Here is a 267,500-nt window from a genome sequence, read left to right as displayed (position 1 = left end):
CAGTCAGGGCTCCTTCACTCTGGAACAGCCAGATCAGCATGCAGAATCAGTCCCGTGTTTTATGTCATTACATAATAACTTTTATTGTGTGATTTTATTTAATTTTAACTCTGTTTTTGAGAGTCTGTTTTATAAGCTTGCATGCTTTTTAGTTTTTTATTTAATTAAATTTTTTATCGCTCCATTTTGCTTTGCACTTCTTCTTATTGTTATTGCCCACTGTGAAGCACTTTGTTACCTGTATTGAAAAGTGCTATATAAATGAAGTATTATTATTATTAAAAACTAGAGTGACTGTTATCAAATGTTGCAACCTGTGAATTAAAAACACTGTAATTTGTTTTTTCAGTTGTAGACATATTGAAGTTTGCTGTGAACTGGCTTTTACAAAAGTGAGCTAACCTCCCATGCACCGGCAGCTGCAAGGGTTGACTCTTATTAGAACTTAATAACAAAGAGTTGGAGATGATAACCTTTTTTCCCCCACATACAGTCAGCCTCCAATTTTAAGACTTGAGTCCAGATTGTCTTATTTATTCATGTGATTTTATCGTTTTTATTGGTTGACTGTTTTCTGATATGCGTTTTAAATGGAACCTTTAAGACTTTCATCATTTTATCATGTCTATTCATTTTACCATTTTTATTGCTAGATTAGTTTTAGGATATTTTTGTATGTTTTGCACATTAAGTAGTTTGTTCTGCCTGACATCTGTCTTCTAACTCTGTATTGACCTAACATCTCACTGGCTGCAAAACAAGTTTACCTACGGGTACAAATAAAGTAACCTGAACTTGAACCTTTTTCCCCATCATGTGTTGCTCTTATAGGTTCACACTGGTTGCACGATAATTGCAACCCCCTTGCCTGATTGTAGTAAGTTTCCTTGCTGCTCATCTCACATTGGCTCACCACAATTTCACATGAAAGTTTCACAGGGAGCCTGGCAGGACAAAGACGGGTGCAAATTTAGTCTGTTTGCGTCTACATAAGCAACCCAGCTTTTGTTTTAAATGAATGTGTGTTCGACTGTTCTGAGAAAACATTGATCGTGCTCACAGGACACAGTCATGCTGAGGGTAAACTGTCTGGCCACCTATATGACTTGGTGATTTTAGAGTTTGTCACTGCTTGAAATGGCCAAAAATCATTCATCTCACACTCTGATCAGGCCCCCCTCCGTGTGAAACAGCCACTCATGGAGCGCCGTGGAGGAAGAGGAAGCAGGACAAGGAGTCCCTGCCTGGGCTCATATCAATCACTGTGATGTCAGTTTGAGGATGGCCAGTCAGTTGGCATAGATGATAAGGCACTGTTAAGAGACATTGTTTGAGAGTGAGCGTGAGAAAGAGTGATAGTTATGTTGCAACAGGGTGCAAATGCAAAGAGACTACAATGTAATTACTGTGAGAGACTGAACCTTTAATTTAATTCATTTGGAAGTTGAAACAAACAAGGTTTTCATTCTTATTTTGTTGTTGAAGTGGCTGCAGGGCTAAACTGGATTGGAGTTTCCCTGGTCAATTTTTTTTGGCACTATTGAAATTCACAAGCAGAGCAGGCGAAAAAGACAGAGAGGAAAATGGCAATGAATGGAAAGAGAGCGGAAAAGCAGAGGGGGGGTGGGGGGGAGAAACTTTAATCACAGAAACACTGACCCATAAAAAGGGAGAAGCAGACACAAGTGGAAACCAGAGGAATGTTGTCCAGCTGTGGGATACATCCATGCATCCAGCTCTTTCTGCTGTATTTCTACTTAAAGCTCGGGGTGAATTAGATCGGGGTGGGGGGAGGTTGGTAAAAGAAAAAGACTGCGAAACAAAAACCAAATTGAAGGATGAGCTAAAACCAGTGGTGCTAAAACCCTGTGGCCCATGGATTGGATCCAGGGGCAACAAGGCCGCACATCTCTCAGCCTCAGCCAAGAACAACTTTTCTTCCCAGCCCTTTTCACACTCCTCACTCTCTCATATGGAGAACTGAAGGCTCTTTAATTACCAGACTGGCCAGTTCGCTGGACTCCTCGGCCACGGAGTCTGACAAGCTTCCTTCAAGTCTCCACTCTCCCCTCTCCATGGCCCAGACCTGGCCCCAAAATATTGGAGCTAAACCCACATCCCCTTGTTGGAAGCCAAGGCCAATTAGCTGAATCCATGCTAACACTGCTGACTGTTCGCTTTTCAGACTCGCCTGTGTCCATCCTAATGCTAACAAGAACAAGATGTTTTGTGATGGGAGTTCTTATCAGTAGCTCGAGGAATGGCAGGATGCAGAGTTCACTGACTTACAATGAAAGGGTCACCTGCAATGGATGCATTCCTCTCTGTTGGCTTCTGAAGAGGCAAACAGTGCATGAGTATATGTTTTAAAGACTTGGCTGTGCACCATCGTGTTATTTTTACACCCTAACACTCATGCCCTAATCACTTTGCCTTGAGGAAACCACTCCCTCACCGGATGAACTCTCGTTGCCATTTGGAAAGGCAGAGTTTATCTCATTAAATCAAATGGAGACGTATGTAACACCCCCTCTGGATTCAGAATGTGGCCTTGGGGAAAGTATCTCCGGAGTCGTGATTTATTTGAAAGACAAGCAGCAGTATTGTCTTTAATAGTTTCGTCATTTCTGAATGTTTGGATGACACTCGAAGAAACGTGAGCAGTGCTACTGAATTCTTTCCCCATTGCTCAAGCATATTTGTAATGTACTTCTGCACTGTAGTGCATTGTCTCTGCTTGGGTAATCTTGTGGAATGAATGGGCCCGCCTGCTCCATTGATGTTATTGAGTGGCATACTGTAGTATGTCTCTCGACAAGGCCCAGCTCAAGCGGATCTCTGCAATCATGAGCAACAGGTGGGCTTGGACGGCGTTCCCTCCACTGCAAACAATTTTGCTTTGAAACCCCTAAAGCCTGATCCAAGACAGGAAAAACTTCCCATTAGTGCTGCTTATTTTCTTTTCATGGACCACACACACAAGCACAAACACACACATGCACACACATTCATACGTATACACACAAACACACAAAAAACCTGTAAGCAAGGGATTGCATTGACTTTCATTCATTTCCTGAGAACTTAACCATGCTATAACTGTTGCCATGATGCGATTAAGAACTGTCTTAGCTCTTACCTTAAAGGAAGAGTGCAGTATTTTGGGATACATGCTTGTTTTCTTTCTGGTGTTGTGAAACTCTTTTTACAAACTTATGTCAGTCTGAACAACATAAGGCTAAAGCTAGCTGCCAGTTTGCTTCCTTTTGCAACAGACTCTAAACAGAGGTAAACAAGTCAAATATATCTAAATCCCCATCACCTGCAAAGCACACATGTTTTTCCTTGTTTTATTTTGCACATTTCTGTATTTTATGAGGGGTCACATGCCGGGCTCCATCTTGGCTGGAGTCTCTGCCTGGCAACTGGTCCAGGCTAAGAAATAGTCTGGCACTCAACAAACCTAATAAACAGCAAATGTTTGGGTTTCTTTTTTTTACCTTGGTTTGGGAACCAAGATAAACATCTCACTAATTGCTGATTTGAGACCTTGATTGGTGCTGGCAGGTGGACAGAACAATGGGGTTAGCTATTCATCCCTGTTTCCAGTCTTTGCAGCCTCTTACACATATACACTCCTGAAAATTAGATATTTTTCAGAGCTCTGCTTCAAAAATCTTCCAGAGTTGCTTGTTCACACATGTCCCTCACAGTATTCCTTGTTGAAGAAGGGAGATGGGAGATGGTTGGCAGGGAGGAGATGAGTCTTAGGAAGCAGGGAATGACATCAAAAGCCTGCAATGAAAGCCACAGCGTAATGTTTACAACATAATGGCGGACGAAACAACAGAGACCTACGCTATGATGGCAGCTATCAATGGTGCATGTTAATGAACGGATGTGCAGACATCTTCGCTGTTCTTGTTTTGAAAATGATTCTTCTTCTTCTTCAACCTTGGATGTTTTTATTAATGTTCCATGTAGTATGTCGCTTCCCTCAACCTCTCGCTCACTGCAAATTTTCCCAAATATTTCCTGGTGCGTTCTGACATTAGCCCGACTTCACCAGGAAGTTTTACCAGGTGGTAGTGTTGTAGTCAAGATCACATTTACCGAGACCAAGACATGTCCGAGACCAGAGTGCACCAAGACAAGACCAAGACATTCAGGTATCGAGACCGAGTCAAGACCCAGATCAAGGCAGGGCAAGACCGAGACAAGACCAAGACCATATATCAATGAAAAATCATCATGAGAGTTAACAAAATAAAAGACTTCTGTTTATTTTATTTAAGTTTGCTTTGAAAACTATTGACAGCAACAAACAAGATTTGGTTTTGTCTTTGTTGCCTTTATTTTGACTCCTTAAGTTTTGTTTTTTCTCTTATGACAGTAATGAAAGGGACACAGTTGTGGTCTCGACCGGTCTTGATATAAAATACGGAGTCCACCAGTCCGAGACCGAGACAAGACTGATTAAAAATGCTTTCAATTCTGAGATGAGACCAAGACCTGAAATAAGTGGTCTCGAGACCGGTCTCGAGACCAAGACCAGTCTCGAGTACTACAACACTACCAGGTGGCTGATAGGAAAAAGTCTATGTAAAGTGAAGTTGAAAATTTTGGAGGTTGTGCGGTCACACATACAGACCATGCATGAAATTTCAGGACATTTTCAAGACATGTACGTATATCTGTATATGTGAAAGAAGTTTATCTCATACTACCCTAAGTTAAATGAATATTGAAGAAGCCTTGAAACTAGTGATAGTCCGATCTTAGTGCACTGAGTGAATGAACTCATTGCACTTAATTTTGATGTATGGTTTTGGGGACAGTGTCAATCCAAGTATAAAAGCACGCCAATAAAAACGGATATGAGTCCATCATATGCTCGAACCATCTTTGACTGAGAAGTGCTCTCTTCCTTTGCTCCAGGGTTGAGTGAGCTGGAGCTACAGCTACATCTACATTGGGTTCAAAGTTGTAATAAGAGCTCTGCACGGTCCGCCCTGCACTGGGACTATGGAGTGGTTTGAGAGTGGGCCAGACATTCCTGAAGAGATCGCCGCCCAGACACCCAGCAGCAGCCAGTCAGCAACAAATTCCAGAATAGCAGCGCTGCCGCTAAAAATAGTCATCTGGACAGGAGAGGGGATGGAGAGATGGGTGTGCGGAGGGGGCCTGCTGGATGGAGCATGAATGATAGAGGAGTGGAAGTGAAGCAGGAAAGGAGGGTTGTTTTATTCCATTCCATATCCAGTCACAATGTTATCACAGCGACGCAGAGGAAAAGGAGTCCTGCAGGGATGTGAGTTAGGGAACCTGTGTGAACGTTGAACGAGGGTGAGAAAGAATGAAAGAGGACGTATAAAAATGCTCGCATGTGAGTGTAAGTGCAAACGCATGAAAAGCGGCCTCTCAGACTGTTATTCCTAAAACAATGTGTCAGCTAACCCGGGGAACACACGCTCCACTGTACTCAGGACTTTCTTCAGACCGGGTCCTCTGTTTATTTTTCCTGCAATGAACGGGCGGCTCAGTTTACAACAGCCACCCTAAACCTTCACTGTGGAACATCCTGCCTGCAACAGCAGCAAGATGTGCCAAGGCAGCACTGACCTCGCCAAATCTTCCACCGCTTTCTGCTCAATTTGCAGAATACTCCCTTACTTTTTTCATACAAAGCATTTTATTTTTTGGGAGAAAAAAGGAGTTGTAAACTGATTTGAAGCTTTTGCAGATACCACAGCTTTCATATCCCAGATCCCTCCTGCGTGTGAAGGCTTTTATCCCATGCTGCTTGCAAAAAAGGGAGGCCTCTCATGTCTGCGCTTCATGCTAAGAGAGCAGCTTATATCCTCCAACATTATGCAGACCTCCATATCTGCAAGGCATGGAGTCGGGGGTCATGCTAAGGAAGCGAATGGGGCATTCTGGGAGGGGTTTGTGGCGGTTTGGCATTTTGGATGTATAGTTGGGTCTCTATCGCTAAACCCCCACAGGCTCACCTTCTGCAGATGGAGGGGAGAGAGGGGGAGAGGGAAGAGTTCAGAGGGTCTAGCAGCTGGACTGTGTTTAAGGGTCAAAAGGTGAACCAGAAATTGTTCAGAAGACATAAAATAATCCCTTTGAAACTCAGATCATATCTGTGTCAGGGGTGCAGCTGTTGAAATATCAAAAGAATTTGAGTGTTTTCTCTAAATAACACTGTCTGTTTTGGCCTTAGCAACTCAAAATTAATTTCCAGGAACATTTAAACTGTTACATAATTGTTTTATTATTGTTGGTCCTCTGCTTGAAGTACTACATCTGTGCTTTGTTCTTGCTTACTGTTGACTTTGACAGCTGGACTCTGCAACAAAATGAAAAAAGACCTGAGCTTCCATTGATAAATATGTTACTCTTTTTGAGAAAACTCCCCAAAAGAAATACCACTTCATATGATGATTGATGTTATTTTGTGCAGTTCTCTGTCAGTGTGACAAAAATGACTATTGATGTAGGAGGGATTTACAAATAGAAGGCTTAAAAGCTACTTTCATGGCCCAGACTGGCTTACAAAGGCCAATTTCAGACTTTGGATAACAGTTTCAATGTGTGATTGAGGAAACTTAAATCCTGCTCCGCACCATACTGTACAAGTGTTTGATGTTGTCTTCTTTCAAGGCCTGCAGCTTGTGTCTGGCCCACACGAGCTCAGGATGCTGTTGTACTCATCAGAACCAAAGCCCCAAAAGACTGCATAGCATCCAGCCAACCACCCACTCCCCCTCAAAAAAATGTGGATCAAATTAACCCAGCAGCAGCAGCGGCAATGTTCTCCCTCGACAATCAATGGACTCTCCAAGTCCTAAAAACAGACACTCTTGTTTCTTTGCGGTGCCAGACATGAACTGTGTTCTCTGCTCCATCTTGTCTGCTGCAGTTTGTTTGACTCTGTCAGTTTTCTTATCACCCAATAAAGGCATCTCCCCAGAAACCTTTGTAATCTACTTTTTTATTCATTACCAGCAGGTACGCAGGGTACAAATAAACACAACCATTCACTGATCATGCAATATCAACACCTTTGCCACAAACCTGTCCTGAGGATTTGACTTTTATTTGCACTATTTCCAGCATTTCTGAGGTTTGCCTGTTTGTTTTGTTGAGAGTCATCTCATTGGGGGGAACATTTGTCAATCATGAACGTAGCAGCCTGGTCTTTGTTAGAATCATTTTCAAAGGGACCTAACCACCTATAGATAAGTTCAAGAACAACTAAGTCTACTGGATGTTCAAGAGAACAACAGCACAGTCCTTCTCTTCTGAGTTTCAGGAACATTCTTTTAGACCTTAAAATTGGTACGTCTTTTACTGTCCAATAAGGAGCACATTTTACGTGGACCACTAAATTTAATAAAGAGACTAAGACCAAAACAGTTTTTGAACCAGGCTGTAAACATGATTAATGTTGCAGTAAAATGGGCCTTTTAACATGGGTGTAAATGGTAATTCCTTGGCTTTTTGCAGCCAGCCTCAAGTGGACACTAAAGGAACTTCAGTTTTTGGCATTTCCACAATGGCTTCATCTTTCAACACCAGAGGTTGCCACTTGAAAGTTATCAGTTTATCTGGGGTAAACAGAATCTAAATTTTGACTGTGTCACAGTTACATGGTCAACATTTGTTCTGTTGTTTGGCTTCTTATGATTTTACAGATAAGTAAAGACAGGAGCAAATGAACAAAGTTGAACGGCAAGAAATCTGGCTCCAGTGAAGAGCTGCTTTGTGTTGAGATGTTGATGGACTGTGAATGACTACAGAGGTATTTCGATTTAGTCTGCTTTTGCACTGAAACCATGTTTATGTATACTATTAGCAATGCCAAGGGATGTGGGACCAATCATTCATCATAAAGCACCCTGCTGCCCATCTAAACTAAATGCTCAAGATGTTTAAATCATTCAAGCGTTGCCAGAGTATGACTAAATACACTGGTTTCATCTGAGTCAAAATACTTGGCTCAAGCCATCTAACTTTGTACCACTGCTGGCTCTTCCATAAGAGCTGTACTCAATCAATCATTGCCTCACCTGGCCAAGTAAACTTTAATCTCATTCGTTGATCTCAGCTGTCTTTTCACTCAAAAACAACCTCCTTGATGAACAGTTTGACACCTTTTTAACAAAAGCCATGATATATTTAGAATATTATGAGCATTGTCTCATGGACAGCAGCAATTTTGGTTGTTTTGCTGAGGTGGTTTAAAAATTAGTGGGTGTTTTGATTATTTCTCCCACTGGAAAAAGAAAAACTGGAGTTTAATGTTATTAGAACTGCTGTGCTTCTGTGAGGGACATTACTGTAAAACTTTTACAGCCACCTTTTAAGCCTTCAGTGATTGACTTTTAAATGCTTCAAAAATAGATTTTGGGTGGAGTATCACTTTAACATCCATTAAGTTCAAATTAAGGCAGCGGCTGAGTGGAAACTTTGGCTAATGTCACTGCCCTAAACTGGCCTCATTGAATGTTCTGCTTATGGGAGCCTGATTGCTTGCTCTAAGCAGACCATGTGGTTTGACAGAGTCTTTCAAACCAAGTCAAAATGACCTGGCCTCTTTAAGGGTGGCATCTTAAATCCAACTTTCTGCCCCTGTTTGATAGTCGAACTTACAGAGTTTGGATGGAAATGGGACACCTTCACTGCTGACCTCCTTCATGAATTCATGTATGTTTTTGGGTCACACATTCTTAAAATGGAAAAGAAATTAGGGCATTTCTCCAGTAGTAGTGAGAATTGTCCCTACTGTCGGACGAAGAGTCATACTTTTGTCCTACTCCAACCTACTCAAATTTATTTATCCAAATGCACCACTAAATTTCCACTGAATCAGACTTGAAATCTGGAAACGCAGTAAAGGGAAGCTAGCAGAGTGAAAGCAGAGGTGGACAGTAGCAAAGTTAATTTACTTGAGTGCTATACTTGAGTTCATTATTTGAGTATCTGTGTCTAAAAATTGTTCTTGTCACTCGCTGCTCTTGCTCCAAAGTCATCAGAAGAAATTTCGTTTAATTTCTAAAACCGGACATGAAAGACAATAAACCTAGGTTTGTCTAGGTGGTGTTGCCGTACCTGTATGTCACACTTAGAGCAAACACAAAGCAAACGACACTCAGATCAGGCAGTTCATTCAGTGTTGGAAATTATGGCAACACTAGAGAAGGATGTGATTCTCCACCTGAGCACTCATGGCCATATCTGAAGTCCATTTTTGAGGTTTTAAATGTTTGCTCTGTTTACTGTGCACAAACATCTTCGTGGCCTACAAAAAACAGCTGTCCAAGCTGAGAAAGCATGTCGAGGTGTGAAGCGAGATATTTGTCTTATTCCAGATTAACCTTTTTAACCAAGTTTTCTTTTAATAACTCAGTTGTTGGTTTTATTTTATGGTTGGTTGTTCCCATTAATGTGGAGCTTCAAATCTGGAAATCTGCAGCATGAGAGTTTAAAAAGTATGAATAATGTTTTCTAAATAAACGTAATGTTTCAGAATATACATCCATATGTATTTTATTCTGCACTCATACATTGCAAAAATACAATGTTATAAGATTTTAGGTTTTTAAGTTTTAAGTAGTTTGTTTCATGATGCGCCAAATATTTTCAATAGGTGACAATTCAGGACTGCAGGCAGGCCAGTCCAGCAACCTGACTCTTCTGCCACAGAGCCATTCTTCTTCTTCTTCTTCTTCTTCTTCTTCTTCTTCTTCTTCTTCTTCTTCTTCCTTAAATATAGAAGGCAATGGATTGTGGAAGTAATTTTGAACCCCTGCAGTGAAATCCACTACAGAGTCATGTCTGTTTTGAATCTAGTGCCACCTGAGGGCCCAGAGACCATGGCTATCAAGTACTGTTTTTTCGGTCTTATCTCTTTTGTACAGAGATTTCTTAGATTCTCCAAAACTATCAATAACATTATGTACTGTGGCTGATCCCCAATTTATTTTAAATTTTATGCTAAGCAACATTATTTTGTAATGATCTTACTATTAGCTCATGTAGTCTCTCCGAGAGGTTAACCTCTCCCCATCTTTACTTCGGAGAGACTTGGGCTCTCTGTGGTGCCCTTTTTATACCCAGTCGTGACTATCCTGTTGCAAATTAACCTAGTTAGTTGGGAGATGGTTCTCCAGGTGTCTTTTTTAAGCATTACAAAACTTTTTCAGTGTTTTTTTTAACATGTATCCAGCATTACATTTAAATTGAGCATATATGTATCATAAAACAATTCAGTTTTTCAGTTTGAACATTAAATATGTTTTTTTTTAACTGTTTCAATTGAAAAAAGGGTTTTGCAAACCATTAATATCTGTTTTTATCTAGATTTTACACAGCATAGCAATGTTTTGGGAATTGGTTGTACATATGTTTATACTGTACATTGAACTGCGTAATTACACTTCAGTGTGACCCAACAGTTTAACTTAAAGAGCAATTTGAAGTCAAATGACCACGCACAGCATGAAAACAAACTCATGTAACTTTCCAGATCCATTTATTTGATACAGTACTACAGAGGCATTGTGTTGAGTAGAAATACACCCGTCTGGATGAATTAAGACATTTTACAGGATTTGAAAAACTCTTACTGTTTTTTTACTCTTGAAAACACACTTGGCCACTGCTTTCACAATGAGATGATACCACTCTATTTGGAACAAACAACTGAGATTTGTTTTTGTGCAGTTTGTCCTGAACACAACACACAGTCCAGAGCAGACCAAAGCGTGGACAGGGAGTATTTTGACAACAAATTTAATGGCTTTATCACCAATAAATACAAAGTATAAAACACATTGGTAATAGTTTTCAATATCAAAGAAAAAAAAAAAAAAAGGAAAAAAAAATCATAAAAAATACCAAAGGCACGCAGCTTAATCCACCTTGGCAGTCCAGGATCACCAACAGACAAAAAAAGAAAACCAACTGTGGCAATAGCCGACAAAAGTAATGAGCCATTACGAAAAATAATACTTAAATAACATAATAATACTAATTTATTATTATTATTATTATCATTATTATTATTATTGTCATAACAATATCCAGTCAAGTTTTCCTATGTTTAGACTTTCTTCTAACAGATTTGCACCACTTGTTTCCAGTTGGGCAGAGTTTAACTTTTAGATTCTTTTCATCGCTTTATTTTCAAATTATCTTACCATTTTGAATCTCCCCTGCTTAGTAAATGGTGGGAATGCATCTTTGTTAATGTCAGATTTTGGTATTTTAGTACATTTTCTTGCATACTGCCTTATTCTAGTGAATTAACTAAGGTTGTTTTTGCCATTGAGAAGTTGTAAATGGGGTTTCCCTACTGTATAGACATCAGATTTGAAGGTTTCTAATACTTCAAGGAAGGAAGTATTTTTCTGCCATAACATAAAGCAATATAAAGTTTCTTATATTTTGGAAAATCAAAAACAGAAGCATAATAAAACAAAATACTAACATAGTATAATTTTTTCACTGTAAATCCAGTTGACAATAAAAATGCAATACAAAAAGGCAATTAAATGCAATATAATACGCAGCGGGTCTTTCATTTGAACCAGTACCCAGGACCTTTTCCTTCACACCAGAGAACCACTGAAAACATTCAACATGTGATCTTTTTACTCCGGGTCACCTCCTGCATGCTTTTCCATCCACATCATTTGATATTTTGGATGATGTCAGACACCGTTCTCCCACCTTTTCGCTGCAGTTGAAAAGTGTAACACACTTTCTAAGGCCATGCAGAACTCAAGTGTCATATACTGACTGACCCTCAAGACAAGCTGTATCAACAGCCTCCAGCATCTCAAATAAAAGCCCAAAAAAGAGAAAATAAACAAACGTGATGTAAAGCCAACGTGGGGATGATTTCATTCACCAATGGGGGTTCTAACTTTGTAGAAAAAAAACAATAAGAGACTTTCTTTATCCCTGACCCATCCTTTCCAAAGCTTCACATATCTTTGGTACCAAATAAAAACGTTCCATCTACTCTTTCTACTCACTTTCTTTACTTTCACTACTCTACATTACAATTCCTTCAAAACACAAATCTACCTCCTTGACCTTTTCTGCAAGCGACAGAAAAGTCCTCTCTAAACTCAACACCTTCCCACGCACCACTTTTTTTTTACACACTTTCTGTCTCCCTCTAGCTATAAATCTCTACATGCTCCCTCCCTCTTTTACTGTCAAATGAAAACAATAGTTGGCTAATTGTGCTTGGTTGACATAATGGACTAGTATACACAGCTGGAGGGCTGAGCACGCACCACAGATCCCACCTGTGCTGAGTCTGGCTGGTGCTGATAGAGATCTCTAGCACCAACACGTCTCCACCCTTTGTCTGAGGAATTCGCTGTGTCATCAGCAGGCTTTAACAAAGCGCCTTACTTAGCTCTTTTTGAAGGGGTATGGGTTGAATATTAAGGAGCCTGGCAATGAAAAAAAACAACTATATGTCTTTGGTAAAGAAAAAGAACAATAGACACAACTGAATGTCTCACTAAACAGGCTGTTTTTATCAGGTAGCCTCCAAAAATATGAGAAAAAAACAAAACAAGATTAAGAGAGCCAGGCACATTCCAGGACTGTGAGATGGTGTCTGCGCCATCTCCCTTCGCTAAGTGTCCCTCTAGGTGAGTCCCTCCAGACCCTCGGGTGCTGCCAGCAAATCTGTGCTCAGCCAAGCCACCTAAACAGCTGACAAACCAAACTCTGGGCTTAAATACTGACAAAGAACACAGAGGAGGTCTTTTTTTCCAGGAGATGTCTGTGTGTGATTCTTAAAGGAGGGCAGAGACAAGGCTGTTTGATCTCTACTGTCTGAGCTTGACCTTTGACCCCTGAAACATGTAAAGCTTGTGTGCACAAGGCCCTGGGTCTCTCCACATTCACAAATAACATCAGAAAAAAAAAGCACAACTGGTGACAGGTTGGCCTGGCTTTTCCCTCCACTTTAAGGAAATGACATACATAATTTTTATTATGAATCAAAAAGGCACTTCCTACATATTCCCAAGTATCATACACATATATAGGAGATATGCATTTATGAAGGTATATTTGCCTGCGTGCTTTACAAGCGCAGACAGACTTATATATGTTGAGTATGTATATGTTTCCCATTATCGCTGAGTAACATAATTATATATGTCAGTTCCACACAAAGAGTTTGGACTCTTCCAGTAACAAGCCAGCGCCCACCAGTTTTGCACTTAAAACTAAAAGCTAAAAAAATATTAATAAATAATCAGCAACGTCAGTTATTTATGGAACAAGACCCTGGTTTGTTTCTTTTTTTTTTTGAAGGAAGTAAAGATCACAAAAGCATGTGCTCTGTGTGAGTTTTAAGGTGCTTTTGTAAACTTAAACTCAAGATTGGTGGCATACAACCAGTTTCTGGTTGCTGCGTTTGTGATTCTAACTTGCCTTCTTGCTGAATATGTAAACATGTTGAACACAGCAAAGTCTATGGGCGGGCCAAGAAAGCAGACTGGGTGGCATTTCTCATGCCAGATCCTTCTCTCTCACTAAATTTCTTTTGACCAGAGAAGTGCACCTTAGTGTGTACAAGTGTGTGTAGACGTATCATTTCCAACAAGATTTCAGCCTCATATGGAAAACCACAACCTCCCAAAAGGTAAATCCCAGTAACACACTGGTCGTTAAAACCATCGAAATACATCTGTGCACACACATCCACACACGCAGTCATGTTCAATCCCCTCTGCTTTCTCTCTCTGCCCCCAGTCTGTTAGGTGAGGTTGCTGCTGATGTCCAGGGCTTGCTGGTACACCTGAGTCATGTCCTCCAGGTCTCCCAGCAAGGAGAAGCTGCCATTGTCCGTCGGGGAGCCTTTCGATCTGGGGCCACGGCCGAACTTGGGTCCCTGGAGCGGCGGCGCTGCCTGGAAGCCCTTGAAGTTGGCGAGCTGCAGAAGGTTTTCCGCTGAGACGCAGGCCCTGATGTTCGGGCGGAGGTGGGGTGTTGAGGGGTGCCACTCGGCCCCGCCTAAGGAGGTGGGCGACAGGGACAGGACGGAGCTGTCCTCCCCAACAATGCTGGAAGGCCGACTCTGACTGCGAGACAGACCGGAGTCGGTAGAGGGAGGAGGCTCGCCGAGGACTCCTGCAACTGCTGCTGCTGACGGAGGCCCGCTGTAGGTGGAGTACTTGCCATTTCGCTTTAAGATGCCTTTTCTTCCCATTGCTCTTTTAGGCGGTGAGGTTGCTAGTAATGACATACTGGTGCCCCCTAACAGCTCGGAGGACTCGCTGCGCTCTGGCGAGGAGTAGTACCCTGATTCCCGCTGCTGGTTGTTCTTCAAGATGCCTTTCTTTGGTAGAGTAGGCACCATCTTAGCTGGCGAGCCTTCACCAAGAGCTGGCTCCTCTTCCTCTTGATCTGGACTTGAGGCCTCCTCCCCATCTTCAGCGCTTCTAGGCATCACCACCTGACCCAACTCCAACTCTTCTAGACTGGCAGACTGCTGCTGATCAGTCACCCTGGTCTTAAGGATCCCCTTAGGTCTCTTCAGACCCGGCTTGTCCTCAGCTCCACAGTGGGTCTGTCCCGCCTCCACATTCTCCTTCTTGGACTTTTTGGGCCTCTGGCGTAGCAGCTGGGGCATGACAGCAGCCTTGGCTCCAGAACCACGTGGCTCAGTGCGGTTCTGCCAGTCGATGAAGCGGGCCAGCATGGGCGAGCCGCCGTGGTCACGTTGCGTCTCGCAGTCACACACACTGTTCTTCCATCCCCAGTTCACCCACCAGTGGTTGGCGATGTCTTCCACTGTGGCCCTGCGCTCAGGGTTCACCATCAGCATCCAACGAATCAGTCCACGTGCGTCTAGCAGGAGACAAAACAAGAAATTACTTTGGTACGTTTTTCACTTCAGTTCCTGAACCTGAATTTTTAATCCTCAAAGAAAAAGATGTCGACATGTTACAAAAGAACAGTGAGAACAGATTTGTTGCTTGATGATATTCATGACTTTCTTCATGATCTCCAGACATGTCAGCATCCGGCATCATTCATAATGGATGGAGCAGATTCTGCTTTATGTGTACATCGAGACTGCTCTGATGTTTCTCCCATTTAACAGTTTATGTACCAACTTTTCACAGACTTACAGGTATTCATGGAATTTATATAAAGAAGTGAGTCCTGTAGCATTTATAGATGAAAAGTCAAGGTTTGATGGCTTCAGATGTTGTACCTTACTGACTGTCTGCAGTACAGCTTAACTGGATTTGTAAGAGTTCAGGTTATGACATATTTTTTTATAAAGGTCAGTGAGGTCAGGAGGATTTTCAAGGTATGATACAACTATAAGAAATAAAAATTGAAGGTACCTGAGGACTGAGTAGGCTCTTTGTACTCGCCGTTGCTAATCTGGCGAATGAGGTTCCTGTGGTCGCCCCCATCAAATGGCATGGTCCCATAGACCAGGGTATACAGCAGCACCCCCAGAGCCCAACTGTCCACCTGAGGGAAAAAAAATTGCCCGTTAAAGAAATGACCATCTTATAAGAGACACAGTTTGCACAGAAAGAATGTAATCCAAGCTGTGTGTCATGAGTGATTCATGGCATTACAATGAATGAACTTTGCATCAATGACACTTTTCATACTACCATCTGAAGAGAACATCTCTGTTTAAGAGTTTGTAACGCTGCCGTGCTCCTTCATAGAAATTATGACAAATGCCTGCCTGCTTGTGGGGAATGGCTTATTTCCTCTGAGATAATTCCCCTCCCTCCACTCTTTCCTGCTCTGTCAGGCAGAAGCAAGCACTTTCTGACCACCAACCCTAATGCAATGTGGCTTCCTAAGTAAGCGGTTACATAAGACTTTGTGTCTGGGGCACAAGGAGGTGCAGAGCGACGTGGGAAATGGTGGGAAATGGAGGAGGGTAATGAGTCCAGCCGAGATGGCAGAGGCGAGATATCCCGGCCCCTGAGGACTCGCTGGAGACAGGTCACCATTCAGCATCTCTGCATGCTTGTTTGTGTGAATGTGACGGGGAGGGAAATGTGATGTGTGTGTTTATAGTTATGAGAGGATGAGATTTTTTTTTCTAATGGTGGTGGTGGCTGAAGTTTTGAGACAGTCTAGGAAGAGGAAATCAGATCGGGCCAGTTAAAGAGCTAGTGTACTTCCTCTTAAGGATCCTGACCAACACCAGGAATGTTTGGAGGGCGAGACAGGGCACGAACTATTGTTGTGTTCTATTTTTGTTGCATGTGTTTGCTGCAATTTGTGGCCTCACCCGAAAGAGGTTCTGTAATTTCGATCGCAATCGGACTGCTGTAGTTTTTAGCACTCTGGAGGAAATTATAGTGAATTATGCTAAATTGAACGGTTGGACTTGAAAATCTAAAAATGCATGTTTTTTTCTCCCTCTGTTGCTTTGTTTTATGTAACTGATGCGATTTTAGAGACAACGCCCATCGGAATGACTCTGAAATTGCCAGACGAGTGGCTTCAGAGAGACATTTTCACTCTTTCTTACACCAGAACTATTTCACTCTGACCATGAGGTTGTTTTTTCAAAGGCTGTGAAGGCTCATTCTAATCCCATTAAGATGAAGAGAAAGTGAGCGAAAACTATTCTCCAGTTCCTCACTTCAAAGAATCAACACATGGGAGGAAGGGGAGGATCTGGGAGGGATGCAGACAGTATCTGAGCTGACCCACTGAGGAGCTGCAACAAGAAAGACCCCCCTTTGACTGCTGCCTAATAGTAATCCCATCAAAGAAAGAGAAAATCAAGCCTGTCCACTTCTTTGAGTATGATAATCACTAGTGAGATAATAATGATGAAAGCTGAACAAGGTGAGAGATCTGGGAGGTTCACATTGAACTTAACAGCTAGAGAGGACAATAAGGATGAAGGTGGTTACATAAAAAGATAATGATGTCCCGGGTATTAAGTTTACTAGAGAACAGCTGCGTTTGTAAGTCATTGTCATTGTTTGGTTGACCGGGCCTCACCTCTGGGCCTCGGTACGGTCTCCCATTGACGATCTCTGGTGAAGCGTAAAGCGGGCTGCCACAGAAGGTTTGCAGCAGCTTGTCCTTGTGGTAAAGATTGGACAACCCGAAATCAGCAATCTGTGGAAACAAAGGCACGAGTAAGATTAACAGTGCGTACATGCGGTTGTTGGTCATTTTAAGTTCAGGTGTTAAAGACCTGTGGTGATGAAGATGGCCCTGCTGTGTCCAGACTGCACCACTAAGATTGTGTTCAAATCTGTTTGTATTTTTGTAAATATTGTCACATCAACTCTATCAGTGAGGTTAACCTATGACTTTTGGTAATGGAGACATTGGCCACAGTATAAATGATGCACACACACACACACTTAAGTTTCACTTTGAAACGTGACATTCTACATTTTTATATTTTTACATTCTATATTCATCTTTTAGATTTTAGGAGTTTTTATTGCGTGTGCTTGACACTGCATATCACTACCCGACTGTATGAGCATGTGATAAGTAAAGATCTTGAATCTGAAAGTTTGAAATTTACCAATCACTTTGGAAGCTGGTTTTAACAGGTAGAAAAAAAGATGATTTCAAAATTCACATTAAGTTATAATTCTGAGACAAATGCAAAAAAAGACTGCAATAAAAAAGCAAAACTTTGAGAAGAAAAAGATAATTAGGAGATAAATAGTCATGATTATGAGTGAAAGTCAAAACTCTGATATAAAAAGTTATTATTATATCATTAAAAGCCATTGTTGTTAGAAACATATTCATTGTTATGAGATAAATGTCATAATTATGAGATAAGCAGACATAACTATAGTATAAGAACTCACTGAATATAAGGCAGAAAGTCTTAATAATGAGATGAGAGTCAAAATGATGAAATAAAAAGTTGAACCTGAGATACACAGACAGAAATATGAGATAAAAATAATAAAAATGAAGATGACCCAGACTTATATTCTGCTTTTTTGTTTCATAGTTATGATTTTCTTTCTCATAATTATGGTTTTTAATCTTGTAATTTCTGTTTTAAGCTCATAATTCAGATGTTTTATTTATAAATTATGATTTAATATATCACAACTTCAACTTTTCTTTTAATTTCAACCATCTCTTAATTTCTCTTTTTTATCTCATAGTTTCCCTTTTCATCTCATAGTAAGGATTTGTCATCCATTTTTGAAAATATAATTCAGTTATTTTTTTATTTTTTTAAAGAGCTTCCATACATCCCGGATCCCAGGGCAAACTCACCTTAATATTACAGTTTTCATCCAGTAGCACATTTTCCAGTTTCAGATCCCTGTGCACCACCCCGTTCTAAAAGGCAACATCAAACAAAGTAATGATTAATTAATCAATAAATGCATTTTTCATGAGAGAAGAAAAAACAGTTGACTGGTATAGGAGATGATTTACTTCTGACAAAGCGAGCCTGTGGCTCTCGGGGGAAATCAGCGCAGCCTGTTGGTGTACTTCTCTTTAATTGCTCTTGTCCCCTCTGGCGTCTTTATGCTGACATCTGCTGTGATTTTCTTTTTAAATTCAACTTGCATGTGTCACATAAACATGAGTCTGTAATTACCGCCCTGTATGAATGATGTTTTCACAACATCTTGGGATTAAAAAACAATTCCTGGGTTTGAAAAAAAAAGAACCTCAGAGTTAACATGTGCTCTGCAGGCGGATGTGTTGGTTATTGTTTTGAAGGGAGCTTTTGTTCAAATAGCTCTGATCAACAGAAACAAGGGCAAAATGGTTTCTTGCTTATTGTGTCAGTGACTCACATCACCCCACCCGGCGCGAGGCTGTGCTTGGTGGTGATGAATCATCACTCATGACTGTCTGGGACTCTCCTATCTCAGGACCATGACATCATATCTATACCCAGCTGGGAGTAAGACTAGAGGGGAGCCCATTCAAACAGGCCTACAGACCTTAGGAGGGTTTTGATGGGTGTAAGCAAGTCTTGGACCAGTAGGTTGGCATGTGTGTGAGCTAGATCTCAGGGGAGAAATCTTTGGGGGTATCTCGGGACAGCTTTCACTGTCAACAAATGAGGACAGGACATTAATGCAGGGGTCTGTTTGGTGCACTGTAATCGGAGCGTAAGCCTGAATTAAACTGGCCTGTGTTCCATCTTCACTCAGAAACAGATGACTCCCTAAGGCTAGCGCGCCAAGAAAAGCATACCGTGTAGGGCCTGTAGATTAACCGGCTGTATGGCTGACTAAAAAGCTGGACGGCGAGTGTTACAATAAGCACGCCAGGAAAACAAAGTATAAATGTGCATGTGGGAGGCAAAGAGGGAAATAAGGTAACCAAGACAGAAAAAAGTGCATGTTTTCCTCAATGAGAAGCTTGTTTTCGTCTTACCTTGTGACAGTGGTGCACAGCAGAGACTATCTGTCTGAAGAAGTGTCTCGTCTCCCGCTCGCTCAGGCGCCGCCGCTCGCTGATATAGTCATACAGCTCGCCCTTGCTGGCGTACTCCATCACAATCACGATCTTGTCCTTGTTCTCAAACACTGAGAAATGATAAGAAAACAGTTGGAGTCAATTAATATCTACTTTCAAGGAAATACATCAAGCAAGCAAGATAGGAGGACAACTTGCTAAAGGCAGTCCAGATTAATTCTATCATGTCAAAATCACAAACAGACATTGTAATGCATAAGGCACACACACGCATTGAGTTTTGGAGCAGGAATCCAAATTCCAGAGAAGCACATAACATCTTTACACTTCTCCCAAGGTTACATCACCACAAACCCCACCTCATGTGTCTGGCTCTCTCACAACATTGCAGGGAGGGGCTGTTAACTCAATCAAGCCCACTCCTCTGAGACCAGCAGAGCAGTAAAAACAGAGAGAAGCCAGGAGCTAAAGTGAGGATAGAGAGCTTTGCAGAGAGAGAGAGGATACGCCGAGGAGTCAAGCTACAGTCCTCAAAACATCACACCAACCTTGCACCATGTCAACAAATTTCTCAACACACTGCAACATTCTTGTCCACCAAAACAAGTGTGCATGTGATTAGGACATATCACATTGTACAACAGTTTATGTTGAAACACTGCAATTTCCTCTTGTCACAGCAGAATTGAACTCCTAAATCCTCCCAGAAAGAACAGGCGAGATCATCCTCCTGTCATTTAGAGAGAAGCTCAACCGTCTGTGGCGTTTCAGTGTAAGAATACTAATTAGGGATGCACCGATCCTACTTTTTAGGTCCCGATACCGATATTGATACCTGGGCTTTGGTATCTGCAGATACAGATACTAGCTGATCCGATCCTGGTATTCATTTAACAATCTCTATTCCTTAATGTGAGGATAGAATCATGTTTTGGCAACTTCAGGCTTTTCTGACTTGATGGTGAACTGTACCTGGGTTCCAAGTGCTAAACCAGAGGCTGGAATCCCTTTATTTCAAGGATCTGGAACAATTAAATCCAATAACCTGTCTGTTTTTTCACACTTTGAATCCATTAATAGAAGGTCTCTTGCTGCTTTGCAATAGGCTACAGCTGTCGTAAACTTCTTCCTTTGGGCTCCCATTATATTTTTCAGCGCGATTGCCATCCGTCGAAACATTGCCGCTGCACATGTTGCAAGTTTCCGGCGGAGTTGCTAGCAAAAGAAGCATGCACCTAATCTGCAGAGCCTCTGTAGTTATCCTCCATCATGCTCCACTGAGCAAAAATGGACAAACCGTCTGACGCTGATGACGTAGGAGATGCACATGGTAAAGTGTAAACACAGAAAAGCATAGAACTGAGATGAATAGATCTGACATATGGATCGGCACTATATATCGGCCTTTTGTCACCGATATCCGATCTAGCTTTTTGAGCCCGATCTAGCCGATATCCGATACCAGGATAGGATCGGTGCATCCCTAATAATAATGGGAGACAAGTAATGTTTACTGCACTGAAAGAAGAGGAAATATAGGAAACTAATCTGGCCATATCTGAAAGCTTTCAAAGAGACTACAGAATTAAAAGTTTCATACACGTGTGATAACAGAAGAGCTGGAGAAAATGCAGGCTACCAATCACTCCTATATTTTTTTGGGACATGACTGAAAATTCAAACATTTTGAGGGAATAAAAGTTGAGTTCGGGGATATGTAATCTGTGATGATAAATTAAGTCTGTTATTTGTGTAAAAATAATTTTAATTGCTGTTTAAAAAGCACAACGCTGAAGTGGTACAAACTTGACCACCCAAACCTTAGAGAAAGGACAGACACAGTCGAGGAAATCATGATGAAAAACTTGGCTGCAAACATTTCCCAACAAATGGGAAATGACTCTCCATTGTAAAAGTAGAAGAGGATGCTACTTTGTGGTGTCCTGATTGTGGAAATAATGGACATCTGATGCTATTTATCAAGATTTTTCTGAAGCTTATGTGCCCCCAGAGATGTGTCCTTTTCATTTCAGTTCATTCTAATTATTTGTTTATATATTTGTTGTGCTTTTGTTGTATAAATGTGAAAATGTGTTAAACAAAAAGATTTTTGAAAAGAAAAAAAAATGTGGCTTTTGCACATCTGGTGACTGGAGAAAATGGTTGCTAACCATCTGCAGTCACCAAACGTATCATTCTGTGTTTGTACGTAGCCTGTATAATTTTGATTTGGCAACATGTTTCCCTCCCAGCGCCCTGGCATGAAGGGAATGAAAATGGTTATGTGCGGGAAGAGAAAGACAGAGAAGAAAATCCGAGGACATGACAACAACACACTCCGCCACGTTGCTCTGGGTTGATTTTCCCACACAGCGGGGTCACCGGGGGTGAGGGCCTCTGCTTTCTGCACCCTTGAGTGAGCACCTTCATAGTTTGTCACACTCTACTCCCTCCCAACCTTTTAGAGGACTAATCCCCACACAGTTACTGAGTGATGGTAATGCTCACTGATCGTGTCTGTCTGGCTGCTTAGGAAGAAACACACACATTCCAGCCCTCTGATTGGTGGACAGAGTGGGGGACCTGGGGTGATATTCACAGTGATCCGCGATGGGGTTTTTCTTGCAGAGCCAATTCTCAGCTTGCACTCTGATTTACCTTTGACCCCTGGTGGTGAAGTAATTACCTGGCTTACATAACCGGGTTTGTTACAGACCGGTGGGTACGGCAGCCACCGCTACAGGCTCACTGTCACTCATTGGGGCTTTTGTTCGAAGGTCAGGCCCTCACATCTGAGTAATTAGCACCTATTGTCCCACTGCCTGCACTGATGATAGACCACTGTTGCAAGCATGCATAGAGGACATGAGGCAGAATGCTACTGCAATATGATACGAAACTTTATGGCCTACAAAAGCACTTTTAAACATTGCTTTCTGTGTTGCCTTCTGCAGTTAGTGTGTCTTTATGTGTGTGTATTGTGCCACATGTAGCCCTGTGTGCTGTGGTTAAGATAATTCAGGAACAATAAGACCTGTATGTATTAAGGTATATATGTGAGGGTTGTATTGGTTGGTGCAAGGTTATTTTAATGTTTTATTTTCATTTGTCTGTTGTAATTATTTTTCTGTTTCCTGTCTTCTCGTACTGACATCAAGTTTACCTCAGTATAAAATGTGCTCTACAAAAAAAACAAAAAAGAGGAGTACAATTAATACAGGCCAGCGTTAAAACCACACATTTTTATTCCTGGGTTTTTATGTTGATTACCTCAGCAGGTTTTGTCTTCAATTGCTCTTACATAACTGAACCCAACTACCAAAATAAAAGCTCCTCAAAGCTTCACTTACCATCCAGGCTTATGTCACCTTTAGAGAATGCAGCATAATGAACACAGTAAAAATGTTGGCCCTTCACTCACAGCAGGATTAATGATTTTATGTCTGTTCTAGCTTTATATCTCTTTATTTCCTTTTTTCCCCCCATAAAGGAAAAGGTCAACATTTTGGAAACACACTCACTCGTTTTTTTTTGCTGACAGGGAGATGAGAGGAAAGATACCATTCTCACATCTGTGTGGTAAATATGACACTTCCAGCAGCAGATTGTGTCTTGGCTGGGAGCGTGGACTCCATAAAGTCTGACTTAACGTACCAGCTGCTGGCTGTAGACTCTTATTCACTGTGACGTGAGTGGTATTAAAGTGAAAATAAGTGTGTTTCCTAAAATGCCAACTATTCCTTTAAGTTGTGTCAGTTTTTCAGCCTTGGCTTTACAGCGTCAGTCATACATTCGATTCTTCGAGATGTCTTCACAAAGCTGGAACGGGGGAATTCAGTTATGCCCGAGGAGCAAAGAGCGAAATCCGCTTTCAAATGCCCCTCACAGCATGCTGATGAATGCAGAATATGAAGGAGTGGTAAAAATCAATCTTCACACTCACATCTGGTTCAGCTTTGCTTCACACAAAGCAGTTAGCAGGGGCTGTTGAAGAGGGTGTTGCCGGATACACAAATCTCGGGGCCTCCTATATATCTCTAAAGGGAGGCTGGGCGGAGGCCAGGCCACAACAGTAAACGCTGGGTTTGAGGAGAAAAAGTCAGGGCAATGAGTCTGGATGCGATTGTTGGTGAATTAGGCTGCTTATAAAGGGGAACTGCACATGTAGAAACACTATACAGCCTGCTTGGAGTTTATAAAACTGGGTGTTCTTTTAATCATTCCCCCACAAGACCCATTAAACTTCAGCCCTCCAGCTGACTACTGGCACGTTCCCATGACAAATAGTGCTGTTTGTCACATATACACATTGCTGATAACCTGAGGACTTTGACTCAGAACAAAGGACAGTGGGTAAGCCAGTTTGGGCAGTGGCACATAGTCTGGCTGCCATTGTGCCAGGCAGTTTCACTGAAAAGGGCATTGAGACTGTTGCTTTGTTGACACAGGCATAAAAATAGTCATGAGCCACAAATCATATGAAACCAACTCACACTGCAGCGCCTTGTGACTTTAATTGCCCGCATGTAGGCCCAGACGACATTATAAAGGATGATTAATTGAAAGCAAAACGTTGAAAGAATTCAATGGGAATTGTTCAACCTGAAATTTTCTTAGAGAGAAGTTAAGGTGATTTAAAAGGGCTCGTATCAAAACATAGAGGTAAATATGCAAGCCATTTAAGCTTGACTTGAAAGCTTTGATATTAAGAGGGTCTCTTCCCAGAGTAGAAATATGCGATCCTTGCTCCAGGGAAGGTTTAAGGCCTTTCCTTTCTTTTCATTGCACTGGGCCAGGTCAGACAGGGTGCATGCCTTGTGGTGATTTAGGTCAATCCACAGTCTTCCTATGCTTATACATAGACACAAGTATGTAAGAGCAAATATATTAGACACACACACCAACACACACACACACACACACACATATATATATATATATCTAAGTACAGTCTGGTTCCCAGCTGCAGTTGTTTTTAAGTATCAGCAGATGTCTGGCCCTAAGATCAAGCCCAGAGAAGACAAGAGATGAGACCCCTCAGATGTGGGAGAGGCAATCCCTTAGAATACCATCGCTCTTACACACACAAACTTCCAATGCACACGTGCGAACACACACACTCCGAGAGATCCAGACACAACGTCAAAGCCATCCAGACTTTTACTGGGCCATGCAGACCGACAGAGCAGAGAAGATTAATAACATCCCAGAGCTGTAGTCAAGGTCTTATTGTGACATCTGCATGTCATAGCATGACAATACTGCCGCTCAGCCAGGATGTGTAGTTTTGTTTATGTGGATAATGTGTTTTGATGTGTTGTGTGTGTGCTGACATGAAGCATACCCTCACCTTCATATATTGAAATGATGTGTGGGTGGCGGAGGGATGACATGATCTCAATCTCCCGGCGGATGTGAACCATGTCCTGGTCATCTTTGATCTTCTCCTTCCGAATGGACTTGATAGCCACCTTAAAAAAAAAAGAAAGACAAACCAAACTTTGATCACATGACTTATAACAGCTTAAAATGTATACATTTCAAAGTAAGAGACAGCAAGGCATCATGTGAGGATATCTAAAACACACTGTACCTTCTATTACAGCTTAAACGTATTACAGCTTAAACGTATTACACAGATATGCTCCTTTAATTAGGAAAGAGAAATGGCCAAAGTAAACTGAGACTAAACAACAACACATTGATGTCACATTCATTATCTTATCTGTGAACTTTAAAATGTACATGGCTCCTGGTACACACAGAGTACATACTGTACACCATGTGATGTCTGGCTCAGTTCAATCATGTGAGCCAACTCTAATACATCTCTCTCCAAAATAAACTGTATACCTCATTCACCCTGACCCCTAAAGGCCCTGCAGGGTCTGTGTAACAACCTTAGACCTCATCACCAGGTGCATGGCTGAATGAATCAAACAAGGATGGCATCATCCGTGTCTTCAACTGTGCAATTTACTCAGCTTCTTCTCCATATGAAGCACAACGTAGATGCGTCCTTAGACAAAAGCAACTGGACACATGAAGTCTTTATGGAGGCTGTTGTTGATTCCCTTCAGAGCCTTGACCAAATGCAACCAGGTATTAGTCAGTGTTCAGGCTGGGTCTCTGATCTGACCCCCAAACTTCATCCTGATGACAGTATTTAGACACTTGATTCACACACATGGTTTTCATGGCTGCAATCTATCTGCATGCATATGTTGATAGAATATAGAATAAGGCTTTACAGCCATGCTGCCACAGAGATGACATGCTGATGATAACAATCATGGAAGGTATTATTAGCATCTGTTCACTCAGTGTGTTAACACGCCAACATTTAACCAGGTATTAGTCAGTGTGTTTGGGCCGTGCCTCTGATCTAAGCCCCCAACCATTTTGTACAAGCAGGAATCAGGTGTCAGGTTTACAAGGTGAAACATAGTGTTGCCATGACAACAGTCCATTTGGATGCAGCAGTTGTTATCACATGAGGCTCTGCAGCCATGCTAGTGCAGAGAGGTGCTATTGAGCTAATATTGGCCAGGATGATGTCTAACAGGTTATATTTACCATATTTACTATGTTATTTAAGTGTGTGTTAGCATATAACACATGCTAGCAAAAAGGTGATCATGCATGTAATGACCAGAGACTGTGTATAAAATGGATAGCGTCCTTCCGCCTTTTCCTATTGTACGATTTTGAAGCCAAAATAGTCTGTTCCAGAACGCTGACATCTTGTAAATTTCTGCAGCCAGTCTGCATAGTAGGGAATTTGTGTGTTTCCACGGTAACGAGCTCCGCCCTACAGCATACCAACAGCATACTAAGGAGTTTCTCTCTACAGCAGCTGTCAATCAAAGCAAACCCGGATGTAAAACCCTGTTTTTTTAACCTCTGATAACCAACGAAAAATAAACTTTTCTGGAAAAAAAAAAGCCTTCAACACAAAACAGTCAAATAATAACTATATATCACCACAGCATAGGGATGTAAGAAACATTCGTACTACGTGTATTTATTTTTTTAAAGTTTGACCACAGCCCCATTCAAATGAATGGGGGAGCCGGAGTCTTTGACCTATACTGCAGCCAGCCACTAGGGGGAGAAGCTTTTGTGGAAGCCTCACTTCCAGCCAAGTGATCGGACGTCCATTTTTTTACGGTCTATGGTAATGACAATGAAGGTATTCAGATGGGTATGTTTAGCTTATTCACTACCTTTTCTGCCTATATTAGTATGCGGATATTCAACACACAATTAGTTTTTTTAGTAAGGGTGAAGCTGTTGTTGAAAAAGACAACGCATAGCTATATAATTTGAACAGATGCTAAAAATACGTGGTACTAACATGCTGATTTTGACAATTATTAGATGTTAAGCTGAGCATTTTCATCTTAGGTATGGGTGTGTTAGCATGATTAAATGGAACAGTTAAAGGTCATTGCTAGGGCAAAAAAAATAATAACAATGAACATTTTTTAGCAGAAGTGTTTTGGTTTGCTAATTGATGGAGGGTTGGTGGAAATTTCATGAGTGGTACAAAAGAGAAACATGTAGCCCTTCACCCTATATGGATAATGAATAGCAGCAGGGTTCATCCTTTGGATACCATGAATGTCTGTTCAGGATTCTAGGGTAACCCATTCTGTAGTTGGTGAGATATTTCAGTGATGGAACAACTGTATGGCCAACATGATAAATGCCCATCCTAGCAGCCAGAAGACCAAAGGCCTCATAAAAAAGGTGAGCAAGGTGTTAAATTTTCATGCCTTCATGAGGAAGTGGAGGAGGCACAGAGGTCAGAGTGCTCCTGCATAAATCAGATGTCGATATTAACTTTCACAGCCGTGTTTCCTTCCCTGTCAGTGAGCCTTGAGACGATACTAAATCACTACCCGGTCTCTTATTTTGGTCATGCTAATTTAGAACACCTAATGGGCAATGCTTGAGATAGCTGACCCGCTGGGAGTTTTATGGAGGAATCAGGAAAAGAGCAGGATGTGATTCAGTTTCCTTGTCTTGCTGACGTGCCTGCTTTTTTCATCACTGCTTTTGGAATGCAGCTGAAACTGCATGCTTTCAAAACTCTTCAAAAGAGAGGTTAGCGTCCGTCTTCAAATGAACCAATGAGGAGTGCACTGTCTAGCACATGTCGCTATAATTGTAGCCTAAACATTCTGGATCAAGTCTTGAGTTTGCTTTGATCAGGCCTGTATAGAGTCTGTTCACTCTGGATTCTGTTAGTTTAAACTTTTGTCCTCTCCTAGCTTAACAGTGGTGCTCTGAGGAGCCCAGCTTTATTTCATGCAGGAGAAACCACAGGCAGTAGCAAGTGCCAGGCTAATTACCGTGTACATCAATAAAAATAACCCCAAACCGGAATAGTTCCCCTTCCAGAGCATGCCTTGATTACATAGAATTTAAAGAAATGACACCATAATAAACAAGATGGGGTCCAAGGGGGTGTACATGCTGGGCTCATAATTGGTTAAAAGTTGTTTGTGTCTTAACACTGATGTTTTCCTTTACCTCATCAGATTCATTAACATTTTACCACTGATCCCCAAAAAATGTGAGTTACTTTTTTTACTTCTGTGTTTACCAGCAGGCCAGAATGTGAGTCACGTTCCTGGATTCAGCAGGGGAAGTAATTCAGGAATTCATTTGTTTAGGCAAAAACTGAGAAACAGTCTAGAGAATTCATACAAATAAGCAAGTAAACTTTCTCTGTGGAACTGTCCCCACTGAACCAAAGTTGCCTTTACTCCTTAAATGCTGGTTATCAATCTTACACAGCTTTGATCCTGATTCTCACTGTATGCTAACGGACCAGCTCCCCCACATTGGGCTTGAGAAAAAGCCAGGTATCTTGTATGTATCTCCTCATGTTCCCCCGCACTGACCTCGATGTGGATCATTAAACAGGACTGCAGATCAGCCACTTGCCAGCTGGCCTGGCTGGATGACACAGCTTTGCTTGTCCTTAAGTGGATCCCTATTACTGTCACTCACGGTAAACAGGCCCTGCTCTGCTGCCCACGTTGGCCCCTGCCAGGTACTGAGGCCCTGCGTTGTCTGGTTGCCCCCTTAAACCAACCCTGTTTGTAAAATAGCCCATTTGAAGTGAAAGTCCATGTTTCGCTTCACTGGAGCCTGACATCTTCCAGCGCTTTCTCAGGCCATTAAAATTGATGAAGTATTCATTGCAAGCTTGCTCTTCCCTGAGTTTACAGATCACGATCATTGACTGTGTGTGTTTGACTCAGTTAGAGGGAGAAAGACAGAGAGAACAAGATAACTTTTCCAGAGAACTGTCCAATCACATCCAAGAAGTGTAATACTTCATCAACAGCAGTATATAGCAGAGGAATGTCGGTGTTTTCCCCCTTTCACGTACCCCTCCAGTGAATCCATTGTTGGGGAATGATGTAATCTGGTGCTTTAAGCTCATATTAATATGACTCCCTAACCCCTTTAACAAAGGCTGCCCCTCTCTTGTTATGGTAGTGGGCTTCCCCTGTGTGTATCTGTGCTAAATGCTCCCCTCCCTGTGTACGATGGATTCCCCACACAGGATATTAACCTTCCCCTCCAATCTCATTTCCTGCTGTGGATGGCCTTTCATGTGTCACTGCCCGTTTTAGGCCCTGCTGTCACCACAACCTTTTCACTCTAATCATCGAGATGGCACAGACTACATAAAGACAGCCTCTTTCTATCTTTCTCACCACAATACAAACATGAAACACATCTTCCACAAACACTCAAGCTTGTGCATGTGTCACATTTCCCCTCTGTGATCTCTATGATCTATTGCACGGCATATAATGTTCCACTGAGCTGCCAAATACTACAACGTATGGCTTTGCAGATTAGACCAGGCAGTCACTCAGTTCCACTTTCGCTGACACGCTGAATGTGCCCACATCTAATCAATCTTACTCGAGTGCCTTCAGTTTACTCCACATATGTGCACACACACACACACACACACACACACACACACACACACACACACACACACACACACAGAACTTCTTCAGTCTGTCCCCTCACTTAGACCTCTCTGCTCTTCTCATTTGTGGAGCAAACCAAGAAAAAATGGTACAAGGACGTGAGGTGATTGCATAACAGCCTCCCAATGCTGCCGTATCTGCCATTCAGACGCATGGGACTGGCTTCAGGTCAGAGGTCAAGTAAACTCTAGCGATGCAGTGCCAGACACACACGTGGCCCGTGAGGTGGCCAGGAGTCACGTTCTGTCTGCTTTCTGCTGTTGGTTGGTCTGTGTGCAGAGGAGTTTATTCTCAAAGGACTTTCCTTAGATATACAAACTCCCACATAAAACGCAGTGGTGCAAGGAAGTCACATTTACTGACATGCTAATTTAGGTCGGAGTGCTATTTTCAGAATATAACAGCAGATTACAGGAGAATGGAAGGCATGAGGCCACCAAGATTTGACCTACAAAAATCTTTTTTTCAAGGCTATATTTTGCTAGTTTGAGGTGGAAATTTCAGTCATCAGAATCAGCAAGATACGCTAAATGTATGGCTTTACAAACTTTACAAACACATAGAAATGTAGACAGTGTGTCAAATTCTGCTGTTACTAAAACAAAGGCTCAAATAAGGCATCTCAAGTCAGCAATTTAAGCAGCATGTCAGACTGATCCATGTTGAAATAAGATACTCTGACCCTGCAGTCAATGTCCATTGTGCAATTTTACAACGCAAGTGAAAGTAAAATACTTCACATTAGAGCTGCTGCCATGGCAATAATAAATAGGAAAACATACTGAAGGACTGAGGACAAGGAGCCAAGTGGGACAGGCCAAGAGAGAGTAAGCCCTTACCAGAGGGTTTATGGTCCCCCCCCCTATCAAGCATGCATTTACCAGGAGCTATGAAAGCATTTTGGTGAGGGTGGGGGCATTGTTGACCTATACTAAGTTTCCCCTTGCATTCTCTGTGCATGGAAAGTTCCTCATGTCCTGCCAGAACGGACTCACAGGGGTCAGATTTTGCCACACGTGAAACTGTTAGGAGACATGTACTACCTACTGGGACACAACAGCAGATACAGGGGTAAAAATAGCAAAGACACACAGTGTTTTCTCTCTTTTTACTATGAAGAAACGTAAAGTAGTGGGGTGACCCATTAACAACACACACAAACACACAAACACACACACACACACACACACACACACACACACACACACACACACACACACACACACACACAGTGGAATACAAACTGAAATAAAAACAAAAATATGACTAAGACCCAGAAGTTTCTCAGGGAGAGGTAGGTGTTTTCCATGATGCTTAACTAGAAGTCACATCAGTCAGTCAGTCAGTCCGTGTCTGGATTTGCACTCTGACATCCGGTCGTGAAGCCCCTCATAGGACCAGGCGTGTGCAGCCACAACTGCTTGGCCCCATGGGCCCTTTAGAGCACTGGGGGAATTCCCAGGGGAAGGACGTGCACACTCCTCCAACAGCCACAACACACTTATTTTGGGACTGATATTGCTATTGGTGCATATACAAAATTAATGCATAGTAAGAGTCTGGAACTGCATGGTAGTTTTATAATGGTCTCTTACCTCTCTGCCGGAGTGCCGCTCTATGGCCTTCTTCACTTTGCCATACGTGCCTCTTCCCAGGGTCTCCAGCAGCTCGTAGCGGTGTTTCAGGTTGTGTTTATGGTGGTGTTTCTTCACGCCCGAGTTTCTCCGTCCATCACTGCTTGCCGGTGTTCCCTCAGGTGAGCTACCGGCAGGCAGGGGTGGAGCTGGAGTCTGAGGTGGAGGAGAGAGATCTCCCCCAGCAGCCGGTTTACCCGCGGTAGTTTGACCTCTCTGGGCCCCGGGACGCGATGCCCCCCGGTGGGGCGATAAATAAGCGGTTTCCATCTCACTGGAGAAGTGTATAAACAATCTTCCCACTGTTAAATATGTCAAACTAGCTACCTTAAGGAAATCGATAATATAATACTTATAGGTCTAATAATAGTATTAATAAATAAATAAATTACAAGGAATAACGCGTAACCTACTAGTCATATTGTTCTATGTGGAAACTAACATTTCCAGATTGTCTTGTTGATCAAAAGGATTTGATCAAAGTGAACAGATCTCTACTTCTACCTTATCATGGTATTAATGATATATAATCAATCCATTATGGATGAAGCACAAAAAGTCTTAAATGACATTATGGATTTAAAATTACTTGATACATAATCATATATCACTGGATAACACAATAATAATAATAATAATTATAGGCTAGTTCAAATATTGTAATGAAATATTCAGATATCCAAGCCTAAAGCTGGAGACACCTTCGATTTAAAGATGATAGATTGGCTATAATGAACGTGCAAGTTGTATCCCAATGAAAGAATAAGAAATACTAGATAATATCCCCTCACACCTCCATTGACTGGCATGATCTAGCTGTGGATAATACTGGCTCGCTCACACTATCTGTCGTCCTAAACGCTGCCAACATCACCGACTCACATCTAAAAGGCGAGAAAGCTGCGACGAAACCGGCGTTCTGGATGAAGATGACCCTCATTTTGTCCACGGCCCAGGTAGGTAGCTCCTCATTCATCTGGACTCTGTTTATTGTGCGGCTGCATGCTCCGTGCAGTGCTCGGCGGTGGTGGTGGAGGTGTGCTGTGATCGGACACTATCTCAAGCTGAGAGGTTTCGGATATTGCCATGGTCGTTTTGCTACTCCCCTTCCTTTTTCTTCCTCGTGTGCCCTTCTTCTTGTTTCTCCCCTTTCTCTCTCTATCCTCAACGTGAGAGGCTGTGAAGAAGGGTTGCGAGAGGATCCGAGACCAAGGCGGAGTTAAAGCAGACCTCCTCCTCCTTCTTTGCTGTCTTTTCTCTTGCCTACTCTCTCTTTGTGCTTTTTTCTTCCCCCCCTCTCTCTCATCTGTGATATGACTGCCGCTGAGCAGGGGCGTAGCTATGAATCATGTGTATGGGAGGTATAGCTCCCCCACCCCACCTTTTACCCTCTAATCCTCCCCGTCACCCATCTTTGTAAAATACTGATCCACACATTTACTTTTATTACATGGCCGTGTTAAAGGCACTATGAGGAGTTTTTCACCAGCTGAAAAACAGACTGAAACCAACACTTCAATTCAGTTGTTACAGCAACCCAGACATAAGTACAATCAAGAAGAAGTTTCAATAAGTAAGATGAAATAAAAATAAAATAAAAAAAGGTAAGTAAAAACAAAAATAGATAAATGAAGCTAGAATACAGTTCAGATATACACAATGTTACAATGGAATTTAAATTAAATAGAAGTAATTACAGGCAGTATTAAAAAAATGTTACTGTAGTGACAGGTTGACATGGTGGGATTATGGTTGGTAATGACAGATTAAGCAATAAATAAAAATAAATATGGGTATGTAATATGACCGTGAGTTGTAGTTACAATAATAATGTAATATAACATAATATAGTATGGCAAAGATAATTATAATACAGTATATTCTGCATTATAATGCCAGCAGCAGTCAAGAGAGTCAGTTTGGGATGAGATGATGGAGTGTGACAGACAATGCTGGGATGGTGGGAGGGGTCAGTGGTCAGCGTGGTGCAGTCTGTGGCCTCCGTTACTGTTCAACAGTCTGATGGCAGTGGGCACAAAGGAGCGCCTCCTATTCACCAGTGCAACCAACATATCAGTATAAAATGTAAAGAGAGCTAAATATTTATATTTAGCATTTAGATTTATATCTAACATTATATTTAGCATTAAGATTTATGTCTAATATTTAGATTTATATAATTGTGACTGCTTCAATGTGCAAAGCACGCTTGATACAAAGAGGGGCAGGCCGGTCTAGTGGCACCACTTTTAGTGCTTTTCCCTCATTAGGTCATTAGAGTTCTGGTTTGATTTATAAGACTCTTCAATTTAAGACTAAAAGTAACCAGTCTCTGGGAATTGGTTGCTTACACTACTAGATTCTGACTGGTCTTCACAATGCAACTTTTCATTTGTCTTGATAACAGATGGATGCTTTGAAGAAAGGATCATTGCCATGGATGCGACTCGAACCACAGACTCTGGTGGACTATCTGTCATTGTACTAATTGGCCTCTATTCTACTGCAAGTCTGCAACAGTGTATTTAAAAAGCTCTGTAGTCATCATGTCTTTGTACTTTTGTACTGATCCGGCGATGGCGTAATATTGGTGTCCCTGGGTGTGAGTTTACATTGTGTTACAGCATTGAGGAAGCACAAAAAGGCACAGGGTTCACAGTGATCCTTTCCCTAGGGGGCACTCTTGGAGGAGAGAGGGGGTAATAAAATAAAAAAGTTCACTCTTCATTCTTACTACTCCTGTTAAATTTGAAGGAGTAACAAAGACTGTTTATAACAGCAGAAAGACAAATCAAATGTAATAAATGAATGTAAAGAAAGACAAATACCAAGAACTATGTTCACTGTTACTGTTGAGAAATCATAAAAGACTGTTATTAAAAAGACAGAATTAAATGAAGAATTTACATGACTATTAATTGCTAGAGAGATAAGGAAATATATCAAGAAGTAATTGTTTACTTTTGTTATTTGCAATTGTAATGTATCAGGAATTCAAGAAGTTTGCAAGGGGGCCTCTGTCAGAGGATCATGCCACATGGGCATCCTACCTCACATAAAATCCCTGAAACTACTAAGTTAAACACGTTAATGTAGCCTCTAAGTCTCTTCCAGTTCAGGTTTGGATCAATATTCAGATATAATAAAAACCTGATATTCTTTTTGTGCTCAAAACAACCAAACGATTATGCATGAGGGTATGTGCTCTCTGACCACCAGCTGGGAATACGTTTCATACTGACTTTAAAAAACATAACTGTCCTTGTCAAACAACAGCCAGTGGATTGCAGTTGGAGAAATGTCCAACAATTGGTCCCTCTCAATTGAGGAAAGTGTAAAATGTTTCAATGACTGAAGTTTTATTTTGGTATGTTACATACACACTGCAAATGTTGTGTATTCATCCCAGTGTGATGGATAATGGATACCAAATAATATTGGCTCTATTTTCCATCAGTGTTCCCACACTTCCTGTGTTTTATCTGAATTTATCATTGAGTATGAATGTCTATTCACATCTGGATCCCATTTTTAGAGAATGGAGACAAATCTTGGGGATTACCTAATAAATCCCACTTTTTCACGTGACTGCAGTGGATACCACAGACCCACAGCTTTAAAAAACACATTTACCCTCTTACCTGAACAAATAACTTTGTTTACTTGAGTCGTAATAATGGGCAAAACCCCAGTTAAGAGTAAAAAAGTCAGATTCTAAAATTATCCAACCAGAGAAATGTGAAAGCCACGTCCCCACGAAAGTTGTGCACGGTCTGACTCACTCCCAGGGCAGGACAGGTCCAAGAAAGAGGTTTGGGAAAGGACCACAGAGCATTGTTGTCGTTGTTAACTACGAATCTTTGTCATTCTTATGCAACTAGATCACCGGCTTCAGCCGATGGAAGAGTCCATTCATGGGCAAAATGAGCAAGGAACATAAATGTTGTGTATCTGTTAAATGTGTGGCAGTTGTAGAGTGTGTACAGGCAGGTTGGCCAATCAGTCATTTCATTCAAATCAGATGTTTGTATGGTCTTATTACAGTCCTGGGATGGCCAAACACAAGTTCTAGACCTTTTTCTAACATTTGAATGACAGATTGCTGTCAGGTTGTGAAGAGAAGTTGAATAAATACAACAAAAAGGCACCCAAAAAATTGCTTACTCGATCTTTGATGGCCACAGACTGTTAAACCTAATCATTTTCTTGCAGTACCAATTTGGATATAGAGAAGACAGCGGATACTGTGTGTTCATGGTGGTTAACTGAGAAAAAAGACGTGTTTAGGGACTTCATCATCAGTAAAAATGTTCTGTTTGATTTGAGTAATAACAGCTATGGTAGTTTATTTTAAGAAGGTTACAGAGTAAACCTTTACTATGGAATCGGCTCAAACTGAAGGAAATTGACATGCAGCAAAGGGTCTTGGTGGGGAGTCGAACCAGTAACGTCTGTGACGCGAACTATAGCATCTATATATGGGGCACATGCTGAAACCGCTGTTCAGACCAGCGCCCACATAAAATAATTTTCAAACAAATCAGCTTAAAACAACCTCCTCACCATACATCATCTCTCTCTGCATTACTGCAGGCACCCTGAGAAGAAAACCTGTTGTTGAGTCTGACCAACCATTAGTTTGTATGCCTGCACATGTGTTTGAGTATTACATCTGCTCATTACAGAGAGAAAGTCAGGGTCCATGTTTAACTTTTGATCAAGGACAGAGAGTTTTTTTTCTTACCCTCACAACAGCTGCCATAATTTATGGCCATTTTTAGCAGTTGTTGTCATTACACTGGTTAAGTCTGGTGTCTAGTTATAGAAACACAGACTGAGATTTGTATCTGATCTGATTCCTCCCCTGGCCTCATTTGCACTCAGTACCCAGGACCTTTGGTCGTGTACAAAGAGAGTCCCCACTGCCCTCTTGTGGTGAAAACAGGGTTGTGTCAACTAGCAAAGATGAGACAAAAGACAGTTTTGATGTCACATACTGTATAAACTCTTAATATGCACGTGATACTATTTGCTACATTGAGATGCTTTTTTGATGACGGTGCTTTGATATGTTTAACTACTTTTTAAATGTCTCTTATTACAAATCATGCAAACCTTTCAACTGCTGAGCATTTTTCATTTTAATAACAATAATAATAAAGAACAATGTAGAAAAAATATTGAAATAATTACATTGAAATCAAACAAATTTTCTTTAGATAATCAAATTAAGATGTTGAACATTTTAAATTCAATGAATCAATTTAAGGCTTTAAAAATTCAATTCAACACATTAAAAATGTAAATGAATTAATGAAGACAGGCTTTATAAAAGACAAAAACTAACATCCTCAATCTCATTTTTAAATTTGATCCAAGAAAAACTTCCGCCACTGCCAACACCATCCCACCACCACAGGTAACCATTCATCCTGGGGGTCTGCTCTTCCTGCTGGCTCTGTAGTCCCCTCTCTGAAAGAAATGTGAACAACATTTCTTTTACAATCGCAAACACAGTAAATTGCTCCTTGACACAATGTGCTTTGTACATTTAACTTTGTTGAGAAAGAAATGGTTTTCATCTGTGCTGATGTGTATGGTGTCAAACAACAACAAATGCAAAGCTCCAAAAAGGTTTCGAGAAATGAGCCGCAACTTCAGAAAAAAACGAAATGTGAAAACATTCAGAAATCGGAAATGTGAAGTATTTGATATCTCTTTGCCTTCATTTTGATAGGTTGTGATGCGTAAAATTTAAGCCTATATTCTGATAATGATTTACACTTCTGTCCTTTGTCACAGTGCCAGAGACACCAAGGGGCAGCAGAACCATGGTAAAATGTGCTCACTTGCCAAAGTGAGGAAGGCCAGAGAGGAGAGAGGGAGACGCTGAGGTCACTTATAACACACACACACACACACACACACACACACACACACACACACACACACACACAGTGACCAGATGCCACACACACACACACACACACACACACACACACACACACACACACACACACACAGTGACCAGATGCCAACACCACCAACATCTAACAGCTAGCATTAGCACACATGCCAAACATCAACAATACTTTAACACAGGTTGTTTTGGTCACACACACTAAAATAGAAAAGAGCTGCTATGTTTGTCCTTGTGGGCCACCATAGCTCTTTTCTTTAAGACTAAAAACACTTCACGGCCTACTGTGATTTACCATGGCATGCCTGGTTCTTGTTTAACCAGTTCTTTTCTCGACAGATGCTTAACAATCACCGTGCCAAGGCAGTATCCCAGGATGTTAACAGGAGCGCTGAGGAGATCTCTGCAAAACACAAACCACAGAAGAACCTACGTCTTCAAACCGTGTTGTTTGATGTCAGGTGTGGTGGTGATCCCTGCTTAACATGGGGGAAACTCACAGAGCCCAGTGTATGATCAACAGGGGGGAAATGTATCTTGAGGGAATCCCAAAGACATCCAAAAGGAGCATGATGATGATGGATACGATCCCTGGATGGCCTGCATGTCCTGAGCTCAACGCTGTTACTGTCACACTGTAGAGGAAACACAAAGTCTGGTCAGGGTGCAGTTTTGAGGACACCTTAATATGAAAGAGCATAACACACATTTTTAAATATACTGGCTCTCACTTTTGGAGACAAAACTTTTTTAATGGTGTCTATCGAATAGTTTTCGGTATCTTCTTGTGTCATCCTCATCAGTGTTTATTATCTGCTATCTCTATTCTCCAGATGTTTGGGTTTTGATAGAGCTGAAGTATGTCTGTTTACAAACCCTGTCTTCTCACAGTGAAACATTTCACTCACTGTGAAACGTTGCTGTTTCAGCAGTGTGCCATAATTTCAGTCTGCTCCATAACCAGCTGAAGCCCCTGACAGGAGCTGTCCGCTAACAGATGTTTGCTGTACTCGTATAATATTTAAGCTGAACTCTAAACAATGAGAACAAGAGTGAGTGAAAAGATACTGCAGTGGTGGTTTACCCCAGGGCAAATAATTGGCTCCAGTTTAGGTTGGTGTGGCTGAGTTGGGCGATGAACACTGTTGCGATCACTTCATAAAGGGCTGTTCCGTTCTGGTTGAGACTGCCCCAAATTTGGATCATGGAGCGAGTGACCCTTCTGTCAATCTTGTTCACTTCCTCGCAACAAGTCAGTGGATTCACTGAGCTAGGAAGCACAGTTTATTAGAGTTCTTAAGTATTTTCTGTATTTATCATTGTGATGTGATGCTGTGAAGAATGAGATGAAAAGGCTCTTACCCCCCTGAGGGATGCATAGCCCTGAGCAGGGCAGGAGAGATCTCCTTCATGAAAACGAAGGGGTTTTGTCTCACAAATGCAAAGTGGATCAGTGGTAGGATTACTGCTCCATGGATGATGAGGCTGAAATTAGTCATCAATGTAATCAACCAATTATAAACAACATGTAAAAGCATTTCCAACAAAATAACTATACTCCTAACAGTGCCAAATTGAACGTACCCGCCAATGACCACCGCAGCGAACTTCGCTAGTTGGATAAGAGTCTCCAGGTGGAGCCCAGCCTCAACGACATAGTTTGCAGTCAAGAACACCAATCCCAAAGGAAAAACGCTGGAGAGGAGAGAACAAGTATAAAGTAAGAGGAAATCTTCAGCGACTTACTGGGATTGTACCTTAAATGTGCAATTCAGAACTTTCAATTCCTCCCCTCTGTGTTTTCATATATGGGTGACTCCCTGAACCTCTATGGTGCCACACACACTGTAAAATGTAATTTTGCACATTTGTTATTCTAGCATATTATTCTATGTCAACATGACAGCAGATTACTTAATATGTTGTGATAACACTAAATTATTAGTTAACATCGTCTCAACTACAAAATACATTTTGACTTGAAAATCTATGTCCAGATAAATCGGTAATGCATGTTGACCTGACAATGAAGGTATTTGGGTGGGCGTGTGGATTAAAAACGCCTACGTCATCACGTTTCTGCGACCGTTACCGAGGTGCATTGTGGACATGATTTTGGCGCATCGCGGACTTCACAGTGGGATGCTGAACTCTTGTCGAGTCGACACATGAACCTGTCTTCAAGGTGAGTAAAATTGATTATAAAATGAGTTTGGTTGCAAAAGTATCTAAACGTTTTTAATATTTAGACGCGCAACTTTTTTTCTAGAACTGAAAAGTTTGCCGAAACGAACTTTTGGCTCTAGCTAAAGTAACATTACCCGGTGAGTTCAGTTACCCTCCAACTATATGAGTAACGATGCCACATCGCCTCGGTAAGTGTTAAATGTGGGCTGGTGGATATATTCAACTAATTTCAGAGTTGAATGCGTGAGTAACTTTACAGCATGGCTGCTATGCTGGTTGCGTTTGCCGTCTCATTTTACCTCAGCTCCCGCTTCAAGCGGTGAATCAAAGAGGTATGAGACTGAGCGGCTCCTTTGAAACCTAACATTCAGTTGAATTGGCTTTCTTTAGGTAACGTATATGGGGCACGGGTCCGTCACATGACATGGCAACATCTTCACATCGTGCATGCCAAGTTACAGCACTGCAGGGAAAAATGTGTGGCTGTCAAATGGCACGGACACACATACGTGACTGATGTTTTCTTTAGGAATGATCGTGTAATTATATTGTACAGGTACTGATGTTGGCACGAGGATATTGCAGCAGCCCCTGGAGTATTCCTACTGATATGCTGCGTGCTTGGCTAACTACATGTCCTGTACCATAATCTAAATAACATCTTGTTGAAACACATTAATAGAGAAACTATGTGCAAAATTAACTTTATGGTGCAAACAATATAATTAAAACGAACATGTTCCTTCTTTTATAGGTCCGTGGAGCCTAAATGGTGAAAAAAAGTGAACTGGTAAGTTACTTTTTTGTTTATTTCTGACCTCATCAGTATTACAATCATCCTATGAAATAATTATTGATACAGAGGCATCAGGGGGTGTCTGGGTAGGGTGCAAAAATAATTTGATATTACATTTTTCTAGGAGAAAAAACAAACTTGTTGCATAAATGTAGTTGTAACAGCATTCATAACTCGCTCTTTCTTTGTCATTACATTTTTCCTCAGGTATGTGATCACAAAAACAGCCTTTTTTCTTTTTTTTATTGTTGTTGAATGAGGTGGACCTGTAAACTTTGTACTTTTTTCTGTGGAAATCGCAAGCGAATCTTTGAACATTACGAAAGTAGCCATAGACATTACGGTGCAAACTGTCCACTACCCTGCATATACACAGACTGTGCACAATATTTTAGATCTAAAAAATCCCTGCAGATCCATTTGCGAGATCATGGGATCATAGAAAGTGGTTCTACTGGACTTGTTGGCTTCAAATTAAAATGCTCATTATGTGACTTTAATGAGCAGGTTGGCCTAAAGCAATATATTACTCATCTTGGTAAACATCTGAGGAATAAGGAATCAGTTATCTGTCCTTTTAATCAGTGTCCTTTCAAATCAAGCAAATTCTCTAGTTTTTCTTCACATAAATGCCGTTGTCACCCACATTGTACTTTAAAAGACTTTAAGACTGAACTTATTGTACAAGAAAGTGTAACTGATGACTTGACAGAAAGTGAAATAGCTGTTGAATTGCAATCAAATGTTGGTGACAGTGATATTCCTGTGTCACTTGAGGATTATTCTGACATTGAAACAGCACACCATGACACAGCTGAAAAAATTCAGGGAAGGCTTGGGTCTTTACTTTTGCGAATGCAAGCAGTCTTGCATGTTTCCAAACTAGCCACTCAGGAAATAGTCAGTGAATTTTATGAAATTGGTGTTTTGATTGGTCACCTAAACGAGCATACAGTAAAAAATGTACTTGGAAAGCACTGCTGTAATACGGATGAAAACTCAATAACTTTAGTAACAGAAGCTTTACACAGCCTCAGTCCACTTGACTCCATTTCAGAAAGTGGGTGTCTGGGGTCAGACCAAAAAAGGTTGTGCTACTTCAAAGAGAAATTTGGTGTCATAGACCCAATTGAATATGTTTTAGATTTGCCATCAAAGAAAACATTTGTTTATGTCCCAGTCCTAAAAACTCTTCAAGTATTGTTAAATAGGGGTGATATTATTGACAAAATTTTAGAAGAAGCAAGTACAGGATCAAAACCTGGACATTATAAGGCCTCGTTTGACGGATCATATTTCAAAGAGAACCCACTTCTTTCTGGGGAAAATCAATGCATTTCCTTAGCTCTCTATATTGATGATTTTGAGGTCTGTAACCCTTTAGGAACCTCACGGAAAAAGCATAAGCTGTGTGCAATATACTGGGTTATAGCAAATTTACCTGTTAAATACAGATCGTCATTGTCTAGCATATACCTTGCTCTCTTATGCAGAAGTGTTGATGCCAAGACATTTGGATATGAGAACATTGTAGAACCACTTTTAAGAGATATCAAACTGCTTGAAAACCAGGGGATTTACATCAGTAGGTTGGGAACCAGTGTTAGGGGTACAGTGTTATATGTGTCATCTGATAATTTGGGAGCACATTCTTTTGCTGGTTTTCAGGAGTCCTTTAACGTTGATAAGTTCTGTCGTTTTTGTTTGGCCAGTCGTAGTGATATTCAGAGTTGTTCAGTACAGAGTGGGTCATTTTTATTGAGAACCAAAGAGTCACATAATGAAAATCTTTACATGCTGAGGGAGAATGAGAAATTGAAAAGTATTGACGGAGTGAAAAGAGACTGTGTATTAAACAGATTGTCTTACTTTCATTGCATAACTGGGTTTCCCCCTGACCTTTTACATGATCTTTTGGAGGGTATTGTACCTTTGGAGCTGTGTTTGTGTTTGAAAAAATTTATCGGAAAAAAGTACTTTACGTTACATCATTTGAACACTGTCATACAGCGGTTCCCTTATAAATTTTCTGATAAAACTAACAGGCCACAGAAACTTTCAGAGAAAGTACTTGTGAGTGAAACTATTGGAGGCAACGGCCATGAGAATTGGACTCTGTTGAGGTTGTTGCCTTTACTCATAGGTGATGTTGTACCTGAAAATGATGATGCTTGGTGTGTAATTCTGGAACTTAAAGACATTGTGGAACTTTTGGCATCCTCCACATTTACAGAGGAAAGCTTGTGTTACCTTGAAGGCAAAATAAGTGAACACAGAAAACTTTTACAGAATGCGTTTCCAGGCCTGAGACTCAAGCCAAAGCACCACTTTCTGGAACACTATCCTCATTTGATCCGCTGCTTTGGACCACTTGTTGATTTTTGGACAATACGTTTCGAAGCAAAACATAGTTTTTTCAAAAAAGTGGTCCGTGATGTCAATAATTTCAAAAACATTCTATTGACATTGTCCCTCAGACACCAACTTATGTTGGCATACTACCTGGATGTGCCTAATCTGTTCAAACCAACCGTGGAAGTTAAAGGAGCATCAAATGTTTCCGTGGACATTCTGACTGCCTCTGTCAAGCAAGTGATTAAGAAGAAATTTGGAACTCTAAGCAGTGTATCACTGGCCACAACAGCATTCATACATGGAACAAAATATACTAAGGGAATGTTTGTGTCAATTGGAAGCACAAGTGGACTTCCTGATTTTTGTAAAGTAGTCCATGTGTTGCTTGTATGCAACAAGCTTTTCTTTGTTGTTGAACCTTTCTCAGCTTGGTATCTGGAGCACCTCAGGTGTTACGAAGTCTGCAAGAGAGACCCCGCACAACTGATCGTAGCTGAACCTGAAGAGCTCAACCACTACACCCCCTTGACAGCATACACTGTGCAAGAGAGATTCCTGGTTTCTCCAAAGGCGTTTCTTGTTCATTGAGGTAATTTTTTATGGCTCATAATATACATTCTTTCACCCCATAAAGTTAAGATGGTCGTAAAATGTGTATCAGATAGATGCATAGGTTTAGTGTTGTACAACTACACATACATGTTAAAGTGCATATATATATATTTTTTTTTTATTCACAATTTTAGTTTGGAGCATCACCTGGACTGGATCACCTGGTCACACCTTCATTGCAGCCACCGGTTAAACTCAACCAAAGAAGTTGCTGTCTGGTCTTTAGTAATAAAGGTCAGTTTTTGGAATTATTTTTTGTACAGTAATAAAGTGTTTATAATATTGTGTAGATACAGACACCACCACACACTGCTAGTGGGTCATAAGTGGTAATTGAGAGGGATTATTTTTGAATGAGTCTATTCATTGTTTAGTTTTATAAGAAAATTCTGCATACAGGACACTTAAAAGACTTGATCCAAATGTGAATACTAGTGTTTATATGAACACATTTAATCATGTTGTGAAATCATGTAATATCGGCTTTTTTGTATTTGTCTTTTTGAGTGAGAGTCATCATGCTGATGCGCATCATCCTGAGTAACGAAGACATTAGAAGAGTCACCATAGACAACTTGCCTGAAACTGTTGATGACTTCTGCTTGCTTCTGAAGACAAAACTCGGATTGGATGGGGACCTTGTGGTTCAGTATCAAGACCCCGAATTTGATAATGAACTGTGTAACTTGAGCAGCATATCAGAGCTTCCGAAAGACAGAGTAACTTTGAAAGTGTACTACAAGTCATACCACACAGACTCAACCCTAGATACAGCAAGCCTGTCATCATCATCATCCCTTGATGAGAGCCCTGGTGGTAGTCAAACCCGTCAGCTACCTCAGCCGTTTGTCATTCCTTCCTTTTCTTTTGATGTTGAGTTGAAACTGAGGCAAGGAAATGAGGCCTACCACAAAGATGGGACCCTTCTTGACGTATCAAAAGACATGAAATCGGACATCTTGGATAAGTTAGCAGAAGTGATATATGTCCACAACCCCTACCCAAAATCTGAAGAGTATGATCAAGTGGCCCAAGCTCTCATCAACAAGCATCCTTGTCTGAGGGAACCAGGGTCTGTCCATGGGTGGTTTTGTTGGAAGTTCAGTTTGAAGTTTAAAATGGGTAACTTCAGACAGAAGCTGCGAGTGGCCGGGTGCTCTGAGCTCAAAGTAAACTCTCGTACCTCTGGTCCAGCTGGGCCAAAAAAACTGAAGAGGGCCAAAAAGTCAGAGGTGAATTTTCTGCCAGATTTTCCAGAAGGGATGATACAAAGTAATCTTGACATGGACAGATCAGCCATGGCCGTTGAGATGAAGAAAAGAAAAGTTGACTGGAAGCAAATTGGTGATATGATGAATGACACATTCCCTTTACGGAGAAAAGAGATTGTTGAAGATGAACCACTTGTGGCAGAAGTCAAAGAAAGATGGCCAGCATTGTTCTCTGAACAGCAGGTAATGTTTTCTCAGAAAGTCCTGAGTTGACATTTGTCATGTTTTCAAAAAATTTAAATGTATTCAAAATGCCTAATGTAAGCAGTTATCATAAGCATATGCTTCTACTCCCCCTCCTCCTCCCCCTCCTCCCCCTCCTGCTCCTGCTCCTCCTCCTCCTTCTTCTTCAGATTGTAGCTGAATTTGCTCGCCTGACATCTGTTGACCTGAAAGGCTCCCTATTTGCTGGGATTGACCAGTACCTGGCAAGGTTCCTGGAGCTGTACAAAGCCAAGAGTGGCATAGTGGGACTGACCAGGCTCACAAGACAGCTTGATGAAGACGTAAGTGATAAACATCCACTAAGTTTTGGTCAGCATAAACCCATTTAAATAAAAGACGGCTGAAACATGAAGACTGTCATGTTTTGTAATTGGACATTTGGTATTTTAACTTCTCTAGAATAGGGGCCAGGATAGGTTGGATACCATTGGAAAATAAACCATAAACAATAATTTGTATTGTTTGTTGGGTTTTTTTTGTTGTTTTTTTTTTTACCAGAGTTCCACACAGAGGAAGAGGACTGTTCTTCTGCTGGGCCTTCCTCATTATCTCAGAGATGATCCCTCACATTTTTTCAAGACTGTGGAGGTGAGCATGGTTTGTTAAAATTCTCTTTTACAGTTTGCGAAAATAAGTCAATTAATTGAAGATGGCTTGTAGGCTCTGAAAAGTTCTACTCACCCAATCATAACTATTAAATACCCTGCCCCAATTACCTATATCTTGTAGATGCCAGACATAAAAATGTGCACTCCATTCCTTAACAAAAGTAAAAGTTCTTTTCAGCTTTGGTAAAATTGATTTGTGATACAATAATACACAAGTCACAAACTGACTACTCAAGCCTATGCCTCATGCCATAGAGCTATGATATCCAAAAACTATTTAAAACCTATATGATAGCCATGATTCCTAATTATAAAAAAATTGGCAATGCACTTGATTCTCAAATTACTGTTAGCTTTTAATAGATCCTATAAAAATGTCCTTATTTTATCCTAAGGACAAAAACAACTGTAGAAATGATACATTTTTGTTTTTTCACTTTAAATGGGTCAGTCTTTTAGAACTACTTGCTGGAAATATACATATCAAATATGAATCACATTTTTGGGTTGTTTAAACTTTAAAGGTCAGTATGTTTAAATGTTGAACATTTGAATGAATTTATGTTAATACAAGGAAAGAGACCCTTTAAAGTCACTGTCACCTATAAATTGTTTACATAGGCTACACAAAAGATGTGTTAGTTAAGTTTTAAGTACTTTAAATATGAGATCAAATCCCAGACTTTCTGGCTAGTAGATGCCACCATGTGAACTGTATATTAACAAAAAATAGTAAGTGTTGTTTTTGTTTTTTGTACTTTTATGTAGGCTACAGATGATGAGCAGGTGTTCACCAAGGAGATGAAAGTGGGCATTGTGATGGTGAAAGAAGGAGAAGACATCGTTGATGTATCAGTCATCCTTGAGGAGGCGGTAGTCCTGTGTGGTCTGAAGGACATCCCAGACGCTGTTGCTATGCTGATGGGCCTTCTTTATGCCCTCAACATTGACTATCCAAAGGAACTGAAGTACACATTTGAAGTGATTCAGAAAGTCCTCATGAACATTGGTGGCGGACAGTGTTCCTCACTTGTGCATGGTTTAAGAAACCGACTCCTGCGGAAAACCATGTAACCCTGAACTCTGATGCTTCATCCCAAGCTTAAAAGGGAAAATGTTGCTGTCTGTTTTGCATTTTTTGCAAGGTTTCATTTGTCCTGACTGTAGGACTGCATTCAGTTTCAAGAAGGGCTTTCTTCATTGTTGTTGCCATGCTGGTTGTCTTTTTGCCCTCAACATGTGTATGGTTTATAATTTAATGTGTATAATAATGCAGATGTTTTTTTTACGTGTCTGCATCTTTCAAGTTACCAACCTGAGTGTTACCATTCCAAGTGTTCAAGTATTATGCAATATTCAGTCTCACAACTACTATGCCATTTCAGCTCTATGGTTATTTTTACATGCTGGCTATTTGAACAGTTTTTTGTTGTTGTTGTCAGACATAGTACAGTTTAAGACTTAACTAAAATGTGAGCATTAAAAAGTGTGACACTGGTTAATGGGTTATTTTCATGTTTCTGTTTGAAACAAATGTGTGTCGGTTATAGGATTATCTAACAGTTGTTTTGATACATCAGTAAACTAATAAATATGAATCAAATAAACAAGACAGATAATTTTAATTAAGCTGAAATACATTTCTAATTTCAGCCAACTACTATAAGCAGTTCAGTAAACTAACAAATTTAATTTAGATTAACATTAACAAAAGGTTAACATAACTGAATAGTTAATTGAGTTGAAATAGATTTATTATTTCAAACAACTACCTGAAGAAGTTAAGTTAACTAATAAATATAATTTGAATAAACAAAAACAAAAGGTTGCGATAACTAAAAAGTTTAGTTGAGTTGAAATAGATTTATTATTTCAAACAACTGCCTGAATAAGTTCAGTAAACTAACAAGTCTTAATCAAGATAATTTATGTTGGTGTTATAACAACAACATTTATTTTTTGACCTAACGTAAAATTTTAAGGCAGCCCTTTACATCATATTTTTACGTTGAAACAACTAGTTATATTTAACAGTGCAGGTACTCTGTTTCTGCTGCTGTCAACCCTCTTTTTCTACATTTATTTTGCCTTTGATAATGCCAATCAATAACAATGATTGATTTTATTCAAACTGAAAAAGGACACAGAAAGAGTTGAGTTTCAAAAGATATCTGTGGTTGGTGAAACCTCACCCTATTAGAAGCTGAAGCGCTCTGTCTGTGATCCTGTTGATTGTTGTGACCAAGATCAACATTTCTCTGGATCCTTCTCCCATTCTCCGGAGGCACACCCCAATGACAGTGACCCAAATAATCAGGCCCAAAAAGTTGACTCCTTCAACATTTCCACCCACTAGAGTAATTTTTTTGCTTTCCTGAAAAAAACAGAAACAAAACAGAGATAGCAATTACATGAATCAACAGTCATCCTCTTTGATTTAGACTTCACAGAATCAAATAGATGATACTTACTTGGTGTCCTGTAGATGAGGATTGATCTTCTTCTGGCCTAGTCTTGTACTGAAGATAAGTTAAAAAACATATCTGAAGTGTAACACTGACTCCTACATAGGAATTATAATGCAGTACATAGTAACAAAACATACCTGTTTAAAGGAAGCCAGAACCAGACCACCTGGTACCATGTTCCTACATAGAGTAAAAAGTGCTTACACGTTACCATGCGCTATGCCTAACTCAACACCCAGCTGTGACAAATGTGGATGTTTGCCACTTTAAAGAGTCCTAGATATATAACAACATCAGCTGAGGGGGACTGGTTTGTTTTTAAATATCCTCATTACTTCACCTTAATGTCAGACAGACCTTTCCTTTGGGACATTTTTAACAGTACATCAACAAGCACATACAAGAACACAAATGTTTTCACCTCTCTCGTTACACGACAGAGAATGTTTCTCGCTAAACTGGAAAAAGTGGGCAGATCAGAAGAAGTAGAAAGCATGAAGAAGTGTTTTTCCTTTTTTTACCTTATCAGATCCATGAAGACACAGAGAAAGGGGATGGATACTTCCTCATCAATGTTGCTGCTGCCTCCAGGATTGAGCATCACTACCAGTATTACTCCTGCAACATAGAATCCAAATCTGTGTATTCTGCAGCTTTAAGGTTAGAACTGAAAAAAAAAACACTATACAAAAAACTAGTTTGAAAGAAAAATACACTAGAATAGAATATCTTTATTGCCATTGTGACAGGTACAACGAAATTAAGTGCAATCGTATTTCAGTGCAAAATAGATGATAAAATATATGTGCTAAGAAAAACACAGAAAAGCCACAAGACAGACAAACCCACACATACATCTACATTTGACAGTATTTGCACAATTCCATTTAGGCAAGATTTCCCAGTATGAATGAATTTATGTTTTAGCAGCGCTCTACTGCATTATGTGATGTGGAACTTACCCCCAAGATTGCTGAGAAAAAAACACTACAGTTATGTCATTTCAACTGATTCTACAGAACCAAGTTAAATATAACTCACTTTACATGGTATAAAAAGGTAACATGTCAGAAGGAAATACACTGATTGGTGAAATGGTCAATTTGGTTATTGCCCGATGGTGACTACCTCAATCTATTTCAAAAGAAAAGGTGTAAAATGTCAGCTTAGTCTGAGCGTTGTGTGAATGCTCCAGTAACTCTTGTTGTCATGGCTTATGGAAAAGGCATTTTAAAGAGTTTTAATTTCAGATCATTTGATCAATTCGATCGTAATGTTCTTCATTTTAAAACTATTTGGAGAGCAGCACTTCAAATTCCTTGCCAAATCAATTTGTGGGGTAGTTAGTGGTGCGGAAAAAGTAGAATTACAATCAGTTCGTTAATCCCAGTTCAACAGTCACAAAACAAATCCTCAAAAAGAAATCATACAGTACAAGTGACCAAGGTAGTTTTTTCTTACCTAGAGTGACAGCAGCAACAGTGGTTGAGATGCAGTACACTGCTGCACGGATAGAAATTTCTTTCCTGTAGTTGTCCAGCCTCGGTCTGTTGAGTCCTTTTAAAAAATATGAAGCATTTAAAATCATCCTTAAAAAACAATTTCAAGTGTTACATCATTGAATGAGCAAGGGAAAGACTTGCACATAAAATCACAAGAACTCCTCACACACGCGTGTAATACCCCGAATATGAACTGTTACCTTCAGGTTAATGTTACAGAGCCTGTAAGTGTAAAAGCGACTGGCATACGCTGTCCTTCTTTACCACCCTGATCCCACCGCTGAACAAACAACCAGCCAAACCTAAACCCATGAGACACAGTATTTTTTTCTCACTTTACTTGTGTTTTAATTGTCTCTTTTTAGCATTATTGTGCATAATCAGAAATTAATTTATTTCTAGTATTTTATGCTGTACTTGATTGTATTTAGGGTTGCTGTCTTGTGTGATATGTTTGTTTTTATGTTACACTAAGCTGCACAAACTGGTATTTCCTTTGCACTACTGCCCAAGACAAGGGACAATAAAGTTGATCTAATCTAATGCCTGCCATTTAGCTCCTACTTGACTAAAAAGTAAACAATGGTTGTGACATGTCACAGGGGTAAAGCAGCTGAAAAAGCCAGCCCTGCTACTTCTCCTACACAACATTGGAACACTCAATCATCAAGACAAAAACCATTGAATATATTTAATAACTATGTATGTAACTCTCAACTGGTGATAAATAGCTGTTGAATGCTAATTTTTACAGCTAATACTTTTTAAATGCTATGTGGAACATGTAGGATCTCTGATATAGCGGTTCATAGTTTGAGAAATTCACTAAATTAAAGAAAACTGCTTTTGGACAATCTGCTTTCTCAGTCCGAGCTGCAGAAAAGAAGAACTCAATTTCTACTGTTATCAGAAACTGCACAAGCTTCAGTGTTTTTAATACCACGCTGAAATCATGGCTCAAGGCAACCGGTCATGTGATCATTGATTTAACCTTTGTATAGCTCAGTCTTATCGATATATGTTTTAATTTGACGTACTGTTGTGAAGTTTTGTATTGTCGTTTTTAGATTGTTTGCTTTGTGTGTTCTTAGATCTTCCTGCCCAGGGACCACAGATGTAAGTTACCTCCTGTAGCTAACCCTGGTTCAGCAGTTGTGTTGAGCATGGTCCCTATCAAATAAACTAAGAAACTAAACTAAACCTGTGGCTTACCTAGGATCAAAAGTGTCAAAATATGAGGAAGGGTAACACTCTGAATCAGTGAAGAAAGCACTTCTCCCGGTGTCCAGATGTTAGCTTTGTTGACGTTTGACAGGCGGGATTGGGTCACAAACCAGCCCAGGCAAATACCTGTGAAAATAACAGAGACGTTACATAGGAAAAATACGGAAGAGGATTAGGGCCACTGGAAAAAAATGAAAAACTTTTAAAAAATTTAAATTATTTTTATTATGAGAAAAAAATCTGAATTCTGCCTATAATCTCAGAATTGTGAGCTTTTTCTCATAATTGAGACTTTTCTTTCTCAGAATTGAGACTTTTATTTCTCAGAATTGTGACTTTAATCTCAGAATTGTGACTTTTTTTTGTCAGAATTGGCTTTTTTATCTGAACTCTGACTTTTTTGTCAGAAATGTATCTTTTTCTCAGAATTGTCACTTTATCTCTGAATTCTGACTTTAATCTCTGAATTGTGACCTTTTTTTCTCAGAATTGTGACTTTTTTCTCAGAATTGTGACTTTAATCTCAGAATTGTGACTTTTTTCTAAGAATTGACTTTTTTCCCAGAATGGTGACTTTTTTTCTCAGAATTGACTTTTTTCTCAGAATTCTGACTTTTATTTTTCTCAGAATCCTGACTTCAATCTCTGAATTCTGACTTCAATCTCAGAATTCTGACTTTTTTCTAAGAATTGACTTTTTTCTCAGAATTGTGACTTTAATCTCAGAATTGTGACTTTTTTCTAAGAATTGACTTTTTTCTCAGAATTCTGACTTTTATTTTTCTCAGAATCCTGACTTCAATCTCTGAATTCTGACTTTAATCTCTGAACTCTGACTTTAATTTCTGAATTTTGACTTTTTTCTCAGAATCCTGACTTCAATCTCAGAATTCTGACTTTTTTCTCAGAATCCTGACTTTAATCTCAGAATTCTGACTTTAATCTCAGAATTCCGACTTTAATCTCAGAATTCTGATTTACCTTTCAGATAATAATTTAAAAAAAATGTGACCTTGTTTATTTTTCCAGTGGCCCTAATTCTCTTCCGTACAATTAAGAGCCAACCTTCTGTTTTCGACTCTTTTTTCATATCTGTTTAATTATCTTTGTATTTGGAGCCTGTCATGACTTTTAATGACTCATTTGCTGGCCATAGTAACCAAAGTGGCTACGTTTGTAGTTTTTTTGATGTTGTTGTTGCTATTTTTGTTCCTGTGTGTGTCCGGAGATCCTGCGTGTATCCCTATGGTGTATCCCTATGGTGTATCCCTATGGCGTATCCCTATGGCGTATCCCTATGGCGTATCCCTATGGCGTATCCCTATGGCGTATCCCTATGGCGTATCCCTATGGCGTATCCCTATGGCGTATCCCTATGGCGTATCCCTATGGCGTATCCCTATGGCGTATCCCTATGGCGTATCCCTATGGCGTATCCCTATGGCGTATCCCTATGGCGTATCCCTATGGCGTATCCCTATGGCGTATCCCTATGGCGTATCCCTATGGCGTATCCCTATGGCGTATCCCTATGGCGTATCCCTATGGCGTATCCCTATGGCGTATCCCTATGGCGTATCCCTATGGCGTATCCCTATGGCGTATCCCTATGGCGTATCCCTATGGCGTATCCCTATGGCGTATCCCTATGGCGTATCCCTATGGCGTATCCCTATGGCGTATCCCTATGGCGTATCCCTATGGCGTATCCCTATGGCGTATCCCTATGGCGTATCCCTATGGCGTATCCCTATGGCGTATCCCTATGGCGTATCCCTATGGCGTATCCCTATGGCGTATCCCTATGGTGTCCTTCCACCCACTGTTATGGGGAATGTAAGATATGTCTACGATGAGGTGGACGAGCTAACCCAGTACCAGAGTAGCACAGAGCTAACACGAACGCCACATTGGAAGGATTTCACTTGCTGTGGGCGGACAGGATACAGGAGAGCAAGACTGAACTAACTGGTGAAGAAGACCAGCTCAGTCCTGGACCCTGTGGAGGTGCTGGCTGACAGGAGAATCATGGCCAATCTTTCGTCTTTGATGAACATTTCTTTTCTATATATATTCTTGTTGAAATTCTTGTACTGTACACCTTTTTTGTTTGCTGTTGTAACTCCACGAATTTCCCTGTTGTGGGACGAATAAAGGAGTATCTTATCTCTATCTTATCTTATTTAGTATTTAGTAAAATTCCTGGTTTATACCCGTGAATTTCCAAATTTGAAAATTCCCCAAATTTTGCAACCCTAGTAAAAACTGACCAAAATATGACTTGCATCGCCTTCAATTAACTTACCCAAAGCGGTGCCAATCAGACCGGAAACGGTCGGATGCGTCACGAAAGCCCTGCTCCTGCTCACAAAGTTCTGATGATGATGCATCTCAGAAGACCTTAAGAAACTCCTTAATGACAGACACGACAGCTAGCATGATTGGTCGTCCGTTTTGTACACAAAGTTTTGGATTTTAAGAAAATAACTGAAAAACAACCATAATGTAACTGTAAAGATTATCTTACGTCAGTACTCACCGAGATTGTCAACAAAAGTAGCGTGAAATCATGATGTTTCACGGCTGACCCTCTGGCTGTTTACAGTTGAAGTGCTTTCACTCTAATGTTGGGAAACTATAGTTACAACGTTGGCATTTTTTTCCGTTGAACCCACGTTAAAAATAATGAGCCCCCGTCGAACACAAACGGTTCAAATTTGAAATAAATTAAACCGACTAATCTCACACTTTTTTCATGGAAGCCCGTTTCCGCCAATTTAAAAAAATAAAAGTTTGAGGAAAAAGTAAAAAAATAAATATTTTTTTTTTGGGGGGGGGGAAGTAACAACAACAATAATAATAATAATAATAATAATAATAATAATAATAATAATAATAATAATAAAGTCAAGTCATAATAATGAGATACTAAGTCATAATTATGAGATAGGTCTATAGCTTCCAGCTACAGTTTGAAGGGGCTGCGACAAAGCTTTGCAGACCTTAACGGATATCATTGTTGAAGACTACTTTAGATGTGGATTCACAAATCGTGAAATAACCTTTTTGAGGGCATCCATTGTTTTCAGTTACAGCATCAATAAAATAACGTGCAATGCTATTAGCCATATCATTTTTCTTGAGAAACCATCAATGCAACCACTGATGCATATTCCATAGGGCTTTAATTTATTATGACTTAGTATCTCATAATTATGACTTAGTATCTCATTATTATGACTTAGTATCTCATAATTATGACTCAGTATCTCATTATTATCACGAAGTATCTCATTATTATGACTTAGTATCTCATTATTATGACTGAGTATCTCATTATTATGACCCAGTATCTCGTTATTATGACTTAGTATCTCATAATTATGACTTAGTATCTCATTATTATGACCCAGTATCTCGTTATTATGACTTAGTATCTCATAATTATGACTTAGTATCTCATTATTATGACTTAGTATCTCGTTATTGTGACTTAGTATCTCGTAATTGACATAGTATCTCATAATTATGACTTAGTATCTCATAACTATGACTTAGTATCTCATAATTATGAATTAGTATCTCATAATTATGACTTTGTATCTCATAATTAAGACTAAGTATCTCATAATTATGACTTAGTGAGATAGAGATTAGATAGTATCTCATAATTATGACTTAGTGAGATAGAGATGAGATAGTATCTCATGATTATGACTTAGTATCTCATAACTATGACTTAGTATTTCATAATTATGAATTAGTATCTCATAATTATGACTTTGTATCTCATAGTTAAGACTAAGTATCTCATAATTATGACTTAGTGAGATAGAGATGAGATAGTATCTCATAATTATGACTTAGTGAGATAGAGATGAGATAGTATCTCATGATTATGAATTAGTATCTCATAATGATGACTTAGTATGTCATCATTATGAGATAGTATCTCATCTCTATCTCACTAAGTCATGATTATGAGATAGTATCTCATAATTATGAATTTACTTTATTTTTTTTCACTTTTCCTAAACCTTTTTTTTTTCACTTTATTTTTATGTAACTGGTGGAAACGGGCTTCCATACTCTTTGCTTCATCGGATGGGAAATATTTAACCTGTTTTAGCGTTTATCAGAAATAAATTGTACACATTATTTTCACTTTGAGTTGAGGTGGGTGATTATGGGATGCAGAAAACATCTCCGATAGGTCACCAAATTTCTCATAGCACCTCCTTGTACATTTCTCTACTCTACACTCCAGCGGACGTGCGCGTACCTGTGTAAAGTGTTTGTGACTTGGACCGGATGCGCGCCAACCTTCACTGACGTCATGTTGCCAACTCTAGCATTACATCCACGTGCAAGCTGGAAAAGCAAACAGGTGTTGACACAAACACGCGAGCTGTGTTGTGCAGTATTTATGCTGATACGGGTAATTTGAAAGAAGTGCATATGTCTACTCTCCTGTAAATGCCTGTAATTACTTTAAAATGTTTTGAAATTAACAAAGCTAATTGCTCAGCTAAAGGCAACGTCATTATAAGCTAGTACTATCGAACGTGCATAGGTCAACCTTCCTTTTACTGATGGACGCTATTTTCGGTCCTAACAATAGGACTTAAACTCAGGTCTTTACTTGCATTCATTGTATATCTTTTATTATCTTTCTCATGTGGTTTTAAAATTGTTGCTTTCAGAGGCCATTGCCTTAGATTACACTTCACGTTAACCATTGCTTGAAACACTCAGTAAGTGCAGCTGAATGTCAGTCTGCATGTTAAAATGGTTGTGTGCTGTTTTCTTATCCTGGGCTAGCTTGCTACCTCTATAATTTTGCAGATATGCTGACTGCTGTGCGATATATGCTGTCCAAGCTAGTTTCCCCACTTTGGAGGACAGAGGAGGTGGATGGAGAAGGCATTCTTGATGGGACAACAGGTAAGAGAAACACCGTGTCATGTCTTGCTAGAAAAGCTAACATGAGAATTACGTCTAAGTGGGATCATGTAGACCAGGGGTACTCAAATACAAATCTTAAATGGCCACAAATATTTTTTTCAATGAACCAAAGGTCCATTTAATGAGGTATGTCAGACCATATGCAATAGTACTGTGATATTCAAAACAAAATGTAATTTCGTTCAAAATAACAACAAAAATATGAACCACAGTTGTGATCATAAGTTTACATACCCTGGCAGAATTTGTGATTTTCTTTTTGGCCATTTTTCAGAGAATAAGAAAGATAAGAGAAAAACTTTTTTTTTCACTCATGGTTAGTGGTTAGGTGAAGCAAATTATTATCAAACAACTGTGTTTACTCTTTTTATATCATAATGACAACAGAAACTACCGAATAAATCATACATTCTGCCAGGGTATGTATATTTATGAGCACAACTGTTAATGTGTGTTTTTGTGTCATAGATGTGTCAAGAGTCCTGCTTGCAGCTTGATATGATGATTTCAGTGCATTTATTTTGTAGTTCTTACCTCTGAATTTTGAGGAAATGTCTCTTGAAAATTCCTATGCTTTGTCTTGTAATGCCGTTTCAAATTGGAAATCTTCAGCACAGCTATAGTCTCCTGGCATATTAAGCACATGGGTCTTGTGGTGGTTGGAGGGTGAGTGAATTCAAAAGTTTCACTCCATTCTTTCAATCGCTGATTTTCACCGTCCACTTTTCTTTGAGCAGCAAATCTGGAACACACAGTTTTCATGGATTCTAGGGTCCTACAGCTGGTAAAGTGCCAATATGCAAACTGCTCCATAAACGAAAGTGAAAGTTAAAAATTGCACTCACAGCAGTGGACTCTAAGTGACCCAGTAACAGCCTGTCTGCGTATCGTTGACATGGAGACAAGTCCTGGTAAACACGCGGTGACCCGACCAAAACACAGAGTGAATGAATAACAGTTCAGGGGCCATAAATAGGCGACTGGCGGGCCGGATGCGCCCACGGGCCGCCTATTGAGGGCCTCTGATGTAGACCCTCCAAACATTATTCAATGGATTAACGAGGTCAATTCATGTGCTCCTTTGGAGAAAATAACCTATTCCATCAGAGGTAGCCCACAGCTGTTTCACAAGACCTGGGACCCCTGGGTGGCCTATCTAGAGTCCGATCAATACAATATATAACTTATTGATGCTCGTAATTCATCTGTATTCAAAGGTCAGCCACCTGTAATGTGTGAGTAAGGTGTAAGGGGAAGATATGTATGTGTATGTTACATTGAAAATTGTGGGTGCAACTCCTATCACAGGGCAAACTTGGAAAGACAACTCCTTGTCATGGCATGGTTTTGTTCTTTGTTTTAGTACTCTATGGTGTTTTGTATACTGTATGTCTGAATAAGAATGAAGAAAAATGAATAATCAAATTTTTTTTCTAAAAGTTCTTTTTCAAAAAGCAAAGAAAAGCTAACTTGAGGTAGCTGAGTTGCTCTGTATTGCTGTTGAATGAAACTCACTTTGGTCGATGTCTTTTTTGATCTCTCTCTGCTGGTCAGGCATTGAGGACATTCGCCACCTGCGGGGCAGTGTGGTGAGCCAGCTGTGCCCTGACTATGGCATAATCGATGATGCAATCTACTTCACAAGTGGAGAGGTGTTAGGTGGAGTGCCACTAAAAGAGGGGGACCTGGTGAACTGCATAGCAGTGAGAGATGGTGCTCAAAGGGGATGGAAAGCAGTAAGGGTGAGTGTCCTGTACGGTGGCCCTGAAGGACAAAACAAATGAACAAAAGATGAAACCCTTTTACAAAGTTGAAGAAAAAACAAAATTACAAAATCGAAACACTTTTATCAAGGCCAAAACAAATTTACATTTAATAAAACAAATTTACAAAATAAGAAAAACACTTACATGCAAGTGAGACAATTTTACAAACGGCAGAACGCTTTTACCATTTCTGAAACAAATTTACATTCATTTTTTAACAGAAATGGAATGTACCAAATACCGGAAGTGATCTGGGAGTGATCGAGTGAGGGGTCATCTAGTTTGTTTGGATGGAAAGACACCAAACCGAGTGACGTTTGGTAGTGGTACTCCGTTTGGTACAGGATCACTTCCGGTGTTTTGTACATTCTCTTTTTCCATTAAAAATGAACGTAAATTTGTTTCAGGAATTGTAAAAGTGTTCCCTCGTTTGTAAAATTGTCTCACTGCTTGTAAAAGTGTTTTTTTTTTTATTTAGTAAATTTTTTTTCTTAAATGTAAATTTGTTTTGGCCTTGGTAAAAGTGTTTTGCTAATGTCATTTTGCTTTACAAAATATAAATTTGTTTTCCAAAATGTAAATTTATGTCTCCATCTTTGTGAAAGTGTTTCACCTCTTGGAAATGTGTTTTGTCCTTCAGGGCCACCGTAGTCCAGTGTATGGAATACATGCTCCGTATTTGTCTTTACTAAAATTCTGACATCTTTTGTTGTCTTGCCCATCAAAGGTTGGTGGTGTCAAAGAGGTCACAGAGTTTTCTCTTTGAACTTAGCTTGTTTCTCTATTTCTTAACTTGGCAGCAAATCTGTACAGAAAATAGCTCAATAATGATAAACACAGTAAAAAAATGCATCACTCATGTCTGTCATACAGGTGGAGAAGAGTGCATATGCTTGGGAGGATGGTGGAAGAACCTCCCTGGAAAATGACTGTATGCAGCTGCGGCCTCTCATTGGCACAGTCACATCTTTTGATGGAGACGGCGGCTTCATAAACCAGACCACATACTTTCCACGCTCCACTCTTTGGGACGGTACTGGCACACACTTCATTAAAAATCAACAGTCTCTGATGCTCTTGATGCTTTTAGACCACAGACCATTCAGTCAAACTAATTCAGCCCCATCAGCCAACCTGTTCCCTCAGATCTGAAAAATTACTTTTACTATATGTACTAGGCTCACACTTACAAACCTGTGGTGACAGAGTATTCCAGGTTGTAGCACTGAAACTGTGGATCCTTGCACTGTGCAGAATCTGTTAGATATCTATGTCCCTTGTGACCATCTTGCCACAGTATGTTTTTGTCTTATGTAAAGCACTTAATGACATCTTTGTGAAAAGCAATTTATACAGACATTGAGCTTTTCCTTTGCTTTGCTTTACTTAAACTTTCACTGTTGAAAGTTGATCAGTCATCCCCAGGATTCAAGCATTTTGTCTGATCTAACAGGCCTTGGTGTTTTACAGTTGCTGTTAGCTCGTGGTTTAGACAAACAACAACACTAACATTTTTATTAGCACTTGGCTAAGGCTCATGTTCACTTTCCTGACCGTTGGTGTTTATTCTGTTTCTCTCATTTGGTAAGGGTATGAACCAATGAAAGGAGACTGGGTCCAAGCAAAATATTTCATCAATCCAACCCAGTGGACCACCCAGGCCCAGTCCGTTGCCCCTTTGCGCTATTGCCGTCTAGACCAGGTAAAGCATGATTGAATATCTGTGTCAATGCATACTGAAGTTAAAGTTGTAAAAAGAGTTGCACTTATACCGAAAAGAAAATGCTAATGCTCCAAGGTAATTCTTGTCTGTCATATTTCTGTAATAATATTTCTACTTAATTTTCTTAATACATCTGAAGTCTCCCTTTGTTCCTTTATGTCTGCTGAATGTTCATCTGTCCCCAGGTGTGTGTGACCAGTGTGTATGGTAACAGTGGAGTGGTGGATGACACTGTCTTCTTCAGTCTGGAGTCTCTGCTGCTGCCTGCAAACTACAAGCCTTTGCAGGGGCACCTGGTCAACCTGGTAATGGTGGAGAGCAGTCAATCCTTCTACAGTTGGAGGGCTCTGTGTATGGCACCATGTGTTCAGAGGTACACATCACTGTGTTTGGACTTAAAGTGTTTGAACCATACTAAGCCTCTGTGCTGGGGACAGCTGTGGTAGAAGGCATGGTGTTTTTGGAACCCATCTGTTTGTCTGTTTGCTCATCTGAATATTTGTATGAAGTGTTTTGCCTTTGAAAAAATCCTCAGAGGACTCAACTGAGGTGGTGACTAAACATTTCTTAAAGAGCAAAAACTCTGGCATTCATTCAGTTTATTATGATTAGGGTTGCAAAATTCCAGGAATTTTCAAAGTTGGAAACTTTCCATGGGAATTAACAGGAATTTATGGGAATAAATGAGGAATTCACTAAATTGAAGGTTGGCTCTTAATAGGGAACTTAAATAAATTTGGGGAAAATATATCTTATACAATCCTGACTAAAGCGACCAGATTTCATGCAAGTGCAGTTGAATATCTATCCTATTCCTCAATCACATGCACATAGCACACTGCTTACTGCAGGGCTATGAGACAATGCCCCTACATGCACTGTGCATTCCTCCATCATGGATGTCTGCTTATAACAAAACAAATATTCATGCTTGGTTATGATACCTTTCCATTAAATTACCCTCAATTCCCATTAATTCCCATAATCCCCATGGAAAGTTTTCAATTTGGAATATTTCCTAAATTCCCCAGCTTAACTTCCCATGGAAGCTTACCGGAAACTTTCCAGAAATTTTTCACCTCTTTGCAACCCTAATTATGATATTCTGGTATGACAAAGACAGCAAATCCTCTGTTTTACATTTTTGCTAAATAAAAGAGAACGCAAACATGAACTATTTGATCAAACTCTTTAACTTGAGGTAGTGGGAATGATTTCCATATTTCTTTCATTTTTAATTGAAGTGATATTTATCAATAATCTGGTGGCTTTTTCTTTTTGTTCTTGTTGCAGTTCAAATTGTTCTGCACCTCTCTCAGAGGATAAACTCCAGAGCCTTTTGGAAAACAAAGGCGGCCTGGAAGTAACAGACTATGGCCAGTTTGGAGATCTGATGATCGGGGACGAAGGGAAACTGGTACTGTGGATACAGTGAGTAAGCAATCAAGAAGTTGAAGATACGTGTTCCAAGTATAACAAATTTGAAGCATGTGTCACAAGTGTTCTTAAAATGTGGTGAAGTTTTTTTTTGTGTTAGTGTAGTACCTCTAAAAAGATATCCAGTGATCTTTATTTACTGTAATGATAAACGCTGTACTGTATTATTGTACTGTATTATTGTACTGTATTATAGGATTAGTGTCCAGTTATGTTTTACTACACTGTCCAGTAGGTGACAGCATACACCCTGTTGTAGAACAAGAAAGGAAAACACTCAGAAGAAGTCCCAGAAAGTAGTCAGAGCCCATGTTGAAGTGATCTGTGTTGTTGAAGCGTGCGCTCTGTGTTGCCGGACATGTTGTATTATTTGTCGATCCTGCTGTACATATTTTCGACACCACAAGTGCTGTTGCAGTCTGGATGTTGTAACATTGGCTGTGCTGTCTGGAAAACCTTTGTTAAACTTTTTGCTCCATATATCTTTTACCACAAATGACAGACAGAGTACCACGGGACACCTGTTACTCTTTCGATCAGCAGTACAATACAATTCATTGCTTGAACTTTATCTTTCTCTCATAACAGGAATAAAGGTTCAGATACCCACAGGCTGAAGTGCTGTGACTTTGCTGGCTGGGACTCAAAAGAACAGTTTACGCTAGTTCCTGTAAAAGAGCCCAAACCCCCGACACAGAAACAGCAGCCTTCAGAAGAAAGCCGCTCAGAGTCTTCAGAAAACCCCAAAAATGATGAAGAAGAGGCAGACCAAGAAAATGGAGGGCACCTGAAGGACACTATCCATTCTTCTGGAGTAAGGAGGGAGGAAAAAGAAGTGGATATTGCCCCAGGAGAGAGGTTGTCCGTTGCAGTAGCCTGCCAAGCAAAGTAAGTTATTATCAGATACAAATCTGACAGACGGGCTGCACAGTTGTGCAGTGGGTAGTGCTGTTGCCTCACAGAGAGAAGGTTCCTGGTTTGAGTTGCCGGTCGGGCAGGTTCCTTTCTGCGTGGAGTCTGCATGTTCTCCCTGTGCATGTTTGGGTTCTCTCTGGGTACTCTGTCTTCCTCCCACAGTCCAAAAACACGCTCACCAGGTTAATTGGTCACTCTAAATTGTCCGTAGGTGTGAGTGTGTGCGTGAATGGTAGTCTGTCTTTCCATGTTTGCCCTGTGATAGGTTGGTGACCTGTCCAGGGTGTACCCTGCCTTCTGCCCGAAGTCAGCTGGGATTGGCTCAAGCCCCCCCCTGTGACCGCAAAACAGGATAAGTGGTCAAGTTAATGGATTGATAGAAATCTGACAGATTCAAAAGGAGGACTGATGGATCAAAAAGATAGACATGAGAGCATATTTTTTGACTACACCTTTGTGTTAGTCTGCAGTTTTGCCAGATAATATAATGACATAAGAGGCAGCTAATACCTTTGCATTAAACTGTCATGTTTCTCATGGAAGCCAGTGTTGTTCTTGTTCTCATATGTGCATCGCTTTGGATAAAAACGTCTGCTAAATGACGTAACAATGTAACATTGTAAATTCTTAGGAGCCTTGGGAGCTGTGCTGAGCTCCTGTTGCTGCACTTCTCCTCTTTCACCATCGGGAGGCGCCTGGAAGTCACTGTGAGCAGTGAAGAGGCCAGTTTGCTGCAGCCCACGGCACCCTACAGTCCCAATGATGCTTGCCCGGTTCCAGCAGTGCCTGCTCATGTGATCACTGTGACTGCTCCCAAAGACCCACCACGGTACAAAACCATCTGTCTACAATGCTGCCTGAGGAAGGGCGCCAAGTTCGAAATGAATTACCTTTTTTTAATTTTGACTATGTATCCAACAGGGTAATGATGAAGTCATGACCCCTGTTCATGTGCAGTGTAGTTCATGATAGACAGATGAATGGAGCACTACACAAACATGAGCTTAGTATATACTTTTTCCCTTTTTTAATTTAACTTCTGTCTTTTTTTTTTAAGATCCAAAACAGAAGCTAGTATTTTTTAACAAAATGAATGACCTGTCAAATCTTTTTGAAACTTATCTACCTGTAGGATCCCAAAGCGACGGCTGCCCAACTTCCTACCGAACTACCCCGTGCCCAAGGCTCTCCGAGACTGTTTGGAAGCAAAGAGCGATGTGCTGGTAGTTCAGCCCTGCCTTGGAGAGGTGAGCACGGCAGTGAAAAGGCAAAGCTAATGTATAAAACTACATTATTAAGAGCTGGATCAGTGCCACCTGCTCATTACATGTGTCGTTTGATAGTGCATTAAAGCGCTTTAGGTAATGAAGTCTAACAATATCTAGCACTGTCTGGGTCAAGTGAACTGCTGACCCTCTTCATTAAACAATCAAGGACATGTATGATATGACATGATATTCATTTATTCAGAGGACACACATTACCAAAAACATGTTCCAGTTGCTGCTTTTTGTGTCTATCTTCATCCTTTGTGAATCTAAAACTGACTCTGCTTCCAGAGATCATCATAAAGGCCAAATTCCAGCAGGTCAATCACCGATCTGTCACGGCTGCAGATCTGAAAGGTAGTCAATCTGTTAACACTCACTGGATCTGTTCTGTTGCATTCTGGCTGCGTCTCTGATCCTGCAGGTCAGAACACAACAGATCAGATACACAAGACTTCTGTTTTTGCTGGATGCCGGAGCATGACACATCAATTCAGCACAGAGCAGATGGAGCGGGACAGGAAGTCAGGCACCAAAACAAAATAAAAACCCAGTTCATTTTCAGAATAAAACTTTTTTTTTTTTTTAGTTAGATCATTTTTAACTCAACTATGACAAAAAACTGTCATTTCGAGTGGAGCCAGGCCTGGATTCAACAGGTCAGAGGTTTTCAGAGGCTGATAAAGACAACATGGATGAGGAGTGGAGGAGGAGAATCCTTGATTCAGTGATTGCCGTGGGAAAACCTCTGTCACTTGACTCCATCTGTCCGGCGGTCCTACTCCATGCTGCGTTCCGAAAACGCAAACCGGTGGGTGTTGATGGACGAGAGAGCACGGAGCCGGACCGCAGCGGATTGGAGATGGACCAGATACGGATCTGGTGGACGTCCCGTGTAAATATTACATTTTCTCCTGCTGTGTGTCTTTGCTTAGGTGTTGTCACCATCCAACATGCACTCACGTTTCTCAACCCTTCTCTGGCTGGAAGAGCTGCATGCAGAGAGGGAGCTCAGTGAATTCGCCATCAACGGGGCCCTTCTCAGAAAAGGAGCGGTCTACCTGCACCTAGAAGTTCTGGGGTTGGCTGAAGGCAGACCCAGTCTTTTTATTGGTGAGGATGTCTTAAGGTGGATATTGTCATGACTGTTTATTATCTGAGCTAACTGATGAAGAGAGCTCTCTCTGCAGGTGACAGAATTGTACTGAAGAAACCTCGGAGTGACGGCATGGTCATGGAGTATGTCAGCTATGTCACAGAGGTACAAAGGTTTTGTATTAACAACATAGCGCTTGTTGAATTTGTATCTACTATAACGCTCCGGCTTGACTCACAGATCAATGATGAGGACGTCAGTTTGAGGGTGAACACTGAGTTTCAGCGCAGCTACCTGGGCGAGCCTCTTGATGTTGAGTTCTCTTTCAACAGGTCAGAGATGAGGAAATGTTTTCCGTGTCATACCTCATCCAGAAATAATGCTTCATACTTATAATACTAATGTTTTCACTTCTTGCATTGTCAGATTGACCTCAAGGCGATGTCACAACGCACTTGAACAGACTAAGCTATTCAGGGGAAGTAGGTTGCATTTCCTTCAGTTTTTTTTTACTGAGTGTGTTTTGAATTTTAAACAACATAAAGAGGACCGTTTAGAATTGAATGCTTCACTGTAGCGATGACCATGAAGTCTCAAGCAACTGTTTTAACATGTAAAGCCCTTTCCCCCATAGCTTGTTGTATAAATTTTAATTTCCTGACGTGTATTTCTGAGAAAAATGAGTAAATTAGTAGTCAATATTAGAGTTATCTCAAAACCAGTATAAATTTAAAGATGGTGAACTGAACTCCTCATTGTTGTGCAGTTCTCTTCCCCTCTAGAGTGACTCTTCAGCCCCCTCAGTGGACAGGAGAGTGGATTGGGGAGCCAGACCAAAACAAAACGACAAAAGACAATGAGGTGAAAGATTGAAAGTCAGAAAACATGTATGATTTTGAGTCTACTTTTGTTTGAATGCGACTGTCTCATCCCACCAGGCTTCAGTCCTGGGAAACGGGCCGGTGTCAAACCTCTCTGTCAGTGTGAAGTCAAAGGGTACGCAGACTAAAGGTGCAGGTGTTAAATTTCTGTTTTAGAACAAGCATCACCTGTTCATTTCTGACATCACTGGTGTCAACAAGAAATATCTAATCTCTCCAGACAGCAGACTGCCATCCAGACCCATCCCCAGCAAAGGGCAGTTCTTCAACCCCGACCTTAACCCCCCTCAAAAGGAGGCAGTGAAGAGGATACTGGCAGGAGAGGGTCGGCCCACTCCATACGTGCTGTTTGGACCTCCGGGGACTGGAAAGACCATCACCCTCATAGAGTCCATTCTACAGGTACATGTGAACAAACACATGGGGGTATATACTTCCTTATCAAGGGCTGTATTCATTAAAATGAAAACTAAATGTTTTAATCAGTCAGTGCAACGACTAAAGCTGTGGGCTCCTTAAGAAATAAGGTCTCATTCATTGATTAATTTACCACCGCAGAGCTGAGAACTTGTCAGGATTTGGTCTTATTTCTGTGAAGCTTCAGTCCACTCTGGCTCAAAGCTTGTGTGACTCAAAGACTGTATAAAATATGAACGTAATGTTCGTGACGTCAACCAGCTGTTTCTGAAGAGCTGTTTTGAGGCCAATCGGCGGCGGCAGCCATATTGCTGCTGTCGAGCGATTGGACGTAAAGGGGTGGGCTCTGAGCCTCCTAGCCAACAGCTACAGTGTTCCCGCCTGTCAATCAAGTCATTTGTGCCTCTCATTGGAGGACTCGTAATCTCAATATCTTCGAAATTGCAGCGTAAGAAAAAAATTCACCCCCGTACAGTGTGTGCCGATCGAGAAATGAGCTATCCAGACTACACTCATCTTTTGTACCAGGCTGTAAACATGTTTATTTCTGCTGTCAAGATCGTCTTTTTTGAATTGGTGTGTATGTGGTTTCCGGTACTTCCGGAGCCAGCCTCAAGCAGATCCTTTGCCGCTTGGTGTGACCAAAAGAAGTGTTTCCCCCCTCCAGGTTTATCACTTTGTGCCCAGTAGTCGGGTACTGGTATGTACTCCTTCCAACAGTGCTGCTGACCTCATCTGCGTCCGCCTACATCACAGTGGCTTCCTGCATGCCGCAAGTTTGGCTCGTGTCAACGCAACCTGTAGGCAGGAGGAGGTAGGTGGACAGTTTTAGGCACCAAACACCCTTTATTTATAGAGTTTGTGATCTAACAGAAAAAAACATGCACGCTCCAGTGTGCTGTAATATTCTGATACCAACAACACCAGGATGGGTTGGGCCATTGTCAGTAATGTTTTGAAATAATAGATGAGCATTGTAATGACTTTTTTTGTATCTGTCCTTATCATTTGAAATGTACATGTCACGTTGATATGATTTGATTGTTTTTTTTTTTTCATCAGTCCATCCCAGAGGTGCTGAGACAGTACTCTAAGGCTGGAGAGGACATCCGTCATGCCTCATTTCACAGGATTGTGGTCAGCACCTGCTCCAGCTCTGGGATGTTCCACAACATAGGAATACAGTAAGGCCCAGCCTGCAGTAGGAACCGCTGTCAGCAGTTTTTAAATGAGCATCTTTTGTCCTAGTCTTCTACTTTCAGCTCCTTTTAAATAACTGCTTCTTTTCTTCAGAGTGGGACATTTTACCCACATGTTTCTGGATGAAGCAGGCCAGGCCACAGAACCAGAGGCCCTGATTCCCATGAGTCTCATGTCAGAGAAAGACGGACAGGTCAGCACAAATGCACTGATTAGTTCATATCTGACTTTTAAGGTTCTGTCTCGTGCCTCCACCTGATGTGCGAGTATGTTACTCTTAGGTATTAGATGTAATTTGAATCAGCAGTATTTCTAGTGTTCATGTACAATAAGAACAGTTGCGTAGTATTTGCCATCACAGTCATTTTTACATGTATATTTCTCTACCCTCACATTTTATCACACCACTGGTTTCCTCTGGCTTCGGCGATGTGAAGGATTCCCTGTATACTCCAAACTTCACTGATTCCTTACTCATAATTCTGCACGCTTAAAAAATTTGTGAAAATAAAAACATGAACCTTGAAAAAAGTAAACAGTGAATGAATAACTTGAACTAAGCTTTTTAATTATTAATAACTCAACATTTCAACATCATCTTCTTAGATAGTGTTGGCTGGAGACCCCTGTCAGCTGGGTCCTGTGGTGAAGTCCAAGCTGGCCAGGACGTTTGGCCTGGGAGTGTCTTTATTGGAGAGGCTGATGGCCAACCCACTCTACTCCAGACATGACTGGGGTTACAACCCTAATCTGGTCGGTGTTCAAATATGATGTGTGTTCAAATAATATTGAATGAGTTTTAAGTTAGTTTATCTATACTATTTCAAACAATTTAGCATCAGTAAAGATAACCAAAATGTTTGAAATTCTTTGCAGATTATATGCTACATGTAACTGGATTTAGTGCACAGCATAATTACCCATCTTTATTTTATTGCTAACATTGAAACAAGTTAGTTGTCAGAGAACAAAGATAAGCAATAGTGTACTACAAAGAATGCTAATGACTTAGTTTTTGTCTTACTATCGCAGGTGACCAAGCTGATTTACAACTACCGTTCACACGAGGCCTTGCTGGTACTGCCTTCCAAGCTCTTCTACCAGGGCGAGCTGGTTGTTAAAGCCCCCAGGACTGTCGTAGACTCCCTCTGCCAGTGGAAAACCCTTCCTAAGAAAGGCTTCCCCCTCCTCGTCCATGGCGTTAGGGTGAGTGGTGTTTTAAAGAATTGTAACAACGATTGTACTTAAGGTTGCAAAAGGGTAGAAATTTCCATGGGAAGTTAAGCTGGGGAATTTTGGAAATATTCCAAATTGGAAACTTTCGATGGGAGTTAACTGGGAATTGAGGGTAATTTAATGGAAAGGTATCATATCCAACCATACATATGTTTTGTTATAAGCAGACATCCATACAAAATAATACAACTAAAACAGATTTATTTGTAAGTAGAACTTTATCATGTGTTAATTAGTTTATTGAACAATCAATTCTTTCATTGAAGATCAAAACCATGAATGTTGAGTTAAATATTACTCATCCCTCCGACCCAACCCATTCAAAAATTAACAACAATGCCATCCCAACAAAGTCCGATTCAAAATGTTAAATGAAAAGAGCCACTCTCCCTCCAACAAAGTCCCATTCAACATGCAAATAAAAAAGCATCTTCCCTCAAGCTTCTCAAGCCTCTGCAGGATTCTAGGAATCATCTGTGCATGTGATGGAGGAATGCACAGTGCATGTAGGGGGCGTGGTTTCAATAGCCCTGCAGTAAGCAGTGTGCTATGTGCATGTGATAGAGGAATACTATAGATATTCAACTGTACTTGCATGAAATCTGGTTGTTTAAAGGTGACATATCACGCTTTTTTCATCAATATATATTGGTCTAAGAGGTCCCCAAAACATGTCTTTGAAGTTTATGCTCAAAAAAACACTTTGAAATCAGATTTTGGCATGCCTGAAAAGCCCTCTTCTTCAGTCCTCCTCAGAACACTCCGTTTTCCCTCTGACCACGCCCCCTCAGGAAGTGGATGTGCCTCGGCTGTCCAGCACGTTGATCTAATGTTTACATGTTGGCTGAATATACACGTTACTTCAACCCTCTGAATCTGATCCAGAATCTGATCCTGACAGAGAGGAGCCTGTAGCAGGACCTTTCTGAAGGATTGGTCATAGATTTAGTGTTTCTTGTTGTTTTATTTGTCAGTATGTCGACGTGTGTCTTGGTACACAGCTACAGCTATGAACATGTAGCTATGTGGCTATGCTAATTAGCGCTAGCACTTATCCATGACAAATAAAAAACATCCACTAGATCTTCAAATCTGCAGACGTGGGGAGTAAAACCGACCTCTGCCAGAAAGGCAGCAGGACCTTTTCTGAAGGATTGGTCACAGATTCTGTGTTTCTTGTTGTTTTATTTGTCAGTATGTAGACGTGTGTCTTGGTACACAGCTACAGCTACGACATGTAGCTATGTAGCTATGCTAACTAGCGCTAGCACTTATCCATGATAAATAAAAATCATCCACTAGATCTTCAAATCTGCAGACGTGGGGAGTAAAACTGACCTTTGTCTTTATTAAGACAGCCTACAACTAGCATGCCTCCCTCCTAAGCTCCTTGTTAGCACACATTTGTGCAGGTAATGAAAAACGGAGGGGGGATTCAGTATTATTTTATACAGTCTATGGGCTGAACAAGCTCTGAGCTCTGACTCCGTGACAGACCGGATATTGTTGTTACGTAACAAAAACACGGAAGTCTGAAACGGCTCGTTTCACACACATTTACAGAAAGGTGTAGAAATCTACACAGGGGCAGAATGGATTTTTTTCATTCTCGGGGGGTTTGTAGACATGCCAGGGACACATATTCAGGTAGAGAACCATTAAAAAGTCAATTTTGCATGATATGTCACCTTTAAATGAGGATTATGCTAAAATATATTTTCCCAACTATATTTAAGTTCCCTATAAAGAGCCAACATTCAGTTTAGTAGACTCCTGGTTTATTCCCATAAATTCCTGTTAATTCCCATGGAAAGTTTCCAACTTTGAAAATTCCCGGAATTTTGCATCCCCTAGTTGTACTTTTGTAAGTCTAATCCACTCTGAAATGAGACCTGTTACCACACTCTGAATATGCATCCATACTGAGTTTACTGGTTTGCTTTGGTAATACTGTGAACACTAGTAGGTGTCTTTACACACTAATGTCTGTCTCTATGTGAGGTTAAGATGCTTCACAGTTCAGCTCCCATGTTTATTGTACAGATTTTGCTCTGCTCCTAGGGTACAGAAATGAGAGAGGGTAATAACCCATCATGGTTCAACCCTGTGGAGGCTGTTCAGGTCATGCTCTACTGCTGCCAGCTGGCCAAGAAGCTGTACAACCCAGTGAATACCTCTGACATTGGTATCATTGCTCCTTACAGAAAACAAGTAAGACCACACAGTTAATCAATGGAACGTTCACTGTGCTTCCTGTTCATTTGAATCTGAGGGCGTGTTTGAAGAAGAACAGCCCTGTTAAAAATAAAAGTATTTTCTTTGCATTTAAAGAAACCCATGTTCAGTAGTTGGTGATATAACTTTGTAACTATGAAACACCTCTGAAGAACGCCACGCGCCTGCACACAAAGGCATTCTTTACAGTATTGCCAGTTTACACTGTGACAGACGGGGGGACGTTTTCAATAGATTCCACTCTGGAGTTAGCATTTTCAGCTGCCTCAAATGTTGTTCCCTTGCAATTGCACAGCCAAAATGCAACATTTGTTAACTGTTTTCTATTGAATATGTTCCTGTGTTAACCGCCTCTATGGAGAGCACAGACAATGCTAATTCAGTGTTTGTTCATATTCAACTCCAATTTGCTATGTGTGTCCTGATATTATCCTTGTGTTTTTTGATAACTGTACAGTGTGAGAAGATTCGACTGCTGCTGGGGAAGGTGGGCCTGTCTGAAATCAAAGTTGGCTCTGTGGAGGAGTTCCAGGGACAAGAGTTTCTGGTTATCATCGTGTCTACGGTAGGCTGAAAAAATAATTGAAATACTAAAAGTTAGAATCATGAGAATTTGCTTCCTCCTAAATGACAGTTTTGTTGTTTTTTCATTGTGATGATCTGAGTTCAATCAGGATATTGTTTTCCGGTTCAGTCCAGACATTTATGACGTAGGTCTGAAGTTGTCGAAAACATTATTTTTATTACTGGCTTTTGAAAGATTGTGTCTTGGTCTGAACAAGAAGGTGTGTGGTGGTTTAAGGAATTTATTTTTTTAACAGTCAAGCAGTCACTTACCCAGATCTTAAAACTGCTCTTCAGCACCATCTTGTGGTCATGTAATGTAATATAGTTAGAAAACATGATGCATCTATATAATGTGTTGATTTAGGTACTGCAGTTTGTCATCTCCTGATAAATTGTGTACAAAATAACATCCTGGTAATGTCAGTAACAAAAAAGTAACCTAATAACACCATTTATAAAAAAAACCAAAAACCTCAAACCTGAAGGACTCAATGCAGTCAGTAATCATTCATTTTCTGTCACTCGTCTGCTTCAGTCCCTGCTTACAGTCTTTCCATTCATTCATTGTTTAGTAATGCTGTGTCTTGTTCTCAGAACTCCTGAAGTCGAGTAATACAAATAGTTATTAGTCCCTGTGCTGTCTTCATATAACGATGCTTATGAAGTGTCATCTGCTCAAATGACTTGGCCTAAACCAACTGTTTAATTATGCGTTGGTACACTTTTAACTTCGGTCGACTTTATTTACAGGATGAAACAAACTGATAAAACATTACACTTTGACATGTGAGCTAATACAACTAAAAGCTATGTGTAAGGTTTATGTCTGATCCTTACTGACCATTCCATTTACTGCCCCACATACATTAGGTCAGGTCAGTATTGTGTGTTTTGAGGTGTACCATCCATTTTTCCAATAATATCTTCTATGACAGGGGTTCCCAAACTTTTCAGCCCAAAACCCCCAAAATATAGGTGCCAAAGACTTGTGACCCCTACTGTCCCTCAAAGTGATTAAATGTTGCTTCATACTTCATTTACTTCAACTTCAAAATGAGTTTATCTACATAATTAACTGTTAGCTAACCCTAACCCTAACTTTAGGAGTCATCTGGCAACAAAGAGAGGCAGAAAACTAATGAAATGTACTTATTTGCAGGGTTTTCTTTAAATGTAACTACAATTTCTGTCAATATTTTAACAATAATGGGTAAAATAAGCATATTAAGATTACTTAAAAAAAAATAAAAAATATTGAACACATCTCGCGACCCTCCATTGGTGTCCCGCGACCCCTCAGGGGTCCCGACCCACACTTTGGGAACCCCTGTTCTATAATTTAGGAGTATATTCAAGGTTTAAGGTCATCTCTATCATTCCTGTAAGAGGCAAACTGTTCTTATTTTAGATTTCAGTCCTCACGTGGTGACATGAAGGCTATACTGAAGAAATAAAGACACTAACACAGCACTGTTATCACAAAGATCAGACAAGTGATTCCTCAGTTACTTTCATTCTCTATTCATAATATAGGTGCGCTCGAATGAGTCGGTAAAGAGCGATGATTTGCAGAGTGTGCTTGGCTTTCTGTCCAACCCCAAACGATTCAATGTGGCCGTCACTCGTCCCAAAGCCCTGCTCATAATTGTTGGAAACCCCCACATACTCATTATGGTAAGTAAGAAAACACCTTTGTGATATCATAATATGTTTTTATTAACAGTTCTGTGCCACACACCTAGCCTGTTAACAGAGCTTGGATGTCTTGATTGCTTTCAGGATCCATGTTTCAGGGCTCTGCTGCAGTACTGTTTCATCAATGGGGCGTATGTGGGCTGTGACCCCCCTCCTTCCCTCAGAGACACTCAGATGTATGTAAAGTGATCAGCCATTATACAGTCTTAAACCTCATTTATTACTAACTGTAACCTTCTACTTATTCTGTGTTTGATCTCTGTAGTTGATGAGTCTCTAACGTGCAAGGAGGAGACAGCTTTCATCTGCATTCACTGTGGCAATGGAGGCCAACTAAGACACCCAGCCCCACCACGCCTGTCTTTGATGTGTGTCTCCGGTGTTTGTTCTACTTTTCTCTACTCTGTGTGTAGACTGTACTGCCCAGGCCAATGTAACCTTTATTATAAAACAAGACACCTTTCTTTTTTTTTTACATTGATTTAGCACATACCAACTGGTATCCTTCCTTTTCTCTTTACTGGAGCAGAATGATGTGTCTGAAGTTGGTATAATTGCAGTGACTTCTCAAATACGTTCTGTTTTCTGTAATTTAACCTGTGATACAGATTTTGGAATGCAGGTGTACTATGGGGGTAAGTTGTCTCATTATTGACTATCTGATGAGCCAGTCTAGGATCTGTCTTCAGATTAGGGTGCCACCGATTCTTCTTTCTGCACGATGAGAGCAATTATTGTGTAACAAATTTCACTGAAGAACCAAACTACAAAGTACAAGTATAAGTTGTATTTTGGGGAGGGTTTTCTGTAAAATACAAATTCTGTTGCAACTGTTAAGTACAGAAGCCATGATTGTTATTGTATTGTTTGTACGGGGAAAATTGTGTTGCAGGATGACTTGAACTTGTAAAGAATCTCATACCAAAATTGAGGGAATGTGTCGACTTTTTTTATTGTAGAAAGAAAAATAGTTGAGCAACGACTTATTTGATGTCAGCATGACTCAGCAATTTCACTGCCCATCTGAGAGGATCACAGTTGACCTGGTCTCTAATTTTTGCATTGTAAAATATTTTCATTGTAGTTTTCAAAGTGTACTGGAGTTGTGTTTGACAGACAGGTGCCCAACCTTTAAGCTCATACTCTATCACTTTCTCATTAACCAAGGCAGGAGCAGGCAACACATTACCAACACAGACACAGTGTCTACAGGGCAGCCATTAGGCTCAACAACAGACCCCTGCTGGGCTCCTGGCAGGGGGAGCTTGTTAAATGTGTGGCCCTATTGTTCTCCCAAATTGGTCTGTGACTCTAATTGCCCAGTTAGTCCCCTCTTACGGGCTGTACTCGTCTACCCGACCCGGAACCAGCCTCCACTCATCAGATCAGGCTGTAAAAGTTGGCTAAGCTGGGGCCGATGAAAGGCTCTGGCTGGCTGTGAGAGTAAGGCCCTTTCTGCAGACGGGGCTGGTTGTACACAGGCACAGGAATGGGACTTTGGAGACTCAGAATGGCCTCTATACTCTGTCATGTCTGAAAGCACAATGACCATGACAGGCTGGCTGGGATAGAGACCTCTGATTCATGAGGGAAAGTCCTTGAAAGGCCTGCAGGCATCAGCCCCAGATACACATCTAAATCTGCAGACAGACGACATCCAAACGAATTCGATGATGCTGTTTCGTAGTTCCATTGTTTGATTAAGAGGCTCAAATACAATAACAAAGACAACGAGACAAATTAGCACTTGTGTCTGCATCTCAGGGCAAGATCTCTGGTGTCTTGAATGGGATGTTGGCGTTTTATAACTGATTGTTGATGCGTCTGCACTGCGGAAGATGTTCCATGCTGCTCTGCCTATTCATTTGATCATAATTTGTAACTTTTTTGAAAACTACCACACTAAATTAACAGATTGACTTGTTTATTTTTTTGCTCAGGTCTGATGCTCTCATCAATCAAAAGAAAACATGTATGTAGGAAAGTTAAAACATGCAGTATCACTGAACTGCAGAAGTGTGTCGACACTGTATTCCATAGTGTTTTTTGTTACTTCCATGCACTGCAGAGAATAATCCTGAGACTCCTTTGCTGTTGATGCATCAAACAGCAGAATAGGTTGTCTAACAGCATTTTGCATGTGGATCTGAGTTTGTTTTATTGGCAGATCAAAGCCAGGTGGGCCAGATGAGACTATGCTTTGCTAATGAGAACCCGAGGCTCTGCAGATGAAACCCTCCAATTAGGAAGCAGGGACACATGAAAGAGACTAGCAATATGAAGGAGACTGCCTGTCTGTCTATGGAAAACATCAGGTTGATTAGAACAGTTCTGAGATGCAAAAGCCTCATGATGATTTATTTTTATGTATCAGTTGGTGCAAAGAAGAGCCGTTTGTTTTTCACATAGTGTGTAAAAAGTGGATAGGTGAGTAAACAAATCAACAAACACATTCAGATGAACCAGGGTTAGGGTTAGTCAGTAACAGTTCTGTAGACCAAGAGATCTAGTATTAATTGATTTTTGACTTCTGGGCCTTTAAAAGAAAACAGAGCTGATTCAGACCTGTGTGTCTGGGCTCCAGTCAGTGAAAGCAGGGCTGAGTGTCCCCCCTCCCCTCGCCCCCCTCCATCTGCCTACCGCCCCCCCTCTGTCTGCAGTCATCACAAAACAAGCCGCTGTCTCCAAACGCATCGTCTCTGCCTCCTTTGATAGGTAGTTGATAACAGACTTGCAGACTGATGGGGCTGGCTGACCTTGCTGTATATAAAGCCGGCAGCAGCAGTCACAAAGCCATTCAATGACAACAGAGACCTCTGACAACAAGTATCCTGATTTATCTACCTCATGGACTCTGGATTTTGCAAACCCTTCAGTATGGCTGTGTTCTTCATTGTGGCTCTGCTGGCTATGGCAAGTCCTTTAACGGCATTTGACATGGGACAGTCCACACGCTGTGTCACGATCCCAAATCAGATGAAGGTCTGCAAGGATGTTGGTTACTCTGAGATGAGGCTGCCAAACTTTTTGGGTCACAGCAACCTGGAAGGAGAAGTTGTGCCTCGTTCAGAGGACTGGAGGCCCCTGTTGCAGACAGGCTGCCACCCTCAAGCCCAGGCCTTCCTCTGCTCCCTTATTGCCCCTGTCTGTCTCGACACGTAAGTACATTTCACATTCCTTCTTATTTTTGTACTCGTTTATTTTCTATGAATTCTTGTACAAATATGTAGATCACTGTGTAACATTTCCTCTCTCTCTCTCTCTCTCTACAGTTTTATCCAGCCATGCCGAAGTCTGTGCGTGGCAGTCAGGGACAGCTGTGCCCCAGTTCTCGCCTGTCAGGGTCACCCTTGGCCTGAGGCTCTTGATTGCGACCGCTTTCCTGCTGAGGAAGACATGTGCCTTACTCACCATGCTAAATTTGGCCACTTTGCCAAAGGTAAGCATCTACCACACACCAAATATTAGAGCTCTATTTTACTTTGCTGCCTTGTTTTTTTATATATATATTTCAAAGTATTACTGTATAGGTCTCACAGTTTTATTAAATCCTGTTTTATTTATTGTCACAGACTTACCCAGACCTGCATGCCAGAACTGCCCAGCTGTGGAAGAGGCTCCTGCAATGAAAACAGTCCTGGATGCTTTTTGCCACCATGACTTTGGTAAGTTATCGAATTCTTTTGTAACCTGTGTTTTGTTTTCTATATCCTGTTTGGCCATGATTCTTTCTTTATTGTGCTTCAAGTTGATTAATTCATTTTTGTATGTACAGCTGTGACTGCCAAAGTCCATCGCCATCGCCAACCAACAGGAGAGCCAGAGTTTGAGATTGAAGGCCGGGTTGAGTTTATCCGCCAGGGCCCTCTGCTACCTTATGACACCCGGCACCTTCTCCAGCAGTGGCTCCTCATAAACCTCCAGTGTGCCAACGTTCTTGTGCGCCCCAGTCGATCACAGCTTTACGTGCTGACTGGTTCCGTGCAGGCTGATGGAAGTCTTGCTCTCATCAACCTCTTCCCTTGGCACAAAAAAGATGCAAACATTGCGGTGGCCACTCGCAAGTGGAAACACCACAGATGTTGAAAAATGAAGAGCTGAGTATGTGTTTGTAATGTGGAGTCTTTTATGATTCAACCTCAAACACATGCTTTAACATAAATCTAAGATGAAGTTTGAGGTGGAGAGTGTCTTGGCATTGGGAGAATTTGTGAAGTAATCCAAGTATAGAGCAATATAAGAACAGAGCTGGACTCAGACAATGAAACCCTTTGCCTCCCTCAGCAGCTCACTACCTCATCCTTTTCTGACAGCACACAGAAATAGAATGCACTCGAACTTGTACATAATATTATTAAATGTAAATTGATTGTAGATTCTATTTTCTATAAGAATAGTGATGTATTTATGGCATCTGTTTATATGCATATTGTTTGGAAAAGATGACAATAAATATTTGTTTTCTGGAAAATTTATTCTGAGTTTTGTACTTTTATTTATTTACTGACACTATCGATCACTTTACCCCTTAGACCTTAGTCAACACAGGATCGACAATTTATTTAAACATCAATGAAAAAAAAAACCCTGAGGTGACCTTTCACCACATTTCACCACAAGGTGGCACTGTAACAGAAGCAGAGCACATGTTCTTGTTTGCAGGGGAACAGACCCCGTCAAGTATCAGAAGGTGAAAGAGACCATTTTAAAATTCAATATAAAAACAACACATGCATGCTTTTATTTTAATGCGATCTCACCTAACTGCCTTAAAACCTGTTGTTATGATCATGTTATTTGCCATAGTGTGTTGAATGTGACAGACCGAGAAGTATGCAGTAGTTGTTATCAATGACTCATGACTTTTCAATGTGTAGGGTCTGTGTTTTTGTCCTTATATAGCACTGATGAGAAGATGAATCACTCACTGCGCATTGTATGGCCTCAATTTTACTAACATGTAGTACAGTTGAAGCAAGGGTTGTAGAACAGAGTTTATTATTATTATTATTATTATTATTATTATGCACATTATATATTATCTGATAAATTGTAGATAGATTATTTTTCTATATAAGTAATATTTTATATTGTACTTTCTTCTGCTAGTATTCTCATATCTGATATTGATCTTTCCATTAGGGAAATAAATGTTGGGTGTTACAAGAAGATTTCACATATGTTTTTAAATACTCTTATTGGATTTATAACTAGTTTAACCTTCCTCTTGTGGTAGCTTTCTCTCTTGTGTCGGTTTTGACCTGTGTCTTAAATCAGCTATAAAATACACTGAAAACAATTTACTATCATCCAATTTGTTTCTTATCTCCTGGTTACCTTGATAGGCTTCCCTACCCATGAAAATATTGGTTTTGGTGTTTTTGTGTGGGCCTCAGGGCCTTTTGTTTGTCAGTATTCCCCTCGATTTCAATTTTAAAAAATGGTAAAATGAACCTCAAGAGAATCATATAAACAAATAAAAGGTTGTTGTGTTACCTGACTATTACTGAGGGGAATTAGAACACATCTCTGAAATAAATTTGTTTTATTTATTGTTTTCATTTTAATATTATTAACTATAGTAACGTAATGGTGTTACGGGTCAATTTCGACTCATATATAATTACTTCTGTCGACTCTCAATCAGAAGGTTGGCGGTTGGTCCCAGCTCCTGCTGTCCACATACCAAAGTGTCTTTGGGCAAGACACTGCATTTCAAATGTCTCCCGGTAGCACAGCCAGCAGAGTGAGAATGGGCAATCAGCTAATACGGTTGGGCCATTTACATAGCAGGCTCTGCCATCAGTGTGTGAATGTGGTGTGAATGGGTGAATGTGATATGTCATGTCAAAGTTCTTTGATGGTCAGAAGACTAGAAAAGCACGATATAAGTACAGTCTGTTTACCATTATCTCCGTATTTGAGTTTGTAAAAAATGTTATTGCATGAGCATGAAGTATACACTGTGACTTTTTTACACTCATTTTTTCTAACCTAAAGTTGTACATTGATATTTGAAGAGCCTGCAGCTTTTTATTTATTTATTTTTTCTCATCAGTTTGTTTGAACCTATGAGCACAAAAGACAACAAAATCAAGTTTTATTTAAACCCTATACTACCTATCCTTCTTCTTGCCTGTGTCATCTGCATAGTATATGTCCTGTCCTCTCTCAGCTGAGTAGATGACTAAACCAAGCATACTGTATGACGTACACTACCAAGAAAAACATATTTATTTTCCTTAATAAACCTATTTTTGCAATCAGCAACGTCATCATTGTACGAGTTAGAGTCTGTGGGAGTATTTATGTCGGAAAAGGAGCGCAACTCATCATATTGGGCACATCTGCAAGAAAGGCACCATGAGAAAAGGTAGGATAACTAAATAGAAAAGAATGTAGTTTTGGTATGGCTTGGATTATCAGTGATTTTTTATAAACTTTCCCTTTAGTTTGGTTTGCTGTTCTCACACTGGTGTACCTGGAGCTTCCCATGAGTGTTGAGACTGCTCAGATCTGCCTCCATGGACAGGTTGGATGTCACGTTCCATCCTTGGCAGATCTTTTTGACAGGGTGATTCAACAGTCTTCAAGAATGCATGGCATCTCCACTGATCTGCACTCTGAAATTGTGAGTTGATTTTGTCACTAATATAATCTAACTATAACACACAGTTTCACCTTTGATCATCAGACATTCATTTTGGTTCTAGTGTGACGTTGTTTGATTTGTGTTATCTTCACAGGAGCAATTTTTCTTTCCCAGCAAGAATATCATAGGAAAACGGAAGTGCCACACACATGGCATACTAACACCAGCCGACAAGGAGAATGCACAACGCCTCGGGGTGAGCATTTGTGTTTTGATTATTTCTTAATATAGAGAAAATTCCTCCTTTGAGCTACTTGTACGTTACCACTGAGCAGTTCAACCTGTTCTTTACTGTACAGAGAGAACAGCTGACGCAGGTGATCCTGAGGCTGCTGGGGGCCTGGGATGACCCTCTGTCACATCTCTTCCAGAGCATGTCTCAGGATAAAAATCAAGACTTCAATCACCACAGCTACAATAAAGCACTGGAAATCAGTGATATGGTGCACGAGCTGAGGGATGGAGTGGAAAAAATGACTGAGAAGGTAAAGATCTACTAATGGTTGCTGAGTATAGTGTGCAGTCTTGTCTTTAAGTGGCAGTATTTGTCACACACGTTGGCTGTATAATATATGGACACTGCGCCTCCATGCTCCTCCCATTGTGAGCTGTGAAGCCAAAAGACCGCCCTCATGGGTGCTGACATTTTGCGCTGGAGGAGCCAAGGCATGCACAGAAGCTATTAGGCTAATAGAGTTGCAAGATTGACTTCACAGTCCTTCTGCTAACTAAAACATGTGTTAGTGTTTGTTACGTTTTCTCTTACTGTACTAATCTGGTAAAGAATACTGCAGGAGCCCTTATTTGTCAACAGAGCTGTCAATCAATCACATTGTTAACATCACTTAACTAATTAAACAAAACGTTTTAGACGATTGAACACCTGAACACAAACTAGTATAACAAGAACTAGTTTTACTAGTAGATTTGCTGTGTATTTTAATGTTATAGTTTGACCCATGCTCAATCTGTTAACATGATAGGAGGCGGGGCTTATGACCAATACTGCAGCCAGTCAGTAGGGGGTGCTCTAAAAATGATAGCTTCACAGTCTGTGAACACTTGTGGCATCTTTAACATACATTTATCAAATGCAGTGCAACTCTAGATTCAATTTAAACCATTTATTTTGTCATGACAAACATTATGTGCATTTTCTTTCAGTTATTCATTTCAGTATATGTTGTTTTTTTCTTCCATAAGATGAAGCTGTTGGGGGTTCTTGGTGACACTGTAGGTTATGTCTCTCCTGAGGCTCTGGTTCCCTCTCCTGCCTTTTCCTTTTACATGCAAGGGAAACTCAACTCAATGGATTACCATGACCTGCTCTACTGTTTCCACAGAGACTCAAACAAAATCAAAAATTATCTCCGTGTCTTGAAGTGCACCACCTTTCCTGGATTGGACTGCTAATGATGTTTTTAATCTTTGCTTAAAAATATGAGTTTCACACTGTTCCCTTTTCACAATTACCATATTGTTGAGTCTCCTGAAGCTTTTTGCTCTTTGCTCTATGTGTGGGAACTAGAATTGAAATCTCTCCATGTCAATACACTCCTATTTTATTTATTTATTTTTATATATTTTATTCTATGTATTTATTGCTATTTATGTACATATATATATATATGTAATATTATTATTTTTTATTTCCTGCTATGGTTATTATTATTACTATCATAACATACATACACATGTTTGTTTGTTTTGTTTTTTACCCTTATTTGTCTTTTTCCTGTCTGTTTTATAACCTTTTGGGTGTCGGGTAGTTTGGGGGATGTTGGGGATGTACATGTTTGTTTGTATATGTACATATCTGTTCAATAATAAGAAAAAACTATAAATAAAGTTATATAAAAAGAAAATATGAGTTTCTGTTTGTTTGTTTTTTCTTCACCATATTTATACTGTGTGTGCTTACATCCTCTGCAATGTATGTAATGTAAGACATTATGCTTATTTAATGATTTATTTTCTTGGGTAATCATTTCTCTTTAAGCGTTTATCATAACAAGATAAAAAAAAATAAAAAAAACTTTGACCCCATTGTTGATATTGGTCCAGTTTTCTGTTATTGAGGAGCACAACCTATCTATTTTTTAATGGTATGTTTAGTATAGTGCTCATTAACATGTAAATAGTTATAACCATCATAGCAAGAATAAGCAATATGAAAATCAGGGATTTAAAAGCTTTATTTACAGTTGATCTAGACATTTAAGATCTTAAAAATATATACAAAATACGTCAGGTGAAATGGGAGTCCAAAATATATTTCCAATAATAAGCAGAGCATCAGTGTAAAGCTGACCAAAGCGTGAAATAGAAAATATATTACATGAAGTGACTCATTCTTTCCTGGAACTGATTGCTGTTACGTTCTAAGAATATGAATTTTTCCAGGAAAGACTCGTCAGATTAATATCCAATGAATTGCCTACTGAAGCAGCGGAACGTACTGAGATCATTAACCCAGGAGCTGAACCTGGTTACATCTATGATGCAGCAAAATGAAAAAATGCATTGAAAAGTTCATATTACAATTGTTAGTCTTCACAGAGTCTATTTCATGCACTCATTTTAACACCATAACAATACTGTAGCCTTTTACAGGTTTTTGTTGATATCTTAAAAAGTCATTACTTGATTTTAAAGTCATAATAGCCTCTCATGTGTCCCTGGCACTCTTCTGTGTCAGTGATCTCTCTGGTTTTGCATCATTGTGATTCTGTGATGGTTCTTCCTCTTCCTGAGCAAGACCTTGAGCCATGAGCTCATCCATCGGGGAGCGAGTGTTATGAACCTCCTTCTCTTTACAGTTCCTCCACTTCATTCGACGGTTCTGGAACCAGATTTTGACCTAAAATGGGGGGGAAAAGATGCATTTTCCTTTAATTTCTGTTGATCATTCATTTGTTAGCCTTGCCTTGCCTAAAGTAGACAACAATTCCTATTTGTTTGTGCACGTCTTTGGTCCAGAAAATGATACATGAAATCAAGAAACAAGGGTCATGAACGTGGGTGGCGTGCTTGTTGATTTGTTACTTTTCCATGTACCTCTCTTTATATCTTAGCTTTCAACTGAAATACATTTAACAACCATGTACATGTATGCAGATAAAAAGGCCAAAGATATGAATTACCTGTGACTCCTTTAGACTGAGATTAGCTGCTAGTTTGTTGCGGTCTGTCTTGCTGATGTATTTTTGCCTCCGAAAAGTTTTCTCCAGCTCTTTCCGTTGTTCCTCTGAGAACACAGCTCTCCTTAAGATCCCCCTGCGTGATTTGTGACTCATATCACCAGACCACATTCGAACGTTTGCTCCCTCTGAAAAATAAAACATATTAATTTGAATGTATTTTCTCAAACTGCCATGTCAACATTAGTGTCATTGATAAGTAGTTGCCATGAACAATAACACCTTAGCGGCGGTAGAGGGTACAATAACCATCCAGGGAAATAAATATATTTTTCAATTGATATAAGAAAAAGCTCATGATTGGTGAATCTAGCTCTGGATCTTTTCCCTTGTGTGTCGTGATTTGCATTGTCCATAAAGACGAACACCTGTTTTGTTAACATCAGTATTCACACTTTACCAACCAGACCACATTTCCTATCTTTTGAACCAAAGATCATGCCTGTTGGTGTCACATTCACTCTATCACACACTTTTGATTTCTTTTTTTTTTTCTATTTGCCCAATTTAACAAACTGGGGGTGACTAAAGAGAATAGAAAGCCACTTCAGCTGAGAAAAAGGGATTTGATGAACTGTGAGGAGCAATCCCACGCTACTTCACTCACAGGTGCAAGCACAACAAAAGTCAAGTGGAACAATTTATCCCATCCATTCAATGTTGCCTTTTTAATCTGTACGACAAATCTGCACATAGACCACCTCTAGGGAGCACATAACCGGTTTGGACATGCTTCTCACTTCTCTATTGGGATTCAATAGCTTTCACTTAAATAGCTGATTACCAGGTCATTCCTGGGCATCGTGTGTGTCTACCCTAGTGGGACAACTATAGAGCCCTGTGCGACACCAACAATAGAGCCGTTCAATGGAAATGCCATTACTCGATGGCTCAGTGGTCCAACACTAAATCTTTTCACTTGCAGGTATGAAGCCAGTTTGTATGTGAAGATGAGCTCGAATAAGTCTATAAAAGTCACTTTCATTGAATGCTTTATGTCCTAGTCAAGAACTCTCCAATGGGCTGGAATGAGAGTTGAAGGACAGGAGAAAAGAGGGGGGTCGGTGGACCAAGCTCTTTAGTCATACAATGGCTGTGGGATGTTCCTGGTCCAACCCTCTTCTGTAGAGAAACGGGCAAGTGTTTTGTGCTAAACGGAGTTCATTGCTGCAGTGAAAAATTGCAGTGAGGTCGCGTGTGGATGGTGGAGTGAAAGTGCCGATTGGTCACGGCCAGACTTGGCATTGTTGCGTTGCTGGGCACTGTGGGAAAGTGTCAGCCCACTAAGAGGACTCCAGAGACCTGTGGGATGAGGGCTTTCTGATTTGTGCTATTTTCCACAACATCTGACAGGCATCTTGGGTTGCGGCAACTAATAACTTCCAATTGCTGTGAGACAAAGCCCAAGTATGGCAGATGTTAGTGTTTACCAACACCTAGGGGTTCGATATGGAGCCAGTGGTTTTTATTACTTTTTGAATTAGATGAACTGAAACATCTCAAGCACAATTCAGGAAAAAATAAAAAAAATCTGCTGCAATTAAAGGTTTCCTGGGTGTTTTTATATTCCAAGCAACATGAAAATTAATTCCAAGCTGCTCTTTTTCCCCCAAAAAATGAAATAATCAACCTTTGAAACTGCCTGCCTAATTTAGTCATAAGAATCTGCACCTGGTTATCATAGTGTTAATATGACAGAAGACAAGATGTTTATTGGCTTTGCATATTTGCGCTAGTAAAAGTGTGCATTTGCAAGTACAAAATAGGGGGGCCCCAGGGACTCTTAAAAAGCCTTGCAACCCACCCCTCTTCCCCGTCCTAAACAGCCGTGAATGGTTATGAATAGAGCTGTGCAGAGTTGAGTAGAGAATTAGCTCTTTGGCATTGCATCAGTAATTAGCTGTGGAGAGCATGGGAGACCCTGCTGCTAATGCTTAGAGAGGAGCTGAGGCATTGCTGATGAGGCATAAAACACTTACTGGAGAAGACAGGAGGGGGCCTGGACCCACCGCAGCATGCCAGCAGATACTGCGGGCTCCGCAGGAAAACACTGCTCAGTACACCTGCACGGATAGATAGAATATCAGATATGGTTGTGTAGTTCCCAGGCAAGACAGTTCTAACCCATGAGGGACTGTACCTGAACCACTGCCTATCTTTAGATTTACTTTGGCTTATTTTTACAGTTGTTCACTTTTTTCACAACTTTTTTTATTGAGATTTTACAACACACAAAAAGTGCAGTGGGTTGTCCATGAATATAGACGTAGCTGTGTCCTTTTTTATCTAGATTTAATTTAAACAGTGTTAAGCTTTCAATAATAAATTGGATTAGCTTGGATTAGCTAGAGTTCAATAGCAGTTAAATATTAAGAGGGTTTTAACAGCTACATTTGATAACTACCCATCCAAGAATTATACCCTCAATCTATTTGATTAAATCAGATTGTTTGGATAAAAAAATAGGCTCTATTCATGAACATCAAAATTTAAATTTTGCAGTTTTATAATTAAGAACATTTTTTCTTTTTTGCAGTCATTCTTATTTCTTATCAAAACCAAAAAGCAACGACTCGGTGATAAAATATAAAACTATTCAAATATTATATTTATTTTTTATATTATTTGAAACGTCATTTATTAATGAATCATTTAAAAAAGTTAGATGTCATAAAATTCTCACTTGAAGGAAATTTCCCTTTTGCAGCATATCATTTTGGTACACAGTCAAAATTATTGTTAAAATTTAAACTCACAATATTAAGAGGACAACTTAAAGTTTTAATTTGAATTGTCAGGAGAGTATTTGCAAAGAAAGTAAGCAGGAACATTTTAGTGGCCTGTTTTTGTTCTTGATTAAATTATTTGAGTCATGTTTATAATTACAGTCTAAAGATTTGAAGTCTCTGAAAATAAACATGTAGTTGCTTAAAGTTAAATTTATATATAAAATCATTTGACAAATTTTCAGTCTAAAACTGAAAATCTTTCAAACTAGGGTGATTAAAATATATATCGTTTTCATGATACAACAGATTAGAAATTATAAGCACATTAGAGGAAAGAAAACAAGGGACTGTCATAAACTCAAAGTGTAACTTTAACATACAAACTCAGTATAAGGTCACATAATTCAAATGTATCATATTTTTTTAAAAATCATCTTGCATAAAAAAACTACTTTTTTTTACCTGAGGCTGGCAGATATGGTCCGCTTAGATCTTTGACCTGTTGAGGACTGAGGGCCTGGCTTTGGTAGGCTTCGTGCTCAGAGCCCCAGCTTCTCCTTGGATGTTCACACGCTCCTAGTCTCAGGTGTCCACCTGCTGTACCTTCCTGACAGGCTGAAGGTGTGTGAGACTGCAGTAGATTGTCAATAAGAAAACTCTTCCCCGAGTTCCCAAAGCCTGGCAAAGCAGGAGGAGAGCCAGCCATATTCCTCCTGATGCAGCTCTGGACTGAGACCATCGTGCTCACTCAGTGACCCGAACACTTGAGTGCCCTCTTCAGCAGTCACAGCTCAGTGACACCAAATTCTCCTTTAATCCTTGCTCGAGTGACCAGGCCAACTTCATTAAACTCTGAGGAAAACAAAAGTTCTCTGCTCTTCCTCTTTCGGGCCTGCACTTTGCTACAGCGCTGTGTCCTGATTGGCTGAGTGGCTCTAATGTGCTTCTCAATTCAGATAAGGCTTGGGTCTTTTCTAGAGTGGCAGAAGGTGGGTCTGGCTCATTCATTATGTCAACTAGCCTATTAAATGATAGACACCAGAGACAATGAACTGCTGGCCAAAGTTTAACATGCACCAAACAGTCTTCTGCAGTAGTAAATAGTTTTCTCTTTTCTCCAACCTCCCATTGTGCCTCATACAAACCCCTCAGCAGTGCATTTGCAACATAGATTTTTCCCTCCATTTCAGTAGGGATGCATTGCTCGACAAGTGCTTTTATTCAATGCAAACTTTCAAAAACCGAATTATTTTTGTGAAGAAGTGTTTGTTGGTAAAGTAATGTAATCACTTTTTTTAAATTAGATACTTTCATCTAAAAAATGTCAGGAATAGCACTGACAAAAAGACATTTCATCTTAAAAATAAACACAAATTTAAGTTATGTCATTTTAAATTACCCCAAAATATAAAAGTGATTTAACTTGCATTATAAAAATCATTAGTTTGATTTTACTACATTTTTGGATGCTTTTCAAAAGTTTTTGCCCATAGTAAGCAGTTAAAATCTTTGCAAACTTATCTTTATGTTTGGTTTGAAACTTTTCCAAATAAAGTTATATGCTGATGACATTGTAATCAACATATTACTCATAAATAGCTAATTTTGACCTTACATGCACTTTGACAAACATTTTAATGATTAGTGAGAAATACACTGTTGTTGAAAAGATCTGATTAAGAATTAAAGACCCAATTTGTAGTGCAATTTGTTCAGTTTAATGCCTTTTGGGCCAATGACTCCAGGTAGTTATTGTAAATGAGAATCAGTTCTCAATTGACCTACCTGGTTAAATAAAGGTTAAATAAAAAAAAACGACTTTGCATGCCAGTCAATACTTCGATTTTAATTTAGCGCTTGGCAGAGTTGAGCTCTCCATGATTTTCCAGATGCAGCAGACTCAACCACTTTCATCTTCTTCCAGAGCCAGTTTTAGTCTTTGTTTTTTTTTGTTGTATTTAAGGGTTGCGACCATCAAATATAAACGGACACAGAGAAAAACACAAGTACACACACACACCTCAAGATGTGGTACAAACAAGTCTAACGAGAGGCTTGTGTAACCTTTCACACTGCAACTAATGATCCTCGACATCATATAAAGACTCCAGCAATAGGGGCGACAGACATAGAGTTTAGGCACAGTAAACAGGCATATCCAGTCTGCTGGGGTGTGCGGGAGGGTGTCGGGGAGCTCCAGTCTGCGCGTGTAGTTACCTCATGCTGAGCATGGAAATTGGCCCAGACAGCTCAGCCTATTGTGCGACGGCCAGGGAGCCAAAGGTTGCTTGTAATCAAATTTGAGGTTTTATTCCTCAGACTGGTGGAAAAGGCATCGTGCTCTGTCACATGATGAGTGTTAGCAAGGCTGTGTGCACTTCCTACTTTTGTGTTTTGTGAGAGTATGTTAACATGGTGCATATAGACAAGCGGCTGGGATAGTCGCCCATGACTTTTTGTTTGGTGGGAAGTCAATTGTCTGCTGCTCTGTAGTGCTGATATGAGCTGTAAAAGACCACTAATGTTGTTGAGATTTGTTTTATGTGGCGACATTTAGAGGAAATGTTTTGTTTATTCATGTAGTCTCACTTTTTTTTTTACACTTTAATTAGCCTTTCTGCCACAAATAAGAATGCAATGCAATGTCAAAAGTTGTAACAAGCCTGTAGAAACCAACCAACTTGCTTGAAAGCACTGAGCATCCTGCAAACACCATATATTTCTCTGTTCAGTGATATTCCAGGTGGAACCAATCTCACACGACTGTGTGCCCATTTTAAAAGGCATGGCTAAGAGCGTATCATCATTAAGATTCACCACTTTGTAATTAGCCAGATTCCAATAGAGCCCTCCAGGAGAGGGAGGTATAATTAGGCTATTCTTAAACAGAAGGTCTTGGAAACACCCTGAAGCAAGTTCATGTGAAATTATTTGATGTCCATCTCTTTTTTGGAAATGGAGGGAAAAACAGGGCTCCCTTCTTTCAGAGTCCTCACAATGGCCCTGTTGAAAGCCAGTACTCTGCAGACCGGCTGAGATCCCTTTTCTCTCTTTTTTAACCCCACTAAAGCTCTTAAAAAGATACCGGCCCATTGCACACGCAATTGATATTCCACCACTCGAACTTAATATCGTGAATGGAGGGCCAGGCTCTATGAATCAGGAAGACAATGCGCTTAGCTTAGCAGCAAACTGGCACTTTGTGTGCAGTGTCTGTGCCCCAGAGGAGGAAGTTTCTAATGTGAGCCTCACAATTGTGTGTCTATAGAGTTCTAATGAGCTTCTGTATGCTGAGTGAATGGCTGTGGGCCATTCACCATGAGGGCCCAATGAGCCAGCTCACTGCACACATTCACAATGGGATCCAGGGGGAGAGGGAGTGGCAGTGTGCCGCAGCAACACTGCATGGACAGTCTATAAAACTTCAGCGTTCGTATGATGGTGACTTAATGAAGGCTACGTCCAATTTTAGCTGGCTGCATTTAAAATAGAACATGTAAAGCTTAGTTTCTGCCTTCCATTTATTCTAAGGTGTGTATTTTTTTTTCGTCTTATAAGCATCCAGAATGGGTGTTTGCTCAAATGCTACCTTAGACTTCTAAAGGGAGGGCAGAAAAATGTGCTTTTCTGTTCCAAAACAAAGATCTAAAGCTGCCCACTCAAAGCCGCGCATTGTGCAGAGGCAGAGTAAGAAAAAGGAATGTCAGTGTATGGCCTCTGGAGCATGTTAAACTCAACAGAGATGTGCGTTTCAGAGTGATACAAAGCAAGTGGAGTTCTAAAAAGTCTCAAGTTTTTGTGACTTACTTTGGTGTTTTTGGAGGAAAAAAAAAAAAAAACAATCTAAAATTAGTACATACTTATATTGCCATTTTTCTTACTTCAGCTATCGCCAATGACTACAATTTATTTAAGGCTGCAAAATATTTATAATACTTATTTGGAGGGTTACTAAAAAAAATATAGCTAAACATTGTGAAACTTAAATATTTACTGTGTATAATACAATTGAAAAAAAAAGCTTTACCACATGATTCCTAGAATACCACTTTATAGCTTTATTTATTTATTATTTATTTATTAGGATCCCCATTAGCTTCCACATTGTGGTTGCTAGTCTTCCTTTGGTCCACACAACAAAACAAAAACAAGAAAAAACTATTATTTTAAATCACACATTATAAGATAAGATAAGATAAGATATAAGATAAGATATTACTTTATTGATCCCCCAAGGGGGAAATTCAGTTGTTACAGCAACCCAGACATAAGTACAGTCAAGAAAGAAGTTTCAATAAGTACAAAATAAGTACAATAAGTACAAAATAAGATAAAAAAAAAAAAAATACAAAAATAAATAAATAAATAAAACAACAAAAAATAATAATAAAAAATAAAAAATAAAATAAAACAAAATAAAACAAAATAACATAAAAATAAATAAAAAAATAAAATAAAATAGAAATAAGTAAAATAAAATAGATAAATAAAGCTAGAATACAATTTAGATATATACAATGTTACAAATGGAATTTAAATTAAATAGCAGTAATTACAGGCAGTATTAAAAAATGTTTCAGTAGTGACAGGTTGACATGGTGTGACATGGTGTGATTATAAAACAAAGATTCAATAGCAGCCAATTATAGAAATCAAGACAGAAAAAAATAAATAAACTAAGTATCTGAGCAAATAAATGATAAGTAGCATTAAACTACAAATAATGGAAACAAAAACAAAATTGTAACAAACACATGGCACCAAAAATTAATGAAACAAAGACTTTCAAAACAGTGATTACATGATAACGTCTATGAGGAATTTATCAGCATTTGTTTAAGTGACTTTTTAAAAGAAAAGCTGTTTTTGATCATTCTCATGTTAGTGGGGAGTTGATTCCAGGCAGAGGAACCTCTAAAAAGCACAGATCTCATCATGCAGTTGGTTCTAGGACTTGGTGTTAGCAGATGACCAGTGCTCACATGTCATGTTGTGTACAATTGATTAAAACCAGAATATTTGAGTATATTACAAAAGAACTGTGGTGTGTTGTTCCATATAACAGTTTGCATAAATGACAGGAGACATGATTTTGATTTAGCCTCCACAGTTAGCCAATATAATCTTTGATGCATCTCAAGCACATTACTACAAAAAAAACAGTTCAGAGCCAATCTGGCAGCTCTATTTTGTACAACTTGAAGTTTTTTAGATGTTTTTCAGCAGCACTTGACCAGATAACTCAGTTTTCAATTTGAGACTGTGCAAGCCAAGTCAATGAACAAGTAATGAAACTTCCAAAGAACTAAGTAGAACCAAGTAAATAGTGTTTGACATTAGCACAGATATTAGAAAAAAAGCATTGTGCACACTATTTTAAACACAAAAACATGATATGCACACTGTTAACATGTGGTATTCCTGTATTCCAGGATGACACTGCACAACAAAGCAAAAATAAATATCATCACCACGGTTTTATTTGGCCCCAACAAACCCAAAAACCTTTGAGGAAGTAAGAGTCTTATCCTTGATATATCCCCCACCTCTGCTGTGTTCCTGCAGAAACATTTGCTTGCCTCGTGTCACTGAGTATTTAGCCCTGGGATGGTCCAAGAGTGACACAGTCTGTTGTTTCTCAGTACTGCTACGACTCTGACACCGTCACTGCAATCCACTGCTGTGCACACAAGATGGCACTGAGAGAATGAGAACCTTCTGTGTTTCAGCTACATGAAGGAGGAGAAAATGCAAAGTTGTGTGGTTTAGTTTGTTGAAGCCTTACTTTTTCATACCATAGTGTCCTCACATTTCCCACATGTATTCAAGTATTTGAATGCATTATTTACTCAGCATTTTATCTTTTGAGGGAGTTCTATAAACTTTAAATGCTGTCTCTTGAGCAGAGTAGGAGCTTGAATTCCTGAAAAGCAACTTCATCCCAAATGATGTGATTATACGGTAGCTGTGGATGACATCACCCGTGCTTAACATTAATAACGGGCAGTTGTCATAAGGGATGCCTTTGTTGTCGACTCTCTACTTTTCTCATGTTTGAATTTACGACTGCTGTGGCTTAATATTGAACACATTATTAAACAGATACATGTAATGAATCACCTGAGCGTGAAGATTAGATATGACTCATGAATCAGATTTCAAACCTGGCTCCATGATTGCAAACCATTCCCTGTTTTCTTCAAGGTATTAGTACGCCTCTATGATAGAGTTATGACCACTGTGATTAAGCCCCTGAGAGTTTTTTAAGTCATCGCCCATCTGGACCTTTAAGAGATAAACGACAGGACTTCTTCTTTTCCTGCTGCCCTTGCCCTGAGAGATTCACTCTCTCTCTCTCTCTCTCTCTCTCTCTCTCTCTCTCTCTCTCTCTCTCTCTCTCTCTCTCTCTCTCTCTGTGTGTGTGTGTGTGTGCGTGATTGTTTCACAGCAGGACTGTGTGAGGTTATTACTTTTCTTTCTTGGCTGGGCACAGGCTTTAATGACTCTTATTTTCCTGATGGCACTTTAGGAAATGACAACTTGTGGGTAATACAAAGTAATTACATTTCCTGTGTCTGCACCCAGAAGAAATCTAGTGTTATAAATAATGAATTGGGGGGGTGGGGGGTTGGAAGCCCTCTCACACAACAGATGTGACACTCTGCCACTGCATGAAGGACCTTTGCTTGCCTTTGTTTCAGACCTACGAAGCAGCCAGGAGGTGAAGCGCTACAGATTTGTCAATACAAACTCACTTTATATTAAATAAACACAACATGTTATTGAGGTTAGTAAAACTGGCCTACAAATGGTGTCCACATATCAAATGGAGCGGTATAATCTTATCTTGTGGCGTACACTTGCAAGTCTATTTTCACAGACCTGCACAGCCAACTAAAGACTTTACCAGCAGTCCTGGGAATTTTCTGGACTTTGTTGAGGACTTGGGATCGCCTCTGAGCAGACTGTATATAAAAAGGCTTCGATTCATGTCTATCTGGCAGGATATTTATTGGGATTTGGGTAAAACATGACTGTTCATCCTCCCCTTTAAAAGAAAAACACACTACCATGGTATGGCTGCTGATAAAACAGCAATGCTTCAACATGCTAATTAGTCCCATGGATGGAGACGATGCAAGAGGAATAAACAAATATTCAAAGCACAAAGCATCTGTGCTCCATAAAAAGCCATTAACAAGGCTGAGTCACACAGACAGCCAAGCCTCCACATTTTAATTTGTGTCTGTACCACCTGCTGGGGAGACAAACTATAACTTCACTGGATTTCTTCACTAATATAAAGAATTAAATACATGCTTACTCAAATATTGTTATTCTGCAAATATAGTGTTTTTCACATTTTATGGTATTTAAGGCTTGCTGTTCTGTCACATCTGTTCTTCTTTTGCAGATAGAATAGACAAATGACTTGTGGTTCCAAAGAAATGAAGATGATCTGCAAAATCTATCCTCTACACATTTTTATACCTGCTTACACCTAAATACATCAGACTCCAGTTGCTCTTTTTTATTACCATGTGACCTTTACAACTTCGGTGACCTAATGTAAAATCGATGTGGATGCACCCAAGAATTTGAAATGCTCTGGAACTCTCCACCTGTCAACAGAACAAATGAGGCCTCTGGTATGAGGGTTGGAACATGTTCAAGACAATGGAAAAGCTTGTTTGGATACGTGTGGGTACATTGGGTAAATCGGGGATATCCATAGTCTGTATGAGAAGATGGATGGTACAAACATTCCCTGGAAATGAAGCAAAAACATTGAGAGCTCACCCTGTTATCTGGCTGCAGTATAGGTCATAAAGCTCAGAACCTACACTGTAACAAATGGGACATAGTTCAAATTAGAACATCTAAATACACATATAAAAACATGGTTCCTTTTAATCAAATTGAATGCTAAAAAGGGGATGAAGAATGGTGGTTGACAGCTCTATTGATAAACGCAGGCTCCTTTATCTTTGTGTGTTTGGTTACTGGAGAGGACTCTGCCACCCAGATTGCTTGTTGCTATGCCTTGGCGCAAAATACATCACCACGCTATATGTCAGCACCTGCAGCTGCTGTGTTTTGTCTTCATTTATTTTTTCAGTGGGAGTGGGTGGAGTTGCGTCATCTTGTGACTTATATAGTATATTGACCCCATAGTGTCAGAAGACTGGAAAGATCGGAAAATGAGGGGGACATCAGAGAAGTATTGATTTATTCTTATGGTACCCTGTCATGTTGCTTTGAAGATTATAAAGTATGGAAAGCAAATAATTACACCTGCAGTTTTGCTGCTGTGACACTATAATAGTTGCGCTATTTTTAATATATTTGAATATCTTTTACACTTTAAATTAACTTTGTAAATGTAATTATGAATTTGATTTTCACATAAATAGACTTATAAAGCTTTAAAGCTCCTTCAGGAACTTTCAGTGTGTACATTGATTTGGCACCCCCTGTGGAAAAAGCTATAACTTAACCTCTGTGCTGATTTTATCCCTTATCTGTGTGAGTAGTGTTTTCAATTTAATCTCTTCCTGGTTTCTTTTTGCAGTCTAATGTATCAGTCATCAAAAATCTTTGCCTGGGAGAATCTGTGAAAAAAAAAACATCGCAGTTAAATCTGCTGTTGGTAGTCACAGAGTAAACATCTGTTCAGAGAGAGGGACTTCAAATATCAACACTATCCCTTCCAACCAGATTTCCTCTTAGCCCCTCACTACAGATCGGAGAGTACAGTCATGATAGTGCCAGACTCATAACCGATCGGAGGACATAGTAGTTCGAGATTAGCAGAGGATTGGAGATTAGCTATGATTGGTCCGTCATAACGGGAACGAGGGGAATAATAACATTGCTTGATACAAAGGCATTGGAAAACGCAGAGATTTCGCAATAGTCTCACATTACTCCACTTACCGATGAGTACCGATGGGCATTATGACCTTTTCTCCAAACCCAGAAGAAAAAAGTGACGTTTTTACATCATTCCTACCAACAGCAGCTTTAACCGTTATCTCTTTGTTTGACACCTACCAAGCCGAGCAGTTTTAGACATCAAAAATAACTATATGGAAATCAGTCTGTATGCTGATGATCCTGCTTGCTTTTGTATCTTATACAGAGGCATCAGTATTAATTTCACACAGTTTCACAACCAGCTGTAAACTCCTCACAGGAGCTTTAAATAGTTTTGAATGTCAATGTTACCTTTGACTGTAGTTATTCATTAAATGTTCTGGATTCATATATTCCCAACTCTTAACATAGTTTTCAGAGACTTTAAATACTCAACTCAAATATTTTTTATCTATATAGCACCTTTCATACATTCAAGCATGCAGCCCAAAGTGCTTCCCAAAAGAACAGAGACAGAAAACAAAGCAATGGATAAAATGATACAAGCATAGACTGTATAATATATGGACGTAGTATCCGTGACGTCACCCATCTGTTTCGGAAGCACTGTTTTGAGGCCAATCGGCAGCGGCAGTCATATGCTACTGTCGAGCGATTGTGACGTAAAGAGGCGGGCTTTGAGCCTCCTAGCCAACAGCTACAGTGTTCCCACCTGTCAATCAAGTCAGCTCTGCCTCTCATTGGAGGTTTCGTAATCTCAATATCTTCAAAATTGCTGCGTTAGAAAAAAATTCACCCCCCTTCAGTGTGTGCTGATCGAGTAATGAGCTATCCAGACTACACCCGTCTTTTGTACCAGGCTATAAACATGTTTATTTCTGCTGTAAAGATCAGCTTTTTTTTAATTGGTGTGTATGTGGTTTCCAGTACTTCCGGAGCAAGCCTCAAGCGGATCCTCGATGAACTGCAGTTTTAAGCACTTCCACATTGAACTCATATTTTTAGACCTGAGGTTTCCGCTTGGATACAGGGCTAAAAAAAGATACGGGAATATGATGTGAAGTACTTTGAAAATGGCAAATGGACTTGGTAAATGGACTTGTACTTATATAGCGCTTTTCTAGTCTGTCTGACTCCTCAAAGTGCTTTTACGTACTACTCGTCGCATTCACCCATTCATACCCCCTCACTCATTGATGGTAGAGGCTGCTAATGTAAGGAACCATCAGTATTAGCTAATCTCTCATTTGTACAGATTCACACACCGCTGAACAACAGCGGGAGCAATTTGGTTCTTCAGTGTCTTGCTCAAGAACACTTCGACATGTGACTGCCGGAGCTGGGATCAAACCGTGGCTTTAAAAATAAAAAAATAAATCAAATCAATCAATTAAATAAAATAAAATAAATACCAGAAAAATTAAATAAAATAATTACAAAAGAAGAAGGCAGAATAAGATAGAATAAAAAATAAAATAAATAAATAATGATGCTAAAACAATGATCATATACGCAATAAAAGTAATAATGCAGTCCAGGGCTGAATGGGAATCACTCCAAGTTAAATGCAACATAACAATTTTAAAGCTTTACTTTTCACGTTTTTTTTCTCCTTTGTAATCCCCTCATATAAATCCTCATCAGGGATTTAGATGTTCTGCCCTTGATAGTAGGCGTGGCTCCATTCATGCAGCCTGTAGACTATATTTGCTTTCTCGCATGTGACCACAAGGGGGCTTCACAGTCCCTCTTTATTTCCTCTTTATTCCTCACTCCTCGACAGCCCTCCCTCCTCCTCTTCTTCCTCACCCTCTCTCTCTCTCCTCTCCTCCCTGCTCCTTCTTCAGCTCTTTCCTTCGCTGCTGTCGGAGCGTCTGTTCAGCTGGTGGAGCAGCGGCAGCAGGCAGCTCGCTTTGTGCGTCCTCTCTCAGCCACCTGTGCCGCGGATGATGCTGATGGAGCACACTCTTCTTTACATGGAATAATATCGTCATTGCAAACATCTCTTTTTTTCTTCTTCCTCTTCTTCTCTCCGGATTTGCTTCCTTGTTTTTTGCACCATTGGGCATCTAAAGTTGTGGTGATGATGCCTGGACCGCTCCGCATATGGGATTGGTAATCTAGCCTTCTGTGAGAGGGTGAAAGCATCGTTCGCACTGTCTCTCGGAAGTGGACATAAAACATGGACTAATTTATTTTTTCACACATTCACTATGGGATTATTACAGTTATTTCTAGCTCTCGGCATATTTTGCTCCTCCTCAGGTAAGACAGGGCTGTCACTGGCTGTATTGTATCATCTCTTGCAACATGTAGCATACACATGATACATTAATATTCACATATGTTTTATTATCATCTGCTTCCAAATAATAATCATTCTTGCTTGATCTAACTGCATGCAAATTCTACAGTATCCTCTCATCTCTTCCTCTAACACCTGCAGAGCTTTATATCTCACCATCACAGGTGTCCTTGCCTCCTGATAACAATGACAATCTTGCTTTTGTGTGTTTGCACATTAGTTGTAGGTTTTGGGGTTGACCCTGCCCTGCGAATCAGCGTGTTTGATGAACTAACGCTTGGAGAAGGCTTTGATGGAGTTACTCAGGTCCAGGGCTTCCACAGCGAGTCTAGAGCTTTCCACTTCCAAGGTACAGTAACACACACATTCCTTGTTTTCCCTCCAAAGATTGGAGATAAAAATGTGTCCACATGAGGCGATGGGGAATTTTAAGATATGCAGGAACCAAACAGCTCTTGATAAAAGAAATACTCCTCTTTTCTTTTATTATTTTCCTCGAACAACTGGTATGACTAGCAGTAATCCACAGATAATCTCCTCCACTGAGACGCCTGTGCAGACCTTTTTTTGTTAAAATGTCAGATCTTATGATAATACTGTTGCCAGTGCTCTTTTGCTATTATATTCACAACTGTGTAAGAGACTGTCAGCACCAGCGTGCAGTGGATTTGCAAGTCTGTTTGCTGACATACTTTGGGGGCCCCTCAGACTGCCACCTGCCTGAACAATAGGCAGTGTTTGGTCCCCATGAAAAAGTGGCGTGAGCAGAGGGGGGGAGATGGGTGGATCACACAGAGAAATCATAGAAAGACGTAGAATAATCAGATTAAACCCTTAGAGTTGTATAATGAGGGTAAATGGGCCCCTCGCAAGAGTTTATCCGCTCCTTGAGTGTTAATGCAGTGAGGACCCCTTCTGTGAGCACATCATGAATGGGAAGAAGAGTGAGTCACATGTTCATGTTGCCAGTATTGGAGGCTAAATTTGTTATCTGTGGCCTTTAATGGATGGCACTGAGCAGAATAGACGTCAAAGCTGCAGGGCCAGGCTTGACTTTTTCATACGCCGTCCAGTCTTTGTTATTGCATGCCAGACATTCATTACAATCCAAGTAAGACTGCTAACAGTGCCATCAAAGTCGGTGATAGATTTGTCCATCGTGCAGCCAAAAGTAGCAGCAGAGGAAATAGCTTTTGGCTCCAGGATCAGCAGCAAAACTAAGGACGTGGCAACACTCAAATCTTCTCAAGGGGGCATGATGCACCAAAGTGACAGTGTTGTTTTGGGACAGAGAGACACCACAATCATTTGTCGACAGTTTTTCTTCTTCCCACCTCTTCTCTGGTATCTTCTCATCTCGCCACACAGCCGCTGAGACAGCAGCACTTCTTCATGGAGCAGCAACTCCAGCAGCTCTGTGAAGGCAGGCCATTTGATGTCCTCTGTGTAGACAACACTCAGAAGTGCTCCATGCAGGAAGGAAGCAGAAAAAGAGAGGGAGGGGAGGAGGGAGAGAGAGAGAGAGAGAGAGAGACTATGAGAAAGAGTTATAAGGCAGAGAATGAGAGAAACAAAGACAGTTATAGGGAGAAGCTCCTCCAGCTTTTTGCACCTCTCCGTCATTTCTCTGCCTCACCTTTGATTTGCACATTCAGATACCCGGGCGTAGAGGGAGGAGAAGGCGGAGGCACGTTATTTATGGCAGAGAGCTCACCTCCGTTCTTCATTTGGGATGTCTATGTTAAGTCACTGATGCTGGGCGATAAGGGAGAGGCAGGGAGAGAGAGGCGTACAGGCAAAGCAAAGCCAGGCCTTTGCTTGTTTGTGATCAGAAAATAGACAAGGAGAGGCACACATACTGAAAGAGTGAGGGAGATATAAAGAAGCAGAGAGAGAGAGAGAGAAAGAGAGAGCCGAGCTATCTGCCAGCTGTTTGATAGACTGTGCTGATTCCACATGTACGGATGCTCGGCTGGCTGGGACCAGTAGACAGCCCCACGGTGACATTCCGACGCTCATTAGATAGCAGGCAGAACACATCCATGGCTGTCCTCACCACCGCCTGCCTGCCTGCCTGCCTGCCCGAAGGGAAGGCTGTTATCTCTGGGTGCAGAGGGTGGAGGCAGGAGGAGGGGTGGCTGCTGAGAGCTGAAAGAGAAAGAACAGGGCAATTCATATGTGTATATGTGCATGTGTTTGCACAACCAATCCACTTGCTGCTTGTATATCTTTAAATCTGTCTGCCAAAGTATGCTTTTTTTTTGTGTCTGAGAAAATAGAAGAGCAGTAAGCAGTGGGGGGATTTCTGTTTAGCGCACCCCTGCTGATGCTTTTGAAGGTAGCTGTCAGCGCTACATTGCATGGCATTAGGAGAGGTGGACCTAAGGGACGGGGCATTATACAGATGAGGGTGGAAACACCCCGAGGCTACACTCCTCTCAAGTCCTGATGCCAGGTGATGCTCAGCCACGCCACCAAATCACCACATCATTAGCATTTCCCCCCTTCCTGTTTTTAATATCTCCACATCCAGATATCTATCTGTCTCTTTATAAACAAGCAGGGGGGGCCACACCCAGAAGCACCCCCTCCCTTCCCCCAACACACATACACCCACACTCTCTCCCTTCTCCGGCTACCAAACTCATTCTAAGTGCAAACAACACAATTGCTAGAGCTATTGCTAGAAGCATCCTTTCAGCTGCAGAGCAAGACTCTCCTCTGTAATTGTATCTGTGTGCATGTGTGTGTGTGTGTGTGTGAATCCTATCTGTCTCTGGAGCATGTTCTTGCTTAGATTGTTTGAACACTGCCGGTGAGGTGTTTCTGTGTATGTTATGGTGATTATATCCCTGACTGCAGCGACACTGAAGTGTAACTGGATGGAAGAGACTCATTTATAATACAGCAACACCATGAGTGTGTTTTTCCCTGTGAAGACAGAGGGACTGTGTGTGGACGCAAGTTTGTTTTCCTGCATTTATCTGTGTGCGCAACAGACATAAGTGTTTCGAATCGGAATGAAAATGGTGTGTTTCCGCAGCAGGGGCTACACTTGACAGCTGCTATTACACTGGTGCAGCTAGTACACATTCACTGCAGACTGAAGCATTCAAATAGGAGAGCAGCTTCTGCACTCTCAACTGGGTTTTACAGAGAAGGTTCAGAAGGTGCCGTTTTGTTGCAAACTCTGCAGATAAAGGAAAGACAAGAGAACAACATGAGAATTTAACTTCAGGAATCAATAAGGTTAATTTAGATGAGTTTAGTGTAGCAGCCGCGCTAAACTTCTGTGCTCTATTTATGCTGCGCCTTGGATTAGAGCCAGGACTCTGAAAAGGAGCACACAGTGCAACTGTTTTCAAGCTAATGTTATCTTTATCTCATTGCTGCTTAGGGTTGCAAAGGGGTGGAACATTTCCAGTAAATTTCAGGAAAGTTTCCAGTAAATTTCCATGGGAAGTTAAGCTGGGGAATTTTGGAAATAGTACAAATTTGAGACTTTCCATGGGAATTATGGGAATTTATGGGAATTAACTGGGCATTGAGGGTAATTTAATGGAAAGGTATCATATCCAAAATATTTGTTTTGTTATAAGCAGACATCCATCCAAAATAGAAATCATCTGTGCATGTGATGGAGGAATGCACAGTGCATGTAGGGGGCCTGGTCTCAATAGCACTGCAGTAAGCAGTGTGCTATGTGCATGTGATTGAGGAAGAGCATAGATATTCAACTGTACTTGCATGAAATCTGGTTGTTTTAGTCAGGATTATGCTAAAATATATTTTCCCCAACTATATTGATGTTCCCCACCTTCAATTTAGTAAATTCCTGGTTCATTCCCATAAAAATTACCATAAATTCTCGTTAATTCCCATGGAAAGTTTCCAACTTTGAAAATTCCTGGAATTTTTCCAACCCTATTTCTGCTGTTGCTGCACTATTTACTCTAATTACACTGAAAAAATGGTCCTAAGATGGACAAAATATTGTTCCGAAGCAACTCATTTCCTAATCATGTAAACGTAAATTTAAATTACAACTGACCAGCTCGTCCAAAGGTATGAAAACACTCAGATATATATCTAATTGAGTCAGGCCAACATGGGATGATAGAGTCTACAGGTAAACAATGTCAAATTTGTGTGCAGAGCGTGGCTAACAATAGCAGAGCTAGCACCACCAGCCCTCGGTCCTCCCTGCAGGTTAGCATTCACCTGCCTGTGCTGGCTACACATAGCTCTGGTCAGGGGGTTCAACCACACCCAGCCAACATCCAACTTAATTCAATTTCCTACATCAAAATACTGACCTGCACCGCCCTGCTAAAGGCCATCAGTCATCCCGGAGAGCATTATTGCAAGAACTACTGGAGCCACAGCCCCGACTCACGGAGGGTGGCTGTGCTGCAGCTTAGACAGGGTATGCGACAGGCATTCCAGGTGTACAATAATGAAAATATTAAGAATTTGTTTACCGACTGGTAATTCTGTTGCCAACTAGCAAGGGTGACAACATTTGATGGTTTAGAGGACTACGGATGAAATGCCTCTGATCTTAAGAAGTTTTAAGATACCATAATGTTACATCCGTAGCCAACATGGTGCTATGTTTTTTTTTACCTTGTCACTGTTTTGCATGTGCACCCTTATGTAAAGATGGTGAGGATGTTACAATGTTACAATGTTACAATGTCATTTAGCAGACGCTTTTATCCAAAGCGACGTACATACGAGAACAAGAACAACACAAGCAAAGATCTAGACAAGAGGAAACAAGATCAGTAAGAGTAACAAAGTGCTTCAAGTCAATTTGGGTGCAGGTACTGCCAAGCAGTGTAAAGGCAATGCACAAAAATAAGTAAGGAATTTTTTTTTATTTTATTTTTTTTCCGAAATAAATGTGAGGATGTGAGATGACTCACTCCTCAGCTCGAAAACACAATTTTACGCCTGCTCACAGCAGGAAAAACACACAATGATGTGACTGACTAATCAATAACAATTAAATCCGACCACTAATCTGTCTCTTAAAATCAAAGTCGGAGGGGCTCAGGAATCTCCAAGTCTCTAAACAATGTCTTTTATCTTATGGGCTGCTTACTGCTAAGAAACTGATCCTCCTATTTTGGAAAAAGAAAGAAGCACTTACCCTCAAATTATGGTTAACGGAGATGACGGGCACATTTAGAGATGATTAGATTTGTTCTTAGAAACAGACTTGAGAAGTTTGAAAAAATTTGGCACCCACTGATCTCCTTTTTGCAGAGCTGAACTGTCAACTTTATGTACATTGTCAGGTAGCACTCCTTGGGAGGGTTTAGGGAAGGGGTAGGCTTGGATAGTTATTGTTCTACTGTTAACTCTATAATGAAGACAGTTTTGCCTGATGATAAGGAATGAATAATCTGAATTAGTGATGATGTAGTTTGTGAGATCAGGCCTTTGAATTACACTGTTATATGACTATTGAATGTCAATGTGAATGCTTTGTGGAGATCTTGTTTTCATTAACAAACATATTGAAACACAAAAAAAATCAAAGTCTGAGGTGTTTTTGTTTTCTTCTGTTCAGCTGCAGAGTTGAAATATTAATGCCACTTTAAAGTTTTGTTGAAGACAGTACGAAGATGTCTACATGAGCAGCGCATTTACAAAGATATTGGTTGTCCTGGTTGTGCACCCTGGCTGTCAGGAGATCCCTTTCTAAAGTGAACTCTGTGTAATAGATGGAAACAAAATCCACAGCCAACACAGTCCCTCTACAGTTTAGCTGAAGCTAATATGAGGCTCCTGCAGTCTGAGTCAGACAAATCAGTTGAGGGTTTATTTTCTAGTGAGAGACAGTATGAAATTTCCTCTTTGTGCTGTTCAGACGGTGTCTCCTTGCTGAGCGGCAGCAGAAGGATAGTGACACAAAGTGGGGATTGCAAAGTGGAAAATACTGCACTGATTCTTGTAACTCGGGCTGCAGAAGTCTCACATTAGTTTGAGCTGAACTCTCACAGGAGGGAGGGACAGTCTCTCTTCTATTATGTGAAAATGGCTTTAAATAGTGACTTCTTTTCAGCCAGTACGGACAGGAGGTATGTTTAAAGGGAGCGATAACTGCTTGTATGCATTGAAGTGCTGTGTTTGATAGACTTGGAGAACATATTTACTGAAGCAGGAGGCTGTAACAAGTGTGAGGGCTCATTGTTTCAAGAATTTTATGGAATTAGATGGAGATTTTCTTTGCAATCTAGTGAGAGAATGTGTCTAAATGCACCCTGCTGCTAGAGAGTATTACCAGTTTTACAAAAAGTTGTTGCTGACTTGTATCGTAGATGTGCTGAAGGACGAGTTTTAGTGCTCAATGAGAGACAAAAACAGCTTGAATTTGTTTGTCATCTCAAACTATCACATCTTTATCCAGTCAATAATGAACCAATCAAAATGCCCCGTCTTGATGAATGAGTTTATTTTCCTCACTTAAGTCCTGCTTCTTATAATCAAGTTGTTTTCAAATCCTCTCAAATCCATTTACTGTTGATTCTTGTGATTGTGTCCTCTGTTGTGTGTTCAATTGTCTTGGAGAGACTTGAATTATAGAAACACAAGAATGAGGAACTCCACCTCTTCCCCCCCGTCTAAAAAAAGAAGTGTTAGTACAGGTAGAAGTGAGAACAGTGTGTGAGGAAAGGATTTTGGCAAAGCCTAGGAGTTTTTCTTGGCAATCTAGAGTATCAATTTTTGACGTTGTATGTTGTTGCAAGTAACTATCTCCTTCCTCGATGATTTAAATTGGAAACATGTTTGAATAAATCAAAGCATAACAAATCTTTTTAGTTTTGAAGAGAGAATACAACATTTAGGATTCATACATCACAATTCCATCCAGTAAAAACATGCCTGGTCAAGATTAGGCAATAGTTTGGGGCGCTGGTGGTCTAGTGGTCTAAGCGCCCCCACATACAGAGGCTACAGTCCTCGTTGCAGGAGTCGCCTGTTTGATTCCTGACCGGTCGACCATTTCCTGCATGTCTTCCCCCAATCTCTGCTCTCCATATTTCCTGTCTCTCTTCAGCTGTCTTATGGAATAAAGGCAAAAAGCCCCAAAAAATATAACTTAGAAAAAAAGATTAGGCAATACTTTATCCAGAGTTACCCACCACACGGTTTTCACAACATAATATATGACTACTCAGCTCCCCTCATTATTTGCTGTAAGTTTGGCAGTAACTTCTGTTGCATCGCCCAAAAAGTTTGCCAACCTTTCCAAACTGTTGACTGACATTATCCCCAACTCCCTGTGGTCAAAATCTCTTTTAGTTGTTGTTTTCTGAGGCGCGCATGATCCCCTCCCCATGCTCCCCACAGGACGACCATGGAGGGAGACATTTTTCTGTCCCCCCAGGGCAGTTATACAGTTGGGTGGCTGGAAGGCTGTCATTAGCCCTGTGTATGTGTGAATGTCAGACAGGCGGTCACTGGAGAGGTGATCTAAGAATTGGGGATTTGCTGGCCAAAGCAGTCCTGGAGGTGCCCTTGGCTCGGTTCAGTATTTGTTCCAGAAGAGTGGAGACAGAGAAGGAGGAGGGGGGGGTGGGGGTGGGTGGTTGACTGAATGCAGATTGACTGAGCATGGTGGAATATTCAGGAGCTGAAACAAGCAGCTTTTGGGGGGCTGGTATGAGTGTTTGTGTGTGTGTGTGTGTGTGTGTGTGTGTGTGTGTGTGTTCATCAGTCATGTACCTGCATATCTTGACTTTGTAGCTAGCTGCCTCTATTTGTACACACTCATCGTTTCTTTGGAACTGTACACGAGCCAAATGTCTGCATGCGTCCGCTTGTGTTGTCGTCCTCTACACCTGCTTGTGTGTGTGCGTGTGCTCACAGACTCAATATGCCCGTGTGTTGACAGTAATGAAAGGTTTGGAGTTTGCTGCTGGTGGAGAGTTTATCATTACTCTAATCCCTCTGGAGAGAGATTCTCTTGCCTAACCCTCCCACACGTATCCTTCTGTGCGCTCAGGCCGGCAGATAAAATGTGTTGTTTGAAACCTGCTCAGTCACTTCTTTTTTCAAATGGAAAACATTACGCAATCACAAAAATAACACATTTTCACTTGTTTTACTGTAGCATTGTGTGCCTTCCTCTGCTGACTGGATCACTGTGTTTATTCCAGCCCTTTCTGGCACTGGGATTTTGGTGCAACTCATGGCTGGGCTCAGTCTTAACTGGTCAAAAGATGGCTTCTTTACAAAATTGTTGACGAGTTGTTGGGAAGACGTGGGAGGTGTAAACTTGTTCTGTCAATCCCCTGGAGACTAAAAAATAAAAGTCCTTCTTCACTTACAAAAAGTGTAGAAAGATCTTTTAAGGTAATATCACTTCAACTATCTGCAGTGCAGCCATGACAGACAGGAGGACATATGACAGCATGAAATAACTCTTCTCGTACATTTAGGCATGTAAGTATTGTTTTAGAGCCCAACTATGGGGCTGAATCTTGTTGTTTCCACAATTTTTACATAATTGAAAAGCACTATTTCATGGAGTTCTTCTCGAATTGTGTTGGGAACATTCTGAAATAACATCAAAGCAATGTCGTTCTTTAAATTATTGAACTTTTGGAGTTCAATGAGAGACAAAACGCCTTCAATTTTTCTGTGTCATCTTAAACCATCATCCCATTCCACATTCCAAAATGAACCAGAAAAAAATACCCAGTCTCAGTTTGGCAGGTGATTTACCTGGATAGCACTTTGCTTTATCTCCATAATTTAGCTCACAGGGATTTTATATCAAAGTAGGACTTTATTCCTTGACATTCGCTGTCGGTTTTTGCAGAAAATTCGATCGTAAGTCACATCTTTCAGGAGAAGAATCGAATCAGAAAAAGAAGGGAATCTCTTCCTCTTTCTAACACAAAGAAGTCCGTGATATAAATACAGGCAGAAGTGAAAACGCTGTGTGAGAAAAGGGTTTTGGCAAAGCCGGGTGTATCCGGACTCTCATGCTGTGCTGCAGAGCACCTGTTCTAAATGCTAAATATGTGAGCGAGTGATTGGTGCAGAATGCACTGGTGGGACTGTGGAGGGATTACAGCTGTGTGGGTACCGCCGGTCAGACAAAATAAGACCACATTAGACAGTTTAAGATTAGAAGCGAATCTGAGGGATGGAAACAGTAGCCAGAGTGTAACCATTAAAGCACAATGTACCCAGGAGATAAGATTAGGTTGTAGCCCAAAGCTGCGTTTCCTAGAGATGCTATTGAGCCAGAGGCTTTTGAAGATCTCTAGTCAGCCTCTCTCTCAAAAAAAAGAGTTTTCTCACAATCAGCGGGTCCTTGTATCCTGTAAACAATGAGAATTCATGACAAGAGCTGTGTTATTGTGCTGAAAAATGTGCTGATTGGAATTTTATACGCTACATCATCATTTTCAGTCTATTTTGTGTCAGAATCTCACATCAGAGTGGTCGTTAGGAGCAGGTGGCTGCCCCATCCAGGCGCCTGCCAATAGATAATCGACCAAAGGGCCCCCTCAGCAGGGCCACATTGATTTGGCAGAAGAGAAAAGCTGGCCCTCTCCTCACAGCACTCATCTGCTGCTCTTTCATGTGTGTTTTGAGGAATGCAGAGATGTTGCTGCTTTTGGCTGACTTGATATTCACTTTAGTGCATGCAAAGAGGGTTCGAGATCATTGCGCTTTTTCACACAGGCAGCTCCGCTCAGACCAATCTCATCACTCCATCTGAATGAGGAGATATCTCCACCCTCCAATCCCCCGGAGTCCCATTTGAAGCAGAATCATTCCCCTCGAAGTATAGAGACCAGTGATGGGAGTCATCCACTCATAGATCAAAGGGCTCATATCTGCAGAGCTGTGGAGCAGCCCGGTGCTAGAGGTTCCTCCATCCTTACCATCCCCCCCTTCCTCATCAGGCCTCTCTCAGTGCGGACCCCGCCCTGGCACCTGCTCCCACTGCGCTCATTTTGCTCATGATTGAGATGTCAGCGTTCTTGCTGTTCAACACATGGCATGGCATTAGACTTACTCTCACATGTTGTCATTGACACTATAAAGCCTGTTAGAACTGGACTCAAATTTTCTGATGATGCTTCAATATTCATTACATATGCATTATTACTTATTACATTTTTGCTGCACTTAATTTTACAATAATGTATTATTTACATGCATTTATACATTTCATTAATCTCTTATTATAGTTAGGTTACTTGTATGTAGTGGCAGTTCTAGACCAATTTAACTGGGGGGGCTAGGCTGGGGCCAAGGGTGTTGTCAGAGGGACACATTCAACCCTGATAAAAGAGACTGAGAAGGGTGAGGACCGGCTGAGAACAAACTGGCAAAACATCAGTGCATCCCTATATACTAGATATATATACTGCTGTGTACTAGATCAATATGCAGACTGACAGCAGCTGTTTGGCTGTTTACACTCAACATGAGTCCCTTAGCGCTCTAAGGGACTGGAACCAAGTGCCACACGCATGTGTTCCGCCTGTAACATCGGCGCGATACTGAAGCTTTTTTTATTGTATAATATTATTTTGGTGTGGAGGGGGGGCCACAGGGTGGGCCAGGTTCAGTTTTACAGGGGCACTGACCCCTGTTGGCCCCTCCCCAGAACCGCCACTGCTTGATCTAGGTATATATTAGGGATGCAACGGTATCAAAATCTCACTGTACAATATCATCATGGTATTAAGGCCACTGTAGGTAATTATTGCTGTATTGTCAAAAAAATAAGATGACTTTGAAAAAATGTCATAGTGTGGAAAATTAAGTGCCAGGAAAGATAAGGATAAACACACTTACTGTTTTGAACACAAACATAATGCTCAAATGTTCTAATCACATTTATTACTATCTGTTTGGCCTTGCTTGGCTTCTTGACGATTAATCAAGTGGCTTCTAATATTACTTGTATTCCCCGACTTGTAGATCGTTTTTGTTTACTGCAAAACCAAAATGCGTCCATACTTCTGATTTAAACTTCCCAGGAGGTTCCACTAGTTTAAGTTTTCCGCTCTGCTCCCCCTCTGTGCTTTCCGTCATCTCTTCCTGCACTGCGCAGGGGATCATGGGAGATGGTGTTTGCTTCTCAGATTGGCCCACTCAATAGCACCAGAAAAAAACTAACCTACACTAGCTGGAGTACTCCGAGTTCCTGTTTGATACCATCACATGCCACGGCATTATTTTGACAGAGATCCCAAATATATATGAATGCATATTGGTGTAGTTATGGGTGCACATTGCTCTATACAGTACGGATATTGGTGCATATTCACATTGATGATGCTGCTATGGAGTTGATTTTATCTATTTTACCGATGCTTTTAATGTTTTAATGTAAAGCACATTGAGTTGCCCTTGTGTATGAAATGCGCTATACAAATAAAGCTGCCTTGGCTTGTAAATATAATATATATTTATATAATAAATGAACAGCATAGAGTGAAAAATACCAAGACAGGACATAGAACTGTAGCTTTGATGAAACTATAAAACTAATTTGCATTGAAGCACAATCAACCATCTAATATTTTCATTCACAGCGTCAAATTGTATCAAGTTATCTAAGGACAGTTAAAAAAAAAACTGGTCTTGACCGTACTGTTTCATACAAAGCAAAACCAAATACATGTTCCATCATTTGTTGAGATTATTTTTGATAGTACTCATTTGGATTTGCTTATTAAGTGGGATCTGTCGATGGCAGCAGATTATTCCTCGGCAGAGCTCCTGTTGCAGTCATTGGACCATCTGTCCCACCTCAGCCAATGACACTGGAATGATATTCCTCTGCCAATGCAAAATGCATGAAACTGTGCCCTGCGCATCTCCTCTTGTGAGCAACAAATCCAGTGTGCGTTTGTGTTTAGACAGAAATGACTCAAAATACGTCCCAGATGGACCTAAAAGCCTAGAAGGCTAATGCTAGCACGGTTTGTGCTCAATCAAAAGATGAGAAGCATGAGAACCCACTCTTTTTTTTCAGTGTGATTTAATTGTATCCTATAGAACCGATATCTACACTGTATGCCAGTGCCTCCTGTTTGACATTGCATTGTGTTAATTGGCAACTCCAACCAGCTGGAAGTAATGTTAATACACAGAGGAGAAGCCGCCACGCTAGCTTCCTGGAGCGCTTAAGTGTGCCAGGGCATCTTCCATGCACTCCATAGCTGGAAGTGAACTCTTTGATGTGATTGCTTCTGAGAAACGTCATCATTTATTGATGCTTCCATTAAAGTAGCATAGACGTCTGTGTAGAGTCGGAGAGGAGGGAGGCTGAGCACTGGTGGGACCGGGAGTTTACTAGCTAACAACACAGAAAATGCCCTCCCATCCACACTGGCATCGTTAGCCTTTCACTGCTTCTCCACAAACCCTCAGCTTCATATCTCTGCTCCTACAACGAGCCAAGGAGACAACATTTGATCCACTGGTTCAGTTGAGAGACGCTAGTATGTTTGAGTCAATATTTGGAGGCATGAAGTTGATATCTTTTGATTTTAGCAGTCGGATGACTTGACTTGATTTTTAAACCCAGTGAAGCTTTAAATTGGATGGCTAGTTCCTGATTTAACACAGGTTCTTGTCAGTATTTAATAGTCGTCACTCAACCTTAACCAAAATAGGTTTGGGATCAAAATGGTTAACATACCAGCAAAGTCAAATGATTAAGTTATGTAACAAAACAAGTAGAAAAAAGGGGGCTACACATTTAAGATATGAATAATATGCCAATTATTTAAATTCTAGTTATGGTTATAAACTTTAAAAACATTTTTTAAGTTATATTTTTGGGCTTTTTCACCTTTATTTGATAGGACAGCTGAAGAGAGACAGGAAATGTGAGGAGTAGAGAGCGGGGGAGGACATGCGGGGAATGGTCGACCGGCAGGGAATCGAACTAGCGACCCCTGCGACGAGGACTGTAGCCTCTGTATGTGGGGCACTTAGACTGCTAGGCCACCAGTGCCCCATGGTTGTAAATATTTTAAATGGGAATATCAAATATTATGGCAGATTTTCCTACTTTTAAATGTTGTCTGCGTTGATTTTGCATTCATGAATTCAGATTCATCAAGAGTTTATGTAAATACATCAAGTATTCACAAGATATGGCTGCAGAAATCCCAACCGAGTGGTCTGTAGTTCTGTACAACACGCTTCTCTGTTAAATAACTTGTCTCTTTAAAATGTGATTAAACTGTTTCACTTTACAGCAGCATGTTTGGACCTATTCCCTCTTCTGCATAATATTCTTAACTATACTGAGTTTTCTTTAAGACTATTACATCTGTATCTCGTCAGTGTTTTTGTTCCAGTAATCCATGGGTTAAATGAAGAGAGACATGTTGGCAGATACATTCTGTTACACAATGTCTTTAAATATCATTGGATTCCGGCTGAACACTTAACCATCTGTAAAGTGTGTGATATGCTTTGGTTTTGCATGTTCCTATTCATAAGTAATCACAGATGGATTGTCAAAGGATTATGATGAAGTTTTGCTCAATATGTTCAACAGAAGTCTTTGTCAGATTATGAAAGCACGCCTTTTAAAACACGCATTAAGATCTAAATGCTAATGGTAATTTGAACCCCAAGTTGTTTCTAATGGTTAGGGCAGCTTGCAGTATAAGCCCATTTCCATTGGTGTTCGAGTGTGTGACTGAGAAGCAATTTGTAAAGTGCTTTAGATAAAAGTGCTTTATAAATGCAGCCACTTACCATTGAAGTTTTTCTCTGTCTCATTCTTCTGCAGGGTCCTCCAGGGAGGTGGTGGCTCCTGCTGAGGTCTCAGAGCAAATGGTGCAAAAGCTCAGAGGCAAGAACGAGTTTACTGTGCTGGTGACCCTCAAACAAGATCACCTCAACTCCGGGGTCATCCTGTCTATTCATCACTCCGAGCACAGGTGGGTCCACTGCACACTTTACTTTGTGCTGTGTCTAAAGCACACAGAAAAGGGCAGCCTATGCCATGCCATGCTTTAAGATATAACCTTTATATATAGAGATGTTTTAGCAGAAAGAAGTCAACAGATTGGCTCGTTGGTCCTCATGTCTTCCATAACACTGTAAATCTGACGATTTCAATAAAACGTTCAATGCTTCAAATACAAAAAAAAGGCATGAACAAGTAGAGTCTGGCATGATTATTTATGTTTATGGTAAATTTGCATCAAATACAGCACACAGAGTGGTTCATTAACATAGCTGCTGAATGAGTTATAATCTCACCTCCCTTGATATACAGTTTGAAACTCCTTATATCCAGTGGCCTGTTTTTAGATATCATCCTGCTGGTTCTCCTATAAGCATATTTCCCATGATAATACTAAATTCCACTACTAGGTCATTTAATTTACACACCATTGGCAACATTTCAATCTTAACACCTACATCCAAACCTCACTGTGCTTAGAAAAGGCCTGGTTTTAAAATTAAATATGGTTGTGGCTTAATATGCCTGAAAGATGGTAACATGCAAGTAATAAAGAGGATGTATATTAGATTAGATTCAATTTATTGTCATTGGGCATGTCACCGATACAAGCACTGAAATATAGATTGCATGTAACCAGAAGTGCTTTAGCAGTAAATTAAATAAATAATACAGAATATACAGAGAAATGAATGATGAATAAATATAATATAATATGTATCTACATGAGTGACTATTGACTATTGCTGCAGGTATGCACAGGCTATGACTATGGTTATGGTATACATTAGACTATACAGTACAGTAGTGCAAAGTGATTATTGGAGATTTACATTACTATATGCTAAGCACGCATGAATAATTTACTATATATTAAACATGGATGTATTCTCTGTGACGTCACCTGTTGGTTTCTGAAGAGGCGTTAAGAAGCCCAAAGATGGATGGACATTTTGTCTTGCGCTAACATTCGAATAAGCAAGAAACAAGCAAAGAGCTGGAGTTTAAGTCATGGCCTCAGCGCCTGATAATGTGCAACAATGTGCCCACTGATCAGTTAAATAAGCCACGCCCCTTATTTTGCCGAATCATGCTGAACTCTTAGTTTCAATATAATCAAAAAAGAAGATTTATAAAAAAATATCATACAGTTGTTTTAAAGAAATGGATATATGTGGGAGACCAGAGCTGTTATTTGAACCAGGAAGTAAACATGTTCAGTATAGGCTCTTTCTGGGTTTCCTTGGATTTTTTTAAGTCAACCTCAAGTGGACACTTGAGGAACTTAAGCTCTGAACTCTGCATTGTTTTGCTTCTCAGTTTGGACTCTAAAATCTACCGCAAATTATGAAATCAGTACTCCTAAACAAAGTTAAAAACAATCCTGAGACAGTTTTTGGAAAACATCTATAGTGTGAAAATGATTAGAGATGCATATTTTGGCAGCATGAGGCAGAACCAAGGCTGTAAATGTCTCATAGATTACAGTTAATCTGTATTTAATTCCTCATTGATAGAGTATAATTAGTTGTTTTTCTATATTTAGTCCCACTCTCTGTTTTGTCTTATCAGCTGTCTGTAAAGTGTCAAATGAAACCTGAGTATTTGTATCCGATGAGCATCTAGATGTTTTACACACTAGTCTTGTAAACACAAGCAAACCACCCTGTATGCCAGGGTATTATTCTTCACAGTCCATCAACGATCCAAACATTGAGTCTGTGATCGTGAATCGAAAACTGATGAGACGCTATCTGCAGTTAGCATGCTAATGTTTTCCATTAGTTGGTGGGAGCTGAGCCGTTGGATGATCACAACAGCAATCTGAATCCTGCATAATGCGTTGATTGAACAGTTTGTACATTAAAGTCAGTCCTGAGACGAGAGCTCACAGGGATGTTAATGACTTTCCCTGCCGCTGATTAGCTTTCCCGGCAATTCATATGCGACAAAGCAGCGCTGCATGGATTCATTTGGAAACATTGCGAGGACTAATTCAGCGTCAGAAGTGGTAGCTGGTGCGCTTATGGAGGCAGGATGAATGTGTAGCATGACAGGGGGAGAGTCAATCTATCAGATCTTGTTTGCAGATAAACACTTCCATTGCTACACTTTGCTTGAGTGCCTATTTTTCTTAGGAATAATGTTTCCAGCAAATGAGCCCAGTTTAAATAAGTCTGTCTTTAAAGGCAGAGGTGCTGAGTGTGTATCGGCAGCTCTTTCCATTAGTGTCACTATGCTCTGTGAGTCTCAGCAGAGTGCAGAAGAGGGTCCTGTTAGAATACTAATATGGCAATGTAAAGGGTTGAACCTCCAAATGTAAGTGTTGCTGATGTTGCACTTAACCATATAGTGCCATTATGCTTGACTAGTGATGTGAATAAACTCTAAATGATGTTGCAAATCTGAGCAGATGTGGGTGCACTGCTTTTAAAATGAGGGACCTATTATCTCTTAGCACTGTGCTGAAGGAGCCCTGAGTAAAGTCTCTGCGGCGATGCATTCAGGTTTTCATGCCTACAGAAATAAGGGCTCAGTTCCAGTAATGACACTCTAATGCAACAGGACAGACTGTACAATGCAAGGAATGCAAATGCTGTGAGAATCCGTGACTGTCTGGCTGTTACTAGAAGCAGGTTTCATGCTTTTTTTTAACTTTTCAGGTTCCTGGAGCTGGAGAGCAGTGGGCAGCGCAGCGAGGTGCGTCTCCACTATCGTACCAAAGGCCAGCAGGCGCACACTGAGGTGTTCCCTTACAGCCTGGCTGATGACCAGTGGCACAAGGTCTCTGTGGCCGTCAGTGCCTCTCATGTCATACTGCACATCGACTGCAACAGGTGAGACACCCGGGATGAACTTATGAAGTAGATAAGAAAAAACTACAGGCGGTATTCACCAATTAAAAAATGAAATACCTTTTCAAAACCCACCAAACATTCACCAAAGTTCTCTTATCAGGGATTTATTCTGAGGTAAGAACATAATCTACAAAGATTTAAGAGCATACTTACACACATTTGAGTGCTGACATACGGGGGCAAAATTATTACTTATTATGTGCCCCCAATTTTGCATATTTGTGTAATTTAAATACAATTGTAAACACTTGATTTAACTGTAGTCAACTTTTATTTCAATCATGCCATGCTCGATCAAAACCACAAAATGTTTTAGAACACTTAAAAAATAATAATAACTTTTATTTATTGGGCACTTTTCAAAAAACAGGTTACAGAGTGATTTACATGGGCAGCAAGATAAAACAGTCGGATCACAAAATCACGTAAGGCAAAATCAAGAAATAAAACATATTTTAAGAGGTATGAAATCCCCTTATTAGAACTCTAAAGGAATGGGGCGCTGGTGGCCTAGCGGTCTAAGCGTCCCACGTGTAGAGGCTATAGTCCTCGTCGCAGAGGTTGCCGGTCCGACTCCCGGCCGGTCGACCATTTGCTGCATGTCTTCCCCCGCTCTCTACTCCCCACATTTCCTGTCTCTCTTCAGCTTTCCTATCCAATGAAGGCAAAAAAGCCCAAAAATATTTTTTTTAAAAAGAAAAAAAAGAAGAACTCTAAAGGAATACATGTCTTTTAAAATATTTTTTTAAAAACACTTAACCTCAAGTGAAAAATAAAAAAAAGGTTCAGATAAAATCTGTAAAGGCTCTTTTATAAAAGTCTGTGTCAAATGATTCACTTTTAACATTTTGCCTTTACATACATGTGTTTAAGCGACTAATAGGTCTCATGTTCCAACATTTTACAGCAGCAGCTTTTGGGAAAAAATGTAGCACAAAATGTTTCTGAATAACTACAAGACACTGTCAGTATCTCTTCTCTGTTTCGGGATTCCCCCTCAGATTTAAGATTCAACTTTTTAAATTAACTACTACTGAAGAGAGTGCTTTTCTGATGACAGCTTTCTGTGAGCAAGTGATACCATCTTATCTGTTCATAGTTAATATTTAATATCTGCTAACGATGCTTCTAAATATGATAAATTAGCCCAGTATTAGATCACTTCCAGGAGCATTACCTCCATTTTAGAAATACTAGAGAATGTTATACATTGTGCAGTTACTTATACATTTTAATTATGTGCCCTTAAATGGGTAAAGGAGAGGCATTCATCTGCTAATCTGGTTGTTAAGTTTGACATCACTCATGACTTGTTCTCTTACTAGTAAACACCTGCTGACCCCTGCTCTTTGTGTTGCCTTACTTGTGAATAAAAAGCCAATACATAATCAAAACACATGGTAAGCATGTAGAGAAACAACAGGTCATCTGCTCATCAGCTCAGTCTATCATCAATCAGAGCACAAGACACTTGCTCAGCAAATACAGTACCATGTACAGGCTAATACTGATCATTCACTAACAAACGAAACACATGTTGCTGTTATGAAGTCTTCCTTTTTGCTTTGTTTTCACCGGTCTAAGGATTTAGCACATTTTTTGTAAAGTTAGCAGCCGATACAACAGCCCCTCTTCTGTTTGCTCATAGTACCTGCTTGTAGTGAATCACATCAGCAGAAGGAGAAGAAAGGGGACAGACTGTGTGTGATCTGTGATCATTTACACCTCAACTGTGTGTTTCACTGCAGCTATTTGTAACATTATGTTTAAATGTTTACTGTTACTGACTACAACCCGAAACATCACTCATATCAGGGTATGATACAACGGTAGCATATTTTTATAGACTCCATAGCACTATGCTAACATCAAGGAACTTTACATGAGTTTCCCTTTCAGTCATTTAACGAATACAACTGAGGGGATCAACTCTAGCCATCTCTTCTTCTCTTTCTCATCACATAGATGTAAGTAAAAAAAGCGGCTAGTGGAGGTTGTTTTCAATTCTGATATGTTACAAACAACAAGGAACACAGCACTGCAGCATATTGAAAGTATGGTATGTGTTAGAGGTTTGGACCAAGAAACAGATTTATAAGGAGGTGTGACGTCACTGCTTAACAACTGGATTAGGAACGAGTATAAGCTTAAAAATTCCAACTTCTCAAGACTAGGGTTGGGTACGAACACTCGAGTACTCTTGTACTCACCATTGACCCCATTATTAGAGTAGCATTTTGTTACTCACACACCTGGCAACATAACTTGAACTCATATAGCGTTACATGTGTGACCATGTGCTTTTTGTTTTCTCCTAACTGAATATACTAGGTAGGAAAATAATGACTTCTCCGGCCACGGCTTCAGCTTTAGTACACACCGAGAGATGTTTCAACAAAAAAAACAGTTTCATGGCAGCTATGGCAACTCTCTAGGAACATATTATTCCACCGAAAGCAAAAGCACAACAAATACAGAACCATCTGCGACACCTGCAACATGTCAGTTTAAAAAAGTGATGTCTGGAAGTACTTCGAAAAAAACAATGTAGTTAATGTGCAGTGCAAGATATGTGGCGTTAAACTTATATACCATAGAAATACTAGTTTGAAGCTTAACCACATGCGCTTAAAGCACAAGGAGAAAATAGCGGAGACAGATAACAGGCAGTCTTGCATCACGTCTTTTGCTCGCCCTGTTAGCACATGTCGTTGTGACGAAATCAGAGTGGAGAAGATTAGCCTGCTAATAACCAAAATTGACTTTTATTTATTTATTTATTTATTTATATTTGTTTACGGTTTAAAAATAATAATAATTGTGAGTACTCTTGTAGTCGTTCATTAGGTAATTTGCGTAATCGAGTACAAGGATTACTGTAAATTCCCATCCCTACTAAAGACACAGCATTTATCAATTCAAGAAAACAGGTGTAAACAGTTGAGCAGTTTAAAAGGGGGTTTACTTCAGGATCTTTCTCAGGAACCACTTCAGGAAAAATCAGAGGCAAATGTGGCGGAATGAGGCCCTGTGTATGACATAAACACCATATGTGCTGGGATTTGGAAGGAAACTGGTGCATGACACTGAACGGTATCCAGTTCTATTTCTCATTTAAACTGAACACAAAGTACAAACAGGATTTTCTCCTTTGTTTGCAAAACTAACTACAAATCCAATCCAGTGAAACAGATTAGTCTCAGCCCAGATTCTGATCTCAGTAAGAAGACTGGGCATGATTCAACTTTGTTCAAATTACAGAGAAAGAGAGCTTAGATTTCATATTGAGTTTGACATATTGGAAGATAAAATGTTATCAGTGTAACCCTGCTGTAAATGACCATCTAAGGCTGCCATGAAGTTTTTTATTTTTTTTATTTGATTATCTCTCTTTATTTCTTAAAGTTAAAAGAATCAACAAACAGAGCACATGGAAAGCTTCACTAAGAAATATAGTGTAGTTTTGCATCACACAGGAACCCAAATACAACATTTTTTGCGCACATTTTTTTCCATTCAACAAAGTCTCCTTAGAAGTTTGATTTGTAGAGTTGTTGCAAAAACACCTTATTATACTGAAAGGTAAGGAATTGCCATGTGAAGTTATTTAGGCAAGGGTAAGTACTGTACCATAAAGCAGGATGCTGAGTTTGCATGAGTTCAGTGCAGATGGTAGATGGGAAATGGATCCCGTTTTGCGGATGTTAGCAGGGCTGTAAAGTCAGAAGAGGCCTGCAGAGAATACTTGTGACGCTGACAACAGATGGCTTTTCTGTCCAAAATGGAGGTTTTAAAACTTTTTGCTGTCCTCTACAACAAAATTTATAGCTTGATTCTAAGAAACTCTCTCAGACATGGAGGAAACAATACAGCATCAAATAGGAAGATGAAGCAGAGATGCACAGATCTTTATCATAGCCTCATACTGCCAGAAAGCATGCATGTTTTGCATTGGTGTCGTGTCTTTTTTTCTTGGATTGTTCAGAAGGTGTTGTCTGCCTACTGTTTACTGTCTGCTTGAATCCATGTGCATGCTTGTCAGAATAGTGGCCACAGCACTGCATTGGCACCACTGAGCATAGTGCTGAGAGGGGAGCTGCTGAGGGATCACATTCTTGTGAAGCCATAATTTGGACCGACACAGGGACATGTATCAAAATTTAATCCATGTTCTACCCCAAAGGGAGAACTCACATCAGGCTGCTCCTCTTCCCTATCCTCCTCCTCAGGGTTTAATTTGGGTCGCAGGCTGATCCTTGGCTTTCACGAACTCTATTCTTGACAGCTGAAATGGAAAAATTATTGTGAAATCAATGTTTAAACATCAGCTAACCACACCCTCCAGAGAAATCTAACACACAAACATAAAGACTGAAAGACAAAAGTGAAACCAAAGCTCAACATGCAGTTTCTCGGTGTAGCTAAATGTTCTTCTCTTGTTAACCATATTAAATGAACGGAGCAACACCACAGACTTGCTGCTCTGCATACAGTGACATCTACAGCAGCTGACCTCTGTCATCTGCCTCGTTTGAAAACCTCTAAACGCAGGTTGATGGATCACACCTACAGTTGACCCACATCATATGTGCATCTGCTGTGTGAAAGGAGTGTTACTGTGTGAGTGTGAAGATCCTCCTTTGGCACGAGAAAAGAAGCAGACGGATACCATGTGTATTACAGACAGCATGTGACCATCTGAGGCCTCCTCAGGAAAAGGGTAAACAGTAGGATTTAACAGGGCAAGACCTGCAGACTGGAGCAGGGGCTGCAAGGTGAAGGTGGTTTCATCATCATAGGCACATTGGAAAAGAGTCTCTGAGTGCAACTGTGGTGATTAAAAACCCGTATGTACATGTGCCATGCACTGAGGGCGACCTATTTTTATATATTTTTTATATTAGACCTATTTACTGTTTGTAAAGTAAATGGTGACGTAGAAAGCATGCGCACAGTTTGGCAACAGGAGTACTGCAGGAAACAATAGTTGGTCAAGCTAAGCGAGAGGATAGAATACCAAAGATTGTGATTGCTACCTAAAAAAACAGACTCTGACAAATGAGTCAACAACTTCCTGATCTGTGTGGTATTAGTGAATGGATGGTGGCCAGATAGGATAGAGAGAGTGTGTACACCACTAAGAAATTAAGCACACAGGTCACTCAATGCTAATAGCTGCATAATCATGTAGCCATGTAAAGACAGTCAAACATACAGACATAGACTCTGAGTTTTGTGTCTTAAAACAAGAAGTCCACCGAATAATAATACTAATAATAATAACTGATATTTAGAAGAAGAAACCCAAGGTTGCTTCACAGGGTCAGGCAGGGGGTCTGGGGGGTAGGTGGGGATATCTAATGGGGAAAGGCCTTGAGGAAAAGGTGCGTTTGATTGCTTTCTTAAAAGTGTCCAGGGTTGGGGCGCTGCGGATGTCGGGAGGGAGAGAGTTCCACAGAGTAGGGGCTGCCACACTGAATGCTCTGTCCCCAAAGGTCCGCAGCTTAGTCCAGGGGACAGAGAGGAGACCCAGGTCCGAAGACCTTAGGTTCCGGGATGGAGTGTGTTGGTGGAGGAGGTCAGCCAGGTATTGGGTGGCGAGGGCATGCAGGGATTTGTAAGCGAGGAGGAGGAGCTTATCCGTGATGCAGTACTTTACAGGGAGCCAGTGGAGTTGAATGAGAGTGGGGGTGATGTGCTGCCAGGGCTTGGTGTGCGTGAGAACCCTGGCAGCTGAGTTCTGCACATATTGGAGCCTGTCCAGGGCATTCCTGGGTACCCCGAACAGGACTCTGTTGCAGTAATCCAGCTGGGAGGTAATGAAAGCGTGGATGAGGGTCTGGGCAACTGAATCCGAGAGAGATGGACGCAAAGCCAAAATCAAACAAACAAGCCACTATTTACAAGACCTGTTTCATAATTACAAACACATTTACTGTTGAAAACATGCAGAAGTGCAGAAAGACAAAGAACTGTAATTTATTATACACACTTTGATCTATGTTAATCAAAACTCAAGGGATTCTTTGTAGACGTTATTATACTGTATATCGGATCACAAAACATCTGATTATGGACAATTTAATTTCTTACCTCAGGCATGAATTAAAAAAGATAAATGTGTATTTCTTCCTCATGAAAAGTAGTTTTGATTTCAAACCCATGAGAGTATGGTTTCAACTAAATTGTTCAAGAACCTTAAGTATAAAGTATCTCTAGTTTAAAGAATCTGTTAGGTACTTTCAGTTTCTGTATTCTGCTCTAGCGCCCCCTGTGGACAAAGCTGTGCCTTTTTATGTCTGCTGATTTCATCCTGTACATGAAAAATACAAATCTCATCTTGCTTTTTCCTAACAATGAAATGTATCACTCACTGTGGAAAAGGGAAAAGGACTGTTTCTAAATCATCTCCTTTGACTCCTCCCCCCTCACCGTGGTTCCAGGCATTAAAGGGGCAGTACTGTTTGTGTCAGTCTGATTCATGACCAGTCAAAAACTCCTAACAGGAGCTTTAAGAAAACTACATATATTATTATTCTAAAGTAGTCCCTGTTTGACTGCAAAAGCTTGTAATGACAAATTTATCCAACATCAACCTTTATATTTTGAAAAATAAAAAAGCATAATTTTGAGGTTTTATTTGGGCTTCAGATTTTTTTATTTTTATATTATCCTGTAAATTTTACACACAGTTCAACTCAGTAACCCAATTTTTTACTACTCTGGACAAATTGTTCATTAAAATCTGATCAAAAAAATGGGGGTTAACCTCAGTGTGACGAAGTTGAAGGGACAATTAACATTTCAATACTGCAAATTCACATTTCAAATGGATGTAAAATCATTAGATAACATACATACTTTCGCTTTCACAGGGTGATCCAATTTCTATGTTTACCTGTGTGTTGAGTGTCTTTACTTTTATTTTTTCTGATGTGAAGTCAAGCGCTCATTTTTTGTGTCTGCAACTTGCTCTTTGGACCACTTTCCTCTGGTTTTCATGTTGAGTAAAATATTAATCTCACGGTACTGAACAATGTTCCTGCACCTCCCAGAATGTTCTCATACCATTCTGGCTCAGCGTGGAGTGAAACTGTGAAAATGGGTTTAAAAAAAAAAAAGAAACAAGTTTATTAACAGGACTGATAACCTGCCTCCGTGTTTGTCTTACAGGATCTATGAGCGGGTGGTGGAGGCTCCCTACATGGACATACCCGAGGGTGCTTCCTTCTGGCTCGGACAGAGAAACGCTGCTCACGGCTTCTTTAAGGTTCGCTCTGCTGCTGCTGCTGCACAAACTTCTCCTCTCAGTGTATGAACGTTGATGTCTGTCCTGATGTGTGATAAATGATTCAGAATGCAAGGACCAGTAATGCGTCTCGACTGTTGCAGCAGCTTTCTAGCCCCTGCACTCAGTCTTGATTTATACTGTATCTTCTCCCTCTTTGTGCGGCTTGTTTGGTTTTATTTATTACAGCTGTTGGATTTAATTGTGTGCATTTCTCAAGGCTTACCATTTTAATTTGAGGGTTGCACCGGCTACCCAAGGAATTGACTATTTTTTTCTTTGTTGTCATTGTTTGTTCCCTTTTCCCTTAGTCTGCAGCTCAGCCCAGCGCAATTATCTCAGCAACCCCCACAGCGCTGATTTGGGAGAAATCATTAAATAGCCTCTGGACTATGCTCATTAAGCTTTGTCTATAGTATTGTTATCAGACAGGGAGTCATATATCGCCTCTCCCAGACTGGACTGTGCAAGAAAATGTCCCACCTGGGGAGACATGTTTGGGCTAAATGTCAGCTCACCAGCAACTACAACTATTTTAATCAGTCTGCTGGTGACTGGTGTGTTCTTCTTTTTGTGTGTGTGTGTGTGCACCTGTGTGTGTGTTAATACTTCACACATTGTGTCCAGGCTGTTAGGTTTCCTCTGTGTTAATTGGTAGATGAAAGAAGCCTTCGAGGTCACCCACTAATCTCTTCACGTAGTGGCATCTCTCCACGCCTCTCCCTCTGAAGCCTTGATTAGTTGCTAGGAAGGCTCGAGTCCTTTAAAGTCACACTGCTTCATTAGTACACACACAAGTAAAAAGTCAATGTGTACATGGGGGTGTCGGCAGAAGACGAGAAAATCATAGTCCTAATGGTTGATTTAAGGGCTTGAATTAGAATGAGTGTTTCTATCCGCACCTTCGCTGCACAACTCAATGAAGTCTTCTTTGCAGTCCACTCACATCTTTAGGTAGATAAATCCATTTTATCTTACTTACTCAGTGTCAGAATTTGTGCTTGCTGTGTAACCTGATGGAGCAAATTGTTCTACATCCTTATCTACAAGGCTGAAAACAATTTACTTTTAATTCAGGCAATCCCAAAAGAAACAAGAAACAGCAAACAAGATTCTGTTATTCATGTCAGATTTCATTCCAGAGTTATTTTTTAATCTGGCCGGATAAATCTTCTCTTGATTGTTTGTGTTTGGTAGAAAATTACTTTTAGTAATTTCACTGCATCAGAAGTGATTCAACCCTCGCTCTGCCATTTGTTGTTTTTCACAAATTCACATTTCCGGTACAGATGGAGCAAACCGCCGCCGCCGCCGTCCCACGTGTTACTGCAGGCGTACTGCAGTGAACAGAGTGTCACTGACACACAGGGGAATTCTGGTTAGAAAAGTTTGCAGTTGCTCAAAGCTGCAGAACAAAGTCCGGCAACTTGTCGTTTCGATGGTGCTGCGTTACGGCACAGGCTGCTTTTATCGACACAGCAGAATTACACACACACACACACACACACACACACACACACACACACACAAACACACACACACACACACACACACACACACACACACACACACATTTCAAATAGCATTTTAAAAAATATGTCCCTGTTGTGGATGTCCTGTTGTACCCTAAAACTAAGTCAGCTCTTTGGGGCTGATTTATCCCTTCCTGTTGAAACTCATTGATTATTCCTGGATGGATGGATGGATGGATGGATGGATGGATGGATAGATGAGCCACTCAGCTAAGATTCACCATCAATAACTTGTATATACACTCAAATGTAATTTAGAACAACTAGTTAATCTTGCCTTTTATCCAAATTAGCATTTGACATCAACCCAGCAGATCATATGAGATCATCAAACACACTCAGTCATGCAGCTTTAAAGTGATTCAGTCATTTTTCTAATTTAACCTACAGTTCACTTCAACTGAACCTCACACAAATATGAAATTGTTATTTCAGATAGATAGATAGACAGTTAGATAGATGTGTAATTGATCCCAAGGGGAAGTCAGGCATCTAGTAGCTTAAAAGGCATACCCGTCACACCTAACAACACCACGTTTGCGAGCAAGCTCTGTAATCCCATATTTAGTCGTGTTATAAAATTGTGCTCACTACTGATTGTTCTCTGAGAGTTTTCTTACATTTGGTGGCTTAGCCAGAATTTTAATTTCCATTTTAACGACTTTGAAATTAGTCGCTCTAGCACATCACTACTTACTCTTTAAAAAGTCAGATTTTGTTAACCCTCCTGTTATGTTGCGGGTCAAATTGACCCTTTTTAGTCTATTTTAGGCAATATATGCCTTCTAAACCAGCTAAATGCAGCATAAAAATCTGGGCAGCATGTGACAGAAGTAGAGTTGTATTGATTTATCAACATCACTTCATAAAAATAAATAAAAATTTAAAATAATATAAACAAAAATCTATGTCATGTAAAACTATAGTATTGATATTTAGGGCTTTCCAACGTACATTAAAAAAAGTTTTAACATTAATTTTAATGAAAAATGAGTGAGTTGTCCTCATTGAAGCATGATCTGTTAGAATTAAAGAACACCAATGGACCAAATCTTGTTTTAAATGGTTAGTAATGGAGTTAAAAATGTGATCTAAAAAATGTGTATTGGGATTTTTTGGGGTTCTGACACTTTTGTAAAATTGAATATGCCCCAGGTCAAATTGACCCAGGAACATTATTAGTGTTTCAGAGAAATGAACATAACAGGAGGGTTAAAGGGAATGATATATCCCAGTACAAAAAGTTTACAAAAGGATTCATGATAGGACGTATATCCCTCGGCTCTAAATGGATACATAGGTCTGAGGTTTTATTTAAAAAAAAATAGAAATAAAGCAAATAATAATTTACAATTTTGACACAATCTGCTTTCATTTCAGTGTGTAGTGAGAAACATCAGCACATCATTCCAGCTGGATTTTTAAATTTATGGACCTTAAATTGAAGTGGCAAGACCATTTAAAAAACAATTTCTCCTTAGTTGCACCGCTCCTACTTCTGTAAAGGAAATAAATGCACTCAAGGAATGAAATGGGCCAGGTTACCATGGTAACCGAATACCCGTGTGTTTATGTGTATACATATGGGTGCGTGTGTGTGTGTGTGTGTGTGTTTGGGGCTCGGCCACAGGATGAGAGTAGCTATCAGTCATGTTTTATGAGTTGGATTGAATCTGTATCTGCGGTTTATGTTCATCAGAGGTTCAGTTAACTTCCTGCTTCCTGGTGTTCAGTCATGTAATGAATCGTCTGAATGACGACGCCTCTCACTCTCCAGATTTAAAATTACATTTTTAATTTCTTTCAGATTTACTGCTGTTTTTCCTGCTTTCTGTTTTATGATCCCAGCAGTCATTAACCGCTTTTAAAAAAGGGTTGCTTGTTTGTTGTTTGCATGTCCCGCTTGTTCCTTATTCCATGTTAGATCATGTGGAAAATGTACCATAGGCACACTCAGACACCACGGCCCCTGCGGGTCTTGAACCGCTTACTGCACATTAACATGCTTCATGTCGCTTTAATCGCCTGTCTGCCTCGTGTGAGGCATTATTCTTCCTGATTTCCACGTTTGTTTTCTGTTGATGCAGGGAGTGATGCAGGACGTGGAGATCCTGGTGATGCCACAAGGCTACATCTCACAGTGTCCAGATCTCAACAGAAGTGAGTGCAGCCTCTTCCTTCACACATTGAAGCAGCATTTTCATTGAGTGTAATTTACTTTACCTCTGGCTCAGGCCGCTTGATTGCACTTGTTTTGCTTTTTTTATTTGAACTGAAGAAAGACTCTGAACTCACTGGAGTAAAGCAGCTTCAAAACAGCTTTGCAAATGAGAAACAATCCTTCCCTGTAAAGCTTTGGTTGATAAAGTGGTTCGGGTTAATCAGTAAAAGAGGGAATTCCCACAGTCTTCCCTGCCATAATTAAAACAAACTGAAACTTGATGCAGCTGCTTTGAAATTCATAAAGCCAAAATTTAGAGGCTAAACAACTTTCTGCAAAGCATTTGCACTCCAGTACTCCACGCAGTGATGCACTTAACTCAGATGTTATGAGTATACCTGTTTGAAGGGGACTTTTTTTAAGGCTAGCTCCCCGATGGTGGCTGCTGCAGCTCATGCTAACTACAAACAGCATGCTATCAGGGGAGACACACCAACACCTCACAGTTTAAAATGGTTTTCACAGATTTGATGTCCCCACACATCGCAAAATTGCCAGAGGACACTGCTTACTGCTGTTTAAAGTTGGGAGGTCCTTTTTTTGGAAAAGAAACCTCAGAATAAGACTCCAGTAAAAGTGAGACATACACTGAGCAGCAACGGTTAAAAGCTCCTGTGGGGAAGAACATTCAGTTTTGGTCCAATTTTATGCCCCCTATGGACAAAGCTGTACCTCTAATCTCAGCTGATTTTGTCCTGGACTTGTACCTTTTTTTTAACAAGAACTTCATACTGCTTTCTTTAAAAGTAAAAAAAAACCTCCAATGTGGATCTTTGGTGTTGAAAAAAAAATCAGCTTACTACTAGCTTCAGACACTAAAAATAACAAAAAAAGGAATTAAGAAATCTCATTAATTTTAGTCTTGTTTGCTTTTTCATATGAGGGCATCAGTTTTATTCTCAGTCTGTTTCATAACCAGCTCAAAATTCCTCACAGGGGCTTTAGATAATATGTTTCCGTGCTAGATTTAGATTTCATAAATCAATTTAGCTTCTTCTTTATATTCATTTTTGGATTAAGTGACTAAAAAAAGCAGAATCATTGCTTTTATTAAAATATCTTATGTCCTATGTTCTATTTTTAACCAAAGCAATCCTCATTTTGAATTCTCATAAATATTTGTAATTACAGGTCTTTGATTATATGTACTAACCTTCTCTTTATCATCCCCAGCATGCCCAACCTGCAATGATTTCCACGGACTGGTGCAGAAAATCATGGAGCTGCAGGATATCCTTGCTAAAACATCCAGCAAGGTAGAACAATATATTCGAAAGTGTCTTAATGTGACATTTGATCCACAAATTGAGTCTCATCTTTTAAAGAAGAGGAGTTGTTATGATTGTAAATAGTTTGATTGCATTAAATGTCAGCATGTCGATCTATTGCTGCCGTTTATATTCTCTGCAACAGGCAGCAAGTGACATATTAACATCAGTCACTGGCTATTGTTGAAGTCTTTTCTGTATTGATGCGGAGACAGCGTGTGTAAGTGGGAGTAATCACGTCTAATGACTGACTTTTGTGAAGCTGTTGGTTTGCTTTTAAATCTCTGCTCTCTACATGTGGATAAAGACATACAACCAGGCTGACTCTCATCCTCTCTCCTTCTTGCCTTTTGTGTTTCGGGGGCACGGCTTGAGCAGCTGTCCAGGGCTGAGGAGAAGATGAATGGGCTGGATGGCTGCTATTGTGAGAGAACCTGCAGCGTCAAGGGGGTCGTCTACAGAGAGGACGAGGGCTGGACAGATGGCTGCAGGAACTGCACATGCTCGGTGGGTCTGGATACACTGGTGCTCAGCAGTGTGTGTGTGTGTGTGTGTGTGTGTGTGTGTGTGTGTGTGTGTGTGTGTGTGTGTGTGTGTGTGTGTGTGTGTGTGTGTGCAGACATGGGAGTGTATGCCAGAGTAATATAAGAGCAAAGGAGGGCTTTCATTTTAATTGAATGTGTAGTAATGTGTGTGTGTTTTAACACTGAAGCTTAAACATGTGTGTCAATGTGAGATTGTCATGCATGTCTTACATGTTTGCATGCATGTGAGTGTGTTGAAAAATAAATTGATATATTTGTTTTTATGTGAGGCTAGATTGCTGAGTGTGTATGCGTGTGTGTGTGTGTGTGTGTGTGTGTGTGTGTGTCATTGTCTGCTAGAGAAAGGGGGAACATGCATTTTTCATCATATCTGTAACACAGTGTGCGTTTTTGTTCTTGTGTGTGTTTGTGTGTGTGTGTGTGTGTGTGTGTGTTCGTTTTAATGCTCATTGCTGCCATTGTAGGTCTCGGCTTTTGTTTTGCTCCCCTTGTTCATCAAGTGTGTGAAGGTTGGGGGGTGTGTTTGGGTGTGGTGGAGGCACAGGGTGCAGGGGCTCCATTGTCAGTCGCTGGAATTCTCATTATTTCCCCGTGTAACAGAAAGGTTGCCCCAGTTACCCGAGAAAAGCTACTGTATTGACACCTCCTGGATTAGACACGTGAACAACAGTGCTTAGTAACGCTCTACACTCTCAAGGGTTTAATTTGCCGCTGCATAAAGTGTGAATAATTGCTAAAAACAAATTTAGGAGTGATTGGAGATCTTGGGCTTGTAGCACATCAGCAAACAGATTTCACCCCCTGTCAGTCTTCCCAACTTTGGACATGAAACTCTTACTCAGCGACTGAACCCCCCCCAACCAGCCAACGAGAAGCCTTCATGCACCACTACCCCAACATGGCAAAAACAGGAAATCACATATCTCTCAGTGCACCAAACCTAATTGCTCTTGACAGATGATAATTATCATCAGGGATTTGTTCTGCCCACTCATCCAATGAAATCCCTCCATACGCCAGGAACTGTGTGTTTGCCATTCCCGGGCTGCAATTAAGGAATTAGATGGGATATGTTTCTTACCTTATGTGTGGCAATTAACTGGGACCTTTAAAATTCAAAGGTCATGCATTAAGATGTTATCAATTATGTGGATCAGGTTCAGAGATGTTGCTGTCACAGAGCTTTCATCCGTGGAAGCAATGTTAATTACAGGCACAGGGATGGAAAAGCTGCAGAAGAAGAGATAGCATTTGAATATATAACGTGTCCCGCTGGGTTCTAGTGGAAATCCAGAGGAGGTTATGAGTACATTTACAGCACGGGGGCATACCTTTGAGTATACCAGCATCTTCTGTTCTTGCATGTTTATAAAAATAATCAAAGAGTGAGGAATAAGCCAGAGAAGAAATTAGCTGCATGATAGAGATGTGAAATGTTCAGCGTGTTATTTCTTAAACAGGGGGGCAGATAAACGTTGGAGTACATGACATTTTACTTATTATCCTCGTAGTGAGGGGGTTGGACAATAAACTGTGCGACCAATTTAAATTTCATTACCTATTTCAGTAAGACTCATGAACACATTCTGATTTTAATAGCGTCCTTGTAGCTTTGTGGGCAGCGTGGAAAGAGAGGTGTTGGTTTGAAGGACAACAAGGAGGACACAATTATTAAAGGGATAGTTTTGAGTTTTTAAAATGCATAGTGCACTTATCAGCTATGTTCAAAAAAATCTATCAGCAGTGTTGAGCTATAATTTAAAATTTCTCACCTCTGCATCTGCCGTCGCTCAGCCCTTTACTTTAGTTTGCACCCTTGTTTTCCCTCTACATTTCTCTTAACTCTGTATACTATTATATAGATTGTCCTGACACACTTATAAAAAGCTATATCTTAGCTGAGATGCACAATACAAATCAGGTGTGTCATTATAATGATAATAATTATGAGTATAATTTTTAAAACTGCATAATGTCTTTGTCTGGTGGTACCACAATTCTGCAATTACAAAATGTAAGGCAGTTTCATATAACTATTTATGTGTCTGTGAAAAAAGCGCATAAATATTATCCAATTGATTTTTGTCTGATTTTGAGGTGGGACAAAATATCGATATATTAATGTACCATTGGCCCGATTCATGCAATTGCAACTGTAGCATCCCTGTATCTAAATACCAGGATTCTAATTTGAAAATAACACAGTGCTCTGAAGAGAATTTCTTCCCAATTCGACTCACTGTGTCACTACTTAATGACTCCTTGTAGTGGTGCTTATGATATTAACCCATGACTTAAAATCAAAGGGGAATTTGTATTATTCAGTTATACAGATATGGAGAAATATATTAACATGATTGTCTTGCAGTTTATCAATTTGTCAAGTAACCATAGTTATTGCGGGTCGTGCATCAGGTATCATATCGTGTCGTATCGTATTGTATCGTATCGTACTGTATCGTATCGTACTGTATCGTATCGTATTGCATCGTATCGTATTGTATCGTATTGTATCGTATCGTATTGTATCGTATCGTATTGTATTGTATTGTATCGTATGGTATCGTATGGTATGGTATGGTATGGTATTGTATCGTATTGTATCGTATCGTACTGTATCGTATCGTATTGCATCGTATCGTATTGTATTGTATTGCATCGTATTGTATCGTATTGTATCGTATTGTATCGTATTGTATCGTATTGTATCGTATGGTATGGTATGGTATCGTATTGCATCGTATCGTACTGTATCGTATCGTATTGCATCGTATCGTATTGTGTTGTATTGCATCGTATTGTATCCTATTGTATCGTATGGTATGGTATGGTATCGTATTGCATCGTATCGTACTGTATCGTATCGTATTGCATCGTATCGTATTGTATCGTATCGTATCGTATCGCATCGTATCGTACTGTATCGTATCGTATTGTATCATATTGTATCGTATTGTATCGTATGGTATCGTATCGTATTGCATCGTATCGTATCGTATCGTATTGTATCGTATGGTATCGTATGGTATGGTATGGTATCGTATTGTATTGTATTGTATTGTATTGTATCATATCCTACAGTACCGTATTGTATCATATCGTATCGCATCATATCCTATATCGTATTGTATTAATTTATATGACATTGTATCTTATCGTATGGCATCGTATTGTACTGATCGTATTGTATCATACAATATCATATAATATAATATCCTATTGCATTGTATCACAACGTATCGTATCATATTGAATCGCATTGTATTGTATTGTATTGTTTCATGTTGCATCACGTTGTATCGTATTGTGTCGTATTGTATCGTGATGTATCGTATGTCCCATCATTTTGTATCGTATCATATTGTTTAACACTCTGCATTTTCCACCCTTAATCTATTAAATTGCTGTTTATGTATCAGTATCAGCCTGGACTATGTTTAGAGTCAGTGGTCCTCTATTAGTCACCCTTTAATCACTGTGTTTTGTTTTTCTCTCTCTCCCCCCCAGAACGGCACAGTGCAGTGTGAGGCCATCTCCTGCCCTCCTCCTCAGTGCCCCACAGGCACCGTGCCTGCCTACGTGAAGGGGGCCTGCTGCAAGGAGTGCCAGCGTGAGTGGAGCACCCTTAACTCTTGTCACCCTCCCACACTTATACAAACATGGACACAATTGCACACAGCAGCAGAAACAACAACAACAACAACCAACACCACCGGCACCAGATTTAGAGCGCACATCACGCCTCCACAAGGGCTGCCTGACAATTGACCAGGGCTCTGCTGTGTTGCTAAGCTACCTCCTAACATGCCTCTTGAGATGCGTCCAACCTTTTGCATATACATGGACCAATCAATTATTCACTAGCTGGCTTCAAAACACAGATGGCCACCAGTCACACTGACATGAGCCAGTAAATGTGGGAGCTCTGCATGTGATTCAAAGTAGCTCCTATATATGGCAGACATGTTTGGTGTGCGATGAAAGTGAGGAAGAAAGAGATGTTAAATGCTTGAAATTATGCACACTCTTACAAGCGAAAGTGTCTCCTTAAATGTCCATTTTTTAACTGCTGAGCGCTGATATGTTCTTGTTGGATAAATAATTCTGTTTCATCACATATCTACATTCAAGGTCTGGGTTTTTTTTCCCCCCCGACAACTCTCTCAGTTCAGCAATGAACTCTTATTAGCCTCCTCAACGCAGCACTCACACTCTCTCAATTCCCCTCTCAATAAAAATGGATTTCAGAGGATATTAGCTTTTTTTCACCCCGGCATTCTTCTCATTTTAACCCAAATGAAACTCAAGGAGATGTAATGTATTCAGTTTAAAAACGTTGACTGAGCTGCCAATCATTGTGTGGAACAAAACCTAGCATAAAGCAGGGAAATTAATTAGCTAGGAATGTTTTTGTTCTCACCTGTGTCTTATATAAAGTTGCAGACCACATCACTAAGAGAAAATACTCCTCGTTGTGCAAGCTGACTTCACTTGAGAACTTTCTCGGCACACTCTCCCACACACTGCTGCTGAGTTAACTCTTTATCAGCTCCAAGCCATTAGCCTCGGATTGCAATCAGCTCGCGTCGGCATCGTTACCGTCGTCCTGTGGGGTCGGGGCTGCAACACAGAGGCTTAAAAGCATGACTACCAATCTTGCTGCTGAGATACACAAATATAAACACGTAGCAGGTAATCCCCTTAAACTCAACACCCCTGTGCGCACTTATCTCAACGAGGTAGACAAACACACAGCTAATTACGCATGCTCAGGCTTTGGAGAGAAGAGAGCGGCAAGTTTCCTCCGCAACGAAGACATGATTCGCTCTCCAAATTAAAGCCTTATCTGGCAGCGCAGAGGCCTTGCAGGGAGGAGTTCTGAGTCTGTTTTTTTTAAGATGGTCTGTCAAGTAAATCGTCAAATGGTTCCTTCAGAAGTCCTCCGCTTTCATGACACACCGCTTTCCGATAGAGCCTAACCTGTGTTGTCAATCATTTCTCTTCCTCCGACCAGTCTGAATCAGTCTGAGTCTGGCTGCTCGTTAAACACAGACTGTTTGGTCATGTGATTACTTCTGCCCTATGGTCGTATTAAAGAGATTCTCCTAGAGGTTTGCAGTAAGGAGTGATTTCATGCTCTACGTGTGAATTATCCCATTAGGAGCAGTTCTTAATTGGGTTTGATATGCCTGATTTGGTTCGTCTCCATTGAACCTGAGGTCTTAAAGAAGCTGTAAACAACAAGGGCAGATCTTATCTCAGGTGTAAAACAGTTCTGTTACATAAGACTCTTGTTGTTCTGCCATTACGACCAATAGAGGAGTATAAAGCTGAGTTAAGTGCTGTGTATTTAAATGTAAAGACACTGCTAATTTAACAGCCTGAGAAAATAACATCAACAAATAATATATAATAACCAACAATGAAACCTTAAAACAGATTCAGAATTCAGCTGAATCACAAGTAGAGAGCACACACAAAACCATGGCATTGTTCCTGCTTTTGAAAACTGATAACCAATGTTCTGGGGTCCTGACCAATCAGAAGTAAGTCTTCAACACAGCGAGGTAATTAGTAAGAAAGACAGCAATGGCTTAAAGTCTTCAGAGCAACAACAAAACAGGGCTCTTTTTAATGATTTGCTGACAACGTTGATGCATTTCACTTCAGAAAAATCAAACGACTTCTTCCTTTTGGCGCATAACTGGACTAAATATTAACATTGGGCTAAAATATTTAACAAATCAATTGATTTAGATACTTTTTTTGTTGGTTTCAAAAGTTTTATGAATAAACATTATTAGATTTCAGGTTTTTGGGGGGTATTCACTCATGGGGCTTACGTTTGGAATTGTGACACAAAGAACTGATTATTTTTTGTCATTAAAGTTTTTATTAACTTTTCAATGTATTACAATAAAACAATAATGAAAAGAAAGAACAAAATAAAACAGAAATACAACATACTGGGATACATTGCACAGGCCAGACAGACAATCACAAACATAGGATAAAGGATACATATACAGACAGGACATCCGTTCAAAGAGAAAACGAGAAACGAAAACGTGACTGGAATAATACAGTGTTAAAGCAATAGTTATACAGGAGATCCTGATACTGTTGGGATCTGCACAGTGTCTCGGTCAGTTTTTATGTGAGCCCAAAAGCAGTCCCAGGAGGTGGTCCCACCTCCTGTTTTACCTTTTAATCTGTTCAGCATGGACTCGTAAGATGCCATCTCTATCATTGCAGCTATCCAGTCTTTCAGTCTTGGGCTTGTGTCAGATTTCCAAAGACTTAAAATAATTCTGGATGCAGTGATCAAACCAATCATAATGGCAGAAAAAGCACTCTTTGAAACATTCTGTATTTGAGATCTATCACCCAGAAGACATAGCTCTGGGGTCAGAGGGATCTTTGAACCAAACAAGCTGCTCAGAACTGGAGCAACTTTACTCCAGATAGGTGCAACCAAAGAACACTCCCAAATACAGTGGAGGAAAGTTCCAACTTGTGTTTTGCATTTCCAACAAAAGTTGTCCACAAAGAACTGATTGTTCAGAACAAAAGTGATTGAGCTATGTGTTCACAACAGTCAATTGTGCTTCTACTCATACAAAATATATGAAAGAAATTGTGACCATTCCAAAACAGATTCTGAAATACAACAATTTAAAATTCAAGCCTGACACACTCTTCACTCTTGAAAACATAACAACAATACAGAGCAGAAATCTCGATTGCTAGGTTATACATGATAATGGAATGTGTTTTCTTGGGAGCAGTGGTTTGTCGCGTGCCTGTTTGCTTTCATGTGTTTGCCTGTTCATTTGCGTGTATGCTGATGTTGTCTGTGTGTCCTCTGTGGCCAGCTGTCTGCATGTTTGGAGGAAGAGAGCTGGTGGAGGGGGATCAGAAGGCTGTGCGAGACTCCTCCGGCAGGTGCCTGCTGTTTGAATGCAAGGTAAGTTATGCCAACACACACACACACACACACACACACACACACACACACACACACACACACACACATGCACAAATACAAAGAGTGAGAGGGAAATCACATATACTTATATTTATTTAAATTATTTTATCAGGTCTTTGCAGGAAGAAACTCTTAAACAACAAACACTTCAACTAGATTACTGTCCCTGTATTTGTGTGCTGTCGCTCCCTAGACACTCACTCAGCAGCTTCCTAAAATTGAGCAGATAAATCGAGCCTCAGTGAGTCATGGTGAAGGACCATCCACTCCGGATGAATTTCATTCATCTGGCTTGTCATCGTTTTCTATGTGATCTGAAAAAATTAGCCAAATCCTTCTAATTAAGTTTACATTTGGAAGCTAGGGCGTTGCACCCATCAGTCATAGTATGCCTCAGCCATTCTTCAGTCCCAATCATCAAACGCCACACTGGTCCCAAATCAGATTCATTTCCCAATTATTCTGAGTATTTGCTTTTGTCTGCCTGGTGCACCAGATGGGTGGGTTGCTCACTTTTGGGACCAATTCACTTGATGACATTATGCCAGGCAAGCCCAATCAATCACAGAGAAGTGATTTGAAGTTTTTAATCACCCATCTCTAACACATCAAGCCGCTCCCTCCATGAATCCTGCACAGCTCCATTAGAATGTGCAGCTTCAGACAGCTGTCTGGCTTGCTTGGCCACACCTGGCCCATCTGTAGTCCCGGTGAACTGACTGGCAGTCCCAGGCAGATCAAAGAAATGGGGACGGGGAGCGCTGTCAGTCAGCCCACTGCTGCAGATTCCTGCAGGCTTCCCCTGACAGCTGCTTGTCACACCTCTGATCTTCTGTCTGCCTGCTGGCTGTGGGAGGGGCGGCGGTGCAAGTTTGGTTGGTGGGTGGAAGAAGACGAAGAAGACAGTAGAGTTTGTTTAGAAAGTTTTTGAAAGTTGTTTCGCTTAAATGTATTCAAGCAAAAGTAATGAGCCTGTTTTAAAAATGTCAGGAGTAATAAATGTGTTGAAATGTGGGCGGTGAGAGCAAAAGGTGTCCAGAAAAATAAACATCTGTGTAAAGTACAGATACCAGAATAAAACTTCTACTTTGTTACTTCCCCCTTTCTCTTATGTAAGAATATCTTTTAGGAAAACATTTGCACTGAAAGACAGAGACTATAATATCTGTTGTCTATGTCCAAATGTGTCTTGTGTTAATGACTCCAAATCACCATCATTCAGAAGGACAGGGATGAGATCATTAAAGAGACCTGCCAAAGGCATGCTGGGAAAAGGAATCCTCTAATCAGGTTTTACACTCTGACTACACACACACGCAGGGATAATCCAGAAGATTGATTCACTGTTTGTTTAATAAAGATGCATCGTGAATCATGATGTAAATCATCCAGTATAACAGGAGGAGAGGAGAAGAAGACCGTTTTTTTTTTTTCTCCTTTCAGAAGAAAACTTCTATTGACCAATGAGTAATTGGTTTGTAATGAGCACACACAAAGAGGAGGGAGAGTGGGAGAGGAAGCACAATAGATGAATAATTACCTTCATAATTACAGGCTGGCTATGAGCAAATGAAGAGAGGGAGGGGAGGGGGGGGAAGACTTAAGAAGTCGCTCATGATGATTTTGTCTCTGCCCATCACAGGACCGGACCATGCACCGGGTGGTCCCCAGTGAGCCATGCCCTGAGCTGAACTGTGCCGAGTCGGAGCAGATCACCCTGAGTGACAGGTGCTGCAAAGTCTGCAGAGGTATGAAGGAAACATTACTCTAAAGTACATCACTGCTAATCTCGATAGCATGCATCTTTTTATTGTAGAACATAATTACTCTTAGTAGTTTTTCCCTTATGTTGCAAGTTTTTCCTGATGTGCTGGTAGAAACTGGATTCAGTGGCTGCTGATAAGGTGGCAAATATTCAGCATATCTTTATTCAGAGCTCTTTGGTTGCTCAATTGAGAGATGGGCTTCTTCCTCTAGCTCTTAAAGTTTGCAATATTTGTTCAACATGCTGAAATGTTATAGAACATTGATGACCAGTGGTAGTAAGTCGGACACTTTTGTTTCTAGAGCATGTTAGACCCATCAGGACAAATTATTATTCTAACATGTGTGTCTACTTTTGGTTTCTGGTGTCATTGTCTTAATAATGGAGTCTCTTTAGCTTGATGGGGCTGGGTGTGTATTGGTTTTGTATGACACAACACCCAGATCAATCAATCAGTCAATCATATTTACATTTTAGTCAGATAGCAGTAATTAAAGCCTACCTAACAACTGACAGTGTGCCTCAGAAGAAGGCACAGTATGGACACCCAGAGAAAAGGTCATGATTCCATGACATGACCTTTCCACCTCCCCAGTAAGCCTCACTGTCTCCTCTCCTCTCCTCACTGTCTTCTCCTCTCCTCTCCTCTCCTCTCCTCTCCTCTCTTCTCCTCTTCTCCTCTCCTCTCCTCTCCTCTCCTCTCCTCTCCTCTCCTCTCCTCTCCTCTCCTCTCCTCTCCTCTCCGTCTCATCTCCTGGGGGTCCTAACCTTTCCCTCTATCTCCCTCCTGCAGGTCATGACTTCTGCTCTGAGGGCCACAGCTGCGTGGAGCACTCCGACTGTGTGAACCTGGAGGCAGGAGACTGCTGTGTTTGTAAGGATGGCTTCCGCCCGCTGCGAGACGATAACGCCTACTGTGAAGGTACAGCGTGGCTCTGAATAACAAACCCTGACTTTAAGCTGAAGTTTGTTTGACCTCCAAGAGAGATTTTGTGCTTGTTTTGGTGAATGTGCCAGAGCTGCATCAAAAAAAAAAGAGGGGTAATGGAGGAAGCATTTCTTTTTCTGCCTGGGATGACATGGTGTTTTAAAGTCAGTGTTATTTATACGCTGCAGATTTACAGTTGTCAGAGTGCTCTTACTGCCTGATCTCAGCTGTCTGATTCAGTTTTGAGCTTAAAGATAACTCTCATATCTTCTGCAGACACATGTCTGCCTCATAAAAGGGAACTGATAACTATAAAAACATGTTTGACAGTCAATAAGAAGGTGGAAAGAGAATTTTAGAGGTCGGGAAAGTTAACACACATCGGTCACAAACTTTGGAGTTCAGTCTCACAGCTTTGCATGAACACAGTCAGTAATTTCTTTGTGTTTTTACATTAATGAGCATTTTTTTTCGCTCTTTGCAAATTCCCACGTAACCAAAAATGATACCTCGCCTTAACCCTACAGCAAAATATGATTTTTGTTTTTCATTTAAGCCACTTATTTCATCACTTTTGGTCCAGCATGGGCCATTTCATAGTGATGGCTTGTTTTCCACCCCTCAGAGGTTTTCTGCTGGAACAATATAAAAGCAACTCCCAGACTTGCCTCAGGCTTGAGGTACATAATTCAGCAGACTAAATACAAGCCATTAGATCAATGTTTCACAGTTTTTGTTATACTTCTCTGTTCCTGGACTTTTATTTTAATGAACTCGTTGAGTTGCCTCAGCTGACCTGAACAGATCTCAGCAGAAATGTCAGCTTACGAGCTTTATCGTCACTTCAGTGCCCGGCTGTTTGGGCTTTAAAACAAAGAAAATGAAATGGAAATGCTTACGCAGTGAATTGCAAACTAATGTAGACATAAGTTGAATACCCATGAAAACACTTTGTTAAATTCATGCTTTTATCGCATAATCCTTTTGTGATGGGATGCTGTAATCCCCTCATTATTTGTGCCCGAAACACGCAATAACTGCTCTCCAGAATGCATTTTCAGAGACTAATGTTCGCCTTCTGAGCCGCCTGATTAATTTGTGATATAAGAAAACGCTGATGGTCTTTATGTTTGCATGCATTTAGAGTCAATCTGCTTGGGGAGCGATTTAACGCCACACCATCAGTCATTGGGGAGGTCATTCTTTACTGATTGCCCGCTGTGACTCCAATGCCCTGCAGCCATGTTGCACTTAAAGCACAATGCCATTGATTATGTCAGCGCTGCTCTCTTTTAAAAACAGACAATGTTACACATGATTGCCTTCTGAATGTCCAACATCACATGATTGAAAAAAAAGGCTGCATACCTCATTGAGCAGGTTGTTCCAGGCTTCCAGAGAACCTGCTCTGAGTTCAAACGTTCACGCGCCAAATTGACGGCGTTTCAAGTGAATTCCTCATCTTTCGTGTTCGCTGCATTTCACCAGATGCATCGTTAAAGAAATGATGACTTTATCATCTCAGACGCTATCCTTCAGTTAAATATGAAGTAAACATCATGTAACTGCTACCCCCCGTGCCTCTCTGCTATTAATGAGCAAACATGACATCAAAGTCAGTCAGATTCTTCTGCGTAGGACCCTGACAGCTGTCCTGTAAATATTTCTCCATCTTGATCTTTCGTCTTCATTGTGTGTGTGCTTTTTAAAGCATGTGTTTGTGAGTGCACACCTTTGCCGATGTTTTTTTTTTATCTCCAGTCCACACACTTCCTGCAATATATTTTCTGTCACCTTCATCTAGATGAGGCTCAAGTGTCAATGGACCCTCACAGCTTTATTCTTACAGTAACCAGGGTGCTACCTAAGAAGAGGAGCGATTCACAGCTTCTGCAGATCTCACATTCATTTACAGATATGAGCAGTTGTCCAGGTAATTAGCCGGTCTGAGCAAATCTGCATAATTGAAGATACTATCTGTCTTAAATTAATGGACACTGGGGCTGTTAGTTGTAGGTTTTCATCATATGGCAAATACTGGCCTCATTCACCACAGCCTCTCTCCCTCTCTCTCTCTCTCTCTATCTCTCTCTCTCTAAACATCATACACACAGTAGTGGAAACTAATTAACATTAGCTCAAGTGAATGCTAAAGTGCTGCTGAGGGGCACTTTTACTTCTACAGCTCTGCAGATTTACACCCTATTATATATGCTAATATACACTTGTTTGACAGACACACTAAATATTCAACATTAAAGATGCAGAAAAGCATAAATGTGAAAAAAGAATGCAGTGTATTTAAAACTACTAACTGTATTTAAGAAGTTAAAGTTTGCTCGGTTTGATTCAATTCAATTCAAACAACTTCACTAATCCCTCAAGGTGCAAGTGGATTGGAGCAGCTTGTACATGACGGACATAATAAAGAGCAACTTACCAACAGAGGTGAATCATGAATAAGAGCTTAGATTTGAAATAAAAACAAAATGAATACTAATGTCAAGCAGTGAGATAAAAAAAACTACGAATACAATGAAAGATCAGTCTTGCTGCCCAAGATTGATGAGGGAGAGAGAGGCAGCAACACACGCACATCCAACAGACGCTGTAGAGTGATACTAGATAGAAAAAAACACATGAGGACCAAAGTCGTAACAAGTATTACAACAGTAACCACTTTTGATTTAAGGTCATTTTGCTTTCTTGCAAATGTATCTGCAATGGACAAATAAATAAACTATGTAAGGTGAAAGTAGTTGCTTGCAGTGATAATCTCACACAGTCATAACACCATGCGTTGATGAAGTTCACCTCAGCTCTCTGAGGGGTTAGTGTTTCAGTGTTGACAGCCTGTTAAGTAAACAGTGCATTCATTAGAGGCAGTAGGCCGCAGTTTACAGATTAGCCAACTGTGCTGTACCTGTCCAGCAGCAGACCACAACAGTGGCTAACTAGCGAGTGAACAAAGCAGATAGTTTAACAGTTCACTCCCAGCTCCGGCAGTCTTCAGGCTAACGTGTCCTTAGGCAAGACACTGAACCCCTTCAGAGTGGTAAGAAGACTAGAGGGAGTGCTTTATAAGGACAGTCGTATATCATACACCATTTCCCTCAGAAGCTGGTGGAGACCAAAACTGAGCAAAAAGAAGAGTGAAGATCACGCCTACGTTTATCAAAGGTCCAGAAAGATAGAAAATGAATGTTCATGTTTTTCTCAAAACCTTGACCTTAATGTCATTATGGCCCTTTTCCACTACACAGTTCCACCCCTACTTGACTCACGGTGGGCGGGGTCGTCACAACAAAGCTGCGCGAAACTGCTGTGCAAAACTGAGTTCACGTCATTTTAAAGGTGACACAAACACAACAATCACAAACAATGGAGGACATGGAGGCAATTGTGTACTTGCTGCTCGGTCTTTGGCTTTTTTTCTTTGCGTGCAGACATTGTACAGTACTGATGTCGTTTTTTAAAAATGGCGGGTTTGATTCCTGTGATGGGCGTCGCGCTCATGACTCTTCGGTGATGACATTCTCTGACCAATCAGTGGCCGGCAGTCCGTCAACGTCACCTTTTAGTATCGGCTCAGCTCGCTTGGAACCAGAGCAGAGCAGTTACGACAAACTGGTATCTGACACGAGGTACCGCGCCCGTTGGAACGCAACACAAACCAAGTAGAGTCCGAGTAGAGTAGGGCTAAGACGGGCCGGTGGAAAAGGGCAATAAGTAATAACATGTTAAAAGTAACCTTACATCTTTTTTGCACTGCCCCTTATTGGCTTAAAAAATCATCCATTATTGTCCCATTTGAAAGCTTCTCCTCCCCTACAGTATATTCAGGTAACTTTGACCCCACTTTCCTGAAAGTGAAGAAATTAGTCAGTCACTCTTTAAAATGCTTTTAAACATCCATTTAATTCATGTATAAAACAAGTATTAAACAGGATACCTCTTTATTGGAGGGACGATTTTTGTTCTACCAAGACATTATAATAGCTTTTTCCCTGAAAATATCCTGAAAGCGACCATGAAATATTCTTGTCCTCTTTTGCATCTCGGTTGCTCTTCAGATGGTTCACTTTAGTGTGATCATTGTAATTTGTGTATTATAGCCAAGCTCCTCAAACATTTTCGGCACTTCAAAGTTGTAGAGATAAACATGAAACAACCCATCCCATTACCCATTTGAAACTAGGAACAAGTAGACAGACTTGTGTCCCCAACATCAACACTTCAGAGCCAGACTATTCATCTCAAGAGCAACCCGACTCTCACCCTGAAATTGGATGTCAGTGTTTTTTGGTGCAAGTGTTTGCATCAGAGACTACACAGAGAAACACGAAATGACTCAATTTGCTGATGGAGTTTTCTGAAAAGCAATTGATTTTTTGTGTGTCTTTGTAACTCACTTACTATATGATTGTGTGTGTGGAAAATAGTAGCACTATCTTGCCACAACATTTAGGATGGCTGAGAGAATGTTTTTGTTCATATAATAGGTCCCACTTTTTTAGGAGCCGCAAGAATATGTGCAGAAAGATGAGGGAAATTGCCTCCTTTCAATTCCAGATGAGTTTCAATACACTGAGATGGGAAGTCCAACTTAGAGGCAATTTTGTGTATTGCACACAACAAGGGGGATCACAAAACAGAAAGATATGGAGACCCACTCAAACATAGCTTTTTTTGTACACACTCCCACACACACCAAACATTTTTTGGGTTCTCATGAAGACAAACATCACATAAAGCAGAGACAGATACTAGCTCTTTAAAACACTCCTAGGTCAGAGATGGGCTTGAAATAGCCGATGAGATCACTTCTGTGTAAATTTTTCATAGAAGCAGCAGTAGGGAAGACTCAGGGGGATACTAGCCCTGCCTTTGTGCAACTCTGTGTGTATTTGTGTGCAGGTGCATGTGTGTGTTAGAGCTCATTTTCTCCTCACGCTGCAGTCAGACTGAAGGCCCTGTTTTGCTACATGCATGCGTGTGTTTAGGAGAGAATTAGACAGAGGGGCGAGCAGGGGAGAAGTGACAGACTGTGTGATTGTCTCTAAATTGAACAATCAGTATAGTTCAACATGTTGAGATAATACCATTATTCATCGCAGCATTTTGGAGGACTTCAGGCAGAGAGACATTCCCTATTGTTGTCTGGTTTTCAAATGCCCCACTTTAAAAATTCTCTGTCAAAATTGCACAGAAAGAAAGGCGTCTTGGGCGAGTTCTGTAACATTTCTATGGTTAAATATGAAATGGTCTGAAAAATACAGGAATTAGAAAGTGATGAAGTGTTCAGCAGGATGTTAATTTGATGTGTCCTTGAAAGTCCTGTGTTACCAACTCTCTCATTTATCAGGGACCTTGCACATTGCTTGAATATGGATTTGTTTGAACCACATCTAGACATACTGAAAGGTTGTGTTCAATAGTTGTAAAGGTAGTGAGAGAACAGAATAAACTGTAAGAAGGCTTGGTTCATGTGTCCTGCCTCTACAACAATGAAGCCATGAGTCCTAAAACCTGGGACTGAGATGACTTTTTTGCTCTGCTGGGTTCTTTGTCGCGATATCAACGTGAAATTCAAAAGGATGTTTACCACAAACATAACGTATTTTCTTGTTTTGTTACGCAACATCAAATATGTCAGGAAATACCACACTAGTGATTTGTCAGTCCTCAAGAATCTGAATTTTAACTTCTACATTTTGCATTTACAGAAAAAGTGGTCATTAAATGCAGCATATTTGCAGGACTCTGTACTATTAAATGAAGGTATTACTTTATGGTGTTTACAGCATTAGAAACTTATACTGGTGAGATTTATTTGAATCAAATGAATCCCATTTAAAGATCAAAACATAAAAAAGGTTAGCCTGTCTCTTAACACTTAACAGCTTTTAGGTCCGTCTGAAGATGATAACCTAAAAATGTTGGCATTTAAGATTTAAGCTAACTTTGCAGACACTTAAAGCAAATCTGCTTCCTTTGGGGACCATATCCAGCCGAAGATGAATACACATGTGGTTTTCTTGTCAGGATTTGATAGGCACGTGAGTGCTCAGTTGACTAAAATATTAAGCGTTGTCTCACTTGTTAGTTGGCACTAGAATTACTTCTCGGTTAAACAAATTGTTATAGATACTTTCATTATTGTAGGGCTGAAATGCGGGTCACGTGTTGTGTCTGAGCTGGAGCATAGCCATTCCCCTCCAGTCGGGGCTGTATCTCTGGCTATAGCATACAAGGCGGTGTGTTCGCTGCCGGCTTTTTTTGCACCGGTGGCGCCCACAACCTAATTTTCTGAGCTCTTCTCGCCAGCGTTTACTGTTGCTGGGTAACAACAGTCGTCACGTCGACACTTCCGCGTCCCATAGATCTGTTTTAAAATGCTCTGTATGCTTCATACATGCTTTCATTCAACAGCATTTTAACATGAAACTGTAAAAATGTTGATAGAAATCGAGCAGCTCTAAACCAGGAAATCATATCTCGAAAAAACCAGTGTGACAACTTTTCTCCTCCGCCAATGTGTGTCAAAAATGATTGTATAAGTCCCGCCCCTTCTTGATTCTGATTGGTCGGTGATCAAGAAGTGACATTGATGAGCGTGGCTGTGTTCCAAAAGTTGAACTATCGTCAACTGAGAGCGCTCAGAGCGCTGCACCAAAAACAGCTGATGCTGAGGGCGTTTTTGCACTGAGGGCACTGAGCGATGAAAATGTTGAATCACATTGAGTTTGAATAGAAAACCGGCGCTGCCAGTGCTAAAAACGCCGGCAGTGGACACGCCCCCTAAAAATTCTATAATGCTCTACTATCGGGATGTAAACAGGCACAGATGACAGATGTTATCTTGTTGCGTGTTGTGGTTTGGTAGTATTTGCATTAAAACACCCACCTGTCCCCCTTACCTGCAAGGCTAGGGAGGCAGGTGGTGCTATCTCTGCTAATGTTAGGCACACATGGTAAACTAATGTTTCATTGTTTACCAGCAAACTCATGTTTAGTTGTGTTAAATTAACTTGGCTAAATTTTGTCTGTTCCCTGAAAGTTTTCTTAAGTCAATTAGTAGGAATTAAAATTTCTGAAATTAGCTCATTTGAAACATCTCTCGATTTCTAGCACCAGGATGACATAAAGTGATTAATACAAACAATACATTAGACACACAATAGTTGGTGGATCATTAATATCATTCATGGGAGAATGTATCACAGCCTATAATGAGCAGGTAATGGAGTGCTTTATTAATTACAAAGTCCATGCGTGCATGGGGGGGGGGGTGATAATTGACGGTTATGTAGATTTGAACTGTATCAAGTATTTATTTAAAAACGCTCAGCCAAGTAGGACACAGATGTGTGTTTCATCACTTTTAAGCTCTGACTGTGTGTGTGTGTGTGTGTGTGTGTGTGTGTGTGTGTGTGTGTGTGTGTGTGTGTGTGTGTGTGTGTGTGTGTGTGTGTGTGTGTGTGTGTGTTTGCACGTGTGTTCATGTGTGTTTGTGTAAGCATATTATGTGAACACAGACCGATCCGGTTGCCACTGCTGTCTTTTGAATGTCACAAGGTGGCAGCGGGCTAATTGGCACTGACTGAAGAGCACGGCCCGCTCCAAAACCCAATCACTTCCTGGATGAGCCTCGAGCCTCTGGGCTCCCACCTGCTGGGGTCTTGACCCCTTTCCACACACACTGACGCACACACACAGACAGATAAATCACACACATACACACACAGGCAAACAAATACACAGTCTGACTGGGTCTGTGTGTTTATACACACCTCACCTCTGTGACCCCGTGGAAATGTCACCAAAAACAGACAATCCCAGCAGCATCCAGACAGACACCTCCAGTATAAATAACAGTTTTTGAGCGCTGCTGAACCGATATCCTTCAAATGCCACATGGGAGAAATCTCCTCCTTCCCTTTTCCAGATGAAATCATACTTAATTCATTAAATTGTTTCAAAACCAAAATGTGACTGTCAGTAAAGCCAACTTGTCTGTCCCCAAGAATCACGTTTCTGGCTGCCTGATGAACATGATTTCACTTTCTTTTGGCTCAGTTTTTGGTCCCTTACTGACTCCTCTCTTTGCTAGATGTACCTCTGTATTTACTAGCTAGTCAGTTACTTTGTTTGTCTGCCTGTTTGATGGAGAGAAGTTAGTGTGCTGCAGTTTGTTAGTGTTCCAGCTGAAAACAGATGCCTGCCAGATGATGTGAGGGGGGACAAAAACAGTTGTGTCCATACAGGAAAACAATGACCCAAAAGTTTTTACAAGCCATGTAAAAAGGAGAGAAGCTGCATGTTGATTATTTATTTTACTGTACCAAAATGTTAGTTGAAGCTGTTTTTAATACACAGTAAACAAATAGAAGCTATATAAATGGTATAGTGAGCAGTTGAAACATATATTGAGGAAGGGATCATGTAAAGTGAGGAGGTGATTGAGTGACTTACAGTCCCGTTAGGTCCTTTTTAGCCCTTCTTCTTCTTCTTGGAGCTTTGCAGTTGAGACACATAAATGATGCAAATATAAAAACCTTTATCATTCAATCAATCAATCAAGCTTTATTTATATAGCACCTTTCATACAAATCAAATGCAACCCAAAGTGCTTTACAGCGATTGAAAAACAAGAAAGAAGCAGAAGTAAAACAATGGCAAGACATATTAGGGAAAGATAATAACAATAATAATAATAATAATAATAATAATAATAATAATAATAATAATTCAAATTAAAATAACTAGTTAAAATAGAGACTAATAGACACCAAAAATAAAATATGTGTAGTTAAAATAAGTTAAAGCATCAAAATTAAAAATGTAAATAGTTGAAAAAATAAATAGATTTAAAAAGGGTCAGGATAAGAGTTGGAAATAAAACTAAGGCTAAAAATATCAATACAACTGGGTAAATAAATAAAAATAAACAAGTGAATGAATAAATACATACAAATAGAATAAGATAATAGTTAAAATGACCAAAATAGTAAAGCAACATTTAAATCAATATAACAGTAATCATTGCTGCTACTACTACCTGCTAATCTTTTTTTCTATCTGCAAATTTGAAATGCACTCACTAGTTCTGCTGCTGTAGTCTGGATCACAGGACAGGATTTACGCCCTGTAGCTCCTCAGGCTGCTCTCACATCTGTTGCCTGCTAACTGTCAATGCTGCTTGGTCTACCGATTTGACGTTTTTGCCACAGTGTCAACAGGAAGAGGGGAAAATTGTTGCTCTCCTTTCAGAGAATTTATTTAATATGACATGTGTTATCAGGTTGTCTTTGGTGTCACTTTAGCTGCTGAGAATTAACCACCATTGTTTGGGGATTTTGACCAATCAGAATGAAGCTTATAATACAACCAGGTAGTGAGGAATGCTTCTTACAGTATGATATATCTTTGGTTATATTCCAGTTGTATTTTATACTGCATGTAACATGTTTCACAGTAAGAGAGGTCATTCAGGAGCCTGATAATCCGATTTTCTTTTCACAGCTGAGCAAAGGCCTAGTTTGTTGCTAGGTTACCAAGAATCTGTTATTAATACCATCACAGTTAAATTTCGTATTTGAATTTTATGGTGTAAAACAGGTTAAGCAGATGAATGAGTCCCCTCTCTGAGATATTTTCTTGCCCCCCCCCCAAGACAAGAATTGATCTGGAAAATCAATGAAAGATTACTTCAAACCATTCTGGAGTTTCCTTTAAATGGATGTTCTGTAACAACTATGATCAAAGGTATTAATAATGATAATGATCAGCCTGCCATAGAGCTCTGAAAGCCGTTTACTCTCTTTGTTTCTTACAGTTTAGACCTCTGGCCTGCAGGCTGCACTCAGTGACAGGATGACAAGTGATTGATGATGATGCTGCATCGATTTACGCGCGGTGAAAAAAATCTCTCCCGGATTAATGAGAGTTGTGATGGAGAGCAAAACCCCATTCACGCTGCCGCATGTAAACAAGGCTGCTTTGTCTACGAGATGAGAAGGGCTTCATTTAAGCCATGCCAAATCAAAGTGTGTTAAGTGCATGTTAAATTAGACTTTTAGACACCCACACACACTCGATGCAGTCGTTCAAGGCCTGGTCGAGGTTTGTGGGAGATTCAATAAGTGTTGTTAGTTTTTAAAGTTCTTGTAGAAGGTCTTCGGCCTGTATACACATAGATACATCATAACTCCTCCTCCACCTTTTTCTTATTTGATGCATTGTTCTGCGTCAGCTAGCAGGCTTATAAGTGTTTACAGTGATTGATCACAGTGTGTGTGTCTGGTATTTAGACAATGCCTGCACTCTCAGAGTGCAGATTTTCACTCTTGCTGACTCCTAATGGGATTCTCTCCACTCAGTCATCTTAATTGGCTCCTGCTTCTGCCAAAATTGACAGTGACGCTTTGCCTTTTTGTGTGTTCCGGGTCTTTTTGTGTCATTTTATGTAGGAGTGATTGTCCAATTTTATCTGTTGCAGTTTTTTCAATAAATCTTTGGCTAATGTTTAGGTAATGGCTCAGAAAACAAATGATGAGCTCCTTTGGTGCATTTCAAAGAAACTCAGCTGGTTTTCAACAATGAAGAGCAAACTGATTAAAAAACAAGTCACTCTTCTGTCACTTAAATACACTTATTTCCTCCTACATGAGGAATATGGAGAGCTTTGAGGGTAATTTTGTTTGTAAAATTACCTTACCCAGATACACCCTGCTGTGTTAGTTAAAACATAACAAGTGTACTAATGCCCTGAATAGTCTGTTCCTCAGCAAACAAGTACCAAAATGAGCAACTTAACACTTACAACTATCATAGTGTCTTATTATCTATTTGATCAATTTGTTTAAATCCCAAATCAAAACTTTGAATTCTTAAAATGAATCTGTAACAATAGTTTAGCTCATTTTAAGAGCTTATTTGTGTTCTCTGTGGAGCTAGATTCCCCGTTTGATGTTGGTAAGAAACTAGTGACAACAGCCTGTTATCTTAGCTTAGCACGAGGGGCGAAACAGCTACCTTTAGTTCTGTTCAAGTGCTTACCTTTAAAGCTCAACTACGTGTCCTCAATATGGTACTTCTAAGAAGTCACTTTACCCAGGAAATAACTTTTACCAGGCCGGCTAGTTGGTACCCATTGCCCCTCTTTTATGCTGAGCTAAGCTAACCAGTAGATCATTGTACTGACTGAGTATGAAAGAGAAATGACATGATATCCCCTGAAAAGTGAATACAAAAGGTTTAGAGCATTTCCCACTGAATGGCTACAGTAAAGGTCACAAAAGCCTCCTCAATGTGAACAGATGGGACTTGGGTCAAACTTATAAATAAAATAAAAACATACATCAAATACATTTTTCTGAAACATGGTTTCTGCATAATGCTGATTTATGTCAGAGTGTTCATTTTTCTGAGAAATCTTGTTTCTTGTTTCAGTAAGTTATTTGCTGCTATGGAAAGGGGTTCAAAGTCGTGATTGATAGCACCTGGGTAGCTCCTGTGACGCTGTGTGATCTGGATTTGTTGAACAGAGGAGTAAGAGAGGAGCCAGTTACCCACACAAGAGTCATAGCAGTGAGAGTCTGCTTGAAACAGACACAAGAAGGTGTTTTGTAGTAGATTGTGCCAACCTGAGATATCTTTATTGTGTATTATTTTTAAGTTTAATGTTTTTTGGCTAGCAGAAGGGACAGCACACCACCATCGCAGATTCATATGATCCTTACTGTGCAGACACTGGCTCCAAGAAAAGATCACCAGTACAAGTGCCAGTAGCAGTTGCAATTTGGCTTCACTTCTGTCCAATATGACGTCCATCTTTATATACAGTCAATGGTACAGACAATATAGTGGTCTCTGATTTGTGGAATTATCCCATTCAAATAATGTGTTTGACTGAGGAAGCACGGTTTCACCAATTATTTCATTTAATACAACAAAAACTACTTTAAGGACTTGATTTTAAGATATACAGTATGTATATTTAAGAAATAAATGAACTGAAATCTCTCCAAACAACAGCTTATATCCTACATCCCAGCAACTTCATCTTGATATTTGATCCAGTGACTCTTCCATAAAACAAAAGAAGAATCCTCTGACACTTTCCCCCCATGAGGAGAAGAAGGCCAACAGTGGAGATTATTGGCTGAGCTGGACATCGTTCATCCACAGGGGCAGCTTTTTGTCTTACTGCTATATATCTGAGGTCATGAGGGAGCGGTCTACTGGGGAATATCAGACAATGTTTTGGCGAGCCTTGTCCCTCTGCCATGTATTGAAAACCATCTGCCTGAGTTTGTAAGCTGGTTGGGGAAGGGATGGATGGATTGATGATGAAAAGAAAGAAGAGCAGAGAGATAAGAGAGAGAGAAAGAGAGAGGCCGCTGGTGGAAAGGCACAGATTTGGGTGCCGGGTGCGGGACGTCCAAAGGCAATACCAGTGTTATCTGCTTACTCCCAGACCTTGGTGTTCTGCAGTATGAAACACAGATAGTGAGGACGCTCTCTATTAGAAAACTACATGCTTTGCAAGCAGAGAGGGATAAGCCACTATTCCCTATTTACATAGTTGAGAGAGACTCTGATGAGCAATGGAGGGAATATTTTAAATGTCAGAAGAGTTTTGGCCTCAAACTATTCAACTCTTGGTTCTTTGCACGTGTAGTATTACAGTCTGCACTGATATAGTTTTTTGCTGACATCAGAGTCAACAGCTGGTTCATAGAGAACCAGACTCCTGAAAACAGTCCTAGGGTTGATGCTATACCACTAGCTTCTTTGCCAACTAGAAACACAAGATCTATATGTTTTGAATTGGTGCTATGCTGCCCTTTTACGACATGATTGTAGCCAAAGACATAAAAAATGGATATCAATACAGGATGAATAACAGAACAAATATTATTGAAGTAATATTTTGTCCCAAACTGAACAATAAGAAGCTGACACTATCCAATGCAGTACCAATTATCCTCATTTTCTCTTCTGTATTTCTTCTGATTAAGAAATATTCAATTTGAAACTAGAACACACATAGAATCAGCTCTTTTTTATTTTCCTGTTAGTGGTTCTTGTGGTTGTCGTGTTCACATGCATTTTGGAAGAGTTGAATGTCATGAATTCCCAGTCTTGTACAAGAAAAAGTGCGTACGACAATGCCCTCCCTCCTCTTATTACAGTTACTATGTGTTCACAAAAAAACGTTGTAGTAAGCATGTTGACAAATGGATCACACCAGTATAATCAATCAGCTTTACAAAAAAAGGTTGGGTCTCCAAGATGTAATGTTTGACTGTAAAGACTTGTGCTTGTGTAAAAAGATAGTTTTGTGACATCAGGTGGCTTTTTGTCACCGACTGTAAGGTGTTCCTCAAGGCAGCATTCTAGGTACCATTAATTTTCTTTAGAAATGCTTTACTGCAACATCATTTTGCACCATATTTCCAAATACTGAAATGTTCATGATACACAGCAATATTTATCTGTAACGCTAACTTTTTCCATTCTCTAAATGCATGATGTGTCTGGGGTTTTTTATTTTGGAGAAATCAGAAGAGACTGAAATTCCACTCTGAGGTACCAAAAGCAGAGACTAGAGGTAGTTTTTAATTGATTGTCCAAGCCTATAATTCAATAACTTAATATGATATTAAAGATGCTGGAGAGTCTAAAAGTCTGAAGACAGACCTGCAACCAAGACTTTGCATGAAAAAAGAAAGTTCACATTATACGTTTTCTCGCTTTGGGATTTATATCAGAACCACACTTACATGCAATTTCCAGCTTAGTCTTGCACTTCCATATGTTTGTGATTGTCGCTTCAACACCTTCCATTCAAGCTGCGGCAAATTAAGTTGTTAATTACTTGTGGTTTTAGACGTGTGAGTTCTGATTCCATCCAGCTCTAAAGGCTGCAGTCATTGGAGCTTGCTGTAGTTGTTGTCGTAGAGCAGGAAACAAAAGCTCTCCCTCTTCATGCAAATCAAGGACATTTTCTCCCCCCCTCAATAATGCAAAGCTTCCCTCCCTCCTCAGATATGACATTGATTGATTCAGGAGTTTTGCTGCAATGAACAAAGGTGAGCAGATATGAGGCAGACGTTTTCTAGTCATGCATAGCGTTGTGGAAAAAGCTTGACCCCGAGCTCTCCATTCAGGGATAAAAGCCACTAGTGAATCTTGGCCGGGCTTCCTTTTCTTGGCGCATCACGTGTGTGCGTGTGACAGGCCAATCAAGAAAATGGAGTGTGTTAATGGAGATGAAGATGGTCGCTCTCCAGCACGCGTTGGTGCGCTGCCCCCTCATCATCTCACCTCCTAACATATTGTTTTAGCAAACGTAACTGCTGTCACCGGGGTGCAAGATGGATGGTGTCCTACAGTTAATAGGCTCTAAATCAAAGCTACTCCTCGGACGGCCAATCACAAAGCGGGGAAGCTGTCACCTAAGACCTCTGCTCAAGGTTACCATTGTGATTGTAGTGAATTTGCTCTCTTACTTTCTGTCTCCTCAGTAGCTGTTAATACCTCTCTCCACTTCTGCTCCTCTGCCATCTTAATCTCTTTCTCTTCCTATCTCAATTGTCCACTCACACTTTTCAGCACTTTTTCTCCACACTGGCTCTTTTGCGTGCCACATTTTTCTCTGTTTAATCCACTACTTCACCTGCCCCTTTTCTCTCCCCCCCCTCTCTATCTCTCTCAATTCACTATCTCATTTGCCCTCTCCTTGGCTGTCTCATCCCCCCTTTCCTTTCTACCTCTACAGCCAGTCGTGACTCTGTCTTCGACTATAACGTAGTTCTTCTCCTCACCTGCCCTGCTGTCTGCTGTTCCTTCTGCCTCCTATTTTCTCTCCATCCTCCCCACATCTGTGTTTCTCTTAAAGCTGGTCACAGAATTTAATAAGCCTCCATTCATTTAGTGAAGGACACATGTACTTTCATAGCAGATCTGCAATTGTCTGTGTGCTTCATTTATCCGTGACACTTTTGAATAGCTGTAGGCAGCGAGTATTGATGCAACTGTGAAAGGAAAGAAGACCAAGGAAATGTGAATGCCACAGTTGCAGGCAAGTGCTGAGCTCTTAGTTAGGTTTGGTGGGCGGTGTTCCATCCAAGGACACGCGAGCAGAGTGAATGCCAATGCAAATCTAGTGAAATTCAATTTCAAGTGCTCTTCTCAAAAGCACCTGGCTTAGAAAATATCCAAGGGTGAACATCCTCCTGCACTCTTAAAGACAATGAGTATAGTGAATGAATAATAAATTGGTTATGTCAAGGACTATGAGGCTCATCTTTCAAAAATAGTTTCTACATTTGACCCGTACTATCAACAGGAGCAAGGCCTCGCTGCACATCATGAAGTTTGTTTGCTTCAGCTTGTATTTGCATCGCATTGCACTTGGTTGCATCACATCATCAAGATTATTTTGTTTACCCTGGCAGTGTTGTGCATCTTCCGTCTGACGGTTTGGCATGCAGTTTGGAAACCAGGAATAGCAGTTGCCAAGGCAACTGCTAATATAGATCTAAATATGGAATCATGAGAGTGAGAAGGAAATACAAAAGACAATCCTATAAATCAGATTCTTAAAGCCACACTGAGCAAGTTTCAGTTTCAGTTTGGAAGCTAGGAAACAAAGTAGCATTAGCAAAGTAGCATTAGCAAAGTAGCATTAGCACTAGCATTAGCATTAGCGTGTTGATAATCTCAGCTTGTGACCCCCAAAATATAGGTGCATAATACTTGTGACCCCAACTATCCCTCAAAGTGTTTTGATGCAGCTTAATTTAGCTGGTCTGCAGAAAATGACCCTACCTATATGAGCACATGGCTGTGTTTCCTGTGCCGTTATGAATTAACCTACTGCTACTGATGCTTTTGATAGTGAACTGTTCACTAACCCTAAACTTAGGAGCCACCTGGAAACAAAGAAAGGCAGAGCTCTTTACATTTTCTGTTTTCAAGGTTTTATTTCAAATGTAGCTACTATTTTTGTCGATATTTTTTTACTATAATGGGTAAAATGTACTATTTTTAGATATCTTAAAAAAACTAAAATTCTGGAAGACATCTCACGACCCCCCATTTGTGTCTCACAACCCACCTGGGGGTCCCGACCCACACTTTGGGAACCCCTGTGCTAGACCATGAGGAACCCCCTCTGCTCTGAGGCTGTTAAAATTAGATTTGAACATGTTAACTAAAACCATGATATCAGACTTGCTGATTAGTTTAGAGAACTCTCTGTAGATACAACTTTTTTTCCTAGCCTCACTTGGCCAGAACATGACAATTGTTGACAGCAATGTACCACAATTTTTTATTTGAGAGTCTGTTAGAGGGGGTAGGTTTTAAGTATTGGAACCTCTGGCTGAGCAAATACAGTGAAACATAGTAAGCCAGTCTAATGATCAGGCTACATGTAATAATAACAATAATAATAACTGATATTTATATAGCGCCTTTCAAGAAACCCAAGGTTGCCTCACAGGGTCAGGTAGGGGGTCTGGGGGGTAGGTGGGGATATCTAATGGGGAAAGGCCTTGAGGAAAAGGTGCGTTTTGATTGCTTTCTTAAAAGTGTCCAGGGTTGGGGCACTGTGGATAATTTAATCCTATTCTTGGTGATCTTGCTCATGTTTTGTCGCATTTACCCTTAAACCTGTGTGGTTTACAAATTCAATGACTCTGCAGCTTTAAGCTGTGTTCAACTTTCCCAGCAGTTACTCTTCCTTCTTTTTTCTGTTGTTCTTTGTTTTGCAGGTAGAGTACGAATAGTTTGTGAGCTTGTGTCCTGGAAAGCCCCCTAAGATTTTATACAAGCAAGCTCAAGACTACCCTACAGTTTACTTTAGGCTGCATTAAGCTGAATAACCACAACTGTAAGCTAAACAAAGATAAAGATAAAGCTTCAGAATTGGAGTTGATTTTCTAGTTTTTGTTTGTATTTACTCGTTCATATCAATACATCACTGTCTGATCATTCTATTCAGTTTTCCTGGCTGATAAGATCTTTATAAGAAGTTTCACATTAGTGATATGGTGAATGCTGAGCTTTCTTTTAGCTACCTTACATTAGAATACAGAGAGATCACACAACAGCTGCACACACTAAAGAAAGACTAAATCCGTCACAATATGTGAGTTTAACATGAATATGCAGAGAGTTCATATGATTAGGTAATGCATATGAAGATGATACCTTCTGTATATGAACACTGTAGTTCTCAATAAGGAGTGCAAAGTAAGGTATTGTTTTTATACAGATATTTGTCAGGACTGTACAGACTGTACTTGATTGACATCCTGTAAGGACAGTACACACTCCTATCTCTGTAATTTGTACATTAACCTTGGTGACCTCAATGAATGTGACTCCTCACTTGCAGTTTATATAACCTGAAGTATGCTCAGGCATACAGCTGAACTGAATGACCAGTAGTATTAGCGATGTGGAGAAAAGCAGCCAGCCCACTGCTTGGAGTGCTTCGCTTTGAATAGATTCAGAATCGAGTGGTGCAACCTTAAGTGCTTCAGCGCTCACTTCGTAAAGACCCTCTGCTTTTTCGACCTCTGTCTCCCTCTGATGAAGACAAATAGCCCTTAACCCCCAGCTGCAGAAAAGCCTGTAGAAACTTTCTGCAGCTAGAACCAACTAGGACAAACAGCACAAGTAGGTTTCTCTTGGATGAGAGAGATGTTTAAAAGAGGCCAAAGTGTGATAGCAGTGAAGTCGCTGTGAGAAAAAGACATCTGTCAGATCCTGCATGGAGATCAGAATATGTATGCATCAGAATATTGTCGACAAATTACAGATATTTATCATACATACAATCTTCCTCAGCTTCTCTTTCACCTCATATTTTCTACTGCAGAGCTCTTGAAAGATTTTGGGTCTGTTGGATAAAAGGAGAGTTATTTAACACAAACAGTTGTTGTCTCCCACATGCATTCAGGCCTACACTTACAGTCAGTGGAAACTTTTCTTCCACAATAATTCTCACCTCCCACGCAGCTTTTCATGAAAAAGGAAGCATTATACAATAAATCGTGACGGTATGAACTTTTCAATGAATTAGCTTGATGGTTTAAATGATATTCTTTTCACTGAGGTAATGAGTGTCGTAATGAATTCAAGGGTTGAAGGTGGTTTAGCGACATTCCAGACCATGTTAGTTCATAAAAGAGAACATAGTTAGTTACTCAGGTGCCAGTTTAATTGAAAGCATCAATACAGTATACAATAATACTATAGAAAAAATCATAGTGTGAGTAAAGTAGAAGTAGAGGTCATCAAATACTTAATATTTACTGAAGTATGTTACTAATATGAATTCTACTAAAGGCTTCTATAGGGAGTTTCTTTTCTGGTTATGAAACAGGCTGATATTTATACTCCTCTTTATATGTGCTTCAAAAGCAAATACAACCATTAGCAACAAGACAGATCATATCTTTGTAAGCGGCAGATTCTGGTTTTTGAATATGAAGCCAATGCATAAGTGCTAAGACCTGCAGTTCCTTTAGTGTCCACTTGAGGCTGGCTCCAAAAACACTACAAGCCACATACACACCCATTCTAAAAAGCTTATCTTCACAGCAAAAATGAACGTGTTTACAGCCTTGTTCAAAAAATGATTTTGGTCTGAATAGCTCATCACACAGTAGTTTTGAAGACACTAGGGATGTACATTTAAAGTGTTTTCTGCGATTGATCTTTGTAAATGTTAACGATCGATTATCAATAAATCATTATAAAAAAAAACAAAAAAACGTTTACCATGTCAAAAACACTGCCAAATGCGTTTTTTCCCCTACATCAAATATTCCTTCACGACACAATGTATATAACTGACGGTATTAAATTGCTATGGATCGTATTGAGGCGTACAAAATGTTAAACGCTGAATATCAGTGTGTGGAGCAGGCTCATAATCTCCACGAACATACAGTCATAAAAGTGAAGGCTTGGTGTATTTACTTCAACAAGAGAACTGAACAGAAACATACTATATATAATAAGCATGTGTAGGTGGTAAGGTGTCAGCCGGGAGCGCAACCCGGGTCATAATCAGTCCGGTGGCGTTGGGGGAAAAAAGCGCTCATGGAGGCCTGTCACTCAGCCGCAGTCCCCAGCTGAGCGTCTCCGCTGTGTGCAACACCTTAAGTCAGTCTGATTCACATCAAAACATGCTTTAAACTTAAAACACCTCCCTGATAGCTGAACGAAATATAAGACCACATGATGTTTGTTCCACGTGATATAAAATCCAAACAAAAAAAATGTGTTTAAGTACGTTCTTAACAACCAGTTAATCGATACTCGATTAATTGTGAACATCCCTAGAAGGCACAGTATTAAGGTGATGGGTTTGCATAATTAAGGGCATGGCTGACTTGACTGACAGGTGGACACACTGTATCTGTTAACAAGGAGGCTAAAGGCTGATGAATCAGCATTTCCAATATGGTGACTGCTGGTGATAGGCTTCAAAACTCTGCTTCAGAAACGAATGGTAGATTTCACTGAGACTACATCCATGTTTTATTAAGATCACGTTTCTATGTAGTTATTTTTAAAGCCTCAAACTGCTGCTTTGGGGTTGATGTTAGATAAAGTGAGTGACAGCATACTGCAGAAGAGCATTTTCTGTAATAGAGATGTACAGTGAGTGATGCATTTGACTGTTCAAAGAACACAGGGTGAGATTTTTAGTTGAAGGAAAAAAAACACTTACAGAGAGAAGAGGTATACAGAGACAGAGACAAACCAAAAGTTCCTTAAGGAGTTTTAGGTTTTGTAATTAAAATGATTAACAGGGTCAAGATTTACACAATAATGAACTTTATTTTGAACTGTAAACCACATTGAAAAAGTCACTTGAAGAAACAACAGTCTTGACAATTTAAAGACCCCATTATTAAGTAAACCCAACCCTCCATTGTCATTGTTTTAAGGCTGTATTTTAATTCTAAAACAAAATCCAAATCATCAGACCACAACATTTCTCCTGATTTTAATTTGAGTTACAAAGGTTATTAAGGGGAAATATATTGTATAGAGAAAAATTACACATTTGATTTAGAACAAGTCCTGAGGTAATAGTGGAAGTTGACATTCTTGAAAACTCTAATAAAGTACAGCTACTCCCAGAATAAATCAGCTACCCTTATAAAGAACTGTTACTCTGTTACATTACACCACCGATACAAATGAAGTAAAGATACGAGTGAGCAAAGTGACCTCTAGTGCTCATTCCAGATGTCAACAGTAGCAGCATAAGAAATCATAGCAGCATACATCAGATAGCAGAATGAGCAGGTTACAAAAGGAGTAGCAGCATCGACCTCAGGGACAGTTCAAAGTTGCAAAGTTAGTGCATTTCCGAAGATGCTGTGTGCATACTTTTTAAAGCTCTTGAATGTTACTTAGCTCCATAGATTTTAAAGAATAAATATCTCCTCGATAGCGGTCATGAGGCTTCAACTTGAAGTCCGGGGCTTGAAATATCAATGCAGAATACTGATTTAATATATTCTTTGATCAGCTCCACAAGAGCGTGTCTCTAACCTGCTAACAAATACCGTACAGATTTTTATGTCAAGGTCTATTAGTATCATGGATATTTTACCCTATACTGACCTCTGAATGCACAGAAACCATCAATAAAAGATTACAAGAATTTGCATTAACATATGAATTAATATAAACGTGGTAGCAGCTCTCATCTGACCCAGCTCTTTTTATCCCCCTTCCTCATTCCTTCTGCCCCACTTCTCTCCAGATATTGATGAGTGCGCTGAAGGGAAGCACTACTGCAGGGAGAACACCATGTGCGTAAACACGCCCGGCTCCTTCATGTGCATCTGCCATACGGGCTACATCAGGATCGATGACTACTCCTGCACAGGTGAGTTCCTCTGCTAGCCTTTTGACAGGCAAGTGGAGAAGAGGCTGCTTTTTATTCCAGCAGTATGAACTCCAGCTTCCAGAGTTACCATTCTGTGTCGAGGTTGCTGAAGCAGGCTTGAAGTAGTTAAAAAAAAAAAGGATGATATATTGTTGGTGTTTCAGGTGTAGAGACAAGGAGAGAACATGCAGGTAGAAGAGACTAAATAGGAAGGTAGATTTTTATAACAGGAGTTTTCTAGGAGAAGCATTTATTATATACCTCTCGTGGGTTAGAGAGTATTTAATTTGCATCTTTAGTCATACACTGGTGGATGATACTTGGCTTTATTATGATGAATTCTGCAGCTAAGTGCAGCCCCTTCTCCACTTGATTACATCGCCACACTTCTGCGTGTGTGAAGTTATGTTTTTCATCTAATTCTTAGGTTGTTCTGTTGATTTCTTTTATGTCTGGATTACCTTGTTTATAGATATTAGAGCTGATTTTTATGTAATCCATTGACAGGTTTCTTTCACACCCACCCATGTGCTTCCATGCTTTGCAGGCTTTGTATTCCTGTGTTCAACAAATAAGCAAAACTTAAACAAGTGACAGAAACAGAAAGAAGAATTATCAGCGTCAGAGTGCAGAACAAGGAAGCTTTGTGATAAAAATTATGCATTATTATCCAAAACCCGTAGGACACACTGCAAACTGTAGCCTTTCTCTGTAAGTCTTATTGCAGACGGCGCCTGCTCAGACACACTTGTCTGCGAATCTGTCACCCTGCAATTATGCAAGGTCTGTTCTTTTAATGTGCGTCGGGATTAATGTCTCAGTTTGATTTGCCTCTATTGGTTTTGCTGTGATTGCGCGCACCGCATTAAAATAAGACACACACACACACAGAAAAATCAATAGCAGCCTTTTACTACTTTATGATTCAGCAAAAGCAAGCCGTACAGAAAAGATTGAAGACTCAGAAAAAGTGTTGAATCAATTTTTGTAGATTACAAAATGCATCTCTCTCTGTGCTTTGTTAAAAGTTTAGATTCTTCAAACAGTGTAATAACACATATTAATTCAATGCCAAAGTGTTAGTTGAAATCCCTGAACTCTTTTGTATTGTAAGCCAAGCTTGTTGTTTGTGTTTGCAGCTTAAAAAAGAGATTGCAGTAGTTGGTGTAAAGACTTTTATCTGTTGTAAATTTCCCTTTGAAAAACAGAAAAGATTAACTTCTGGACGCTTTGGAAATGTCAAAGTGTCTGTGGACTTTTCAGCTTTGTTTCTGTGTGTAAGTGTGTGGGTTTTTAGCCTTCATCTGGTGTGTGATGTCCTCTGTGTATGTGTGTGTGTGATGAGGAGAGGGAAAGTGGCTGAGAACCTGAGAAACAGAGAGACTGTGAGACTGTGAGTGGAGGCGGCAGACCCATTTGTTTCTGATCAAAGTTGAAACAAAAGTCAATTTCAAAAGCAAACCAAATCAATCTGTGAAAGATTGCAAGGATGATTCTCGGACTTTGTTCTTTGTCTGTGTTGTGGGTGATTGTGGCCGTAGCCTTGCTGGTTCTTAATAGCTTTTTCTTGTAGGTTACAGTTGATGGGACCAATTATTACCAAGCTTTCTCCTTCATCACCACACTGTTAAATACTTGATTCTGATTGGTCAAAACCGCTTGACAACCACTTGACAATAGTGATTAATTCTGCAAGAGCAACAACAGAAACAAGCAGATCACACAAGTCACATCAAATCAAATCATCGGCAGATACCAAAGCCCAGGTATCCATATTGGTATCAGGACCTAAAAAGAAGGAACGGTGCATCCCTAATCTAAACATTTTGGATATTAAAATATCCTGCCCTGAAATCAAGGCAAGGGCAGCAGGGCTGGTGAGTGAATCACTATGTCACTGATCACAAAGAAAATAACACTGAAACAAAAAGGAGAAAATAGCTAGACGTAGCATCCCTGTAAAAGCAAATGTTAGATTTGACTACAAGATTAAATGATCTAAATGTGCAATTTCAGATGTGTGTTTTTATGCCGTAAGTAATGGATGCTGCAGAAACACTGAGAGTTAATACAGAAGTAAAGGCACTTTCAGAAGAGTCAATTCAAAGTTATTTTTTGTCACAATGACAAATGCAGGACTGCACACTGAGTAAATCAGAGTCAGTAATCCCTCCATAATGTAATGTTTCTCTGTCCTTCATCTGGAATAACACAATGTCATTCCCAGTGATGAGTGGCAGATCTGCCTCATCATTCCTCACCAGTTGTTGCAGCTTGTTAAACACGATGCTAAGTAGCTCCCTGTGTGCGTCATCTCCACAGAGGAGGCAACACACTGCATTTCCTAAGAGTCAGTAATTTAAAAAAAGCAATTTGCATCAATGCAAACAAACTCAGCAGCAGTACAGGGAAGGACCCTGACTGCCGCCTGTGCTCCACGTCATAGGATTTAGCCTTGCAGCCTTCCTGCCGCGCCATTGGAGTTTGAAATAAAGCCGCAAACTCCCATTTCCTGCTCTGTCACAACCCCCTGTTGAGGTTCTCTCTTCCCGAGTCCCCCCCCAAAAAATCAGCAAATAACTGAGCGTAGCTAAAGATTTGTGACTGTGTCTTTTTATGAACACACTTCTGCAAGGCATAAACAAGTTACAAGAGAGATTGAGGAATAGTTTCTTAAGGGAGTTACAAATGTGCATTCATCTCTCATTTTGGGCTTTTGTGATTTATTTAAAGAAAGAGACTTGCATGCTTACTCAGTCTGTTTCCATATTATCTGTAGACAGCCAGTATACCTTATGTGACTCCATTCTGTTTTCTCCGTTTTCTCCGATCATCTGAGCTGCAGGCAACTTTTATTGTTTTGCTCATTTGTCTTTCTTCCACTGTACGCTCCTTCCCCCAGATTCACAATGATGATTAATACCCCCAAACCCAGTGGATTAAACTGTGTCACTATAATTTATGTAGTTTCCTATTAAAATGCCTTCAAGACACAGGAGTGGAATACACGGCAATGCAATAAAAGTCAATTTGTGTGATTAAACCGGGGCTTATGCAGAGGCCTGATGTAATGACTTTTTCCCTGCATCAACTATCGCAATCTCCCCACTGAGTTATGGACTATCAGCTCCCACACATCCACCATCACAATTATACTAAATAGAATCACTTCTGTGGAGAAGTCCAACCTTTTCTGTAAGAAAGATGAATTACAGATAAATTAGGTGTCTACAATTCCATTCGGGTCTTTAAAATGAAGAAACGAAGGCATGCAGAAAACTCACCAAGGTGCTTTTACCGACACATGTTGATGTGCTGAGTTTAGCGTCACCTCTCTTGTCCTGGTGGCAGTAATTGGCTATGAAAGTAGCAGGATGCTCAGCTAGTAGCTGCAGGAATCTATAGCTTATTAATAGTGGTTGAACATCTGCTTCTGTTTGAAAAGAGTCTATAGGGAGCGCTGATTCGTCTGGGAGGAAATATTGCAGCTGTGGAAGGACACATTAACACCCCCCCCCCCACACACACACACACACACACACACACCCTTCACTACCTATTGACATTGTACATATTCATGATATACGAGCATCTTTATCCTCCTGAATGGCTTTCCCCAATTAACGAAAAGCTAACTCAGCAGAAACAATGTCCCGTTATTGATAGCCATATTTCCACATACTTTACAGTGTCGTACGAGAGAGGCAGCCTGCCTGGTAAAGAGGATTAAGTTGACTGTAGTTCATTTCATGGCTCAGTGTTTATGTGCAGAATAGTGGATTAAAGGACTGATCCGCAGATTTAAGCCTTGAGGAAACCAGCATGGAGCCCTGGTTATATTCCTCCTCAGCTTGTCGGGAGGTCGGCAAGCTCAGACACAAGTCTGTATTTTACATCAGGACCATCTGCAGCGAGGAAGGTCGCAGGATCAGATCCCAGCTGGTGGCAGACTGGGAACATGCTGCCATTCGTGAACTTGTTTCAGTGAAATATGTACAACCAAACGTCTGGACACTGGTGAGACTCTGAAACCAGTAGAGCCTTGAGCTACAGAAACATCCCTAACTTTCTTTAGCCCCCTTTATTTAACTAGAACTTTATCCTTGATCTTGAAGGTCAAGATTCCTCCTGTTTCTTCCCCTCTGCTCTCCGTCTTTTCCCCAAAGTGCCCGAGGTGCTCCTCGCTCTGTGAGATTAGCAGCTAATCCATGAAAGGTAGCGGATTGGTTGTGCTCTCCCTTTGAATGTTATTAAAGAAGGCTGTCCTGAGGTGTGTGTGTGTGGGTGTGTGTGTGTGCTAGGTGTATGTGTGCATGCTTGAGCCCAGGGTGTGTGTGTATGCAGGGTGTGTGTCCTTGTTCTAATCCTGCGATAACCAGACTTGGGCCCCTGAGGCAGAGGAAACGGAAGGAGGGCCGGGCGGAGAAGGGTATGAAAGGATGGACAGGGGCAAGAGGTGGAGCAGGGGGTTTGACAACAACAGAGATCAGAAAAGATGCCTTTTAGTCTGAGGACTCAAAGGGTCTGGCAGCTAGGGGTCGGGGATAAGCAGAGTTTCTTGCTCTCTCCTTGTGACTTCCAAGTATTGTACTTGAATAACAGTGTCATGGAAAGTTTTAGACTTAAAAGCTTTAACTGGGAATGCTACATCTGTTGGCTTTTGTATTTCAACCTATATAAATAGCATGATAAGACACCTTGCTATTGACTATTAAAACCCTTTATCGACCAAGGGAATGAATTGCACAAAGGAAGAAATAGACCCTGAGTTTAGGAGTTTTAGTACATTTAGATTGTGTTGTATCAAATGTCATTGTGATATATTTTGGGTACATGTGACTTTCTGATGACTGTTATGCATGCATCACTCTCAGCAGAGAGAGTAGGGATGCAAGATGTCTCTCTCCTCAGCAACTCAGCTCCGAGCAATGGTGTTATGTCTGCTCATAGCATAAAAAAAAATCAGACAACATAAACAATTATCAGCAATTATCAATTTGTCAGCTACTAATCTCGTCATTTAGTTTTTTTAATAGTGTTAAATTTGTCTGGTGGTCTTTGGCCTGGTGATGCCAGGTTACACATTTATGGCCCTTTTCCACCGGCCCGTCTTAGCCCTACTCTACTCGACTTGACTCTACTCTACTAGGTCTGTGTTGCGTTTCCACCGGTATACCAGTTTTTGGTACCTGCTCTGCTCTGGTTCCAAGCGAGCTGAGCCAATACTAAAAGGTGACGTCGACAGACTGCCGGCCACTGATTGGTCAGAGAATGTCGTCACCAAAGAGTCATGAGCGCGACGCCCAACACAGGAATCAAACCCGCCATTTTAAAAAAAAAACTACATCAGTACTGTACAATGTCTGCATGCAAAGTTTCTCCGTGGTCCAGGTTAGGGTTAGCAAGTACACCATTGCCTGCATGTCTTCCATTGTTTGTGATTGTTGTGTTTGTGTCGCGTTCAAAATGGCATGAACGCAGTTTCACGCAGCTGTGTTATGACGACCCCGCCCACCGTGAGTGGGTACTCGGGCTGGTGGAACTGAGTAGAGCTGAGTCGAGTGGAGCCGAGTCGAGTAGAGCCAAATCGAGTAGAGCCGAGTAGAGTAGGGCCGAGTCGAGTAGAGCCAAGTCGAGAAGAGCCGAGCCGAGCCGAGTAGAGCCGAGCCGAGCCGAGTAGAGCCGAGCAGAGCCGAGCCGAGCCGAGCCAAGTAGAGCCGAGCCGAGCCGAGTAGAGCCGAGCCGAGTAGAGCCCAGTAGAGTAGGGCCGAGTCAAGTAGAGCCAAGTCGAGTAGAGCCCAGTAGAGTAGGGCCGAGTCAAGTAGAGCCAAGTCGAGTAGTGCCAAGTTCAGTAGAGCCAAGTCAAGCCGAGTCGAGTAGAGCAAAGTCGAGTGTAGCTGAGTCGAGCGGAGCTGAGTCGAGTAGATCCGAGTAGAGTAGGGCCGAGTTGAGTAGAGCCAAGTCGAGTAGAGCCGAGTCGAGTAGAGCCGAGTCGAGTAGAGCCGAGTCGAGTAGAGCCGAGTCGAGTAGAGCCGAGTCAAACCGAGTCAAGTGGAGCTGAGTCGAGTGGAGCCGAGTCGAGTAGAGCCGAGTCGAGTAGAGCCGAGTCGAGTAGAGCCGAGTCGAGTAGAGCCGAGTCAAACCGAGTCAAGTGTAGCTGAGTCGAGCGGAGCCGAGTCGAGTAGAGCCGAGTCGAGTCGAGCCAAGTCGAGTAGAGCTGAGTCGAGTAGGGCTGGAACTGTGTAGTGGAAAAGGGCCGTTAGTCAACTGATCAGTTAAGGTCATCAGCCTTGCTATACGGCACCAGAATTGCTAATAAGTTCAACAAATAGTTATTTCTACTACTCTAGTCCTGAAATGGAAGTCGTATGTCGTGTCTGAGGTGTAGGACAGCCACCCGGCACTATGTTGTTATGTTATATGATGCTGTTCAATTTTCACAGATTTTTTTTTGTGTGTTTTCTTACCTTTAAACTGGTCAGACATCATTTAAAAAGGCTTCTTTCTTCTGGAAAAAAAAGATCAAACAAACTCACTGCACACAACCCGCTCATCGCCAAATGTCAGAGCAACACAGTAACTCTTTTAGACAAATGCAGAGTCATGGTGGAAGCAGAGGTTTTCTTCCTGCGTCCGTATCATAAGTTCTAAAATGTTTTTGGGAAAACAGCCTGAGGTCAGACCTGGCTGAGGCCGGTGTTGTTTTGGCAGAAGTTGGAGGGACTTGAGCAGGAAGAGAGGCAGCCAACTCGAGAGAGAAAGATCCCTGGTGACAGGCTCTACATAATTGATTGTTTATCTGTCTGCAGCCTGAGCTGCAGCAGTCAGCGAGGAAATACCAGCCTCGCACTAACACACATATGTCCAAGCTCACATTTTAGGGATGTGGCTGGTGATTAAATTTGGAGTTGCTTTCTCTGAGTGCAGAATGACAAGTCTAAATTCCCAAATAACCCAAATTACAAGTAAGCTAAAGGGTCATCGTGATAACACACACTGTAACACACACACACATATACACAGAGGTCACCTGGTGGCTCGGCTGTCCTGTCTGTTCAGACTGACGGCTGTTGCTCTGACAGATGTGACCTTGTGAGAAAAAAAAAAGCACATTCTCTTTCATCTGTCTGTGCTCCTATTACTGTTTTATATGCCGATGAACCGGCTTTAAATCGCCCAACAGCAGGTGTGTGTCTGTGTGTGCGTGTGTGTGATACAGCAACAAGAGCAGAGCAGCGGGCCCTCCTAAGTGCCCTTCAATCCATCTAATTCACACACACACATACACACACATACATCAAACTCTGGATGGAGGAGCTCATCACAATGTCACTTTCAATTTGGATGAGCCCACGGTCTGTTCAGGAGATGTAATGGATTGGATGATGGCAGAGAAATGGATGATGCAGCTCAGGTCTTCTGCAACAAGCATTCACAGTTCTGAAGCACTCACACTTCAGGTGTAACCGTTTAGGTCTCAAAGTTTGCTTATTTCACAAGTGAAAGTGTTGTATCTCTGTGGTTGAAAAGGCACCAGCGATCTAAATAAATGAGGAAAGTTAGATATATTCCACAAAAACTAAAGATATCAAACACTCCAATCTATGCACAGATTAGCATTGAAAATTTCTTTGCAACCTCATATTTTACCACGATACAAAAAAGTGTTAGTTAATGAAAGAAGTTAATTGTAACAGTGACCTTTTCTAAGATAGGCATAAAAAAATTTAATTTGCTGTGAAATAATTTTAAGTTGTTCATTAAAAAGAGTGATATTTGCTTTTATAATTGAATATATATATAAATAAAATGATTTTTAAAAAGGAAAACAAAGAAGTCTTCCTCTTTCCAGTTTTTATTTTTCTTTAATTGTATTTTTCTTGTTTTTGATTTATATTTTTTTGATTAGTCACCTTGAGAGATATTGGCAGGATATATGTGGAGAGAGTGGGGATGACATGCACCAAAACTTGTTGGGATCAGTAATTGATTTGATACAAAGTGGTCTGTAGTCTCTATACATGGGGCACCTGAGCTACCAACTGAGCCAGACCAGCACTCTGCTTACTCAGAGTTGGAAAGAGAACACTGCAGGAACTTTTTACTGTGAAAAATGTCTTATTAGGCTCAATGTAAGCCACATTACTTAAGTATAGATAAATGTCTTATTTCAACAAAGAATAATGAGGTCTGAATTGCTTGTAATGAGTTAAAAAAAATCTGCAAAATGTACTTAATTTTCTTGAATTATGGCATGATTCTTATTTATAGAAATGTAACACATTTTGCCCCCCCGGTTGGCAGAAGGTTTTTACTTATTACGAGTAATTAAGGTCCTATTTTGGTTTTTAATATCTTGAAATGAGACATTAATCTGGACTTCTTGGGTGAATAAGGCTTACATCAAGTCTAGTAAGACATTTATTACTCAAAATAAGACAAAACACTCACTAAGCGTTGACTTTTTGCAGTAAACAAAAATTAAATGTTTATATTTCTCAAAAATTTAGTAAAATGGTTACAGTTAGTCCAAACTATCCCACTCTGATTGCAACCATGTCTTGTTTGTTCAATCAAATTTGCCAAAAATAAAGAAAAGTAAGAAAAGTGTGATGAATTATGTGCTGATAAAGATTAGTAGATACCTAGTGTCTGCTTAAATCAAAGCATAAAAGTTGCTTTCTTGAGATGTTTAGTATCTTTTTTTTGTGAAATAATGAGTGATTTTCTGATTTTAAAAAGTTGAATGGATAAATAAATTAACAAAGAAATAAAAGATTTATATACTCATTTGTGTTTCTAACAGCCTTAACCTTCCTGGGAGATTAAGTTGAATACTTGTCCTCTCTACAGCCCTTGAAACCAGATTTGCTGAGCAGTTAATAAAAAGTGAAGAAGCTGTCTGGCTTATTTACATAATGCTGTAAAAACCTTGAATAAGAAAGAGAAACAGCTTTTCTTGCCAAGAGACAGACCTCTTTGTTTGGAATGTGAATGGAGTTGTTTCTGGAGGTTACAAACAAGTCAAAGAAGTTTAGTAGTGCTCGGTTAACACGTACTTATCAAAAAGAAATATTTATATGAATCTTCACAAAACAAAAGACGAGCATTCTTCAGTGTCTCAGAGGTCTGCCTTTGTGTTCAGGAGCAGATGAAGGGTGTTAAAGCGTGTTCACACAGCACATGAGAGGACTTCAATGATCTACACTTCTTGAAGTGGTCTGAGTCCTACATTAGATGCTTTTGTAGTTGGAGCAACTTGGTTGCAGCTGGCATTGAAACTGAATTAAAATCATCTCATCCTGTAAACAAACATCAAAGCAGAGGAGGATGAGGCCAGAAGGGCTCAACAAGCTACCACAGAGTGATGGACTCCAGTCAAAGAGGGATAAACATTAGTCTTTAGAGGAAAGTTGTTTTTTTTAAGCATGTGGAGCGGGTCAGACGAGAGTCAGGAGGTGCCTTAAACTGAGCTGAACACCAGGGTGATTTAGTTTTTGCAATAGCCGCCCTAAAGTGTGGGACAGCTTACCACCTCAGATAAGATCTGTCTCCGGTCTTTAATGCTTAACATCATTGTTTAACACCCATCTGTTCTTTTCAATCAATCAATCTTTATTTGAATAGGGCCAAATCACAACAAACGCTATCTCAAGACGCTTTACAAACAGAGCAGGTCTAGACCATCCTCGGTTACATTATTAACAAAGACCCAACATCAAGACAGGATAAGATCCAGTACCCTCTTACAGACCTCCCATCTTAATAATCCACCATGAGCAGAGCACTTTGCAGCATTTAGCAAGTTACAGCAGCAAGGACAAACTTCCCTTTAACAGGCAGAAACCTTGAGCCAGACCAGACTCATGTTAGACAGCCATCTGCCTTATTTTGAGATTAACTGATTCTATCATTATTATCATGATGTAGTGTATATTGTTGTTATCTTGTTGTTTCTTTTCACTTTGTAAAGATATAGTCCGGGCCCCACAGCTGTGGAAAGAGCTGCCTGAGGAAATAGGTTGGCGGACTCTGTGCTCTCTTTTAAATCATTGCTCAAAACGTTCTTTTATCGAAGAGCATTTCTTGATTTTATTTGATCAAGATGTCTTGCACAGGGTCCTGATTTTATTTTGTTTTTACTTTGTTTTTATGTTTTTATGATTTCATGTTCTCTTACCAGTTATGACACTTGCACTGACTGTATGGCTTTTTAAAATGCTCTTTATTTTGTCCTTGAGGCAATGTAAAGCACTTTGTAAAGTGCTTGATAAATAAATATTATTATTATTATTATTATTATTATTATTTGTAAAGCACTTTGGTCAACCATGGTTGCTTTTAAAAGAGCCATATCAGTGGTTCCCAAAGTGGAGGTCAGGACCTACTGGGGGGTCATGAGACACTAATTGGGGTTCATGAGATGCCTTCCAAAATATTTGTTTAACTCACTTAAAATTTCATATTTTACAAAAGAGAAAAAAATAGTAGTTACATTTGAAATAGAGCCTTGCAATTAAAGAATATTTAATTTGTTTTCTGCCATTCTATGTTGCCAGATGACTTCTCAGTAATAATGACAAACTAACAAAAGCATCAGTAAGAAAAGATAAGATAAGATACTCCTTTATTCATCCCACAACAGGGAATTTCACAGAGTTACTGCAGCAAACAAAAAGGTGTACATTAGCTTATTTTAGCTCGCTTTAAATGCAAATTTTGAATGTAATTTTCAATATATTCTAATTTCCTTTTCTTTTCTATGTTTTATTATATCTCTCATTTTAATTGTGCTCTTTTATGTCTGTCTGAATGTTTCCAATGCTCTTAATCTTTTAATGTAAAGCACATAGAGTTGCCCTGGTGTATGAAATGCGCTATACAAATAAAGTTGCCTTGCCTTGCCTTGCCCTACCTTACAGTGCAAGAATTATAATAAGAATATATATAGAAAAAAATGTCCATCAGAGACGCCAGCTTGACCATAATTCTCCTGTCAGCCATCACCTCCACAGGGTCCAGGACTGAGCTGGAACTTCTTCACCTGTTAGTTCAGTCTTGCTCTCCTGTGTCCTGTCCGCCCACAGCAGGTTAATTCACATTAGCATTGGAAACACAGCAACGTGTGAACATAAGTAGGCTAATTTACATTATACACCATTAAATAATATTGTGGCATTTTGGCTGTTGTGTTCTTTAGTGTTGTTCTAATGTCCATCTTTAGATTGACCTATACGTGCTTCCCAGTGGCTGTGAGAAGCGTTTAACCACCTTGAGGGACAGCTGGGGTTGTGAGTCTTTATATTTAAGGGTCTCTGGATGAAAGATTTGGGAACTCGTGTTTTAAATGATTGAGTCGACCTCATAAAAGAGACTGAAATGAGTCATCTAAAATGAGTTAGCTGTCTAAAACTAGCTGTAAAATGATGATATTATGCACCTCTTTCATGGTAGTTAAACTTTCCTGTTTTCACTTCAGTGATCTGAGCTCACAGTCAAAACTTTGGAGACTCATGTGATTCTAAAAAAAAACAAACGTCCCCCCTGCAGCTTCAAATTAGCTGATTTACTCCATTTCACTTCTTAAGAAGCTTATTTCGGAACTTCTTTCCCTTTCTTTGAAAAAAAAAAGACAATTCAGTTTGGTAATTCCTATCAGCTATTGTAATAATTTCCTCTAAAAGAAAGCTCAGGATATTGGCAATAATACGACAAAAGGAACACTTAAAAATGGTTCTATCCATCATTAGTAACCTGCAGCCTTAATGGTCTACCCTCCATCATTTTCACAGCATTATCCACCCACAAAGAGTCTATTATAGGAGCATAATAAAGACATTAACACATTGTAGTTCAGCCTGCGTGTTAGGGACCCAAATGACTCTGTGGAGAATCATTATCATTTATTGTTTGCTTAAAACACTACTTTATTATTGCTTCATTATTCCACACTCTGTATTTAAGTCTTTATATGTGCCTACAGGGGCCAACAGTAGATAATATCTGACTTTATGGCTCCATTAAGAACTTTTAAATTATCCATATGCATATACAACCCCAAGAAACTATACTTCAATTAGATTTCTGTCAAGTTTCTTTGTCACCTTTTGGTGATCGAACTATTTTTATGATCACATTTTCCTGCTCTTTTTCTAATTATGGACCATTTAAACGTGCTTAATGCTTCACACAGCACTGGCTTTATTGTGTTTTTTACATGTGGCATAATTACAATATTTGTCCTTGGACTGTGTTTTGTGTGTATGCTAGATTATTCTGCATGCCTTTATTACATTTTCATTCTGCCACCTCCGTCTCCTTTCCAAATGGAGGGGAGGAGATTTGTTTGCCAGTTGGATCCAGCATGTCGTCACGGGCTGCAGCCATTAGTCAGGCTTGTCTGTGGGATATTCAGAACAAACCGTATCACTAACAGCGCAGCAGCAGCAGCAAGCGATTGCAGCTCGGGAGTCCGCGCTCCGAGGGGGGATGTTCTGTTAATGCTCTTTTAAAACTTACAGAAAACATTTCTCTCGGTACTTAACGGACGGTTGTGCCGGTTTACAACATTCAAACTGAAGGCCAGGAGCTTAAAAGTACAAAGAACAACATGAGTTTATTTCAAGAAGTTCTAAAAAGCCCAATTCACATCAAGACTTTTTAAGAAAGAAAGAAACAATATCCAATAAAAGCAAGAAACATCAGAAACAATTCCTCCTGACAGATGAAGATGCGAGATGGAGAAATGAGCAGTCCTGCAGCCGACTGTTTGTCACTGATGTCTTATTACCACGCTCACAGCTGTCTAGCTATCAAATCATTTAATCCAACACTGACGCCTCAGATCTCTTTTTCATAATGGAAAGTGAAACAAATCACCAGCTGGATGCCATCATTCCTCATATTTACCAGAAAAATGCACATTCAGTTTCCTTTAATCAAGTCTTATTTTCTTAAGAGCAGTAGTGCTGTGCAGATGTGAGGAGGACATTGTCTGTGCTGCTGTCACTTCTTCTTTTACTCCACCAGTTAAGAAATATATGAGATAGAAATGCATATATAAACAATGAGCTTGTTAAGATCAACATCTACTCTGTTTTCTTGTTTTCAGAGCATGATGAGTGCCTCAGCGGGCTCCACAACTGTGACGAGAATGCCCTGTGCTTTAACATGGTGGGAGGCCACAGCTGCTCCTGTAAGCCGGGATACACCGGTAACGGGACTGTGTGCAAAGGTAAGAAGCTCATGTTGTGTTTGGTGTCCTGTACATATAAGCAGCTATAATGCCATTCAAATGGTAGAACATTTGCCAGACATTGTTTGTCTTCCGACATATAAACAAGGAAATGTGTTAAAATGATTGAATATAACTAAAGAACTTAAAGAAGAAAGAAATAAGGGACATCTTTCACAAAAATGTAGTCCTCAAATTATAATCTAATCAATCTCAAAACCCATCGGCGACTATCCTCTTTTTATGTGCATCTGGAAATGGATGCCAACTTCCAGTGGAGCCAGCTGTTCGCAGCGAATACTTCCTTTTCCATGCATCATTACTTGGTTTTCTTCATACAGCACATCTAGCCTTCTGTCAACCAAGTTTATGCCTTCACATGATTCCAGACACTGGAAAATTGACATGACCTGAGCTGGGTAATTAAAATGTTGATTGAGAAATGATCTAAAGAGAGAATTGTACTGATATTACATTGTTGTGTACATCCTGTCTAGAAAGTTTAATGTCTTCTGTTTCTCTAAAGCATTTATTAAGTTACATATTCATGGATTTTTTTATAGATTAACACATCTTTAATAACTCCAAATGGAATATTCTTTCAATAATTTTTTTGGTTTTGCACTTTGTCAGAACAATGTTGAAAATTGTGAATCATAAACTCATGCCATATTTAACCAGCTAAGACCTAAAAGTGTACAGTTTTCTCTCAAATTTGAAGCTTAACGAGGAGAACTTAAATTCTGTGTGAATTTCAAACCAAGATTAATGGGAAAATAAGTAATTTAAGTCTGAACTGATAAATTATTTGTCAGTTGATCTCTCAGTTGACAGATGAAAGGTGCTGAGTCCATTGACACTCTTTTTTGTGCTGGCAAAATACTAAACCAAAGCAGTTCATGGTTTTCAATGCTCAGCATCCTAATACAAAAATAACTAGATAATTTTGTTGCTATGTTCATCACACAGACGTTGACAAAGGTAACTTTTGGAACGCTTCACTGCTTTGTAATCTCACTTCTCTAACTCCGACTAATCAAAAGCAAGGAGGGGCGGGACTTTAGATACCAACTTTGTAAACAATGATCCGTAAAGAAGAGAACTAACCAGACTAATTGTTTCGAGGTACAATTTCCAGGTCTGGAGCTGCTGCTAATGATACTACACAATTTTGATCTGCTAGTTATACGTTTACGTTGTATAATGCCACTAAATGAAAGCAAATGTGAAGCATTCAGATCATTTTTTAAATAATTAGATAAGTCACTACTAAAGAAGGAAGAGGTGCCAAGACAAGACAAGACAATTTGTGCTCTAAAACTGAGGTTAAGGACTCTGCCAGTGCATATCACTGCATTGATGGACACTGACCCTTGTTGTCTCCAATCTGACAACTAACCCTGGTGATGTCACTGTGAGGTCATCAAGGTAAATCCAGGACATGGTAAGGGTTTCATGAAAAATCTTTGGTGGTATGTCTGCAAACATGGCATCAAGCATTGTTGGAGCTAGACTCAAACTAGTGAAGGAAGTCATTCCTTTTTTTGTTTTGTTTTTTAACTCAACATTTTTTGAGCCACATTAATAAAATCTGTTCTGCCTGGTTGTCCTTTAGCTTAATGAGGCTTCTTTTGTTGTTCATACTTCTTCTTTATTCTCAACAAGCAGGTGTATGTAAATGTTTTCATTTACTTCTCCTGCTTTGTGTCACCTTCACTGAGATCTCTGGGTTTCGGGGACACATTAACGAACAGCCTACTCCCAGATAATGAACATTTCTGAATTAACCTTGCTGAGATGCATTAATCACTCGAAATAATTTCATGAGAGGCCCATAATGAATCACATCACCAAATTAGCTCTTATTCTGTATGCAAATACATATGCTGCTGCTGCTGGTCTAATTACATAGTTAATACTCGTTAATCTCAGTGAGTAATAGCTCTTCTCTTGTCGTCTACCTCTAGCTATGTGTGACGGATTGTGCCAGAATGGAGGAACCTGCGTTTCACCCAACAACTGTGTGTGCCAGCAAGGGTTTACCGGGATGAGATGCGAGACAGGTAAGAGTTCACACAGATTCCACGCTTTTGTTTTTCTCCCCCGAAATAGCTGAAGGTGTTCTTTTAACTGCAAGAAGGGGTTAGAAACTGAAAGTGGAGATAAAGTGAGGGGGTGTTTTACTATCGGTGGATCTATCAGGGAAAGGACAAACAGAAAAAGGAGGCAGATTTGTGTAGAGATGTACCTCACATAAAGGTGTTTGCTTTACTTATATCTTTGCTCTTGTTTAAAACACTGATAGCTCTCCTTCTGTGCAGCTGTCTTCTCTCTGACCCCGACAAAAGCGCTAATCTGTAAATGCTGAAATGTTTCCAACACTTACACTCGCCTATCATCCCTCTGCATGCGTGTGTGCGTGTCCGCCACTGCGTCTAACTGTGTGGGTCCATGCTGCACAGTGAATAATGAGCTTGTACCTCTTCCAATGGCCCGATGGAGGATTTGAGCTGCAGTAGCAGCAGTATGGGAATTACCTCATATCACAGCACATATTAATCAGCGTGGCATTCCTTCCACATCAGCTCTGTGCAACATTCAAATTACACCTGCAAGAACTCTTCATGCACACTATCAGATAGGGCATGATAGCTTAAGCGAGTATTAAGCCAGCTCTGTTTATAGCAGAGACCATATCGCTGCTCGCTCTCATGCATGGAAATATGTCAGACACACTGTGCTGATAAGGCACCAGGGCTCTGGATTCTATTCAGCGTGTTTCCCCCTGCAGTGCTGGTGATTTAAGGTAACCAAGAAAGACTCTAATCCTTGTAGTTGTGCGGGATTCTCTGTGTGTCTAATCTAAAGCAGCAACACCTCTCTCATAACCCGTTTCAACCTTTTCCTGGAGTGTCCTTCACTAGACAAGCAGCCAAGCTAATAGAAAGTCAAGTCATGATGCCTCTCTCAGCGTGTGCGCTTGTGTTTGAGTGAAGCAAACTGAGCCTCTCTGCTTGCTCATTGGTTCAGATATTGATTGCACATAAAGGGCCTTTTTTTTACGAGGCGTCCTTTTTACTGCCCGTCTTAAAGTAAATGAATTTCCCCATGGTGTGGCTCTAAGATGCTGAGGAAGGGGAGTGTGTGCACCCCTGTATGTGTGTGTGTTAGAGCTACAGGGAATGTGTTAACACACCTCCCCACAATGACTTATCCTCCTCCCTATTTTGCAGCACTGGAGGTTCTGAGGACCTCGTCCTTTACTAATGGCATGGTCCAGGCAATCACACATTTCATTACCTTCTATAGTGTTTTAGATCCCTGCCTTTCTCTCTCTGTGTCCCTCTCTCTCTCACACATTACTCTCTTTTGTGTGTCCTGCGCCTCAGAAAACATCTGCAGAGTAGTCGATCAAAAGAGAAATATTAGGGAATGTGCGGCAGCTTTGTTCAAGGTGATTCTATTCATCACGACATAACTCAAAAGAAGGTATCTTAATAAAAGTCTGCAGCAACATTTCTGTGGTGTAAAGTTAGTTTTATGCACACAGTATCTCAATTAAGTCAAGGTTAGGAGTGGAGTAGGGTTTAGTTTTTTAGATAACAGAAGTCTATCCACAGAAAAGGACAGAAACCCTAAAAAGTCAACCCACGCTGACTTCTTGAAGTACAAACGTTCAAAAGCTTTTATTCTAGTGGCCACATGATTAAAAACAAGACCATCACATATCCACTGCATGCTGGTCTTCTTCAAACAGAAGCACTCAGACAACTGAATTCACCACAAGCTTCAATCATACACGTGAATGTGTTCACATCCAGAAATTTCTCATCTCACCAGCACTCAATAAAAAACACTGTCACAGATAAATAACAGACGTGAAGACACATAGACGTATAGATTTTCTTGACCTTAATAAAACATTGTGCTTTGACTCTTTGGAGGATTTTTGTCCTTTATTTTGTGGACATTGATTGACTACCTGCACATCAGGAGCTCCTGCTCTGTGTGACACTCCTGTCTGAACCGAGATACGCTTCATCATTCGTTTCATCTCCTCGACATCTCTATTTAATTCACAAAACCATCAAAAGAATAAAACGGTCCCGGTATCCGGCTGTGCGGATGAATTTCGTTTGATTCCTCCAGGTTTGAGATTTCTGCTGTCACCCAAATCTAACACGGGTGAATTAAATTGCAGACAGAAAGAACTCCATTTGACCCTGAATCTCTCGTATGTGTCTGTAGATTGGATCTTTGTCTTAATGATGTCTGATCAATCACGATAGAAGGCAGATCATGCAACAGAAATTTCATAAATATGTTAATTCCCTAACTTATAGCAACATGGTATACAGTTCAGTAAAAAAATAAGGTTCTTTCATCAATGCTGTTTGATTGGCAAAATGACAAAAATCAACTTGTTGTGATTTAGGCAGAAACATTAAACAATTAAAAAGTCATTGTTCTCATATTTTTTTAATCCAAAACCATTTTTCTTTGGGAGAAGTTTCTTCTTATATTTTGAAAGTTGACTTTTGGGAAACACAATTACTCACTTTCATTCCAAGCGTTTTATGAGACGATCAATACCACTTTAACAAATATGAGGCTTCAGCAAAGAGAAGGGTTGCTCCAGAAACAAGAAGCCCTGGCTTTTTCCAAATCAGAAACTCTTCAGCTCACTAATGGCACTTCTGCTTCCTTTTGTAGTGACTGTTGAGTCTGCTTTAAAATCCTCTGTATGCTCTGAGATTCAGAAATTGTATCGTAGCATTTGCAGCAGCTTAGTAGCACGGCCAGTTTCTCCTCGACAACAGAGGTTCCAAAACTTTTCAGCCAGTGACCACCAAAGTAACGGTGCCAGAGACTGCTGACTCGCACTGTTCTTTGAGGTGGTTTATTATTGCACACACAGTTATAGGCCAATACAAAGATGTTGGATCAATACAAAATGAAAACAACAGCCAAAAAATCCTAATATGATCTTTTAAAAATCATTTAATGCTATAACTAGAACTTAAATACTCTTTTTTTAGACTGTAGCAGTACTATTCAATTAGTAATAATAACATTTTACTACTAATTTGACTTCTTTTGTTAATTTTTTTTTTTTACAATAATGGATAAAATTTCCCTCTATCAGTGTCTTGTGATCCCCCAAGGGGTCCTAACCCCACTTTGGGAACCACCACGCTACACTGCCTTCTGCCATCACTGTTGATAGGTGAAGTCCCGCCTCTTGTTGATTTTGATTGGTTGGTGATTAGGGTTGCAAATTCCGGGAACTCTTAAAGTTGGAAACTTTCCATGGGAATAAACGGAAATAAACCAGGAATTACTAAATTGAAGGTTGGCTCTTAATAGGGAACTTAAATATAGTTGGGGAAAATCGTCAACAAGGCTGGACAGTGACACTGAAGAGGAAGAGTCGGAGTTGGATGTTGAGGAAGTGGACATGGAGGATGTTGATGAGAACTAGGAAGAGCCCATTGCCTGAAAGGGTTTAACAAAAATGCAGAGGCTAGGCTTGAGAACCTTGAGGGAAGATGCTTTTTTATTTGCATGTTGAATGGGACTTGCATTGCAATGGGATTGCATTTTTGTTCATTTTTAAATGGGTTGGGTAGGAGGGATGAGTAATATTTAACTCAACATTCATGTTTTTGTTCTTCAATGAAATAATTGATTGTTCAATAAGTTTATACTTACAAAATTCATCTGTTTTAATTGTATTATTTTGGATGGATGTCTGCTTACAACAAAACATATTTATGCTTGGATATGATACCTTTCCATTAAATTACCCTCAAATCCCAGTTAATTCCCATTAATTCCCTTAAATTCCCATAATTCCCATAGAAAGTTTCCAATTTGGAATATTCCCAGTATTCCCCAGCCTAACTTCCTATGAAATTTACCGGAAACTTTACGGAAATTTACTGGAAATTTTCCACCCCTTTGCAACCCTATCGGTGATGGAGAAGTGAATTGATAAGTTCAGCATTGTTCCAAAAGTTGAAATATTTTCAACTGAGAGGGGTGTGAACACAGCAACAAGAAAACAACTGATGTGTAGGGCGTTTTATTTTCTTTACCTCGATCTTAGAGCATATCTCAACGGTGCCAAAGCCGTGTCCTAGGACACAAAAGTTGTCCCACAGCACTTCTGCTTCTCTCAATAGTGACCATTATGTCTGTTTTCAGATGCTCTGTTTGCTTCACTGTTGCTGTAAAAGTTGATATAAGAATCCCCCGCCCCTCCCTCACTGGACGTCATTCTCTGTGAACTTAGTCACTCTTTGTAATCAACCAGATCGGTCTCTTGATGTAGAAAACATTCGTAGACAAGTGAAGTGCTTGGAGAATCAAGAAAGAGGCAGAAACAGAGCCGTCATTATGAACCTCTTACGTTGTTGTTCTGTTGTTTTTCTCTGAGGACATGAACGGCTCCTGCTTCTCATTCCACACTGATCTCTGTCAGGCTGCTGCAGGTCTTTTGACTGAGCAAAACTATCTTTGTGCCCAGTTTCCAGTCATTGTAATTGTCTCATGCCTAAAAAAAAAAGTTGTCAGTGTACGTGCGGAAGTGTTTCTTTCTATTGTGTTATTAGTAAATGCTCTGAGCTTCAAAAACTAAATTCTGTCACTGCATTGAATGAAGGTGGAGGCAGATATTCTCAGTCTTGTGCAAATTAAATTTTTCTGCAGGGGTTGATTTCATTAGAATAAAGTAAAAAAATGTGTGTTCCTGTAATTTGGTAAGCAGCATTTGAAGATGCTCTTTTTTTTTTTAATAAATGTGACTGAAAAACGACAGCCTGCAAACATTTTTCTCTATAAATACAGTTGTCTATTTCTTAATCAAATCCCAACAGGAATCAGGGATTAAATGATTGGTTGCTCAGTCTGTTTTTAAGGCTCCTCTGTACTTATCATTCATGCTGATTAGAATTCAACTTTAGCGTCTCAAAAACAAACAAGCACTCACATGCAGATTCTCTCGCACCCTCTCTGAGCCTCAGGCGACAAGACGTTGTCACCACAGCTGCCGTTTCGGCGTGCACGTCTATCTCTCTCTCCTCCCTCCTACAATCAGACTCCTTCACAATCTTGTCAAAGTCAGCATCATGACAGCTACAGTCCTTGTGTGTTTGTGGTTTTATAGTCCACAACCACCACCAGGGCCCCCTGCTACAAGGCTAAACCCTCTGGCACTGTTTAGGGACTACAGCAGTCATTCAGTGTGGAAAGGAGGAGGGGGGTTCCTTCTCTCACTCTCCTCGTAGCCTGACAGGAGCTCCCAGTGAGGGAAGTGTCGACTGGAGGAGCTCACAGAGATGTATGGAGGTTAATGTACTGTTGGATATGCAGCTCGACTGGTGGGCAGGAGAAGAAGGAGGAGGAGGGATTGTGGGAGCAATAGTTTAGGGAGAAGGAGATGGAGATGTACGAGGGAGAGTGACAGATGCAAAACTCTCAGAGGGAGAGGAAGAAGAGGTAACGACTAGGAGGAGGAGGTGGGAGGAGGTGAAGTGGAAAGGAAGATACAGAGATGTTGGGAATAACTGACAAACGCAGCGATGGAATGGGAACCGCACGGTGAGGGATGGGTGGTTAGAGGGTCGGGGTTAGCGAGTTTTTCCTCTGCATTTGGATGCAGAATTGGGCCGGCGGAGAAGAAGAAGAAGGAGGAGGAGGAGGAGGAGGAGGGAGAGCTGGGTGGATGAACATGGAAAAGCTTTCACTAAGTCTGGGTTCCCCTCCCCTTCCCTCACTCCCACCCCAGAACCCTGTGAGCTTTTAGAGGCCTCCCCGGGGACTCCTCTACTTCTGCTGCTGCTGCAGCAGACTGACGGCCTGTCATGAGACACCGAACAGGAGCTCTTCAAGGCAGCGCCGATACACACACCTATGAGCATACACACACAATTACAAATAAGAAAACGCTTACAGTTTGCAGATTGTGTACCTGCCGCTACGGTTTTCGTTGTTGTTCTTCCTCTTTGGTACACATGTGGGTAATGCTTCTTGTATGTTATTACGTTGAGGTACCGGATGTGTATTAATGAGTTTTTTTATGCTCCTGTTATGATCTTTTTGTGGCTGTGTATGTGTCAGTGTTCTTGGTGGCCTGCCATTACCATTCAGGGGGAATGGATGGTAAGGGACATGGGATGCGCAGTGCTGACAGACAGACACCAGCCAGCAGAGAACTCTGACACATCATGAATAATGCAGGATACAGCTGCGCCAGGGCACATTCTCTTCAGACATGGATATAAATGTACGCTGGGCCGGGCATGTAATGTGTGCCCCGAACATGCTGCATAGTCAACATGGGAGCCACAGGCTAGCACTGGCCCTTAAATGGGCTGGGTGAAAGATGGCTAAATATTGGAATATTGGGTTTATTTTTCAGCTAAATGGACATCCATTTGCTTCTCTGGCTTGAAGAAGTGGAATAAAAATGCTCCACCGAAGCTATTAAGTTGTTTCACATTTAGGCCTAATATTTCTGCTGAAGTCTGATGTGTTTTTTTACCTACAAGTGCTTGACCGCCCTGTACTGTGAGTGAGGTCTTTGCTTCGTGTGATTGATCTCTGAATTTCTCTGATGCAGGAAAATCAACACACATTGTGTCTTGTTGAAATTGCAGCCGCTGTCCAATTTGATCCTGAGTGCATTTTGTTTGAGCTCAAGGCAGAGAAGAAAGGTTGCCCCGCTGTAGCGCCCCAGGCCTTGTTTCCCAATATAGATTTTTAGAGGCTGTTTTCTGAGAGCATTTCTGTGGGCATCTGTTAAAATTTTACGTGCATTTCTTAGAACAGCACTTAAGAGCAAATTCAAATGCACGGCGTATAAAGTTTGTCTGTCTGTGGTGGATGAGAATTTAATATAACTTCATACAAAGCATTATTGATATGAAAGATAGTCAAAAGCACAGCATTAATGAAACATAAAAGCAATAAAGAACTTGGAATATTGAGTGCATTTTGAAAATGTTGCTGTATTTAAAGTCAATAATAAAAGCTCCCAGCCTGCAGTATTTTTATGATAAATGTTCCTTGGTGAAGCTATAAAAAGTAAACCTGGCGTGCAAACAAATAAGCTGCTAGACGTTGCACTTAAGCCCAAATTGAGCTTCAAATTATGGATATAAATGAAAAAAAACACAGGTGACTGAAAGCACTTGAATAAAAAGAGAGGAGATATTGAAAGAGAAAACAAAAGATTAAGAAAAGTGGAACTTCAAGCGAGATGAGATTAATTTAATATTGAAGGCTTAGGCTGAGGCATATATGAGCAAAGTCCCCATTACTTCAAGGGTGCACTGAAAGAACGGCAAAATACAAAATCTGCTCGCTTACACCTCTGTCCATCAAAGAGGGTGCGTCATTGTGAAGGTTGTTCTGGATGTCATTGCTCTCAGAGTCTTTGCATATAGTCAATGAAGAGGAGAGCGGCATTGAAAACTGACAGATCCTGCACAACTCTAAAAGCTAATCATTGATTTCAGAACATTTCCTTGAGAAGGGGATTATAGAGATCCTTCTTATCCTTGGTCATGTTCATTCTACGATCATAGCCTATGGGCTTTTTATTCATTTATGCCTTTTTTGCTCACGTTGCATGTAATATGAGTTTTTAGCACAGACTGTATAAAACATGGATGTCATCTCAGTCATATCATGCATTGGTTCCTGAGAGGTGGTTTGAAGCTCAAAGATGTCAGTCGTAAAATTAAAAATGCTGACTCCAACTAACTTCTGGCTGATCTGATAACCGACAATGAAGTGGAGTTGAGGCAACCTTAACTCTACTGTGCCACCAGACAAACAGCAACATGCCCACCTGTCAGTCCAGTCAGCCATGCCCCTTCTTATACTTAATTATCTTCTACTCTTGGGGATGATATTATCAAAGTTATCAAAGGTACAGTTGTTAAAAATAAAGAAATGATGTACAGAGATCCAATCTTTTGTTGTACCAGGCTTATCATGTTTAATTCTGATGTAAAGTGGGCATTTTGATATGAGCTATAATGGGGTTTCCTTGTCTTTTGGAGCCACCCAAGTGGACACGTGAGGAACTGCAGTGTTTTGCACTTCCTTATTGGCTTCTTTTCTTCAACACCACTGCTTGCCATTTACCCAACTGATGTCAAAGCAGCCTTGATTAAAGTTCAGGCTGAACCACTGACTGTCTCAGTGACGTCACCCATTTGTTTCTGAAGGGGCATCCTGAAGTCCAACAATGGCAGCCTTATTAGAAATGCTGACTCAGTCTGACTTTCTGTCAACCCAGACAAAGGCAAAGAGGTGTAGCTGACGAAGGTGTTTGGCCTCCTGGCACACAGCTAATGCGTGCTGCAGTCAGTCAAACCAGTCACAAGCCTAGTTATGCAAATATATGCACAGCTCTTAGCCTTAATATAATTAAAACAGATGAGTTATAAAGATTCACTCTTAAAGCGCTGTTTACACAGGATTAGTATTACCTGGGGACTTCTGGTAATTTGTGAATTACCCCCCTCCATCAGTGTTGGTGTGGCACGTTCACTGTATAAGGTTTATAACTTTATTTCATATAAAGTGTATAAGCTACCACGCTATAAAGCAGTTTGCTTTGAGTCCAACACCTGTCTTTTTCCTCTGGTATTGATAGTTTGAGATATTGATTTAAAAGTGTCTGCACTGGATTAAAAACCCAGTCATCCTCAGCAATCATTACAAATGATGCAAATAAGGTTCAAGCTTTAGATGTGTTTAATTCAACTGTGAAAATGAACATTTTACTATGGGTGTTAATGTGGATTCCCTGGCTTTTGGGGCCAACCTCAAGTGGACACTGAAGGTACTGCAGTTTTTTGAATTTCCACGTAGGCTTCATTTTTCATCAAACAATAATTTTAAGAAGTCTGTACCCTGATGGGCTGTAAAGGTACAGCAGGTGGGCTAAAAGAGGTTATTCGCAATTATGGGGAAAACAATTTGAAACTGAAAACTATGAAGCCCATGCGGAAGTGTTATAAGCTGCAATTCATCGAGAATCTGCTTGAGGCTGGCTGCAGAAACACCGGAAACCACATAGACACCAATTCAAAAAAGACGATCTTGGCAGCATTAATAAACATGTTTACAGCCTGGTTCAAAAAAAGGCTTGGCTCTACGTATCTAATCTCTCTATCGGCACACACTGTACGAGGGGTGAATTTTTTTCCAACGGGATGGTCCAGAAGATATTAAGAGTACAAGTTTTTGCCCAAATAAGGACATGACTGACTTGACTCCCGGTTGGGAATATATACCTGTTGGCTAAGAGGCTCAAACTCCGCCCCTTTACGTCACACTATGCATTGTTGAGTTCCGCATTCTAATACGGCTGCCGCCGTCGTCATTTGGCTTCGAAACAGTGCTTCAGAAACAGATGGGTGATTTCATGGATACTACGACCATTATTTATACAGTCTATGTTTGAGCCATAAAATATTTTCAGATCCTAAAGCCTGAGAGATAATTCTTATCTAAGAGAATGGCTTGGCAACACAACTAAATAAAAGGAACTAAACCACAAAGACTTAAGGTCATGCTGCAGTTACATCATGAAAGAAACATGTCTTTAGGTTAAATACTTTGAGAAAGTGGAACCTCGCTGCGAAGAAAAGTCATAACTTTATAATTATTCAAACTCGAAATTGCTTCAGGAAACAGGGCCTGTGTGAATAGAGAATTTCTTAGCAGCAGGTAGCTGATTTATGAAATAATTGGTTACAGCATCTGTGAACGTCCGCTTCAGTTTAGCCTCAGACGCATGTTTATTGACTGAAAAGCTGAACTGCTCCAGTGAGATGAATGGGAAGGTAGTCTTTGTATTTTCCTTTATTTTCAGCTCATTATCTCCTCCTTTCAAGCCCCTCTAAGCTTGTTAGGATGCTGGGCCACCAAATTTTCTGTCACTAAGCTGTCACTTCTGTAACTAATGGCTGTCTCCACCGTCCTTGGCCGGCGTCTTGCTCTCTCCTCAAAGGACGCTGCTGGTTTCTCGAGGGGGGAGAGCATTTGATCAGATACTGTGGATGGACACCTCTCACTTTCATCTTTCATTTCATCTGCTGTCCTGTGTCCTCGTAAGCACTTTTAATCCGTGGCGCTGAATCATACTGTGGCTATTTTAGTATCAACAGTGTTCTTTGAGGACAAGGAGAAAGATAAAAGATTTTTTTTTTGATGTGAGGTGTTAATGATGCTATTTAGATTTGTGACTCCTACACACTCCTGGAGGGTTATGTTCAAGAGCACCATCAGAGAGCCCTGGTGCATTACACCTACACTCTAAATTGCTGTTTTATTAGAAGGAAAAACTCTCATTTCTCAAATCATGATAATTTAACAAGCCCACTACTTCTTCTGAATTGATACTCTCATAAAAAGAAGTGATCTAAAGAGGGAAGTGTTCTGTTTATGTGAGTAAGGCAGCGCCTTTTCATCAGTTTCCATATTCTGTGTTTCAGGAATGAAATATTCAACGTGTTTTTTACAACTTTTTGCAGGGCAGGAGGGAGATAAAAAAGGAAAGAAAGAAAGAGAAAAATGAAGATTGAACACGACGTACTTTAACAAAAAAGATAGCTGGGAAGTGATGAAAGTGGAGAATGTTTTACTTTTGGGTGAAAGCATATGAGATGAGACGGAAAAAGGAGGAAGAAGATGGGAGAGCTTGAAGGGTGTGATTTATGTAACAATGAAAGAATAAAAATATAAAGTAAGTGGAAGAAGAAGAAGAAGAGGTAACAGAAGATGACCAAGGAAACTAAGAATTAGAGAGAGGAGGAGTCCTGAGGTCATGCTGGAATACTGACAAGGACTGAGAGTCGAACAGGGCCAGACAAACAATTTGTTCCCTCAGACCTCATTTACATTGATTGGGAGCTTGTCAGAGTTTTAGTCACAAAGGCGGCTCAGAGTAAACACGCAGATGAATTAGAGTGAGGGACAAAAGAAACAAGCAGGAAAATAAAAAGCAATGGTTCGGTGACAATAGACAGGTGTTAAATGTGATGTATGTGCATGGAGAGCAGGACTGTCCAGGTGAAACAGCACAGACGAGTAACTTGCAGTTGTGATTTCAAACAGCAAGGCCCACAGTGTGCGTTACATCCATAACAATGCTCAGCAAGAAAAAAAACATCACAGCCCCATCACAGCTGAAGCCTCCCCAGGGCGCCTCCCACCCGACACTCAGGCACAGGTAGTGAATATTTAAAACCATATTAATTTTTCCAGCCCCCTTTGACAGCTCCCATGATGCCTCGCTGCAGCTCTCCCTCTCTCCCCTCCTTTGCTGCACGATCTACCCACAAGGCCCCGGGGCCTGTGACTGTTTAAGCTCAAGCGGCTTGTTTAAGCACAGTGATTATGTATTCATTATTTATTTAGAGACGGCCTTACAAAGCACTCACTCCATCACCCGTAATTAGTGTGTCTTAATTAGGCCCTGCTAATGGCCAGAGCCGACGTTTAGCTGAGCGCAACCTGCTGCTTCTACCTAAATGACACATCTCCCAGGGATAGCTCAGTGCTGTGGCTGCGTGGCTGGAAAGGCCAGTGGAAATGAAATGGCATGCTTTTTGTCTGCTGCAGCATGCAGATGTGCTCTCTGAATGATGTCTTCTCCCCCCTTTTGAGAAAACAATGAGCGTCCAAAAGTGGAAAATGAGTGTTTTATGCTGTTTGGATTGCAAGAGGGAACCACATGTCGGTTCTTGTACCAGTCAGAGAGTCATTGTTTCCCTGTTTGTGGGTAAATTCTTTGGACTTTGAGACAACAAAACACTGTTTTTACAAACTGGAACAAGTCCCCGTTGTATTATTGACTGGCAGTGACACAACCACTCAGCAACTTCATATGCAAGACAAAACGGCCCGCTGAGACTTTGACTCGAGCTTTCAAGCTAATGTCTCAAATAATCATGAACACAAACTTTGTGCTGTAACTTTATTTGCTGAATGAGCTACGAAATGATTCTTATCAGTTTGAAAAGTTCACTACTAATATCATTTTGCAGACTCACAAGCCAATTAGGACGTCAGCTGCATCACATTAAAGTGCAGATTGCAAGTATTATTAGAATTCTTTTCTAAATGACGCAGTAATAGTCCTTACACTTACACCTCAATTAAAAGATGTTTTGATAATTGAGAGCAGCGTCTCAAGCTTTGAGCGTAACACAGACATACTGTATTAATACAGTACTGTAAACTACAGTAGGCCTATCCTGTGAACTGGAAAGCTTTAACTGTGTCAGTGATGCAATCCTAATCTCCACTCTAAAGCCTAAGCACTGAACCATTTGACCTTAATGGCATCAGGCATGTAGTCGATGACAGCTTAATATGTGAGAGTATAAAGATCAGAAATGGGACACACTATCATGATATCACTCATTGACATTAAAACATGGACTGATTCTCTGTGATGTCAACCACTGCTTTCTGAAGCACAGTTTTGACAGAAATTCTGACTCAACCTAACATTCAGTCGATCTAGCAAGAGGCAAAGAGGTAAAGTTGAGGCAGGCCTTTAGCCTCCTTGCTAACATCTGCAATAAGCCCCCCTGTCAGTCAAGTCAGCTATGTACCTGATTATGCAAAACTCCTAATTTAATATCTTCAAAACACATGAGTTATAAAAATAATTCACTGTCTATGGAGTGTGTGCGAGTAGATAAATTAGCTTTTCAGATCATAACTGTTAAATCTTGGAGGGTGTAGATTTGTGTATTTTTTCTGCAAAGATGGCCTTTTTTTAGAATGGCTGTGTATGTGGCCTCTGGGGCTTTTGGTACCAGCCTCAAGTGGACACTAGCAGAAGTGCAGTTTTTAAAACTTCTGAATCAGCTTGATTTCTCAAGACCAGAGGTTGCTGGGTGGTAACAAAATACAGATCTTAACAATAGCAACATGCAAACACTTAATCGCTTTGTTTACATTTAGGTTTTGCTTCCACACTTTATTAAATTGGAACTGATTTGAACCAGGTTGGACTCACTAGGGGCTGTGGTGGAGAGATGCAAACAGAAAATGCTAGAGGCCATTCGAAACTACACAGATCATCCACTTCACAACTTCTTTGTGGACCAGAGAAACAGTGGCAGTTGACTGCTCATCTCGCGCCATGACAGTCAAAATAGCCTGACAGTTGGCAGAAATGGGCGAAAGTATGACAACAAAACCTCACATGCAATACAAAATTTTCCTAGGTCACTGGGGGGGGTGTGCTTTTTGTTTTACACGCCAAACAATTTTTTTACCCACCATTGGCGCTTGATGGGTGTTGATTTTATGCCCTGTGTAGAGAGCTTCCTTACCAAAAAGAAAAAAATCATTGACTGTTGTAATTGGACTCTGCACTGACAAGAGCTATGATACCTAGCTATGACACTTTTCACACTACATATATTTATTCTTTCTATTGTTAATGTAAAAACCCCACTATAGCTACTTGTGTGGTTGTGTTTGAGGTGTATGTATGAATGTAGCAGTACTGTTGGTGAAACTGTTAATCACACATATGCATCTTTCCTCTCACTCAGAGGGAAACGGATGGAAAATTCTCATTTATCTGGAAAATCATTCTCTTCATAATAAAACGATCATCAAATCCATGCCCATGTATTTATGACGATGTATGGAGCAGCATTTCATTAATCATTTCAGTTTCACTTCGAAGGATGGAAGAATTTTGCGGCTATAGGTAACTGATCTAGAGTGATTACACTGTGTTTGCGCTCAGAGCTGCTGATTGTTCACAAGGCTTGTTTCCAATTTACCCATGATTACTCATCCACTCTCCTTCTCAAGTACTTGCAGATATGGATTGTGTTGAAGAGTCTGTTTCATCTTCAGGAACTCTGCGTGTGACTCAATTTGCCTTGGGTTCCATGATGATTGATTGATTACTTGAGTTGGCTTAATGAAGACTGAGGACCAGTGACAAGCACTCAATTACACTTAGCTGTACATAAAAGAGCAGTCATACAAAACCTTATTGCTACATGCCAATACAAGCTTTTGTGCCCATTATTATTGACTCAAAGGTTGAGCGGCCTTTTGTCAGCCGTCATGGCAAATATGATTGGACATGACGAATGTAAGATCCACTTATCCTTCAAATGACATCAGACTGAACAGGAGGGAAAGTGCAGTTGAGATCCATGGATGTTTCTAAATCATTCTCCTGCAGCCTGTCAGGATTACCAGGTAGACCTCTATGGAAATGGAAATCAGATTGAATTAGGTTACTGTGCTGGAGATGTTCATGTGGCAGCAGTAACTGGGTTTCTACGCTGAGTGATGCAACACAGCGCAGAGCTGAATCCCGACCCCCGGGGGCTCTCTGCCAGTCAAAGAGAAAGGGAAAAGACTTTGGGAAGAGAGCGACAGGGGTAGAAAGAAGCAAAGAGCCGCACCTGTCCGGGATCAGAATGGGAAGCGAGTAGAATGTGAAGAGGTTGGCAGGAGCGGGGACAATCAAAGAGACAAGGGCAGGCTGGGCTAAACTTTAAACTCTGCCTTTCTCTGCTCAAAGAGAAGACAAACTGCAGGGATGAGGAGAGGTGACACCTCAGCTTTGAGATGGAGATACAGCACACAGGCAAAAAGTGGAAAAGTAACGTGGGAAGGTGAGGGCAGAGGATGAAAAAAAGAGGAGGGGGTGTAATGGCATGTGCAGTGGCATTTTTATTTATTTATTTAACCTTTATTTAACCAGGTGAGTTAATTGAGAACCAATTCTCATTTGCAATAACGACCTGGGCGAGAAGGCAACACAGGTGGCATGACAATAAATAAAAACAAAACAAAAACAGAGAGGACATACAGACAGACCTAGAAACAGAACAGTACAATACAAACATATGACAGCAGTGAGCAACTTAAAAGCAATTTAAAAGCAAGTGCAGTGATGTTGAGTTATCGGGTGTATTAGGTTTTTGAATGTGGCGAATTGAATGAGAGAGGTCAGCTTTAGGGATTGTTGCAGGTGATTCCAGTCATTTGCAGCGGAAAACTGGAAGGAGGTGCGACCAAAGGAGGTCCGGGTTTTGGGCGGGATGAGTTTGATAAGGCTACTTGAGCGCAGGCTACGGTTTGTGCTGTGAAGTTTGATTAGTGACTGTAGATATAACGGGGTTTTACAAGTGAGGGATTTGTAAATGAATAGAAACCAGTGTGTTTGCCTGCGAGAGTGGAGTGAGGGCCAGTTCAGTTGAGAGTATAGGTGACAGTGGTGAGTGGTGAATGGGGCTCCAGTGACAAAACGGATAGCAGCGTGGTAAATGACATCCAGTTTGTGAAGGAGGGTGTTGGAAGCAGACCTGTAGACTATGTCACAGTAATCAAGGATTGGGAGGACTGTCATCTGAACCAGAAGCCGTTTAGTAGAGTGCGTGAAGGAGGATTTGTTGCGATAGAGAAAACCAATACAGGATTTGACCTTAGTGAGTAGTGTGTTGATGTGTGCTTCAAAAGAAAGTTTGCAGTCAAGCCAGATCCCTAGGTATTTGTAGCAGTCAACCAACTCAATCTCCGACCCATCCAGGGAGGAGATTTTGAGGGGGCTGTTGGGCAATGGTATGTTTTTGTTAAAAACCATACATTTAGTTTTGCAGGAGGGAAGTCCATGTGCTTCTTCCTCACTCTGCCCTCCAAGAGCCTCCTTAATAGAGCGCTTTTTCCAGACTGCCACTCAAGATAACAAGTGGGATAACTGCAGCCCTCCTCCATCTCTTCCTCTTATATGTCTCCTCCTTCCTCCTCTTTCCCCTGTTCAACAAGCTTCTCCTCATCCTCTGTTTGTGTCAGTTTCTCTATGTCACCTCTCAGTTAGCATTGTCACTTCAAAACAACTGTTCTTCCATGACCTTTCACCTCTTCAGGTGCCCTCGTTTTGACAGCGTAGTCACAACTTGATTAAAGGAGTAAAAATAGTGCAGCATCCACAACCATGATCCAACAAAAGCCTTGTGATTCAGTAGAGACGGAGGCTTCCAGGCGGCGCCTTTGTCTGAGTGTCATTGTTGATGATTTAATTACAAAGATTCTCCATTATCATCCACGCAAGATGATAAAAGAGAAGGCAAGACTTTTGTTAGCATGTCGTATCCTCGCCGTACCTCACGCATTCAATCCTGTTGAGCCCAAGGTGTGACGGCAGTGAGTTCCAACCGTCCTAAAACACAGCTCCGTTTTTTAAAAGTTGATCTGACAGCAGGCTGAGAAGCGTCGTGCTGTAATTGTAGCTGACAGGTTTGGCTCACATGAAAGTGAACATTTTTTGTTCAGGGTGTAACCCTCTGTTGTTGTAGCCAGACAGTCAAGCTTTTTAAAAAGAAACGCCTGAATGAAACCGTCTGAAAATAACCATTTGCATATTTTTAGACTGAGCTCACCATCAGTGTCTGTTATAAATAGTGTCTGGCTGCTTGGTTGTACTTTGAACAATTTCATGCAGGCTTATTGGGGAGAGGAGGACGATCTGAACAAATTCAGTTGATTTAAAAAAAAAAAGCTCTAGCGATACACCTCGTCTAGCTCTTCCTTTTAAAAGCTCCCTGTTCTTTTATCATGCTGAGATTCACAGGCAACAAAGAGCATTGGATATTTCTCTCTGTCAGGAGTGGGGAGAATTCATATTAATTTTCAAAGAGAGGCTAGTTATACCGTTTTCTAGAGACTCATGATTTTTAAACCGTGTCCTTTTACCTCAGCATTGCTGTCCTTAGAGGTGAAATGAGGTGCACTGCTCCCAGCAAACTGATGTAATTAGTGAAATGTGAGATTCTGCTTTAAAGTCTGCCTTGCTTCAGAAACACACACAGCTTTTTTAACCTAGTTGTTGTAGAAAAACAGAGAAGAAGAGCATGCTGTAGGATTTGTCTTCTCCACAGACAAATGTAGGGAATTTTTAATAGATAAGTCCCTAATCTGAGGGACATTTGATCAACGGTTAATCTGCTGCAGAAATTCTATTAAAAGGCTGAGGGCTCATTAGCCAATAGATCTTAATCCCATTACCGGCTGGGCGGTGGGGGACCATGAGCCCGGCTGTCTGTCGCTCTATGGGGGATACTGTTGCAGGCAGTGGCAGGGAGAAGGTCACACACGGCACTCATTGCCATTTTCATAATGAGTGCAGAGCATCATGCATCATGCACAATCATAAAAAAGCCATCAGTGGCCATGCAGGCACATTTAATCACTGTGCATGTCTGGCCCTAACGTCTTTAGCCCTACTGTGTAATAACAGGCTTTATTTCCTCTCTTGTGTGGGCCTGGCCCTTAGTTTAATTAAATGTTAGCTGAAATATCAGAGAGATCTGCCTCTCTGTGAATGTGTGTGTGTGTGTGTGTGTGACTTTGTTTTATTATTGAATATTTTATTGGATTTGTTCAAGGCTTATGTTTGTAAAAAAAGTTGCCTATTGTAATAATAAGGTCGAGTGTCAGCCCGTTGTAAACACAGAGAGAAGTGAGAGAAACACTGATTAATAATAATTTTAAAAAAGGCCTAATGGAGAATGACAGGGACAAAAACAAAAAAAAACAGGGAGGGGAAAGTCAGAGCGTGTAATCAGAGTCTTTTGTGAAAGAAAGGAGCTGAAGGAGGAGGCAGAGTCAAGGATGTTTCTAAGTGGAGCTCTGTGAGAACAAACATCAGCTCCATCTATTGACAAACGCCCACAGGCTGCCGTAGGAGATGCATCAAGGCCCTTCGCAGAGCCTCTTCTCACTTCCCCTTCAGAAAATGCATATGTCCAATCAAAGTTCAATTACTGGTCTACTTGATTATGTGTTCAGGATTCAATGTGTCAGATACTTTACTGACATTTCAGAGGAAATGCTTGTTAAACCTCTTTCTTTCAAGAAAAGGCTTGTTATGTTACATCCCTTCATTCCCTGCTATCTCTTATTGATACAGATGTCCTTCTCTGGATATGCAAGTATGCCTGATCAATGAAGCCTTCGGACCAGATCCACTCAGATGCTAGACACGATGTTGTATCTATTATGAACCGGTCAATGCTGAAAATGCCTACTGGGCAAGAATGTGGGCTCCATAGACCGTTCACTGTAAAGAGTTTATTTTGAAACCAACATGATAGTGACCGTATAAAGATGTTTAATCACTGCTCTCTTGTCTTCTTCTCTGGTTTCATCCTCCTCTTCTCTGCAGATATTGATGAGTGTGCGGACGGCTTTGTCGAGTGTGATAGTAAATCCACTTGTGTCAACTTGCCCGGCTGGTACCACTGTGAGTGTCGTGATGGCTACCATGACAACGGCTTGTTTTCTGCCAACGGGGAGTCGTGTGTAGGTGAGTGGGCCACCTTTTCTCTCTGTGCACAAATATGGAAAAAGGGGGTTGAGGAGGTTCTTTTTTATTTTGGGTTTGCTAAATGCTAAAGTGAGGTACAATTAAAAGGCAGTGTTGGGAAATAATAATAATAGATTATTTATATAGTACTTATAAAAACAGACGTTACAAAGTGCTTTACATCATAAAAACATCCCATAATGAGCAAATCAAGACAGGGAGACATATTGAACTAGCAAGACATACAGAACTTAAGAAGAAAAACAATTTAAAGTAAAAGATTAAAACAACAAAACAACTGAAAACAGTAAAAAACAAAACAAAAAAACAAAACAAGGATTGAATAAAATAAAACTATTAATAAAAATAGATTTAAAATAGATATAGCATCATAGATAAAACATATTATTACAAGAGGGCCTTTTAATTACAGGAAATACTGATGTAACTTCCCTGAGATCCTCAGGCAGATTGTTCCACAGTTGAGGAGCCTGAACAGCAAACACTCGGCCACTTCTAGTTTCATAGCTTGAGATGGGAGCTTTAAGGAGGTTCCTGTCTGAGGATCTGAGGCTGCACCAAGCGGCAACCTCCAGTCTAAAAATATGAGTCCAATGCGGAAGTGCTAAAAACTGCAGTTCATCGAGGATCCGCTTGAGGCTGGCTCTGGAAGTACCAGAAACCACATACACACCAATTAAAAAAAGACGATCTTTACAGCAGAAAGAAACATGTTTACAGCCTGGTACAAAAGACGAGTGTAGTCTGGATAGCTCGTTTCTCGATCGGCTCACACTGTGAGGGGGGTGAATTTCTTTCTAACACGGCAATTTCGAAGATTACGAGTCTTTCAATGAGAGGCACAGTTGACTTGATTGATAGGTGGGAACACTGTAGCTGTTGGCTAGGAGGCTCAAAGCCCGCCTCTTTACGTCACAATCGCTCAACAGCAGAAATATGGCTGCTGCCGCCGATTGGCCTCAAAACAGCGTTTCAGAAACAGATGGGTGATGTCACAGATACTACGTCCATATTTTATACAGTCTATGGGCTGCGCCCAGGCTTGTAGGGAGACAGCAATTCACATATATATTCTTGGGCCAGGTCATTGATTGGGATTTCAGATCAAGCACTAAATGTAAATTTATGTTAATGTAATGATGTGAAATGAAATAAGTAATGTGGTCAGTCCCTCTTCTGTATATAGTGATTTTTTTTCCTTATTTGAGATTAACTTTTTTTATTTCACTTCATCTGTCACACGCCCTTTTCAATAACAGCTCCTATCATCCAGCATTTATGTTTGTGATTGAATGTTTATATTTACTACCAATACAATTATATAAAATATAATTAACTATCATCTTTGTTGTTCATTTCCTGCAGCACTACCTCCATTTCAGAATGAGTTCTGTTTTTCTAACATTTGGAGTCCAGTGCACAGTCACGCTCTACAGTCTCGTGCCCCTTTATGGGCATTGGTGTGCCGTTTAGGAAAAACTGGCACCAGCTTCCACTTTATGAGACATGGCATTCATCAGTTCCAAAACACAGGTGTAAACAGTCCAGAAAGAGGGTCGTGAAACTGGTTCAGGCTGGGCATGTACTGTGCAAACTGGAGCTGAGTCTGACCCGTTTCTTTGAGATGCACAATTGATTTTGTTGTCCGGCTTGTTTTCAGCTCAATCGCGCTTCATTTTCCGTGCGGTGTACAGGGAAACACAAAGGTGGATTATGGCCTGATCGGGCTGCTCCGAAGCAGTCGTTTGAATTCCTGGCGTGTTAGAAATTTGGTTGGCCGACAGTGTACTCTTGCTGTGAATGCAGGGTCACAAGTAGTTTCCCCAATTTCAGAGCTTTTTTCCTGAGAAAAATGGTAGGCAAAGCTCCATGGTGACACACGATAACTGAAGTACACAAATATACACCCATCAGCCATAACTTTATGACCACCTTTGCAGTGTAATGCAATCCAGTTTAACACCTTTAAAGCTGCTGTTGGTAGTCACAGAGTAAACATCTGCTCAGAAAGAGAGGGACTTCGAATGTCAACACTATCCCTCGCAACCAGCTTCCCTCTTAGCCCCCCAACACAGATCGGCGTGTGCAGTCATGATAGTGCCGGACTCATAGCTAGTCGGAGGACGTAGTAGGGGCCGCCCCTTAACCAAGCCAGACAGAAGATGGAGATTAGCTGATATTGGTCCGTCATAACGGGAACGAGGGGAATAATAACATTGCTTGATACAAAGGCACTGGAAAACGCAGAGATTTCACAATAGTCTCAATTTACTCCACTTACTGATGAGTACTGATGGGTACTATGACCTTTTCTCAAAACCCAGCAGAAAAAGACTAACGATTCCTACCAATAGCAGCTTTAAGGCCATCCATAACCTAGCTCCTCCATACCTCACAGAACTTCTGTACATCAACACACCAACCTGCACTCTCAGGTCTTCTTCTTCCATTCACCTCACTACACCACCCGCCTGCTGGACCACCATGGGGTCTAGAGCTTTCAGCTAGCCTGCCCCCCACCTCTGGAATTCCTTCCCACCAGACATCCGTAGCATTGACTCTCTTTCCATTTTAAAATCCTCTCTTAAAACCCATCTTTTAAAACTGGTATAGTCACTGTGATTACAGATCTTCACGACACTGTCTCTTATCCTGTTTATTTTATTTATTATTTACACTGTATTATGTCTTTATTTTTATCAAATTGATTTTCATATTGTTCTTTTTTTAAACTCTGGCTTGTAAGGTGACCTTGAGTGCTTTGAAAGGCACCTAGAAATAAAATATATCATTATTATTATTATTATTAGTAGTAGTAGTAGTAGTAGTAGTAGTAGTATTGACAGCTCTATCTTATTCTCTTCTCATTTCTGTCATTTGTGGCTTTTATGGTGTTTATTGCTCATTTTGTAACTCTGTTTTAAAAAGCACTATATATAAGTTTATTATTATCTAACCATACATTCTTCTTTTAAAAAGCTTCAGTATTTTTTTGTTTTTGTTGAAATCTTATTCTTCCACTTCTGCTTCTGTCTATGGGAGATTTCAAAGGAAACCTCATAGAGAGTCTAGCTTCATCCTGATACAACACAAACAGTGTGAGCACTCGGGTCATACCTGACAATCAGGCGGCACAGTGTGAACTTTGGTTGTGTGTCGTAAACAATTCACTCATACAGCGAGATGACATTCCACCACAACATTTCTACCATCAGACCTTCACTGAGGAACACAGAAAAAACATAGGAAGATGTTTCTTTCTTCTTATAAGCCCACAATGCCTCATTGATAAAAAAAAAACACACCATTAATCCTACATTAAACGGCTCTTCATTTCACATTTGATTTGATTGATTCTTTGTGGTATGCCTACCTCTCAGGGGTTTAAGACTTGAAGCAAGCCCTTTGAAACACTTCCTATGTATTAATTAGCAATATGTTGGAATACATGAGTCACCCATCATCAGAAACCCCCTGAACTTTACGGTTTTATAAGATGTTTTCTTTCGCTTGTGTAAGTGATGATGCTATGATTGGATAGGTGTGTCATTATCAGTCTGTTTCCCTCCCGAACTGTCACCTCATTCGTTTCTGGAACATTCTCTCTGATACAGCCTATGAGGAGAAATGTCAGCTGTCAAAATAGAAACCCTCAATCTACACCAACATGGAAGCATTGCCGGTAACAATAACGCTGGCACCGCTCCACTCGTTGACCCCATCTTAGCTGTCAGTTAGAGCAGGAGAGGTAGAAAAAAAAAAACACATTAAAGACACTTTCAGAAAGCTGAACCTGTCTGGGTTTCACAAAGCAAAGTTATAATTTGACCAAAAGTAGGTTTCTGGGTTACATTACAGTTGTTTTCTGTGTGTTTCCATCACGATAGGTTGTGTGGCTACATTTCAGAGCCTATTCTGAAGCTGTGACACCATTGTGTTTTACGGCTGCACAGAGAAGGTCCTTTTCTTCCTCAATAGGACAAAATGTGGATCCCCATCATTACATTTGTGAACTCTGAACTATTCTGCGACAGGACATGCTCCTTTCCTGTCACCGTGTCACATAAAGCAAACATTTTGAGCTTGTACTGCAAAGAAATCCAGATTTAATAGAGCCCTGCAGAAGCTGTGTTACCTGCTCAGAGCATATGCATGATGTCATCTTTTCTGTGCTCCCTGCAGATATTAATGAATGCAAGACGGGGAGGAACACCTGTGCCAACGACACGGTGTGCTTCAACCTGGACGGAGGCTATGACTGCCGGTGCCCCCACGGGCACAACTGCACGGGCGACTGTATCCATGACAACAAGGTCAAGCACAGCGGGCAGATCTGGGTGCTGGACAGCGATAGGTGCTCGGTGTGCTCCTGCCAGGTGAGAAACAGAGGCAGATGGACACAGAGGAAGCAGAGACAAAGGAGAGGAGAGATAAACAGAAAATGGCAGAACAGAGGTAGAGGGATGGGATGATGAGGATAGAGCCGGGCGTGTGGAAAGATCAATATGATTAAAAAACGAAAGAGAGGTAGAAAAAAAAACAGAGGAAATGTGCTCAGCACCATGGATTGATGAGAGGTAGAGGTTCCTTCTTTTTGTCAATGCACCCCTTTGGTCTGTGAATGAGTAAGACATCTCTCTCTCTCTCTGTGTCTGCCTTGTTACGGTTCTACGAAGCAGTGATGCCATTATTGCCATTATTTATGATCACACACAGACACAAAATGCAGATATTTGAACATACAAGTTCAATCAAAAACTACAGCACAGTGTTTCCAGCTGTGTTTCTAGGATGACATTCCCATTAAAAATCACAAGCAGTGCACAGTGATGTCATCCAACTGAGCTAACATAACAGACACTTGTCATTAGCACCTATAGTGTCATGACATCTACAAGATGATGATTGAAAGTCAATTGTTGCAGACTATCTTCAAGTTCAGATTCCAACACTCTGATACAAAAATGTATACTTAGTAGTCTCTTGAAGGCGTGTTTATGTACTTGGCATAAAGGCCACGTAGAAGAATACAAATTGAGATTAAGAGGGGGAAAAAAGTACATTGATGAGAACAAAGTCATAATAGTCAAGACATAAAATGACACTGTTATGGAAATAAAGCTCTAAGTCCTTTGAAGTTATACTTGTAAGTGTAGGTTTAGCAAATAATTACTTTTTTATTGTTATTATACTTTAATACTCAGTTTTTTGCACATTCTTTTCAGATTCATGATACGTATTACGAAGTGGAGCTGATGTGCCAAAAGAAAAAGTATTTTGTTATCTGTGAGACCTGATCTGAAGTGTAATTTCACTTCAGATATTCGCCTTCAAAGTAACATGCAGGGCAATCATGGACTGACTTCATTCTTGTAAAGTAACACCTATTTTTTTTTGTCTTTAATTTTGTAAGTTAACTTTTTTGAGGGCTGCACTGTTGCACCACAGCGAGAATCTTACTGGTAGAAAATCCCCGGCCAGAGAAGAGTGGTGTGCATGCTCTCTTTGTGCATACATGGGTTTTATCTGGGTGTTTCGGCTGCCTCCGGTCCAAAGACATGCACGTCAGGTTAGTTAGTGACTTTAAATTGACAAGGACTGGCGACATGTCCAGAGTGTACTCTGCCAGCGGCTCCAGCCACCCAGCGACACCAAATGGGAGAAGATTTGAAGATGGTGCATGTATGGATAGAACAATTTTTTTTCTAATGTGACTTTATTCTCATATAATTAATGATTAAAAAAAAGGTGGGAAAAAAATTTAATCCAAAACTTATATTTTCTTATTCTCTGGAACAAAAACAACACTCAAGTAAACAAAGGATGGCAGTTATATGTGATATACGGGACCTACTTGCAAGGAGTAACCCAGATTAGACTATCACCACCTTTGTGGTCTTTCAGGTCATGGTTTTGGTTTTACAGCCTGCAGCTCTACACAGAAAAGTTTATCATTTTTTAGAAAAACTGTTTCTAAACTCGCATCAAATAACTGGCAAATGGGGCGCTGGTGGCATAGCGGTCTAAGCGCCCCACATACAGAGGCTATAGTCCTCGTCGCAGAGATCGCCGGTTCAACTCCTGGCCACAACCATTTGCTGCATGTCTTCCCCCGCTCTCTACTCCCCACATTTCCTGTCTCTCTTCAGCTGTCCTATCATAAAGGCAAAAGAGCCTAGAAACATAAAAACGGGCAAATTCAGACACATGTTGATGTTTGACAGATGTTTCTGTCAGAAATTGTTGTAGACCGTAACACAGCAGAAGAGAGTAAACAGAGTAAAGTTATGATTTAGTATCTCACTCAAAACATGGCTAAGAATGAAAAATGCAAAATGCTGCTGCATGTACTAAGTGACAATGCCCTCCTGAATGATGTAGATAACATTTAAAGATTGTTCTAAAAGGTTGTTTACGCTGCTTTTAAGTTGGCAACAGAAGCAGTTATTTGAGCTTTACAGCGCCTGTGAGGACTTTTAACTGGTTATGAAACAGACTGAATTTATTACTGATGCCTTTATATGACCTACAAAACCTGCAAAAGGGAACAAGACCATTAGTGACAAGACTGATGATTTCTTAAAAGTTCATTTCAAAGTCTGCAAACACTGTTGTCAGTTAGGATTCAGACGAAACGTTACAACCAGCTGCAGAAACAGACTTTGTTTTCACAGTATGTGGCAAAGATGCATTGACTGATATGATATCTGTGAAGGTTCTCAGTCATCCAGGTCATGGTAATCCAAAGCTTGATCCATAAGGCAACTGGACTGGTAGAAATTCTTGGAGACGCTTCACCTCTCCTCCGAAAGGCTTCTTCAGTTCTGACCAGACTCAGGCTAAGGTGATTCTTGAGCCTGGTGGGACAGCTCAGAGTGTTGTAACCCTTTTCTGTCCATTGTTGATCTGTGGTGGAAGGAGGAGGAGGGAGGCAGAGGACTCAAGAGGTTACAGGATACCGTGGACCCAGGCACCAAAATAAATAATAAAGAAATAAGGAAGTAGAGAAATAAAGAGGTAAAGAAAAAAATGATATAAAATAAAACAAGAGGTAAATTAATAAAGATAAAGTAGAGAAAAAGAGAAGAAGAGTAAGAATAAGGAAAATAAAATAAATTAAAGTGGAGGAATAAAAGAGTGTGTGTGTGTGAATGTTTGTTAATATATGTGTGACAAGACTGGGGAAGAGCTCGAAGATATAAGCCACTAACAGTCGTGGGTGTGTCCAGGAGTCACAAAGGGTCCTAAGTGGGGTCGTTAGTCTCGTTTCTATTAGTCATTCTGTACCTCCTGACTATCTTTAGCCTAGTTACTGACAGTCGTTAGGGTGATGGGTCAGCTGTGAGTCATTAGAGTCACATGGTCTCTGGTGTGAGTATGGTCTTACTTGTTTTGACAGAGAATTGAACAGCTTTTTTATGTAGGAGACAAACGGAGTCTTAGTCCACCACCTCTGTTAAGAGAAGGGTGTTCAAGCTTAACATAGATTCCTTGACCCCTCTTTCATACCAACGCTCTTCTCTGTCCAGGATCTGAACATTGCTGTCCTCAAAGGAGAGTCCCTTGTCCTTGAGGTGCAGATGTACGGCTAAGTCCTGGCCTGAGGAGCTGGCTCTTCTGTGTTGGGCCATGCGTCTGTGGAGAGGTTGTTTAGTTTCACCAATGTACCATTCCCTGCCATCTTCGTTACACTGTGTGGCATAAACTACATTACTGAACCAGTGTTTGTCTCAGTGTGTTGGATGATATGATGCACTGTTGAAAAGATGTATTGTCCAAATGATATTGTTGGAATATACTTCTTACATGTGTACAGAAAAAAAATCAACGTTGAGATACGTTGTTCTGCTTTGTCCACAGGGGGCGCTAAAATCACCACAAACTCAAAAAGTTCCTCACAGGAGCTTCAAGACTAAGACTCCACAGTATTAACAGAAGGGGCTTGCTGCACATTAACAGCAGTGCATTATTTATTCCCTAACTTGTTTCATTGTTCCTTTAAAACCCTTGATCTTTTCTTTTTAGTTAATGAGCGGGCTATGTCGCTGCTGCACCAGCTTCTGGTACTGTCTGTAATTACAGTGAAACAATAGAGAATTTTATTCTGCCTCTTTCTGATGTGACAGGACTCAGTGACCCCTTAGGGCCAAGTAATTTTCAGAAATATTAGAACGCAGTGGTGTGCTTCATTTCCACAAGACTAATCAAATTCTGCTCAAAATGAAACACTGCCCTGATCCATCGCCTTTCTCCTACTAAATCCGAAAGGGTGAATTTGGTAGGAAAATGCCTCGACTGAGACAGAGACAGAAAGAGAGTGCAGATGAAAACTCTGGCATGATATACCCTGATGTGACAGTGCTGTTGAAAGTGACAGTGATGCCTCTGTGATGAGCAGTTTAATTAAAGTGTGTGAGCGTTATTTAGTGATTTTTTTTTTTAAAAGGTCCATCAAAGTGACTCAAGCTTTTGATGCTGTTGTTTTGATTTTTTTTGACACCTCAGTGACAAGGCATCTGGGAATACGTGATCCGGAAAAACTCGCTCCATCATCCCAAGCACTTTTTTTTCTCTCCATGATTATGAGGTCACCGACCAGTCTTACTTAGCAATTCAGCTTTTCACTCAACCTAATGCCAAGTGTCTGGCAGTGGTGGAAGGTGATTATAGTGGATTAGTGTCGGTAGTGAATGATCAAGCAGCAAATTATTCATTTGATTACAAAGGACCAGGGCAGATATGGCTCCCTAATTAAATGACTCATATTAATTGATTTGAGAGATTGAGGAGCTGCCTGTCAAAATTAGTCGTATTGAGAGCCAAAGGAAGCAAAGGAGTAAACATGTTATTGTTTTGGATTTGGGTGGACACAGCTGGATGTTCAATTGAGAGCTGTGACTAACTGATGGAGAGGAACCAAGGTCAAACAGCTCAGGAGAGATCGAGATTGGGATGTGTCCAGACTGAGGTCACACAATATGCAAATAGTTTATTGTTTGAGTCCACAGGGATGCAGCAGATGGGTGGGGTTTACTGCATCAGTGCATCTGTCAGTGGGGTCGCTCATTTCTAAAACATTTAAGAAGTTAAAGTGCTTTGATTTAATTGGCAGGAGAAAAAATCAAATTACAGAAACTCTAAGTACAGCTGCAGTCTCTGGGTATTAAAGTGGTTCAGAATCTTAAATAAGGCAGCCATAGAGAAACCAAGCACAAGATTAATTAATATCTGAACACTGAAGAACTTACCGGATTAGTTTTAGTTTTTAAATCCTGCATCTTGGTTTCATCAATACTCATTTTAATAAGTAATGTGCACGTTTAGTCGACTACACCGTCAAACCTCGACACGATCGCTAGTTGACACCAGAGTTACCAGTCAGTTAAACAAGTGAATAACAAATTCATTACTGCGTGCATGAAATGCAGGTCATTTGTTGTGTCTGAGATGTAGCACATGCTGGTGGTGCCAAGTGGCAACCTCCGGTCTGAAAATATGAAGCCCATGCGGAAGTTTTATAAACTGTAATTCATTGAGAATCCGCTTGAGGCTGGCTGCAGAAACACCGGAAACCACATACACACCCATTCAAGAAAGACCATCTTTGCAGCATTAATAAACATGTTTACAGCCTGGTTCAAAAAACAGCTTGGCTCTACATAGCTAATTTCTCTATCGGCACACACTGTACAGGGGGTGAATTTCTTTCTAATGCAATGGTTCAGAAGAGTTTTGTTCATTTTGAGTTTTTGCCCGAATAAAATAAGGACATGTCTGACTTGACTCCCGGACGGGAACACATAGCTGTTGGCTGGGAGGCTCAACCTCTGTCTCTTTACCTCACACTTTGACTGGTTGAGTTCTGCATTTCCAATATGGCTGCCGCCGGCGATTGGCTTCAAAACAGCGCTCAGGAACAGATGTGTGATGTCACAGATACTACGTGCATTATTTATACAGTCTATGGGTGGTACTATCTGCTGGAGTTAGCCACACATGGTATACCAATTTGACGTAGTTCACCCGCAGAGTCTGCAGTCACTTGTTTAGGGGTGTGCAATAAATTGTGCTTACTTTTTTTTAATTATTTATTTTAGTTATGTTTTTTTTAGCATTTTTGCCTTTATTTGGTAGTACAGCTGAAGAGAGACAGGGAATGTGGGGAGTAGAGAGTGGGGGAAGACATGCAGGAATGGTAGCGGACGGGAATCGAACCGGCGACTCCTGTGACGAGGACTGTGGCCTCCACCAGCGCCCCAATCGTGCTTACTTTTGACTGTTCTCTAAGCATTTACACACCGTCAGTTAGTCAGACTTTAAATTTTTGATAAAACATCTTCGAAATGTGTCACTTCAGAACATCCCTAATTAAAACTATAACACAAATATGAATAAAGCTCGTATTTCTGTGGATTATTGATAGATTTAGTTAAGTTTTCATTATACTCTCAGACATTACATCTGGATTAAAAACTACCATATTAACTTCCTACTCTGTCTGAGGCACTAACAAATCAAAGCAGTAGCTCTGGGTGTGAGTTTGAGAGAAGTTTGTGTCAAAGAATATAGTCCTTTTTTTTTAGATTCAAACTGTTTCTTGTTTTTGGAAGATGTCAAAAATGACTGAAACAATGAAACAGCCGAGCAGCACTCCTTCAAACGTCACACTGTTGAATAATAACCCCTAAAGAACCGCTGTGCATCAGAGTTTGTGAAAAATGATCCAGTCTGGAAGAAGCTAACATTGAATAACCATAAACTGCAGCTTCTAAACGGTTGCTCGGGACATTCTATGCAGCCTGTGTTTCAATATTTATCATCAACATGCATGTTTAATGATCCTATCGAGCAAATGGCCTTGTCTGTGCATGCACGTATATATGCACTCGTGACCGTGTTAAATGTTTTATCATACTAATGTGATGCATGTGTTTCTGCCCCTCGCTCAGGCTGGCCAGGTGATGTGCCGCAGGATGGTTTGCGACTGCGACAACCCCAACGCCGACCTCTTCTGCTGCCCCGAGTGTGACCCCCGCCTGAGCAGCCAATGTCTGCACCAGAACGGCCTGCTCACGTACGGCAGCGGGGACACGTGGGTGGAGAACTGCCAGCAGTGTCAGTGCCTGGTGAGTATAGACAGCTGACATTTAACTTGAAGGAACACTACACTGTAGTACACAGTGTGCAGTTTAGTTGATGTTTTTATCCAGAGCTGCTTACGATGAGAGTTAAAACAACATGTGCATTCATCGCTGTGCCACGGTGCCCACACAAGAAACGGAACAAATACTCCGGTCTCCATGGAAATGCTCATGAATGAGAGATGTGCTCTGCAGAGAAAGTCAAGGAGAAAAGTTTTGTGACAAGAGAAGAGGAGTGATTAAGAGCTGAATAGGAAGGTTGCAGAGAGGAGAAAATGAAGATTGCTTTTCATGCCCCGGCAGAATGAAGGGAGAGCGATTAGAGAGATTTTAAAGGATTCAAAGGACCCTCTGCACTGTTGTCTGCTGTGATGGAATTATACGTTTTATTGAAGGATACTTTCAAGGTTGGAACAGGAGAAAATGTGTGTAGCTTGAGTGTCGTAGGGCGTATACTTTGGTATCTTCAATGCGTGCTTCGGGGAAGTTGTGCAGAGTGCATTCTTGTGTTGATTGATGAGTTTCTGCAGCATGTTTGTCGAGTGTCCTCTACATGCGATCCTATTTCTCCTACATAACAAAACAACATTGTGTTCCCCTGCATGAATCTTCCACAGCGAGACATTTGCACAGTTTTTATTTGTGTTCTGCCGCGCCTTGCCGACCTTTTCCCAGGTTTACACTCCTCTGCTGTTCAAACGACAGGGAGGCTTCTCATAAGTGTTTCCTCCATAAACATGCAAAACCAATAAATCCTGCCTGCGATTGCCCCTCTTGCCTTGTAACCGCATGCATCTGCAATGTAAATGTCATGCTTTACATTCTACCCTAACGTCTTGTCTCGTGTCTCCCACACTCAGCTGTGCTACACTCCCACACCCGTGTCACTCCGTCTGTTCAGTGACTCACAAATCATCCTCACTGTGGATTTCAGACGAGCACTTTACAACTCATTTTTCTTCGTCCCTCCCGTTTCTTTTTTGTTGCTTTTAAAGATCAGCCCTACTTGTAGCTAATATGAGTTGCCTCCAGTTTGACAGATTTATGGCCTGAGTAGCAACAGCAATGCCATTTCCCTCCCTCCCTCCCTCCTCCCCTCCTTCCATTGTAATGCCATCCGGACCTGAGGGCTGCTTTTTGGATTTCTTACAGCAAGTCGTTATAGAAGAGTTTGAAAATCAGTGCTCAGCCGAGAGGCAGCAGGGAAGCACAGTCGGCTGAAAATGGGTTTGCTCGGCTTCACTCTCTCTGAGGCTGTCGGCACTTATAGATGTTGACACAAACAGACACAAACACATCGGAGATTTCAGAGCATACATACATAGAGAGTGGACAAACATTGGTATGTACATATGTACACATGTAAACACACTTTGTACTTGTGTTTGAGAATGCAGGCACACCTGTCACCACAGCAACACACACTTGCGCTTTCATGCAAAGACATAAACACACAGAATGAATGAAACACCGTTGATTAAAGATGCACAGAGACGCACAGACAGAGCAAAGGACCACCAGCATCACAGTACAAAGAGCAGCACTTGAAAGGGTGGAGAGAGGGGGGTGGGGGGGGGGTTGGCTGCTGAGCGATACCGTACTGAAGCTCCAGTAGCGTGACAGGGACGTGAAATGAACCTTGAATGCTGCTACACTTAGCAGAGCCATGGATGTCCAGGCTCAGCGGGGGCCTTCAAATACACAGTGACAGCAGCCAGATGGGCAAAACATTCTCCCAAGACCCAAGATGTGAATCCTCCCTCTCCCCCTGTACCCTGTACCCTGCTCACTGTACTTGTGCAATCATTTGAAATCAAGAGCGTGGCCTTTGTGGCATGTGCACACACGGGCCACTTGTGATTTGCTATCTTGTTGGACTGCAGAAGATCAAAGAAGCATGGATTTTTCTCAGCCATAGGTTGCGCTGCAGGTCCTGGCGCATAAAAGAAAGAGCATGATTGCTGCAGGCTAATTCCTGGGCTAAGATAAATGTCACTAGTTTTAATCTCCTGGAGGCTTTATGTGACATGCAGTCTTGTACGCGGCGAATCCTGACATCTGTCCGTGTAAAAATCAAGGAGATTAAGTTGCAGTGAGATAGCATGAAATCTGAATGCAAAGCCAGATTAGAATAATAACCTTCTGAAATATCACAAAAAAAAGAAATGAAAGACCAGATTCCTTTTTAAGGTTGGTCTAGTCCCACACCACGCTGCTCAAGGCAAATAAAAGCTGATTGTGCAGCAAATCTCATCCTCCTTTGTCATCATAGGCCACATCTGCATAAACAGACAAAGGCGACAGTGTCCCTTATCGCAGCAGGGGACAGATACCTGAGGCTGCATTCAATCCCTCCCTCTGGCTGCTGGCGAAGAATCCCACTCGGGGGGATTTCCCACTCTAAATGTTTACACTCTGCATGGAGGCACAGAGTGGGCATTAGCAGGCGTGAGCCGGTGCTTTATAGCTAGACTAATTTACTACAACATAACCTGGAAAATGCTGAGCCAGACCATTCTCAGTGATATTAAATATCCCCATTGGGACACTTGCATCGAGCCTCTGGTAACTTTATGTGTGTGTATATACCTTTGGTCTGTTTAAGCCCATACAGTCTGAGCTCATATTTAATTTCCAAGGTAGATGTGGAGCAGACAGGATGGCAATGTGAGCACAAGTGGGTCAGCGCCAGATAGATACAGCAAACAGAAGGCAGGACGTGAACAAAAAATATATATATGAGCTGTTTTCTCAGGCCAGCAGAAAATGGCAGCAGGAGGAATCCAATAAGGCTTTGTGTGCTGAAAGTTTGAGATTAATATGAGAACAACAAGGAAAAGGAGGGACAAGAACAAGTCAATTAAAAAGCTGGAGCGTTTACCTCCACTGTCTAAATAAAAATTGCTGACTGAGTGAGAAGCTTGCTCTGCTCATCTATATTTTCTGGGTACCTTAACAGCTTTTTTTTGTCATCAAGTGGAGACGCTCCCTGTAGCATGCAAATACACAGCGTCAGGAGAAATATTTGCATGAATAACTTGTTTAGCCTGGAAAATGCTGGAATGCATTTGCAAAGACTTTTCTGGATTTCCTTTCCTCCTTTTTCTCTGTTTTTCTTTCTGAAATTGTTTCTCTCCGTGTCCTCAGCAGGGGCAGGTGGACTGCTGGCCCCTGCCGTGCCCGCCTGTGGACTGCGAGTTTACCGTGGTGCCCGAGGGCGAGTGCTGTCCCCGCTGTGTCACCGATCCCTGCCAGGCCGACACCATCCGCAACGACATCACCAAGACGTGCACTGACGAGCACAACATCTCACGCTTCAGCGGCTCCTCCTGGATTAAACATGGCACGGAGTGCACCCTGTGCCAGTGCAAGGTAAGGGCGCCAGAACCCGCCGGCAGCCTCCAAACAGCAAATTACAGTTTGCAGAGTGCAGAGGCTGACAAGACACGAAAGAAAATGGTTTAGAAATTGCAAACCCTTTATGCTCTGTCAGAAAAAAAAAGCATGCACACTTCAGGCCAGACAAAGCATTGTGGAGGCGTTTTGTGCATCTCCAAGACCTCATTGCTGTGTTTCTCTCTTAGTCAATAGGTCTGCAGGTGTTCATGGAACAAACCCTTATCACATGGAAAGCACATATTCCTCCTAAATTGAAAAAGCAGCAATAAAAGTGAAAAAACAGAGAGGGTGGTGAATGGAATTAGTTAATCCATTTTTATTTTGTAATGAAAAATAAACAGTTTTAATTTATTTTTATTGCTTCTGGGAAAAAAATATATAAGACTTCGTATCCAGCATTGTTTTGGTTATAAAACACAATAATTATGTTCCTTATTCCTTGTTGGATTATTTTTCTCTCATTTGTCTTTATTTAATATTTTAAGGGATTGAATTATTTTGTTTGAATAATGTCAATAGAAAGGAATACAGTGGATATCCTTTGACCTATTTACAGTTTGATTCTTTCTTGCATTGAGTTGCATTAGGAAATATCACATATCAGTCTTCCACATATAAAACTTTATCCAGCAGCTAGTGTGGTTAGTAGAGAACTTCCAAAGGGACTTATTTCCTGGTCATTTAAATGGAAATTTGAATTCAAAATTGAGCACAGTTTATTGAACAGGGCCGATCAGGGGACCACAGAGTCTGTCACATTGGTTTGCCCAGTGTGGCTAACAGTAGCAGAGCTAGCACCACCAGCCTTCAGTCCTCCTTGTGGGTTAACATCCACGTACCTGTAGTGGTCACACATTACTCTGACCATGTGGTTACATGCCAGTTTAACCAGACAGCCTACAGACATGTGCACATCCCTAGTGGTTAGCTTAGCATAAAGTACACTTGCCTGCCAGCAGTCAAATAACGTGTTACCTCCTTCATTATGCCTCCACAAAAATCAAAATTTAAGAGCCACAAGATGTTCAGTTGGAACCTGTTTCCAGTCTTTATGCGAAACAAAGCTAGCTAGTTGCTGGATGTTTGATGATTTTTCCAGTCTTCTAGCTCAGTGGTTCTCAAAGTGGGGTCCTGGGACCCCTGGGGGTCCGTGTACCATAGCGTGGGGGTCCGTGAAATAATTAGAATACATTTCTAATAAATTATAAAATTGTGCTGTGTCATTAGTTGAAGGGATATGTGAGTCTTGCTACGGTTAATTTTCTGAAAGCTTTTAAGATCAATTACTTGAAAAGTATAAATGCTGTCATGTTGAGTACACAGGGAAATTAATGACCCTCTGTTTTAAAGTATACAAGTGGTATTTATATGATTTAAATTGAAGTGTTATCTGTTTATCACTATGGTACAGGTCTGAAGTATTTTAAGTTGTACAATAAAAATCGTTCCAAGGGCATCTAAGAGTGTAAATGGTGGTGAGCATGTGCTTAATCTATGTTAAAATTACGAGGGGGTCCTTAGAAAATGTTCTCACCTGTAAGGGGTCCCTGGCTTCAAAAAGTTTGAGAGCCCCTGTTCTAGCTAACTCTAGATAACTCTCAGCTAGAAGAAAAGTCACAATAAGTGTGGTTTCCAAAATATTGAGGTATTTTTTTCTGAAGCCTCAGCTTAAAACTTGGACTGAGAGAAACCCACACATAAAAACACCTGTCAGCCCCTCATCCTCCCGCCTGCTGCCCAGCTCCAGCTAGAAATCTCAGTCTGTTCTGCTCTGGCTGAACAAGCAGACATGTTTGTGCACACAATACTTGTGTTGAATAAAACCTCATATATGTATAAAACTGAGCTGAACTTGTGTAATTGGTTCTAGTTAATCAGGTGGAATAAAGCTGCTCTCCACAAGTTTTTGTTTTAAGACTTGTACCACAGAAGAATCATTGAGGAACTGAACTATGCAGACAAATATCCACTTCATTACCAATTGTGAGCCTAAATTGTAGCTTCAGCTTTAGTGCTAATCCACCAAGACTGACTCCCTCGCCTGAGTTTCTAAAATGGAATATTTTCTTTCAGCCTGCTTGACAGGAAACGATGGAAGCCATTCTCTGTGGACGAACTTATAAATATTCCTCAAGCTATCTCTAAGATTTAAAAGGAGTATTTGGGATTTATCATTTTGAAACAGTGTGTTGCGTTACAGTACGTTTCTTCGGTGATTTGGCTCAAACCGTGCAGTGCCTGCAAACCTTTAGAGCTTATCAGTCCCCTAAGTTTAAAGCCAAAGGACTCAGAGAGCATCCACATTTGTATTCTCAGTACACTGTCACTGCCTAGGATCAGTTGGTGCTGAAATGACACCCAGAGGAATTGTAAATGCCAAACTAAGTCTGTCTGCGGCAGCACCGCCGCCACCTGAAGAACATTATCAGCTGAGCTTCAAAAAGAGTTTCCCGAGGTCTTAATGTGACAGTAATCCACGCTCTGCTTTCTCTTTTCCAGAATGGACACATCTGTTGCTCAGTGGACCCCATGTGCCTTTAGTCCCGGCAGATGTGAAGGCACCTGTACAGTGTTCTCCATGTAAAAAAAAGTAACACCACCCCAATGTCTCCTCACCGTCCTCCTCACAGGCGCGGGTCATCGAGTGTTTGCGTTGTTAGGGTTTAGCCTGCTGATCCAAATAGATGGGGGTCACAAATCAGGAAAAATCATTTGATGAAATTCAGAAAACTGTATAACTTTAACCTTCAGGTACTTTCTGCTAATTTTTAGCTCTTATTACATGTTGTACAAAGTGAACTCCCCCATCTGGTACCTCATCAAGCATAACAAGTGTTTCTGCGAATACTCCGTGACCTGCGTCTGCCTCCTCAACTCCTCTTTATACCAAATGCAAACCTATGTCATACCAAACAGATGATGGGACTACAACTCCCTTAAATCCACTCTCTCTCTCTCTCTTTGATCCGTCTCACCTTGTAAAGTGACCCTTTAAGGATCACCGCTCCCCCACTCCGAAACATTGCTACATGAATCTGTAAGATATTACTATTACTGGCATGACTGTGCTTGATGTCCAAACATTTTTGCTGATTTCTAACTTCTCAATGATGATGATGATGATGATGATACTTTAGATAGAGTGAAGGCAGTTAGCATAAGGTTCAGTTGCCACATTTATGAGTCGTCTATATTATGTGGTGCTTTGTAGAATTTTGTTCCATTTCTCTTTTTTGTAATTTTTTTTTCCAAGCTTGTTATTGTGTAATAGTGAAATAAAGTATTTCCATTTACATTTAATCCCTGTGTATTAGTCTGATTTATGTGTAATTATTGTGTTTACAGATTACGCTCAATTGCAGGTGTATTAGAACAAAAACTTTCCTTTTTGATAAAACTTATAGTTAGAGCTCGCTCAGGCTTGGACCAGCTCTTAGTTATGCTGCTATAGGCTTAGACTGCCAAGGGAACTGGCACATTGACACAATGGGATCCTAGCTCACACCCTACCCCCCAACCCCCCATCACTTACTTTAACTCTGCCTGTCCCATTGAAAGTTACTAACCATAGACCTTTCTGGAGTCCCTGAGCTCCCTTGTCTCATAGGTTCCTCTGAGCTGCCGTAGGCATCCTCCTGCTGCGGACGTTCCAGACTCCAGCTGACACGGACGTGCTGAACTCAAGCAGCAACAGCTTCTACTACTCGTCTCATCACTATCACCTCTCTGTCTTATTCTCCTCTATCCCCCTTTCAAGACTCAACTCGGTCGAGGCATGATGGCTGACTAACATGAGTCTGGTCCTGCTCGAGGTTTCTGCCTGTTAAAAGGAAGTTTTTCCTCACTGCTGTAACTAGCTAAATATTGCAATGTGCAATGCTCATGGTGGATTACGGTGGGGTAAGACTGAGTCTTATCCTGTCTTGAAGTTGGGTCTCTGTTCATAATTTTACATAGAGTGGTCTAGACCTCCTATGTTTGTGAAAGCGTCTTGAGATAACGTTTGTGATTTGGCGCTATACAAATAAGGAATGATTGATTGATTGATATTAGGTACGGCAAAATCTGTGATGTATGTCACACCAGTATATAAGACGCAGGTTCAAACTGTCTTCTGTCAGGATGCAGGTGAGTGGGACACAATTGCGGACTCCAATGGGGGGGTTCTGAACTTATCCCAAAGGAATAACCACTAATATCACAAGCACTTGTCATGTCTTAACAGCCCGTGATGTGCAGATGCAGAATGAACTTTGTGACACTGGCTTGCTCATATTGCAATATGTTTAATTACAATAAATAGCATCAGTATCAGTAACAAGCATCGCGAGTGCTTGGAGGACGACTAGGCCAGATGAATGTCTCCTGTCCTCTGTCTTCAAAGGCTGTCTTATAAAGAGTGTAAGTGTCATCACAACACACACATATATATGGACATCTCAATACCAGTACAACATTGTCATTTTGGACTCCATCTCTGAAAACCTTAAAATGACCATGTCAGGTGACCATTGGTCAAGGATGCCAACTGTCACTGTCACTCACATTTATAGGCAAGGTGCTCATTTCTTAGAAATTCCTGAAGCCTCATGGAGCCATTCTACAAATTCTTGAAACCTCCTGAAGTTATTTTAAACAAAACAGACTAACAACATATACTTAATCTCATGTGGTTAAATATCAGATACTCCACACTGAATAGGGAAAGGGGAAAAAAACAATAATAATGAGCAAGAAACAACCAAACAACAAACAAAACTGGGGCAAGGCAAACTAAACCTGACCAGAAAGCAAACTCCCCAGACCCTGGAGAAACTCCTTTAGGAAACACAAAAACAACCCAAGGGGCCTTAAAGGTGAACAGAAAACGCTTGGATGAAAAAGAGGCCCAGCGAAAAAACAGATACTGTGCTAAAGAAACTAGAAACTGCTTTCAAACCTGCAGAGAAAGATCTTCTGCAGTTTAAACAGACACACTTTGATTGGTCATACACACAGAGGGAACCACTCACTATCCCTGAAGGTGAGACAATGAGTCAGCACAGAGCACTGACACTCACAGGTATATATAAACTACTCACACCTGGTCTCAATCAGGACCAATCAGCTGCACGCACACCTCAATCTGCTCTGGGATGATTCCCCTCACCAAACTCAAGAGTAGCCAAAGTGAGTGTCCCTCACATCTTCCTGCGCGATGGTTTCCATGTCTGTGCAGCTCATTTCAGAACCATCTATTCCTGTTTACAAACCAAGCACTCCACAACGTGTATTTACTGTTTTTCTTTAAATGCACATCTATGACCTCATGAAGAAGAAGAAAAGCTGCGAGCCTGATCTGCATCGCTTTACATCCCAGCACTTTCGCAGTGAAGTGGTCGCTTGCCTTACAGGATGAATTGAGGTACATTTTCAGGTGAGTACTGTACATTGGGTGATGGTGGTGGTGACACTTTAATGCAGCTGTAGCTTGTGTAGTACTATCTACTTGGTAAAAAAAACTATGAAACAATAAAACAAGGGCAAGTGTTCTATTATTTTATCAACCCATTTGATCTCATAAAGGGAAACACTGTTCTGTATAATACAGTACAGTTCAAACGCGTTACAAACTAAATTCTCCAAAATGATCACTCAATTGAATAAACATCTTTCAATGAGCTTTAACAAAGATCTTGAGTACTCCGGAACAATCAGGTATCAGCAGGCTTTGGTGCATACAAGTAAAGCATTCCCTCTTTAAAGCAAAACACATGGAACATGATCTACAGTAAAGACAACCCATTTAATCATTTGTGGTAATCTGAGAAAGATTTACTTATCTCTATGAACAAATATCTGAATGCAATTGTAGCTAACAATCTGTATGGTATCAAACATTTCAACTTGAGTTACAAATCTTGACTGTTGCAGTCTGCGTGCATTAATAGTGATCAATCCAACCTCCATTCAAAAAAGCAAAACAAGCATATAAAAGCTGTTTCCTTTCCCTCATTAGGACAGGCGTGGCAAAGCTTGTACTTTTATTTAAACTAATTTGCATCATGGTTTTATTTTGCAATGTTGAGACCTGTTTATTTCTGGTAAATCACTAGGAAATTGGTTTCTTTTTGGGTTCATACCACAGAATTAAGCCCTAAAGAAATGTCTTTGTAAGGTATTATTTAGTGAAACTGAGACTCACCAGAAACAGATGAACGGGTGCTACAGCGAGGGATGTAACGAACCAAGAAATAATGGTGTTTGTATTGGAAGGGTGGATTTCACTTCCCTTTTGATCTTAACACACAGAGGTCTCTTAAGTTGCTAACTGGACTGTAAACAATGCAGCCAAAAGAAAAAGAAAGTCTTTTATCTGGAAGTCACTTATCACTAACCATTGGTCTCACCAGAAGGCAGTAAAGCTGGCCATCTTTCCCAGAGGCATATATCAGTGTCAAATGTCTGATAGGTTCTGAGATTGAGCTGGCTGTGACCTATAAACTTGATTGTAACAAATCATTCAGTAGACTTTTCATGAATGTTTTTTCCTCTGTTCTTTGGCATTTTCAATCTATTGAAGTGTGTCAGATTCTAATGTAGATGTGATAAAGGTTAATTGTACACAATGGTTGTTTAAAGCTTAAATTATGATTTAATAGCACTAAAAAAATATGTATCCATCAAGAAAAGACTAGGTTAGAGAGAGGGAGCAGGATTACTTGTAGCAGATGTATGAGTAGATTCATGTTAAGTTTCCTTCTCTTTTCAAAGTCTGCACATATACACAATAATGTGTAACCCAAAAGTTGACCTCTATCCTTGAAGCAAAGAAGATCCTTAGCAGTATGAATTAAGTCTCAGTTAAAAGTTGAAACAATAATATTTTTTAAATGAAGTTTTGAATGCATTCTGCCCTTGAAATCATCGCTTTACAGAATAACCCCTCCTCATCCTCAGTAGCTGCTCATGTTTAAGTGGCTCTTAAAATTAGACTGTTGTTGTCAACCAAATCTTTTTTCATTTTGAACTCGATCACCTTGTATAAAATGTGAATTTAAACTTCTGCACTGTTTTCATTTACACTTCACACAGCAATTTTGGCTGTAGTTCACACTGTCACGAAGATTTAAAGATTTGTAGGGATGAACTTTTGAAGTCCACAAATATTGATCATGTTATGAACAGCAGAGACTTATAGTACAGAACATAAGTAGCTCTGTGTGCAGACACTATACATGTGAAATTAGCCACTGAACATTAGCAAACAGAACTTTTTGTATGTGTGTTTTTTTTGCAGTTTATCTGATGCTTTACATTCAAATTTGGTAATCCCGTATTAGATTAAAGTGCTTATTTATTGGCATCTTCTTAGTCTAGAGTTCAGGCCTCAATCTATTAGACTCTGAGTTGTGCAACATGAATAAGAGAGCCATTGTGGTTCTGTAAATTGAACACATAAAATCTAATTTGTGCCTTCCACAGATCCAATACTAACAGTGTGATGTGCAATGATTTAGATTTTAAATGAGGCCCCTTGTGTTGACTAGACTTGAACATCCACATATTTGGATGCAGAGCAATGACTACCCAGGTTGTAGCACACAGATTCCTCTTCTCCCTACTTTGTTCTGCATCTCTGGAGATGCTGGTAATACTTGTATCGCAGAAGAGCACTTACAGCTCCTAATATAATTATCTATCAGTTCACAGGCACGGACAAATGAGTTCAGCCTGGAGATGGCTTTATTTCCCCGCGGAACGGTCTCTGATTCTCTGACTCTACCTTGCAGCTGCTTACATTAACAAACATACAACGTAATGGGACCCATTTGTATTCCAACACACTCCCTCCGCTCACTTGAGCTTTTTCTGTCACTCTATTCCCCGAAAAACTTTGTTCCTCAGGTTATCATGACTCCAAAACTCATTCCTGAGTTGAATGTGAGGGCAGTAGGGGGACATGGGCAGTGGACAGTGGGCTGCTCATAGGTTGGCAAGGGCACCATCTGGCCTGCTTTGGTCCAGTGGCTTGTGGCTGGTGGTGGCATGGAGCCAGTGGGCACCTGAGTAGTGGTGGCACAGCAGGGCAGACTGGTCCTCCAGCTGGCTCCTAAATGTTCAATTTTCCATGGCAGTGCTGAACCCTCTGCAACAGATGCCTGGACCCACGGGGAGTCCACTTCACTGCCTGTCCTATATTCACCGTTAATGACCACACATATCATTGTAATTGTGGCTGGTGAAGCAGGGCAACAGGGAGAAGTCACTTTTACTTTAGCAGAGAGTTTAAATTGATAAAAAGGCATTAGCTTGCAGTATTCTGGTGCAGTGTGACAGTTTTTTTCATTACATTTTCAGGAATTGTGCGCTCTTCAAATGGCTGTAATTGGTCTGCAAAATTCACTGTGCTGTTAAAGATCTCTGTGGAGGGAGATTTTTTTTGTCAAAGACTAAAAAGGAGCACACAGTTATTAAAATAATTCATTTGTATATGTCTTGACTTTGAAATTACCCCCCCCTATGCGATAGGCATAATCAAACTAGACATTTATTTACCAACAGAATATTTATCCTACATCACTGCAGTCTAAAATGTTTATTACTGAATGTGCAGCATTGACTGAATGCACAAACATAGAGAGCTGCAGTGAAAACCAAAAAAAAAGAAGTCACTCTGCATTGCCATATTTGTCTGTATGCAACAAACATGCAGACATGCTCTGCAGTCCCTCTGTGCACATGGATTTGTTCTCCAGTCTTTCTTGTGGCAGCATCAATAATCTGTGCAGCCACCATTCTTGTTCACTGCTTACACTGCTGTACTTTTCAAATTTTATGCACTTAACAATTTTCCAAATATTTAACATTTCTTTTTGTTCTACTTTAACACACGAAAAATCAAATCTTATAGGGGTTCTGGCTGGATTTTTTCTGATATTGATTTATTTTGTGTGGTAGCTTGACGTTATGTAGGTACGGAGGAACAAGATAGGCTTTAGTCTTGTCAATGACCTGTCCCACTTCATCTTATGACTTGTCTTTTTTCAGCCAAGCTAGCAGAGCAGATGCAAGGGTGAAATGTGGTTTGGGCGTTTGGCCAAGACCACTGACTGTATATTAATATAGACGGAAGGCCTCCATCTCCTCTGCCTGATGGGCGTTGACATACTGCGCTACTGACATATTTTAGGAGCCAAGGCATGCGCAGAAGGGATCTGGCTGGTGGAACCGCAGGATTGACATCACATGATTGACACCGCTGAGCCACAGCTGTGCGTAGGCGAGAGATGAGCAGCTTCCTTTTCTTACCATCGTCCCATTCTTCTGTTTAGTGGATTTCAGTGTTATTAACATCTTCAGGGGGCAGTAAGTCTTTTACTCTTTATATCATTATTGAGGAGATGCACACTGTGTCAGACAGTTATTTACTTTATTGGAAGAAGTTTCAGAAATTTAAAGCAACATTTCTGCATTGAGATATTCTTCCTACAACTGTTTGCTGAAAACTGTAAGATACAGACTGAGCTCTGAAATAAAGTAAGCAATGGATGGGTGTAGGCTCTGTTTTCTGCCTCCAAACCATTCAGCAGTTTGAGTAAAGGGTAGTGTATAGTGAGCAGGTGGTTATGCAAAGCTGTGATTCTTAGCTGCATGACCATCTGCTCACTATACACTATACCACTTAGTGTCTGGCTAACGAACACAAGACATACACAAATTACCACAAAGTATGAATTAAAACAATAGACTGTATAAAATATGGACGATTTATCTGTGATGTCAGCCATCTGTTTCTGAAGCGCTATTTTGAGGCCAATCGGCGGCAGCGGCCATATTGCTGCTGTCGAGGGATTTTGACGTAAAGAGGTGGAGTTTGAGCCTCCTAGCCAACAGCTGCAGTGTTCCTGCCTGTCAATCAAGTCAGCTGTGCCTCTCATTGGAAGACTTGTAATCTCAATATCTTCGAAATTGCCGCGTTAGAAAAAAATTCACCCCCCCTACAGTGTGTGTCGCTCGAGAAATGAGCTATCCAGACTACACTCGTCTTTTGTACCAGGCTGTAAACATGTTTATTTCTGCTGTCGTTTTTGAATTGGTGTGTATATGATTTCCAGTACTTCCGGAGCCAGCCTCAAGCGGATCCTCGATGAACTGCAGTTTTTAGCACTTCCGCATTGGACTCATATTTCTAGACCAGAGGTTTATGCTTGATAAAAACATGATTTTTTTTTTATCTAATAGTGATTTATTTATACATGTAAAAAATAGTCTCTCTGATTCCAGAGGCTGTAACGTTTCCTATCATCTTCTGTGAAGAACAAATTAACATTAAACATCACAATTTGTAGCAATAGGCAACTTTGACATGCACTCATCAGCCCTGCCTCTGTTGCCTGGGATCTTGCTCCACTTTTCCCATCAGAGATGGTCGGAAGTGTCACATCTTGACCGCCCGTGATGTGTAGATGCAGAAGAAATCTTTGTGACACTGGCTTGCTTGCATAGTAATATGTTTATTACAAGAATCAAAACCAGTATTGAACAAGCACTGCAGAATGCTTGGTAGAATAGCTCTGCAAATCTGCTGACTCCCAGAAGGCTGTTGACCAAGACCCTTTATACGTCTGAGCCAGTGACATAGCCTACTACAGAGCACAAACTTATCTTAACATCTAGTCTTATATTGTACTGTCCTTCATCTCTGCTAACCTAAGGGTCGCAAAACTTATCCCTGCAAGTCACAAAACAGGAAGGGGGTCTCTCTCTAAATGTCCTTGAGAGTCTGAGACATCACAGGTTTCTCCTTGACTTGTTTTATGTCAAATACTTATTTTATGTCATATACTTCAGAAGCTCCTCAGTTTGCTGTCACATCTGTGTGCAGTAACTGTAATACACTTATTTTCTGACTCTCAAGACAAACCTGAGATGGAAATTCATATTTTTTCGTCACAGTGTTTACCAATTTAGAATGCTAATGGGAACTTAGGCTTTTACCACAGTGTCAACAAGCAGACTTGAAATGTGCTGGACTCCTTTCTTGGGGATTGATTTGATATGACATGTGAGGTTAACCCTCGTGTTGCTTTTGTTGTTGAGAATTAAAAACTGATGTTATGGGGTTTTGACCACTCAAAATTAAGTAATTAACACAGCAGGGTAATTTTGATTGGTTAAAATATTCGCTGTAGGATTTATCAATTGATCTGTTGAAAGAGCAAAGAATAAAACTGGATTCACCTCCCCCCAGTGGAAGACTAGCAAAGCAGACATTGTTATCACAAACCTACATCTGGGGGATTTGGTCCTGGAAGTAAGTTGTTGGATGTGTTGAGAGATTTATTTATCTGAAGTATCAGAAACCTGCAGAAGGGAACAGTGATGAATCCTGTTTCCCTCGTGGCTACCAGGGAGAGACACTGTCTCAGGCACGGTGACAGGACTGAGAGGGTAAACCTGCTCGCTGGATGGCTGAGACTGACTGCACTGATAAATTTCACAGGGTCTCCTGGAGTCACGGAGCTGTCAGCACAGAATGATGGGCCATGCCAAGACATGATACACTGATCTAATTGGAGGATAGCTCAAAGACAGTAAAGGAGATTCCAGTTGATCTGTAGCTGCAGCCTGCCTCCTGTGGGGGATTTTTCTGGGTTATATTTAGCTGTAGATACAACACAACAGCATTTCATATTTTACAAAGACAGTTCTTTAGTATTTGTGATTTCCTGCTTGAAGATATGTGAATGTGGAAACAGCAAATAATGTGACATGTTTAAAAAATCATCATGAGAGTGCCAAAGAAAAGGAACATAAGTATCTTAAACTTTGTGAAAGCACACTGCAATCGGTCACAAGATCTACCAACACAAATTCATCCACTACATGAAGGAAGGTAGTGAATACACTGGTTACACAACATGGCTATCAGGTTCCAGCACCCAACAAACATTTTTGAAACCCTGGTTTTGATGTGTTCTCTCAATTACTGCATGGTCCTCCAAAAATCAATATCTCATTTCTCAGCCCAATGGCAGACTTGGAGGAGGCCTCAGTCAAACAGCTAATACTCTCTGGCATGAGATATACTTTCTCCCAGATAAACAAGGAACAGTAAGACCCTGTGTGTTTGCACTGCTACACTTTCCAATGTTAGATTTAGCAGTGTGGCTACAATCACAATTGTACATGGCAACCGATGATTGACTGCTACAGAGATTAAATCTGTGGTATCATGGTCACAGGCTGGTCTTTTAACTGCTGCAGTGTCAACAGTTTTTCCTGTAAACAACTTAATTTAACAGTAAACGATTTGTAGAAACTTACAGTATATATCAGCCCTTCATAATAAGTTGTGTATGAACATGAGGAAGGGGTTTCACCAAAAGGAATGCTTTTTTTTTTATGTCATAACGTTTCAGAAGGTTTATTTTGAGAGGCTTAACGTGCCAAACTTAAACATTTCTCATTGGGAAACAAGCTAATACAGGCTTGCTAGCTGCTATGTGAGGCTGCAAGTATGCTGGCTTTAAAGGCCCTGGAAATTTAAACTGAATGTTTAAAATTCACATAGAATATCAAAATGAAATGTGGTTAGATATTTATTTTGTCATAAATATCCAAGTTAACCCCACCTTCTTTATCCTAGTGTTAGAACGGTATCAAAAACTTACCCAATAGGGCTAACCTAAGCGCAAGCTAGCGAATGGGCTGTGTTAGCATGAAACAAGAAGTTCAGAAGGATTATAATTAAGGGAAAAGGAAGAGGCTTGTATCATAACAGGACATTTTCCTTTGACATAAAAATATCAGAATCAGAAACAGAATCAGAATCAGAATCAGCTTTATTCGCCAAGTATGCTTGAACACACAAGGAATTTGACTTCAGTAAACTGTGCTCTCTTTGTACAAGGCAGAATAGGAATAAGAATAAGAACTACAATAAAAAATAAAATAAAAATATAATAACAATAACCTTAGCTATAAATACAAAGAAACAACAAATAGGCTTGACTAATATGTACAGGCTAAAATAATATGATAAAGTGCAGTGGTGAGTTGCAGAGGTAGTTTTACATTATAAAATAGTAGTTAAATAGTACAAAAATAGAAATATGGAATTCTGCTTGGAGAATTTTTGCATTGTGTATCTACATGTATATTTACAGAGAGTATTTATCTGACAGGTGTGACACTGTTATGGTTTAGTGTTCATCAGAGTGACAGCCTGGGGGAAGAAACTGTTCTTATGGCGGGTTGTTTTGGCGCACAGTGATCTGTAGCGCCTGCCGGGGGGGAGGAGTTTAAAGAATTTGTGTCCAGGGTGTGAGGGGTCAGCAGTGATGCTACCTGCCCGTTTCCTGGCCCGGGACCGGTACAAGTCCTGGATGGGGGGCAGGTCGACACCGATGATTTTTTCTGCAGTCCTTATAGTCCGCTGCAGTCTGTGTTTGTCTAGTTTGGTTGCAGAGCCAAACCAGACAGTGATGGAGGTACACAGAACAGACTGGATGATGGAGGTGTAGAACATGATCAGCAGCTCCTGGGGCAGGTTGAACTTCCTGAGCTGACGCAGGAAGTACATCCTCTGCTGGGCCTTTTTTCTGATGTATGTAAATATGACAGTAATTCTTTAAACTAATACTAAAATAGTTAAACTCAACATCTGTAGCAGGAAAGGACTTAAATTGAATAATGTTAGCTAGCATGTACCAACTCCTTAACTTTGATTTTTTTTTTAAATGTACTCTTATAGGGTTGTGCATGTGAAGAAAGTGGACGTAATTTTTGTCACTGTAAATGTTGGGAACAACCGACTAAGAGGGAACCATCCCGCACAGCTGTGCTTTGAGCTAGAAAGTGAGTGTACTGACATGCTATTAATGACAGTGCATGCTTTGTTTGGCAGGCAGGCCAGGTATGATGTTGAAAAATCACCCAACTTGTATTAGCATTCCAAAATGTCCTAATGAGCATTAAATATGAAGTAAAACTGTGGCTCATTTATGTTGGGATACATTGTCTGAACAGACGGCACTGAAGAAAGTTGAAGATGCTCAAGCTAGCTAATTGTTAAGAAAGCAGTTTACAAACTGAGCTCTATGAATTATTTGTGCTCAATTTTACGAGCCTGAGGATCCTAGAGATTACATTGAAGTTCTTCCTTTTGGAAATATTAATTTTAATTAAAAAATGCATTGCAATAAATGTTAGAATATTTCAGTCTAGACCAATATTGCTGGGCCAACTAACGCGTTGACTTTAGCGTCTCTGGAGCTGGATGATTTAAAAAGCACAGTTATAAGCAGCATTCCCCCTTTAATTAACCAATTTAAGATCCCACAAATGTATCTCACCACACCTTGGAGAGTTTCCTTCCCTGGTTTAGAAACAGAGTTGTTACTTTTGACAACCCTGGACGATTTGAATCTAATTTTCAACCCGTTTGCACATTTACATGATCTCTATGCAGTTCCTGCAGAGGAGCAAAACACATCACAAATGCACACATATTTAAATTGTTGCAAACTGGCATTAATCAACTAACAGACAGGCCCAGAGCCAGGTGTCACATGTATGCAGGCTATATATGCAAGTGTCCTTGCAAAGATAGTATCATTATTTCTCATATTGCCAGATTAATTGGGTCAGTAGCTGCAAGAAGCTTGACCTGTGCTGTTGCCTGGCAACAATTTCCCAAGCTTATGGAACAAACATTAACTAGAACTTTTCTCTCTGGGAATTACATAACGAGAGCAACCTTGTTAAAAATATCTGATATTATTAATACCACAAAACAGTCAAGACGAAACACAGTATATAAGAAATGTATTAATTTATTGGAAACACAGGGTTAAACTGACGAACAATACACGGAGCAAACTAACAAGAGATTTACTCTCCTTTAATAAAGCACAAACACGCAGCAACTGAATGACAAGTCAGTCTTTGAACACAAGCAAATTAAAATGAACAAAGAAACCCTTAAATGTGACACAAACACAATAAATTACAAACATATTAGACCTCCTTTCCAGTCCAAAACGGTTCTGCCCTTTGGTGAGACACTCGTTTTCAATGTCCTTAGAGCTGTAATGTATAAAAAGATAATTACAGAACTCATCACTGCAAACAAATTATGCTAAATAAAGTGACCTCTTCACAGAATGGCCTCTGTCAAAAACAATTGTGGTAGCAAACACCTACGAAACAAGCAAGCCTCCAGTGCATACATGCATACACACTCATATACACACAACATGCACTATTAGGTATAAAACATCCTTTATACACACAAACGGAAACTTTTGTCTCCACAATGTAAAAACACACACAATCACACACACACACACACGCACACACACAGACAGGACTCCTGTAGGGACTCTAGAGTGGGACGCTGGATATTAAGTATTTACGGGTGAATTATAGTCATAAATAAATACATTTGTAAAAATATATTATGATTAACTGAACTTACCTTTAGACTGTATTTTAAGAGAAAAGAATATGATAGAATTTTCCATAATAATGCCATTATACTTCTTTTTTATTGTCTTTCTACAACCCCTAATTCCCAAAAAGTTGAGATGCTGTGTAAAATGTTGATTTTGAGGGTTTACAAATAATTCCACCCATTATTTTATTGTAATGCAAAGACATGTATCAAATGCTGAAACTTAAAAATTTGATTATTTCACAAATTATACGCTCTTTTTAAATTTCATGCCAGCAGCACGTTTCAGAAAAAGTTTGGACAGGGAAACAAAACACTGAATAATGTGTGAAAAAAACTACAAAACCTGGAGGAACATCTCAACTTATTAGGTTCGTAACATGACATGGAATAAAAAGGGTATTCCAGAGTGGCTGAGTAATTCAGAAGTAAAGATGAGAAGAGGTTCATGACTGTGAGAGACTGTGTGAGCAAATAGTTGAACAAATTCAAATAATGCTCCTCGGTATAACATTGACAAGAATTTGGAGATTTTATCATCTACCAATCCTAATATAACATAACATGATTCAGAGAATCTGGAGAAATATCTGCACAAAAGAGACAAGGCAAAAAACTAATACAGGATGGCTGTGATCTGTGGGCCCTCGGGTGGCACTATTTAAGAAAAGGACTTTACTCTGTAGTGGAAATCACTGCATGTGCACAAAATCACTTCCACTGTTCATCACTGCATTCACAAATGTAGGTTAAAACTGTACTGTGCAAACAGACACCAATAATGATTTTCAATGGTTAAATTTTTTTAAAATGGAGCGTCGCCTGCATGCTAGTTCAGGCTGACAACTCAAGCTGCGCTCATTCATAATGACACGTCATCATCCTCACTATCAGCTGATCTCAATATCCTCTCATTTGGCTGTCTATTTAAGCTGCAAGTCTCCCTGTCTATGCCTCTGCTTTGCAAGTGCTCCTGCTGTCCTGCTCAGTACTGTGTGCAAACTTTGTACCCACCTCCTCCCTGGCATCCACCTGCAGGCTCCGAGGGGGGGGGTTAGTCCTATCTCATTACCCCTAATGTCTGCATTTAAATAATCTACGAGGAGTAATGAGGTTCGGAGCCCATACGCCAAACACAATACTGTGTGCTGCAATAAACTTATCTCAAGTAAACGCGAGTTGTCTGACAGTTGTCTGACTGAAATGTCTTTTGTGGCAGAAATTTTTAAATGAGCATTTTTCAGTTTCAACATTTGACTTGTTGTCTTTCTATTCATTTGCATTAAATATAAATGATTTTGAAAACATCAAATTCTATTTTCCGGACATTTTACACAGAGTCCCAACTTTTTAGAATTGAGGTTACAATTAATTAATTTATATATTTTTTTAAGTTATAAATACATCAATTGATTATGACTCAACACTGGCATATCAGAGGCTACATTTCTTTGTATTCGAAACAGGTTGAATAAAAATCTGCAAGGACTGAGGTGTAGGGGTGAGTATTTTTCAAGACATTATTGTACATTACAGCCCATTATAATGCAGAGTGATGCATATAATATAATAGCTTCACTCTGTGTTTTATAGGTATATCTCTTTGAAAAGTAGCATATCATTTTGCAGTATTTGTTCAATATACTGAATTATTGGTACCTTTGGTAAGTACTCACTGATGTGAAAGACAATGATGTTAGTAATGCAGTAATATTTCAGTTAGTATCCGTGCTATGCAAAAAAATAACCAAAGGCTATCCTAGTTTTTGGCCCAAAACTCCAAATATCAGTTTTTAAAGAGACTGCCAAGCTTGTGAAAATATGCAAAAAGGCAGAGAAAACTTTCAAAGTCAGTGGAAAGATAAATGCTGCAGGTTTCAGTTGCATTCAAAATCATGTTTCTTTTAACAGTGGGATAACATTTTAAATAAATAAATAAATATTTTTTCATGCATTTCCCATGACATCAAAACTGCTTCTAAAACTTTTAAGGTTTATCTAGACATAAAGAAGCCCTGAGCTTTGGAGCAGGAGCCTCCCCTGCACTTCAATGGTATGTTTATGCCAAGGGCAAAAACCAACCGTCTGACTCTGTTGCTATTCAGTCCAGGTGCAGCAGCCACATAAGCAATCATGAGGTGGCTTGTTGGTTTGCTATTTGATCTCTTCTGATTTCATTATTATCTTTGCAACTAATATCAAGAGTGAGAATATGTAAAGGTCATCAGTGTACATTGATGTTTAAATTATGGCATTTCACAGGAGAGTTATGCATTAAAAATCAAGCAGGAGAGACATCAGAGGAGAAGAAATGAAAATGCATAACGTCCGAGGATCAAATGAGGTAACAATTGTCTGCATGATATGAAAGCATATATAAGACATTTATAGGATCAATGATGAGGACATCTTCCGTATCGTTGCCCATTGAGTATAGACAGTTCTGTATCCCAACTTATAAAATGTTAAGGCACTAGTGTCGCTGTAACACTGGTTAGATACAGTAAAATCCTTTGTGTCACAGCTGTAGAAAAACTCCCCTATATAGACACCGAAGTTTTGTAGTTTACCTTGAAAAAATTGAGATATGAAAATGCAAAATTCGAGCAAGCACCATGTCAATTAAAAGTTTGCATTCTGTTTGAAAAGATGTTTGTTATCAGAATTGGTGCCGTTGAAGCGGTTTTTGAAAAGATTGTTTTATAAAAATAGACTCAAACAAATACATCTGTAAGGATCAGGACTGACTCTGGGATCGCAAAACATCACTTTGTCCTATTTCTGATGCCCTTGATCTCGACATTTCCAACCAGCCTGCAATCTTTTGGTTCAAAGTTTCTGAAGTTCATCGGGTGAAGGAGAGAGCTTGTTGACATCAAAAGAAACAGCCGGTTCTTCCAGCGGAGCACTGTCGATCACAATGCTCGGATGTGTCTCTTGGGTTTCCATAGAAATAGTAGAGTTTGTAGAGGGCGTCGCTCCAAAGTGCGGCCCGTCCACCGATAGAAGCATGGGATTCCCTGCTCGTTTCAGGATGTCACTCATTGTAACATGCATCTCTTCTGGCGTCACCCCCATCTCCTTGCTGTACTCAGACGGCGACTTTCTCTTTATCCTTTCGTACGACTTGTCCGGGTTTTCTGTGAAGGTCTCGCTGTCCTGAAACCGCCCGAACAACCAGATGAAGAACCCAAAGAGGACGAACGCAGCCAGGCTCGGGATGAAGGCGAGGCACTTGATGTCCAGGCTGGACCCAACGTAGCGGCTGTGGAGAAACATGTCCCGCTCCACGTAGGTCAGGTTGGTGTCGGGGTTGATGTTGGTGGAGCGCCACTCGTAGGTGAGCGTGCTGTGGTTGAACAGGCTGAGTGTTTCTGGCTCCTCAACTGTGAAGATCTGCTCCCCTGGCCCAACATACTGACCGTACTCATAGGGCTTGTAGAAGATCTGGTTCTTCCACATGTTGAGGTCCAAAATCAGCACGAGGAAGATGATGCCATAGTTAAACCACTTCCCTGTGAAGAGACATTTAACCTCATTTAGAAAACAAACTAGACTGTTGACAGATAAGCAAATACAGTACTGGTCCCTGACACTGCCTAGAATGTGATACTGGCTATGAACCAACCCAATACTTCAACCAATAAGCACCCTGATTTTTTGGTATGAACCATTGACCTTATATAAACTGGCTGAGCAATTCCACTTCCTCTTATGGTGTAAAAGTGAAGTCAGAATACCCCGCCTGTGATTGGAGTTGACATATTGCACAGTGCACAGTTGATCTCATTTTGGACCCAGAGTCTGCACAGTAGAGATCTGATGGTGGAGCAAACATCCTTCAGATATACACTGTCCACAACAGATCAGATTTAATGTCAATTTGAAGCAGACACTCAGGGTTATGGAGAGTTCACTGACTCTTGTGTTGTCTTTTTTTCTGTCCCTGCTCTTCACTGCTAATCTGGTTCATACAGCACTGCAGGAGCCTCATGTCAATCATGGCGCAACAACCAATTTTAAAAGCATCAAATAACTAATTAAAAACCACACTCAGGCATAAGTCATTATGATAAGAGCTAATTATAATGACAGAAGCCTTGTGTAAGAAAAAAATGGTGTGTATTTTGATCTTACAGTTTGACCCATGTCCCATCTGTTAACATGGAGGAGTTGGGCTTTATGACCTTTACTGCAGCCGGTCAGTAGAGGAAGCTTTAAATGTTTTGGTTTCACTTTTTGGGAGCTGTCATGTTGTTCATCTCTTTATACGGCCAATGGGTACGGTTACATGATGTTTTTTAATTCTGAATTAATAATTCAGAATTTAATAATTCTGAATTAAAGTTTTCTCCTTCGTGTTTACATGGAAATAGTAATTCCGAATTGAGGTTTACATGGAAAACACGTTTAATTTTTTTATTTAATTCCTCTTAACGTCTGGGGGTTGGGAAGGGTTCTGGTTGGACAGGGGCGGGCGTGACGTATTTACGTTTACCGGAAGAAAACAGACTCCAGTTCCTGCTTCTTTCATTTTCGGTTACAACATGGAAGACCACACAATAAGTTCAAATTTCGCTTTGATTTTGACTATAGTTGTTAAAAAGCAGCTCGACACAAACGTACTGCTTCACTTTCGAGATAGACGACCGGAGAAGGGAGGCGGAAGATCGGACTGTGGCGATTCAAAGCCGGTTAGTGCAACGGCTGCTCTACCTCAGCCTGAGATATGAGCCTGCCAGCACGGAGCATGTGCGTCATCGCGACAGGACAAGGGAACGAGCATGCGCAGAATGACCGGAATTAATTTAAAGCGGAATGAACGTATACATGATAGAGGAATTATTCAATTCGGATTTAAAATCAGAATAAACCAGCTACTTACATCGGATTTAAGTTTAATTATCATCAATTATCATTTTCATTCGGAATTAGGTGATTACATGGTAATTTTAAATCTTTTTAAAGAGGATTTAATCTTAATTCGGAATTAAAGAGGAATTAAAAGTCTCATGTAAACGTAGCCAATGAGAGGGGAGAACAGGGTTGGTTGTCACACTCGTTATATCTCGCCACCAGGGGGCACTGTCTCTCAAATTGGGGTATGGACATTTCCAGAATTAGGATCAGAGCTCACCTACATAGTCTTCTCTGGAGTAAGACAGCTGAGCTTGAGGTGAGAGGACTTTTTGTGTTTTTCATGTCAAATTGTAAATATTCAGCTCCTCAGTATTTTTCTTCTAGGCTTTTAAACAATGGGTTTATAACAAAACAAGTGTTACCCTTACAAAGTGTGAGGGGAAAGCTATAGTTGGTTGTTAGCCTTGATGCTAGCAAAAAATTCCAGTTGGGGTTGGTTGTCACATTCTCTTAAGGGTTGGTTGTCACATGTAACAACCAACCCCTATGTTAGCAAAATTAGTTGGAGTGCGCAGACCCTACATTTGCCATCACTGTAACTCAGACAGTGACTGCATGTAGCCTAGTTGAGTAGGCCATTATTGTTAGGCCTATTTGTTTTGTTCTTTATGTTGTTATATAGGCTGGCCTAAAGATGTGTTTCCTGTTCATGTTCCTTGATCATATTATTATTTAAACTTTCAAATTTAGTTCTGCCTTCTTGCCTTTTAAAAAATATTTTTCCCATAGAAATACCATTGTGACAACCAACCCCATAGTGTGTGACAACCAACACCATTGTGTGTGACAACCATCCCCGTGATGGGGTTGGTCGTCACAATGTGTCAGAGTGTCTTTGATAGTTAATTGCTTCTTTGTAACAATGAGTTGGAAAATAAGAGGGATACACATTTCAAGCCAACACCTTAAGCTTCAATTTAATGTAGGAATGACTATTGAAAGATGTTTTGATGATGAGCAATCATCAAAACAGTAAAAAGTGTGACAACCAACCCCGTTCTCCCCTATAAACCATACAAACACCATAATGGGTTTCAGGTAATTTATCATGTGACAAGTAAAAACAACATAACTGGATTACTAGCAGAGCAACATTTTAGTTAGAGCGGCCAAAATGTCAGCAATTTGTATTTTTATTAATATGTCTATTTTTTTTTTATCACCATGTTATCAGTGGAGGGGCCTTGATTTAGGTCAATACTCAATTCTGGATATCATAGTGGGTTCTTGGAAGGGAAAATGATAAGAAAGCATCATCTACACTGTACAGATAATTTAACAGACAGGCCAACAGATGTACATTGAAAGTCCTCACTAAACAACATTTAGAGGACACATCCAGGCAGATGAATATTCTGTCACGTTCAAATATCAGCAATCCCCGTTTCTTTGCATGCAGCTCATGTATTGAGACAGATAGCTCCATTTGCAGGTGCTACTTCCTTTATAGTATCGTCTAACAAGATCACTACATTACCATGAGACAACCATCTCCCCAGGTTGACTGATCGCGGGCAGATGTCTCTGAGGGTGTACGTGACACCGCTCCCTTCCTCCACCAGAGATATGCTGTTAATAAGCTTTTAGTTAAACCAATCACGTCGTGCTGGAGCCATTCCCATAATGCTTAATGGATATGCAATGCATTAGGGTTAACAACCTTTTGCGAATCACTGAGCGTTTGAACTGCTTAACATTTAGCACAGGAACATTGGTTTTGCCTTCTCTTTATGGTTGTGAGTTGCCGTGTGCACGCAAGCAGAACAAAATGGAGAAACATGGAGGACAGTCTGAACTGGGAAATATACTCGCTCATGGAGTATATTAAGGCCGAGATGTGAAAGATGATGAGATGTGCGTCTTGCACGACAGAGAGGAACAAAAGGAACGGGGAACAGTGGAGCTACCTGCATCAGCTACACATGTATTATGAATGTTTGTTGTGGTTTAACCATCAAAGTGTTTCCCACATGGAGGGAAATGGAAAACTAGAGCAAAAGGAGGCATGTTTGAAAAACACAAGTCAGAAATAGGTCAAAGATATGTCTTCCTTGTGGACACTTTTTTAAGAGCCATGCTGTGTGAAATGCTAGAGATGCCTGTCTTATTTTCTGTCTCCTAATATATCATGTTTTGCCATCTTAAAGGTACAGTGCGTAGAATTTAGGTGCGTTTATAAGATAAGATAATATTCATAAGTATGTTTAAATTAGTGTATAATCCTCAGAGTATGAATCTCATTTTGTTTTTGCAACTTTGATTGGGTCCTTCATCATTAAATAAGGATCCGGCCTCTTTCTATGGAGGCTGCATATTGCACCGCCATGTTTCTACAGCAACACAGAACAGAGAAATCATACGCCATGTGCATTTTTTGCGCCTGTTGTAGGAGTAAGAAGAAGACAGCGTTTTTTGTTGTCTGAATGTTTGTAGTTGTAAAAAACTTGACAAACAGGTGGGGCAATATCATTAAATATTCTCATTTCTTCACGCTCTACCTTTAATATGCCCATTAGTTTGTTGGTCTTGCACATATCTTTGGCAAAATAGCTCCACAGCGCCCCCCTTGATATTTAAAAAATTAGGGGCCCCATAAAGGTTACTTTCACCGTTTAAAAATTGGTATGCATATTAACCATGTCAACACCATAGACTGTAAATAAAAATGGACAGCGTTGCTCCGCCTCTTCCCATTGTGCGGTTCTGAAGCCAAAAAATCCCTCTCCTGGGTGCCGCCATTGTGCAGCCAGAGCCTGTGAAGCCACTGTAATAAGCTCCGCCCTACAGCGTAACGTCACAAGACGCTGTGTGTCCTTTGAAGTTTCACTCTACGGAGGCTGTGAATCAAAGGAAACCCGGAAGTAAAACCCTGTTTTTCAACCTCTAATAACTAACGAAAAATAAACTTTTCAGAAAAAAGAGGACTTGGACACAAAACATTCAAATACTAACTACATATCACCACAGCATACCGATGTGAGAAACATTCGTACGACGTGTATTTATTTTTTAAAATTTGACTGCTCCTCCATTCAAATGAATGGGGGAGACGGATTTTTTGACCTTGATGATAAGATATTACTTTATTGATCCCCCGGGGGGGAATCATTACACCCCTAATATTATCCCATATTTTTAGCGATTACTAGGGTTCATATTTTCTTTTCTGCCATCTTATCTGGTTATGAATATAGGTAATGGGTGGAGAATGAGTTATACAGCAGGGTGCACTCCTTCTGAAACAATGAGATGCCCTTGCTCTTTGTATGCAGCAGCTGTTCCAGGGTCATTCTGTACCTGTGATGTGGATGTGGTATTCCTCTTTAAAGATTGACTTGCAGACTGGAAGCTTAACCTTTACATGCGTCGTTGACATTCCTGGTAGATTCATATCCAGGTCACCCATGAAGTGAGGGAACTCCCAGTCCTGAAACACACACACACACACACACACACACACACACACACACACACACACACACACACACACACACACACACACACACACACACACACACACACACACATTTAAATGTAGTGTCTTCCTGTCATAATGTAGCCTCAGCTGTAGAAAATTGAACAAATTTCAGCGACACATCAGCATGACAAATGTCAACCATGTATCGTGCTGTACTGGATGTCGGACACTTCACTGAATTTTCTCATTTGAGCTGATATCAATTCTCTGCGGAGGCTCTGCATGCACTGAGTGCAGGTCAAACACAGCGACAGACTTCAGATGACAGGGTGTGTTTGCAGGCCTTGGGAGTGTACTAATGCTTAAACACGTCAAATCAAATCAACAGGCACCCAAAGTGACATTTACAAGCTGACCAAGCCCTTTTCTGTCATTGCGCTCCTTTTGCTCGTATGTTGTTGTATTTGGTGCGTGGTGACTTTCTGCAAATAGCAGGGACAACTCTTAATGAGGTGGACATGCCAAAAATGTAAGAAATTAAATGAAGGCGAAACATTTTATGGTTGGCAAGAAAAATTCATTTACATATTTCTCCCTCATTTGAAAATCCGAGCCCTTCAAAAAGTGAACTTTTCACAGGGGAAGAAAAAAAAGCACCATGCTCAGTTGTTTGATTTGTTTTTCTCTTATAAATGCTTCAACATTCATGGTTTTAAAAAATGGTATGTGTAGGTAAAGAGGTAGAATACTTTTTTACAAACATCTCTCGTCTTAAATTGCTTCTAAAATACAGCCTCGCAACTTCTCTTGAACCTTTTAGCAACATTATAAATTAAAGAATGATTTTACACCATCTTATGAAAAGAGCTGGCACTGTGATTGGAACCAGGTTGGACTCACTGGGGGCTGTGCTGGAGAGAAGCTAGAGGCCATTCTAAATTACACAGATCATCCACTTCACAACTTCTTTGTGGACCAGAGAAACAGCGGCAGTGGACGGCTCATCTCTCTGCGCTGCAGGACTGAGAGATACAGAAAATCATTCATCCCTGCAGTCATTAGACTTCATAGCTCTCTAGCCAATAGGAGATGAGCTGACAGACACCTGAATTTCCCCTTTGGGGGATGAATAAAGTACATTCTATTCTATTCTATTCTATTCTATTCAATAGCTCAGTCCATAGGGGCTTGGCTTGGCAACCGGAGGGTCGCCGGTCCGAGTCCCAACATGGACAACGTTTGGCAAGTGGACTGAGCGGCTGGAGAGGCGCTGGTTCACTTGCCTGGGCACTGCCGAGGTGCCCTTGAGCAAGTCACCGAACCCCCAACTGCTCGGGGTGCACTGGTTGATGGCAGCATCCTCACTCTGACATCTCTCACTAAGTGCATGTCCACTGCATGTTTGTGCATTAAATTGTATATATATATAAACACCAAACTGTGTGTGAAGCATGACCAAAAATATAACATGAGTGGAAAAAATGAATTTCCCCCCTGGGGATTAATAAAGTATGTTTCTTCTTCTTTCTTCTTCTTCTATTCTATTCTATTCTATTCTATTCTATTCTATTCTATGAGGGGAATATTTCCCTTCATTAAAACAGAAAGTGTGTATTTTTGGACACTAATAACATAACTGTCTGTTTTACAGTAAACAACATACAGTATTAACTTCTTTGGCTACTCTCAGATCGTAGCAAGCATCTTTTTACGTAGTTAATACATGTACTCCAACACCTGTAATTAGTCACTTAATATAATCAAAGCATGTAATTAAGATGGCACACACAGAGACGGGTGACGAAGGTAAATTAAAATGTTTTAAAACTGTTTCTTTCCGCTGAGCCGACTTAATCATCTTGCAAATGAGCTTTTGTCATCTCTATTTCAGGAGAAAGAAAGAAAAAAACAAGGCACACAATTTCAGCTATTTCATTTTTAGATTAGCTACATTTCCCCTCAGTTCCCTATTATTTGCACTCACTGCATCACATTACAGCATGTCTGCATGCACTATATCCTCATGTGATCTGGAGTCTTCCATGCCAATATCTGTGAACAGCATAACAGCTCGGTGATGGCCCCCTGGATATTAATTAAGTGCTCCACTCCTCTTCCATAGAGGCAGTCTCTGTTGCTAGAGCACTAACAGGCATGACATTCTAAGCCATGCACCTCCCTTAGACGAAATAATGAGTCTCTATAACATAAGAGCAGTAAACAGGCAGGGTGTCTCAGCATATCATCCCTGCATGTAAATGTGTATGCATATGCACAAAGGACACAGAAGTCTGACATTCTGAGAGAAAACCAAGCAATTACACACAAAACTCTGAGAAAAAGTAAAACCCAGCTTGAAGGCAAATCCAGACAGGTCATTAATTGGGGCATTAATTAGTTTGTGAACAACAACACCCATCTTTTCTCATGAAGGCCAGGGATTAACTGTGGCACCCTGTGCTCCAAACATGGAAGTGGATGAAGCTGTTGGGCCAGACCGAGGAGGATGAAATTTTATTGACTGGTGGAATGGAGCAACGGACACCAGTGCCCCCGCCATGTTACGACGCAGCCATAAATAACATGTAGTAAACGTGCTTTGCTGTACAGTGTGCAGAAAATGAGAAGGGCCCGCCGTAAACAGATCTATGCGAGTGGTGGGGATGATATACCGCTGAGTTAAACGGGTGAGGAAGCCGCGGGTTCAGACCGGCACAGTGAGTTAAACGGAGATGTCAAAATAGGGAGCGTGCCCTTCATGTCACATCAGGTCTGTGGCTTCTGCAGAAAGCCGGTGAAAATAAGCCGGTCTCAGCAAGACACGGGCATGTTTGCGAGGGGAGCGCTCACACTGAGCTGTTTCTATATATCTGCATAATCACAATAATTGGGTAAATGAATGAGAAAAACAGCACAGAGTGAAGTAATTACCAGCCCGAGCAGCTGGAGGCCCCGCTTACAATAATAAATTGTTTCAATAAGAAAGACTAGGAATCACTTTTAGTGCTGCTGTTGTCCTAATATATACGACCATGGTTAATATAGTGGTTTCTTTGCCAGGTTCTTGTGGACTGCTGCATTTGTAACACTAGGCGATGCAATTTGAAGCTTGTTGTAATTAGCATTGTGAACACACTAGAAACATATATTGAGGATTACACCAAATATTAGGTTTGCAGCGTGTCCTCTAATACCCACAAACAAAATACGCTCGTTAGGCATTTGGAGGAGCCGTGTTGAATAAGGCTCTGAGTCAAACCACATACATGATTGGCCTGTGGTTCTGGCTTCTGGCTCGTGGTGTTAAAAATAAAAAATGAGAAGAAAAAAAAAAAAACGCCTTCTCCAACTCTCTTCCACTCAGTTGTGTGTTTTCTTGCCCAGACAAATACATTTGCATATTCATGAGCCACTGACACAGGCTTTATTGATGCTCATTCTCCTGTGGGAAGGAGGACATTGGGTGGGAAAAAAAAAGAGGAGGTGGGGGGGTGGGAGGAAAAAGTGGGAAAAACTCTCAAAAATATCTAGTGAGTCATCATTAAAGAAAATAAAGTAAGCTCACAGGGGAGAGAGGGATGATGGGGGGAGTTCATGGTTGAGGTCTGGGAAAAACAAAGGATACAGGTACTAAAAAAAGATATAAAGGAATAAACAACAGTTTGTTCTAAGTATATGTTTGTGGGTGTGTGTGTGTGTGTGTGTGTCCGAATGTTTGTGTCCATGCCAGCTGACAGCGATCCAACACCCCAGTCTTGCTGCTCTGTGCCGCAGTGCCCCATTGATGAATAAAGAGGGAGGGGGATAAGGAAAGGGAGCTGGCATGATGGGTAGCAGAAGAAGCCAAGAGGCGTCCCAGCTCCCTGGTTTTAATTGGCCACATGGGAGCGGCCTACCTGCATGACAATGAGAAGGTCGAAGACCAAAATGAAGGAGGCCAGGAAGGCTCGGGAGACCTCGTCGCTCGGCAGGAAGCCCCGGTTCAGGTTGTCCCAGCTGATCCAGTCCGTACTGATGACCAGAACCACCACTGATGTCAGGGTGATGAGAACCGTCCTGCAGGGAGGGGACAGGAAGGAAGGAGAGAGAGAGAGAGAGATAGAGGGCAGGAGAGGAGAGGGAAGGATTGGCAAAAATAGGGAAGGAGAGGGATTTGACAGAAAATAGAGGAAGAGAGATGGATGGATAGATAGGCAGAGATGGAGCACTTGATTATTCCCTGGGGGGGGATAGATTGTTGTTGCAGCAATAACATGAAAATTACAGGGCACACTATCCAGATATTTCAAGTCACTCTGAACAATAAAAGACACCAGACATTGTTTTCCAGTACAAGGTACAAGGTTGATAGTTATAGTGATAACGGTGATCATGTAGTCACATGTTGAATGATTAAGATGATGGAATAAGATAATAGTACAAATATTACAATGTAAATATAGATTCACATTAAATCAGACCAATACGAAAATATGTGTAATCATGAGGTAAATGCATAGACTGTATAAAATATGGACGTAGTATCCGTGACATCACCCATCTGTTTTCGAGGCCAATCAGCAGCGGCGGCCATATTGTTACGTAAAGAGGCGGGCTTTGAGCCTCCTAGCCAACAGCTACAGTGTTCCCGCCTGTCAATCAAGTCAGCTGTGCCTCTCATTGGAAGACTTGTAATCTGAATATCTTCGAAATTGCCGCGTTGGAAAAAAAATCACCCCCCCGTACAGTGTGTGTCGGTCGAGAAATGATTTATCCAGACTACACTCGTCTTTTGTACCAGGCTGTAAACATGTTTATTTCTGCTGTAAAGATTGGCTTTTTTGAATTGGTGTGTATGTGGTTTGTGGTACTTCAGGAGCCAGCCTCAAGTGGATCCTTGATGAACTGCAGTTTTTAACACTTCCGCATTGGACTCAGAATTTTAGACCGGAGGTTGCCGCTTGGGTATATGTAGCTACTATATACATACAGAATAAAACAAGAATAACAACTTGAAATATTTGTAAATATAAATACAAAAATAAACATACAAATACATAGATTTATACTGGGGGCATAGCAGTTTGCAACAGAATTACAAGCTGGTTAAACAAACTATTAATATCTTAAAAATTGAAGGTCAGAAATACCGCTCATATGTTGTGTCTGAGCTTTAGCGCAGCAGCAACCACTAGCTGTAGCTTAATAGCAGTTGCCATAAGTCTGCAATGCCAATTTACCCAGATGTAGTATGTACAGTATGCAGACTGTGTTTAATTGGCATTTTACCACTCCACCAGCAATGCATAACCAGCACAGACATGTGGACGATGACCTGCGAGGAGGACCCATTGCTAACTGTCAACCTGCAGACTCTGTGATCACATGTTTAGCTGTTGTGCTCGATTTTGACTGTAATCTGACTGTCTTATCTTTAGACTGCTCAGTAGGTCAGATTTTACATTTTTTTGATGAAACAAAATGTATCACTTAGGAACATCTCTCATAAAGATACACATATCAGTAGACTGTTATGGATGTATTTGAATGCAATTATATAGCAGGTAGATACAGCTGTAGTATACAAATGTACAGGTAGATACATAAACATTATATCTAATAAAAGTATGTGGTATTCTAAACAAATACAAATGTACATATATTTACTATATTCAAGTATCAAAGCATGAAGGTACAAGAGGCAGAGTGATCTGTGAAAACAATAATAAGAACAGTTTGATAATTATATCAGGAAATAAGGAAAACTAAAGGAAAGATGAGGAAGGTAAATGGTAGGTTTTAAGATGAGAGGAGGGAGGAGGAGGAAAAGGAATCACAGGAGATAGGAGATGAGGAAGAATTTATAGAGGTAGAGAGGAAGAATGAGCAGGAGGTGAAAGGATGGATACAATTAAGGATGGGGGAAAAGTATTAAAGGAAAGAGAATTAGGAAAAGGAGGGAACAGGTAAAAAGAGAGGGAGAATAGAGGAAAGGTAAAGAGAGGAAATAGGAGAGGAGAAAGGAAAGGAAATAAGATTTTGTGTGTGAGCGAGGAGGGAGAGAGGAAAGAAAGTAGGAATAAGGAAGGAGAGAACAGATAGAAAGACAGTAGGGAAGGTAGTAATGAGAAGAAAACAAAGTGAGTGAAAAGTAAATGGAGAGATAGAGAGAGGAGATGAAAAGAGAGGAGAGATGGAAGATAAGATGGAAGGAAATATGAAAGGGAAAGGAGAGGAAAATGGACAGAGGGCAGGAATAAGTTAAGCAAGATAAGAGAGGAAAGACAAAGAAAGAGAGAATATAAGAAGAAAAGAGGGGGGAGGGAAAGCGATACATTGAAAGAGGACAGGGGAGGGATGGAGGGAGGGCTCAGGTGAGTAAAGGATGGAAAAAAGGATGAAAAAGCGGGGGAAGGGAGGAGAGGAGATGTGGGGGGAAGAAAAGCAAGGAGAAAGAGGAAAGAAAGGAAGGAGGAAGAAAAAGCAAGAGAAGAGGACACAAGTAGAGGAGGAAAGGGAATGAAGAAGACGAGAGAGCAAAGGATGAAGGACAGGAAAGGAGGAAGTAAATTTGGTACATTACCAAAGTAAAAGCCCTTGAGAAAACAAATAAATCAGATGTTTCTGTAGCGTCACGTCAGACTACATGAGCTGCACAGTTTATATTGTGTATCTTGGAAGACAAAACAGCTTCGCTTCTTCACCCACGTGAAATGAAAGAAAGAATAAATCAAGTGCTGTTCACTTTCTCCTTTTCATGGACTCAATAATGTATTGAACAACAATTTTACCTGGATTTGAAAAATGGCAGCAGATAAAACTTCCTGGAAGATAAATGCTCACAGAGATATACTGTTTGTAGATGCTGATACAATGCAATTCAAACCATACTGTGAACATATTTCCATAAATTTACATATCTAACATATCATATTTTTTTTCACCTGGATGCAGTGATTGCTTTTCCCTGCATTTTCCCCCTATCTGAATCGTGTTCTCTTCCACATTACTGTAATTCTGCATTCAGTGTTTACTGGAAGAAGAAAAAATCCTCAGCCATCTGAAGCGAGGCACAACGACAAAGGCTAGTATTATTCTCCTCTGTCTATTTCGTCTCAATGTCACCCACTGGTTACTGTGCTGTTGTGTGCCTTCTCACTCCACACATCAGCTGGCTGCATTGCAGATACCGACTGCCAGCTTGGATCCCATTCCAGCAGTAAGAGGGATACATTTTGTGGGGTTTTATTATTCCACAGCGGGATTCTTTTCCTCAGCATGGCCGACTTCTTGGCACAGAGTTTTACAATTTGCCACGAACCTTCAGCCACTATTGACGAAACACATCCAGCAACACTTTAACAATCATACTTCAAGCTTTGAATTTTAAACGCTTGCTTGTCAAATCTGGCATTGATTGTGACAGTGCGAGTCAAGGCGTCGGTCAATAAAATGAAAGGCTGCAGAAGAAGTTGCGCGGTAATTCGGCTGCTTGCATTCTAGTCGCAGGTGAATCAATCCTGCAAAAAGGAATTTTCTAATGTCTTTGAAGTCAGAGATGTCAGTGTCTTTAGCTCTCAGCTTACATATCAAACAGAAGTCAAACAGCGTCAGCCGTATCCTCCTCTTCACATGTCCTTCACCTCTCACTGTGACCCTAAACCGAGCCACAAGAGAGGCGTTTGTATGCTATATTTGACTGACAGCGCTGAGACACTTTGGTGAATGAATGCCGCTGGGACCATCCGCTGGTGGTGTAACACATCTAAACAGGGAAACGCTTCTACCCGGCCCTCTTGTAATGGCCGTATCAGACATGGTGTGCAGCGTTTGTTTAGCACTTATTTAAGGGTCACAGCTTGTGGTACGAGAAGTAAAAGGCAAGGCCGTGGTATACCCCGCGACCTTGCTGTGTCCATTGATTTTTCACCCTGTTCCTCTAATTAAAGGTGCTGACACTGAGTGAGGGAAGATTAACACGGCTATTGACTGCGTGTTGCCCTGCAACGAGGCTGGAGAGACTACATATGTATGCACAACACACACACACACACACACACACACACACACACACACACATCTTCAGAGCCTTGAAGGAATATAAGATGCATTAGCAAAGTTAGTGGGAGAAGAAATTGGAAATCTTGCACATTCAGGCAAAGATAGACGAGAGAGGAGTCAACATACCAGAAGAGAACGATCCTGTTGTTGCCTTGTTTCCAGAACCTTCTGGCTGCTTTGCCCCAGTCTGGGTAGTGCTGATCCTGGAGCATCATGTCTGTCACCTGCAGACAGAAAAAAAGTGCATGTAAGATTATTTTTGTAAAAAAATACATTTACTCATTAAGATTCAAAGGGCTTACAGTGAGGTTTAGCTTAGCTTAGAGTGTGAGGGGACATAAGGAATCAGGGCACGCATCATGCCTGGCCGTCCAAAAGTAACCGTGTGTATTATTCCTACTGACACCTCCTAAGCTCACTAATTAATAAGTATCAACCAAGCGGCAACCTCTGGTCTCAAACTATGAAGCCAATGCAGAAGTGTTATAAACTGCAATTCATCAAGAATCCGCTTGAGGCTGGCTGAAGAAAGACTGGAAAAACCACATAGACACCAATTCAAAAAAGACGATCTTTGCATCATTAATTAACACGTTTACAGCCTGGTTCAAAAAACAGCTTGGCTCTACGTAGATCGGCACACACTGTATGGGGGGATAATTTTTTTCTAATGAGACGGTTCAGAAGATATTAAGATTACAAGTTTTTGCCCAAATAAGGACATGACTGACTTGACTCATGGACGGGAGCACATAGCTGTTGGCTAGGAGGCTGAAACTCCGCCCCTTTACGTCACACTCTGCCTGGTTGAGTTTTGCTTTTCCAATATGGCTGACGCAGCCGATTGGCTTCAAAACAGCTCTCAGGAACAGATGGATGACGTCACGGATACTACGTCCATTATTTATACAGTCTATGGTATTAACCTTTTTTTGAAGTGAAAAACTGAAGGTAAAATCAAAACGTTTTCATGAACATATCCTTTCATTTCTCTGAGGTCATTTTCCTCCCTACTTTTTTTTTTGTAAGCATTCAACTAAGAAATTGTCACCATAGGGCAGAAACCTCGTATCTTCAAAATCACTACTACTGCCACAACCAGGAACCAGGAAAATGTATTTTTTATTGCATAACTAAACACTGCATGAGATTCAACCAAGAGCTTTATTTTAAATACTTCCATCTGTTTAATTTTTGAAAGCCGGCTGAAAGACATCAAGGAAGATCAACAGCATTGATTAAAGGGAAAACAATTAAAATGATTAAATATGGAGATACAAGATTTCTGCCCTACAACAATGAAATACAAAGTGTACATTTGTGAGCTTCAACTGTTCAAAGTTTAAAGTGCACAACATTAAAGTGAAGCAGACATTAAGGCTCCCTCCAACGATGTTTAAACAAGAAGTTAAAAAAATGAATGAAAGTTAAGAAGGGAATCTGAGACATGAGTAAAGAGAGGATGATCAGGTTGGAGTTTTTTATTTTCTTGTAAATGACAGTCTATCCCATTTCCAATAATTCTTGTCTTTGTGCTCTCCTTGTTCTCTAATGAAAGTCATAAGTTCTCAGAGAAGACATCCATCTCATTACACCGTCATCCCCAATGTTATCACCAGGGTTATCAAGTAGGCCCCCTTCCTTTACATGTGTTTAATTCAGATAGAGTCAAAACACCTTGGGGAGACTCAACATTTAGCTCTGGTGTCCCAGAACCACTCCCACTCCCACCATATCCCCACACAAAGAAGGAACATAGAGAGAAGAGTCTGAAGAGAAGTGTTGGAGGCAGAGTTAGGGTAGTTAGCCTGTTTGGGCTGGAGCTCAGCACCACCAGGTTAGACTGTACAATGTACACACTACCTCCCCCTACTGAGGGAAGAGAGGACGGGAGGAGAGAAAAGTAGAGAGAAGAGCCTGTGTTGAGATGTTAGAGAGAAGACGGGGGAGGCAAAGCCAGGGTGAGATGCCTGTTTGGGGTAGAAGTCACCTTTGCTTAAGGTCAATTTTCAAAAGGGATGAGAGGAGAGAGAGGGAGGTTTTCTCTTAATTTTATTTTGGCCCCAACTGGGATTACGTCTCCTCATTCACTGACTTCTTTTAACTACTTTGTCTGACATCTCCTTTACTGCCTTCCACAAGTGCAATGTCCACACATTGCCTAATTCTCCCAGTAACAAGATAGTTTATCATGCCACATGGATACTGTGAATCTTCTACTGGACAAACCCTAACTTCCCACCCTCGCTGTTCAGTTTCTGCTGCCAAATCTGCATTCAGGCTGTTTCCTCTCACACGTTTCCTCTACGGAGTCCTTCCAGGACATCATCAGTTAAAGGAAAAAAAGTCTGCCTAGAAGTGTGAGGCTAAAATCTAAGTGAGGGCTCACTCTCTGTGTTTGAAAAATGAGCCCTAACCTCAACCCCGCCCAAAATCTTTGAAATAAACTGGAAGCTGTTACAAAAAGAAGGAAAGTCATAACGGCAGCAGCTTAATGCAAGAGTTACATTTCAAACAAACACATGAGCGGTGTGTTTAGGTGTCTATGTTCTTTTGGTGATGTAGTCAGTAATAGGATACAAGTGTTCATCCTCTTTCTGCACAAAAACAATTGACTATACCCTACCTATGCTGAATAACTAAATAATCAAAAGGATAAATGAGACAGTTCCAAAAAAAAGCAGCATGGCTTCTTGGAAAATGGCAATTTTGATTTAAAACAATCCCTTTAAATGATTAAAACTTCTGTAAATGTAGTTCATATAGTGATGAATATTGTCTTGTTTCATTTTAATGTTAGTTTTCTTTCCATTGCACACTCCGTCAGCCTTAACGATATAAAAACTCATAAACATCTGACTTCCTAATTGGTGCAGAGTTGTATGAAAAGGTCTTTCATTCCTAAGCATGAAAATCCCCTCTATCTTCTTTGTGTGGAGCTGCTGCAGAGCCAAGGTCAGTTTGTCAATAAAGCGCCTCACTGCAGATACTGTAGCCCGTGTTGGAAAAAGGATTTGAATCAGGCGATCTATGAGATGTTTTTGGCGATGCAGCAATTCGAAAAACAGACACTTCCTGCTCATTCACGGCGTGAAGACATACCGTAAATCTGCTATGCCGAGGAGACACAGAGGTCATCTTCAAAGAGCCTTGTTGAATTAATCGAATGTAAAAAACCTTGTGAGTAATTTCTGGAATCAGCACTTTGCCTCGGCCAAGTTTCCCCCCTCTTTCTAAAACACGCACACCTTCGTCTCCCTGATTCACCTCCTCACTCCCTGCATCCTCCCCGCCTTCCTTCCGACCAGACTTCTACATTTCCCCTTCACCTCTGTTTCTTACTCCTCACCTCCCTCCACCTTCCCTCTCCTCTCCTGTTTCTCCTTTCGCCGCTCTCTTTCTCTGCAGTGTGTACTGTAGAATACTAATGTGACCAGTGAGGGAGCTTGTCAAGTTGTCTCAGCCATGCTGGTGTCAGAGCCCCACTCCTCCCACCACAGGTAGTCCACCCCCGCTGGAGCGCTCCTCCACACTTTGTGTTGACAAATGAACAGAGGAAGGTTTCTCCTCCAACACTATCTGTTCCTCCCTGTGCATTCATTGTTTCCTCTGACCCTTCATAGATCAAACTGCATGTTTCTCTAAGGGTTTGGTAGGAGGCTGCACAGGATCAGCACAGAGAGCTTAAAGGTGTAGGGGGGTTTATAATAGCTGAGAGGACACATGACCTAGAAATTAGAGATGTGTGTGAAGAATGGCTTGACTTTGTATCTTCTATATGATTTTAATGTACTCAGAGAAAGGACTTGGGAGCCATGCTTGCAGCGCTGCAAGTCAACATCATGTATTTCCCACAGGAATGGGATATATGAATAAATATGATATTCACTTCTGTTACAAGCTAAACAGTAGAAATATATGGACTTACAAGTACAATTACCATGCTAAAGTGACATCTTATAATGTCTGGATTGCTACTGTACAGCTGGTTTCACACATGCCCTACATAAACTTTGGGGGGGATGTGAAACACTGTATTTGTTGTTATTTTTAACTCATTTTTGGGGCATTTTTGCCATTAACGGATAGGACAGCTGAAAAGAGACAGGAAAGGCGGGGAGTAAAGAATTGGGGTAGACAAAAAAAAACAAAAAACAGATACAGAAATATGTAAATAATTGTTTACCTCAAGGAAAAAGGTGTTATAATAGTTCCTGAATTTGATGCATTTTTTGTCATTGACTAAAAGAAATGATTCAATAGGGACTTGAACTCTAGAGGGAAAATTGAAAACTTTGGAAGTGACTGCAAATTTCTGTTTGTGAATGAAAAACTTGCCATATAGTATAATGAAGTTTATGACATGTTCAAGAGCAATATTTTCCTTGCTATCATAATAACAAACAACGTCTTTGAGTTTAACAGAATAAACATCATTAGCAGCTGAAAAAAAAAAAAGAATTGGGGAAGACATGAAGCAAATGGCTGTGGCCAGGAGTCAAACCAGCAACCTCTGCACAAGGACTAAAGCCTCTGTATATAGGGTGCACGCTTAAACAGTTAGGCCAACGCAAGCGGCTACCTTCGGCTATGAGAATTGAAGCCAATGTGGAATTGTTAAAAACTGCAGTTCTCCAAATGTATGAGCCGGAAGTACTGGAAACCACATACACACCAATTCAAAAAAGGTGATCTTAGCAGCAATAGTAAACATGTTTACAGCCTGGTACAAAAGTAGTCTGAAAAGCTCATATCTCTTTCGGTACACACTGTACGCCGGGTGAATTTTTTCATAAAGCGGCAGTTTTGAAGATATTAAGATTACTCGTTTTCCATAATTAGAGGAACAGCTGACATGACTGACAGGTGGGAACACTGTAGGCTGTTGGCTAGGAGGCTCAAAGCCCGCCTCTTTACCTTACACTAGCTCAACAGAAGTTAGGTTGAGTTCAGCACTTCTAATATGGCACCCGCCGATGATAGGCTTCAAAACAGCGCTTCAGGAACAGATGGGTGACTTCACAGATGCTACGTCCATTTATTATACAGTCCACCACGGCCAACCGTGTGCCCTGAATCACTGTTTTGTAAGGATCTCTCCTTACAGCATGCGGTCAATTTATTAATTAGGGTTCCATTTAGAGTAAAACAGATGACTAAGTAGGTTTTGGTCTGGGGGGCGGCCAAAGAGTCCTGTCAATCAGGATCAAGCTATACGGTTAGGGTGAGTGCAATAGCAACGTGCATTGACACTTTCGTCCTTTTGGGATCTAAACATTTTATTCACTGTCCAAAATGACAGACGCAGTTGTATTCAGTGAAAGGTTAATTTGTAATGAGATTCAGTGTTGTAGAAGTAGATTTTTGACCTGCAAGCTGAAACAATTGAGCAGATCACCACAATAATGTGATTTTACATCCTGCAACGACATTATCTGCCTGCAACAAATCAACACTGATTTCATGGATAAAGTGGGGAAGATAATGTGTTTTATTAATGCAGAACATAAATTCACATTTCTGCCTTCAGTGCTGCATAATTTAATCTCTTTGTATCTCACAAATGCAAATGAGGCTATATAATGCTTGGGTTGCATTCGACTTTAAATCTCACCATCCAAGCAGTGACAAAGTCTCCCATCCAGGTTCCCACTGCAGCGATCTTCATGAAGCTCTCATTCCTGATGCCCATGTACTCTGTCACCATGTGAGGCCTGCAAGGAAAGAAGACCTTGAGTTAAGAGGGCATAAAAAATGTAGCACATGTTATAGAGGGTTGTAAAAAGCGGGCAGAAAAGGGGAGGTGGTAAGAAGTCTGACAAAAAGAGCCAACAGAGACAGAGAAAGCGAGAGCGGGGTGAAAGAGAAATGGTCACTCCCGCTAAGTATCATGATGCTAGCTGTCAGAGTCAATCAATGTCAATCTAATCCTGAGAAAACAATGAGCGATGGCTCTACCTCCTATAAAGCCCCGAGGATTGTAAACAATTTACACCAGCGCAGCGGAATTCATGCAGTACCCCTGCTTTCATTTGGTCCTGCAGTGTTTGGCAAATTATCCATTTGTTGGCAAATTTGTCTCGTGTCTAGTTGATTTCGAATCAACGCTGCCCTCCCGATGAGATCCCCCTTGTTAATGCCTCGCATGTGAGTGCGCTCAGTTAACATCAACTGCTGCAGCACACAAGCGAAACACAGACTAGGCCGTGACACGCCATTAGAGAGACAATCTTACATGCAAGAGCATCTGATAAGATATGACATGCTTTCTTCGTAGTCCTAGTTTTGCCTTCATCTCTGTACAGTAAGTGAAGATGAGAAGCTTTTGTTCACCCAACACACTCGCACACACTCCCACATGCACCACATCAGTCTATTTTCTCCAGGTAATAGCACAGGGAGGGAGGAAAAGTGGGTCAGTCGCCTCCTATATGGGACTTGTGCCGGGGAGAGAGGAGGAGAACAGAGGGGAGCGAGGAGGCCTGTTTGATCTACTGGCAGCCAGTGTCTTAGATGCTGAGTGGAGCAGGTGGGCGCCTATCACCTCCCCCTCGAGCCCCCTGCAGGTCACACTCATGAATATAATAGATGGCGATGGATAAGGCTCTGGCTGTGCTTTCAAGGGGTCGTATTTGCAGTCAATGGCTCCATTTGTCTTTGTTTTCCCAGGTCATTTTCTGGCCGCAAGCAAACACCAATAAAAATGTTTTCTATTGCAAAGAGGGCTCAACCTACCTACAAACACGAGGGTGTGTGGTTCATTTCCTTTTCTTATTTATATTTCCATTTGACGGCTCACTGTGATTCATTTAGATTTTTAGCTGATTGCATTAGGACCCTTAGTTGGCGTTCTGTTCATGTGGTAAACAAATCATTCTTTGACAAGTCGTAATTTGTTGGAAAGCAATAAATTGTAATTCTTTTACACCATTAGCTAATGTGGAAGCTTTAATAGGTATTCATTTTTAATTCATGTTAATTGCTCATGCCATTCACTCACAGAATGTATGGGGGGGGTCTAAAAGAATAACAAAGGCTCATATACAAGAATACATACAGAACCACGTCGATGACTCATAGAAGGCCAGTGACCTGGAAATGCTTCCACCTCCTCTTAGCCTACTGTCTCCATTTCCAATTTGTCAGTCAACTTGAACAATTCTTTATGCGTAAGAGGAAGGTACACATTCCTCTTACGCGTGGAATAACTCTTTGTGTTATGACATTTTTGATGTAAAGAATGGTTTGTTTCCTACTTTTTCTGCTGCGTAAATTTTGAATTTTCATTCATTTATTCATTTTTCAAATTTCCATGTTTCCAATAATGCATACATGTTTTGATCTTACATGGTAAAATTGATTTGTTTTTTTAAATTTCATGTGAGGACAGACAGATTCAGACACAAATAACAAAGCTCCTCCCTGATTGGTCCATCACAGAAGGTAACAGGAAATAAAAGCTGTGGTAAAACCATAGACTGTAAAAAATATGGACGTAGTATCCGTGACGTCACCCATCTGTTTCTGAAGAGCTGTTTTGAGACCAATCGGCTGCGGCAGCCATATTGCTTCTGTCGAGCCAGTGTGACGTAAAGAGGCGGGCTTTGAGCCTCCTAGCCAACAGCTGCAGTGTTCCCACAGGCAGCTGTGCCTCTCATTGGAAGACTGGTAATCTCAATATCTTCGAAATTGCCGAATTAGAAAAAAATTCACCCCCCTCACAGTGAGAGGACATCGAGAAATTAGCTATTCAGACTACACTCGTCTTTTGTACCAGGCTGTAAACATGTTTATTAATGCTGCAAATATCGTCTTTTTCCCATTCATGTGTATGTGACTTCCGGTACTTCCGGAGCCAGCCTCAAGCGGATCCTCGATGAACTGCAGCTTCTAACACTTCCGCATTGACTCATATTTTTAGACCGGAGGTTGCCGCTTGGGTAAAACAGCAAACAGTTGGTGTTGTCATCTTTCACAAAAGGCTGTGGAGTGTCAATGTAATGATCCACTAAATGTAAAAAGCGAACAACTTTAACACACAGTTATGCCCTGTGTCCCAGCTTGCAGAATTTCTGGATTGGTATTTAATTGGATCTTTAATTTTCTTTCACAAGTTCTTGGGGGTTGAGATTAAACCTGATCCCGTATTGATCATCTTTGGGGTGTCAGAGGGGCTCAGGAACCTCCACGTCTCTAAACACTGTCTTTTATCTTACGGGCTGCTTACTGCTAAGAAACTGACCCTCCTATTTTGGAAGAAGAAAGAAGCACCTACTCTCAAATTATGGTTAACAAAGATGACGGACACACTTCATTTGGAGAGAATTAGATGTAGTCTTAAAAACAGACTTGAGAAATTTGAAAAAATTTGGCACCCACTGATCTCCTTTTTGCAGAGCTGAAATGATCGACTTTTAGTACATTGTCAGGTAGCACTCATTTGCAGGGTTGAGGGAGGGGGAGGGTGGGATAGTTATTGTTCTACTGTAAACTTAGTTCTCTGAAGAAGACAGTTTTGCCTGATGATAAGGAATGAATAATCCAAATCAGTGATAATGTAGTTTGTGAGATCAGGCCTTTGAATTGCACTGTTATATGAAAATTGAATGTCTATGTGGATGCTTTGGGGAGATCTTGTTTCCTTAATAAACACATTGAAACACAAAAGTAAAACGAAGAAAGCTCTCCATTCCACCCACAAATGACCTGTTTTGATGGATAAGAGATAATTGTCTGCTTGTATTAATACCAGTACAGCACTGGCCCCTGATAATGTATAAAATGAGGAGTCTGGTTACAAACCATTGACTGTATATAAAGATGGATGACTTAACTCATCTTATTGAACAAAAGTGATGCCAACACCAGTGCTGCTATCTTCCACTGCTGATGTGAATTCAGACATTTGCTTTTGGAGCTGAGGTCTGACGTCCCACCTCTCCAGCTAAATAAAACAGATTTAACCAGTAAAAAGGAAGAGGTCCCTCAGGTCTTTGCAGTCTATAGCTAAAGAGATTCTTGTGTCACTTTGCATTTAGTCTCCCTTTGCTGTTCTTCCTCTTCATTGCTGATCTGTATGCTACAGGAACTGCATTTGTCAACAGAGCTGTCTACTATGGTGCTATATGCCTTTTTTATAGCATCAAATAACTAATTAAAAATAAAACTGTCATTGAGTTATCACTTGGAAATCAAAAAGCGTAATAAGAATTAACTTTTTTTTAAAATGTATACTCAAGACTTACCTCTTTAATCTAGCTTTTAATTTGGAGTAATTTATTTTTATCCCGGGACTGCATTACTATTATTATTATTATTTTTATAATTATTGGAATCATTGCTTTAACATTTATTGATCAAATTTAATTATTTATTTATCTATTTATTTATTGTATTCATCTGATCTTGTTAATGCTACCTTATTTTTAACTTTTCTTTCTAAGATTACTTATTTTATGAATTTTACTGTATTAATTTTATTTAATTTTTAACTATTTTATTTATAATCATGCCTTTTATAATTGTACCATTGCTGTTGTTTTCTGTCTCTCTGTTATTCTCTGAAGCACTTTGGGCTGCATGTTTTTATGTATGAAAGGTGCTATATAAATAAAGTTGAGTTGAGTTGAGAGAACTACGATGACAGAATCTATGTATGAGTATAATGTATTTGAAGGGAATTTTGATTCTACACTTCGACCCATGTCCCATCTGATCATATGGAGGAGGTGGGCTTAACGACTCATACTGCAACTTAAGAGTAGAAGAAGCTCCAAATAATCTGGTTTCATGTTTGGTAAAGCTGTCATGCAGATCTTTCTTTAACAGTTTAAGTTGTGATATTTTTTTATTTGTTTGTAGAGGACCTCTTGTCGTAAATCAAATACATTTTTGTGGTTTTTCTTTTTTGTGACCGGCTTGCAGAAATGTGAGAAAGCAAAGTCCTGCACGCCTGTCCATCTTTTCCATTCACACTGCCTGCCATCCACAAGTAAATCATAACTGCTAAACGTTGGTAATACAGAACATAAATGATTAATCATAGGAAGCCAGTTGACTGTTTTTAACTTCCCATTGACCCCCCATTGTGCTGAAATAACCTTCCCTGGAAGTAAACATTATAAATCACGCGTGGTCAATGCAGCATGCATTCAGCAGATTTGACAGGATTTTATCGACAGAAAGGCGCACTACTGCGGGTGACGTATTGCCTCACTTGAGTCCGCAAATAAAACAGTCTTGATTGGAATGGCGATTTATATCTGCATTAAGTCACTGAGACACTCAGCTGCCTGGCACTGCTCCCGTTACCATGGAGATCCCATTGGGAGTCATTAACCCACAGCTAAAACTCTGATCGATACTTCTAGAAATGCTGTCTGGCACCACATGCTAGGCTTTAAATCTAAAAAAGAAACTACCCCGCCGCCAACCCCTGCCCTTCTCCCATATTTAATTGAGCAAATGTTACCCCTGCGCTGAAAGTTAAGAGTTGCTTTTTTTTAATAAAGAGCACCTAGGATGAGTTTAGGGACTCTTCGCACAGCATGATCAGAGGCAGGACTCTTTGACTTATTCATACTGACTGAAAATTTAATGGCCTTTAGAGCCGGATGACCTAATGAGAGAATTCAGCGTAGTGGAACATCAGTACAGTAGCACCATGAATAATCAGCCCCAAAATGGCTCCCGTGGCTTAATCGCAGAGCCAGTGGCAGTGTCAGTGCCAGCGCAGCCGGCTCAGCCAGCTCTGACCCTCTGTGGAGTGTTATCAGGTTTCACACACTTGTTCAGACATAATGTTGAAGGACATTTTGATGCCTTTCAAAGTCTTGTTCCATTACATGCTAGAAATTACGATTTTGCACTGCAGAGGGTATAGAGTTATAAAAGTTATGAGTTTGGACATAACCCCTGTTTGACATTAAAGGGAGAAAAAGTTTAAGTTTAACTGTTGTATTAAAGTAGCATCTGAAAGGTCATTGCTGTTTTATTTCAGAGTGCTTAAAAGTAACTATTATTGCTTGGAGACTGTTTGAAACTTCAGCCTGAACTTAATGTCATCATATTTTAATTCCAAAAGGTGAGTTTCTGCTGGTACTTCTTTACAATGTCTGGACCTTCCTCTACAGAGCACCCAGATTCAATTCATTAAAAAAGTAAGAACAAATTTTGTTAATTCAAAGAAGTCTTCAACACGTAAATGCTCTTGAAATAATTTTAAAAATCGGAGTAAAAGCAGGACTTAACACAGGAAAAATGTTTGAAGGAAGGATGTAAAGAGATCACTGACTCGTTGACCTGCTTTTGTCTGTCACTACTCATGAACACATCTTTATTCCTCTATTTGTCCTTTTAATTTCAGTCAAACTGCTGCTTTTTTCCCACATAAAATAGATGACCATCTCTATACCTGACAAATTATTGATTGGTATTGCCCGGCTGTGTTAAATGCTTGACTCTGATTGGTCAAAACCCCTTCACAACTGTAATTATTACAATAAAAAAATATTATTGTAATAATTCTCAACAACAAAAGTGACACCAAAGACCACCTGATCATCCATATCATCACAAATCAACCCAAAGGAGCCCAGCACATTTCCCCTCTGCCTGTTGACACTGTGGTAAAATCGTTAGTATCTATCTCAGGCAGGCCTTGTGAATGATGACAGTTACTGGGCACAGACGTGAGAAAACCTGAGAAGCTACTGGACCCCGACCAACTCTGATAAGGGACAAGTTGGGCAAGATCCCGTCCTGCAATTTAGAGAACAGCATCAGAGCTGGTGAGAGCATCTCTAAGTTGACGACCACTGCAAAACCATAATCGGGACTGATGATATAGCAACTAGCAAAAAGCAACAAGTTTAAAAGCTACAACGCTTCCCTATTTATGTTTGTGTCTAGGGTTGTGAAATTCCGGGAATTTTCAAAGTTGGAAACTATCCATGGGAAGTAACAGGAATTTATGGGAATATACCAGGAGTTTACTAAACTGAATCAGAATCAGAATCAGAATCAGAATCAGCTTTATTCGCCAAGTATGCTTGAACACACAAGGAATTTGACTTTAGTAAACTGTGCTCTCTTTGTACAAGGCATAAGAATAGGAATAAGAATAAGAACTACAATAAAACATAAAATACAAATATAATAACAATAACCTTAGCTATAAATACAAAGAAACAACAAATAGGCATGACTAATATGTACAGGCTAAAATAATATGATAAAGTGCAGTGGTGAGTTGCAGAGGTAGTTTTACATTATAAAAATAGTAGTTAAATAATACAAAAAATTGAAATATGGAATTCTGCTTGAGAATTGTTGCATTGTGTATCTACATGTATATTTACAGAGAGTATTTATCTGACAGGTATGACACTGTTATGGTTTAGTGTTCATCAGAGTGACAGCCTGGGGGAAGAAACTGTTCTTATGGCGGGTTGTTTTGGCGCACAGTGATCTGTAGCGCCTGCCGGAGGGGAGGAGTTTGAAGAATTTGTGTCCAGGGTGTGAGGGGTCAGCGGTGATGCTACCTGCCCGTTTCCTGGCCCGGGACCGGTACAAGTCCTGGATGGGGGGCAGGTCGACACCGATGATTTTTTCTGCAGTCCTTATAGTCCGTTGCAGTCTGTGTTTGTCTAGTTTGGTTGTAGAGCCAAACCAGACAGTAGGTCAGACAGAATGTTGGCTCTTAATAGGGAACTTAAAAATAGTTGGGGAAAATATGTTTTAGCATAATCCTGATTAAAACAACCAGATATTTAACTCAACATTCATGGTTTTGTTCTTCAATGAAAGAATTGATTGTTCAATAAAATATGTGACACTTGATAAAGTTCTACTGACAAATAAATCTGTTTTAATTGTATTATTTTGGATGGATGTCTGCTTATAACAAAACACATATTTATGCTTTGATATGATACCTTTCCATTAAATTACCCTCAATTCCCAGTTAATTCCCATATATTCCCATAATTCCTATGGAAAGTTTCCAATTTGGAATATTTCCAAAATTCCCCAGGTTAACTTCCCTAAATTTACCAGAAACTTTCCGGATATTTACCAGAAATTTTCCACCCCTTTGCAACCCTATTTGTGTCACCTTCAAAAATGAAGGAGGGCAGCTGAAAGAAGACAAAAATGTCAACATAGATATTCTTGCTGAAGCCACATAAGTGCAGAAGCTTGTAAATTTTTGAGATTGCCAGTAGCATTTAGTAACGAACGCGTTATGAAACGCTGATGAAAGCCTAAGGCTGAAAACATAAACTCTTCTTTTATGGTTTCCAGTACAGCAGGTAAACGAGCCTTTTAAGTTTCACCATGGAAATTAAAAGGCTCTTGATACAAAAGCTTTTGATTTTCTATTACCCCAATAAACCAACCTGCAGTGCCACAACACTACACCAACAAACTGTATTATAAACCACTCAGTCCCTCCAACCCTACTACTCCAACACTATATATATTCATTTGAAAAAAACGTTGGGGATTTACTTTGAAGTTCTACTTAATGGTTTTAATGCAAAACAGGAGCCCTGATAATTAAAGTTATGGAATACTTTGAGAAAGACACATCATATACCCTGGTCTCTATCACGTCTTCATGCTGTTCTTATTCATTCGTTTTCTCCGTCACACACTGACTGTGATTTAGTGGCCGTGGTAGCTGTGTGACCTCTCCTGCCCTGTAAAGGTGTTGACTCATTCACAACATTAAATTGGGACCTTGGCTGGCTCCATGTTTGAATGCATTGCCTTTCTCCCTCCTGTGCACTACACTTCCCAGCCTCGTATTTACAGCAGACAAACGCTGAGCAGCAGCAGTTACCAGGGAGCATAAAGCTGTCAATACACACTCTCTTCACTATCCGTACACTATCTCCCAAGGCAACTTAAAACTTCAATCTCAATTCCTCTCTACAGAACAGAATCAGCTCCGGTATTTTTTTTAAACTAGCAGGAGATTGAGTCCTGTAGTCCTTTTCACTCCTCTCTGGCTTCGGGGCCAGAGTGAACATTGTCAGGCATTTACCAGCACTGGTTTAACATGAAACACGTGGGGATGTCCTGATCAGCTTTGTTGCCCCCGATCAGATTTTTTATATATTGAGTATCTGCTGACTTTCAATCCTATACTTGTACCTTGATAACAGAGCTGCACACCCTTTGTCAAAATTCTACTGAGAATGACGTGACAGCTTAGTTCAACTTTAATATTCAGTCACTGAAATAACTCACAAATCCACTTCATGCTGTATTATAACACACACTGTGGATCCAGACAGAGACGGCAAAAACCTGCATTCTCCACCACAGAGATGGGCTTATTGTCCAGAGCGATGAATTCAACCACCTCCTCTGTAATCATTTCGGCCTTTCCACTCTCTCAGGGATATCTTTAAAAGTCAAGAGGTTGTTGCTTTGACAAAGCAGCTTTTCCTCTGTTACTTTAGTGAACACGCTGTATTCTGTTACAGGGTTAGTTTTTAGATGTTGTATCAAACTGGTAGTGTAGGCTCACCTAGCTGAATATAAGAGAATAATAAGCGGGACATCGATATGGAACTCCAGACATTGCTTACATTTTATTGTACACACATGCACAATCAGCCAGATTGCAACAACAACCGCTATACGGCTTCCTACAGTACTTCTGCAGGAACACACGGTTCAAAAACATGAAAAAATGAATCAAACACAGGAAATATAACTACTACTACTACTACTATCTGTCTCATCACAAACATATCTCTCTGCTTAATTCTCCTCCATCCCCTTTTCCAACACCAACTCGGTTGAGGCAGATGGCTGTCTATCATGAGTCTGGTTCTGCTCGAGGTTTCTGCCTGTTAAAAGGAAGTTTGTTGCTGTAACTAGCTAAATACTGTGAGGTGCAATGCTCATGGTGGATTGAGATGAGATAAGACAGAGTCCTGTCAGTAAGAGGGGACTGGATCTTATCCTGTCTTGATCATGGGTCTTTGTTAATAATATAACAAAGAGTACGGTCTAGACCTGCTATGTTTGTAAAAGCGTCTTGAGAGGTTTGTTGTGATTTGGTGCTATACAAATAAAGATTGATTGATTGATATTGAACGCAGCTCTACCATCTCGGGAAACGATTGTATTAAATATACTGCAAGTTAAAATATTTCTACACTGCTGACATTTGAACCATGGAGTGGCTAATACTAAAATACTTGTGTGCTTACGTTCTGACGCAGCCCGTGCTCAGTTTAACAGAGATGACGTAAATGATCAGGGTGAGATGATTGGCTCAAATTACCAGTTCAAAAATGCCTAAATTGACTCTGATAGATTAGATCGAGATCAGGACATCATCGACATGAGGGGTCAGATGATTCAATCACAAAAGAGTAGACTGAGTAGAGGTGGAATCAAGCGGCAAACTCCGGTCTCAAACGATGAAGCCAATGCGGAAGTGATATAAACTGCAATACATCAAAAATCCGCTTGAGGCTGGCTGCAGAAACACCGGAAACCACATAGATATGAAAGGGAAAAAGACGATCTTTGCAGCATTAATAAACATGTTTACAGCCTGGTTCAAAAAACGGCTTGGCCCTACAACGCTAATCTCTCTAATGGCACACACTGTATGGGGGTGAATTTTTTTCTAACATGACGGTTAAGAAGATATTAAGATTATGAGTTTTGCCCAAATAAGGACATGACTGACGTGACTCCCGGTCGGGAACACACAGCCATTGGCTAAGAGACTCACACTACGTCACACTCTGCCTAGTTGAGTTCCGCATTACCAATATGGCTGCTGCCGTCGATTTGCTTCAAAACAGCTCTCAGGAACAGATGGGTGACGTCACGGATACTACGTCCATATTTTATACAGTCTATGGGTGGAATGCATCCAAGATGAATTAAGGGTAGACTAAGTAATCGGACCATTTTCAATGGAAGTTTGAAGGCCACATGTGACTTTCTATTAGCAGTGTGTGCATGCATGTGTCCTTGGTCACAAGGCTTACAGAATTAACCACTCCATTGGAATAAGTGATAGTTTTGGTGCATGTGGTAAAATCAAGACACGTTCCAATATATTATTTTCCAATATCATGGAGCCCTTACTTCTTCAATTGTTAAGACAGAGTTTTAAAGAGCTAGGCTTTATGATCAAAGGATCGGGTTTGTTAAGTGTCCATTCTCTGCATATGTATGTCGCCTCTCTCTATATATCTCTCTCTTTCTCTCTCTCTCTCTCTCTCTCTCTCTCTCTCTTAAATTGACATTTCATTACACAAAAGTTACCAAAAATGTTTGTTTTTGCCGTCAAATGTATTTCTTTAAGACAGAATATTGAAGTCAGTCAAACTTGGGATAGGCAGGTCAGACTTTGAAAACGTTCAGAGATCAGAATAGGCAAAAGAAATTGCTTTCTGTGCAACTCTAATGAAAATGTTCCACCTTCAAACAATGAAAGCAAAATACATTTGTGATTGTTGTTATTATATATGTGAAAGACAAAGCAGAGGAGACATAAGTAGATGGAGTGTGGAAGTGCTGTACTACACACTAACATGCATGGACAATCAATCAGCCCTGCTACATAACCCCCTCCCCACCTTCCATCCACTCACTCACTCTCACACACACACACACACACACACACACACACACACACACACACACACACACACACACACACACACACACACACACACACACACACACACACACACACACACACACACACACACACACACACACTCGTCTATAACATAATATAAAACATACATTGTATACTCCCAGTGGACACCCACTGCTGTCAAGGTTATGATAGTTTGTTGTTTACAACTGTGGCTGTTTCTCTTTATGTGACAGTGACGTATGTGTCGGCTGCAGCCTCCACAGACGCTCCTCCTCTCTGTCCCAGAAAGCAGCGGGATAATGTAATCAGAGAGGAAATGACTGAGTTCACTGCTACATATAGCACACAGACTGTTCAACAGATATTCTGAGTGAGAAAGAGAAAATGACTTTGGAGGGAAAGCTTGACACGACTTAAACACTCCTTAAATAAATAATGAATCATTTATCAGATAGCAGCGTAGTGTGCATGTGTAGGAGTGTGAAAGACAGCAGGAGATAAGCTCAGAAAGTCACAGTGGGTGTGTGTAAGAATGAAAGAGACAGAGGCAAAGAAAGGCCAATTAATTCAAACGGCAAGGTATTTAAAGCAATTAACAAACAGCATCAGGTTTCTAGATCAAGTCACAGCTGTTTCTCTCAATGTAGTGAGGTGTTTTTGTATTTAACCAAAAATTATGTCACAAAACAAGAAAAAGACAAACCCCCCTGTGATTGTTTTAATTATAGATTGATTGAACTGTGCCAGATAGCTTTTTGTGTTCAATTTTAATCCATAGACAGAGTCAGCAGCAGCCCCAGCATCATCATCGTGTTAAAGCAGAAAATCAGACCCCTAAGTTAAACCCATCCTCCTGTAGCCAGAACCAGAGAGAAGGAGAGCAAAGCACACTGAATTTATCATGAAGATTCATCATGAGTCAACAAAGAATATTTAGAGTCTTTTAGTTTCATGTTTATTTTTTGCACCAAATATCAGAAGGTAATATCAATATGAGCATAAATGAGTCTGGATTAACAGGGGGGCAAAATATCAATATGACAATATCATTGTCCTGACGTGTGTGATGAAATTATCCATACACCAGAGCTAATCATCTATATTGAAAATGTTCTTCACTCTAAACTGATTTCTCTGCCAATCTGACTCACCACGTCGCTACTTCATGATTCATTGCAGTGCCGCTGATCACATGTATGAGGGTAACGTGAATGGAAATTAACTGGCAGAAGAAGAAGTTGACAGCTGGAAATGGGAGATGAAGACAGCAGGATAATGCTGAACATGGGTGAAAAGAAGTTAAGAGATGGGCTGGCTACTTTCAAAAGCAAAAAGAAGAAAGAAAATAAAGATTTTTCTATGTTCTCTGAAGAGCCAAGTTGTTTGTGACCTATCACTCGGCCATCTGCTTCCACAGTGCTGTGTTCATGTAGTGAAGTCAGGTAACACAAAAATGACAATGTTAAAGAAAACTAAACTCAACAGAGGTTGAAGGTTTTACGTAGGTTGATCGTTTTACATTAAAATCCATTTTAAAAGCATAGACTGTATAAAATGTGGACGTAGTATCCGTGACGTCACCCATCTGTTCCTGAGCGCTGTCTTGAAGCCAATCGGCGGTGGCAGCCATATTGGAAATGCGGAACTCAACCAGGCAGAGTGTGACGTAAAGTGATGGAGTTTGAGCCTCCTAGCCAACAGCTATGTGTTCCTGTCCGGGAGTAAAGTCAGTCATGTTCTTATTTGGGCAAAAACTCGTAATCTTAATATCTTCTGAATGTATACTTTGCTGACATCAGCAAGCCAACCATAATCACATATTTAAACACCACTAGTATGGAAGTGATTTGGCTTTAACTTTTTATTCTAAAAAAAAAAAAAAGCTATCCAAGTTTTCCTACCTTAAACTCCTGGACCAAGAAGCTACACCCTAGAAAAGTCTGACACCGAACCAACATCAAGTCCCAGTGAGAACAAAACTTCTCCAAATGTGAGAGAGATTTTTTGGGATTAGTAAGTGATCATACACTACTGGTCAAAAGTTTTAGAGCACCCCAAGTTTTTCATTGAAAATGATGCATGTCATATTGTGCTCTGAAATGAAAACATCAAACAAATAAACAATTTAATTTCCAAAATAAACAATGTAATCAATTCACAAACCAAAATGTAGTCGAGGAAGCCACCTTTGGCACCTTTTTCTGGCCAATTATTAAGCAACACATTACTTTCTGCAGTACAAGACGTTCAAATATTGCCCTCGAGGGTATGGTACCACAGTGTGTTCCAACACTACTTTTTTGCAGACAGAAGGGGTTGTAAGTAATCAAGGAAAGTTGGGACACCTGTAAGAATTGGTGGCACCAACTTTCAAGGCTTGACTAACCTCAATTGCTGCAGAACAGAAACCATTTCTTGTTCCCTGAAAAAGGCCTTTCTTATAATTCTAAAATGTGCATTCTTTTTTCAGTATTGGATGTTCTTACCATTTTTTTTTTTTTTTTTTTTTACTTTTGGCAGTTCACCACTTACCTTTTTACCATTTCAAGCAATTCAATGGACTTGAACTGTTTGGATTTCAATAAAAAAAGCGGAAAAATTGGGGTGTTCTAAAACTTTCGACTGGTAGTGTAATATCTGAATTGTTCTGTTTAAATCTAAGTAATACAAATAAAGAACACTGTTATGCTTTACTTTCTCTGATCCTAGTTTTACATTAATCTTTTTCTATTTTAATCCAACAGATTCAGATGGATACTTAAACATTTCAGCTTTAAGTGAAGGCCAGATTATAGAATGCTATAGTTGGAAATAGGACACTGAAATCAAGGCAGCAGCAGGTCCCATGTGGGTTTGCATGCAACAGGAGGCTTCTACATACCACAACATGCTATTTATTCAGCCTTTGAAATCCACTTGTCCATGGTATTACCCCAGCTTAGTGCCAGACAGGCAAACAGATAGACGAGCGGGACTAGCATGCACACAGCACAAAGGATCATGGTAAACAGAGACAATAATGGGGTCTAATCCCGCTCAGTGTATCGCTTTAGTCAAATGCCACATGCATCCCTCCCTGCTGCTCATCAGACACATCCAACAACTCCAACCCCCCCTCAACTATCCTTCCAGTGCTCGGCTTACCCCCTTTTCCCCACAAATACTGACATCCATCCATGCTTGCCTCAAATTAATAATACTAAGAAGCAAAGAGATAATTTGTTAGCATTTGTGTCCCCTCACCGCTCCCTATTACATCCTGACACACTCCACCTTCCTTCTTTCCCTCCACCTTTGCCTCCTTTACCACCCCTTCTTCTAAATTAGCTGTGATTAATGTGTACGCCACGCATCAGGCCGTCTTAATTAAATAACACCACCTCATTAGGGTGTGATTTTGCCCGGTAATGGCCGCTGTAAGATGGTGGAATGGGATTGTGCGGCGTGACAGAACATTCATGAAGTCCGTCAAACTCCCTGGGCGGTCACACTCCCCTGGTTCCACACAAACAGCTCCCCCTCTCCCTCCCCTCCCTCCGCTCTTCTAATCTGACAGTTACATTAAAATGCAAATAGCCCAGATGTGAGGGTTTGGTAACAAGTGTGGATTACAGCTCCCGAGGCGCCGGGATGGACGGGGGTATTTTCCCCCCCGTGATATGAGCCAGGTAACAGGTTGATAGCTGTTGACCTGAGGGAGGCTGTTTAAATATTAGCTGACACACTGTTGACCATTTGTAAGATTGCACAGCCTGGAAATCTCTTTCAGGTGAGAGATAATGCCTTTGATGAATCCATTTTTACATGACTAACCATGGATAAATGCTTGTCATCCAAAAAGATACATATAATCTCATATCTTGTGATTGTTTACCGCTGTGTTTGTCCAGTTTATCTTCCTTCCTTGTAGATGTATCGCCGTTTTTTAATTAAATCAAGCTCAAGACCGGCTGAAAGGTCAAAGGAAATTAAAAGCATATTAATGAGCTGAGGGCGAGGGCAGCATACAGCATCAGGTCAGGGAGACAGCAGGGAGACAGACGCCAACCCTCCCTCCCTTCCTCTGACATCAACTCACACACAGACACACACACACCGTTTCCACCCCTGCACAAATGACCGAGGCGCAGGACGTGAACAATATGTGGTTTTTTGGTGTGCAAGTGAGTGTGTTTATGTGTGTGTAGCCACCAGAAGAGCATCCCCTGCAGCGCACCATCATGGCTGGATGTCAAAGCCGGCTAACCCATGCCAAAATACATACCCTTTAAAACCCCTCGGCAGTAATAATACCTCACAGCGGCTTGTTCTTTCAGGACAAATGAAAAGGAAAAACACCATTCATTTCCACGGAGGGGGCAGCTGCAGCCACAAAGGGATATTGTACTTCTCCTTTGTGCTGTGGCGAAAGAGAAAACTAGAAGAGCCGGAGCTCCGTGTGGGGCGAGGGACACAGTCAGAGTGGTGGATGCAAATTGTTTGGATTAGGATCAAAAGACATAAGTTTCACAGCACCACCAGGGCCGTAACACTTCCACCCAAACCACCCAGCATCCTCCGTCACCTTTTTTTTTTTTGTTTGCAGTTCTCATACAGCCTCAGCCCCGGAGCTCTGTCTTCTGAGGGGCATCCTGGCAGAGTGTGAACATTGTTCTTACATGTCGGTCTCGAACAGAGATGTGAACACTAATGGTTTTTGGCAGGGCCCGGGTCCTTGGTGGACTCACTGGGGAAGCAGAAAGAAAACAAGCGGGAAAGAGGGACGGGAGAGGGTGGGAGGGGTGGTTTAAAGGGGGGGTCAGGGACGGGTGTTTCAAAAACAGACCAGGTGTCTTGGAAGTGGTGGGCTCACTCGCTTTACAACAGCGCCCTCTGTCTTTGGGAGGAGAGCTTCACAACGTTTAATAGCCGATATCACTGCCTGACACATCCAAGGCCAATAATTAAGAAAGAGTTTAAGTGTTGTGTCAGCCAGTTTAATTGTTAAATAGACTGCTTTGGTTGATATTTCTTATAACTAGACATCTGATGTGGCTAATAAGAGAAGACAGTATGTGACTTGCACATGTAAGATGGATCTAAATTACATATTATTTTCCTCAAAATGTCTGAGTTACTCATTATTTTTCTTTCCTGCAGTATTATCTGGATGTCATCTCATGAAACACTTCTGACAGTAAAAAAAAAAAAAAGCACTGACAGACTAAAAAGCGCCCTTTTCTTGACATTTCAAGGCAGTAAAAGAGTAGAGATCTGCTTTGTGACAGCTGCACTCAGAGCGACTGTGAATGTAACTTTTCCCTGAGCAAGCAACATTCATCGTCTCAGTGGACCGGCTCCTCTCTCCCTCAGCCACTCGCTTCCTTTCCTATTCTTTTCTCGGCCAACCAGAGAGCACGCTACAAGATGGATGCCGGTGTCACAGCACTGGCCGGAGTGACAGATGGGCCGATTATACAAACTCATCCCTCCGGCCGTGGAAAAACACAACACCTTGCCTGCTAGCTAATAGCCTTCATCTGCCTGCACCTTATGGATAGTTGATGCTTGTTTGTAGAGAGAGCAGCGTTGTATGGACAGATCCCATTACAGCCCTGGCCTCCCTACTGACAGCTTGTACCTGCACAGACACCTGCCGTGCTTGTTTTTATTTTAAACAGCCAAAACAAACCAAAACGGTAAATCACCTTGCAGGGACCTCGTGTTTGGCTGGATGGCTTCAAGGGCATGTTTTCCTTCCTGGAGACGGACACATTGCAAATGCATAAACGGATTCCTGTCACCGGCTTGATGTGTGGGTGTCAGGCTCTGCTGTGCACAGTAGTTTCTCAGCAGGTAAAAGGGGGGGTGGACCAAGTCTCAAAGTGAGAAAGAAACGGCAAAAAATATCTTTGTTTCGGTCTACAGAGGCGTCAAAAAATAAGTCAAGATCATGGGAGAATAAGTGTGGTTGCTAAAGGTGATTTTTCAGGATTAACCACCCTCCCTTTCCCTACTTCTACCGGTGATTTAACGTCCAGGTTGATTAATCAGACTGCGATCGAGTCTGTGTTCAGGCGAGACGTTCAGATCAATCACAGCAGCCAAAGGGGAGCGTACAGTCGCTAACAAATGGGAAGCAAAGAATGAGGGAGAAAGAAAAGAGCAGGGGGGGGAAGAGAGAGGGATTGAATAGCTTACTGCATGCTTCCAGCGATGAGCAGGATAAGGTTGTAGATGTGCGAGTAGATGAAGAGGAAGAGGATGGTGCTGAAGAACATGGTCATCCAGGAGCCGTGATCCTCGCGGAACATTTTCAGGCGCAGGTATCGACCTAAAAAGGGCCAGCATGATAGAGGACAGTGCTGTCAGTGTGGTTTTCAAAACAGCATGACAAACATGCTAAACATGTATGAGCATGACAAAATGGAGATGAAAGTAAATAAATTAATCACATGGATCAATAACGTCCTACACTGTCAGACATGTGGCCTTTGGCCAACAGAATTAAGATTAAAGACCACTTTGAGGTGTCACTTCCACGGACCAGGAGTGATTGTCTTTTCCTGACCAATTTCAAACGTTGCTATTTCATCATCAATTCCACAAACACACACACAAACACACACTCACATACAATCATTTCATGCATCTGTTGGACATGCTGTCAGGAGACTGATGCTCGCTTGTGTTTCCTGATGTGAGTTCTGCATGATTAGAGGAATTATTCAAACATTTGTGACCTGTGGTGTTTTTTAATACTGTCCTGGCTAAGAATCAAATTATGGAGAAATATCTCTCTGGCAGAGCATGAGATTGGATTCAGAGTCGAAGCTCTTTACACAGAACAGACAATCACAGAAGCTTGTCCTCTGCTGGCAACACTCAGCATGACTGAAGAAGACAGCAAGGTTTCGTATCGGACTCTTAGATTGTAGTTTAATTTGAAAGGTCTGTTTTCATTTGGCTGTACACATCGTTTTTTTAATTTGGCTTCTTCAAATGACATATTAAATTCAAGAGCTTGTAATATTCCTGGTCAGAGTGGGATGAAAAACAGCGCTACATAAATGCTGTATCAATTACTGTGAGATGTGAAAAAATAACATGTGTGATGTAATTAGGTGTGCATAATGTAATTGCACAACTGCTCTCAGAGTCCTTGATCTTGCTCCCACACTGCTCGTGAAACAGAGGGAAGTTTATTTCCACCAACATTAAACAGATCTGGGTCAATACGGATTTGCAGATCAATTGAATAAAGTAAATTAAAGGGCTACTCTGAAGATTTAGTATTGCTCTTTTATGTGATGTAAGCCTTACAGCAAATAGATACAAACTAAAAAGGTTTAAATTGAAACAAAAGAGGCTGAGATATCCTGATAGTCGCTTCCATCAGTCAAAAGAAAAACAGCACTAGGTCCTACATTTCCCATACTGCTAAAGATCAATGTTTCATTTGACCCGATGAGGCTTTAAGAGGACTGCGATGACCTGCAGAGCCAGGGGGGTGTGACTTACAGAGAGGGTGGAGGATGAGTTGAGCAGTTTTTGTTGGCCTTTTTATAGCTTGACTGCTTGTCCGTGGAAGAGAGAAATGGAACAAAAACAAGCTTTTATGCCGAGACAGAAAGCAAGAAATAGTTCTTCAAATCATCTTGAATCATGATCTTGCCTTTAGCTTAAACAACCTGACACACTTCTTTATCTTTCTAAAATTGTGTGGGTTTGACAATCTGTAACTCTACTTATGGAGCTCTAAAAAATACAGAAATAAAATTCATGACAGAAAGAGAAGTTTGTAAAGCTAACTTTATGCTAACGCTATTCAAGAATATTGTATAATTTCCATTTTAATGAAGCTAACATGATCAACTTCATTCATTAAGGAAAACTACATCTAACAACCTCACCACTTTTTTCAAATGTCTGTTTGTAATGCCAGATTTCCCTCAAATTCGTCCTGGCGCTAAGCTAGTTCTGCTGTAGCTAACTAGAGAAACATCAGAAGTAAAGGAAGATATGTCAATGCCATTGTAATTAGAGAACGACAAATGTGTGTTTTAAATAAACACAATGTCGTAAAACAGGCAGGTTACGCTCCAAAAAGTAAACAGTGAGCTGTAAAAATGCTAAGAAACAAATTTGCTTGCTAGCAAATGTGCTAGCTCAGTCACCACCAAGCTTAGCAGCTAGCTCATGTTGAGCTTATGCCTGTGTTTTTTGAACTCCATAGCTATCATACTTTCAAAAAGGTAACTGTAAGACCAACATTGAAACAAATCTGATGACACCAGGCTAGTTTTCATAAACTTGACAAAGCTAGGTCCTGATCTGAAAAAGATAACCGACTCATTTTTAAAGGCTGAGTAGAAACGTCATGACACAGGAAGTTGTTCTCTATTAGTCACATTTGTGTTACATAAATATTCATAGTGTAAGACCAATATTATAAATATCCCTCCCTGTATTAACCCTGTGTGAACATTATTGAAAATATTAAAACAATAAAACAACAACTCTCAATTGAAACAGCACGATGATCACTGTACAACACTGTGAATCCCAGAATTCCTATTCAGCATGCACAATATGAGAAATATGCAATGTGTGACAATATGCTCAATATTGGGACCATTACATGAAATATGATGAAAAATATATAAATATATAAGAGCCCGCTTCTGCAAAAGCTCCCACTCCACACTAGGGGTGAGTATTGGCAAGAACCTCACGATACGATACGCATCACAATACTTTGGTCACCATACGATAGTATCACGATATATCACAATATTACAATATTGTGATATATTGCGATATTCTACACAGTTAACTAAGAAAAAAATAGAGATGGTGTATATGTAAATCACACAATATTACAAAAAATTGAAAGGACAAAATAAGTCAAAACTATTTCATTGAAAACAACTTTTCCACTTTATTGATTTTGAAATACTGAAGTCGTATTTTAGTTCCAACTCGGCTATATGAATTTCTATTTTTACAAAAAATCGATATTAATAGTTGAAATATCGATATTATATCGGAGCTCAAAGTATTGCGATCAATTGTTGTATCGATATTTTTCACACCTCTACTCCACACACACACACACACACACACACACACACACACACACACACACACACACACACACACACACACACACACACACACACACACACACACACAAATGCAGCTTGTTTGGCTCTCAACCCCAAAAAAAATCCAAAAAACACTTTTTGTCACCACATTACTGGTTCCAGTTCATCTCAGAATAGCTGAAAGCTAGTCTAGGCTTCATCCTGCTGCATCAAAATGATGAGAAAGCACGGCCATTAAACTAAGGCCTCCGTCCAAAATCGGTAAAGGGTATGCATGCTGAGTGAGAAAGCATTGCTCCTATTGATAAGGTAATTTTCTTATTTATTGCGATTAACACAGACCTTTTGTGATGTGCTTACTGCAAATTCTCATCCTGAATAACGATGAAATTGCGTTTTATTGAGCAGCTCTACTACGCATGCTTCAAGGTTACTCAATTGGCTGTTCATATAAAAGTCCTCTATGAGCAAGCTTGGCTGTACACCTCCATTTCCACTACTTTACATATTGCTCACTCACTCACACTCTCTCACACACACACACACACTTCGATGCTCTCCCTCTGCTGCTGCTCCGCAAGCTGTGATCCGGTGCCAGCAGCGGCCATCTTCCCAGGAACAACTCTTTGTTTTTTCTCTCCTCCAGCTCAGTCAGCATCCCTTTGAGTTACAGCTCCTCAGAGAGCTCATTGTGTTTGTCTCCACACGCACACAATCACGTGTACACAATACACACAGCCAGAAAGACAGCAACGCAGAATGCTCCATTTATTTTCCCATTACAGCCTGGCTGGTTTATTCTGCGACAGTTTTACATGCTGTTCAGTCTCAGCGTGCTTGCTTTTAGTTTTTCTCTGCAGCGAAAATAAAAACAAAGATGCTGAGTGTCCTATGGAGATGCGACTTTTTGTTGAGTTAAAGTGCAGTTGTAATGAATGAGCCTCATGTTGTATCATCTGAGTAAACAACAGCTCTGTAATGTGAGAGCAAACTTGAGTTGTTTGGTCTGCATGAGCTTTACTGACAAGGTTACGAACTTGAATATCCCTTTGATAACAAAAATCAACCTTACAATTTTTGGGCGGTGTTGCAAATGCAAAGCGGTCTACTGTGCGGCCACAACCATACGTCTTGCTCTGTGGTATTTCAAGGCTCATCACAGATGCATAATTGAATTGACTTGCATGGGTGAACTTAATTGCCTGCAGTGCCAATGAGCCCTGGCTTTAGATGTAGGAGCACTGTGTGTATCGGCAGAATCTGACTTTTAAAGCAGCACGCCGCGCCAGAGAGCACGGCTGTCCTCTCACAGCCTGTACGGGCAGGATTTTAACTAGAGGTGATTCAGGACCGTTCAGCCAAGCTGTTTGAGTCACTGCACCTCCCGACAGTAGAGGACCCCGATAAGGAGTGATTCATGAGCTCTGTCTGCTGCAAGGCTCGGGCCGCCAGGGAACAACAACAACAACAGGAACACACATGAGAAACATTCTGAAATCAGAAAAAACATCAGACAGAGAGAGAAGAGAGGGAGACATATGTAAAACATGTTTCTTACTTTTACTCACTCACACAGCAAACACACACTAACACTGATCAAGAGATCTCAAAATACTGCAATTCTATTTAGAATACTAATTTGCAATATTTGCAGGGTCAGGCATCTGATGCTATTTATAGTTTTCTGTTTGGGATGAGATCATAACCACCTTTCACAAGCTGTTCCCCAAATCAAACATGTGCCTGTGTCTCCATCTAGTGGTGAAAAAATAAAGCACACCACAGAGCAGACTGGCACATTGATGGGAAACACTTCCTTCACCGTGAACAAACTGCAGCGCTGTAAACATCCTAAAACTCTGTCTTTACTAAAATCTCTCCAAGAAGGAGTTCTGAGTTCCTGTTATGCTTATTTTTTCTTTATGCAGGCCTTATAATGTGTTATTAAGGAACCTGGTGTTATATCTTCTTGTATGATACATTATAATTATGTGGAATGCAATGTCTGTGAATGCTTGTCCCATGCAGAAAAATAAGTCAAGTTTGGTGAATTCTCACCATGTGGTATCCAAATGTAGCCGTAGAAATCCAACACTTTCTAGACAACAACAAAGATATCAATAAACAGAAGTAATCATATCCGTCATATCTTTATTATTTAGCCAGGATACATATGATGCAGCATGAAAGGAGTTTACACGTATACGTCTCCACACAACAGTTTAAGCAGCCTTTCAGATACTAAGGCTTTACCCGAGCAACCACTTTAGAGTAGTTGAAACAGAAATGCAAATTCTGACTAACCAACAAGCTAAAGGTTAAGAAACACTGAAATGAGTCAAAAGTGAGCGTTTCTTTTTAAACATGGCTAAACATAGGATCACAAGGTCTGCAGGTAAACAATGTCGAATTGGTTTCCTGAGTGTGACTAACAATAGCAGAGCTAGTACCACCAGCCTTGGCGCCTCCTTACAGACTACCGTCCATGAACCAGAACTACAGCCCTGGCGGGTGGCGAGAGGCTGTGATACAACATAGACTGAACACTGGACCGGTATCTTGGGCCAACAATGATAGGAATATTAATAATTTGTTTGACTGACAAGCAATTCCATTGTTGACTAGTGAGGGTGATGGTGTTACATTTTTTAACTGATACAACACACGCATCCCTACCACACACTGGCTTCAAAAGGAAAACTTTTCCATCAAATTCCCCAGGTAAGTCCTCACATCCAGCAGAAGCTAATGATGTATGTGCAGCATAAATGTGATGACAAAGACAGCAAGAACACAGTGATATAAACGTTTGAACTGAGCCTAATAAACAACAGCATTAATCAGATTTCTGCTGATTCAGTCAGTGCTGTCTCAGGAAATCAATGGAGTCCTAACATCATGGGTAACTGTGTCCTTGTCCATCTGATAATGACGTTATTGCATTAATTCCGGGAAGTGCCAGCGTTATAAAGTCTCCTGATTTATAACAGTAATCCACTCTGAGGACACACAAAAGCACTGGAGCGAGACATGAAGGCATGTCAGCACCAACTAGCAGAGAATGTTTAACACATGCACCTGCTGCACATGGACAAGGAATCATGTATCTCTGATATCATAAGATCAGTGTTTTTAATTGTGTGGTTATGTATTACACACACACAAATACTACAAACACACACACCAGTCTCACAGGTAAAGTATTCATCTTGATCACGCACTTTAACAGCCACAATCTGAACAGTGGAAGGAGGAAAGCATAATCCAAACCTAAAATATCTTCATCACCTTTACATCTTCCTCTCCTTTCAACTTTTATACATTTCATACGCCCCAAACAAAGTCTGTATGGAGAGATGGATGACATGGCAGCTCCCCTAAAAGTGAGGTCAAAAGATTTGGAGACTTGGTGTTGCTTTGCTTGTTTTTTAAATTTATTTTATATTGTGTTATTGTATTTATTGTGTTTTAATCTCTCTGTAAAGTAGCCTTGAGTGTTGAGAAAGGCTCTTTTAAATAAAATTGATTATTATAAATCTTGCTTCCTCCATGCAACCAGATGGGACATGGCTCAAACTTAAAAGTGCAAAATACATGTCAAAAATGTTTTTTCAAACAAGGTTCTTGTCATTATAATTGCTACTTATCATGCTAATTTATATCCATGTGTTTATTTTTCTGAGAGGTCAAACTGTAATCATTTATTTGATGCTATAAATAAGAGTATAATACCATGATTGATAGCTTTGTTGATTAATTGGGCTCCTGTAGCAAGAAAATCTTCCTATATTAATCTAATAGTCACTAAACTTCCCATAATATGATAATAACCACATATTGGTTTCGTTACTTATTTTTATTCCCTGACACTTCCATTGTCAGAAAAATGACAATACAGTATTCCATATGTAGTTCCTCTTTTGGTTTAACTCTGTGATAAAAAAAAATCCTGTTTTAATATTCAAACGGCGTACCTGAAAATTCATCCTCACAAATTAAGACAGTAAAACTTTTTCTTGCCTCCCTTGCAGCTGGGACTGACAAGTAGACGTATGTAAAACTGTTCCCAGAGTAAATTGTTGGGTTACGCTCACCTGGACAAAACGAATGTGTTGTCTCTGATTAAGTGCGAAGAAAGGCTGACATGTTGGAAGCAATAAATCAACAGTCCTTATGCTTCATTGTTCGCTGCAGACTGTCACGCTTTTACTTCCCTGACACGCTGGCGACGCTCAGAGGGGATGGAGACAGCTGCTGTAAATACAGAGAGGACCTGAGAGGGAGTCAGTGAGCATATCTTACTTTAAATACTGTCTGAGAGCAGGGACTTACTGGATGAGTCAGAGAATGGACTTCGATCCACAGCATCCCGGCAGTTATTAAGGGAATATACAGAATGTGCAAATTTTTGAATAGAGCACGGCATGTATTGTTTTATATATTTCTAATTTTACATCACTAGGTTTTACCTCCAATACAAGAAAAACTATCTTTGCGGTGTGTCAGTAAATCAAACAGAATAATACCTTTATATTGTAAGAGAACTGGGTCACTCAAATTAATTTCTTCCGAGTAGTCACGACTTATCATTGTATAATTTTCTGTGACTGACAACTTACCTGTCAAACCATAATTACTTTATTCCTTAAAGGGTCCCTATTTGACAGTTTAGGAAAATGAAAAGAAATATTAGGAACACTTAGACGGTCTTATTTGACTCAGGAGGCACGCCGCCTTTTCCTCCACGTCGAGGTTAATTAACTAGTCAAATGAGTTCAACACAGTCTATGGAATCTGTTGTATAATGTCCTCTGAGGCTCTGTGGGAGGTTGAGTCTGAGAAAATCACTCAAGAAGTGTGTAAAGAAAGTGTGTGTTATAAAAGAAAACGCCTGAAATACTCAAGTGTCTACCTGTGAAGTGTAGAAACAGTGTTTCTAGAGCTTTAATTATAGTGCTCGACTATGCTGTTGTATGTAATTTTGCAGTATTTTCAACATACAGATTGGTTATGTTTTGACAGATGCGTGTTTGTGCCATAAATTTGTCTAAGAGCCTCATGCCTACACTTCATGTTGCTGTGTTTCTTCCTTCATGTACATAAAGCTGCTCCAAACAAACTGTCCCTAGTGGCCGGGGCACTGTACAGGGGATAAATAAGGTATGTGAGAGACCAACAGTCACAGTACCCGGCCGGCTGTTCATGGTCATTTAGTTAAGAAAAGACCAGAACTGATGCGGTGAGCAGATCTGTTATTTATAGAGCCATCACACTGTGGAATAATTTACCAGTTACTATAATTGAAGCCCTAAGTAAAGCCAGTTTTAAAAGATTCTTAAAGGAACACCTTAATAATAACTCTAACATTAATACATTTTAATGAATTTTAGTGTTTTACTGTTTTGTTTGTTTTGTTTTTCTATTTTATGTTTGAAGCATTTTCATTTTTTCTATTTTATGTTTGTAGCATCTTCAGTTTTCAGTTTTTCTACCTTATGTTTGTAGCATTTCTAGCTGCTGTATTTCCTGTTTTTTTAGCATTTTCAGTTTTCAGTTTTTCTACCTTATGTTTGTAGCATTTCTAGCTGCTGTATTTTCTGTTTTTAGCATTTTCAGTTTTAAGTTTTCAGTTTTTCCATCTTATGTTTGTAGAATTTTCAGTAGTTGTATCTTACATTTGTAGTATATTCAGTTGTTGTAATTTCTGTTTGTAGCATTTTTCTGTTCTTGTGTTTCATATTTGTAGCATTTTTCTGTGTTGTATTTTATTTCTATTTCATGTATATTTTGTATGTTATGTTTCTTTTATGTGGACCCCAGGAAGAGTAGCTGCTGCGTTAGTGGCAGCTAATGGGGATCTGAATAAAGAATAAAGAATAAATGTTAGGACAATTCTAAAATATTAAGGGAACATTTATGTTAATGAAATGATAGGGCACAATGTGAGATATTTGTCATGAGGCCCAAAACTCCTTGTGGTCCCTCGGGCATAAGGTTTTTTTCAATTGAGTTAAAATGA

At 40.5% G+C, this 267,500-nt stretch overlaps 9 protein-coding genes across 20 annotated transcripts in view; 5 read left to right on the top strand and 4 right to left on the bottom strand.

Annotated features, from left to right (window-relative positions):
- Nucleotides 1-10,526: 10,526 nt before the first annotated feature.
- Nucleotides 10,527-32,302, bottom strand: nuak1b (NUAK family, SNF1-like kinase, 1b). Its single transcript, XM_034684699.1, has 7 exons — nucleotides 31,088-32,302; nucleotides 24,818-24,938; nucleotides 19,426-19,577; nucleotides 18,304-18,369; nucleotides 17,044-17,163; nucleotides 15,402-15,534; nucleotides 10,527-14,895 (listed from the first exon to the last, which is right to left on the bottom strand). Exons 1-7 carry the CDS (start codon nucleotides 31,394-31,396, stop codon nucleotides 13,802-13,804), a joined length of 1,995 nt encoding a protein of 664 aa, XP_034540590.1. The 5' UTR covers nucleotides 31,397-32,302; the 3' UTR covers nucleotides 10,527-13,801.
- Nucleotides 32,303-36,242: 3,940 nt separating this feature from the next.
- LOC117814509 (excitatory amino acid transporter 3-like) lies at nucleotides 36,243-53,052 on the bottom strand. Its single transcript, XM_034685884.1, has 14 exons — nucleotides 52,834-53,052; nucleotides 52,600-52,706; nucleotides 50,283-50,420; nucleotides 49,030-49,125; nucleotides 48,090-48,186; nucleotides 47,706-47,748; nucleotides 47,572-47,619; nucleotides 47,293-47,474; nucleotides 38,631-38,741; nucleotides 38,409-38,531; nucleotides 38,131-38,316; nucleotides 37,547-37,681; nucleotides 37,342-37,449; nucleotides 36,243-36,596 (listed from the first exon to the last, which is right to left on the bottom strand). Coding segments are annotated over exons 2-14 (1,353 nt in total). The 5' UTR covers nucleotides 52,685-52,706; nucleotides 52,834-53,052; the 3' UTR covers nucleotides 36,243-36,595.
- Nucleotides 39,116-46,602, top strand: LOC117814508. Of its 3 annotated transcripts, XM_034685883.1 has the most exons (8): nucleotides 39,116-39,231; nucleotides 39,988-40,023; nucleotides 42,812-42,973; nucleotides 43,131-43,230; nucleotides 43,504-44,450; nucleotides 44,621-44,773; nucleotides 44,991-45,080; nucleotides 45,869-46,602. In XM_034685883.1, the coding sequence occupies exons 5-8, from the start codon at nucleotides 43,515-43,517 to the stop codon at nucleotides 46,172-46,174; spliced, it is 1,485 nt and encodes a 494-aa protein (XP_034541774.1). In that variant the 5' UTR covers nucleotides 39,116-39,231; nucleotides 39,988-40,023; nucleotides 42,812-42,973; nucleotides 43,131-43,230; nucleotides 43,504-43,514; the 3' UTR covers nucleotides 46,175-46,602. The 3 variants fall into 3 exon arrangements, 2 of the variants coding, with proteins under 2 accessions (XP_034541774.1, XP_034541773.1); XR_004631584.1 differs by lacking the exons at nucleotides 39,116-39,231; nucleotides 39,988-40,023; nucleotides 44,621-44,773; nucleotides 44,991-45,080; nucleotides 45,869-46,602 and having other exon boundaries at nucleotides 40,275-42,973; nucleotides 43,504-43,628; XM_034685882.1 differs by lacking the exons at nucleotides 39,116-39,231; nucleotides 39,988-40,023; nucleotides 43,504-44,450; ... (1 more) ...; nucleotides 44,991-45,080; nucleotides 45,869-46,602 and having other exon boundaries at nucleotides 40,275-42,973; nucleotides 43,131-43,247.
- A 1,405-nt stretch (nucleotides 53,053-54,457) lies between the features above and the next one.
- mov10l1 (Mov10 like RISC complex RNA helicase 1) lies at nucleotides 54,458-72,626 on the top strand. Of its 9 annotated transcripts, none has more exons than XM_034685419.1 (27): nucleotides 54,458-54,681; nucleotides 55,140-55,238; nucleotides 56,814-57,001; nucleotides 57,899-58,058; nucleotides 58,615-58,727; nucleotides 58,934-59,121; nucleotides 60,042-60,179; nucleotides 60,774-61,073; nucleotides 61,732-61,929; nucleotides 62,233-62,347; nucleotides 63,304-63,481; nucleotides 63,559-63,629; nucleotides 63,705-63,796; nucleotides 63,891-63,946; nucleotides 64,231-64,325; nucleotides 64,403-64,475; nucleotides 64,566-64,747; nucleotides 65,430-65,576; nucleotides 65,825-65,946; nucleotides 66,056-66,155; nucleotides 66,569-66,715; nucleotides 66,995-67,168; nucleotides 69,260-69,409; nucleotides 69,891-69,998; nucleotides 71,534-71,674; nucleotides 71,780-71,871; nucleotides 71,961-72,626. In XM_034685419.1, exons 2-27 carry the CDS (start codon nucleotides 55,142-55,144, stop codon nucleotides 71,962-71,964), a joined length of 3,429 nt encoding a protein of 1,142 aa, XP_034541310.1. In that variant the 5' UTR covers nucleotides 54,458-54,681; nucleotides 55,140-55,141; the 3' UTR covers nucleotides 71,965-72,626. The 9 variants fall into 9 exon arrangements, with proteins under 9 accessions (XP_034541310.1, XP_034541307.1, XP_034541304.1 ...); XM_034685416.1 differs by having other exon boundaries at nucleotides 54,599-54,732; nucleotides 55,116-55,238; nucleotides 64,403-64,460; XM_034685413.1 differs by having other exon boundaries at nucleotides 54,599-54,732; nucleotides 55,116-55,238.
- A 111-nt stretch (nucleotides 72,627-72,737) lies between these two features.
- szl (sizzled) lies at nucleotides 72,738-76,170 on the top strand. The gene is made up of 4 exons (XM_034685421.1): nucleotides 72,738-74,853; nucleotides 74,968-75,134; nucleotides 75,268-75,360; nucleotides 75,471-76,170. The coding sequence occupies exons 1-4, from the start codon at nucleotides 74,543-74,545 to the stop codon at nucleotides 75,779-75,781; spliced, it is 882 nt and encodes a 293-aa protein (XP_034541312.1). The 5' UTR covers nucleotides 72,738-74,542; the 3' UTR covers nucleotides 75,782-76,170.
- A 186-nt stretch (nucleotides 76,171-76,356) lies between these two features.
- LOC117814758 (prolactin-like) lies at nucleotides 76,357-79,897 on the top strand. 2 transcript variants are annotated; one of them, XM_034686252.1, is made up of 6 exons: nucleotides 76,357-76,385; nucleotides 77,963-78,068; nucleotides 78,148-78,326; nucleotides 78,442-78,543; nucleotides 78,647-78,832; nucleotides 79,551-79,897. In XM_034686252.1, exons 2-6 carry the CDS (start codon nucleotides 78,059-78,061, stop codon nucleotides 79,758-79,760), a joined length of 687 nt encoding a protein of 228 aa, XP_034542143.1. In that variant the 5' UTR covers nucleotides 76,357-76,385; nucleotides 77,963-78,058; the 3' UTR covers nucleotides 79,761-79,897. The 2 variants fall into 2 exon arrangements, with proteins under 2 accessions (XP_034542143.1, XP_034542142.1); XM_034686251.1 differs by lacking the exon at nucleotides 76,357-76,385 and having other exon boundaries at nucleotides 77,800-78,068.
- Nucleotides 79,898-80,603: 706 nt separating this feature from the next.
- dbx2 (developing brain homeobox 2) lies at nucleotides 80,604-85,237 on the bottom strand. The gene is made up of 4 exons (XM_034686427.1): nucleotides 84,739-85,237; nucleotides 83,527-83,610; nucleotides 81,491-81,675; nucleotides 80,604-81,207 (listed from the first exon to the last, which is right to left on the bottom strand). The coding sequence occupies exons 1-4, from the start codon at nucleotides 85,013-85,015 to the stop codon at nucleotides 81,016-81,018; spliced, it is 738 nt and encodes a 245-aa protein (XP_034542318.1). The 5' UTR covers nucleotides 85,016-85,237; the 3' UTR covers nucleotides 80,604-81,015.
- Nucleotides 85,238-94,880: 9,643 nt separating this feature from the next.
- Nucleotides 94,881-207,236, top strand: nell2a (neural EGFL like 2a). The gene is made up of 20 exons (XM_034684760.1): nucleotides 94,881-95,418; nucleotides 95,679-95,807; nucleotides 109,257-109,407; nucleotides 112,100-112,273; nucleotides 119,468-119,564; nucleotides 123,202-123,274; nucleotides 124,509-124,591; nucleotides 124,982-125,110; nucleotides 128,656-128,758; nucleotides 132,024-132,115; nucleotides 133,779-133,884; nucleotides 134,695-134,823; nucleotides 155,639-155,764; nucleotides 168,876-168,998; nucleotides 170,966-171,061; nucleotides 189,235-189,375; nucleotides 193,579-193,772; nucleotides 200,346-200,522; nucleotides 203,685-203,909; nucleotides 206,436-207,236. The coding sequence occupies exons 1-20, from the start codon at nucleotides 95,367-95,369 to the stop codon at nucleotides 206,475-206,477; spliced, it is 2,442 nt and encodes an 813-aa protein (XP_034540651.1). The 5' UTR covers nucleotides 94,881-95,366; the 3' UTR covers nucleotides 206,478-207,236.
- An 11,503-nt stretch (nucleotides 207,237-218,739) lies between these two features.
- The window catches only part of tmem117 (transmembrane protein 117), a 65,026-nt gene continuing 16,265 nt past the window's right edge, over nucleotides 218,740-267,500 (bottom strand). Inside the window, exons 3-8 of the mRNA XM_034684741.1 lie at nucleotides 258,576-258,708; nucleotides 241,368-241,467; nucleotides 235,880-235,977; nucleotides 231,610-231,769; nucleotides 227,593-227,722; nucleotides 218,740-222,890 (exon numbers count right to left, since the gene is read on the bottom strand). Coding sequence (XP_034540632.1) covers nucleotides 222,205-222,890; nucleotides 227,593-227,722; nucleotides 231,610-231,769; nucleotides 235,880-235,977; nucleotides 241,368-241,467; nucleotides 258,576-258,708 — 1,307 coding nt within the window. The 3' untranslated portion in view covers nucleotides 218,740-222,204. The remainder of the gene's footprint in view (nucleotides 222,891-227,592; nucleotides 227,723-231,609; nucleotides 231,770-235,879; nucleotides 235,978-241,367; nucleotides 241,468-258,575; nucleotides 258,709-267,500) is intronic.

This window comes from Notolabrus celidotus, chromosome 6 (genome assembly GCF_009762535.1).
Source record: "Notolabrus celidotus isolate fNotCel1 chromosome 6, fNotCel1.pri, whole genome shotgun sequence".
NCBI classification, from domain to species: Eukaryota; Metazoa; Chordata; class Actinopteri; order Labriformes; family Labridae; genus Notolabrus; species Notolabrus celidotus.
This window is presented reverse-complemented; position numbering and strand designations above follow the sequence as displayed.

Excerpts from the sequence above, each read along its gene's own strand:
- nuak1b (XM_034684699.1), bottom strand. The coding sequence starts at position 31,396 with ATGGAAACCGCTTATTTATCGCCCCACCGGGGGGCATCGCGTCCCGGG. Across the intron at positions 19,578-24,817 it reads CATCATTTCAATATATGAAG|TGTTTGAGAACAAGGACAAG; the intron begins GTGAGGGTATGC and ends ATCATTTCTCAG. Across the intron at positions 17,164-18,303 it reads ATGAAAACTGTAATATTAAG|ATTGCTGATTTCGGGTTGTC; the intron begins GTGAGTTTGCCC and ends TTGTTTCCACAG.
- LOC117814508 (XM_034685882.1), top strand. The coding sequence starts at position 40,285 with ATGAGGTGGACCTGTAAACTTTGTACTTTTTTCTGTGGAAATCGCAAG.
- LOC117814509 (XM_034685884.1), bottom strand. The coding sequence starts at position 52,684 with ATGCATCATCATCAGAACTTTGTGAGCAGGAGCAGGGCTTTCGTGACG. Across the intron at positions 47,749-48,089 it reads GTCTTCATGGATCTGATAAG|GAACATGGTACCAGGTGGTC; the intron begins GTAAAAAAAGGA and ends TACTCTATGTAG. Across the intron at positions 47,620-47,705 it reads TTCTGGCTTCCTTTAAACAG|TACAAGACTAGGCCAGAAGA; the intron begins GTATGTTTTGTT and ends ACTTATCTTCAG.
- mov10l1 (XM_034685419.1), top strand. The coding sequence starts at position 55,142 with ATGCTGACTGCTGTGCGATATATGCTGTCCAAGCTAGTTTCCCCACTT. Across the intron at positions 63,482-63,558 it reads CAGACCCAGTCTTTTTATTG|GTGACAGAATTGTACTGAAG; the intron begins GTGAGGATGTCT and ends CTCTCTCTGCAG. Across the intron at positions 63,630-63,704 it reads ATGTCAGCTATGTCACAGAG|ATCAATGATGAGGACGTCAG; the intron begins GTACAAAGGTTT and ends CTTGACTCACAG.
- szl (XM_034685421.1), top strand. The coding sequence starts at position 74,543 with ATGGACTCTGGATTTTGCAAACCCTTCAGTATGGCTGTGTTCTTCATT. Across the intron at positions 74,854-74,967 it reads GCCCCTGTCTGTCTCGACAC|TTTTATCCAGCCATGCCGAA; the intron begins GTAAGTACATTT and ends CTCTCTCTACAG. Across the intron at positions 75,135-75,267 it reads ATTTGGCCACTTTGCCAAAG|ACTTACCCAGACCTGCATGC; the intron begins GTAAGCATCTAC and ends TTATTGTCACAG.
- LOC117814758 (XM_034686252.1), top strand. Across the intron at positions 78,327-78,441 it reads CTGATCTGCACTCTGAAATT|GAGCAATTTTTCTTTCCCAG; the intron begins GTGAGTTGATTT and ends TTATCTTCACAG. Across the intron at positions 78,544-78,646 it reads AGAATGCACAACGCCTCGGG|AGAGAACAGCTGACGCAGGT; the intron begins GTGAGCATTTGT and ends TTTACTGTACAG.
- dbx2 (XM_034686427.1), bottom strand. The coding sequence starts at position 85,015 with ATGGTCTCAGTCCAGAGCTGCATCAGGAGGAATATGGCTGGCTCTCCT. Across the intron at positions 83,611-84,738 it reads ACCATATCTGCCAGCCTCAG|GTGTACTGAGCAGTGTTTTC; the intron begins GTAAAAAAAAGT and ends CTATCCGTGCAG. Across the intron at positions 81,676-83,526 it reads GCCCCCTCCTGTCTTCTCCA|AGGGAGCAAACGTTCGAATG; the intron begins GTAAGTGTTTTA and ends TTTATTTTTCAG.
- nell2a (XM_034684760.1), top strand. The coding sequence starts at position 95,367 with ATGGGATTATTACAGTTATTTCTAGCTCTCGGCATATTTTGCTCCTCC. Across the intron at positions 112,274-119,467 it reads CTGCACATCGACTGCAACAG|GATCTATGAGCGGGTGGTGG; the intron begins GTGAGACACCCG and ends TTTGTCTTACAG. Across the intron at positions 200,523-203,684 it reads GCCAGCAGTGTCAGTGCCTG|CAGGGGCAGGTGGACTGCTG; the intron begins GTGAGTATAGAC and ends CCGTGTCCTCAG.